We start from the raw sequence: 288358 nt of genomic DNA on the forward strand, positions 1-288358 counted from the left end.
GATTTTAGAATAGAAACCTATAAAGTTAAAAGCAGAGAACTGAAATACTACCCACTGAAAGGTAGACTCCAACTGTTCATAATTGCTTGTGAATGCAGAAAGTGAGGAAAAAAGAAAAAAAAAGCCCTAATATTTCTGATTCATTTTCATGATCCATTGGCCGGCTGCTATGAGGAGAATCACTAATGAAGCATGGGGTTTCATGCTGTTTGGCCCCACAGCATGAGCCATGCTTCACCTTATGGTCACATTCTTTACCCGTTCCTAACACCAAAAAGGTCCATGTGTTCTGAACACATTAAAATAAGATATGTACATATTATTCAGCTTTCTTTGAAAGTCACTGACAGCTACCATACCATTTGCGAGAGTGACAGCGTTCAGCAGAGCATTGTTCTGTGAAATAGAGTACAGAATCACATAGTGTGAAAGGAAAAATGTAAAATCAAAAGTTTTCCAGAAGCTATTATTTAGCAAGGTTTTTGTTAAGGAGTTAATACGGTAATGCTCACCTGTAGTTTTTGTTTCTTCTTCGGAGAAAAACTGGATTTTGCAAACAATCGGATGGTAGTGTTTATTACATGTTTTGGATGTTCCCATCACTTATTAAGTTTCGTGTTGCATTTCCCAGCACTCTAAAAAAAACTATGTGGTCTTTGACATTACAGCTTACAATTGAGTGTTGACAGCATAACAATGCGATTTTCTTACTAAGTTATTCTAAAAGTAATAAAAATAAAATTCATAAGTGGACTCTAAGTTCTGACATGTCAAAAGTAAACTACCTTGTTTTTTCTACCTACAGGTAGAGATTGTTCAGTTGATTTGATAAGTGTATATATGGAGCTTTGTCTCTCTCTTTTTTTTCTCTCTTTTTGCATCTTGTCCTGGTTTTGAAATTGAGATTGATTTTCAAATGCAAACAATTTGTAGAAATCCATCTGTGAATACTAGCTGTCATTATAAGATGAGCATGTATCCTATATTTATCTACTAAAACATGCCCTAACTCAGAATGTTTAATCTAAGTTAGAAAAGCCATTAAGTGTGCTTTCTTACATTATTTAGTTCATTATATCATGAGTTTGCTCTATGAATAATACATTACATACAAAAGGAAATTAGAGAAATTGGAGTAACGCAGAAGGCCGCACTCATGGCACTGAGTTAAAATTACAGCCAAAGCACTTCTCTGGATATTATAGATAAAATAGAAATTCGATGTAGTTATAATTGTTATATAGAGCATAATGGTAATTTTTAAAATCCTTAGAAATGTCATTTTTTGTTGTCTCTCAGAACCCCTCATCTTGAATTCCCCCCAAAAATAGGATCTGAAGTCCTGAAAGCAATGGGAAGGCAGTCTGTGGAGGCATGTTCTCAGAAAGTCGCCTGTTGAGAGGAGGGAAATAGGACCAGACAGAATGGGGAGCAGGACTTGGATATTATGGCAACAGAGTACTCAACTGGGACAAAGCTCAGCTTGGGAGCAAGGGTGGACCTTGAGGCAAGGAGGCTGGGACTCTAAGCCCTAGATTAGTCACTGGATGGAGGCTCCTCTGAGAACAAGACATAGCCTTGGGCAAGGTGGCTCTGGTTCCCCTAAGAACAACTACCAGGGAGGAGTCTCAGCTTTCACCATCCTGCCAAATTTGTATCTACCAACAGTATTTTGCATGAATTTAGGCATGTTCAAAACTTCAGTTTATTAAAGTTTAGTATCCTTTTTACAATTAACAATATATAATAGTGCCTTAAAGAGAAGAGGGATCCGAAAGCATTCATCCCTTTTAAATAATGAAAATGCTATTTATTAATTTTTCTATGCTTATGCTGATGTTGATGGTTCATAAATATTTATGTTGTTAAATTCAGGGCACTGATATTTGCCAAAGAAGCATTCATTACAAGTCTTTTTTTTTTTTTTTTTTGGTTAGAAATTATGCAAAATGTTTCATTGGAGTTCGAACATGGGTTTAACCAACACGTTATTCTAACATAGAAAAAAAAAAGTTGAAAAAAACCTTAGAGGACATACAGGTTTTGAAATGTCTGAGTATATTTTATTATGAAAAATATGCTAGGTAAATTTTAAAAAGAAAAATAGCTATAATCTAAAACACCCAAAAAACTTGCATCAAAATGTCTCATTGGTGCTTAGCAAGGTGATAATATAAAAGAATTCAGTAAACTATCAACTCTTCAAAATTCCTGGAAGATATCTTTATATTATATGATTCTTGCCAATCTTTCCTAGCGTCTAAGTGATTATTCACTCTTAACGAAAGAATAAATTGAGATTCGATGTGGATAAAGAAGTTTGCCATTTAGGTTAAGACATGAAAGATATAAACATGTCTCATATTCTCTTGAGAAACTTATATTTAAAATCAGTGAAATCATTTGTGCTGACAGGAAGAAAAAAATGGACAGAGAAAAATAAAAAAAAAGAGAGAGAGGAGACACTGTCTCTGTACACTAAAATATGTCAGAGGAGCACATGAATATGTGTTGACTTGAAGCTCACCCCATATGTTGAGCTGTAATTACTTAGTTCAGTAGTTCTACAAAAAATAGCACCTATGATGTATTAAGGACAGATACACTGTTGACCCATGAACAACGCAGGTGAAATTCTGCGAATAACTTTCAACTCCCCCACACTAAACTACTAATAGCTGGAAAACTTATCAGTAACACATACAGTTGATTAACACATATTTTGTATGTCTTATGTGTTATCTACTATATTATTACAATAAAGTAAGCTAGAGTTAATATATATATATTTATTTTATTATTTTTCCTTATATATTTAAGAATATATAAGGAAAAGTAAGCTAGAGTAAATATATATATATATATTATTATTTTTCCTTATATATTTAAGAATATATAAGGAAAAGAAAATACATTTACAATACCATATTGTAAAAGTCTGTGTCTAAGTGGATCCATCCAGTTAAAATTCATTGGTTCAAACGCCAATGGTATGAAGTATCTCGCACTCACAGGAGTCAACTTAGTGGAAATTCTGGATTTTTTTCTTTAATTAGAGATTTTTATCTTTAAAAATGCTCTGGTGTAAGAATAACATTTTTTTAGAAAGGTTGCTTGGTGTTTTTGTTTCTTTTTCTTTAAAAAGTTCATATAAAAATCTTTATATAATAATTATTAAGTTATTATATGTGCACTGTAACTTTAGAGATGTCATTCAATACACTGTGAACAGTAATTGTGATTTTAGAATTTTAAAAAATCTGTGATTGAATACATGGTGACATTTTGTCTTTGACTTATTGAAATCATTTTATTGCTTGGAGTCAGCTGGTAATTTGCTAGTAGGCAATATTACTGTACCTCTTTCAAAAAGACACATTGTGCATTCCTAGAGTGCAGTTCTTGTCACTTTGATATACAAACTTAATTCTAATGTAACTTCCAGTTGGATTTTATATGAGGCTTCCCCTCTGGCTTCTCCATGTTCTGAAACTGAGCAAGAAAATTTATGTAAAATGTTAATGTTTAGATGTAAAGTTCTGAATACAAAGTCATGTGAGAAAAGTAAACACGATTTCTGGAAGTTAATAGTTGTCAAAATATTAGAACGGGGAATAAAGGTTAAATCACTTTATACATGTAATTTCTAGAGATATAGGTGTAAATCGTTAGAAAGAAAAAAGAAAGAAAGAAAAGAAGAAATGTGTAAAATATACATATGTGTACAGAGAAAATTCTATATTTTTCCAACACTTTTTAAAAAATGGTTAAACATTCTGCAAAGAAAGAAATTTATAGTGAATACCCATCACTTACCATTAATATTTTACTATAAAATTTTACATTAGCATTTTAATATCCTTGACTTGATATATGGCTTTCCATTTATCTGGCTCTCTTTCACTCATGCTTCTTTTTTGTTTTTAATGTTAATCATGTTATGATTTTAAATGATTAGTCAAGATTCTCATGATATTTATGCAGATCATTGCAAAAATATTTTCTCAACCAATCCTGCCTTAAACATTCTATTCTACTTAAAATTGCAATCCAGAGGCACCTGGGCAGCTCAGGCGGTTACACGTCGGCCTTCAGCTCAGGTCATGATCTCCGAGTCCCAGGATCGAGTCAGTCTACTTCTTTTCACTTGCTCTTTCTCTCTCTATCTTTCTGCCCCTCCTAACCACTCATTCTCTCTCTCTCTCTCAAATAAGTAAATAAAATCTTTTAAAAAAAGGAAATAAAATTGCAATCCTCCCAACACAACCACACACATGCACATATGTACGCTGGTTTTCTCTCTCTCTCTCTCTCTCTCTCTCTCTCTCTCTCTCTCACACACACACACACACACACACACTTGTGGTTCAAATTCCCATTGTACCATCTTCATTTTACAAAACCTTATCATTTCTAAACTTACTATGAGAATGTAAACATCATAAAGGTCTTTATTTGGTGGCAGTGTCTGCCATTTGCTTTCTAATTTATTTTACATTTCTATAAGGCAGCCTGATTCATAATATGAACTCAATATATATTATTTGTATTTTATTGTGTGTATATGTGGTGACACAAGATGTCTCACTGCACAGTATCCTTAAATTTACACTACAAGTTTCCATATGCAATTATATAATTTTAAGATACCTATATAACTCTGCAAATTGATCCAAAAGACCCTTCCCAATACTGAATTGCATCCATTTTAACAATTTTTAAGTTTTCCTTTTCAAAGTTTTATTTTTGCCCTGGAGATCTAACTTCCAAGGTCTCGTTTAAATTAAAAGTAACTGCAAATAAACTAATTTTATCCTTAGTATGCCATTACCATCAGTGTCATTTTCTATTTGTTGATTCTATTATCTTTTGCCAAAATTCTACCACTTGCTTCTATTTTTTTTTAAGATTTTATTTATTTATTTATGAAAAAAAAAAAAAACAGGGAAAGAGTCAGAGAGATAGGCTGAGGGAGAAGCAGGCTCCATGCAGGGAGCCCAACATGAGACTTGATCCCAGGTCTCCAGGATCACGACCCGAACCAAAGGCAGGCACCCAACCGCTAAGCCACCCAGGTGTCCCTTGCTTCTACTTTTAAATGTAGTTATGTTTCTACTATATTAACACAGACATCAAATTAAGGTAATTAAAAGCCACAGGGATATAAACATAGTTTCTCTTCCCTTCCTTTCTCTCTCTCTGTGTGTCTCTCACTCTAGAATTATGTACAGAAGACCAAAAATCTTTCAAGACCAAAGAGTAATGTTGGAATGACAAAGCTGTAGGTTGGGTTTTTGAGGGCCCTCCCTCCCCTTTGCCATGCCCTCAAACTGACACAAAGCCAGGCTCCTAAGCTTCCTATTCTAAGCTGTGGAGTGCTTTGCTGTTTTGACAATCTGTTTATTATGATGAGGTCTCAGCTTTGACTTAATCTTGACATCAGTTGGCTTTTAGCTGAAAATCTGCAATTGAGATAGTGGAGCTGTCACTCTTGTTGACCTTTTAACAGTCTGGTGACAGAGACTCATTTCCTTTTGCTAGACTTTAGTTAACCAGAGATTCTGTGGGCCAGTTTAAATCAGAGATTTGGAAACACAAGCTAACAACCTGACAAATAGGATTACAACATTCGGTGTGTGAAAACATGCTTGTTATTCCAGCAGATGATAGAAAAAATTGGGGTTGGCTTATATAAGCTGCTTTTCAAAGCACAGGAGCCAAATTCAGCAGATAATTTTTCATTTCTCCCGTTGACTTTGCTCATGTCGCTTTCTCCCGAAAGTAAAACTGTTCAATCCTAGAGAACAGAATATTTGAGACTATAATCTTTCCCTGTAAAATTCAAGGCCAATGGACATTGGATAGTACAAATTTTAAAAATTATGTAAACGAGAGTGTTTACTATGGCTTCAATAGAAGGTATTTTTATATATTGCAAAGATAAATGCTTCTACATTATTAAAGCATAAAAAATCTGTAACAGCCAATGATAGTTTCAAGAATACATAACACGAGTTGCTTATATAGTAATTTTCCGGTTACAGGACTATAATCTAAATTTGAAATCCTGAATATATGAAACTACCTATTGATATTTTTTCTTTAAGTTTAGGTACACATTTATAAGAACAAGTACCTATGGTATATGTTTCATTTTTATCAAATGCCTTATTCTTTTAAAATTGGTACAATGACCATATGACGTTCTTACAAAAATAGTATTTATGATCCACTTTTAGAATCATATTTTCTCTTCTTTCCTTACAATTTCTCCCCCCGAAATCCTTTTCCTTTACATGCGTAATTCATATTAATCCCTTAATAGCAATCCTACTTCATCATTATAATAAATCATTTTAATGAGCATTTTAAAAAACACTCCTGACATTCTTATCAAGCATTTAATAGCACAAATTGAGTAAATGGCAAATTATGATTTCATTTGTGTTCACTGTAATGTTATTCATCAGACATTATTTTGGCATTTGTGTGAATGCAGCTCTCTATTTCCATGGAAATTTATTTTTATTTTGTTCTTAATTGAGTCAACTTGACTCATTGTCCTAGATGGTTTAGTTAGCTGGCTCAGAGTACCTAAGAAATAATTCAGGTACAAATGGGAGCAAATAACTTCCACAACTTTTAGCAAGTGTTTTGTTTGGACTATTCAATGTTTATAAAATTGTTAGTAATTAACATTTGGGAAAATTGACATAGCTCTCAGAATTTCTGCCTTTTCCTCATAAAGACGGTTTGGGGGTTGCAGGGATGAATTTTGCATTTGGAATGTGTTCTCCAGTTGAAGACCCATTTAACTTTCATATTGTGCTTGCTTCACTAATTTTATTAGCTTCTTCTCTCTGGCAGGCCAACAAGATTGCATTGTCTACGACAGACTTTCTTAAAGAGTATTGGGGATGTCTTGTGTCTCTGTCACCTGTTATGGTTGTTTTACCATCCATCAAGATTGGTTCTAATCTCAGCCTAGGTACATGACCTTATGTAACCAATACTGCTATCAGTAGACAGATGATAAGGTAAAGTACAATTTGTTAGGGTTTTAGCAAACTAAGGAGGAAATATTTGTAATAGAATCAATCATGTGCCTGGACAAAACTCCTGGTCTTGATTACAGGCAGGATACTCTCCCACCAGAGGAATGTTGGGGAAAATGGATCAGGAACTTGATTCCCTGTGTTCATGACAATTGCTAGATCTTAGAAAACAATGTTTGAACTGGGAAAATGTCATGCAACCAATTTGGTTTTTAAGGCACTGTCAGGAGAAAAATAAATAAATATTCTGACTATTACAGACAACGATGGTGACCATGTTTTGTTTTGTTTTTCTTCCCTTGTACTCTTTCTCACATTTTAGGGATCCAATCTGATGACATCTATACTGTGAATTATTCTTAACATTAGGAAATAAAGTGATTCCTCCTTTACTTTAGCTGTCATTGTGCATTCTATTTAGTCTTTTCAGATATGAGCGTGGGAGAGCTGGAATAGAATTAACTGCCAGTACCAGGCTGAACGGAAAGAGAAGGGACTCTATATGGGGGCAAATAGAGGATGTCTGAACAATCTTCATTGGAAACTGGACATATACTGTTTTTGCGTCTATCTGAAATTCATCCAAAAGATGGAGGAGAGAAAGGACTTCCATCTACAAATCTTGAACTGAGATTGATACAAGAGACAGTGACATAAATTTGAAGGGACCATGTCAGAGAAGACTCAAGACATTATTGTTACTAAATCAGAGCAGAACAGTTTAGAGAGCAGAAAGCAGAACCTGAGTGATTCCTTAAAATGAAATGTAATGGATAATGGTTGTAGAGATGGATCTTTTGTTCCTTGCCTATTTGTTTGTAGCAGGATATTTTCAGAGTCATTCATAGAGAGGGAACAAGCTGTTAAGGAAACGAAGCCAGTTCAGAAAAAGAAAGGAAAGGAAGACCTGGGATCAGGCCAGGGTCTGAATGGTGAGCTTTCAGACTAATTAATTATGAAGAGTTTGCTTTGTTCTGTCTCAGAAGCTTAATAATATTCTTTAAATCTGTTTTCTTACTATTTGATAAAAGAAGTATATATTTAGATAATAATGACTCTTTAGGCAAAAACACTCTTTTTAGAAGTGACTATAGAGGGGCGCCTGGGTGGCTGAGTCAGTTAAGAGTCTGCCTTCAGCTCAGGTCATGATCCTAGGATCCTGGGATCAAGCCCACCATCAGGTTCCCTGCTTGGCGGGGAGACTGTTCTTCCTCTGTCTCTGTCCTCTGTTCCCCCGATTGTGCTCTCTCTCTCTCTCTCTCTCATCAAATAAATAAATAAAAGATTGTAAAAAAAAAAAAAAAAGAAATGACTGTGTGTGTATATATATGATAAAAAAATTTAAAATAATGATAAAAATAAATTACAATTATTGAATAGGTATTATGTTCAAGACGTTGTGCCAAGTTGTGTATGAACATATTCTCGTTTTTCCCTCTTAAAAAATTTCCAATCACATTTCATAAAAAAACAAATTGAATCTTGGAAGTATTATGTCATTTGACCAAGGTGAATGAGTACTACAGACAGCCAAAACATCTGCCAGCAGGTCTGTTTCTCATCTTTTGAGCATAGAAATTTTCTACTACTCACAATCCATCTCATTTCTGTATGTTTACTTTGAAGGTAACTACATTGTGGGTAACTTTTTGCAACCCTTCATAGAGAAGGCTGTTTATTTTTTGATAAAAATTCATTTTAATATATTTTTAAAGTATTCTTACTAAAATACCTTGGCATATATCAACTGAATGATTAAGTTTTGTGCGCACAAACTAATGTTAAAATCAAAGACAAATATTAATAGAAGACTTTCATGCATTCATGATGCAGTATTCAGAAAGATTCAATACAAGGAAAATGAGTTGAGGCTTTTCTCTTTATTTTAAATAACTATCTGCTGACTACCTAACATTTTAGGGGGCAGATTTAGAAATATTTTTCAGGCCTTGGTTTTGGTATTTGTTCTAATTTTCATAATTTAAAGTAGATAAAGTTTATTATTAAAGTTCTGTATACAACAAAGGAACACTTTGGTTAGATGAAAATGCACGTGTTCTGCTAGTCATGAAACCAGAATTATTTTCCCTCATGGTTAGCAAAATGCTTCTTATAATATAAACTATTTTACTTTAAGTAACAAATAGTCAATTTTTTTTCTTCAATCCTATTTAAATCTTTTGTAGTAATTCTAGGTATTTCTAAATAGGCTTTTATTTGAAAAGAGACAATATTTCTCTACTGTGGAAAAGAAAGGTGTTTTTTTTTTTAATTTTGCTTCCTCTCTTATTCTATTGCTTATACTTGACTCTGGATATGAAGATAAAAAAACATGAGTATTTCAGGCCACTAATTGCTAATGCAGTTTTAACCAAAAAGGAACTTGGTAGTTGGTGTTAAGTTTCCAGATAGTTGTTAATTTGACTGTGATAATATGACTGGATATCATGTCATTTTACAGAGATTTGTAAGAAATCATGTATTTGGGGGAAAAAAGGAGATGTTTATACAATTAAAAATATAGTCCTTATCCTAAAATTGGCTCATATCATCCATTTGAATTAATCTCCTGTCAATTCAGAAAATCCTGTGAGAATCAAACTGCTCCAGGGACACCATAGTGCAACCAATAACACGTCATGAAGCCAGCAGTTCTTACATATACTAAGAGCATGACCATTAATATCTGTATTTTTCCTGGACTTCCAATCAGAAGTGGCTTTAGGAATATCTCATGTTAATTCTTCAATGCTCAGGGGGAAACGTATGGTTTTGTTTTCTCAAAAAACCAAAGTGTTAGGACTTATCCAAGTTTATACCTCAAACTCTTTTTTTTTTTTTTATACCTCAAACTCTTAACCATGAATTTATCATCACTATTTTTTCTCATACTGTTTGCATAAAGACATCATTTAAGTATATTGAGAGGAAAACTAATACAACTGATCCTAAGATATAGTTATTCAAAAGCTAAGATAAATCTAAAATAAAAGTAAACCTCTATATGGGGAAAATATTCTAGATTACTCTAAATTCTCAAACTTATATAATCATCTCTGGCTCTGAAAAATAAATGTAGCTTTCTTATCTGAGTAGTTGCTGACTGCTTTTACCTAAGCTTGCCATTAAAATAAAAATATATAGTGTGCTGCAAATAAAACACTAAATAATTACTAATTTATTGTGTTTAATTAGTTAAATTAATTAAATGAAAAAAAAAAAACTAAATAAAAACTTTCCATATAAGAATAGCAAGTATGTTTGTAAGGATTGAAGAAATATAATAAAGCCATATCAAATAGCTAAAATTCTCAAATTCAAATAAAAAAGAAAGTTTTAGAAAAAGAGCATATATTGTGAGGAAGAAAGTGTTATGCTTAGAATGCAAACATGGATTTCCTCACCATAGATTGAAAGTGTTAGCTCTCTACATAATGAAAGTGGATGAAATGTCTCCAAATAAATATATTTTTGCTCAAATAAACTCACTCCATCAAGCTCTCATTTGCCAAAGAAACCATGACTGTTCCCTAAGCACCAGGGAGCTTTATACATTATCATTACACACATTAACACCATTTATATGCTTCAGTTATTTAAGAATCATCATTAGATTTTTAAGTCAGAAAGCAATAGCAGTTGTGAAAATAAATATTCAATAATTTTATTAGTTTACATCAATTATCGAAGGCAACATTCCTAAACTCTCCTTAAAGGTACATTGGATTAAAAATACTATATTATAAAGTAATTTTTTTGTAACTGAGATACAAAATTGTATTTTCATTAATGTCTCTACTTGTGATGTTCAAATATTTAGCTTATAACAATTAAAAACAATATTTTCTAAGTAGGTAATAAATTATAAAATATTACACTGTATAGTCAAAACTGTATTTATGATTTAGAGATGAGTTTTAGAGTTTTCTGTGTGTTTTTAAAATATTTTATTTATTTATTTGAGAGAGGATGAAAGCCAAAGAGATCATAGAGGGAGAGGGAGAAGCAAACTTGCTACTGAGTAAGAACCTGATCCTAGGACCCTGAGATCATACCCTCAGTTAGCCAAAAAGACAGATGCTTACCTAACTGAGTCATCCAAGCACTCCAAGTTTTAGAGTTTAAGTAAATAAAGCATTTATTTAAGGCAAATAAGAAATGTTGAGTTTGTATAGCTGAATTATTAGAGGTTGGCATTTTGAATACCTCTAAATTATTCCACAATTTATCTCTTTACACAAAATGAAAAAGAAACCTGGACTGGGAAAATTCTTAAATTGATATTGTACCACTATTGTCTATGCATTATGAAACTGGTATTTATCATAGACATTTGCATATTAAATATTAAATTTATCAGTTGATTGAGAACAATAATCCATGTGGTTCATCTTGAATATACAACCATGTAAAGGGCAGGGAATTTTGTATGTTTAACAGAAAGAGATTTCCTTCAGGTCCACTTCTACCCAGGGCACATCTATATCTGATATCTATATGACAATTAAAAGGCATAGATCATTATACTTGAAGGAAAAATGGTAATACTATGTGATTTGCTGCTTATAAATACAGACATAACATCAAATAAAGAGAAAATAAAGATATACCATGCAAGCATTCATTATAAGGAACAAGGTCTTTAACAAGATCAGACAAAAAGTAGACTACAAGAAAGTGAGTATTTCTATGTATAAAACTGAACATTTCCTCATGATGAAAGACTTAATCAAAAGATATTTATAAAACCCTAACTCTGCATCATTAACAAAGAGCCAAAAATCAATGAAATATATAATGAACAAGCAATATAGAAAATCAATGAAATTAAAGATAGTTGTTTGAAAACCTCAATAAAATCAATACATCTTTAGGAAAATGTAGATGATTCAAATTCTTAATATCAATAATGGCAGAGGAGAAAGAAACCTTAAGTTCTTTTATAAAGCCAGAATTACCGTTCTACAAATTCAACCAAAATATTGTAAGAAAGGAAAACACCATAATCATCTCAAGAAATGTAGAAATTATTTCACCAACTTTAACACCCAGAAACCTAGAAATGAAGGAAAACTTCTACCTAATGAAGGACAGTATGAAAACCCAGCAGCAATCACCATAATTAATGAAAAATATAATATGTTCTCCAAATGATTGAATATAAGACAATGATTTCCATTCATGCTCTCATTTAATTTTTCATTGCAGGCCCACCCAGTACAATGAGGCAAGAAAAAGGAAGAAAATGTACACAGATTATAAAGTGTAAAACTCTCTTGAATCATAATTATATATATACTAAACACACAGGAATATCCTAAGAAGTCTACAAAAACCTATTAGAAATAAGCTAATTAGCAAGGCCACAGGATATAAAATCAATATACAACAAGTCAAAGAAAGCACAAATATTTAGGGTTAAGTATAAGGACCTAGAATTTTAAAAAAAATTAATAAAAAATGAGGGTGGAAGACCTAACCTACTTGATTTCAAGATATGTTATAAAGCCACAGTAATCAAAAGAACATTACCATAGGTATAGACATAAACATCAAATGAACATAATGGAAGCCCCACAAAAACATTCACACACAATCATTTGATATTCTATAAACAGGTGCCAATAGAATTCATTTGGGGAAAGGTTTTTTGTTTTGTTTTGTTTTGTTTTACCAAAAATAGGGAGAGGCTGAACTTTTGTATACCCGTATGATAAAAACAAAATCTACCCATGTCTCACACCATCCACAAAATTTACTTCCATATAGAACATATAACAATATTCAAACATGAGGCAGCCCAGATGGCTCAGTGGTTTAGTGCTGCCTTCAGCCCAGGGCCTGATCCTGGAGACCCGGGATCGAGTCCCACCTCGGGCTCCCTGCATGGAGCCTGCTTCTCCCTCTGCCCATGTCTCTCTCTCTCTCTCTCTCTCTCTCTCTCTCTGTCTCATGAATAAATAAATTTAAAAAAAAAGATTTTTTTTTAAAAAGCAATATATAAACATGGATACTATAGTCTGGTGTTGTACAATTTTTTTTCATATCCTGAGATATTCTTCATCCATAAATAAGAACAGACTAATGATCTACACAAAGCATTATGCTAAAGAGGTAAAGATGGAATAAAGGAACATTATGTATGATCACATCTCTGTAAAGTTCTAGAACAGGGAAAAAACCTTTATATCAATCCTTATTAATCTGTAGGAACAAATAAGTTGTGCCTAGGTAAATACATCACTTTGGGCCTTTGACTTTCCTATTTTAATAAATTTTTATAAACTAGTTCCTGAAAGAGAAAATTTATGACAGAATTATTTGACTTGTGGTTAATGTTAATTACTTTGGTCCCCTTTTTTTAAACTACTAGGGTCTCAAAAATTTCTGTGTTTTGTAGTAGGTGATACTTCTTATTACATTGTTTTGGTTAAAAATTCTGGAACAAAAACAATGATTTAAAAATTGGTTGTGGGGATCCCTGGGTGGCGCAGCAGTTTAGCGCCTGCCTTTGGCCCAGGGCGTGATCCTGGAGACCTGAGATCGAATCCCACATCAGGCTCCCGGTGCATGGAGCCTGCTTCTCCCTCTGCCTATGTCTCTGTCTCTCTCTCCATGTGTCTCTCATGAGTAAATAAATAAAATCTTTTAAAAAACTAGTATTATTGTATAAAATATATTGTACATGATGTGTATAAATTTGCCATGATGAACTCAACAAGTCCTCTAAATGGAGGCCCTTGGGTTTTAATATGAGTTAGTGTGACATGATTTCATGACTAGGCCTGGGAATGGTACTCACCAACTTCCCCATATTCTTTTGGCCAGAATGGAGTCACATGGCTGTGCCCAGGGGCAAGGGACACAAAAAAGGTCAACTATCAGTACTAGTGTGCTTCTCGGTCTACCCACCTGTGAAGAGAAAAATAGAAATAATCGCCTAAAATTTAGCATCTGTAAGATAAATCAACAAAAATGAAACATGACTAACAAACTTATTTAAAACACAGAAGAGTACGAATTTCTCAAACTGGTATGTTATAAATTAAACGGGTGAAGGTAACCATTTTGACCAATTATAACAGTTAAAATTTGACTGATCTGTTTTGGTAAAGTATAATCTAATGAATTCCTTAGGTTCATTTTATCTATATCTATCCTATGCAGCCTTAAAAAAAAAATCTAATGTACCCATTGTATTCCTTGTATTTATAAAGAACCAGGTTTTAAGAACTTAAAAATTAAGCAAAAATATCATAAAAGATTTTTTTTTAACTTCCAAAGAGCTCAGAGGTGAGGGGAAAAATCCTCCAGTGTAAGCAGTATATATTCTCTCTGATATTCAGTTTCTCCTTGATATTTTTCTCCTGCAGCAAAGGATCCTGACAGAGTCAAGTGTAATTGAAGAAAAAGAAAATTATTTCCTTTCATACAAAGGATGCCACACAATATTTGAATCTATATGTGACCTTGAATTGTTATCTACTTTTTTATATTCAAGCCATGCCTATTGATTAGTTTGCAAATTTTGTAACAACTGTGACCCTGCCTTTGTATATAGTGACTATTAAAAATGCCATTGTGTCATGCTTTCTATCTTGTCCTGATGGTGAATGAAATTAGAATCGGAGTAGTTCAACCAAGACAGTGGTTTAGGTCAACATAAAGAACACATTTCACAAACCTAAGATCTGTGAGGACTGAAGCATTGTCTCACTCACAGCTATATCCTTGGCACTTTTATTTCCTACCACATAGAAAGTGCTCAATAAATATTCAATAAATGAGATGATGAGCTTTTTTGTCCTGCTAGCTTTGAGATGTATGCTTTAAGCTTTTGGTTTTTTTTTGGGGGGGGTAAAAAAACATATCTCTTTCTATGGTTTTGCTATGTAGCTGAGGCATCGATTATACAGTGGTGGTTATGGTTTATTATGGAGTTAGACTACCTGAGTTCAAATATCTGCTCTGCCATTTATCAATGGTATAATCTTGAGAAAGACGCTAACTTCTGTGTAATAATTTCTCAACTAGAAAAGTGGGAGATAATAACTGATATATAATATGGCTGATGTGATAATCTAATGTGTTTATATCAGAGCTTGAGAGAGCAAGCACAAAGGGACACTACTTAGCTCATTTAGTGAAATTAGTGGCTAAATGGGGTGCCTACTTATGCCCATATTCTAGTATAATTTGTTTTGTATGACTCTAAAAATATATACTACAAAACTGTTCATGTTTTATAAATTAAGCCCTGGTGTATTTTTAAATGATTTTTTAAAAAGTGTCTTAGTGGTTTATATTTCTAAATGTTTTGGAAATAATCACTATGTTTTTCTTTGAGTAGGAGTATTCTTCTAGATAGCTTTTCTATGTCAATCAAAAGAGATCACTTGCTATCATATTTTAGAACAAGTAATAGCAATAAAATTACAGATAGATAAATAGTCTGTTAATGTTTCAGACACTAGTGATATCAAATGTAAAATTTTGTCCAAATGCCAACAGCAAGGATTTCGTTTTCAGGGCGCTATAAAAGGAAACTATGAAGAATATATATTACTTTCAATATAATAGTATATTTTTATATACTTTTAAACTCCACTTTATTTAGAAATTATGAATATAGGTTCTATTTGGGATTGTGTCAAAGTAATTTTCAGAGTAGGAATCGTTCTGCTAGCCATTTTTATAGATTTTTATTTGTTTGGATTCACTTTTTCAGTGAAAAATTGCACATTGGCTTCAGGATTTTCTCTGTTGAATGAACATAGTAAACCCAATCCCCATGCTGCTGGAGTGAAAAGGTAACTGTTAATGTCATCAGAACTAGGAATGTGAAGATGAAATTGGAGACATATAAACAGTGCTAGTAGTCATTTTCCATATAGAAATATTATTCAGGGGTCTCTAAAGAGTTTCTTTAGAAAATAATAAAGTGGCTTTCCAATGTATAAACTAACCATTTTTTTTAAAGAAAATATAGAGGTCATTCTAAATGTTAGAGAATTCAGTTTATTCTATAGTTATGTGAGGAGGGTAAATAGTAGAGTGTGGTGGTTGTGGTGACTCTCTTGAGGTCATATCATTCTCATTCCCATTCTGCTGCTTTTAGACAAAAGTTGATACAAAGATTTAGGGACATTACATGGTGCTGCAAAAGGCTCCAAGAAAAGAAACCAGTCATTTTTAAACTAAGAAGACTTTTTCAATGAACACATTCTATATGGATACATTTTTGTCGAATTGTTAGCCTTTTAGATAGAGTCTTATATTACCTCTCACATCTTGTATCCCAAGATATCAATACAAAGAGTCAAACAGATTTGAGGAAATGTGCAATTCACTTTACTCCTAGAGTATTTACGTCACAGTTCATTGTGTCCATTTGAAAAACATGCAATTTGTTTGAAATCTCTAATGGATATTATAATACTCAGATCATAACCAACCAAGGACAAGATAAGAGTATGTTTTTAGAAATTTGTTATATCGATTGCAAAAGAAAAAATTAAAGCAGATTAAAAAAATAGTCCAATAAACCCACAGATTTTTGAACTACATAGACTTGGATTAATACCTTCAGTTCTGCTCATCAGCCACCAGCAAACAGGTTTTTCCAAGCAATTTAGTCCTTCTATTTTGTTTCTTGATCACTAAAATTAGAATAATGATATTGTAATGATATCATGAAATTGTTATGAGGATTATATGAGATAATTATCTGTGTTTAATGAGATTATAATTGACTAGTCCAGAGAAATCATTTTCTAATTCATAATCATGAAGATTTATCATAGAGGTATTTGTCTTTCATCTGCTTATGCTTATTTCCTGAAGTGCAGAAGATATTCTTATTTACAGTGTTGCGTTAACTTTCAATGATAATCCAATAATTACTAAATCACCATGAAATAGGGTGATATTAAAAGTTCTGTGACTAGTAAGATATTAGGCATGGTCAAATCAAAATAGACACTAGGTATGAACTTCCAATAGGTAAGGACACAACAAGTGAAAATACATAGAAAAAGGAAATACATCATATTTACAAAATAAGCACGTTAATAGTAACTATTGAAAAATGTGTCCTGCAACACCATAGTTTTGTTTTTTTGTTTGTTTGTTTGTTTGGTTGGTTCTGGCTATACTTGGGTTTTTCTGCTAATCTAATATAATCTAAGTGATCTTGCTTAAGATGATACCTGACAGTTTCTCAAATGAATGCAACGGAAAAACATAATTTATTTTTATTTTTTACAAGTATACTGGTAGTATACTATTAATAATTCAATCAAATTCAAAGAAATTTCTTCTTCCCTGTAGTGAGGTCATTGTTATATGGGGTTTCATATAAATTCTACTATCTTTTTCCAAGTAATCTTGTTTAATTCTTCAAAATCCCTAATCTACATTAGGGTTCACTCTGGGCATTGTACATTCCGTAATTTTGACAAATGTGTAATGGCATGTGTCCACTATTATAGAATTATACAACCCTCTGTGCTCTATTCATCCTTCTCTCCCCCAGAACCCTTGGCAACCACTGCTCTTTTTACCGTCTCTGTTGCTTTGCTTCTTCCAAACTGTCATATAGGTGGGATCATACAGTATGCAGCCTTTTCAGATTGACTTCTTTCATTTATCAATATGCATTTAAGATCCCCCCATGTCTTTTCATATCTTGATAGCGCATTTATTTTTAGCACTGTGTAATATTCCATTGTCTGCGTATACCAGAGTTTATCCATTGATCTATGGAGGGCCATCTTGTTTGCTTCCAAACTTTGACAATTATGAATAAAGCTGCAATGAAAACACATGCGCACATTTTTTGTATGGATGTAAGTTTTCATCTCCTATGGGTAAATACCAAGTTGCACTATGGCTGGATCGTATGGTAAGATTATGTTTAGCTTAGTAAGAAACTGCCAAACTGTCTTCCAAAGAAGCTGTACCATTTTGCATTTCCACCAACAATGAATGAGAGTTTTGTTGGTCCTCATCCTTGCCAGCATTTCATGTTTTCCATTGTTTTGGATTTTAACTATCCTCTTAGGTGTGTAGTGCCATTCATTAGGGTTTTAATATGCAGTTCTCTAAAGACATATGATTTTGAGTATCTTTTAATATGCTTATCTGTCATCTGTATATCTCTTTGGTGTGGGGTTTATCTGAGTACTTTGCTCATTTTTAAATTGTCCATTCTCTTGATAAAGGACTGTTAACCAAAATATATAACTATGTCTTTTTTGCAAATATCTTGTCCTAGCATGTGGCCTGTCTTCACCCTCTCTTGACAATCACTTTTCACAGAGTAAACTTTTTTAAGGAAATACAGCTTATTAATTTCTTCTTTCATGATGTAGTATCTTAAAAGTCATCACCGTACCCAAGGTCACCTAGATTTTCTCCCAGGGTATCTTCTAGCTTTGCATTTCATATTCAGGTCTGTGATCCACTTTGAGTTAATTTTTGTGAGGGGTGTAGGTCTGTATCTAAATTCATGTTTGTGCTTGTGGATGCCCAGTTGTTCCAGGACCATTTGTTGAAAAGACTATCTTTTCTCCATTGTATTGCATTTTCTCCTTTGTCAAAGATAAGTTGACTATTTATGTGGGTCTATTTCTGGTTCTCTCTATTATGAGCCATTGATCTATTTGTCTATTCTTTTACCAGTAATACTGTCACCAATACTGTAGTTTTTTAAGTAAGTCTTGAATTTGAGTAGTGTCAGGTCTTTGACTTTTTTCTTCTTCCTTATGTTGGAAAAAAATAACTTAATAAAATCTAGACAGAAAATTGTTTTGCAAGTATACTTCATATTCTAAAACAATGATTGACAAACTTTTTCATAAAAGACACAGTATACATGATAGGCTTGTACACAACATTGCCTTTGTCTCAACTATTCAACTCTCCTATTTCAAGTAAAACACCCTTAAAGAATGTAATTGTCCTGATTACATTACAATAAATCTTGATTTGCAAGAACAGATGCTGGATCATAGTTTGCTGAACCCTATTTTAGAGGTATCTTTCCCACAGCAGAAACATTTATGGAAAACCTAATCCATTTTGTTTACCACCTTATAATTTGTATCAAAGTTCTTGGAATATACTACAGATTTAATAAGTGTATGATGAGGAAATAAAGGAATATTTTCTCATTGGAAGCAGCTATGAATATTTTTATTTTTAAAAGTTTGTTATTTGGGATTCCTGGGTGGCGCAGCAGTTTGGCGCCTGCCTTTGGCCCAGGGCGTGATCCTGGAGACCCGGGATCGAATCCCACGTCGGGCTCCCGGTGCATGGAGCCTGCTTCTCCCTCTGCCTGTGTCTCTGCCTCTCTCACTCTCTCACTGTGTGCCTATCATAAATAAATAAAAATTAAAAAAAAATTAAAAAAAATAAATAAAAGTTTGTTATTTAAATTCCAGTTAGTACAGTGTAATATTAGCTTCAGGTTTATAATACAGTGATTCAACACTTCCATACAATACCTGGTACTCATCACAGCAAGTGCACCTTTTTTTAAGATTTTATTTATTATTATATACTCATGAGAGACACAGAAAGAGAGAGAGAGAGACAGACAGATGGACAGACAGAGGGAGAAGCAGGCCCCATGCAGGGAGCCCAACATGGGACTCGATCCCAGGTCTCCAGGATCAGGCCCTGGGTCAAAGGAAGTGCTAAACCGCCGAGCCACCCAGGCTGCCCACAAATGCACTTCTTAATCTCCGTCATCTATTTAACTCATCCTCCCACCTAACCCCCCACCCTACCCACCCATAACCATCAGTTTGTTCTCTTTAGTGAAGAGTCTATTTCTTGGTTTGCCTCCCTCTCTCTTTTTTTCCCACTTGCTCCTTTGTTGTGTTTCTTAAATTCCACCTATGAGTGAAATCATATAGTATTTGTCTTTCTCTGACTTATTTTGTTTAGCATAATACTCTCTAACTCTATCCATGTTGCTGCAAATGGCAAGATTTCACTCTTTTTGATGACTGAGTAATACTCGTGTGTGTGTGTGTGTGTGTGTGTGTGTGTGTGTATGACTTCCTTATTCGTTCATCAGCCAATGGACACTTGAGTTCTTTCCATAATTTGGCTACTTTAGACAATGCTGCTATAAACAGCAGGGTGCATGTATCCCTTTGAATCAGTATTTTATATCCTTTGGGTAAATACCCAGTAGTGCAATTGCTGGATTGTAGGGTAGGTAGCTCTATTTTTAACTTTTTGAGGAACCACCATAGGTTTCTAGAGTAACTGCACAAATTTGTATCCCCACCAACAGTGAAAAATAATTCCCCTTTCTCCACATCATCCCAACACCTGTTGTTTTTGTGTTGTTGATTTTAGCCATTCTGAAAAGTGTTGAGGTAATATCTCATTGAGTTTTGGTTTGTAGTTCCCCGATGACGATTGACATTGAGTATCTCTGCATGTGTCTATTGGCCATCTGTATGTCTTCTTTGGAAAAATTTTCATTCATGTCCTCTGTCCATTTTTTTTAACTGGATTATTTGTTATTTGGCTGTTGAGCTTGGTAAATTCTTTACTTTGGATACTAATCCTTTACCAGATATGTCTTTGGCAAATATCTTCTCCCGTTCCAAAGTTTGCCTTTTAGTTTTGTTGATGTTTCCTTTGCTGTGCAGAAGCTTTTTATTCTGATGAGGATTATTTTTGCTATTTTTCCCCTTGCCTCTAGAAACACATCTAGTAAGAAATCGTTATGGCCAATGTCAAAGAGATTACTGCCTGTGTTCTCCTCTAGAATTTTTATAGTTGCAAGTCTTAGATTTAAGTCCTAAATCCATTTTGATTTTGTGTGTGTGTGTGTGTGTGTGTATGGTGTAAGAAACTGGTCCAGTTTCATTCTTCTGTACGTGGCTGTCCAATTTTCCCAACACCACTTGTTTAACGGACTATCTTTTTTCTACTGGATATTCTTTTCTGTTTTGGCAAAGATTAGTTGACCATCTAGTCATGCTTCAATTTCTAGGTTTTCTATTCTGTTTCACTGAACTATGAGTCTGGTTTTGTGCCAATACCATGCTCTCTTGATCACCACAGCTTTGTAATATAATTTGAAGTCCAGAATTGTGATGCCTCCAGCTTTGCTTTTTGAGGTCTTTTGTGGTTCTATATAATATTAGGATTGTTTCTTTCAGCTCTTTTAAAAATGCTGTTGGTATTTTGATAAGAATTGCATTAAATGTGTAGATTGATTTGGGTAGTATAGATATTTTAACAATATTTCTTCTTCCAATCCATAAGCATGGAATCTTTTCCCATTTGTGTCCTCTTCTTCAATTTCTTTCATTGGTATCTTATAGTTTTCAGAGTATAGGCCTTTCACTTCTTTGGTTAGGTTTACTCACAGGTAACATTGCTTTTGGTGCACTTATAAATGGGAATGACTCCTTGATTTCTCTTTCTGCTACTTCATTATTGATATATAGAAATGCAACAGATTTCTGTATGTTGGTTTTGTATCCTGCAATATTACTGAATTTGTGTATTAGTTCTAGCAGTTTTTTTGGTGGTCTTTCAAGTTTTTTTCATTGAGTACCTTATCATCTTCAAATAGTGAAAGTTGAACTTCTTCTTTACTGGTTTGGATGTCTTTTATTTCTTTTTGTTGTTTCATTGCTAAGGCGAGGGCTTCCATTACATGTTAAATAACAGTGAGAGTGGACATCGCTGTCCTGTTCCTGACCATAGAGGGAAAGCTCTTACTGTTTTACTTATAATTCAGTAGTGTATATCTGATTTTCAGCAAAGCTTAAATTCCATTAAAAGGATTCTGGTTACAAGAAGCTAATAATTAATGTTTATCCCTCAGTAAAAAGAGTATTATTGCATATTACTCTATGTACAATGTATAGAATAATCCACATCTACTGGTAATAGTATGCACAACTTGATAAGGAGTTTATAAAATAAGAATAATAGATAATATTCCCATTAGGTAAACTTAATATCTATGTTTAATACTGATTACTCTATGTATTTGTAATGGAAAAATATAATTAGCTAAAGTATGTATTGTATATACAAATTTCTCATGGCCCTGAAGTAGATACTCTCAGTCAAACACAATGAGATATTATAATATTTTCCAGTAAATTTGGCTGTATAAGAGAAGTTTCTTTTGAAAGGTATTTATTTCATGTTTTAATTTAGCATTTTGAAATGTCTGTAAAACCTTATTTGGAAGCACATTTACTTCTGTAAATTACAGCCTATTTTAGTAGTCATTTGTAGTATTAATATTCATATTTAATTCTAGCCTGCTAATATTCCTTATTCTAATCAGAATATGCAAACTTTTGTTATTATTCACTGTTAATATCCATTAACAAATCACATGGGAAAAAAATGTTCTTTAGCACATTATGAGTGCAATCTGAAATAGGGCTTTTTTTTCCTTGTGGAGTCCAAGAGGCATTCTGGTATAGGTAATCAGAAAGAGGAAATCATCTAAAAGAATATTTTCTTTTGACTCAGAAAAAATTATATTTATGGAATAATATTTTACATATTAACATGATTATGCATGAGAAACATCAGTCTATAAGAAAATTATGTATGAGCTTTTCTTTTAATAAAATCAACCTCAGTAAATTATTACCTCTCAGAAATTGGAAATTTTTCTTAGCAAAGATTTCACTGTATAATTAAAATTTACACCATAAAATCTTTAATATTTGTATTATTGCACAATGATTAAGCGCAAAGAATCCCCAAGACTTATGTGAATATTAATATAACATCTTTTGGGGGGATTGTAAAGCTGTCATGTGTATTGGTGTTATTTTTGACCACAAGAAATGAATACAAATGGCCAATGATAAAAATTCTTAGGACAAATTCTCTGCAATAGCCATGGAATACCCAAACAAATATCTTAGTAGATTTATTTAGTACAAACAGGGATCCACTATTTTAAGCAAATTCTTCAAGCACAGTGGGCTAATTGGTCATGTCTAATATCAGCCATTATGTTTTCTGAATTTGTTTCCATAGTAGCATATTTAGAATCATGATAAATAAAGGCTTTCTTTATATCTTATATTAATGACAAACAAGGACAAGATATGCTTAAGAGTAAAAATAAAGATTTAATATAGTTTATTAAACCATAAGTTTCTTAGGTTCTAACAAAAAATTTCCCATGATGCACAGCCACATGTCATGAGATTCAGTACTGTGGCTCTCCAGGCCAGCTCTCTGACACTGACCTTCCATATGAACCCTAATTTTGTCTCTTGAGTGATCTATCAGGCATTTCCACTTGCATGTGCTGTCCTTACCTCAAAGTGCATGGTTTAAAAACTGACATCATATTTTTTTTTCTTTCTCTCTCGGCATTCCTATCTCCTAATAAATAAGTCTAGAAAGGTTAAGTTTTCCTCTAGGGCAAGCCCAAACAACAATTATAGATGCTTCAAAAATTTAACCTGCCCTATGATCTGCATTGAAATATTGTCTGTGGGTCTAGACTCAAACTCTTCATAAAGAAGGCATCCAGTGAAAAACAACATTAATTATAATCCTCAAAATATCAGAAGGGTTGATATTAACTACACTTGATTGATGTAAAAACTGAGGCTTAGAGAGAATTGCCAGCTTCCTCAAAATTGCAGTGCTGATAGAACTGCAAGAGGCTCTAAGAGAAAAACAGCAGATATTTAGGGAGAAAAAGTAGAAGGAGTGTCTGTGTGAGAGACAAAATTACACAATTGAGAGAATAGAGGAAAAGATAGTGAGCTATTGCATATGCCAGTTGAGTGATATTATCAAATACTGATAATTAAATATTAATGCTATTAATGCTCAAGATTATAGGGCAATTCTCTTTTCATTTTTTTTTTTTTTCAAAATTGGTCAACTTGAATTCACCTGATTTTCTCTGATTATTTAATATAATTACTTTCCTACTACGTAAGAATTTACATGAATTTTAGGATTGTAATTATGTTCTTGACAATGTTCCCCCCATACAGATTAATTATTTTGGTCATTTCAACTCTTCTATATCAGAACAGTCCATCAGGATTTTCTGCTCTAATATGGTAGCCAGTAGTCACTTGTGACTATTAAATTTGGCTAGTGAGATGGAGGAAATAAAATGAATTAAAATTAAATAAAATTAAAAATTCAATGAAAACATTCTGGATTTTATTCTGAAAAATGACATAGTCTTTATCCTAGTCTATGTTATCTTAATTTAAATATTATTTTATTCCTCTTAGCACTCTGCTTTATGGGTGTGTGTGTGCATATGCACTCATTTGTGTGTTTGTGAATGTGTATTATTTTGGGTCCTACAGGAAATGCAAAGATTTATTGGTAGCAACACCTGGGAAAGATAAAGAGGATAGGGCAAAGAGCAGGCTGGAGAGACTACAGGCTGAGATGCCACTCCTACACATGATAGGAATGAATAGGAAAAACTAAGATTTAGTAAAGGTCTTAGAAAGTTTGAGTCAGGGTGCCTGGGTGACTCAGGGGCTTAAGTGTTATAATCCCGGGGTCCTGGGATTGAGACCTGGCTCAGGTCATGATCTCAGGGTCCTGGGATTGAGTACCATGTCCGACTCCCTGCTCTGCAAATGAATAAATAAAATTTTTTAAAAAAGAAGAAGAAAGTTTGAGTCAGCCTAATAGGGATTTAAGAACAAAGATGACCCATTAGAGGAGTCTTGTTGGGGTCAGGAATTGTCAGAAACCAGTATTCTCACCATAACCACTTGTCTGAGCACTACCTGGGGGCAAAGTGGACACAGTTTTTAAGCTACAGTAGATCTTGAAGGCAGCTGGAGACCATGAGATAGATCATTGGTTTCCTTAGTTAAGTTCTTATGGGGAATCAGTGAATCTTGTCTACCCTTGTTCTTCACTGCAAAAGTTTCCAGAGAATAATGGAATTTCCTTCCTTTCTGCTTTCCAAATCTTATGAGGATATTTCTCATTGTTACCTGTGATCTGGAATCACACATGAATGAGGATTATAGGAAATATAATTCCTGGAATCTCTTATAAGGTATGGAGGTCACAGATCATAGAAGGAGGGCATAGTGAGGCCAAATTAAAGACAGATAGGGTACAAATCAACCTGTCATCCATTCTGCTGTTAACATACTCCTTTTAACCATTTTAAATTTCAGAATAAGGTAAAAACAAATTATTCTTCCAAACTTGATGTGACTATTCTTTGTATGCTAAAAATGTACTTGCATTCTTCCTAAAAATAGAGGCACTAAGTTCTATATTTAGTTTTATCCATCTCTGGGTGCTGATCATATATTTGGCAGCTCAGTCACAACCATTCCTAGACATATTGTGAGTTAAATATTAAATTATGCAACTGAAAATAAATAGTCATTCTGTATTAATTCAAGGTGACTATGTAAAGAGACAACTGGTTATATATAATCTATGAAAAACAAAATGAGAAAGAAAATATGCTTAGCTACCACCATATTCATTTCTGCACTGGCCATATGGACAGAATTTGTATTTATATTTTCCTTTTTAAAAGATTTTATTTATTTTGAGAGAGACAGTGTGGGGTGAAGGGCAGAGAGAGGAGGAGAGAGATTTTTAAGCAGGTTCCATGCTGAGTGTAGAGCTCCATGCAGAGCTCTACATCATGACCCTGAGATCACGACCTGAACTGAAATCAAGAGTCAGACAAGTGGGACACCCCAGTGGTTCAGTGGTTGAGCATCTACCTTCAGCTCATATCGTGATCCTGGGGTCCTGGGATTGAGTCTGCATCAGGCTCTTCACAGGGAGTCTGCTTCTCCCTTTGCCTAGGTCTCTGCCTCTCTGTGTGTCTCTCGTGAATAAATAAATAAAATCTTAAAAAAAAAGAGTCAGACAATTAACCAACTGAGCCACCCAGGTGTCCCTATTTTTATCATTTCTTTATACATTGTGCATTCCTTATTTCCTTTCCCTTTGTTGGCATCTCAATTGATTGTTATTTCTTATTCAGAGAGGTAGCTAAAACTTTCATTTTGAAGGGATTTTACTAACAACAATCTTACTTTTATTGAATGACTACATTTTCATTAATTTTTATCTGTAGAAATGAGATAAAAAGAGAAGTCCCAAAGAAGCTTCTGGATTCCAGATATATCTCTTCTTGCTCCCATTGTAGAGGAAAGATTTTATTCTATTCTCTCCTGACTCATGATCAACCCACTGAATGTAGTAACTTCTTTATCTACAATTTCAGTAACAAGAATAGTCCAAAATATTCAGATGGTGATCGCAGCTTTCAGGTCAATGAAAAACTTATTGGGATTCCCTAATCCAGTAGATCCTAGGGCTTGGAGATGGGGAGCAGTTTTTTGTTTTTGTTTTTGTTTTCTCTGGCAAATAATTGGAGTAATAGAAAGCAGTCACTCCCACTTCCACATCTTTGCTCAGGATATATTCTGAAATTCCGGCTTGGGGGGTGGTGGGAAGCCATTGTATTTTTTGCTGGTAAAAATCACATGCTACATCATAAGACATGATTCAACTCTAAATGCTGTCTGCACCCACTGGCACTAAAACTGAGTCAACAACTGAGTCACCATTCTACTGGTGAACCGATCTGGGGCAAGTCTTATGTAGAATGCTTATAAACTTTCTGAGCTTAACTCACTGTCTCACTTTACTTGCTCTAAAATGTGTTTCTTGGTCAAAAGTGATGACGAACCAATTATTATTTAAATCCATTGATAGTGATTTTGACAATAAATCCATATCCAGAAAATGCATTTATTCTAGTGAGGACAAATCAATATCTTCTCTATAATGAAAAGATCCAATATAAACAACATGCAACCTCATGACTAGATGATCCCTTCGTAGAATATTGGAATATGGGGAAGCCAGTGTTATTATTCTCCCCTATTAATAGCTTGGAACCAAGCAGTGGCCAGGTATGCCCTGGTGAGGCTTGGAATTTTTACACAGACTTCCTTTTTTTGGAAAAGGCCATTAAAAATCTAGCAAACTTCTGGGTATTTGGTTATTGAGATCCAGTGACACGTCCAAATAATATATAAGCTGCATCAAGAATATAAAGAAATTCCTAAGCATACTAAGTCTTTTGGTGGTAAGAAATGCCAGTTCCAGCATGTTCTTACTATTGTAGGGGATATCTCAACATATACTGGTCCATTGGAAACATAGAAACCATAGAGACATTACTGAACTAATATGGTTTTGATGTTTTAAGTTGTTTCTCACTCTTTATCATGCTTGCTTTTAAACGAGGCATAAAAGATATTCACTAATTTTTAATTACCAGTTCTAATCAATGTTCTAGGCTAATCTTCACCGCACACCTAACCAAGTTTCTACTGCTATCCTGGGAACAGTTGGCTACATATTCAACAGGATGAGAACCCCACAGCATTGGCATCATTCCTCAGGAGCAGAGCTCAAACAAAGACTGAAGGGGGAGAGAATATGCATCCTCCAGCTCACTTTTTTGATGAAATAATTCCTAGATACATGTTTTATTATGTTTCCTGGACTTCCCACATGTCATTAGGCTTCAAGTAAAACTAATAGTGACTTGACTGATAACAACGCATTTCAATTTGATGTGATAAAAGATAAATCCGGATTTCATGGAGTTTCTTAAGTTAAAAACCTGAGAAAAAAGATTCTCTTTTGAACTGAACTGGCTTACTATCTTGATGACACAGGAAAATTCATTAGTTTACTAATTATAAGTAGTAAACCAAGGAGATAAATAAATAAATCTAAAGTTACTTAAAAAAAACAACAACTAAATGGCATCTCCTTTTTTTAATATTATGGATAATTATAACAGTCAGGTTTATTTTCTCCTATTATAGCTAATAAAAGTAGCCCTTTGAATCTAGGCATTACATCCTAAAATATTTAAGATTATGGCACATGAAAATCAAATTTTAGGACCCATCCTTCTGTGCTTTCCTTTTTAAAGTTGCTTATAAAGACATGCATGGAGTTTGCATCATACTGTTAGGAAGCAGATCATAATTGCTCATAAGATTTGCACACATACACATAGACACATTCACATGATCATTTCAGGTACCCACAATGGCATTGGAAAGAAACTTGGTCACAGACAGTGGGAATATAGACTGTGACAAACTCTTTTTTTTTTTTTTTAAGATTTTATTTATTTATTCATGAGAGACACAGAAAGAGGCAGAGACACAGGCAGAGAGAGAAGCAGGCTCCATGCAGGGAGCCCGACGTGGGACTCGATCCCAGGGCCGCGGGGTCACGCCCTGAGCCAAAGGCAGATGCTGAACCGCTGAGCCACCCAGGGGTCCCGCCTGTAACAAACTTTTAAGGAAATAAGTGGCAGCACAAATTAACATTAAACATGTACATTACCTTTGACATATCAAGTCAAATTTTAGAATTCCAACAGAAATGATCACACTATGCATATACCTTGTAAAACTGTAGCGAGGAAACATGAGAAATAAATTAAATGTCCATCAGTGGGGAGTTGTTGACCTTTTCTATAGCCATTCAGTGAAATTGAAATACTGTATACCCATGTCAAGCCATCAAAACGAAGTATGAAAGCATGCTGCACAATTAAATACATAAGAAGAAAGGAACAGGAGGAGAAGGGAGGTGAGACAGTGGAAAAAATGACAAAGAAAAATAAAAAGATAGCTACCAAACATACCAAGTGGGCCGAGAGGCAGATAGAGACTCAAAAAAAAAAAAAAAAATCAACACCATAACCAGACTTAAAATCTAAAAAATAAATAAGCAGGGACACCTGGTGGCTCAGCGGTTGAGGGTCTGCCTTCAACTCAGGGCGTGATCTTGGGATCCAAGGAACCAGTCCCACATCGAGTCCCACACCAAGTCCCACGTTGGGTTCCCTGCATGGAGCCTGCTTCTCCCTCTGCCTGTGTCTCTGCCTCTCTCTGTGTGTCTCTCATGAATGAATAAATAATATCTTTAATAAATAAACAAACAAACAAAAATAAGCAAAAACAGGATAGTAAATTAAACATACACATAGATTTCTTAATGCAAGTATTAAAAACTTCATTTAAATACGGAATTTGATAAACAGAAGCAACCAAACCTCTTCCTGTACCCCTTAAAAACACAATTATGCGCATAGTCAACATTGAGCATGTTCAGCCTCTGAAAATTCATCAGTCATGTTTTTTTGGTCTTTTTAATGGTCCAGAAGAATATATTATTCACCTTAATAAATTAGGAAAGGGTTTTGGCTATGTTTTCCTCTTAAATATCTTAGATAGACATAAATGACTTGTGCTCAAAAAAAATGTCTATGTGAACTCAAACCATTGTAGAACCATTTTTATAAAATACACATTGGCCATGAAATAAAAAAACAATTTTTCTTCCTTAAATACTTATATGGTTACCAGATGATTCAATACTATTACTTAAAAAGATCATGGGAAAATTAGTAATTTCAATGAACATAGAAGTTTATACTCAAAACTAATCTCACATTTAAATTGCACTTTGAAAATTTACTTGATCAAGAGTAAGAAACATTTCCTAGATTCTTTTATTCATTTTTAATTTACAGCATTATAAAGTCAAATTTTGACTGTTGAAAACAGTTGCAACAGATGAAAATGTTTTCCAACTGAATTTTCATCGTCATTACAAAGTTAGGTTTATAATGCAATTGCTGACAGGCTTTTAGCATCTTGATGTTCAATATTCATTTCTGCTGGAAGGAAACTCAAACTAAAAAAAAAAAAATTTTTTTGGTAGCTGACACAGTTCAATGCTTGACTTGAAGACTATTTTAAGACAATCAAGAGGAATAATATCATACAAAAAATTGATCTGATTTAATAGACACAGCTTTGGAAAGTAATAATTTAACATAATGCAGAAGAAAAGTCGTGTCTGTTTATTTAAGGCAAGAAAGCCCGCAGATAAGCATATGTGCAAATACTTCCTTTGGTATTTTGCTATTTAAGAGACTAAACAGAGTTAATACAACCTCATCTTTTCATTTCTACTAATGTTCATTGTATTTTCATTCCTTCTTTCTCTGTATCTTTTTATTTTTTCTTATAGCTTCAAGTCTTTATTTAAATTTCAGCTAGTTGACATACAATGTAATATTAATTTCAGGAGTAGAAGTTAGTGATTCATCACTGACATAAAACACCTGGTACTCATCACAAGTGCCCTCTTTAATACCCATCACCTATTTACCATTTAAGGCATTCCCCCAATCCCAACCCCTCTTGCATCTCTGTTTGTTCTCTAGAATTAACAGTCTGTTTTATGGCTGACCTCTCTCTCTTTTCTCCCCACTATGTTCACCTGTTTTACTTCTTAAATTCTACATATGAGTGAAATCATATGGTATTTGTCTTTCTCTGACTGATTTGTTTCACTTAGCGTAATACACTCTAGCTCCTTCCATGTCATTACAAATGGCAGGATTTCATTCTTTTTTATAGCTAAGTAACATTCCATTGTGTATTCTATATAGTTACATATATATGTGTATATATAGTGTATAACTAGATATACATAATATATTATATATGCATATACATATATATTATATGTATATATATAATATAATACACACCACATCACACCTTCTTTATCCATTCACCTGTCAATGGACATTTGGGTAATTTCCATAACTTGGCTATTGTTTAATAATTCTGCTATAAATATCAGGGTGCATGTATTCCTTCAAATCAGTATATTTATATCCTTTGGGTAAATACAAGTGCAATTGCTAGATCGTAGGTAACTCTATTTTCAACTTTTTGAAGAACCACCATACTGGTTTCCAGAGTGGCTGCATCAGTCTCTGTTCCTACCAACAGCACAAGAGGGTTTCCCTTTCCCCACATCTTTGCCAACACTTGTTCCTTGTGTTGTTAATATCAGCCATTCCCAAAGGTGTTGAGATGATGATGAGTGTTGAGTGATGTTGAGCATCATGTGTCTGTAAGCTTCTGGATGTCTTCTTTGGAAAAATGTCTATTCATGTCTCCAGTCCATTTTTTATCTGGATTATTTCTTTTTTGGGCATTGAGTTTGATAAGTTCTTATATGTTTTGGGCACTAACCCTTTATCAGATATGTCATTTGCAAATATCTTCTCCCATTCTGAATGTTGCCTTTTGGTTTTGTTGATTGCTTCCTTCATTGTGCATAAGATTTTTATCTTGATGGATCCCCAATAGTTTATTTTTGCTTTTGTTTCTCCACCTCCAGAGACATATCTTGTAAGAAGTTGCTACAGCCAGTGTTCCAAGAGGTTACTGCCTATGTTCCCCTCTAAGATTTTGATGGTCCACTGTTTCACATTTAGCTCTTTCATCCATTTTGAATTTATTTTTGTGTATAGCATAAGAAAGTGGTCCAGTTTTATTCTTCTGCATGTGCTGCCCAATTTTCCCAACACCATTTGTTTTACAGACTTTTTCCACTGGATGTTCATTCCTGCTTTGCCAAAGATTAGTTGACCATATAGTTGTGGGTAAATTTCTAGGTTTTTATTCTGTTTCACTGAGTTATGAGTCTGTTTTTGTGCCAGTGCTATGCTCTCTTGATCACCAAAGCTTTGTAATATAATTTAAAGTCCAGAATTGTGATGCTTCCAGCTTTACTTTTCTTTTTCAAGGTTGTTTTTGCTGGGGGTTTTTTGTGGTTCCTTACAAATATTAGGATTATTTGTTCTAGCTCTGTGAAAAATGCTATTGGTATTTTGATAGGAATTGCATTGAATGTGTAGATTGCTTTGGGTAGTATACACATTTTAACAATGTTCTTCCAATCCATGAGCATGGAATGTTTTTCCATTTCTTTGTGTTATCTCTAGGGCCAGATGCTTCACAGGAGAATTCTAGCAAACATTTAAAGAAGAGTTGGTATCTATTCTTCTCAAACTCTTCCAAAGAATAGCAATGGAAGAAAAACTTCTATACTCATTCTATGAGGCTAGCATTACCTTGATTCCAAAGCTAGACAAAAACCCCACCTAAAAGGAGACTGACAGGCCATATCCCTGATGAACTGGATTAAAAAATTCTCAACAAAATACTAGGAAATTGAATCCAAGAGTACATTAAAAGAATAATACAGCATGATCAAATGAGATTTATTCCTAGGTTGCCAGTATGGTTCAATATTGGCAAATCAATCAACATGATTGCATGATGGTAACATTAATAAGAGAAAGGATAAGTGCCAAATGAGCCTCTGAATGGACACAGAAGAAAACATGTGGTAAAGGATAGCATCTACCCTTAATGAAAACCCTCCACACAGTAGAAATAAAGAGAAAATGCCTCAATATCATAAAGACCATATATGAAAGACCCACAGCTAAAATCATTCTCAAGGGGAAAAAACTGAGAGCTTTTCCTCTCCGGTCAGGAACAATAGAGATGTCCACTCTCACCATTGTTATTTGACATTGTATTGGAAGCCTTAGCCTCAGCAATAAGACAACAAAAAGAAATAAAAGACATCCAAATTAGCAAGGAAGAAGTCAAACTTTCACTATTTGCAAATGACATGATACTCTATGTAGAAAGCCCAAATGACTCCACCAAAAAAATTGCTGGAACTGATAACACTAATCCAATAAAGTTTCAGAACACGAAATCAACATGCAGAAATCTGCTGCGTTTCTATACAACAATAATGATAATATAATGAATAATGAATAATGAAGTAGCAGAAAGAGAAATTAAGTAATTGATTGCATTTACAATTGCACCAAAAACATTAAGATGCCTAGGAATAAACCTACCCAAAGAGGTAAAAAATCTGCACTTGGAAAACTATAGAACACTTAACTCTGTATAATTTTAGACAGTGTTTCTGTCTGTTTCTATACAGACTACATCTTCTCAGAAAGACATAGATAAATCAAGATATTAAATTTTATTTTTCTAGTCATACTAGTAGTTGATTAATTTGTGACATTTGTACTTTAGTACTTATATTGGTATATCCAAGGAATTGGGGAAACCTGTTTTATTTGCACATTGAAATTAAACTGCCAACATAGATGCAATGATTTCCAGGCTAGTTGCTATTTGCCAATAATGTGTCCCGAACTAGAAATCAGTCCAAGTGAGGAGACGGGGAAAGAATAGAAGAAAAGAGAAACAGAGAGAAAGGCAATGACATTTCTGCACACACACACACACATACACACACACACAAAGAAACTGTGTCAATTACTTGAAAAATCAATTTAATAGTAAGCCAATCTCAGTGTGTTTTGTGACTAGAGTTTAGATAACTATTTATAAAATGTATCTCTGCAACTTTGGTTTAATCAGTAATATTATGTAATGGCAGGAGAAAAGTCTCAGGGTTCTGAAATCTGAAACCATTTGACTTCCTATGTGATTGATAAAACCTGTCTGGAACAGGAAACTTAATTCTATTGTCAAATGCAGTATCAGTGAGGAGCCTTATTTCACTTTCATGGTAGAACAATAGAAGATATATAATTCTGCCTAAATTTGTCTCACTGTTCACTTCATAATTAAACACTTTGTCACAAGTGCTTTTTCTACTTTACATTAGTGATTAACAAAAGAATGATTTCACCTAAATAGTACGAATTGCTGTTCAAATGAAATAACTCCTTTATATTGGTACACATAAATCATCCATACTTAACTTGTCTCTAAAATTTTGATTAAAATTATGTGTGCACATTTGTAAAAGTTAATAAGACATTTGTTTGGTTACATAGTTTATAATTTTCTAAATTCTAAGTGGTAACAGTTAAATTAGTAACATACTTCTTTAAATTGCATACATTGTATATATATATGCCTTCAAATTCTGGGAAATTCCAAATATATTACTTACTTTTTCAGAGTGGTATGTTTTCCTTGAGTTTATGAATTCTATTTTAAAAATATTATAGAAGTTCCAAAATCCATAATTTTCTAAAAAATCATGATGTGTATGTGTGTATATTATATAATTATATATATATATATAAGATTTAAAATAATAATAATTTTGCTAAAATTTCCATTCAAATGGAGAATTATATAGTCAGTTTAGGTTTGTGGAAAGAATATGGATTCTAGGGCCTTAGAAAAACACTTTATCAGTACTGAATTCATGGTTACCTAATACAAGAACTTTCTCTGCTTCAGTTTTGTTAATTTTTTTAAATCTTGAATCGGAAGGTGGTTAGGATAATTAGAGATATTTCATGTAAATCACTAAGTATATTATCCCAATATTTCATAAGAAATCAAGTGCATTATACTTTTTATTCAGATGGTCATTTAATTTTTTTACCTAATAAGTATTAATTATTACCCCCCTCCCATGTACTTGTTATACTGGGAGAGAAAGCAACATAATTAATAGGAGAAAAAAAGAAGTTTTGCTTGAAAAGCATATAGTTTAGTTTGCCATATGTTAAAACAGAAAAATGCTAATGTAGAATTAGGTTCAATATTTTTTTGAGCATAAAGCAGGGGGCTCCTTATTCTGTTTGCACAGGGAGTGAGGAGAAAGAGTTAAAGAGAAGGTTGTATGTGAGCTATGTCTTGAAGGGTGAGTATGTGTTTATTCTTCAGGTAAATTGAGTTTAAAGGTAAACTAGAGAGGAAGAGATTAAAATGAACTGGAAACTTTCTAGGCAGAGGGATAAGCATATGGAAGCAAAAAATAAACTGACATATACAGCTACCTGAAAATAAGAGCACATGGCTCAGATTCAGCCATGTGTGCAAGAGATGAAATTTTATACCATAAGGAGTCACAGAAGCCATCTGTAAAGAAAAGAGATAACAGTAGCAGATCTGTGAGTCACCCCTTCCTTACTTAAGGTTAATTTAATTGAGACACCAATTTTTCTCTAGGACAATAACCAATTCAGTGCTATGATAACTTGAGATAAGGAAAGCATAAAAAGTGAGATCCACATTTATCTCAGTTTTTTCTCTGGGTGTGTTTTCCAAAGGTGCACAGGAAAATCGAGTACAAGTTGAAGTGACTATATTGTTGGACAAATGAAACAGAGATTGGAAACCAGGGCAACTCAATTTTGGAGACAGGATATGAGAAAGGTAGAGATTACATACAAGGATTCTCCAAAATCTATATAAAAATTTCCCTGGTGTCCTTGGCTATACATATTCAAGGCAAAACTTTGGGATGCCTAGGATGGAACAGATGCTGGGAATCTAAAGAGCTAAATGGAAATGTCAGTGTTTTCACAGTGCTGAAATATTTTGGTGTATGAACCCAGCCAGTGAGAACACTGAAGATTCTTACTATTCAGTTGAAACTGTGAAAGGCACTAGGAGAAAGATCAAACAGTAATAAATCTGCCCTAATGGGCCTATGAGCCAGTTTCAACAGGGTTAGACTGCACAATAAAGCAAACATCATTATCCTTCAGAAGAAGGCATTACAATCCACATTCTCAGGACATGTTTTCCACAATGTTTAGTACAAACTAAAAATCTCTAGACATGTTAGGAGATAAAATAGTCCAGCAATATTCAGGAGGTAAAACTGTCATTAAAAGCATAAAAGTATACTTGAAAATAATCCAGATATTAGAGTAAGCACAGTACTGAGAGAGAGGATTAACTTGTTTAAAGGGAAAATAGTTAACAAAACTATTCAATAAGATGAGGTAACACGAGGCTGGTATTAGCAAACAGAAAATGGGGTTAGAAAAATTGAGAATAGTTCATTAGAAAATATCCTATCTGAAGCATAGAGAGAGAAAAAATATAGAAAAGACAAAGCATAAGAGAAATGTAGCATATGATAAAAAAATGAACAATCATGTAATAGAGGTTATAGAAGAAGAGAGTGAGAGAAGGGAACAGAAGGAATTTTTAGAAGAAATATTGGGCATTAATTTTCCAAATATAAAAGGATACATCAAATCACATGTTTTTAAAAAGTGAATAAATAAACCACAAGAAAAAAACACAAAGAAAACTACAGCTAGGAAGGTCATAATCAAACCTCAGAGAATAAAATACAGAGTGAATTGTATCTGCCAGAGAAATAGAAATATTGTCTTTTATAATCAGTAAGAAAGAAAACTAATTCCTCAACAGAAACTTTGTCTTAGCAGGAGACAAAAAAATGTTATTTTTCAAGTGACTAAAGAAAACAGAGCAGTTAACAAAGAATTCTATATCCAGCAAAAATATCCTTCAAAAATGAAGATGAAATAAAAACAGTCTCAGAAAAACAAAAGCTGAGATAGTTTGTTTTCAAATATACCTCCACCACAGGATATGCTTTTTTGTTGTGTGAAAACAGGCTGTGAGCCACCGACTAACTTGCTCAGATTCACACATTTACTATATGGAAAACTTGGAATCGTTATCTAAATTATTAAGCCCATTCCCCTAGAGGATAAACAACACAGAGAAAATCAGCCAAATGTGCTTGGAATATGTAATCTGGTGTTCTCATAGTATAACACACCAGAAATAACAAGTGTTGGGAAAAGAAAACAACTGTACCACCTGCTGGTTGGGTGATTTGGCCATTAATTTGACCATTTCTGAGCCTACATTTATTTGTTGTGAGAAAATTCATGCATCTTTTTATTATTGTGAAGTTCCAATGAGGTAAATTTAAGAGATACCAAGTGAAATAACCATCATAGTTGGTTTTCAAACTATGGTAGTTTTTATTATGAAACAACAAGATTGACTATATTTCAACAAAACATAAGTACAGTCTAGTTCTTCTGTGTACATTTTTTGGTTTAAAACCTGAAATTAATATAGAGATATTAAGATAATGATCTCCATACACAACAGTGTTAACTAATGTTACATTTCCTTTTGAGCAGTGTTTGTAATAGTTGTTAATCTACTTTTGCTTGTTAAATTATTCTGCTGCATAAAGTTAGCCATACTTTACAGATAATGAGGTGATTACAGACAGCTCTTTCTTTTAGAAAAAATATGTGAGGTCTTATATATTAGCCAATTGGCTAATTTAAAATTTTTACAGCACCCTTTATGAGCCCTACTATATACCAGTAGGTAATAATATGCATGCTGGTGATGTCACAATGTGTAAATAAGGAAGAATTTTAGCTTCTTTTCTTTTTCTTTTCTTTTTTTTTTTAAGATTCTATTTATTTATTCATGACAGACACAGAAAGATGCAGAGATATGGGCAGAGGGAGAAGCAGGCTCCATACAGAGAGCCTGATGTGGGACTTGGTCCTGGAACTCTGGGATCATGTCCTAGGCCAAAGGCAGACACTCAACCACTGAGCCACCCAGGGGTCCCAAGATTTTAGCTTGTGAGGAACTTATAATCTGATGGAAAGAGACAGACCTATCGACAACAAATACAAAGCACAGAAAGAAATTTGTGTCCATTAGTGATATCTGAAGAGGAGTAGTAAACTATTACCCTTGTATAAGCAACATCTTTGCTGAAGGAAGGACACCTTCACAGAGATGAAATTTAAAAAAAAAAAATACAGAGAACAGAAAGATTTTCCTGGCAAAAGGAACTATGAGAAGTATGCAAAACAAACAAAACGTGGTATATTCAAGAAGTATGAAAAACTCCATTTACCTTGAGCACTGCATATTGGGATTGGAAGTCCTGGAACCTGAAATATTAGGAGATCTCTAGACATCACATGCTTAGACCTTCTCCTGAACGTAACCAGGGGCTGAATGTGTAAGCCCACTCTCAGATCAATTCCCAAGTCTGTGATTGTTATTGGAACAGTCGGTTCATTGGAATTGCCAGGAGGAGCTATTGAAAATGCCAGGGTTTGTGCTTTACCCTAGAGGAGCTGAGTCAGAATCTCAGAATGAGGATCCTACGTTCACATGATTCTTGCGTGTGACCAGGGCCAAGAGCCACTGGTCTAGTTCTTCCAACCAGGGTTAGGTGCTAAAACACAAGTAGGTTAGAATCAAAAGAATTTAAAAAGAATATGTCTCAAGGTCATTTTCACTCTGCAGGGTTGTAAACTATTCCTTTGGTTTCTTAAAGAAGAAATTCTTTCTACATTTGTATTTCAGTGCTTCTAGCAAAGTACTGTGTATGTGAAAGTATTCTTTAAAGATTTGCTTATTTATGAAGATAACATTAAAGTCACTGTTCACTCAGACCTTTTAATCTTTTCTTGGATCTTGGCTGTACACTTAAAACAAATACATATATTTTTGTAATACATTAATTATAATTTTTGTACAATTTATATAGAATATTTACATTACAATCATAGTATAATACAATGTGTTGGTGTATTATGCATTGTAAAACACACAACATAAAAATTTGCTATGATGGCATAAATAGCAACTTAACAATATTTTAAAATAAAATAATCAATTTAAAATAAAATGAAAAAAATAAGGGATTCATCATGTCAAATAGATTTTTATCTTTAAAAGACTTGGGAAAAAAACAAAAGGATTATTGTTAGCTGGAAGTTTGCAAGGCATTTAAAATTAAGGTATGAATGGAAAACAATAAAATAATTAAAATAAAATAAAAAAATAAATAAAATAAAATAAAATAAAATAATAAAATAAAATAAATAAAGGCATCAATGAAAGTGTCTTTATGAGCCACCTATTAAAAATATTTGTTTACTAAATCAAAACATGATACACACAGAGAAATAAGCATTAGCTCATTTATTGGGAAACATTTTTCTTCCTTAAATATTCTACAATTTCTGCTATTTGCATGGGCAGATTTTTACAAAGCTCTTTAATTTAAGGGCCAATATTTTTAGGATCTAAGTTAAAAATACCAAGCCTTCTCAATATGAGAGCTTCTTAATTTATATTTTTCTTATGAAATTTTGTGGAGCAAATGTCATTATTTTTTGTTCTTGCATTCATTAATCAACTAAAACCTAAATGTAGAATCTATATTACTCTGAAAACTTAATACAGATATGTAATTCCTCTCCTTCCTAACAACAACTCAAAGCAATAAACAAAAGAAACCAAAAAATACTCCTAAGGAGGAAATAGCAGACAAGGAGGAGACGTTCAATAAATTTTAGAAGCTTGAAAGTAGATGAAGTATTTTACCAAGAAAAACAAATCCCAAATTTTCAATTTTAAAAGCTGATACAAACTTTACCAAAAGAAAATATCTATAAATATTAAATAGAATAGCATGTTTAGCAGCCTTTGAAACAATGTTTACCAGTAGACTTGTAGAAGCATCCATAATACATTACTAAGTAGAAAAGCAAGATGAAGGGAAGATAATAAAATATGCTGTTTATTTTTAATAAAAACACTAGTATAACATATAAACAACATAGATAATAGACTGACAGATAGAGACAAAGACATAGATACATAGATGCAAGATAGATATATAGAAAAGGATAATAGATTTTTAAATACGATTACATGAAGTATGAAAAAATTATACGAGAATCTGTTAATGTCAGTACCTACACAGAAAGAAGGGGTTGTAAAAAGGAGCATGGATGTGAGTAAAAAAGACAAGAAAAAAAAGTGTGAAAACACAAATTTTAATATATCCATAATAAAAATAATACACAGAATATGATCCCATTTATTTAAAATTGTGTATGTGATTTAAGTTACAAGTTAAATACATCAACAGAAATTTTATTTGTGTGTTATTGAGTGATTTTATTTTCAGACTTTTAGGATAAACATAGTGCTTATGCACTAGTTTATAACAAAATATTTCAATTAAAAATAAGATAAATGACTGTTTTTATTAAATTTAAATTTTGTTTGAAACTTACATAAATCATGTAACATACCATTTACTGGCTAACTACTCTTGTGCTTGCCCGTGTGCTAAAAAGATGCAAAGATGAATAAAACTCTAGGGTTTTTAAAAATATATCTTTCTGTAATGTAGGTGTCAGTGTAATTTTTGTTATAACAAGTTCTTTTTAGAATACTTATCTGACTAACATAATCTGGACAAGCATTTGTATTTCCAAAGATTTACCCAAGAGCCAGGGAAAAAGCTTTAAAATATGTTTAATACTTATAAATCATTCATAAATTGGCATGTTTTTCTAACCTAGTTCCTTGCTAGAACTTGTGCTAAATCTAAATATATGCTTCTTATTTATCATATTTTAAAAATTTCTTTGACAAGGATCAACATTATTTTATTTATTTAGTTTTTTAGAGAGAAAAGGAGAAGTGGAAAGGGCAGAAGGAGAGAGAGAATCCCAAGCAGGCTCCACCCCCAGGGCAGAGCCCAACTGGGGGCTCAATCCCACAATGCTGAGATCATGATCTGAGCTGAAATCAAGAGTTGGTCACCCAGCCAACTGAGCCACCTGGGTGCCCCAAAGATAAGCATTGTAGATAGGATTCTATAGAGTGTAGGAACTTTGGAGATGAGAAATCTGTCTAGGGGATAAACAATATTCCAGCTACCTTTGCCCATTAATGCCAGAGTTGTGATGCACTGTGTGGCCAGTGGGCAATTAAAGGAGGCTGTACTATAAGTATAGTCCTTAAAAGGATGGCCATTACACTTAAAAGGAACTGGTTTCTACTTTAGGTTCTATCAACTGCCTAGCTAAGTAGATTTTGATGAATAACTTCACTGACCATGAGTTTCCTTGTGTGATATTAAGAAAAAAATCAAAATCTATCTTGTAGAGTTGTTTTAAGATATTTATAAAATGGCTGCAGTTAATGCAAGTGTACAATAAATCATAGCAGTTGCTATTGTTAAAATTAGTGCTGTTATCATGACTAGTGATAGCAGGAGCTAATATACTAATGGGCACAGTAGTATTCATGCAATACGTATAATGATAAGCAGAATTTTTTTTTAAGTGGTGGAGGACTTGTATCAACCATCCATGTTCTGCACCGTTTATAAATATCCAAGGAAAGACTTCAAGGATTCTGTGAAATTCGTAAACTTTCATCTTCTGTATGAAGCTTAGAATATGTCAAAGCTCTCTGAACTATGAAGAAAAAACAAAGAACAGCTAAGACAGTAACTCTGACTCCAAATTTCTACTCTAGCTGCATTATTTGGTGTATGGATCATGCCATGACCCCAGAATCCCTGCTCCATATTTCATTGCCACAGACACAACATAAAGTTCCCTTTCTTTATCTTTTTTCCACCATTCTCTAAAAAAAAAAAAAAAAAAAAAAAAAAAAAGGTACTCTTTGGAGGAGGAGTGTGTATACAGACATGGAGAGAGAACGGAACAAGAGAGTATGCAACGGGATAGTCTAATAATGGCCCTTGAGCACAGACATGAGAACCTCAGAGGAGTGACAAACATTAAAAATGATTCGGGGTCTATGGATGAGAGACCCTGATAGGAAAGTTGAATTGCTGACATCAAAGTAACGGAGGGAGTGATTTGGAAGTAGGAATCAGAATAGCAAAATTGAAAAAATATATTCATACTGCTTTTTGATAGTTACAGGTCTAAGTATTAAGCTATAGGTTAGGAGCAAACACCAGTAGTTGATATGTACATAAGTGCAAGGTAAGGTTTACCCAGGAAAAACAAATCTTACAGGAAATAGAAAAATCAAAATAATATTGCTATAGTCTGAATGTTTGTGTTGCCCCATAATTCATATGTTGAAATTCTAAAGGCCAAGATGTTGCTGTTAAGATGTGGGGCTTTGGGGCAGTGATTAGGTCATGACGATGGAGCTCTAATGAATAAGATTAGTGCCCTTATAAGCAGAACACAGAGAGTAATCCCTCACCTCTTCTACCACAGGAGGATACAGAAAAAAGATGTAAAGTAAGCTCTCTCCAGACACCAAATCTACTGGCACCTTGGTCGTGAACTTCCAGCCTCCAGAACTGTGAGAAATAAATTTATGTTGTTTACAAGCCATCCAGTCAATATATTTTGTTATAACAACTGAAAAAGATAGAAAAATCTTTCTATTGCTTCAATTTCTTCATTTTACAGGGAGGGTTATTTGATCTGGGAACCCTATGTAATTATTCAAAAGAGAATCCTTGTCCTTGGAGGGGTCTGTGGGCACCAGATCCTTTGATCTTTTGGTTTGAGATAAGGCGACATGCATAAAAAGATCATTCTCCCTCCTCTGACATTGTCCGGTAGAGACATCCATTTACCAATTATAAAAGGCAAGTAGAAATCTAGTAGCCTTCATGTTGATCGATTTTTGTCTTACTGAGTCAACACATTGCTGTTCTATCCTGAGGCAGGGAATGGAGGGGAGCTATCAGGGTTGTCCAGAAAGGGGGGGGGGGTGGAGTTTGTTTCCTAGTTAGAGTATGACCATGAGATTATAGCTGAAGGGGAGAGGAGGACATATTCATTGTAAATGAAAAATCAAAGGAAGAGAAGTGTTGTGTAAATCATGTAAGTGATTGTTGAATTTGAGATTGATGACAGTGGTGGTTAAAAAGCAAAATAACAACAACCACAACAGTAATAACATAACAATGAAGTAGGAGGAGTAAGAAGAAGGCTGGGAAGGAGAAGGAGAGAGAGAAAGGGAAGAAGAAGAGGGAAGAGAAGGAAGAGATGAAGGAAAAGGAGAAGAAGAGGAAGAAGAGTAGGAGAAGAAAAAGTAGAAGAAGGGAAAACGAAGCCAAGTACTATACTCAGCTTCAACGAATGAGGAATCATCATCTCATTTTTCCATGATGTCAATAAGGAGACGTAGGCCTGATGAAACCTATGGCAAGCTTGGGTAAAGGCGTAAGTAAGGAAAAAGGGTCTGGCAATGACGAGCAAGGAACTCATTCATTCCCACTCCGGGTCCTGTTGTACACGGGCTTTCACGTGAGGAATATGAAATGGAAAAGAACCTCCCGACAAGAGCTGTCTTTGAGTCAGAGTTGGGAATTGGAAGGAATGTTCAAACAAAAGGCTGAAGATACAAAGTATTTTCTGACCTTAAACAGATTCACTAGTGGGCATAACTGGTCGGAGGAATCCTGATGAGTTGTGGGGACATCTCAAAGTACAGAGTGACGAGAATCATGTTGATGACAAATGGCTGGGGCGTGCCATGAGTAGCAAGGTGAGCAATGACTGGAGTACTATTGATGGCTTGTTAGGGGAAGAGGGAATAATTTATCAATTTTGCTCCATTCCTGATTATAGCTTAATCTTCAGGTTGTAGAAGCAAATTCTTGGTTTCAAGGTCTGGTGGGGTTATTATTCATAATAGTGGTATGCAAAAGATGTACAAAGACGTGAGCCGGGAAGGGACGAGCAGCTCTCATCAGGAGCAGGTGTTCATTTTAAATTCAAGGGTGGTCCTATGAGTGGTGTCCCAGCACAAAGATCTTCTCGCAGTCGTCTCAGTGCAAAACCATGTCTTTATGGTCCTCTCTGCACACTGTAGGGCCAACTGTATGCTCAACAACTCACTTGAGTATAAAGTCTACTTTATTCATTGATTCAGCCTTTTTAGTTTCCACCTCAGTGCCAGATAAACTAGCATTGTGACTACTTTATTTTTTTTTTCAATGTTTCTCAACAACGTGTTAAGTCATTAAAATACCAAAAGAAAACAATTGGAGTGGTGTCTGGGGCAGGGTAAATAGATCTGGTACCAATTCTCAGGTGGAATCAGGGAGGTTCACCACACGGACACGTAATTCTTGGGACACCAGTTGGTTGTCCTACAATTCTGACTTAATTCTGACATGATCTATCTGAAGCATCATTGTCCACAAGTCAAGGGTTCAGTTCCACAAGACTGCCTCCCTCCTCCCCTACTCCTTTCAGATGCAAATTACAAGTTCAGATTGTTACTTTTAATGCTGACCAAGTGGCTACAAATCAGAGGTTCCCACAGGTCCCGCCTTAGGTTCAATTAATTTGCCAGAGGGGCTCACAGAACTAGGACAAACTTCTTACTTACTAGATCACCAGTTTATTATAAAAGGGTATAATTCAGGAAGAGCCATATGGAAGAGATGCTTAAGGCACAGAACCCATGACCTGTCCCAAAGTGCCACTCCCCCAAATCCCCAGATATTCACTAACCCAGAAGCTCTCTGAACCCTGTCTTTTTCGATTTTGCCTTATTTGCATCGGCATGATTGATTAAATCATTGCTCTTTGGCGATTGGTTCAATCTCCATCCCTTTTCCTCTCCCCAGAAATCAGGGCTGTGGGACTAAAAGTTCTCACCTTCTAATCACAAGGTTGTTCTCCTGGCAACCAGCCTCCATCCAAAAGTCACTTCTTTACCATGACAAAAGACAACTTAATGCTCTCATCACTTAGAGAATTTCAAAGGTTTTAGGAGCTCAGTGCCAGATACTCGAATGAAGACTACTTATTTTTTATCATGACTCACAAGGATAAGTAGTTATTTTGAATATTATTAAATAGACGGAATCCTCAAGTATGGAGATGCATTATATTCAAAGAAAAATAAAAGAGAAAAATTCAAAGATGTGTGTTTTGTTTGGTTTATGATGCGATACTCCTTTTGCTGCTGGGTGAACTGGGGAGACGCTGGGCCATGAGTCCTCAAACCAGCCCATCCCCAGGATGTCACCAGGGACTCTTGCTGTCATCAGGAGAAAAAAATTCAAGGGCAGACACAACAGAGTGGATGAACACCACGTGCAGGAAAGTTTATTAAAACCAAAGTACACTCTTCGGACGTGAGAGCACGTGAGCTTGAGAGAGACAGAGACACAGAGACACAGAGAGAGCTGCACACCTGAAAACTAGCTTTTCGGGTTTCTTTTATCCATAGTTGGGAACAAGGGGTTGAATATTCATTACTAGAGATCAGGATTCCTTGGAAGCAGGGGTGCCATACTTTTGCTTCCTTGTTTGGTCAGGGGTTTCCAGTCTGTTTCCTGGGCCTGTCTGGTTTGATGCCACTTCTCCTGTCACCGTGGCATCGCTTTGGAGTGCTGCGGGGACAGGCCTGGGACGTTCCCGAGAGCTGGCCAGGACTGGCTCTTTGCTGGTCTCTTTAGCTGCCTGCCCTCACACATTCACGGTACTACATGATGAAGAAAAGTTAACTCATGCTAAAAGAATTTCAGGAAGAACAGTTCAGATAATATTTTACATTCACTATTAATGACTTTGGTGTCTGAATACACCAGACGAGAAAATACGCTCCTGCCACTGTAAATAATAAGGATGATTAATATTTTTGGGTAGACCTGTTGGCTAAATATTCGTAAACATTATTCTAAGAATTAAAACCTGCTTTATACGATACAGAATTCTACTTATATATGAAAACGTACAAGTAGTTATAAATATGATATAAAAGGATTTTCAAAAATCCCAAGGTTTAGGCCTCCTGTTTTCAAATGCTTCATAATCACTAGGACAGAGAAGAGGAGGCTGGAACATTCTTGACAGAATAACCATTTTTTACGTGGTGACACTCTCCCCTGCTCTTTTTCTAGGTGTAGTAAATGTAACTTCCAACCAGGTAATAATAGAATGCTTCATTGGGTTGTAGATTTTACACAAAGTAGTTGTTTTTTTTTTTTTTTCCTTACAGTTGGGTTTCAGCGGGAAATGAAATGTATTCAACTGTAGGGATGTAAAGGTTTTACTTGTGAATATTTACCTTAAACTATGATAAAGCATTTTGTTTGGTTTCTTTTCCCACTTTACGTAATGTGCTTTATCTCAGCATTAGCAAAAAGACTTCCAGAATATACACTTTCATTTAACGGAACAGGCAGACCTGCAAGAAATGAGTAGAAAAGAGCGTGTAAATTTTATATTAAATATCTTGGCCTCCGGAAAACACACTTGGCCTCCATGAAGAATTCACTAAGCTGTTCTCAACCAGTTGGATCCATCTAGACTTGGACAATATGCATAAGGCTTTCACTCTGCTTCCTGTCCCTTCATTTGTAGATGAGCTAAATGAAGTCCCTTTTGTTGCCCATTTCCTACACTTGGAATTCACAATTATTTAAAAACCACATACTCTGAGTTCAGTTACCATACATCAGTAGTGCCATATTTTATTTGGGGGTTTGTAAAACTGGATTTTCTAACTATTTGCTTTCTCTTTTAAGAAATGAACTTCCATGTTGCTCATGCCGCACACAGGCAGCTCTATTATCTATACTTCATGGATAAATGTCACCACTGGGGGAAGGGGGGAGGTGGCAATTTTATTTTGATTTTCTATTGTCAGTTTTCCTTTGAAGCATCAAATAGGATATTGATATTTTTTTTTGGCACTTAAGCTATTTACTTACTGTGACTTAACGAGCCGTTATAAAGTGAGCCATAGTCCCACCGTGCATTTCATACAACTATTACTAGAACTTCTTTTCAGAAGGATTTATCTACTAATCAATACCCTTCTCATTGTGCCATTTCCAGAAGTACTAAAGAGACTTCTCTCCTGAAACAGGGTTTGCCTCCCTTGTGCTTTACTCTGCCTCCCACAGTTGTTCAGTGCACAGCAGCGGATCTAACAGGTGCACCACCCAGTAGCTCTTGTGATGTGGCCAAGGGCCCAATTACCTGGGGGCCTTTCCCGGGGGAGGTGAAAACCCCTCGATTGCATATAATCAAATAAAAAGCAGTGCTGCAGACACTGGAGATTAGGCTCGAAATCATTCCCTTTCTTACACAGCACGTGGCAGTTCGTCACTCCCTAGAGAATTCTAAACGACCGCTTTGGAAAGATTATTTCAGTTTATAAACTCGGGTACAAATTCCTCATTACCAGGGCTGCATGGGATCTGGACTCTGTCTCTTCATTTTCCTCCAGTCGGAATGTTGGTACTGAACTGAAATGGGCAGTGGTGAATCCTGCGGGGACGGCACCCCAGGTTCCTTGGAGCCACAGCGTGTGCATGTGGTGCATACTCTCTGCGGTGACCGCCTCCAGGGCCAAAAGGATGAGCCGAGCGGCTGCACCGACCCCAAAGCCCTGGGTTGTCCTCCCCCGTTGGGGGTCTTTGACCAAGCCCTCCTCTCCCATCCCTCCCACCTCATTCGCTTGCAAATCACCGCGTCCTGCCCCCCAGCACCCCTAGTACCCCCAGCATCCCAGTCCCCCGACCCCACAGCATCCCAGCCCCTCCAAATCCCCGGCCCCCCAGCACCCCCAGCATCCCAGCCCCTCCAAACCCCCGGCCCCTCAGCACCCCCAGCATCCCAGTCCCCTAGCATCCCCAGCCCCCCGACCCCCCAGCATCCCAGCCCCTCCAAACCCCCAGCCCCCCAGCACCCCCAGCATCCCAGCCCCCTAGCATCCCCAGCCCCCAGCCCCTCCAACCCCCCGGCCCCCCAGCACCCCCAGCATCCCAGCATCCCAGCACCTCCAACCCCCCGGCCCCCCAGCTCCCTAGCACCCCCAGCCCCCCAGCACCTCCAGCCCCCGGCCCCTCCAAACTCCTGACCCCCCGACCCCCAGCCCCCCGCCCCCCAGCACCCCCAGCCCCGGGGCCCGCAGCGCCCCAGCGCCTCTTCCTACCACAGGGCGCCTCTTATTAATCAGAAACGCTGAATGCAAACCAATCAGACGGAGACTTTCCTGGCTCCAGCTTCCTGCCTGCCTGAGTTAAAAGTGATGCTGGGGAGGGAGGCACCCTGAGATGCACGGAGCTTCAGCTGTGAAGATGCTATAAAAAGAGAAGAGTAGGAATGAGACAGAAGCGACACCGGAATTGCCAGAGCTGAGCTGGGCTCAACTCAGTTCCGCTGCCAAACAAGGTAAATGCTCCTCACTTCACCTGACAGGAGAAGCTATTCAGGGTTTGCTTTCTTGTAATGAAGCAGTGCCAGTCCTGCTTTTCTCCGGGTTTGCTTTATTTTGCGCTCTCTGTCTCTGTCTCTGTGTCTGTCCCTCTCGCTCCTTCCCTCATCATCTGTTTGGAGGCAGGTAAGAACACATTTTGTAGTATTTGAATGAGATAGTAAGATGCTCGGTGAGAAAACTTGCAGTGTTTGCTTCATATTTTACTTCCACCAGAGCTCTTTTCATAGTGCTCAAATTTGCATCTGGAGCATTTTTATTTAAAACAAACAAACAAACTCAACAACTTTGCATTGTGTTAGTTGATTTGGGGGGTGTTGAACTACATATTAATGTGTCCCTGCATACTATTATTACATTAATTCAAATGGATGCCTGGTTTTCTCATAACTTTTGTTTACAAAATTTGAGTCGGAACTGTCAGAAATAAAGGCATTTTTATTCATGATTTCATAAGAAGTGATTTCTTTATTTTTAATATTAAAATAAGACAATCTACAAAGAGTATGAATAACACATGTACAGATGGTCATAGGCTGTCAAGGTTAGGGTGCTCACGCTACCCAGCAAAGATTTCTTCACATATTTGTGATTCTTACTCAAGTCAACATTCTGACTGTGCACCTCTGTTGGCTATAATTGCTCTCCATTATCACAGGCAAAGGTATCTTAATGTCGTAAAGACTGGATGAAAACCACAGGAGGGAGAGCTTCAAAGGCAAAACTGACATTTTTTTTTGAAATGATATGGAAAAAGCAATGATTTGATGGGGCATTGTTTTATTTTTCTTTGCCTACTCAATGTAGCCATTCACATCAATTACATTTTTAAGCACACTAAGCTCAAAAAAGGCATGATGAATTTGAACTACAAGCTTGTCAGTATGCTGTAGTATTTACATTTAGATACTGTTAACAGCGTGTGTTCTGGGAACCTAGTTTGAATACCAAAGGTGCACTAAAGGAAAAGTGATTACCTATAGTAGCTAAGTGCTCATTTATTTGTGTGATCAACTTTTGATGAGAATGGAGGGGACTATCGATTTGAGGAGACTCTGGAGGTCTTTTCTGAGGATTTGTTGTCACTTAATATTTTGTGTTATAGATCTAGGAGATTACTAATACAGATTTTTTTTCACAATGTTTTTGTAATCTGTGCAGCAAAAAGAAAATGATTTTGTGACAGCAAAAAGTGGTAACTTTTGCATGACAGGAGGAAATCTTCATTTGGCTCTTGATCTATGGAATTAGAAGAGTTACCCATCTTCAGTCCTAGCTAACTAAGAATGAATTTGATCATTTGCTCCTCTCAACTTGAAATGTGTTTAAAATCTACTGCATTCAATGGAGGGCAAATCCTATTTTCAGTGTCAGACACTGCTTCATTGCCTAGGCAATGCTATGCCACATGTAGAATACATTTGTGTAACTATGAATCTGGTCAATCCAGGTTTGAATGGTAAATCTTTTAAGAGATCAAGAAAATGAAATAACATGCTATTTCAGCATATAACAGCAGAGAACTTAGACATAACATGAAGCACACATTTGTGGTCTTGTCCTCAGATTATGAATTCACCTGAAGTTTTCTCAAAGAAAGAGTACAAAATAATTATATGCCTTCAATAGATGTATGCTGAGGTGCTAAACTACTGTCGGCTCTGTATTTGTTTGTTTTGAAAAATTAGAAAATGTAAGGTAAAGTGCATGGTATGAGCAAATCTAACTCTGGAAATAATGATTAGAAAAATGCTTTAGAGGAAGCAGGTAGTAGTACCAATTTAAAAGTGATTCACTAACTTCAAGTCAGATAGATTTGGTAAGACTGTGTAAAGCAAGTTGTGTAAGGTCATATTTTCTGAGATTAAAAATATGATTTTTCCCTTTATTCCATCATTTAAAAGTGATAGCTTTTTAAAACAATGTTGAACTGCTCTGCATAATTATTCACCGTTATTGTATTCATTGCATATTTGAAGTAAGAATGTCTAATGCCACTGCTTATGTGTAACGAGATCACAATATCAAAGTTGGCTTTGCAATTAGGTTTTTAAATGTTGTGTTGCTTGACTTGATAAACTGTATGTTGGATCAGAAGCCCTTCTGAATGTCACCTTCCACGGAAAGATTTCATTTGGTATTTTCCTGCAACCACTGTATATACAAAGTTTAGCCAGTAGAGTGTCCCTTCTATGGTGCATTTGCCAAATGGTATTTAGAAAACAATAACTCGAGATTTTTTTTTCCCACTGGTTTACCTCTCTTTAGATAGTAGTAGTGCTTTGAAGCAGATACACATTTTCTACAATATTTGCACAACATATAGGTTAATCAGAATGCTTTGGACAATGCTTCAAATTATATAGCATAAAATATAGGAGCAATATGGCAATTTATTGTATGCAAGAAAGTATAAATTTAGGTGAAAGTTAATTTAAAGAATACACGTGACTGTGTCATGAATAAACATTGGCTGTAATTTGTTCTTATGAAAGTGAACAGCCTAGACAGATAATTACTTAGCATTAATACAGATGCCTCAATGTAATGGATCATTAGTTTGCTATATTCTTTAAGACTAATTTTGTTCCCTCAAATGAAAATTTAAATCTAAAGTATAAATAAATCTAACATTTGAAAAAACAGAGTGTGATACTTTACAAAATGTCCAATGTGATATTTTAAATATTTATACTCATGACTTAAAGTATATATATATATATATCCTATTATATTTATATTCCATAATACATATAATATCAAATCAATGGTAATATTAACTGTAGAGTAAGTTTGGTTTATTGTGAGGTGTTTTACTATCAAATTGGGTATTTTACTTCTTAAATTATCTACCTAATTGAAATTAAGCTTTCTTTTTTAAAGTTTTTACTTAAGGTTTCTTAAGAAAGAAGACAGCATGCAAAATAGACCAAAAAGACATTGGTTTTCATTAGCTTTGTCTTTACCTGATGCTAATTTATAATCATTTTCATTGAAGAACATAAGACCTGTTTCCCAAGAGAATGCAATTTTGTTCGTTGTCTCTTGCATATTTGTTTTCAAAAATCAGTTGTGTCATAAAATATATTCAAAAAAAGTTTCTTAATACCCATGGCATTATCTTATTTAGGTGCTTAAATACAATTCTAGAACTTTAGAAATGGGATTTTAACCACCTTCAACTCTGATGTTACATGAGTAAATGGAGGTTTAGAAAGATGAGGTTATATATCCAAAGTTGTCAAATTGCATAAGAAAAATTTGCAACGTTACAGGAAAATATATAATGTTGAATCATGAAAATCATATTAGGTGTACAAACACACACACACACACACACACACAGTGGTTAACTGAAAATGTCTCCTGGATTGTTTTAAACACTCTGAAAAAGTTTTTTCTCTTATAAGTCTTTTCGAATTCCTCATCCTGGAACCACCATTATGCTTATCATTAAAATATGGTAGGAAATGCACAGTGAGTAGAGTGTCTTTATACACTTATACATTTCCATAGCAGTCCTAATATGTTAATGCACTTATCCCTAAATTTAGCACTAGTAAGAGATGGTCTTACAGCCACATTAAGAATGCAAAGTGCCTGAATAAAAGCACGGTCTCTGGAGCCTACCCAAGACATTTTATATTAGCACTACCAAGAAACACCTCCCAAAACATAAAAGTCATGATAATGGATCCTACTGCTTATGAAGGGAAAATTGAAACCTCATAAAGTATTGTTTTTGTTGCTGTGTTTATGTGCGCATGTGTAGAAGAAAAAAGAGACAGAGACAGAGAGAAGGGGGGAGATACACACACAGAGGGAAAAAGAGATTTATTTTTAAGAGGAAAGGTGGAGAAAAGGAAAAGACCTGCTAATTTCTTAAAATGACATTTAGGGCGTTTTCTTTTTGTTCCTTTTCTGAGCTTTTGCATTACTTTGCCAAATTATAAATCAATTGCAGGAGAAATGAGTGCTCTTGTATTCCCTACGTCTCTTCGGGAACAAGATAAGTCTTGGTCTTTCGAATTAATCAATGAAACACCAGAGTGTATGATTGTTTCATAAGTACAAATTTAAAAGCTTGCCTTTCATATCACTTTTTGTGATTAGCCTTATAGTTGTGAAGAACATGGGTTATTTCATTATATTTTTTTAACCTTAAACACTTATTCAGCATCTAGTGGAAACAGCAGTGACTAATAGCTATTATTTGATTTTTGAGTTGAAAGATGAATGTGTTCCTAAATGTATTTAAGAAATATATACACCTGACAGAGTTTATATTAGAATATGCTAAGCTTACTATACTTTATTACTAATTAAGTATCCAATGCATGATGAACTTTTTCCCGTAGTTACTGAAGCCTAATCTTAGGAAAGTCATAATAAACAAGAAACAATATTCACCAGAAGCCAGTATAACAAGGGAGATGACAACACGTATAACGATGTGTAGGCTGAGCAAATAAACACCAATAATCACTTCTTGGGACAAAAGACAGCATGTGAAATATTCCACTTATAAAACTGGGACATCGAACCTCCAAGTTTGCAAAGGGAGTTTTCTTCCAGACAAGTAACTTCTTCATCATCTATTTTTTTCTACTAAAGTAGGTTACTGTAAAAATTTAATGTAATCTCCAGGAATATTTAAGAAATATTCACTTCTGTGTGTTATAAGTACCTCAAAATGCAAAGACTGTATCATAAATTCAAGAAATTCAGATCTCTTTTTCACTGTAATGGTAATTAATTCACAGGTGAAACACCTGAGGACACAAACTCACAGGTCAAATTACAAAGTAACATCTATATATCTGTATCTTCTTGTCTTTATATATATCTGCATCTATCTCTGTGTTCCCTTCCATAATTCTGTGTACCTATATATTAGGTATCTCCATGGGCAGGTATGCTTATATGTTTATGTGTGTGTAGACTTAAAAATGTATGGAAAACAGAAAGGACAAACAATTATTTCAATGTATAAATCCATTATAGTTTTAAGTTGTGAAAATGGTGTGACATCATACACTAAAAAGCTCTTTTGTCAAGCAATAAGAGATCTGATATAATGAAGAAGTAAAAAAATAGCAATTGTATACTTTTTTAATTTTAGAAAAAGTTAAATCAATTATAGTCCATGTGTTATGGTTGATTTGGATAAGTTTTTGAATAGGGAATATCATTTTTTAAAACTGTAACCAGAAATAATTGTTCTCCACTGAATGTCCATAACTTTTGAAGACCTCATAAAATATAACCTCTACCCACTCTCATGATGTGAGGAAAAGTATTGTAAAGTGAGAATTATAATGCTATCTCAAATCATATTGGTAAAAACTAGATTATTATTACTATGGGAAAATAAAGTCTTATTTTTCATTTTTTATGTATAAAACAAAGAAAGCACAGTTACATGGTAGATTTTTAAGGTATTTACTTGGCCAATTTTCTCTAGCTGAAGATTAGATCAATAAGCATTTTATACTTATTATGTAAAAATAATATGTACCATAATATGTATTATTATTGGGTAAACTGCTTGCTTAATTGCAAAATTGCTTTATATTAAGAATGTAATACTAAGATTAAATATCATTTCTTTGTATCTAATAAGATATATGCAATACTTACCACAACAGTCAAGGATAAATGTTTGTATTACGGTCACTCCTTCTAGATTAATATTATAACCTATTAGCTCATTATAAATCAACTGTATGCTTGTACTGAACAGGGATTAGATTAGGTTTAACTATTAAAAGAGATAATATTTTTTCTTCTCCTCTAAATCTTGCCGGTTTATCAAGATGATGTGATATTTTACATAGATTCTATTCTGTCAGATTTTTTAACATAAGGTTCAGATTTGTATTTCGGACAATACTTACTCTTCCAAATATTAAATAATTAAGGCACTATTATAATAATATGTATGATTATGTATGCAAATTGTATTTGACTTTTATGCTTAGCTCAGAATTGCAATCTCTGATACAATCATTAACAATGAAGAATGTTATCATACCTGCAATAAATATATTTTTCTTTATGATTAAAATTAATTTGGGCAGTTTGAAATAGCTAGTTTTATTATAAGTAAATACAAACTGAATGTCCATAATCAACATCCTTTTTTAATATTGTACTGTTAGTTTACACATTAAAGTGAAGACCTGTCAGTACTGTCTATATCTACAGATTTATCTCTATAGTTACATAGAGATATAGATATGTATGACATGTCTCAACTGCACTACTTTGGACTTGAAACCCATGTCAAATTTCATTTTCAATAGCTAAACATGCATTGCTATTTAAATAGGAAGAAATTTCCAACTTCGGTAATATTTTGTGAGTTTAGAAAATTAAGAGGAGAATTGTTCTGACAGAGCTAAAAAAAACCAAAGCTATATCAGGAAACTACTTGAAGCTGTAATTGGTTATATTCGAAGATGAATACCGAAACTGATAGAGATCAAATGATAGCATGGAGACTAGGAAGTGGTGGGATCCCATCACAGACTCAGTAGTAGAGTCACACAACAATCTGAATTTACTAATGGTGATGCCATCATGGATATCTGACATCTCCCCAGATCTATGCTACTTTTAGGCTTGCTGCTTGACAAATGAAGCATTGCCTTTGGGATGACCACAACCTTTATTTAAACATGGGCATGGAGACTCTTCTCCATTATACCCAAGACTAAATTGTGTTTATGGAAGTCTTACACTGACATTGAGTTTTAAGTGTATTCAGGGAGGAACAAAATGTTACTTCAGAATAAAATTGTTACCAGTATGTGTATGTCTTGCATTTATTCCATTCACCATATTTATAAATTGTACTCTTCTCAAATTATAAAAAAAAAAAGTTAAGTAAGCAACCCATAGAAAAGAATGTGAGGAAATTCTATCTGGAATGAAAACTTCATCCAGATTATGGGTTTGTACAAACATATCCCTATTTATAAACAATATTCTGTTGTATAAAATATGGGTCTGAAAGAAGATTTTAGGATATAAGTAACTTTAAATTATAAAACTCTATTCATATTCAATACAACAGCTTCCTCCCCATAAGAGATGTCTTATCTGCTAGCAGTGATATATATATATTACTAAAACTGGAGTTTTAGATAATTCTTCTAGGTGTAATTACTTGATGTTTTTATTATCTTTTCTTTTATTCCTTGCATTTTGGCTTCTGCCATCTAGAACCCATACGACAACTGCTCTTCAATTCTCTCCATTACAAGAAAAATTTAAAAGTATTAACGAATCAATCTGCTACAAGTATATTTTCAACCAATTCAGCATATAGGAAAGTAAGCATATGTTAAGATTACAGAAGGGATTTTTAGTAGTCAGGATGTGATTTAGAAGTTCTAAGCATATGTATTAATGAAATATATCTAATGATATATTAATACGTATATAACTCTACATGTGCATATATGATACCCCAATATGTTACTCTTTGTAATATGCTTTTCGACATGTTTTATGCTCAAAGTGTAACATGCATCTTCTCCTTTAAATATAATTATAATATGTGGGAAAATATTTTACACCCTTCTTTTTATCCTTTTTCTTACACTTTAACTTAAGCTGTGCATTGTCCACTGCCTTCTACTAAACTGAGTACAAATTTACGGTGATTCGCAAAAAACAGGTTTTTTTTCCACGCAATGAACTGTGATGATTTATTTCTCTTGCTGTTTTTAACTAACCTGTGTTTTCTTACCTTTATTGCAACTTTAGCTTCCGTTTCTGCATTTACTGCTCTGCTTCTTTCCCCTTATCATTCATTATTCCCCACCCCCACTCCTCCTCCACTTCAAAAGACAGTATATTAATTATTTAACTACAGGGCCTACCTTCCTTAATGTGGCTTGCCTTTTGGGGAGGCGATTCAGTGAACTGTAACAGAAAGGTAGCTTTTCCAACATGAGAAACTCCTTAGATGTGGAGCTAATAAAAATCGGTGCACATATTCATGGATGATTTTAGACACTCTTCACCATTCCACCTCTTCCTTCCTTACTTTCACTTTTCTAATTGACTGGAAGTGGGTCTCGCAAGGAATGAAGTATTGCCAAGATCACAATTCATTAAGAAGAGATGAATAGAACAAGGAGACTTAACTGCTTCTGACAAGAAGGTTTGACTGTAAGTCCGGGAATACAGCCCTGCATAAGGATTTTGGAAAATTATTGAGACAAATTGGGGCTTGAAAACCTAAGGCTATCCTTACATACTGAAGTTTCATAAGGCATGTGCGTGAGGAGACTAATTGGCACGTCGTTTTGGTATTGACTGCTTGGCCTCAGAAGTCTCAAAATTGATGCACATAAAACTTTTCACATTAAGAAGCTGATCTTTGCCCCGTTTCCCTGTAACAGAAGTGACAGTCCATCGTATAGTTTGCAGGCATAGGTGGAAGCAATGCATCTCATAACGTTAGTACAGTAATGTAGTATCCTAAATATGGAAAGCCTATTCAGAGTCCTCTATGCACCTTTGCTCTTGTCTTTTAAACATCACTACCAGGAAAAAGGCCTTCAGATTATTTGCAATAATCAATCCATCCACTGGATGACTGTTTCATTTTCTTACCTTCAAATGTACTCATTATTGAATACCTGCTCAGTCCCCAGGCTCTGTGCTGGTAAAATGTGTGCTGGGGAGACCCTCTCAGCCAAACCACTGTTGTTTCCAAATAACTTCACTTGTTAGAGATTCTCTTCTTGCCATACGTGACCAAATGTATCTGCTTGTAATTTCACTTTTTATTTTGTCTTAGCCTTGTCCACATAGCTTGGAATCTTTAATCCATCCCTATCTGATAGCATTAAACTCATCCAAAAAAAACCTCTGTCAATCCCATCCTTGCTATTCAAGTATAAATGTTCCTCATTACTTCAATTTAAAAATACGTAACATTTTATAGACTGCTCTACCATTCCCGTTACGCTGTGTGAAAGGAACTCATTTGATACTGTCTCTAAAGTTGAAATAGAAAGTCCTAATGTGAAAAAGGGAGCACAGAGTAGCTGGGGCAAAACTCCCTTTTAAAAGCTACTTTTTGGGATGCCTGGGTGGCTCCGCGGTTGAGTGCCTGCCTTTGGCTCAAGGTGTGATCCTAGATTCCCAGGTTCAAGTCCCACATCAGGCTCCTTGCATGCAGCCTGCTTCTCTGTCTGCCTGTGTCTCTGCCTCTCTCATGAATAAATAAAATCTTAAAATAAAATAAAATAAAATAAAATAAAATAAAATAGCTACTTTTCAAATTAATCAAAGACTATGTTTTTATCATACCTCCTCACTGCTTCCATAAGACACACAGAGGAAAAAAAATAGTGATTTGTAGTTATTTCTTATAAGATGTTTCCAAATCCTGAGGACATAACCCTTGTCATATTCTGCATTGGTTTATTCCTGCCTAGTCCTTGGGGTACTTTTCCTGTAAAAACCTTAGTATCTCTTTGCTGTATTTTTATAATAACCTTTTAATTGTTCACTTAGCCAACAATTTAACAACTGATGCATTCCACAAAGTATAATTGTGTAAATTAAGAATATGCTCAAGTAACCCCCCCCCCCCAGCCCATACCTCATCACATCTAGAAAAAAATCAATACTCCTTCAGCCTTGAATCCAAGTTCTTCAGCAGCTGGTTTATCTTACAGTTTAACTTTTTCTGCTAAATTTAGAGTCTTAAAAATATGGTCACTAGCCTAAAGGTGCCCAAAGTTTAGGTTTCAAATGACTTAAACTATCCTGAATCTTTATAGGAATATTATGTTTATGCTTCTTTTAAAGATTTTATTTATTCATTCATGAGAAACAGAGAGAGAGAGAGAGAGAGAGAGAGAGAGGCAGAGACACAGGTGGAGGGAGAAGCAGGCTCCATGCAGGGAGCCTGATGTGGGACTCGATTCTGGGTCCCCAGGATCACACCCTGGGCCTGAAGGCAGCGCTAAACCGCTGAGCCACCCAAGTTGCCCTATGCTTATAATTTAATGTGAGTTCTTTGGAAAAAAAAAAAGTCTAAGGCTTTCATGATATTCATGGAATTTACATATCACCCCTAAAAAGATATGGACTGCTTCAGTACATGAATTAAAATATCAATATTTAACAATACTACTTTACTGGAATAAGAGTAAAAACGCAGGAAGCTGGTGATGTCAGTAGACACGCAGCTTCTTCCCACCTCCATTTACTTGTTCTGTTTTGTTGGTAAGTTACCTTCATTTTTGGGTGCAAATTGTTTCATAAACAAAATGCAATAAACAAAAAGTTTAGATAGGTAATATTTTATGGCTGGAAGGAGCAAGCAGAGTCCTGGGGTCAGACATCCAAACTATATGAGTTTGAGAAAGTCTTTTAATGCCTTGGAGCTCTAGGAGCTTCCATTGTTAAATTAAGATATTAGCCATATTTATATTATAGCATAATAGGAGGAAACATGATTGTTCCTAGAGCAGCTTCTGTTATTACTTTTATATTATTAAGAATGTTACTGGTCAGGTTCATTATATTCAGGTAAAGATTGTTGGGATTCTCCATATAAAAAAGCATGAGAGACTGAGTTTAATTTGATGTCTAATTTCTTTGTTCTTGAAATTAGGTAAGATAAACCTAGACGTCAGTTACAACAGAACGAATGTACATATTCATATATGTCATAGGGCTCCTTAAGTTGACATAAAATGCAATAAAATATTTTGTGTTGTAAATCTATACATATTAAAATTAATATAGAATATTTATTCTTATAAATAGGATATATAAGGTTTATTGCTTGAAGTTGGAATGAGTATATTACACCTGGATCTTGGAGACATGAGTGAGTTACAAAAGTCTTTTAAATATAAGTAGCATTTGGTAAATTTTCAATGGTAATAAAATTTCATAGTGTCTCATGTCATCACATTTTTTTTTCATCACATATTTTAATGCCAGGTATTTTACTTTCCCCTTCTAGCATTTTATGGCTTCTCCCTTTTACTTGTTGAATTTATTGAGTATAAAGTGAATGGCATTCTTGACCTTCAAATGAATAGAATTTATAAAGGTGGTTTATTTGTGTAAGAATTTTACTCTGTTTAAAAAAAATAGTTCAAATAAAAATAGTGTTAATGGTTTCATGCTTATGAATAGCACTTATAAAAATTAACTTGAAAGTTATATTTGTGTTGAATGTTAACAATTTGATAGTTTATCCATAATCTGTGTAAAACAGAGTTAATGTTATTTATGAAGCATAGAAATTATTTTAAGCTGTATTTTTTAGTCAATCTGTTCCACAATCAGGTATGGATGCCAAATGCTTATTCGACCTTTATTGTGCATTCAGCATTTCTCTAGGTGCTGAGGTTATAGCAGTAAATATGACACAAGGAGATTCTAATCACAAGAAGGTACTCTCTAAAGGAGTGATACAAATAATAAATAAGATAAATGTGGTATTGATAAATGCTGAGAAAATAGGTAGTGTGATGGAGAGTTATTGAAGGGGTAGGTGGAACAGCGTATATGAGGGAAGTTTTTCTGAGAAGGTAAAATCTTAATTGATTCTAAATGAAGAGAAGGAAATATGAGAAACACTGTTTTAGGTGGAAGAAATGGCAGACTCAAAAACCTGGAATGTTAACAAATTTTGCTATTTTATAATATATTCAAAATAACAATTTTAATTCTAATATATAAACACTATGATGTTCTATGATGCCTATTTAGATATTTATAAACTTAATAATAAGAATGTGAACTGAACATTTTCTGATTTTTATAGTAATGTTTTAAGAATAATCTGCACTCATTTCCTTTTGCTTCAATTAAATACATAGTCTTAAAATAATATATTTATTTTTTATGTATACAAAGACTTGCATTAAGTGTTAACTACTTAATAGTAGTGGGAATTTCCGACAGCTACAGTAAAATATTTAAATTATTAACTAGGGGTGTTCAAATTATTAAGTTCTCTAGTTTCTCTTTGATATTCTCTAGTTTCTCCTTGAGATTCACTCAAGCTGAGGCAGAGAAGAATATCTAATTGTGAGGAAACTAATCTGCCTGTGTATATCTCTGTATATTTCTGTATCATTATCTATAATGAGAAGGGACAGTTAGCCTTACAACTCTTTCTTTCCCCACACCCAAAATAAATCCATAATAGGATTGATCCTCCTTTATCCTGAATTTTGGGGGAGATTCTATTCTTTTTGAAGTCACTAGAAATAGCAAAATCTGTCCTAGAATTTTTTCAAAAGTCTTTAAATGTGGATTCCCTGTGTGATTTTATCTTGGACATGATTTTCATACTTCTAATATAGTTTCCAAAAGAAAGAATCTAATTAAGTGACTGAAATTCTTTTCTACTTCTGAGGGTCTGCTTTCTGTAGGTTCCATTTCCATCACTTTGTTAGGTCATGCCTATCTTTGTTTTCTGGTGCTTTTCTGGCTTTTCTTCTTTTTATACTGATTTTCTCTGTTCAATCATCTTCAGTTAAATTTTCTGAGATAACTATATTAAACTAACTCTTATTTCTTTGTACCAGAACCCCAGACAGTCTTTTGGTTGGTATTCAATATTTTCCTAACCATGTCTAAATTAGATGACTCTGTCATCTTCTCTTGGGTTCTGGATATACAATGTATCTATTGAAAAAGTGACCTTTATCCTCACAAAGACTGGTTAGACATCCATCATTTAAAAGGACCATGGGGGCACCTGGGTGACACAGTCAGTTCAGAGTCTCACTCTTGGTTTCTGCTCAGGGTGTGATCCAGGGTCAGGGAATTAGCCCCATGATGGGCTGTGAACTCACTGCAGAGTCCACTTAAGACTCTCTCTCTCCCTCCCTCTGCCGTCTCCTTCCTCACGTGCTTTCTTTTTCTAAAGTAAATAAATAAATCTCTGAAAAAAATAAATAAAAAGACCTATGGGCATGGTACTCAGTGTTTATTGAGAGGTCTACACCATTTGCCAAAGTAAACAATTAAAATGATAACATTCTCTCCCTAAATAATGTACAGATAATATGCTTCTCATCCTACATAATAGTGTTCATGTGACTAAGATGTATTTTATAGTTATAAAACAAAAATGGAAATATGGCAATTTGGAGTTTTAAGATTGTATTACAAAAATTTATTGGTTTGTTTTCAATGAGGAAATACAACAATGGGTTTTGGGTGAATCATGTTTAGCTAAATTATTCCTTAAACAAGTTTTATATTGCTTAATTATGAAATGGACTCATATACCACATTGGAAAGTAGAGTTTTTATAACTTTTGGTCTGATCCTAATTCTGTATCTCCGAAGTCCCTGCTTCTCCTTTTGGTAACCAAAATCTGCCTGCCCTTTTCTTGAGCTACTGAGTACAGAACAAATCCCCACAGAGTAGGCAAAGATGTTGACTTAAATGTTACCTGTAATGGTTAAGAGCTCAGATTCTTCAACTAAAAACATCAGCTCCTCCTCTTGCCTCCAGTGTGGTCTCAATTAATTTACTTTATCTTCTTAAATTTCCTTCCTCATATGAGAATGTGGATAATTGTATTCATTGGGATTGTTGTCTAGAATGATTATGATAATACATGGATCAAAGTGGTTATCATAGTGCCACTTAATAGTCATTAATTTTGCTTACTATTATTACTAGTAGTAGTAGTATATTTACAGTATACTCAAACTGTCAGTTTCTAATACTGTTTTTAGATAATTTTACCATTGTACTTGGAAAAAGTATAATATTGTGTAAATTTTCAGGGGTTTCCTCGTCTAAACTCCTAAAAGAAATAAAAAAGTGAGAAATAATTATAGCTCCAAATAATTGATGGAAAGATACTTTTGACTTGATTAGGCAACATATTTTTTCCAAAGAAATATACACTGGCTTTTAAAAATATCATATTATCAATCATGAATGCAGAGAGTGGGAGTAACAATATGAACATATTGGAAAAATTGAAGAAATGTTAAAAATTATGTAAGCAATCACACTTTCAAAAGGCACAGGACACTAAAAAAGCACTCCCAATTATAAAAGCATGAAAAATATGTTTGAAAATGTATGAAAATTTTGAATCCTGGAAAATATTTGTTTAATTTTCAGTAGTAATAAAAATAGAGCCAAGTTATCATAATGGCTTCTAATGATATTACAGGCTATTTTAAAATTAAAAAAAAACATATATTCTATAAAATGTGATCTCTTTCTTGGAAGAGATTTTAAATTGAGAAAAGAATGATTCAATATAATCAAGGATTATTACAGCAAGAACTGACATTTTGTTTAATTGACTGATTTTACCGATTACGATAGCAAGACACCAGGAAACCTGTTCAAAGTGATCCTAGAGGAGATAAACCAAGAGTAGAATCCAGATCTCCAGGAACAGATTATCTGATTAAGATTATTTTATCAATGTAAATCCTTATATTTTTACAAAGTGGTTGTTAATTCATAACCTTTCACATGTAAAATATGGCATGCTAGTAAACATGGGTAGCTAGAGCTAAATAATGATTGCCATTTGATACACCTCTGTGGTTGGGCCTAGATGTCTCCACAAACTTTGCTGAAAGAGTAAGATGAACCTGCTGAACTCAGCATGTAGAGAAGAAAAACAGATTTATGCCAAGTCATATGCTGTCTGCAAGAACTAAAGTGCAGTTGACTAATTTTTTCCCAAATTTTACATGGTGGAATGACACTCCAATCTGGTAAAGAGAACAGTGGGTGGGAAATAAAAAGGCCGGAATAGGGATCCCTGGGTGGTGCAGCGGTTTGGCGCCTGCCTTTGGCCCAGGGCGCGATCCTGGAGACCCGGAATCGAGTCCCACGTCGGGCTCCCGGTGCATGGTGCCTGCTTCTCCCTCTGCCTGTGTCTCTGCCTCTCTCTCTCTCTCCGTATGACTATCATAAATAAATAATAATAATAAAAATTAAAAAAAATTAAAAAAAAAAGGCCAGAATAAGGGGTGTGCATCATTTGTCAACTGGAATTCAATTTCTTCATTCACAAAATTATAGACTACAAAACATCTAAGGGCTTTATCAGTTCCAAAGTCAATGGATCTTTGCTTAAAATAAGTACATTAAACTTTCAGTTGTTTCTCAAACAAGCTTCCATCTTGTTGGTAAAAAAAAGTAACAATAGAATAATGGAGATGCTTAGGAATGCCTAAGCATACCTTTGGTTGGGATATCATGTTCTTATGTCTGTTGTTGTTGTTGTGGGTTTTTTGTTTGTTTGTTTGTTTTGTTTTGTTTTTTAATGCCTGTCCTATTGAAGATATTTTCTGAGATGTGGAGATCTCTGTGTTAGGTCTAATTGCATCTCTTCAATTGAGCTTCTCCATATGCCTAAATGTCCTCCACTCATATCAGAATTTCCATGTATAAAAATATGATTTGAAATTTCACTGTTGTCCAAAAGTACTCAGAAATGTATCCGTTGATCATCTCTATAGGATCACTCTGTTTGAAACATTCTTTTCATAACTATGATAATGGATTCAAATTAACAACCACCTAAAAGAAATTTTAGAAATTCAAGTTTCAGTCATGTGTTTTATTTTTTTTTCAGTCATGTGTTTTAAATCATTTTTTTGTGTGTAGATAATTCAAATAGTGTGATCTGCTCATTTAATTGAACATCTATATATTTCTGCAGTTATAAAATTATGCTATTTTGCATTATTTATATATACAAATTATTTCTATATTAAAGCAAAGATTGCATGATATGGAACAGTTTGTTAATATAACCACTCAATCATTGACAAAAATAAATACATCAGTTCATCAGTTTTATTTTATTTTATTTTATTTTATTTTATTTTATTTTATTTTATTATTTTATTTTTAAGATTTTATTTATTTATTCATGAGAGACAAAATGAGAGGCAGAGACACAGGCAGAGGGGGAAGCAGGCTCCATGCAGGGAGTCTGATGTGGGTCTTGATCCCGGGTCTCCTGAGCTGAAGGCAGGCACTAAACTGCTGAGCCACCCAGGGATCCCCCAGTTCATCAGTTTTAAAGATAAAATTGGATTCATTTAAAGGACAAACGATCCTAATGCCAAATGAATTCCCAAAAAACATTCAACTTATAAAAGACCAGATTTTTTTAAAAAAGGGATTAAGGTTATTTCTTTGAGACATTTATATATTAGCATATTTTAATAAATCTGTCCTTGAATACCATTTCATTGATTTAGGTCAACAAATAGTCTATCGGCAACTTCAAGTTTTAGACTCCTCAGTTAAATCTATAAGAAATTACTACCCTTAGCTACGTTTTATCTATAGTGTTAGGAGACAAATAAGAAAAGCATGAGTGTGTAAGATAAGTTCTCCCAAATCACAAAAGAGCAACACCCTCTGTTTCAATGTAATGTCTTGAGAAAACAAAACAATACAAATATCTGATAGTCAATTAAACATTTTGCCTTCACAATCTATTTACATGAAAATTAATTATTTATAGGTAAATTATCTCTTCTCTTTGTGATTTCCTACTGGAGTTAGATTTCTTTCTGATGTTCTGAAGAAGGAAATTAATCTATTAATTGATTAAATTAATTTCACTGTAAAATAACATTTTGTAATAAGGAAGCACAGATTCTGTTTTTCTTTGGCAAGGAACCATTATTTATAATGTTATCTTGTCCCAGTCTATGGGGAAAATGGATAGCAGCTGTGTTAGATAAACCACATACACAATTAGCATACAGAATCTCTTTCCCCATGATATTGCTAAAGTTATGTAAAATATTACATATTCCTGGTTTAAGTTTTATAGATGCACCATGTTTTATATTACTTTTAGGTGTTTTCATGTGCGTGGAAACAACTTCAATATTATTAGTCCTATTTATTATAAATGTAGAGCAAAATCATGCGATTCAAGTTACCTGAGGCTTATGTGATTCCTCCCCTTCCTATAGAGTCAATATTAAGAGATTTTACTTAGTGTCCCTTCTATTTTTGTAATTTATTTTTGTAATTATATGATAGTTGAAAAAATAATTTTCTTCTAGGATAATATACAATCTTAGGACCATAAGTTTAACACACAATATGTCAATGTTAATAAGCCAATATCAGACCCAGTTTAATCATCTAAACACAGTGTGCAATTCGTATGTGAATATGATCCAAAAATCTCAGTCATAAAATCAAGATATTTAGCACAATACTTTAGCTCCCTCTTTTGGATGGCCCAACTGCAATATAAAAATATGAGAAAATGCCCTAATATGTTCTCTTTTCAACTGTCATTTTATATTGGAGATCACCTTTATTCTATTATTAAACTGCATAAAATTAATCATTTTAATCTGTTTTCTAGTGAAAATAAGTCAATTCTACTTCCAGAATTTCTTTATTTTCTGGTTGAATACTAAGGTATTGAACACTTCATTTTAAAGATGTGTTTTGACAGTGTTTTAATATGTATTATTTAAAATGAATTAATGTTTACTTAATTTTAAAATGATTTTTTTCAGTACTATTTCTCCAAATAAAATATTTGAGCTCAGTTGTCTCATAAACTATGTACTAGTTATCCTTAAAATGTGGAATAACCAAGAAAGACTTTTAAAAGTATTGAGCGCAAGATACTATAAATTTGGTGAATTCTTAGCTTTAAAGATTCTTAAACTACTTTCAGTAATGACATAAACAATAACACACTGAGATGTATAAAACAAGCAATTTAGGTAACATCTTAGATAGACATACGTATGTTATGCAAGCTTGTATGTGCTGCTTGTGTTTATAATATATCTTATACATACGCTTAATACTTGAAGAGCACAGATTTGAACTGCACAATTTCACCTACACATGGAATTCTTTCAATAAATACAGTACAGTATTGTAAATGTATATTCTCTTATGATTTTCTTAATACCAATTTTTTTTCTGTAGTTTACCTTAATAATACACTATATAGTACATATACTAAATATTTGTTAACTGTTTATGTTATTGGTCAGGCTTCTGGTCAGCAGTAATTATTAGTAGTTAAGTTTTTGAGAAATCATATTTACATGTGAAGTTTCAACTGGGTGGAAGTTTGTTGTCCCTTATCCCCATATAGTTCAAGGGTTAATTGTATGTAATAAATACTTAAAATAGTTTATATATGTATGTATGTATATCTTATGCTATAATATTATCACTGAAAATAGTTTAATAGTAACACTAAAATAATTCAAACACTTGAAATGATATTTTGTTTTAAGCTATTATATTTCTTGCAGTGATTGAACTCCATGCATTAAAGCATTTAATATTGAATAGCCTAAGTATAATTATATACTTATACTATAGTTGATGGAATTTTTGCCTTCCAGCAAAAAATAAGTTATAATTTTACACATCTGAAAGTGTAAATGAAGGTGTATATCTTTCTGTATTTTTTTTTTTTTTGCAATTGAAATTTATTTGCTGTGATGCCTGGGTGGCTCAGGGGTTGAGCATCTGTCTTTGGCTCAGGTCGTGATCCCAGGGTTCCGATCGAGTTCTGCATGGGGTTCCCCATGAGGAGCCTGCTTCTCCCTCTACCTGGTCTCTGACTCTCTCTCTCTCTGTCTCTCACAAATAAATAAAATAAAATCTTTAAAAAAAATGTATTTGCTAACTTTCTATTTTGGAAATAGAAAACATTTTAAAAGAATTAATTTTTTATTATTTTTATTTTTATTGTATTGTATTTTATTTTATTTTATTTTATTTTATTTTATTTTTTTTATTTATTCATAGAGACAGAGAGAGAGGCAGAGACACAGGCAGAGGGAGAAGCAGGCTCCACACAGAGAGCCTGACGTGGGACTCGATTCCGGGTCTCCAGGATCACGCCCTGGGCTGCAGGTGGCGCTAAACCGCTGCGCCACCTGGGCTGCCCAAGAATTAATTTTTTAACGTTATTATACTCAATATGGTAGAAAATTAAGACAAACTTCCAGATTAAAATATTTTTTTTAAATTACATTTTTGAAAATTAATTTTGAAATACTAATGCTATTATATAATTATGGAAAATAAATTATCATGGGTATGTCATCACAGGAGAGTCCAAAAGGAATAGAATTTTTTCTCATCTATTCCAGTTATATCTACTTCCTAAGCCTGATCTCTCAGTAGAATAACACTTCTTCTAATTCATTTAAATTTATTGCTACTTTAAATTACAATTGTTTTTGAACAACTCAAAAATATGAAAATATCTTCTGGGGTGCATGGGTGGCTCAGTCACTTAAGGGTCTGACTCATGATTTCCACTCAGGTCATGATCTCAGGGTTGTGAGATCAAGAGTCCTGCACTGGGCTCTGCACTAGGTTTGGAGTCTGCTTGAGATTCTTTCCCTCCCTCTGCTTCTCCCCCAGCTCTTTCTCTCTCCCTCTGTCTCTTTCTCTCTCAAAACAAAAATAAAAACAAAACAAAAATCCTATTAATGTTAAAAAATTATATATTTTCCAATGTCCACATACAGTGTATGAACAATAGAAATCTTTGTATGTAGGGAAATAACTCACTCTTCTCTTAAATACCTTTTTTTTTTTTTTAAGATTTTATTTGTTTATTCATGAGAGACTTGGAGAGAGAGAGGCACAGACAAAGGCAGAGGGAGAAGCTGGCTCCATGCAGGGAGCCTGATGTGGGACTCAATCCCAGGAATCCAGGATCATGCCCTGAGCCGATGCTCAACTGCTGAGACACCTAGGTGTCCCATTAAATATCCTTTAAAATAGAAGGATATTTTAAATCATTGTTTCCAATGAAAGAATTTAATAATCTACTTCATCTGCTTTTATTTATGTATTATTTTCATGCTTCTTGATTAAAAGGTCATATTTTTCCAGCTAAATGTGAGTTGGCTGCCATCTTTGTACTAATTTTTCTGTTCTGTGTGTTCTGTTGAAGTATAAATTAAATACCAAATATGCAGAAGCTTTACTAGAAGCTTGATTTCAACATGTATAAATGCTACATATGGCAATTACATCTCCTCAACCTACACACAAAATGGCACCAAGATCATACAAATATAAAACCTGCAAGTTTACTAATATTTTCTAGTTATAGAGACAGAAAAGAGTGAAATATTAGACAAACAGGTTGAAACTAATTCTGAGTTATGATATGTTAATTAATATGTTATTTTTCTAATGTTACATATAAATAGTAACATATAAATAGTAAGATGAATTGAGCATCTTAGAAAAACCAAAGAATAAAAAAAGAAAAAACAGAGTAAAAATCTTATTAAAAACATGCAAAATTTCATATATATCACATATATCAATTTCTCAGTCTATCAATATGAGCCTTTCCAAATCTATATTCTCATCTGAAATACCAGATGTGTACCTAATTTCTCTGGCCTTTAAAGCTGTTCTTTCTTTCATATCCAAATACCTCATTTTAGTTGCATGATAAAAGCAAACCTAATCTACCAATTATTTCTTTAAAATACCTAGGAGTCTTTTAAAATTCTGGATTTCACCTATTACCATTTGTTTAGGATTGGTCTTTAAGGTTCTCAGCCCATGTCAATCCCTAACCCTCACTAGGCTTCTTGTTTCCCTTGGTTCTACTAATACTAGCACAGAATAGCAAAGAATAGTGATAATATAATGCAGCACCCTTGACAGAAGGGTAAAGGGAATGAAGATATTGTTAGGGAACCAGAAGAAATAAATCTGGAAAGAAATAAATTACATGCAGCACATCACTGCTAAATCTAAATTCCACAGTCCATGTAGTTTCCCAGGACTTGCCTACTGGCCATCTCCATCCTTTGCTGTCAGGTGGCTGCCATGTAGCTGGGAACATTTCTCTAACCAGCATGTATTACCTTGACAGTAATTGTCATATGGGAATTCAGAATCCTCAATCCTTCCCAGGCTATGAGAAAGTATTTTTAAAAAGTAAGATAATTTACTGATAACATATCTCAGAGATGCCAACTTTTAAACAAAATTTTGCAATATGAAAGAGAAAGATTAATATCCCTCTATGATATGTGAGCATTTGGATTTTTCCACCAGAAAGCACAGGGCCATCGCTTAACCCATACTTATATGATTTAAAGGATTTCCTGAGGACAGAAAGTGCTTTTATAAAGACAAATCATAACTTCTAAAAGAATCTAAAAAATGCTATTAATTTTGTCAATATTTTGTCGTTAATAATGACCCATGGGTTAGAACTATTTTGCACTATTTTTTCTCTCTTAAGTTTAGGTAGATATAAAAATATTTAATTTCTGTATATTTAAAGTGTGGTTAAGGAAAACCTATATACATCTGAGAAATGTCTTATTCATAATATGTGAAAACTAAATTTATTTAGTTCTTCCTTTATTTTTTTTAAAGTTTTTACTTAAATTCTAGTTAGTTAACATACAGTATAATATTCATGTCAAGAGTAGAATTTAGTGATTCATCACTTACGTATGACACTCAGTTTTAGCTCTTCCATTAAGTAAATAGAAACTTAAATCTGTTAGAATGGCTTTCTATTTGGAGGTTGCCCTTATTTATAAAAAATACCATTTGCAGCATATAGATTGATCCAAATAATTTTTGGAGAAATATAATGGGTCTTAAACTTTCTTTTAAAAATGAATAGGAATTAGAATTAATATCTTTTAGCTTTTACTAGAACCAATTCCATCCTCTATGATGAAAATTAAAGAAAATATAATCCCTCTCTCTCACATACACAAACCATAATTGGAAAAGAGCAGCTGTGTTAGGAAATAGGCCTGAAGTCGAAAAGGTGGCATGGGTTCAATGATGGATCTCGGGAAAAATCAGAGAGGGATTTGAGCCTGATGTAGGTAGCAGCATCAGAGGCTCCTTTAACAATATAGACCTGAATCACAATCTTGGGCTCTGAAATTAGATCCTCTGGTTTCCTATTCCAATGCTGTCACATTCTCTCATCCTAAAGAGGTAGTTTGATTCTACCGAGCCTGAGTTTCTTTATCTGTATGAGCAACCCATGATAGTTTTCCCTGTATGTCCATTTGTGAAGCTCAATGAAATATACTTGAAAAGTATATATTATTAAACTTGAAGCTTGTCATGTTGGAAAAGAAAAGACAAAGAAAGAGAAACATTAATGATAAAACTTGAGAACACGCTGGCACCTGAAACTCCATGTGATGTGAATACACAACCCTTTAAAAACCTCCCAGGGTTATTTTTAAGTGAATAAGTGTATCTTTTCTGTCTGCTAATTAAGACACAAGGTGTTCTTTGAAACTTTCTGTCTGCTTCCTTACTTTTTCTCTCAATCTCACCAAAATTTCATACATAAAAAGTTATAATACCCTAAGTTTTAGGTTCTTAAAAGGATTTTTAACAGTTGGCTGAAGAAAACAATTTCATTTCCTGGATAATTTCCACATTGGATTTAAGTTACTCTTGAATATAAAATTACTACTTAGGAGAAAATTATGTGGCCAATTACACTAAATTTATTCCCCAAACGGATGGAACCAAATCCTCAGATTTAAAATAAAACATTGACGAATTAAAAGTTCACAAATAAGATAAACTTTAAGCATCTTGTAAGATGAATAGCATATAGGTTTTTAAGTATATTGGCCAAATGGGCTCTCCTGAATTAATGGCCAACTGTAAAATTCACAATGATTGAATTTTTTTAATGTAAATCTTATAATTGCATTCACATTGTGGCATTTTGTGATGAGTGATTATTTTTTCATTAAATGACAATCTCACCTTCCTCCCTCTCCTCAACTACTAGTACGGTCCATTGATTCCAGTACTGCGTCGTAGAAATTATTTGTGAATGTATGGCCAAAACCCACACTTGATACTGCATCAATGTTCTGGAAAAAACAAGATGAAGTTTACTAGTAGTAGTTACTCATGCTGGTACTGTCTACTAGAGATTTATTGAGATGTTACTATATTAATTTCTGAGGATAGATGCAGTTGAGGAAAAAAAGTAAACTGCTTGAAATCTGTAAAATGTAGAAATATTAAAGGGCAGATTACCTAATAAAAATTACATAAAGTGTTAGTAATACATTGTATCTGCCATTATATATCTCTGCCTATTTATCTACATTAGATCTGATGGTGATAGTGATGATGATGGTGGTGGTGGTGCTGGTAGTGGTCTCATTACATCAGGATGACAAAACCATTGACAAAAAATGATTATTCATTGAATTATTACCAGGAGATTATGACATACCGAATAGTCTGAGTCACAGTGTTGTTGACACAGGTGACCCTTATATGCTTAATACTCAAAATCCTATTAGCAAAAGACAGCTGTGTCAAGTGTTTGGCAGATAATATGGTTATAATGTTATGCAACAAAAACATTAATTAAATAATTCTATGAATCATTATTAATGTCCTTGTAACCAGATCTTACAATTTAGAATTTATATTTAGTAAAAGACACCTTCCTAGGAGGCAATATTTGAAGATCTGTTTTTGGTTTTGGTGAATGCATTTCATATTTCTGTTGCTTAATGTTGCTATTTAAGCAGCAAACATATGTTCCTTTCACAAATATATAGAAAAAAATGAAAATAAAGTAGTCTTATCATGTCACAAATTTAAATGGTTTTTCTACAGAGAAGGATGCATAGCATGAGGTGTAAGGAACTTCAATAAAGCCTAATTTTAGGAGGTTGACTTTGATGCACTTTTGCTCATTAGTTTTCTGTTACAGCAAAGAAAATATGTCCTAATGAAGATTAGATTATTTAATGTGAAAATAATACTCTCCCTTGGGAATGCAGTGGGTTATAGAGATAATTCAGTCCTTTATTAACCTCTTTGGTTGTGCAGGATTTCTCAGTAAATTTTAAGCATTTTTAACTTTACAGTCCTTAAAAAATTAGATTCAATTATGTGCAATATGTGTAAAGTGAAAGATACCATGTTCAAATTATTGAAATAGTGGCTACAGTTAGGTATTCCTCTTTTTTTTGTACTTTGCTTATTTATCTATTTTTTGTACTTTGCTTATTTATCTATTTATTTATTTCAAGTTTTTATTTAAATTCCAGTTAGCATATAGTGTTTCGCGAGTAGAATTTAGTGATTCATCACTTACAGGTAACACCGAGAGCTCCAGTTGGTAGTCCATTAGATACCATCTCATAGGCATAGACTGAGTGCATTGAATCTTTTAACACTTGGTCCATTATTCCTCCGCCAAATCAGATCATAATAATATGCAAACCTCTGGTACATTATAAGGCTGGTCAATTTTTACTGTAAAACACTTTTGACTCACAAGTTCTTATTTGTTGAAAAATCTCAGGAAAGTTGGGGTAGCTGAGAGTAGCATATGGAAATAAAATAAAAATAAATCAATGAAATAAAGCAAAAGTCTTTGTATGAACAAACAATAATTATGTCCCATAAGATCGGAGTATAATTGATTCAACACCTTGCATGTGAAGTTGGGGCAGTGGGTGGGAACTAACCTCATTCTTCAAAAATTTTCCTTATAAGTTTATATGTATAATATATGTATTATATATACACACATATATATACACACACATTCCGATAAATCCTATCAGTGCCAATATCACCACTGTTTTGATATATTGTTTTAATTCAAATCTCTTGATTTGTTCAGTAAAAGAAATAGATTATGTTAATTACTTTATTATCAATATTCATACTGCCTTATTTGGATTACACCACAGTAGTATATCATGGGTACTAGAGCCAGACTCCCCATATATAATATCAACTACCACAGGAAAAGCCCAATCCCTCACCCCAAAAAAGGAAAAGCTCAATGCCCAAAGGATCACAGAGAACACAGTTGCTGTCAAAATTAGGTTAGTTAACTTCCTGCAATAAGACATATGGCCCATCATGGAGAAATTGGAAGTATTTGGTCAGAGAAAGTTAGGATAGGCTTACTATAGAATTTGGGAATATGCTGGGGCATCTGGGAAGTACTTATGAAAGCAGAGATCAGCACTTGATTGGGTAATATCGGGAAATCAGGACAATTCTATGGATTTTTATATAAGAACCTGGAAAAATAGTTTGAAGCTGTCTTTGATAAAGTAGTAACCAAGAAAGAAGGATATTTGGTCATTGTGGGGATACCTAGTGCCTCTGTTTTTGCCTTATTCTTTCCTAGCTATTGAGTGAGTTCATTTGGTGATGATATTCTGTTAAATTGGTGTTCAGCAGGGAAAACCATAGCTTAGTTCTTAGTCACCAGGCCAGGTCCCAGCAGTCAGCTCTCACAGCTGATTTTTATTTTCTCTCTCATCACCTAATGGATGTTTACCTTGGACAATTTATGTAAACACTGTGAACTTTTATATTTTTTTATGTATAAAATGGGAATACTAGTGCCTTCATCAAGTAGATTCTGAGTGTGATTTAAGTGATTCATGTGATTTAAGATATATGCATGAGACATAAAGGCCTAGGGTGTGCAGGAAGTTTCCAACAAAAAAAAGTTTCGTTTTCTCTCCCGTGATATATCCATCACAGGTTGGCTTGAGGGGATGTGGGGAAGCCCCTTTTGTCTTTATTTTGGGTCGTAGGCTGGGAAGTCTTACCATATTGGGTATGGCAAAGATCATGGCAGGATCATGCAGCACTTTATAAACCTTAGAGCATACATAACACCCACCCAAACTCCACTGGCCAAATAGCCACAGGAAGCTTAAAGATGAAGGTGAAACAATTCCAGTGGGGTAGGAAGAGAAAGACTTAGGCTGTCTCAAAATAATGAATGATTGCCAAGGCTGTGAGGCACCTAGAACAGTGCCTGGTCCATTAACAGGTACTTAACCCACGCTAGCTAGGACAATAGTGAACGACTGTTATGTTATTATCATGTCCAGTTTCCTTCCTGCCATAAGATTTAATGATAATTTCTTTATTATATGTTCATTTATTTTCAGACGAATTTTCTAGATGATTTAAACACTGGATTTTTGGGGTGCCTGGGTGGCTTAATTGGTTTAGTGTCCAACTCTTGATTTCAGATCAGGTCATGATCTCAGGATGGTGAGATGGAGCTTTGCCTCGGGTTCTGCTCTGGGCATGAAGCCTGCTTAAGATTTTCTTCCTTTCCCTCTGCTTGCCTCCCCCCGACCCATATGCACCCTACCCCTGCTCGCACACCCTCTCTCTCACTAAACGCTGGATTTTTAGTAACAGTATCTGACAATAACACATTAAGGAAAAGTTTTGTAGCTGTGTTGTGCTTGAATAGGTGATTGGCAAAGGTAAACATGCTTATAGATTTTTACACTAAAATATTTTTAAACTTTAGTTAGAGAATATTTGAAATCTGAAACCTAGGAATACTTCATGGTTGTTGCTGGTTTCACTTTTTATTTTTCTTTTTTGGTCTGTTTAGATTTTATTTGACTGGTAAAATTAAATAATCTGTAGATCCATTTTGAAGTTGCCAAATGGTACACCAGACTCATGTTATGCTGTGACTATGTATCACTAATTGAAAACATTACCATGGTGATTGCTATAGTAACATTTAAATTGGCATCAGCGCCAAGAAATCTTTACTATCGATCTGATAGAGTTCATTTCACAGTACATTTCAGGAACATAAATGGAATTTTGCTGGTGTTTTTATTCATATAGGCTGAGGAAAAAAATTATGTGTGTTTTGAAAATAAAAATATATATTTAAAAATAAAACATATACATATTTTAAAAATAAATATATATGTTTTAAAATAAAAATAGACTTTTAGAGAATGCTTAAATGCAAATGGTCATGATTTATATATGATTTTATATTTTAATACCCATGCAGCTCATATAATTTTCTTTCACATTACATTATTTTTCAAGATTGAATTCTAAAGAAATGTACTATATGTAACTCAGTATACTGACTATTCAGTATTTAGCTTAATTAAATTATTTAGTCAACATATTTTTCAATCTTGTGCTCTTCACTGTGCAAGATGATATACTATATGGATGAAAAAAATATTCTTATTTCGAATCCTATTCAGAAGTCAAAAATCACAAAGGAGATAGTCATAAGTAATTTAAAGATATCTGACTTTAATTGAGCATTTTTCTAAACTTAAGAGAATTAGCAGCAATTCCATGAGCATTACTATTATTATTATTATAACTCTGTATTAAAGTAAGTAATAGATATAGAGAGGCGTTAGTGTCTTACCAAAAGTTCTATAACAACCCTCGAAAACAATTCCAAGTCTATGGTCTCAAAAATGCTTCCTGTTAACCCTGTGTCCTTAATATTAAGGACTCAGTGATGCTGAAGCTCAGAAAAAAAATCATTTACTTTTACCAGATAAAGTCAAGAAAATATTACAAAATTGATAATAAACCTTTATATTTAATTAGCGCTGTGTTAGTTTCCTAGGACTGCTGTCACAAAGTACAGCAAACTGGATGGATTCAAACAAATGAAATGTATTCTCTTACAGCAATGGAGGCTCTACATATGAATCAAGGTGTTGGCAGGCCTATACCTCGTCCACTGACTCTAGTAGACGATACTTTTTTATTTCTTCCAGCCTCTGATAGCTTTGTTTATGCTAGCCTAACTCCAGTCTCTACCTCCTCCTTTGCATGGCCCTCTTCACTCTATATTTGCATCTCTTCTTATAAGGACACCATTGGATAAAGATCCATTAATTCAGGATGATGTCATCTTAACTTGATAACATCTTCAAAGACCTCATTTCCAGTTAAGTTCATATTCATAGGTACCAGGTGTAAGGAGTTGAATATATCCTTTTGGCAAAAACAAACCTGGAGCAAGCATTCTCATATGTTATTGAAGCAATTATCAGAACCCTTGTCTAGGGGCACCTGGGTGGCTCAGTGGGTTAAACATCGGCCTTCAGATTCTCGGGTCCTGGGATACACCTCCACATTGGGCTCCCTGCTCAGCGGGGAGCCTGTTCTCCCTCTCCCTCTGCTGCTCCCGCCCTGCTTGTATTATTCTCTCTCTCTCTCTGTCAAATAATTAATAAATAAATAAAACCTTTAAAAAATAACTCTTGTCCAAAAATTTCTTTCTCTTTCTAAACACATCATAAGATTGCTCTTCTCCCCTACCTCTGAATTTAGACATAACTGTGGGATTTGCTTTGCCCACTGAAATGTGGGTGTGTTTCTCTTTTGTGTGGAAGACCTAAGGGCCAACATGAGGTATTCCATGTTTCCTCTCTCTTCTCTGGCAATCATAGCAATAGAACGTCCCTTGCCTTGGATTCCTAATAATAAGGTTTATCACAACCTCCCAGGACAACAACAGTGGTTATATATCCTGAGCAAGAATAAGCATTTGTTTCTAAAGCCACTGTGATTCTGAAAGTTTTCTGTTACTATGGCATAGTATGACAGGTGCATAAATATCTACTAGAAGTGATATGCTGTCCTAAAAACAACGGATTATAAAATTTGTAACACTGACTTAAGGCCTGACTATCCAACTGTAAAGAAAGCCTAATCAGAAGTTCAAAAGGTGGAAATCCATTTCCTACAAGAGTATAATATTTGTGATAACTCGGATGGCAGGTCCTGGGCCCAGTGAACTTGTAGCCCTAAGGGAAAATGTGTGAAATCAGAGCAATGGAAGAGTGTATTTGTCAGTATGGCTGTATTGTCAAATACTACTAAAAAAGAGATAAATTTATAGAACTATTGTCAGTTTGTTGGCAAAAAAAAATTGTAATGAAATGCAAATGACATGAATAGGGGACTGACAGACTGAGAGGAAGAGACAACTTTTTCAAAGCTCGTTATTAAAAGAGAAATAATAGTTTGGTGTGAATATGGATGATTGAAACTTTTGTAGCAAAAAGCATATCAAGAGAATGGCCATCGTGGCTATTTTAAAATTTCTGAATGGATTATATCAGCCAGATTAAGGATCTAGTTAAGTGTTTGGTTCTCAGTAAATCCTTATACTTGGATAAATGGTCTCATATCAAAGACATTGAAGCTAAAATTCACCCAGTAGGGATCCCTGGGTGGCGCAGCGGTTTGGCGCCTGCCTTTGGCCCGGGGCGCGATCCTGGAGACCCGGGATCGAATCCCACGTCGGGCTCCCGGTGCATGGAGCCTGTTTCTCCCTCTGCCTGTCTCTGCCTCTCTCTCTCTGTGTGTGACTATCATGAATAAATAAATAAAATCTTAAAAAAAAAAAAAAATTCACCCAGTAAAGCCAAATAAGAGCAAGAAACCTATAATCAAGAAGGTATAGCAAGATCTGTGGTGCAGTGGTATAAAAAACATTAAATACAGTAAATCAAAAAAGTGTGTTTAATATTTCCATGGAGTGACTCTTGACAAATGAAACAGACTGGAGCCGAATAGAAAAAGATTTAGTCTTTAAGAACTGTCCTGCCAAAGAAGCCATCCCAATCGAGACCAAAAAATTCTGGGTCTCGTTAAAATTAAGATGATTCTGGGACCATCAACTTGCATGGACAGTAATCTGGTTAAAAAATGTGTTCAACTTGCAAAGAGTGATACTATCCACTGCCTTCTTCAGCAGTGGTCAATGAGGTCAACAAATGTGAAGTAATTCCAGAAGATGAAAGGGCACAAAGAATAATAGACGAGGAAGCCCTTCTTAAGGAGTAAAATTGAAGAATAAGGTCCAAGTATAACTTAATTCTTCACTGCCAGGATAGCAGGACACGCAAGCAGGATTTCAAAATTGCCATAACTTTCTGAAGAAATTCTGCCGCGCATTTTTTGGTTCATAGGTTTCTGGTCATGAAAAGCCTCATGTAGATTTGATATAGAAACTACTGCATGTTGTATTTCTTCTGGACTCCCTCAGTTGGAACTTGATGACATGTCCGGATGTGACTTGTGAGTTGTAGCTGCACATTTTTCTCCAAGAGGAAGAATTGGCCTTGTATTTCATAATGGGGGCTGGAATTGTCATAATCATCTTTGTTATTTTCTAAATATTCCTTTTTTTAAAAGATTTTATTTATTTATTCATGAGAGACACACACACAAAGAGAGAGAGAGAGAGAGAGAGAGAGGCAGAGACACAGGCAGAAGGAGAAGCAGGCTCCATGCAGGGAGCCCGATGTGGGACTCAATCCCAGATCCTGGGATCACCCTGAGCCAAAGGCAGACAGACGCTCAACCACTGACCCACCCGGGTGTCCCTATATTTTAAATATTTATAATGTCTAACTGTCTGGTAGGAAGGTACCTCATCAGTTCCTTTGACGTTAGACAAAGTAACCTATTTGGTCCATGAAAAGGGAGTGTAATGGATGTGTGCAAATTCTGGGTGGAGATGTTAAAAGACTGAATGCCAATTGCAAAGTTATTTTTTTCCTGTCTCCTTTGTCCTGAAAATTCTGATAAAGATGACGTAGAAACATCAACAAAACTAAAAGCTGGCCTATGGAATGGGAGAGGATATTTGCAGATGACATAGCTGACAAACAGCTAGTATCCAAAATCTATAAAGAACTTACACAACTGAACACCATAATAACCCCAAATAACCCAGTTAAAAATGCTCAGAAGACACGAATAGACATTTCTCCAAAGAAGACCTACAGATGACCAACAGATGCATGAAAAGATGCTCAACATGAGTCATCATCAGGGAAATGCAAATAAAAACCACAATGAGATACCACCTCACACCTGTCAGAATGGCTAAAAAAAAAAAAAAAAAAAAGAAAGAAAGAAAAGAAAAAGAAAAAAAGAAACAAGAAGCAAGTATTGGTATGGATGTGGAAAAAAATTGAGAATTCTTGTACAGTGTTGGTGGGAATGCAAACTAGTGCAGCCACTGTGGAAAACAGTGTGGTGGTTTCTCAAAAAATTAAAAATAGAGCTACCCTATGATCCAGTAATCACAATACTGAGTATTTACTCAAATGCAAAAACTGATTTAATGGGACATGTGCATGCTTGTGTTTATTGCAGCTTTATTTACGATAGCCAAATTATGAAAGCAGCCCGAGTGTCCATGGATAGATGAAGGAATACAGAAGCTGTGGTATATAAACACAATAGAATATTATTTGGCCATAAAAAAAAAAAGAAATCTTGTCATTTGCAACAACATGATGGACCTAGAGAGTATACTGCTAGGTGAAATAAACCAGTCAGAGAAAGACAAATATGTCACTTCACTCATATGTGGAATTTAAAAAACAGAACAAATGAGCCCAGAAAAATAAAAAATAAAGACAGAGAGAGACAAGAAAAGCCAGACTCTTAACTATAGAGAGAGAGAGAAAAAAAAAACAACAACATAGTTTTGAGAGGGGATGTGGGTGGGGAAATGGGTTAAATAGGTGAAGAGGATTAAGAGTCAACTTATTTTGATGAGCACTGAGTAATATATAGAATTGTTGGATCACTACAATGTATACCTGAAACTAATTTAACACTGTATGTTAATGATGCTGGAATTAAAATTTAAAAAAAAAGAATTTCTGTCTTAAATGACTGAGTTGCTAATGGAATCTTAAAAAAAAAAAAAGATGAAGTAGAACATTTTTACCAGCTGAATTCTGATAATCATGCTGTGTGTAAGAAACATAGTATTTTAATATACTGTTGTCATTGCATTAACTACCCCATCCAAACTAGTACATCCAGAGTATTCTATTTAGTTTATGTGTATCAACTAATTTAACTCCATACACCATAGAAACCACAATAATACAGCACGCACAGCCAGGAAACTGGAGAACCCATGGTAAACTAACAGGATCAAGATCATCTGGCTAGGACTTGTGGAGCCGTGATTTGAAACTTGAGCTCCTCCAAGTTCCAGAGTTCATATGCTCAAACAACAAGCTGCAGTAGTTTGAATCTTAAAATTTGAACCGTTTTCCAGGGCACCTTCATGGAAGAGAGAAATCAAGACACGGCTAAGAACATTTGCAAATTAATTTGTCACTGAGGAAGATTGTAGTGTGTTCTAGGAATGAAAAAGTTAGACCATTTGGCCATTTGAATATTTAGAGATTATTTGAATAATTCAGGTAAAGGAAGATTGTTACTCATAAAAGCATTGCAATATACTCATTACATAGAGAAGATTATAGTTTTGGTCCAGTGGGAAATGTCCAGCCCTCATATTTTTGATCACTTGGCTTGATGTCACTATACTTTACTCTTCTTTCCTTTCTGGCCTATAAGAACCTCTCACCCCCAGTCTGTCTTCTCCTCACATCTGCCCCTCTCTTACCCTCCTCAGACACAACTAAAGCAAGCCAGGCACTCCTTTGCCGTGGGGCCTTTCTTTGCTTTTACTCTGGCGGAAAATATTTTGCCCACATAACTACTTGTATAGCTCCCCTTATTTTAAATTTTTACTCAAATTAACACCTCCCCGGAGAGGCCAATGTGGAATTTCACTTTCCTCCCCTTTCCTAGCTCCTATGTTCAGACCCCACCATATTGCTCTATTATTTCTCAATGGTAAGGAGTATCTTCTCTCTACTGTTTTCACATTTATTATGTTTATTAGGTAGTGTTCGTCTTTTCCTGCTTGAATATAAGTTACATAAGGGCAAGAGTCTTCACATGTTTTGTTTGTATCTCAAACATCTAAAGTTTGTGTCTGGCAACAGCAGGCATTAAATAGATATTTTAAAAATAACTGGATGGCTCACTTCTAACAGTAAAAAGTTGATTCAGACCATATATATAATCTTATGTGTTTCCCTAGAACCAGTCTGAGATTTGGTGATTGACTTAAAAATATGCTTCTAAGGAGAAAACTATAAAACAAAGGGAATAAAACAGGAGACAGAAAGAGAAAACACACTGACATAGTCTCAGATGGAGTGTACTCTTGGCTGATCCACAGAGAGAAGGCTCTGGGCATAAAATAGATTAGAGAGTTGACCCACCTTGAGGCAAAGGATCTGCCTATTTGTACCTCATTGTCATTGATCATGGCGGTGAGTGGAGTCACTTCCCTAGATGGGTGCTCCTTAGCAGTCCAGAAAATGTCTTAGAAGAGGTTAGGTATAACCAGTTAGGAGCCAAACCCAACAACAACTGGTGAGTAGACTGGCCCAGTAAATGGAATCTCTGTGGAACACAATAGTGTCTACCACAGAATCTAGATTAACACTTAGAATAAACTGTGGCTGTATTTATGCCTTAAAATTGCTTAATGTAATAGTTTACAATGACCCTCTCCAATCTCATTTATAGTTTCCTAGGCAAATGCATATTGTTTTATTGCACATTAATAGAGAATAATTATTTAATGACCGAATCAATAGTTTCAGTCTGAAGGAAAGGAAGACTATAATTATATTAATTATATATTATGAATCTACTGTATTTCAGATTCTTTTTATACTCATAAATTTAATCATTTTATCTCCTTATAAGGTAAGCCTATGATTCCCATCCCAGATACAATGAAAATAAAACTTAGGTAAATGTGCCTGAGCTCGTTAAGAGAGTGACAAACTCAGAATATTAATCTATGTGTCCTCCCTCTAGGTTTAGTGTTCATTTGCTCTTCTGCCTACATCTATGTCATTGTAAAATTATGTATTTTTTCAAAATTTAAGTCCCTTTTATTTTGAAACTACTCTTAAAGAATATTAACATAGAATTTATATATTTAAACTGAGAAATATTACACCAACAGTTGTACTAGTTTCTAGCTGAGATTTAGCGAGGTATCTGTGAGTTAGTCATCAGCAGAAATTAAATATCATACTAAGTACCCTGTACGTTCATTTTTTTTTTCCTTGACACTATAGTACTAGTCAGATCTGCTGCTGAGTCTTGTTATTCATTGCATTAATTAAGAAGACTATATATTATTTTACCAAAATCAGTTTGTAAGAATAATTTCATAGCTCTATTTTAATAGAATTGATTTCCTTTTTTAATACTTACATCCTGTATCGTAATTCATGCTTTAAAAACATTATTCTGTCAGATTGACGAGATGTTCATGAAACAAAAAGACTAAAACTCCTTTTAAAAATCTATGAGACTCTGCTGACGGTTTGAAATATTTAAAATATTTAATTTAAAAATTTTAAGATATTTAATATTTAAAATATCAACTTATCTATATCTCCACTGTGGAAATCATTATAAACCTTTGGATATTCGTGTTGTGATTGCCAATCCAGAGCTATTTAATTTCCCTTCCTCTCAATAGTACTGTCAAGCACATCAAGCACATCCTACCACCAAACACCTGGTCTTCATTTTCCCCCTATCCACTCTAAGACCTAAGCAGGCCAACAGTTTTGCCTGAATTATTGGATTCTGGACCTATGTCAAGAAAGCTCTGTCAAATCAAATACATTTTGAAATATGGACAATTTTTAGTACTATGCACTCTTTCTTAAATGAGAAATACTTGGTGTAAGCTAATGGCATGTGAAGCACTCATTAACTTGCATCTAACAGACTCTAATGTTCATTTCTATCACTGGAAGCTGACGTGAAACCACAGGCAGGAAATTCACTTATACCTTTTCTCTACTGATTAAAAATTTGAGATATAAATTTAAGTTTTTCTTTCATTTTCCTGATAGATTAAATATTATTATAAAAATTATAGATGTGAGATATATATGATATTTACACATATAGATTTATATGAGATATAAAGATATGATTTATATGATATATATGGTACAGATATATATGACATGGATGTACCTGGAGGGTATCATACTAAGTGAAATAAGTCTGAAAGACAACTTTCTGTGTGATTTCTTGCTGTGTGATTTCACTTATATGTGGAATGTAAGAAACAAAACAAACAACAGCAACAACCAAAGCCAGTAAGAAGAGACTCGTAGATACAGAGAAGAAAAAAAAATGTTTTCAGTAATCTCTCCAGGTGTGTCATAAATAAACTCCTGTGATATATGTAGACTATAGTCCTAGAATGTAAACTCCTTAAGGGATCTGCTATCCTGTTCCTCTAGAAAAATGCCTAGAAGAGTTGGCATTTTGTATATATTTGGTAAAAAAATTAATATGTAGATTTTTCTGATGCCTTCATGTCATTCTATTCCATGTAAACAGCATGATTTACTTCTCCTTTCCCTACTCTGAGACGTTTAGTTCATTTCCAACATTTCTCCAGTGTTACTGTCAAGACACTTTCAGGAAACAGATGATGTACTCGGTGATGGGGAGAGGTTTAATAGAGGGTGTGGGCAGGGTTAAAGGAACGAACCAGGGGTATTGCCATAATTCACAACAGCATAGTCCTGTTACCCCTCCTGGACCTAAAGGGGCATGGTGCTGGAGTAGACACTACTTCAGAGGGAGTACCCGTTATTCTGACAAAGCACCAGCTGTCTGGAAGGGGCTATGGCTCCTTGTAAGAGAAAAGTAACCAGCTCTCAGGGGTGCATGTGGAGGAGCTTACTTCCCCTCCTTCTCCCCTTCATCTCCTGTCTATGACTCACGTCAGCTAAATTCAAACAAGGCCCAGTGAGCGCGCTGGTATGTAGAAATGTATCCCCTGCTGTACTGAGCAAGATAAGAACTGAGAATAGATCCGAAGGTGCAAAGAAAATGTCCAGCACATCTAATAATAAATAATATTTTGATAAACATGCTTATACCCAAACCTCTCTTTCAAATGCCTAATTTCTTAAGAAACTTTCCTAGAATCTGAATTACTTAGTCAAACACTGAACCATTGTAAGGCTTTGATGCTTTTTGACAAAGTACTTTCAACAAAATTTTATGCGTTTTACTTTTCCCATTAATAACATTCTTTTTTATACCAAGAACTATGCCCATCCTGCAGCCCCTTAACAGCGCTGAATACTATTCTTGTTTTGTTTTTTTTGTGTGTTCAGAATTGTAGCTTTCATTGTTAACTATTAAGCCATGTAACCTTAAACCTTAATCATAAGGTTTATAATTATAACCTTAATTACAAAATCTGCATTTTCTTATTTTCCATTGAAATTGAAACTGCATTCTTTTTTTTTTTTTAAAAGACTCTTTTTATTTTTAAGTAATCTCTCTACACCCAATGTGGGGCTCAAACTCACAACCCTGAGATCAAGACTTGTATGCTCCACCAACTGGGCCAGCCAGGCACCCCAAAACCACATTCTTATTTTTGTACTTCTTGTGGAATTTTAACCACTCTGATATCTTTAATAACCATAGAATAGACTGATGAAATTCAATCTTCTGTCAGTTCTGACAATTCCTTAAATTCTAGACTTAAATGTCCAAATGCATTTGGGTTATTGCCACTTGAATGGTGAGTAAGGCATGTTCTAAATCAAAACCTGATTCCCTACTCCCACATACCACCTGAATTTCTCCAGTGCCTCTCATTAGCAAATGGCACCTCTAATCTGATGTTCAAACCAAAGTCTTGGATTCATTCCTACCTCCTCCACTTCCATTAACTTCATCCCAATGACAACATTCTCTTATCAGTATTATTTTAATCCCGTCACCATTTTCTCTGTCCCCTTTCTTGCCTTATAAAGTCCATTTTTTCATGTGCGAGTCCGAGTTACCCATTTAATGCTATGTCAGGATCCTCCTCTGCCACAAACCCTTATGGGATTTTAATATCATGATGGTTAAGACTCCCTGTAAGACTCTAGAAGTCTGCTTCTAGAACCTCATAGTCTATAACTATCCCCTTGTTCACTCAGCTTTAGATACTTCTATCCTTTCTATGACCTGAAGGCTTCTTAGCATGAATATGCTTTCCTCTCCTGCCCCTTGCATGTTAAGTGTTTGCATTTTATTAGTCCCTTCCCCACTGAAATCCTCATATACCGGCTTTCTGCTCAAATGCTACCATGATCTATTTTTACCCATACTATTATAAAGTACTTTAGTTTCTTGCTCATGTTAATCCAGTTTTACCCACTGAGAGCTTTTTTTGTTCTGTGAGCCTTTGACATATCTCTGTTAATGTGATGCTTGTTTTTTGTGTGTTTGTTAAGCACTCCTTTACTTTCGGGCCTTGCAAGATGCTCCTGGATCATCTTGTGTGTTTCCTGCTCCAGTGCTAAAATCAGCTATTTCCTCTAAGGAGCCCTAGTTTCTTTAATTGGAAAATTATATTAGAAACCAAGATCTGGGCAGTAGGTGAGCTGACTGGTAGTGAGTGGCATTGCTGCTTGGCCATCTCAGCTGATAGAACAAGGATGAATTTCATTGGGGTTAAGTTAATGGGAGTGGAAGAGGTAGGAATGAATCCAAGGCTTTATGATATAGCCGTCCATAAATATATCAAAGTATATGAGTTTTCATTAATGCCTCCAATTGTAATCCATCATCACATGAATTGTGCTGTTCTCCTCCTTTTGCTCATCTGTAAATTCCCCATAACAACAGTAAGAAACCTGACTCCCAATATCTCCATCGATTTACCTAATTATTCGGTCTCAATACCCATGTTGAGCAGCATGAGAATTGTTAACTGTATCTTAGGGAGAAATAGCTTTATTAACTAGAATGCAGTGCATGTGTGCAACCGCCTTCCGTTTAATCTTACAGACTCCGGTCACTTATTATTATTATTTTTAAGATTTGATTTATTTATTCATGAGACACACACACACAGAGAGAGAGAGAGGCAGAGACACAGGCAGAGGGAGAAGCAGGCTCCATGCCGGGAGCCGGACATGGGACTGGATCCCAGGTCTCCAGTATCACACCCTGGGCTGAAGGCAGGCGCTAAACCTCTGAGCCACCCAGAGATCCAGTCACTTTATTGAAGTCAACACCTTTTCCTCCCCTTCCATTCACTGAAGTCATTTCAAACATTTGTAATAAGTTAAATTCTCTTGTCACAGTCTGCATTCCATCTTGGGGCTCCAGCCCCCAACTCCAAAGTGATTTCCTCCTATTTGCATGCATTACAGTCACTCTATGTTGTGAAGCTGTGTGGGTTTTTGACAAATGTGTAATATCTTACAGAATTCACTGCTCAGAAGTTCCTCTGCTCACCAATTCATCTCCATCCCACTACCCCTCCTCCCAACCCAAACCACTGGCAACCGCTCATCGTTTTTGCTGTCCTCATGATACAGGAGTGCTGGGGTCTTGGCTCACAAGGTCAAAGAATGAGTCTTGTGAACAAAAGAGAGTGAGTAAAACAATAGAAGTTTATTAAGTGAGGATAAGGAGAAAGCTCACAGGAGTGAGAGGGATCCAGGGTTGCCACTCAGGGCTTGTAGCGTCTTTTCTTGAAATCTAACCAGGAACCTAAATCCTTTTAACATTATCTATTGACATCACCATTGAGTAAGGACTAGTGATAAGACCTTCAATGGCTTACTTCCCTTTTAGGGTCAGGTAACTAATTCTTTGTTGGTTACAAGTAGCTGTTATAACAAGACCCCACCTCTGGCACCTGGAACAGATAAATTTTGGTTTATCTCTGGTTTTCTTTCATCTTCACATTTTGGGATTTTTGTGAGCCTGATTTCTTGGCCCCCTGCCTAGGCCTGCTTAGCCGCATTTGTCCCTAACTCACTCACAACTTTGCCTATTCCAAAATATCTTATAAGTAGTTTGAATTGATCTGTATATAGCCTTTTCCGGCTCAATTCTCTCACTTAGCACTATTTATTTAAGTTTTGTTTTTCCCCCCCTTTTTTTGGTGCTCGATAGTTCATTTTATCTCTGATCAATTTTCTAGCTAGCAAATATAGCACAATTTGTTTATCCACTCCCCTATGTATTGTACCACTCTCAACCTGCCCATAACCAATATTGTAAATGGACCAGGTCCTGTGATTCTTATTATGAAAAGGCACCTTAAGCAGTAACCATCTGGAAAGGAAAGGAAAGGAAAGGAAAGGAAAGGAAAGGAAAGGAAAGGAAAGGAAAGGAAAGGAAAGGAAAGGAAAGAAGGAAGGAAGGAAGGAAGGAAGAAAGAAAGAAAGAAAGAAAGAAAGAAAGAAAGAAAGAAAGAAAGAAAAGAAAGAAAGAAAGAAAAGAAAGAAAGAAAGAAAGAAAGAAAGAAAGAAAGAAAGAAAGAAAGAAGAAAGAAAGAAAGAAAGAAAGAAAGAAAGAAAGAAAGAAAGAAAGAAAGAAAGAAAGAAAGAAAGAAAGGTTTAGTCCTTGCTACTCCTGGAATGCACAAGGGGCACACACCTGGTGGGGAGGAGGAAAAGGTGGATGGGATGGAAGAAAGTAGAGGCACTGAGGTTCTGCATTTATTGTGGTTGACAGCAAGGGCCCAGGGTTTCTCAGGGTCACAGTTTATTGGTGAATTTAAAATATAATATCAGGAATTTAAAGCTCTTGAAGAGAAAAACAAGCAGCCTAAATGATCAGTTATCTAAATCAAACATCATCTCTAAAACAAAGGATCCTCAGAGGAGTGTGAGGGTGCATCCTGTTCCTTATCTAGTCATGTGACTGGCAATGTCATTATTTGAGATAACCATAGTTGCAATGGATATTCACATATTTCCTTGCCAAAAGAAAGAAAGAAAAAAAATAAAAAGAAGAGACAGAGAGAAGGAAGGAAGGAAGGAAGGAAGGAAGGAAGGAAGGAAGGAAGGAAGGAAGGAAGAAAGAAAAGGAAACTCAACTGTCAGGGCTTACACTACAATTTATTAATCTCCACCCTCCCACTCCCCTGGTTTTTGGAGATTATGAATAAAATTTTTATAAACATTGATGTGACAGTTTTGGTACAGACATTATTTTTCAGTCAATTAGGTATATGCCTGGAAGCATGATTCCTGGAATATATAGTAAAAGTATGTTTAGCTCCACAAAAGACTTTTTCCCAGTGCCTGTATCCTAGTGCGTTGCCACTAGCAATGAAGGGGAGTCCTTTTGCTCCACATCCATATCACTTTTCCATTAAGAGTTTTGTAAGAGCCTCTGGTTGTTTCATTTTGCAGTTTTCTAATGATAAAGGATTTTGAGAGGCTTTGTTTTTCTTTTTTCTTGTGTTGTGTTATGCTCATTTAAAATTGGTATAACTCCTTTGGTGAGGTGTCTCTTCAGACTTTTTGCTCATTTTTAATTGAGTTGTTTGTATTTGTATTATTGAGTTTTGCATGTTTTTCTGTATATCTTAAGTATAAATTCTTTCACAGATATGTATTTGGTGCAGATTTTGTTTCAGTTGATGCCATGTCTTTTTTTTTTTTTCTCTCTCTCTCTCTCTTTTCTCTTAATGATGTTTTTCACAGAGCAAGTATATTCATTTGAATAAAGCCCATCATAGCGGGCTTTTCTTTCATCAGTTATATTTTTCATGCTGTACCTAAAACTCATTGCTAAATCTGAAGTCACTAAGAGTTTCTTCTCCATTCAAGAAATTTGCAATTTTTTACATATGTGCTGATGATCCATTCTGAGTAAATCCGTGTGTAAAGTATATGTTCTGTATCTAGATTCATTTAAAAATTTTTCCAGTTGGATGTCCAACCTTCTGGCAAAATTGGTTGAGAAAGTTATCTTTTCTCCATTTTTTAAAAGGATTTTATTTATTTATTCATGAGAGACACAGAGAGAGAGAGAGGCAGAGACACAGGCAGAGGGAGGAGCAGGCTCCATGCAGGGACCCCAATGTGGGACTCGATACCAGGTCTCCAGGATCAGGCCCTGAGCTCAAGGCGGCCATCCAGGGATCCCCACCTTTTCTCCACTGAATTGCCTTTTGCCCTGTTATCAAACATTAGTTCACTAAATTTTCATGGATCGAATTCTGTACTCTCTATTCTATTCAACTGATATCTGTGTCTATCCTTTTGCCAAAACAATGCGGTCTTGATCAATGTAAATTATAGTAAGTTTTGAAATCATCTGCCTGTTTATTGGTTTGTTGTGGATGGTGATGATTTGTCTCCTCTATCATTTCTATAAGGTAAAGTACTTTGTTTAACTCATTGCTGTGTCCTCAGTGCCTAGAACAATCTTTGTAAATGACATGATTTTTATCAATTTTGTTTGGACAATGAATGGATACATGTCCATAATTCATTTGTACTTCTTTTTAGATACTTCTATAAGTTCTCTATATTGTTACTGGTTTTGAAGAACATTTCTTGTATGTTAGTGTTATTCACTTATTCTCCATAAAAATTGTCTTTTTTTTTTTCTCCTTTTGTCATGTATTTAAGAAATTCACGGGCAGCCCCGGTGGCGCAGCGGTTTAGCACTGCCTGCAGCCCAGGGTGTGATCCTGGAGACCTTGGATCGAGTCCCACGTCAGGCTCCCTGCATGGAGCCTGCTTCTCCCTCTGCCTGTGTCTCTGCCTCTCTCTCTCTCTCTCTCTCTCTTTCTCTCTCTGTCTCTCATGAATAAATAAATAAAATCTTAAAAAAAAAAAAAAAAGAAATTCACCAGACTGTGAGAAGCATGAGACTTGAGTTCTCCTCTATATCCTATACTAGCTTAATTTCTCTTTCCCATATAAAGTCCTTTCTTCATCTGATTTCCTACATTTTCATGGACTCTCTATTGTGCTCTATGAGGTGTTATTATTTTGTTTTAGTGTGTGTTTTGCCTTCAGGTGAAAGTGTTATGTGTGATAAGATGGTGTGCATTCCCATAGGCTTTATTATAGCCCAATTTCATGCTGTGTCTCATTTTCCCATACCCACTTTTAAATTTTTAATCTAGTTGCTAGTATTTAAGAACACATTGACTAAAAATGTCACTATTGTTTATGATACTATCAAATTCTACCTGTCTCTCCCACACCAATAATACCTCATTAGCCAACATTTTTAAACAAGTCTTGAATGTGGACAGCTCTCACTTAACAGCCAATTTTTCCCTCTCTGACACTAACTAAAATGATTTACTTGTAAGGCAGATCTCCAAATTAAAATATATACAAGATAATACTCTTTAAATTGTTCCATTTCCTCCCCCATCCTATTATATTACAGGGGTGCATATGTTGAATAGATATAATAGGATTGGGGCAAACTCCAAAGGTATATCTTTGTAGAAGAAGATTATTCAAAAGTTTTGAACCTCTGGATCCCCATTCAGGGGACCAATACTGGGTAAACCTTGCTTGTCAATTTCTTTTTCATTGAAATTTGATGGATTTTTCACATATACAGAATAGGCATTCATTACTAATTTTCCTACTCTAGTTTCACACTCATTATAGATTGTGGTTACTTTTCTCAGATTCTGGAAATAGGTTGTTTACATCTCCTTATATAATTCTATATATTTTATATTTGTCTTTATATTCTATTATGTACAATTTTATTATTTTTATTTTGATAGGACACTGGCAAAACCTGATTCAAGAGTTTCTCTTCTGATACCAGTCTCCACGGCAAATTTTTTAACAACCTAAGGCTAAATATTAAAAGCTGAGAGTTTACTTAATGCCAACTATTCAGAAATCCTTATACAAACCTGCAGCTCATATTTCTTCCATCAATTTCTGTTTTTCTTGAGATCATTATATAAATATATAATGAGATCATATATATAAATATATATATATTTATTAGGTAAGGGTAAAATTCTAAATTGCAATGTGACAATAATTGAATATGAGGTTTGTTGAAAAAAAATCAATAAATGATTTTAGAGACCTTAAATATATATTGAGGGGATCCCTGGGTGGCTCAGCGGTTTAGCGCTTGCCTTTGGCCCAGGGCACAATCCTGGGGTCTCCGGATCGAGTCCCGCATCGGGCTCCCAGCGTGGAGCCTGCATCTCCCTCTGCCTGTGTCTCTGCCTCTCTCTCTCTCTCTATCATGAATAAATAAATAAAATCTTTAAAAAAATAAATATATATTGAATAAATATAACAAACTAATAATCCAATTATATATATGCATATGATTCATATTATAAATAAATTCATATTTATAATCAGGGTAAGAATCATCAATTACTATGAAAAATAGTTATGTTAAAACATATATCCCTAAATAGTTCCTTGATTATGTAAGACTCATAATTTTAATGTCTATTCAAATTCATAGAATTTATTCTATATGTTTCCCTAACTAAGTTGTCAGATTTGTCTCTCCAAATGATAAAAAAAAAAACCAAAAAACAAAAAACAAAAAAACACAATAGTATGTTGGAATGATCACTGGCCAAGGAATCAAACAATATGAAGATGACTTTTGCCCACACCATTAAGTAACTGGGTAATCAGAATCAGCTTTTTTCATCTCTCCAATCTTCATATATCTTACCTGGAAAAAGATTTAAATTATATGAGCGCATCCACATTTTTTTAGAAAGATAAATAGGTTAATGTATATGGAAGTACTTTGTTGATTACAAATAGTAATAAAATACTAAAATTATCATATATACTTGTGTTATATGTACATTTCATCTGAGAAACTGCTTAAAAAACAAGGTTGGAATTATGAAAATACTTTATCTGAGTTTATACTATAGGGATAAGAAATAATGATATAATTTAAGTTCATATGTGGATTTTATATGCTGAACATCCTACAATAATTACAATAACGCACTTTTTTTTGGATTCACAAATAGCCAGCAGCCATTTTTCTTAAATTCAATTGAAATATAATTATAGGAACAAGAGAATAATAATAAAACAATTTTCAGTTTTTAAAGTTAACAAGATTCAAGTGAATTCCCTGATTACAAAATCAAAGTTAAAGCGAATTTAAAATATTGTACTTTAAAATGCATCTGATGGTATTTATTTATCAACAAAAATATGATTAAATGCAGAACATTTAAGGCTGATAGAGATAATTAAGCATAGAAAATTTAGTAATCAGCTTGTTGCTATTGAATAAATAAAGGAATGGGAAGAATTTTTAATAAACCCCATGAGATAAGAATTACTAACTTTAAAACAAAATGCAATAAAAAACCTTTTATAATGTGTACTTCTGTCTAAAAGCAGAGGACTGTACTGGTGTTAAATTGGCCACTGGAGAGGTACACAAATATTTCCTAAATGTGAAAGAAGTATGCCAAAAATTATGAGGAAAATAAAGAATATATTTAGTGAAAGGGATTCAAGTTTAAACAAGCAGTCTATAATTTATACCAATCATGTACTGAAGCTCATATTTAAGCCCACGTTATGCACATTTTTATGCATATTACTCTTATTTTGGAAATACAGATCGTAGTTCATTTGTTAGGAAAAAACACACTAGAGTTTTTTCAAAGGCACATTTCCTCCCAGTTCAGCTCTTTCTGTATCTTTATTCGCTTGTTTATGCAAGGGACCATTAAGGCAATCTCATTGGTGATCCCAGACTCAAAATAAGGATTATCCATTTAAGCATGAGTCAATTAACTAATTTCATAAATACATATTAAGTACCTACTGTATATCAATAACTATTTTATGCAGAACACAGTGATTTACAAAATATCTCAATACCATATAAGTTACACCATAACTGGAGGAAGCAGTCAATGAACATGTAATTCACTAAATGAAAGACATCATTAAAATCATGGTGGATAATACGTAGGAAATAAATGGATAGTATAAAAGAAATCAATAGAGACCAAAATAGGATAAGCTATTTTTTAAAAAGTTGTTAAAGAAGACTCCTCAAGAAAGCAGAATATGAGAGAGAGACTGAAAATAATAAGACCATTCCAGGTCAGATTGTGACTAAAGACCCTGAATTGGGTCTTGGTTAAAGCACGTGAAGGAAGGCCCAGGTGGGTGCATATGGAGTGATATTACTTAGTAGCAGTACAATTAATATCAGGAACATTGACATCAGTCCAACAGAGTTCAAATCCCCGATGCCTCCCATCTTTCCCACAGGTGACTACCACCTTGTGATATTAACAGATTACTTCAACAAGCAAAGCCTTAGTTTACTCCTTTGTCTAATGTTTTCATACCTTCATTGCAGTATTTCTTTTTTTTTAAGATTTTATTTATTCATGAAAGACCGAGAGAGAGAGAGAGAGAGAGACAGACAGACAGAGACAGACAGAGACAGAGACACAGGCAGAGGGAGAAGCAGGAGCCATGCAGGGAGCCCAATGTGGGACTTGATCCCGGGTCTCCAGGATCACGCCCTGGGCCAAAGGCAGGCGCTAAACCACTGAGCCACTCAGGGAACCCTCCTTGTAGTATTTCTGTGATGGGAGTTCAGAATAGTGTCTAGAACACAGAACATACATTAAAATAAGTGTTGGTTGCCAGTATCACAGATGTTAGGCCATTTCTGGAGCAGTGGAGCCCAATTCAAGGGCATACTTTGATTTATTTCTCAATTATTCTGTCTCTATTCACATAAACTTGGGCAAGTCATTTAACCTCTCTGCGCCTCAGTTTTCTTATCATCATAAGAGGCACTATAGAAAAACCCGTCTTAAAGAGTTGTCGTAAATATATAAATTAAACTAAATTATATTAGTAGGACAGTGAGTCATTTTGCTTCCTATGATTAATATGCTGAAATGTCATTAGTAAGTAGAATAAAAATGAGCACAAATAAGAAAAAAATTGATTCTTCATTTTTTTTTTTGATTCTTCATTTTTCTAATAGATCATCTTTTCTCTGCTATAAGCAACACTCCCCAAAATGGCACAATAGTCTACTCAGGTCACAAACTAATAATCCAGAAGTTACATTTTATTTGTCCTTTTTTTCCACCTTCCATAACTAACACATGAGACGGTAGTATCTACTTTTCTTGATATATTCATATGTGGATTGTATTCACATCCTAGGTCCATTTCCCAGGAGTGGATCCTGAAGCGAGTATTTGTGTATAAGTTATTGGTTAATAAGTTGCTCGCAGGTCAGGAAGTGAGAGGGAGCATGGGAAAGCAGTACAGAAGCAAGAATGCAAACAGGTTATGATTTTTTGAGGTTGCAGCCTCAGCATGATTCTGTGGGGGAACTCTGGAGTGTAAACAAAGTGTGGATTTCCATACTTCTGCACCTGTTAGACAATGGCTCAGGGATTTCATGGGAGATGACTGTAAACTTGTAGGCACTTTAAGCCCCCTGTGCATGTGAGCAAAGTGGCTCCAGTAGCCCAGAGAAGTCCTCCAAAGAGAGTTGCAGGTGTAGGCCATTAGAGGCGAAAGCATGCAAAAATTATAGCGCGTGTAATGTGTGTGCGCATATTAAAGAATGAAAGAGACCCTGAGCCCAGTATCAATGTCCACTGCGGACCACTTCTCTAAGGCCATTGCCATCTGTCTCTTGGCTAGAGAGAAAGACTCTAACTGACCTCCCTCCTTAACCAGATCTCTTGCCTACCCTCCAGCTTATTTTCCACTCTGCAGTCAAATTGATCTTTTCTAACTATTTCGTGCCCATATCTTCCCACTGATATCCATTGCACTGAAAATGAATGCAGATTTTTTTCCTCTAGCTTATAAAGACCTACAGGAACCTGGCTTCATCTACTACAACTGGATTTTTCTGCTTAAAGGCTTCCACCCAGAGTGGGCATTGGAATTAGAACAGACCACAGGAAATAAAGAACGCTCTCCAATTTCTCTTGCAAGAGTGGTCAGTAAGGATAATGATCAGAAGACATCTCCCAGTGGGGGAAAAAAAAAGAGGTGACCAGTGTGGTCTACTAAGGAGTTCGTTGCATTTTATCAAAGTGAAATGCCAGCTGTTCTTGAGATTCTCCAGTTGCCTATTTTCCCACACTACATCATCACTGTTTCACCAAAATGCAGGGCATGTTCTGTGCTCACGGCCCTAGAGGGTTCGTTGCCCTTGCACTTTTCTTTTTTTCTTTTTTTTTTTTTTAGATTTTATTTATTTATTCATGAGAGACATGGAGTGAAAGGCAGAGACACAGGCAGAGGGAGAAGCAGGCTCCATGCAGGGAGCCCGATGTGGGACTCGATCCCAGGTCTCCAGGATCACACCCGGAGCCGAAGGCAGATGCTCAACTGCTGAGCCACCCAGGCATCCCTTTTTTTTTTTTTTTTTTTTTAAGTTTTTTCCTTGCACTTTTTCTAAGCACTTTTTGGCATTGTGGTTTTCTGATACTTATTTCAGAGGTTTACATTTTTTTGTGGTTCAATTTACAGGATTATAAATAGCCACATAAAATTTGATAAAAGGTAAGATTCACCTGAGATTTCAGAGTCAAAAACTAATATGATTTTGATTTCTCTCATTTTGGAATGTGTGGATTTGGGACCATATATGTGTATTTTGTTAAGTAAGATTTTTTTTAAATAATAGGTATAAAAATTAGAGTACATATGTGCTGGACAGAGCCAATAGCTCTGGACCATAGCAAGCATCCACACTATTATCTGCCAACCAACATTCTCTATCTGATATATATATATATTTATATTTATGTATATTTATATATGGCTATAGTGGAAACAGCAATGGTTGATGATGATGATGACATTAACATTTGGAAAATTTGGATGCTAGGACTACACTAACTACTTATATTATCTTTTGTAAGACATATTGTTTAAGGCTGTGTGTCTAAAAATTAGTTCCTAAATACTTACTACTTGTATATTGGTCAGATGACTTAAAATTCTTCCCACCTCAATTTTCTTGTATGTATATGTTCTTGTATAAATAAAATAAAGTCCTTGTGATACAAATAGCTACTACTTTGTATTGATTAAAGTTCAACATAAAATTAATAACTACTTTGTGAGTCAGGTATTAATTATTCTCCTTTTATAGGAAAAAGTAGTTTGAGACCGAGTAAATATCCCCAAATCTCACAGGTAATAAGGGATAAAGCCAAGCTAGAAGCATGTGTTTGACCTTTATGCCTTGATAACAACAGACTCCAGAGATGTATGGTCCAGTGTTGGGCATCTGGCCTAAGTCAGGTAAATTAAAGTCCATTCCCAGAATTTTTCAAACTCAGATTAGAAAATACTATCAGTAGTTTTCTGGGTCGGAAGATATTAAACCTGAACTTTATATACTTCTATATCCCACCAGGTTGAGGAGGCTTAGTTGAGAACAAGAGAAGAGAGAGGAGTGAGCGAGAGAGAATAGTACTAAATAGCCAAGCCCCTAATTCTTGTTTTTATGAGCAGGAAAGGCCCAGTTGCCTCTTTGTGCCTTTCATTCCTTTCTTTCTACATATCACTTGATTTTATAATCCAATGAATTCTTTTTTTGCCTATACTAGTTTGAGATGGGTTTCTCTTGCTTACCAAAATCATTGTCACCAGCAGCATCATTATAATTTTACATCTTCTGAATGAAATGTTTCACAAATAAAACCAATTTTTTAATAAATAAATTAATTCTGGAATACCAAATGAATTACCATATATTTTTTTTTACTTCAAGAAAAATCAACTTACCATCTTGACTGAGAGACATTATTTGCAGCAAAATTCTGCATCAAATTATCCCATAGCTGAGACCTCATATGTAATTTTAAAATCATACCAAATTTATGTTCTCATTTTTCCTATTATTTTAGGAAATAAATGTGTGGGGTTTTTTTTAATTATTAGGTAAAATGTTTCCATTTGGAACATATTCTCTTCAGACTCCAACAAATTTGAGTAACTTACTAAACTGATTGTTAGAAAAAAATATAGTTATCATTCATAAAGGATCAACATAGTATGGTGTTAGGTAATGTAAGACACAATCCAAAGTACATTTGGTATAATTTAATTTGCCATGAGGAAAAATCTTATCATGTTACAGAAGAACATGGAAGAGGAAGAGAGGAAGAGGAGGAATAGAGGGAGGAGGAAGATTTAAAGGAAGAGAAGAAATATTGTAAATGTTAATAAAATGTGCACAGAGAACAGTGTAATTTAAAATATATAAGCTCATATATATGTATAATTAATAAATACACTAATCTCAAAGACTTTAGGAACACTCAATATAATCTTTGGTATATTGTAGGACTTAATTTTTTTCAAGTACTTAGTATTTTAAATTATAAATATGTTCTTATTTATAGGCTTCAATATAGTGATGTTAAAGTCAACTGTTAATTTTGTTTAATTTATTTGTGCTACATGTCTCCTTACCTAGCCATGTGATATGTGAGGTTTTAATGATAGTTCACTAACGTAACATGGAAAAATAATGTACATATACTATATTGTCTGCAAGATTGTATATGTTAAAGATTTTATTTGAGAGAGTGAGAACAACAGAGAGAGATTGAGTGGGAGGAGGGGCAGAGGGAGAAGCAGACTCCCCATGAAGCAGGGAGCCTGATGACATGGGGCTCAATCCCATGACCCTGGGATCATGACCTGAGCCAAAGGTAGACTCTTAACCAATGGAGCCATTCAGGCATCTATTATTCATAAAATTTTAATATCATTTAGAAAAGTTTTATAGTTTACAGGGTATATGAAAATGAAACACAACCCATAAAGCATTTTTCTCCCTCTACTCCTCAGGGGAATCAGATCGTACATAGACTTTGAGATCCTGCTGAACCTGCTTATAATGAGGACTTACTATTGCCTATCAGTATTCATCTGGACCTATATGTTTCATACAGTGGATGCTATCCCACTACAAGAGAAAGCTAATAGTGATTTACCAAGCAAAAGGGCGGTGGATCTGACAAAAGATGACGGTAAAATGTTACGTCGCACCAAGCGTGGCTGGATGTGGAATCAGTTCTTCTTGTTGGAAGAGTACACAGGTACAGATACACAATATGTTGGCAAGGTAAGAGTTGGTTAATGATAAATCTAGGGGCTGAAAATCATAGCAACTTATTTATTTTTTTTAGCAACCTCCATGCTGAATATTTAAAAGAATGATTATTTTAATATTTTAACTAATTATGATGTGCCGAAGGCATAACACTGTATGCGTTTGCAGGAGGCTAGAATGGGGAATGTGATTTCTTCAGGTAGCTAAACGTCAGTCAGTATCCATAGCAAGCCTCAAAATAAAATGTCATATGTGGACTTGAGTCATTATTAATCAGCTCTATATGATTTAAGTTTATGTGTGTGCATTACAAGATTTTAAAACCTGTCTTTGAAATTTAATTTAACATCCTGGATAAATAATAACCTAGTGTGCTACGTCAGGCAAAAAAAAAAAATACAATAATATATCGAAAATTATATTGGTCTGTACTAATAAACAATTTATAATTTGAATAATATACTGTGTATAAGAACAAGTACAATTACTTCTATCTAGATGGTCTGCTTCTTAATATCAAGCTGAACCACTTCCTGCCTATAATCTAGACCAAAGGATTCTAGAAGGAGAAAGAAAACAGAAGAAGAAGGCAGTACCTTTTTTAACCTTTAAGAAGGTTAAAACCATCCTAGCAGCAGCAGCAGCAGGTGCTCATTAGCACTCTGGAACAAATGGAATAGAGAATATGTAACTTTCCCTTCTTATATCCCACTTTGAGAAAACACATTCATAACTTTTCTCTTCCTGTTTCTTCTCTGTCTCAAAATAAATGACATGATCTAATGTCCAGAATTTTCTATTATCTATCCTCCCCATACCAGTCTCACTCATATCATTCTATATACAGGACAATTCCTTTATTCACTGCATTGTCCCAGGTATGTGCCTAATGCTGAGATACTTTCAAATTCTAAGAATAGAACAAAATAAACAATGATGGCTACTCATATTGCCCATAAATCCTATGTACTGTTTTCTTGATTCTCTCTGCACATGATACTAGAAGTGACTGCGATGGTCTGAGTATTCTTTGACTTGCTGGTAACACAAGGCAGGTAAGATAGAATAGGACAATAAAACTATAAAAAGTACCTGATATCACAAAAGTCATGCCAATTGCTTTTAAACCAGAAATACATTTATTCTGTGAAATTGCCAAAATCTTGATCTAATTTTTCATTTTGTGTGTATGACAGTGTATTTTTTTCAAATGTAGTTTCTTTTATCGGAAGCCTATTATTTCCTCTTCTTTTGATATCTCTCTCCTCTGGTTCCATGGGTCATACTCATTTTGCCCCATATAGTTCACTTGCTGATTCCTTTTTCCCTCTTATTTCTCCTCAGGTTAGTCATAGGGCATCACCCTGCATCCCTCATTTAACATCACTTTCCAAAGTATAGTTAATAACTAACATCAGGATATTTCAAGTTCAACTGACAAATGTTTGTGTCTAAGGACTTGAAATTGCCTCATGATTCTTTTTCTAAGACAGTGAATAAAGGACACATCCAGTTCACGAGGTCTCACATAGAGGGTTTCATCCTTGGAGATTCACAGATGCAGAAGAATAGCCACAGATAAAGAGAGATACTCAATTGCCACGCGATCAAGGCTCTACTACAATCAGTTATTTTTAGCTGTAAACAAAAAAGCTTCCAAAAAATAAAAAAAAAGCTTCCTTCTAAGAACTGATTATGCAATGATTAACAGACACCGTTACTGCACAGACATTTTAAAATACACACTATACATTAGATATACATTAGATCTTTTTGTACCATCCTGCTTATTTTTAACTAGTTCAGTAATCTGTCAAAAATTAGGAACTAAATGTGTGCATAGTTTTATTTAATTAGTTTTCATAAAATATTTTATCACTTGTCTTTGGAAAATAACCCCCCTTTTTTTTAACTCATGGACATAAGTTAAGGTGTTCAGTTTTCTGTGCCCGTTTATCCTTGACAACCAGATTATGAGCCAAAAGTGTAAACACATTATAATAAGAATTTTTGTCAAATGAAGATAATCAAACTATATGTCAACTGTTATCATATTATACTTGGAAGGCAACACATGTATGAAAGAGAAACTTCAACAAAATAAAACATCTGTACTGCTTTTTGGGGAAAAAAAATGTTATCTCTGTTTTGTAATAGGGCCTTGTCTTAGATGTACCATGCACCATATATTTAGTTCATTCTAAAAGTGGGCTTCCAAATACTTAGTGCCCATTAAGTTCTTAAAGCTCTACAAACTCTCCTAACCTATTCTCCGGCTTTTGAAATCATTATTTATTTGCATATGTAGAGACTAACTAGACCTTTACACCTCAACTTGATCAAATACTTGAGTTCTCCTGAGGACTCAACTTTTCCAATGCCACACAGATTGCGGTTTTTTGACCACATTGTTCTGTTTGCCTAGTCTTGTCGGAGCCACTCCCTTGGCGAGCTTCATGTGATGTAAAGACCTACCATATTTACCATGCACCATGATTCAAAGAGATTAGGTAGCATCTAATTTAAAAGGATTTTCATATTTTTTCTTAGTTTTACAGGAGGTTGGGATGGCAAGCAATGTTAAGTCCTCTTTTAATTTATAGGTGATGTAAAATTGTATAAAGTTTAAGAATATATAATCCTTGATGTAAAATTTAGAGTTTGATTCTGAATTTAAAGTAAATGGTTTTAAAACAAATAAAGTAGTAGCAAAAATTTAATAAAATATACTTGTATGTGCACATAAACATGAAACTTACAAGGGTCACTCCTGAATGTGCAGAACTTACAAGTTAATTAAACTTTCCAAATCTCAAATTCTTGTTCGGTTACATTGTCACTAAGATTTCTTTAACTCCAAAATTCTGATGTATTCTAGGATTGTCGATGGGGCTGCATTTGTGGGTAAGAAGAGCTAGTAAGAATTTAATAAAATTTGCATGTGGATAAATCCAAGGAAGTGGGATTGCATATGGCGCCCTATGCATATAAAACACACACACACACACACACACACACACACACACACACACACACAGACTAGCCTAATAGGATGAAGTTAGGCCACTACCGTAAAAGGCCCAGACTTCCATGATGAGTTGTTTTTACATACAGCGTGGAAAGTGAATCCTGTTGAAAGATTTTGTACTAATTCATTATCAATGTTGCACAAGTGTGGGATGATCAGTTTGCATTCATTGTCAGGATGGACTAGAGGAGCAATAAAATGAATTATGATAATGTTTTTATAAGCGAAAACTAGAAAATAGTTTTGTATGTCATTTCAGACTTTTGCAATATGGGACAGGAAAGTGAGGAATGCCAAAATTAAGAGTGATTTTTGTATTTTATACTGGATTTAAATGTTTTAAAAAATTATAAGTAATTTTTGTTTTCCACAATAATGATATCTGAAGTTTGGTTGCTCGTTTTTGATGGAAGCTATCAGAGATTTATTCATTCTGTTTCCTGTACTGAGGGAAGTCTTTGGTTCTTATTTAAGAGGATTACAAGGTTATGACAATTGCCCTGTAGTTTGCCTGTAATTTGAATAGACATATATGGCTGAATTACTTAGGCAAAAGAATAAAACTGCTCAAGAGTAGAATTTAAATAAATTTAACAAGAAGCATAGCAAAAGGCTCGTACTATTCTATTAGAGATACTTCATATGCATTTGATTTCTTACACATTAGATCTAGATACCGAGGAATTATCCTAAGGACATCCAGAGGTGTTGTGGATTAAGAATTAATTATTTGTGTGCCTATTACTGAGAATTGATATTAATATCAGATTATTAAAATATATTTATTACACAGAGAAATACCAAACTTACAGGTATAGCATTTATTCCTTCAGAAGGAAAACATTAGTATTCATAATATAATTTGAACTATCAGCTTAATTGACCATTATATTTTATTTTTTTAAAAGATTTTATTTATTTATTCATGAGAGACACAGGGAGAGAGAGAGGCAGAGACACAGACAGAGGTAGAAGCCGGCTCCATGCAGGGAGCCTGACTTTGGACTTGATCCCAGGACTCCAGGATCATGCCCTGGGCCAAAGGCAGGCACTAAACCGCTGAGCCACCCAGGGATCCTTATATTTTAATTCAAAGCATTTGCTTTGCTCAGAGCCATCAACACCTCACTGTGGAACTGCCTATAACTAGGCACCATTTAAATACAATGTATTTTTTACAGGGTTAGCTCTAAATTTTTACAGTTTTAATTCAAAAACTTTTACTATTCCAGAGCTGAAATCATCATGAGTATAATTATAGAATCCCAGAATGGAAGAGGATTTTTAGCATTTATCAAACTCTCGGTTACAACTGTTGTACAACTGATTTAGGTGTTAACTAAAACAATGGGAAGCACAGGTACCAACTGGAAATCGAATAGGAGTCTGGTTTATATCGGATTGAGTGATGAAACTGTCTGATGACTCTTTTGTACTTACGGATATTGACATATGCACTAAATATTGATATTTCCCCAAAGCATACATAAAATAATGTACTCGGATAGGCAATGTTCTCTTAGGCTTTCAGAAAATGGCAGTTTGATGTGTACAGAAACAGAAATAAAGTCTCAAAGTTCCTGAAGGATGTTTGATGGATTTTTATAGTATATTATAGTGTATTTCAGAATCTAAATAAATTATCTTTATAAAGCTTTACTTGTGCTGCAGTACATGTGGCAGCTGTTTCAGATTTATGGGCACATTGTATCCCAAAATTCTCTTTATAGGTTAGTTGTTTAAAACTAAAAACACATGAGAAAAATATTAAGCATTAAGGTTAGGTTCTCTGGACAGTCTACAAAGGTTTATTTCACACTGAGCGCTCTAAAACTCTGCTTTTATAATAGAGTGCTGTCATTTAATTCTGACTGCCAATTCCTCCGTGGCTAGCACTACGTCACCACTTCACTGCGCCACAGCATTAGCGCACTAAATAGACTTTTTGCTTGACTTCGTTATTTTTTTTTTAATTCTTAAAAAAAAGTATTACATGCTGTTTCTTGAATGATCTCAACCTCTTGGACAAAATATCTCTAGAAAAATAACCCAGATTCTCTTAAGTAGAATTCTAAGTGTTCAATATCATTCATTGCCTGTTCCAGCCTGTCTTCTGTGTCCCAACTATGTAGCTTCAGCTCTAAGCAAGCTTTTCTTTTCCATATACTTGAATTCTATTTTATCAGGGTCACGGGGCTTTTTCAGAGAGTATTTCTAAACCCTTTCCCATCATTGCACCTCTTCTTCCTTTTATTCCTATCTCAAGTGCGTCCTCATACCAAGAAAAAAAAAAAAAAAGGCCATTGTCAGTCTCCCCAGCTAGAATTTCCTGTCAAAATTATACCACTTATCAACTTATTTCTTCTCCTTCCAAACTTGCAGAAGATCATATCCATATTTACATATTCATCAGTTTTTGAAAAAAAAAGAAACTTAAAAAGAATGGAATCTCCAGGAGGGTCTAGAGAGAGGATTGTGAAAAATATTAAGCATAAGCATCATCTATTATTATTATTATTACTATTATTATTGTAAAAGTAATTTGTACTCCTTACAAAAAAATTTGGTCCAAAAAATTAAAAATTAATCAGAAAAAAATCAAAGATAACTACTACACTACCCACATAAGGTTAAAATGCTTACATGTTTCTGTTTATTTCCTCATTATATATCTTAATATTGCTAATTTTACATTAATTATATGATTTTTAATTTGTCTTTCTCATTTAATTCTGTTTCTGTACATGCTGAAATTTCAGTATTGGCCATATAGTATTATATATATAATTTTTTAAAAGATTTTATTTATTCATGAGAGACACAGGAAGAGAGACAGAGAGAGGCAAGACATAGGCAGAGGGAGAAGCAGGAGCCCAATGTGGGACTTGATCCCGGGACCCTAGGATCATTACCTGAGCCAAAGGCTGATGCTCAACCATTGATCCACCCAGGCTTCTCTCATATATAATTTTTAATTAAATTAATTTTATATATTTTCCAAAATTTCTATTTAGCCTGGTTTTACACACACACACACACACACACACCCTTTTGTGATGAAAAACTGGTACCTGCTAACTTTCAGTGTCTTTTAAATTACACTTCCTAGACTATTTTGTGACTAGAAGTGGAATTCCAAAATTCAAAAATATGAATGATTTTAAAGGTCTGGGTATGCATTAGCCTATTCCATTTCAGAAAATTTGTAACACTTATCTTCCAAAATATGCCAATATAGGACACTATTAGTAAGTTGGATATTTATTTGTAAAATTATGACTATGTTAATGTGGATGTTAGCCCTATGTATTATTATTCAATTAGTTTTACAAATTGAACAACTACAATGTGGGACACCAAGGCTGAGTCCTAAAAATAAGAATATATAAGATGAACTGGTCTCTATCTTAGAAATAGATAAAAATAACTTATTGTGGACAGAAAAGTCTCTTTCTATAATAAGCAAAATGCTATTATTGCTGACCTGCTGGAGAAGGACCTGATAGAAGTCTCAATTTAGATGAAGAATGATACTTTTTTGTTACCCAACAGACTGAATTCCTGATATCTAAATTCTACTTAGCCTAATTTAGCACTAGGATCACGCAAACATTTTGTAATTTGTCCACAGTAAACTCTAATAACTCATATTAATTGTTTTATAGCTATGCTGGTATTGTTAATGGAAAAGGACTTAGGACAATATTCTAAAGGATGTTCAAGTTTTTTTACACTGATTTCATACAGTAATTGAGGTCAGTCTAGGTATGCTATTGAATACACACTTTGAGGAATTCCCTCAGTAAATAACTTATTTTAAAGTCAGAATTTTTTAGGGATGTGATTACAATAAATCATCATACTGAGAACTCTGCTAATAGAGGCACAAAAATGAGTTCAAGATCAATGAATAAGTGACTCAGCAAATCTAAAGGAAAAGAGGCCTTTTTCCCCCTAAAATGGGAAGGGATATATTTGTAGGTGGCTATTTCGTGAAAGTTTCAGCTTCTTCAATGGTTTCTACAACAAATGCTTTTCTTGAAAAATTAAAAGATTTTCCCACAGTTTATGTTCTATTGATCTTCCTCTATAAAAACAATAAGATAAAAAAAATAAAAAATAAAAACAATAAGATCCATTGCTATCGCATGTTAATGGGTTTAGAAAAAATGCAATTTAAAATACTATTTTGCAAAATGTGTTTTGTGTACTTACTAGATATAGTATTCTTCAATCTTATGTAAACTTGATGACGTTATTATTCGATTTTCTATGGTTACAGGTTTGATCCACCTTATTCCAATTCTTACTGTAAGAAGAATATTAAAGTGCTCCATTTTTAATTTCTCTCTTTACCTCTATCAAGTTTTCTTTCTTTATTTTTACACAGTTATTAGACCTATGGCCAACTATATTTGTTTCTGATTAATTGATGCTCTATTTTTATGAAATATCATGTTTTATCTTTGATAATACTACTTCCTTGAGGTCTTATTTTGCCTGATACTGACTTAGGCACAACAATTCATATATGAATATGTTTGTACATTTTATCATTTATATTCTTTTGCTTTTAGCCTTTTTGTACAATTCTAATTAAAACACAGCTCTTGTAAACAGAGGTGGTTTATTGGTTTTTCCTTTCCTACTGGGTTTTGGGTCAATTGAGTGTTTTTTTTTAAGTATCTGAATTTGTTCTTTATAATTCATCTTTAACTTATTATAATACAAGTGAAATAAATATACTATAGCCTGCAATGCCATAATCTTACAATTTTATTTGCTCTGTCAGTCTTTATTCTATATTTGTCATATATTTTCCCTCTGTATATATTATAAACTGCACCAGGTGTTGCTAATATTTAATTAAGCATTTCATTATTTATTAAAAACTTAAAAGAAAATATAATCTTATGTTTTATTATGTAATTACTATTTCTAGTCAGTGCTTTTTATTCTTTCATATTGATCTGAATTTCTATTTGCTGTCATTTCCTTTGAACCTGAATACTTCTGTTAGCAGAACCTGTAGTGTGATCTGATGGAAACAAATATTTTCAGCTTTTCTTTCTATCAGAAAATATTATTTCACTTCTATTTTTGAAAAAAAATATTTTAATTGGATATAGGAATATAGATTGACCTGAGAGTTTTGTTTTGCTTTTTAATCTCTTCGCACTTAAAATATTTGCTGTATTACATTGTGGATTTTATTACTCTTAGCAGGAAGTCAGTCATTATTCTTATCATCGTTGCCCTATATGTCATGTGTATTTGTCTCTGGTTGCCTTTACGGTTCTGTCAGTGTCTTTTGCTCACTGACAGTCCATTTCAACATCAGTTGTACTTTGATATGTAGATGTATGTTTTGTTTTGTTTTTAAAGATTTATTTTATTATTTATTTATTTATTTATTTATTTATTTATTTATTTATGTATTTATTTACTGTAAGCAGGGGGAAGGGCAAGGGAGGAGAGAGAGAAAGAATCTCAAGTAGACTCCGTGCTGAGCACAAACCTGATATGGGGCTCGATTTTACAACCCTGAGATCATTACCTGAGCCAAAACCAAGAGTCAGACACTTAGCTGATTAAGCTATCCAGATACCTTTAGATGTACTTTGTTTAACCCGCTTGGAATTCACTGGCGTTTTTAGATCAGTTGGTCTTTTTGCATCAAAATTTTTAATTGTCTACTCATTTTTATTTTTATGGCCTGCTCTATTTCTTGGTGGGAGGACGAACTCCAAAGACAAATATATTAGGGCACTACAAATCACCTTATACATCAATGAGACTTGCTATATATTTTTTCACTCTATCTTTATATCTGTGCTTTAATTTGGATAATTTGCTTTTAGTGTCATCACATTTATTGTTTTTATTGTTTCTGTGTCCAATTCACTGTTATATATATTTTTTACAGAAGTTATTATTTCCAGTCCTAGGTTTCCTTTTCTGCAGGTTAGATTTTTTCATATAATTTATGGAATCCCTTATATACGCAACCATTATTTTAGTATGCCCTATAAATTCTTTAATATACTTAAGATAGTAATCTTTAAAGCCTTTGCCTGTTAAATATAACATCTGAGTTATTTTTTATCTATTTCTATTGATTATCCTCTTGGTATATTTTTCTGCTTTTTAAAACTCTATAAAATTTAGATTACATACTGGGTATTATGGGTAACACATTGTGAAGGTTCTGGATTTTGTTTTCTTCCCTGAAGATTGTTGATTTTCGTCCCAGCAGGAAGTGAAATTATGAGATTCTACTTTGATTCTCTGTAGGCTTTTAGAATTTTCAAGGCAGACTATTTTGTTTAGGACCATTTGTCCTAAAAAACACTAATTTTTAAAATAAATTTAAATTATAATTTACAATGGGCTAAATATATTTTTTACACAAATGAATATACATGTATTGCTTCAAAAATGCAAACCAAGGAATCGTGAAATTTTATTATGTAATGATATTAGGGAAATCATTAAGAGGAATATAATGAAAAATCATAAATACAAAGTTATGTCAGTATTTCCCATACATCCATTATAATGGCAGCTCTGAATTAAGTCAAGAAACTTCAGTGTCTATCTTCAAATTTTATAGACTGGAAGTACAAGAAAATTTTAATTTTTTTCATACTTCTGTTAATCTAATATTAGCAAATAACAACTTGTGTTGCTCATGATAAATTGGAAGATCAAATTGGAAGTTAAAATCTTCAACCATCCCCAGCCCAAAGAAGAAAGACAGATGAGAAGGGTAAATATGCTCTTAGACACTGCCTAGCCTTTATGTCCACAAAGTACCTTGTCTGGTCACTGGTTTTGGAAGAACTAACAAAAAATGCTCTAGTCAGAAAAGTATTATTTTTTTATGTGATGCCCCAAGGTTTATTTTTGTTTTTGTTTCCCTTGCCTCAAGAGAAACAACTAAGGCCAATAGTCAAGTGATTACTGCCCGGTTTTGTTTTAGGAGACTTATGTTTTCAGGTCCCACATTTAGGTCTTTAATCTATTTTTAGGGCTTTTTTTGTGTGTGTATGGTATAAGAAAATGGCCCAGTTTCATTCTTTTGCATTTAGCTGTCCAGTTTCCCAACATCATTTATTGAAAAGATTTGTCTTTTACCCATTGTATATTCTTGCCTCCTTTGTTGTGGATTAATTGACCAGTTAAGCATGGATTTATTTGTGGGTTCTCTATCCTGTTATGTTGATCTATGTGTATATTTTTGTACTTTTCCATACTGTTCTGATAACTATAACTTTTTAGCATATCTTGAAATCTGGGATTCTTACACCTCCAGCTTCATCCTTCTTTCTCAAGACTGCTTTGGCTACTGAAAGTCTTTGGTGGTTTCTTAAAAATTTAGGATTATTTGTTTTAGTTCTGTGAAAAAATTCTATTGGTATTTTGATAGGGATTGCACTGAATCTGTAGATAGCTTTGGATAGTATGGACAACTTAATAATATTAATTCTTTCAATCCATGAGCATCACACATCTTCTCATTTATTTGTGTCATCTTCAATTTCTTTCATTGGTGTCTTAGTTTTCAGACTTTAGGTTTTTCACTCCCTGGTTAAATTTATTCTTAGGTAGTTGTTTTTTGTGGGGGGTTTTTGTGGTGCAAGTGTAAATGGGATCCTTTTCTTAATTTCTCTCTCTGCTACTTTGTTATTGATATATAGAAATGCAACAGATTTCTGTGTTTTAAGTCTGTGTCCTGCAACTTTACTGAATTCATTAGTTCTAAAAGTATCCACTGAAGGATGAATGGATAAAGAAGATGTGGTCTAAAAAAAAAAAAAAAAAAGAAGATGTGGTCTATATACACAATGAAATATTATTCAGCCATAAAAAATGAAATCTTGCCATTTGTAACAACAAGGATAGACCTAGATGGTATTATGTTAAGTGAAATAGAGAAAGGCAAATACCATATGACTTCCCTTAGATGTGAAACAAACAAAACAAAACAAACAATAGGTTATTAAATACAGAGGGGAAGAGGGAAGGAATGAACAAAATGGTTGAAGTACAATTTTCTACTCACAAAACAAGTCATGGAGATAACAAATACAGCATAGGGAATGTAGTCAATAACATATTAAAGTTTTATGGTGTCAGATGGTGACTACACTTACCATGGTGAGTACTGAGTGATGTGCAGAATTGTCAAATCACCATATTGTGCATCTGAAACTAATATGGCATTGTATGTTAACTATACTTCAATAATATTTTTTAATGTACTGAAACGTTGTCACATTCACAGTTCCATCAAGTTCAAGAAAACAGTGACAGGGCGATCGATTATGAAAACTAATAACATTTAGAATTAATTTCATAGAGATTATTTTTTGACCATTTATTTGAAGCTTTAGAGAAATTGAAAGAAAGTCAAGAGGGTTTAAATTTAAAAATAACTCTTAGAGATATCAGGAAATTGCTGTTACGTATTTGTTCTCCAGCTTTTGCCCGCTAATTTTACTCTCTTTGCCTTGGATCACTCAGCCATTATCACCATGTCCTTTGCTATTCTCTGTAAGTCCTAAGTCAAAAAGCAATAATACAGAATGTTAAGGTTTGGAATGACAGTGCAAAAAGTGCAGTTAGAAAATTGTGAATAACTTTAAAACTAGAGTTGATCAATGATAAAATGGTCTCCTTTCTAAAGAAAAAAGTGTACACAGAGAGGATAAATGCATGCAGATAGTGGAGCGTTCCTAAGATTAAAATGTGAGCATATTTGATGTCCTAAAATGATTTTCTAGAAATAGTTCTTAATTGCTATGTAATATTGTGTCAAATAGAAAATAACATTATGAAGAACCCCATTACAAGCAATAAATAATGACTGTAAACAAATAATTCTGCATCAATAGATAAGGATTTTAATGAATGCATGTGTGTTTGTATGGGTATGTGTTGCCAACTTGGTTTGTTTAAGATGTACATGTACAAACTAATGTGTGTAAATATACAGGTCAGTGAAATTTTTATTTACCTATTTACCATTTCTATTTATATATGTTAATATGACCAAAATCACAATATAAAAAAATTTGGGGCGTGTGAGAAGATACTTTTTCATTCAGTTTTTGCTAATCAATGCTTTCTCAAAGATTACTGCTTTGCTGACTCCAATTCCTATTGATAAGTTTGCAAGTAGTTGAGTTTTATATGCATGGGATTACACAGTATGCCTGGCTTTTATATTTCAACTTTATGCAGGACAGGTTCAAGTATGACATTATATGTAGGATTAACTTTCAATGGCTGTACATTACGCCATTGTTTAAATATGCCAAAATTATTCTATTGATAAATGATTGATGAGCTTCTAACTAGATGTGATTTATATAGATATATATAAGAATCTATATAAGAATCTATAAAGATTCTTACATATTTTTATTGTTACATGTGGATTCATTTTCTTTGGGTATATTTTTAATTTTTTTTTTAATTTTTACTTATTTATGATAGTCACAGAGAGAGAGAGAGAGGCAGAGACACAGGCAGAGGGAGAAGCAAGCTCCATGCACCGGGAGCCTGATGTGGGATTCGATCCCGGGTCTCCAGGATCGCGCCCTGGGCCAAAGGCAGGCGCCAAACCGCTGCACCACCCAGGGATCCCTCTTTGGGTATATTTTTAAGAGTGAGATTCCTGAATCCCAGAGTGGGCATAGATTTATCTTTAGTAGATGCTCATAAAATGTTTTCAAAATATTGAACAAACATATACTTCCTCAGAAATTTGTGAATGTTCCATTTGTTCCATATATTTACTTATGCTTTTATTGCTATCTAACTTTGCCTTGCCACTTTATAAAAGTTTGTATATATACAAGTCATTTTTTCAGGAGATACTGAAATTATTTTCTCCTAATTTCAGCTAACTTCACTACCATCATAGTGCCTTTTAATAAAGAAAGTTCCTTTCATCCTTAAGATTTTATTTATTTATTCATGAAAGACACACAGAGAGAGAGGCAGAGACACAGGCAGAGAGAAAAGCAGGCTCCCTATGGGAGTCCAGTGTGGGACTCTATCTCAGGACTCCAGGATCACTCCCGGAGCCAGAGGCAGACACTCAACCACCGAGCCACCCAGGTGTCCCCAAATGAAAAAAGTTTCTTACTTTTAATTTGGTTCAACTAATCAATTTCTTCCTTTGAGTTTGTTAGTTTTGGTGTCCTATTGAAGAGATTGAAGAGACATTTGCCTATCATTAAGATAATATCTTTTGCTTTCTTCTGGAAACATCATTGTTTTATCTACTATGTAAGCCAATTTAATTCCTTTGTGGACTAGATGTAAAGTAGAGATCATAGAACACATAGAGACCTAGATTTGCTCCAGCTTTGTGTTTTTAAAGATCATTTCTGTATCTAATTCTAATGGCCACTTTTTGTGTAATTCATGTGGCTATTAATATATGCATGTTTTTGTTGATCTTTTTGTTTATCCTTATGTTAATGCCAGGTTATGGTAATTATGAAGCATGACTGTTTTATCTTTTAATCAGTCATTTAAACCATGTTCCTCTTAAGAGGTCCTTTGCATTTTTATAAACCTTTAAACTTAGCTTTTCAATTTCCACTAGACTCATGAACTGTTTCAGAATTAAGAGACTAACATGACATATCTGTTTGAGGAAATGTGTGACCTGGGATCGAATGCTGAATGTTGGTAGCAATATTATCATAAATTAGTTATTAGAACTATAGGCATTTTTGAAGAGGGCCTATTTATTTTAATGTTAAATATATTATTAAATTTCTTTAATTTTATAATTATATCATAATTATTTGGACAATTGTCATGTTCTTAGGTTATAGATGCTGATATATTAATTTGGATGTATGAGTTGATAAATGTCTACATATTAAGAGAGGTAATTTTAATACATATACCACATGCCATAATAGGTATTACGAATATTATATACCTACAGAAGTATGTCAACCAATAAGGAAAAGATGAGTGGGCAAATATAAAAATGAGCATAATGATTGAATAATTATTTCACTATTGATACTGAAGTGGCCAATAAGTGTATGTATAACAAGGTGCTCAAGTAACTAGGAAATGTGGATTTAAACCACTTACACATCAGAATGTCTAGGAGTAAAAAGAAAGTCCCAAGGGGAAGTGATGAAGTGAACAGACTGGAACTCTCACAGATTCAGGATGAACTACGGATGCTAGAAACACTGAAGGAGACTTACCTGGAAAAATATAACATGCCTTGGGGTTAGAAGACTAAAATTTCATCTAAAGATTAAATACCATCCCAATCCACATCCCTGTGTATTTAAGTCTATTTTGAAATAATTTTAAACTTTCAGAGGGTCACTCAAATTGTTCAAAGAGCTTTTTATTTTAAAGATTTTATTTACTTATTCGTGAGAGACAGAGAAAGACGCAGAGACATAGGCAGAGGAAGAAGCAGGCTCCTCTCAGGGACCCTGATGCGGGACTTGATCCTGGACCCAGAGATGATGGCCTGAGCTGACGGCAGATGGTCAACCGTTGAGCCACCCAAGCATCCCTGTTCAAAGAACTTCAATACACCATTCAGCAGGATTTCCTAATGATCAATATGGCCACTTTGTTTTGTCACTCTTTCTGCTTGTACAGATTTCATGTATAGCAGAACTATTTCAGCACTGTCATTACTTTCAGGACTTGTCCCTTCATGAGCTCTACAGAAGGTTTCAAGTATTTGCAAACACACAGTAAGTTGGCAATAACTGAAAGATAATTTCTGTTTCCTACTGATGGGATCTGTTCAGTTTCTTGGCCCTCTTGCTGACATGTTTTACTAAGTATTTTGGAGTTGGATCTTGAGCCTATAAAGTTAAACATCAAGTTGGAGATGTTAGCAGAGAGACCTAGGGCTCCACTCTCTGTGATCCCTCAGTAAGATTGTGCTCTCCAATTTTTAGCTCTTCTGGCAAACCCAAACTTTGCCCACTGTCTTCTCATCCAAATAATACTGCTTCTCTGCCTGGGCTCTAAATATATGGTCACAAACCCCATAACTGGAAAGTACCATCAGAGAAAGAGTCTGATAATGGAATAGGCCACAAAAAGCGTAACTCAAGGTCATATCCTTTGCAGTACTTCTCTTATGATTGGTCATCACTTTTGGCTGTCTGCCTGCATACCTGTTTTGATCATGTTTTCATGATTATTCTAGTGGGTATATTTGTCCAGTGCTGCTAAATATCAAGATTGCTTTTGAGAAACACTCCATAATGTGAATGCAGGATTCATGTACCACTAAGGCTCATAATATTGTAAGATAATATTTTCCCAATGTGTCTATTCAAAAGAAGATACACTTATTTTTTCTATTTCTTGTTTTATAATATTAGGTAGAACTTTCAGATTATGTTTTATCATAGGTAATACTGTGAATTGATTCCTTGCTGTGATACGTCACTCTAAAGGATAAATCATTGGTATGTGGAGATTTTCTAGCTTAATAAGAAATACGGTGGTCCACTATTTACTTCTTGCCAAAAAAAACCCCGACCTTCAAATGAACATCTGCAGTGGCCATTATTGGTTTTGGTTTTTGGGTTGGTTTTTTTTTTTTTTTTAGTATGTATTTCAAGTTTTTGTTTGAATTTTAATTAACATATAGTGTAATATTAGTTCCAGGAGTAGAATTTAGTGATTCATCACTTACATGAAACACTGCAGTGGCCATTTGTACACATTTTCTAATCATTTATTGTCTGGACCAGCAAGTTTGTTTTAGGGTTATACTTCTGCTCTTCCAGTTACAGCATCTCAAACACCCTGTGAAATCAGTGATTAGTACCCCTTCCCCCCTGGCGCAGTTGAACATTCCCACTTATTCCATCAATATATCAGTGAGAGTGTGAAGGCAAGAACTCAGCTGTCACTAACTAGTCTTTATCTTTGACCTATCTAATCTTTTACTCCTCTCTATATATAACAGAATTATGTGAAATAAAAATCACCCTTTGTTTTTACTGCATTTTATAAAAACACTTCTATTATACCTATTCAGATTATTCTTTAAAATACAGATTTTTTTTTAATAGTTCAGTGCCTGGGACATTTTAACACTCAATTCAATGTTGATTTTAATCCAGGTTTTTGAGCACAAGACTATGATATTATTATCATTATTGTTATCATTGCACTCATCAAGCACAAGACAGAGCTAAACTAAACCGGCAGATATTTTCCAAACTCACTGAACTGTTTTTAGTGGAAATTTGCAAAAGGGACAAGTTATATCTCATGCCTATTTATTTGTCTTCATAAGTACAAAAATCATCATTTTGCTCACTAAATATGACCTTAACATGAAGACATGATCTTAACAAAATGAAGCAAAAAAGAGAATGAATTAGGTTTTAAAATATATTATGTAAGGTAATGAGGTAAAATTGAGCCATATTAAATAATATAAACATTATACATTATTTGGTTGATTTTTCAATATATTTTAAATTATAAAAATGCATTATAAACATTGTTTTGGACCTTAAATTCATTAATGATATTATAGTAAAAAATTAGATCACAATATAAAATGAAACAAAACCCATTCAAAGAAATATTCATTAACATATGTTTCCTCTATCCTATTAGGGTAGAGAGACAGATACTCAAATTGGTGAAACTTCTTGTTAGGGTCACTTGAAAAGCTTAAATTATGGAAGAGGTTGAAATTGATGGATAATGCTCTATAATTATATACTTGTGATAAATTTAAATTCACTCTGAGCTGGATGTCAACAGTTAAAATGGCTTGCACTGCTAATCTTCAGGAACTTTCTTCAGTAAAAGAATATGAGATAAAATAGTTGCCATAAAAGTGATTGTGAAACAAACAAACAAACAAACAAACAAAAGTGATTGCGAGCTAAAGAACAAAAACAAATGATAAATTGATGTAATCAGATACCTAGCACAACATTTTATAGGTTACAGACCATGGGTAGCTTAGGTTTTCTAAATTCTTAAGCCGTTAACCGAAACCACAGTGTAGAGCTAATATAGAGAGCACATTCAGTAATCAATTTAAAGCCCATCTCATGACCAGGTGTCATTTTGAAGTTGGATAAAAATATAAGGTTACTATTACCTTGCTGCAGTTAGCAATCCTAAGATTAAGAATCATCATTCTCACTCCTTAGTTTCTTCCTCCTGCCTACAACCTGCAACAAAAGTGCAGAACCAGGAGACATTTTTTAAATGTGTGACCATATGTTGTAAGTCCTGATAAAGATGCTTTTAGTATTTAGCCTGCCACGGCCTCAAAAAAGCATCTAATATACAAAACAGATTCAAGAAAAACAAATCCGTGAGTTTATTCCTCTTCTGTGATTGATCTGTTTCTATTAATTTATCTTCCCATCTCCTAAGTGTGGTGATGTATCTGTTTCTGCCCCAAGTAGACTCTCAGTGTCTCTCATCAGCTTTCTAATAGTACATCTCTAACTGGTCCTATTTCCTCTGATTTTCATTTTGTCTTTCAAATTACCTTTATGTACTCTATGAGAGTACTTCTTCTAAATCACGTTATCCTCTTCAAACATTTTTAATGGTGCTTGCCTAGGGAAAAACTCAAATATGTTGAGACTACTGTTATTTTAAAACTGTTAACAATAGGGCATTCGGCATTTTTTACTGCATAATCATACCATATTTACCATTTAATCCCCACATCTCCACAGTTTACATATACCTTCCATTTTATTCTCTGCATATTAAAATCCTGTTCAAATTTAAAAGGTTTACAGTTGAGATCATTCTTATGAGCTGTTTATCCATCTGCCAGCCAGTGGATGTTATTCTCAGTCCTGTTACACAATATTTTATAGTGTTTTTATATCTTCTAATCACACAGTTGTGTCCCCGTGTGCGTACACACACATGTGTGCACATGAGTGCTTGTGCTCGAGTATGTTCTGAGTGATTTTTGTGCAGGCTATGAAAAGAAAAATTATTTAATCCATTACAGTCCAATGCCCTGGCTCAGCCTAGGCAGATGCATGCAGGTGTGCGTGTGCACATGCATGCACGCACATACACACACATTTGTTGGAGAAATAAGAACAGCTTTCCCTGTAAAGAGACTAAACTTTAAACTTCTTGAGCAAATATCCTAAGGAAAATCCTGTTGTCAATGTATATTTCAGGCATTAGTTTATTTTAGCAACATATACAAATAATAATAAGTTGCACGAAAATGATTCACTCTAAACTCCCTTCTTTTTGGCTTATATTTAATAAATTGTGTACATTGAGAGCACACTGGATAGTACCATTTAAAGTTGTTCCTACTGAACAGGTATTTCTCTGAAGTTGGAATGAAATAGTGGGAGTGATAATGCATTGCTGTAGTTAGCACTCCCCAGAGTATAATAATTGCCTCTTGAAAATGATGTGTTCAAGGCAATAACCTTCATTTGTATTCTATGAGATATAATATGACCAATGAGTGAATCCTAATTTTCTCTCATGTCATTTCACTCCTGGTAATATGTGCTTTAGCTTGACCATTTTCATGGTGAATAATGCCGGAATCATACAGTACACATTCTCTTTTCTGACTTTGTGGTCAAGGCTAGAAATAGAGGCTCCCATTTTAGCTTTGCATAAAGCTGAAAAGAAGCAGAGTTTGCATTTATGTCAAAAGGAACTTCAGTAGAATAAAAGGTAGCTGAAATGTGTGAATTGTGATAAGAATGGCCTCTTCTATGTCAGAAGCATTTCTGAGGCTTTTACTGCTAACATTCTTTTCCCCGCTATGGATCAGAAAGTTTAAAGGAAATGAAAGTTTATGTTGGTATTCAATTTGAATTATATGTAAAGATCTCAGGACTGTTTTTATTATATTCACACTAGACATTTGAATCGCTGTGGGACTTGCAACATTTATGAGAAAAATCATCTTATTTACATGTATACAAGACAAGGTCAAATTTGCAAAATGAGTTTTTTCTCAAATAAATAAGATCTAGTCTATGTAAATCAAGGGAAAGAAAATTGAGTGAAGGCAAAGAAATGAAGGTTCTCGATACTAATGCAAAAAATTTCAGGATGCACTCAATTATTCTATCACACCTCTTTGGGGTTGTTACAATGATTTAGTTATTTCTTATATTTATGTTAGATTAACAAGCATGGTAAGTATGATGTAACGTGAAGAACAAAGCTTGGTAATGAATATCCAAGCAATGCAATATTGAGAAAACAATTTATATGAATATGGAACTACATACATCGTGTGTGTACATATATTAAGGTTGTTGAGGTTATTTCTCTTCACATATTTATAAGGTTAGGTGAGTTGTTAGAAAAACAATAAATAAATTGATAAGGATTTGTTTAACTGTTAAAGCAGTGTGTTTAACGATCATTTCTTCACTCAGCTATTTGAAAAAGTTTAATTAATCAATTAAAAACTTAAATGGTCAGTAACTATAATTTAAACTATAGTATAAAGAAAAAAGACTATTTAGCTTTGTGACTCCTGCACAAAAACAAAAACCTAACATCACTTGAATTATTAGAATTCAAAATTTACTACATTTTAAAATTTATTTTAATTAAAAAATGCAAAAAGTATCATTAGAAATTTTCAATAATTTAAAATTGGTTTTTATGGAAAAATTTTGAAACTCATATGACATACTTTGAAAAAAGTATATACATATACATGCATACGTACAAATTACATGTATATAATTTCCTTTTCAATCTACTAGTGAAATCAACAGACAGAGAAAAATAAAAGTCTAGGGTTCTTGATATCAAAAATAAAACAAGGGAAATAGAATTAAAAGAAATAACTATAGGTATCAAGCAAAGGAGATTTTTTTTTTTGCAAAGGAGATTTTGAATTTTTAAAGTATCAACACAGCCCAATTGAACTCTACAACTATGTATTGATATCTGTTAGTTTTAGACACTATGCTAGGACATCTCAGGCTTACAGTGAATGTTTACAAGAATCACATAGTCCAGCAGCCACAGGAGTAGGAACATACATACAAAGAAAAAGCTATTTTTTCACACTAACTTATTACACTGATATTTCAGTGTAAAATTTTTACTTAAGGTTTCTTAAGAAAGAAGACAGCATGTGAAATAGACCAAAAAGACATTGGTTTTCATTAGCTTTGTCTTTACCTGATGCTAATTTATAACCATTTTCATTGCAGACTATAAGATATGTTTCCCAAGAGGACACAATTTTGTTCATTGTCTCTTGTATATTTGTTTTCAAAAATCAGTTGTGTCTTAAAATATATTCCAAAAAAGTTTCTTAATTCCCATGGCATTATCTTATTTAGGTGTTTAAATAAAATTCTAGAACTTTAAAAAAAAGATTTTAACCACCTTCAACTCTGATGTTACATGAGTAAAAGGAGGTTTAGAAAGATGAGGTTAGGATGCGGAGAAAAGGGAACCCTTTTACACTGTTGGTGAGAATGTGAACTGGTGCAGCCACTCTGGAAAACTGTGTGCAGGTTCCTCAAAGAGTTAAAAATAGACCTGCCCCACGACCCAGCAATTGCACTGTTGGGGATTTACCCCAAAGATTCAGATGCAAGGAAACGCCGGGACACCTGCACCCCGATGTTCACAGCAGCAATGTCCACAATAGCCAAACTGTGGAAGGAGCCTCGGTGTCCATCGAAAGATGATGGATAAAGAAGATGTGGTTTATGTATACAATGGAATATTCCTCAGCCATTAGAAATGACAAATACCTACCATTTGCTTCAACGTGGATGGAACTGGAGGGTATTATGCTGAGTGAAGTTAAGTCAATGGGAGAAGGACAAACATTATATGGTCTCATTCATTTGGGGAATATAAATAATAGTGAAAGGGAATAGAAGGGAAGGGTGAAGAAATGGGTAGGAAATATCAGAAAGGGAGACAGCACATGAAGACTCCTAAGTCTGGGAAACGAACTAGGGGTGGTGGAAGGGGAGGAGGGCGGGGGGTGGGGGAGAATGGGTGACGGGCACTGAGGGGGGCACTTGACGGGATGAGCCCTGGGTGTTATTCTGTATGTTGGTAAATTGGACACCAATAAAAAATAAATTTATTAAAAAAAAAGAAAGATGAGGTTATATATCCAAAGTTGTCAAATTGCATATGAAAAATTGGCAATGTTACATGAAAATATATGTTGAATCATGAAAATGATATTTCAAAAATTTTAAATAATTGTCATTCTGAAAATATTTTTCTGGCCAATTAACGTTAAAACAGATTCTTCACCCGCGATAGTAGAAATAATATCAAAATAATGAAATGCAGTTCTTCAAAGAGCCTTAAAAAAATAAAAAAGCCTGATACTTGGCAAGGGGTTTTGAAGTACGTTGTAGCTACAAGTATCCAAAAACCAACATAAAAATAAAATAATAGTAAATAGTTGATACAGCAATTGCCCCACTACAAATTTGCCCAGGAGATATCTTCTTAGAGATATATGAAGATAAATATGGACCAGAGTAGTCATTATAGCACTTGATATAATAACCAGTGACAACAACAAAGGAACCAAACTAAATATCCGTCTGTTGAAGATTACTTAACCGAGAATAAACAATTCCTTCACTGTGAAAAATGAGTACATGAAACTATATATAATGATAAGAGAAGCTATCTGAGATAGATTTGTAAACAAAAAAAAAAATATTTAGGTGCAAGAGATTTTAAGTTTAAGGAAGGTAAACAACATCAGTTAATAGTTGCATATGGATACCTGTGACATATTAGACTGTGTTTCAGGTCAATGAGTTGAGGACAGATGTGGTCTTTGTATTTACTTTGGTTTACATACTCGTCTAATATCTCAATTCTTTATCTTCTTCATGTTTTGCTATTATAGTAAGGCAAAGTACTAACACTTCTAATTCGCGTGGCGTGAAAACCTGTCCAGACTTGGCCCCATCACTCTCTTTAAATTTTAGCCACTACCCCTGCCAAAGGTTAGGGCCCTGACCATGGAAACGGTTACTGTCTTCAGATCATGTCATGTTCTGATACCTCTGGCATTTTATAAATGGTTTATTCTTTTTTAAGTGTTATCCTTTTTTTTTAAAGATTTTATTTATGATTCATGAGAGATGAAAGAGAGAGGCAGAGACATAGGTAGAGGGATAAGCAGGCTCCCTGCGAGGAGCCCAATGGGGAACTCTACACCAGGACCCCAGGATCATAACTGGAGCCAAAGCAGACGCTCAACCACTGAGCCACCCAGGTGCCCCTTTTTTTTAAGTGTCCTAACCCACCTCCTACCTCTGTGATTTGTTGTGTACTTAATATAACACATATTCATCTATCAAAACTCACCTCATACATCAATTCCAGAAAAATTTCCCTCAAATTTCTCCAGGTTTCTTCTCTTTCCTGAACATACTTCTGTACATATGCTAATGATATAATTTTATATTTCCTTTGTGTGAACTCCCAGCATTCCATTCAAATGTAAATCTATTAAATTAATGCTCTTTTTATCTCAGATATAATGTATTGCCTAGTTCATGGTTCACAGTGGGTCTATAATTTGTATCTAATGGAAAGTAAAATAAAGGCCGTATGAAATTTAAAAAATAGCATTTGAAAAGTATGGATGTAATGTAAAATAGGATGTGTGTACCTCTTGCTGTTTCTCCCTAGTGGAGTTTAGCAGGCATTGGCACACATGTGGTTCACTGCTATATGCACAGTGCCTAAAACAGTGCCTGGAATATACTTCATACAAATTAAATGAACACATTCATAATTACTCTTTCTGAGGAAACATAATTCAAGTAATTAATCTTCTCAAGGATTTTAATTTATAATCAATTTAAATTTGGAGAGATCCAGTTTTAATTTCCAGAGAAATAGTCCAACAGGACGTGGTCTTGAATTTTTTTTTAATTTATTTTTTATTTGGTCTTGAATCTTATGAGTAAGCCTGCTCCTTTAGAGAGACTCAGGTAACTATAGTGTTTGATGACACTGACAAGATTTAAATTACAGGGCAACAAGTATAGGGAGAGATGACAGGAGAAAATAACACAAAAAAAGACAACAAAAGAGGACTCTAAGACAGAAACTAAGGAATGCATATATTTTCAGAGCCAGAAAAAGTCAGATAAATACGGATAATGACAGGCTCTGGGAGAACCAGAAAAATTCAACGTTGCAAAGCTTAAGCAAGGTTAATTTGCAATGACCATTTAGTAAATGATGTCACATTGATGCATTTATTTAGCTGGACTAACAGAAATCTTGGGTGTGATAAACATAAAAAGAGCATTTCAATTTTGTGGGAAGAAGCCAAATTGTGAAGCACTCTCTTGGGAATATTAGAAGAGTAAGTGGAGAATGTTAGTAAAGACTCTCTTATTTACTGCAGGAAAAAAAGAAAAGGAAAAGCAAGGGGTAGGTTTACAGAAATTAAAAATTGTGTTCTTTGGATGGGTAAGTGGAAGAAATCAGGTGATGTGTGCTATAGACTGCATCTTAGATGGTATCCTACAACAGCAGATGCTGAGACAGAGCTTTTGTATGAAGATCTTTCCAGAAACGCTCTGAACCAGAACCACAAGGAAGTAAAGATACAGGGTTGGACAGAGGAATTAAGCCAGGACATAGGACAAAAACCAACCCCATGAAGAGCTCTGGATCTGGAATTGCCCTTCAGAGCTCCCCCAAACTGAAATGAGGAACATAGGACCTGGTCCTGTGATGTAAGCACTGGCTGTGGGGAGCCCCAGGGAAAGAGTTTAACCCAGGTCAGGTACCTTTCTCTGAGCTGCAAGAACAATGGAACCTCATCAGTGAGCTGGGAAGATGCCCTAGTTCTGAAGGGGAGAACAGGTTGATTAGAACGTATAGATTCATAGCACTAAACTCAGTTGGCAAAAATACTATATAGTATTATGATTAATAGTAGAGCATGCAGGTTTAAACCCACCAAAATGATTTATACAGTTGTTTAACATTTTAAATGCTTATGAAAGTATAAAATGTTTTGTTTTCTATTGTCAAATTCTTTAATTATGTTGTTACTGCTGCTGCAATGCTTTTGAATCAGTTCTACATAGAATGCGAGAGAAAACTAACCAAAAAATCTAGTATTCTGGCTCTTTCTGTCACTACAGATTCCATGTTTTTTGAGACCAATCCAGAAATGTTCATGTAATTAGACTAAAATAATGGTTCTGTTTCTTGCTGTCCAATTCCTGTTTCCTATTTGTACGAATTACAAAAGAAAGATTTTTTTAAATGATATAATAGGAAAACTATTTTACAGATATAGAGTAGTTAAAGTCAATGTTTCCTGGATGTTTTAATTATAAGATATTCCATATTTTGATAGATTTACAACTATTCTGTTAGAAAAGGAATATCATGGGTAAAGGATATTATAATAGTCTCTAGTAATTGATTAATCTCTTTATTGTCTGTCCCAGTAAAATCACTAGGAGACCAGTAAGAATTAAAGTTATTAGCTGGAAATTCTTGCCAAGGGAATAAGGGATTAGAATTTTGCTAGATCAGATGCTGTTCTATTTATCTCTTAACAAAAAATTACAAGGCCTCAATATAATGGCCTTGAGAAAATCTCTTTGATTCATGAAGGCAAAATTCTTTTATTCAGTCAACACACTTTTTCTGGGAAGAGAGAAAGATTACTAAAGAAAAAAAAGCCCACAATTTATAGTTTTATATGTTTTATGACTTTGATTCCTGTGTATTCATTGAGAAAGGATATGCCATAACTCTTGAGACCAAATTCCTAGAGAGTAAAAACAACTGTTTTCTTGTGCTCTTGGAAGTTTGCCTTTAGTAAAATATAGAATTAAAAAATATTTCTCAATCCTCTTGTTCCAAAGTGTGTGTGTATGTCTGTGGGTATGAATCATCATAAAGGCTTGCCTTATATTGAACATAAGTTTTATGAAGAGAATTTTTCCTTGAACAAAACAATAAAACAAAACACAATGACAGCTCTATTACAAAGTTTGTGAAAGGACTATTCACAATTTCTTGATTACATTTAGCATAAGTACTCATTCTATTTTTTTTCCCTTTTAATGGAAAACTATAATATTAATGCTGCCACAAACTTAGAATATAATTTGGTAAAAGCTCTTCAATATAGTGAGATGGATTAAATGTCTTTTCCAAAATCATATTAGTATTTACTTAGAATGATTTTCAAACTCCTAATCAGTGCTCCTTTTCTCTAATAATCTTTAAGTTCAAGGTTATGGCACATTTTTCCACATTCTTATTTTATGTTTCAATTAACATTCATTGAGGTATCCAGTCTCTGTAACTTCACAATGTCCATTGAAGTAATGTATTAATATGTGTATCATTAATTATATTATTAATTGAAAGTCTAATATGAAGTCTAAACTTCTCAGTCGTTTTATGAATGAGACATGGATGATAACATCTGTGTGTTTATGCATGAGTTATCTTGATTTTATCCTTATATTTAATCAATAATTTTATTGAGCATGGAATTGAGGTTCAAAAAAATTTGAACATGGGTGCCAGGGTGGCTCAGTCGGTTGGGCATCTGCCTTCAGCTCAAGACATGATCTCAGGGTCCTGGGATCCAGCCCCATGTAGGGCTCCCTGCCCAGTGTGGAGTCTGCTTCTCCCTCTGTTCCTCCCCCTCTGCTCTTGCTTTGTCTCTCACTTTCTCTCTCTCAAATAAATAAAATCTTAAAAATAATAATAATAAATTTAACATGAACATAAACATGCCCAACAATGATCATTCATTTATCTTTTAGTGTCCAAGACCGTTCATGACAAGTCTACTGTTTACATAATGCGTATCCCCAGGCAAGCGATCTCACTGGAAGCATTTTGGATGCCTTTTCTTTATGTACTGTTGTAAAAGTTCATGATAACAGAAGAGAAAGAAAATCAAATTGAAAAGGATCCAAATTATTGTTTCATCAATTTGTCTTTAATTTATAATTTATAATTAATTATAATTAATAATCTTTAATGCATGAAATTAAGCATTTTGATATATATAATTCAGTGGAACATCATACATTTTCAATGTGCAACTATTACTTCTATCTAGTCCCAAAACATTTTCATTACCCCCAAAAGAAAACCCATACCCATTAAGCACTCACTAGTTGCCTGCCTCCAGGCCCTGTCAAACAATGCCCTATTTTCCAACTCCAGAAATTTACCTCTTCTGAGTATTTCATATAAATGTAATAATATATTATGTCATTTTTTAAATTTCTGGATTCTTTCACTCAGTATTAATATTTTTGAGGTTCATTTATACTATAGCACATATTAGAATTTTGTTTCTTTATTTTCTTTCTTTTTATAGTTGAGTAATATTCCATGGTATGAATATACCACATTTTGTTTATCCTTCATGCATTAATGGATCTTTGGTTCCATCTTTTTGCTATTGTGAATAGTGCTGCTATGAACATTCATGTATAAGTATGTTTTCAATACTTAGAATCTGTGACTTTGGTACATTTATATGACAAAAGAGAATTGAGGTTGATAAGCACCTGATCTTGAGATGGTTGAGAGGATAGGGATGGAAGGAGAGAGAGAGAGAGAGAAGCACAAAAGTTTCAGAGAGCTACCATGTGAAAATCACTTGACCTGCTCTCACTGGTTTTGATGATAGAGGAGGGGTCTATCAGCCTAGAAACCAGACAGCCTCTAGAAACTTAAAAAGGTGAGGAAATAGATTCTCCTTTAGAACTTCCAGAAGGGATTGTGACCCTGCTGATATCTTGATTTGAGCCTGATTAGACCTGTCAGATTTTGACCTGGAGAATTGTAAAAGCTAAAGATAATAAATTTGTATTAGTTTAGACCATTGAGATTGTGGTAAATTGTTACAGCAGTGACAGGAAATTAATACAGCGTATATCTAAGGGCTTCTGAATATGGTAACATTTAGCCTGAACCTTTAACAGCAATCAGAAATTAATACTGCAAAGACATGAGAAGGAGACATTTCAGATAGTGAGAGCTGATGACGCCAACAGCTAGAAAGAAAAAGAATAGTTGAGGATTGAGAGATTATTGATGTTTAGTTTTAGTTTACAACGAGTAGTTTACAGCTTCTTATGAACATATTCTAACAGTCCAATATGAATTGTTATTTAAATCTAATTTTATGATGACATACATGATACAGGCTGCATTTGATTTTATGAAGCTTTGTCACTGTTTTTATAATTTAAAAACTGTCATTTATTTTTCTTTTTTTACATCTCATTTTTTTTTATCTTCGCCACAGGAGGGGTTTTTTTAAAATCCAAGGAGTAATGGTTTAGTTTTTCAAGGATGTGAAAAAACTCGTTGGTCACCCAAAAGATAAAGCTCGAGATTTTCCAGAAATTTAGAGAATTAATATTCATAATTGATAGTTAATCACAAATGAAAGAAGCTGTGTGAATGCATTAATTGGAATTTAGGTATTTATAGAAAAGAACGAACAATCATAAGTCATCTTCCCACAATAAAATTCTAACATGACCTTATACAAGGTAATTAATCTGTCATTCTAAATTGAAGTGTTTGTGACCAATTATATTGAAATCTGTGGTGAAAAAAGAAAGCGAATGCAGGTGTGATTCAGTGAGTGAAGGGGGGAAGCAATGACTAGATAGATAAATTTAGAGGAAGTAGAAAGAGGCAAGGTGAGGTAGGTTCCTGAAAGCCATGGTGTTCCATTGGTTTTCTCTCTGTTTTTAATTTGTTTGTTCTGTTTTGTTTTGTTTTATTGATTACTGTGTGTGTGTGTGTGTGTGTGTGTGTGTGTGTGTGTGTGATCTAGTACAATGAAAAGCCATGGATATGTTTTAAGGAGGCAATTCATATAAACTTACTCTAGTTTGAAAAGGATCAGTCTGGCTGTTGTCTGAAAAAAGGATTCAAAGGAAAATGGGACTCTAGGAGGCTGAGTAGGAGGCCATTGAAATAATTAAGGTGGTCAACAGTCCTGGCAAAGATAAACTAAGGAACTAAGATGTTAACAGAAGAGCTGAGACCATAAGAAAGAGAGAAAATAATCTCAGTGTGAGCAATTATGCAAAAGGTGGCTCTATTCACCACCGTGGAAAAAGCAAAGTGTTGGGATGAGTAGTGGATAGCTCGGGGAGAAATAGAGAATCTTGTTCGGCCAGATAAAGGTTTAAATGGCTTATTTGACACATTGATGGATATAAAAGGCAGGCATTTAAATATTAGATCTGAAAGCCAGGGATGCCTGGGCTGGCTCAGCAGTTGAGCATCTGCCTTCGGCCCAGGACATGATCCTGGAGTCCCCGGGTCAAGTCCCGCATTGGGCTTCCTGCATGGAGCCTGCTTCTCCCTCTGCCTGTGTCTCTGCCTCTGTCTCTGTGTGTCTCTCATGAATAAATAAATTTTTTAAAAAGCGAGTGGAAAAATTAGGGAGGAAGACACATATAATTTGCCAATAAAGTCATTTTGCTAAGTAAACTACTTAGGAAGAAAGTATAAATAGAAGACAGGGATAAGGACTCCTACTGTATAATGATAAATTCATTAAGGTGGTATCCATGGCAATGTCTAGGAAAGAATGCTTTGTGGGTGCACTGGCAGCACTGGTGCATATGTTTTACTTTTAATAAAATTTTTGAAGTATAATAGAGAAAATTTAATAGAATAATAGGTAAAATTTCAAATTTACTCCGTAATAATTTAACCCAAATTATATAGTGTCTTTATATATGTCAAGTTACTAACCTCTGAGGTTTTCTTTTCTTTTTTTTATTTTATTTATTTATTCATGAGAGACACAGAGAAAGGCAGAGACACAGGCAGAGGGATAAGCAGGCTCCATCCAGGGAGCCGGATGTGGGACTTGATCCCGGGACCCCAGGATCACACCCTGAGCTGAAGGCAGATGCTCTGACCCCTGAGCCACCCAGGTGCCCTAACCTATGAGATTTTCTAAAAAAAGAATGTTTGATATAAGCATGAACTTTAATCTTTCCATAAAAATGAGGAAACATGTTGCAGAATCATAAAATTCAATAAACATTGAGATTACACTGAGGTCAATGTGAAGAATCCACCACAGCCAGTATGCTTCATGCTGAAACTGCATAGAATATCAATTCTCTAACACGCTTCTTAATTACATATTTATTTTAATTTTCCTTACTGTTTTTAAAACCTCACTATTCAACTTCGCTCTCTCTTTAATCTGTGTGTTCTTTGGGAAATGGAGACATTGTGGTTTAGTACAATGAGAATTAGAACAACAAAATTCCTAGGATTTTTTTTCTTTTATTCTTAACTGAACCTACATGTTCAAGATGAAAGTTTTGAGAGGACTTTTGAACCAAGGAAAAAGATAACTGTGAGAACAGCATTGGGATGTCTCTGATTAAGGAATTATAAGTAGTTGTTCTTTCCTTCTGAGCTAAAACAAAGGATTGGGAATCTTCAGATTACATTGCATTAGTCAGGCATATTACCCAATATCAAGCCCTATTAATAATTTCAAGGATACATGCAGTCTATAAAAATAGATGGAGGAGAGAGACAGGTGGGAGGATTTGGTGCAGCTCCCCAGATCCCCATAGGACGCATCTCCAGCTCATGTCAAAGATTATGTCCTAAGTGAAATCAACAGTCACCTGCTTTAGACAACTGGGTGTATTTAGGTTATAAGCATCTCCATTTTGTACTCAAATAGCTTACAGATACTCACATGTGACCTTTTCCAGAAAGAATCGTGGATTTTTTCTTTTGGTTATTGACTTAATATAGGCAAATCTAAACCAGAGATGGTCTCCTAAAGCATTTAAAAGAGAAGTATTCTTCTTCTACCAAATACCATTAGTTTTTAGGACATCTATTCTTAGCATATTTACACTGCCATTAGGTCATGTTCACTTGCCTTCTCTCAACCTGAAAAGGGTCTCTAATAATGCAAAGGAGACACATTCAAGGTAAGCAGTTTAACTTCCTAGATTAGCCTCTGTCCTCAGTCAATATCTCCATATTTCTAAGATACATTTTTATTATCTGTTTTATAGCTTGTGCTATATTTTCTACAAAGATTAATCTTACTAACAACATGACAATGGATGGGATTTGACTCATGCAATTTTAAATAAGAATTTCCTTTGCAAAGCTTGTTAAACATGATGATATCCCCTTTGAGTTGTTTTAATATTCTTTTGTCAGTGTAATTACTCTTATTCCCCTAGTGACAACAGTCATTTGAACTTTTTATACATTGACGTAAGCATTTATTGAATGTGTATTTTTTATAAAGCCAGCTTTACTTCCTTTTCTGGGAAACCATTTTCACCGTCCTTTCATCAAGTGCTGGCTTCAATTAGAACATAAAATATTTTGGAGAATTACTATTTACACAAGTCTGGCTCTAATGTAATCCTCTAAATCATGTGTTCATTATGTAGCTTTGTCAAAGAGATTAATTTAGTAATTTCCCTATGTATCATACCTTCCCACCGACTGAGATGGTGACCAAAAAACATTATTTTGTGAATTCTGGGTTACGTTTGGACTTGTGGACATAAAAATATTCCAGTTACCATAGGAAAAAGTTTGAGACACTGGCTTTCAGGTGTCAGCACAGTACACTATGCCAACTATCCCCCGCCCCCACCCCAAACCCGGTAAAGATGATTAAATTTTACTGCTCTATTCAAACTCAGTGAGTTGCACCATAGTGAAGACTCTTTTGTAATATTCAGACCATTAGAAAACAATAATAAAAAACACATTTCTTTGTGATGACCCAACACTTACTTAGATTTAATATAGTACTCATACAATTTAACTTCCTTTGCTTGCCTCTCTTTAAGGCACAAAGTCATTGACCTTTAAAAGCATCAGAGATGATGATATCTGGTAGTCTTTTCTTATAATGAATAAGTTTTCTGTAATGAATAAGCTCTCTCACTGTTGACAGCTTTGCTAAAGTTATTATTAAAGTAATCCATATAATTAGAGCTTTGTCTTCTCTTAAGACCAATTCCTAGCCTTTGACAATCTCCTGGAAAAGAGCATTTTCCAATGACCCTATTTGGATACGCAAGTGGTTTTCATCATGCTGACAGTCTTCTAGGAATATTATTTCAATCCTACTCAGAATGTGCAGGTGAGCTCCTAACATACCCATAGAACAATTAAAGCAATGGGGCCAGTGTTTACAATCCTACTCAGAATGTGCAGGTGAGCTCTTAACATACCCATAGAACAATTAAAGCAATGGGGCCAGTGTTTACAAGTCAGCACGTGTGTTTTTGCCAGAGCGTAATGAGCAGGAGTTCAATATTACTTCTGTGGGAATAACAAGTCCTGAGGTTTCCCCTCCACTCACAAATGGCCATCATTTGCTTTGAGAGGGATAACTAAAAGTATTATTCCTTTGCTCTGAAAAGCCCAGTTGGCAATTGCACAGTAACATTCCTTCTGGTATATTAATCTTTTTTACGGATACCTTTTCCATTTGGTATGTCTCCCATTTCTGTTTATTACTTTTCCACCTAAGGTTGACTTTTCAACTTAGCAGGCATGTTATTTACCTACAGAGCTGGCAATAAAAACTGCTTTATTAACTCCTATCACCCAACCTGGCCCCCGTCTCTAGGCAGATTTGGGATGTGATCAGTAGAGAATATTGGACAACTCCTGCTGCTTGATAATGAAATTGCATTATAGGTAGCCCAATTTGGCCACAGGGTTGATTTTATGACTCAACCCCAAAATACCTTAAAATACTTAAAAAATATGCACTGGCAAATTCAGTGACATTAAAATGAGATCTTAAGCCTCTTTCCATATACAAAATTTTTAAATGCATCTGGCATCGCTGATAAGTAAAAATGGAAGAAAAAATTTCTTAGATGGGAAGATGAAGTGTTTTGTAATCTCATTCCCCCATGCATCCGTTCCTATCTCAAGAGTCTACAAAAGTGAAGATCTCACTTTACTTGCTCTCATACTCAAACTTAAGGACATGTTCACTTAGAGTATTAAGACAACCCAGAGACTTTTCAGTCACCTGTTTTGAATAACAAGTGTTTCAACTGTCTATTGAATAGAGCACTTCTCTGTGTGTAATAAGTACTGTGATGTGCTTACAAAATTTATGTTTCCTTGATTCTTTTTTTTTTTTAAGATTTTATTTATACATGGGAGACACGGAGTGAGAGAGGCAGAGATATAGGCAGAGGGAGAAGCAAGCTCCTTGCGATGCAGGACTTAGCCCCGACACCCCAGGATCAAAACCTGAGCCAAAGGCAGACACTCAACCACTGAGCCACCCAGACACCCTTTTTTCCTTGATTCTATCTATATGGTAATAACAATATAAAATCATGTACCTTCAGTAGAAGAAACATACCCAAGTAGTCCATGTTGACAGAATTTGCTGTTCTAATCATTTAAATGTAACCCTTGATGCTTTATCTGTTACATGATTAACAAAACTGAACTAAGAATCAGTGTCAGGCCAGATTACACATACTTGTATCCCCTAGGGCTGCATATAGAGGTGGTGGGGCATGCACGATGTCATGCCCCATTGCTTCTGCACTTTAGCCACAGCCATGTCAAGCAACTTTTTTTCTATTGATATTGGATGGATTTCTAGACACATTAGCACGTTGGATGCCAAGGGCATTTGTTATCTCCCAGCACATCAGCGACTGGCTGAGCCCCAACATGTCCTTTCATCTTACAAACCCAAATAGCTAGCTCCAGAAATCTCACTAAGGCACTACCTTGGCATCCCATTGCCTTTATGAGCTGTTATCTGCTTTTATTGTTGTTTAAGGAACACCATTTTACAGTGATCTTAAGTCATAATTTACATATAATAAAAAGTAAAGCCATTCTTAAGAGCTTGATGACATCATATGTTTATGCGTACTCATACACACACACTCACACATACACATGACTCTTTCTCAGGTCAAAGTATAAAGAATATCCATCATTTCTGAACGTGTCATTTTGACCTTCATATCAATACACAAATATTCTGATTTATATCACCATAAATAAATTTTGCTTGTTTTTGAGCTTCACATAAATATACCCATATTTTTAAAACATTTTTTAGTCACGTTAAAGTATTTGAGATTCATACATGTTGCTGGATGCATCTGCATTTTGTTTTTTAATGCTGAACAGTACTGAATTTTATCGATGTGCATAATTTGCTTATCATTTCTGCTGTTGGATGTCAGACTATTATAAATAGCATTTTGATGAAGAGTAATTTGCCAAAGAGAACATTTCTATATGTTTACTGACTATTCAAGTACCTGCTTTTATGAAATGACTGTTTTCCTTTGACCTACTTTGTATTGGTTGGATTCTTTGTCTTTTGTTTACTGATTCGTAGTATTTTCATATTCATGGAGATGAGTCTTTTGCTATCATATATTCTGCAGTCTAATGGCTTGAGTTTTACTATCTTTACATGGACTTTTTTATGATTTTGTACTATTCGTTTTGTTTTGAATTAATAGACTTTTTTTTAGACTTTGTTTTTAAAGCAGTTTTGGGTTTACTGAAAAATAACGGATATTCCAGTATATATAGTATGAGTGGAGTTTTCCCTCCATTAACATCATGGAATAGTGTGGTACATTTGTTATAATTGATGTTGTTAGCAATATTGTTACCTTATAACTAATGCCCATAATTTACAGTAGACTTCACTCTTTGTGTTGTAGAGTTCTTCTATGGGTTTTGACAAGTGAATGTTAACCTGTATCCATCGTTATAGTGTCTTACACAGTAGTTTGCCCTAAAAATCCCCAGTGTCCTATCTACTCACCCCTCCCTCACTCTCCTAAATCCGTGGCAACTGGCGGTATCTTTATTACCTCTAAAGTTTTGTCTTTTCCAGAATATCACAAAGTTGGAATCATACAGTATGTATGTAGTCTTTTTATATTAGCTTATTTCACTTAGTAATATATACTTAAAGTTCCTGCATGTGTGTTTTTTAAAAAGACTTTTAAATGGTTCGCTAAGAGTAGAGAGAAAATGGAATATAAGGAATGCTAAATAAACCAGAAAGGGTAGAAAAGAACAGACAAATAAACAAACAAAAAAAAAGAAATAAAGAACCAGCTGTTAAAATAAAATAATTACAAATATGGTAGATATTAAATCAGCTATATCAATCAAACTTTTTAAATGCAAATGATCTAAATACACCAATGGTAGAGAGAGTGGGTAAAAAAAATATAAAACTCCACTATATGCTGTCTAAAATGAACCCCTTTTTAAACATAAAGACACAGATTAAAAGTAAAGAGATGGAGAAATGTATCCCAAGCTAATGGTAAAGAAAGTTGGAGTAGTCATATGAAATTCAGATGCAGCCAATATCAGAACAGAACCACTAATCAGGGATAAATAGAAACATTACATAATAGCAAAAAGGTCAGTCCTCCAAAAAGACAACAATCTTTAATGTGTATGCACCTAACAGCAGAGCATCAAAATACACTATCTTTTGATGAATAGATTTTAATTTTGTATTAAATAAACATATTGTCTTTATTATCTTTATTGTTAGCACCTATTGATTTTGCATAAGAAATATTTACCGATCTCAGTATCATGAAGTCAGAGTCCTGTTTTTTCCAAGATGTTTTTCTTGTTTCAGCTATTATATTTAAGTGTAATACATCTCAAATTCATTTTTGTGGGTCATGTGAGGTATGGATGAAGTCTCTTCATTTTTTAAATACTGATGATCAACTGAGTTGCTAAAGAATTTGCTGAGAATTCATCCACAAAATTGCATTGGCACCTGTTTCCAAACTCAAATGACTGTGTATCTGTGAGTTTATTTCTAGATTTTCTATTTTGTTCTCATTTGTCTAATACTTGACTGCCTTCATTATTGAAATTATAGAATGAATTTTGAAATTTAACAACATAAATTCTCCTACTTATTTCTTCTTCAAAGTTGTCTAGGCTTCCTAGGCCATTTGTACTTGTATGTTAATTTTATTTTTAGGTTATTAATTTGTTACAAAAAATAAGTTGCTGTTATTTTGATAGGGCTAGCAACGACAACCCAGTTTAAGATATGGTATAATTTGATGAATGTTACATCTGTACTTGAAATGAATGTATATAATGGAGATGTTGGGTTTTGTGTTATAGAAATATTATTGGGATTGATTTAGTTAATAGCTTTGCCCAGATATTCTGTAACTTTACCATTTTTTACTATTTGTCTTTTTGGTCTCTAATTACTGAAATTAGCAAGTTAAAATATCTAAACACAGGTATCTGAATGAATTTTATATTGATACAGCTGGTATCAGATATATATATAGAGAGAGAGAGATTAGCATTCAGTATATTTCATTGTTTTATCAACTGAGAGGTTCTAAAAGCAATGACACCCCAGTAGCAATAAGCATATCTTGTGTTCAGATCTTGATTTCTAATGTCATTTTTCAATAAAAAGAACCATAGCTTCTTGAGAAATTGGCTGACTCTAGGACTAGACCAAGAAATCCACAAGATGATTGTGGAGTATCTTGTGTTGCCAGAAATTAAGGAAATGCACACATGCAAAAAACACACAACAAAAGTAGGGATGTGTCAAAAGAACGTAAGAACTAACTGTAAGGGCTCCCAATGGGCAAGACTGAAAAAATTGGAGCAAAGAAATACAGCGGTATTAGACCATAACCTGAAATTTAAAAAAATCCAGGAGTCCAGACTGATATTAATAATCACAAATAAGTAAAAAGGAGAGAATAAATAAGTCTCCCATTGTAGAGCAATTCCAAATGATATATGAAGATATTTCCCCTTCAAAGGGGTGTAACTCCCTAGACCTTAAATGTTGGTAAAACATAATGATTTCCTTCTAAAGAACACAGTAAGAAAGAGGGGCAATAGAGTAACTTTGTGGTAGAGACACTGGAAAACCACCAAGTCAACTAAGTTAACATCGACAATGATGTGTCATACACTTGATATGAGGGGATAAAAAAATGGCACATTCCTACTGTGGTCTTTCTCCCCAAAGCACATAATCCTAATATAATCATGAGAAAGACCATGAGATAAATCCCAGTAAAGGTACATATTACTAAACACATGCTGTAGGCTCATTAAAACTGTGGGCATAACAAAAAGCATAGAAAGTCTGAAAAAAGGTCACAGCACTGAGGAGTCAAAGGAGCATGAAGACTACATGTAATGTGGATCAGGTAACAATAGATATTTGATAAAAAGTAAGGGACTCTGAATAAGATACAGACTTTAATTAATAATCATTTGTCAGTGTTGGTTCATTAGTGTAACAAATATACCATAGTAAGATGAGGTTAAGAAGAGAAACTGGGTGTGAGGTATGTGGGAACTGATTATCTTTGTATTTTTTCTACAAATAAAGAATATTCTAAAAATATGATTAGTATATATGTATGGCACTAGAAGAACATGCCTATTGTTTGCATGTTTATTGTCATTTGCTGCTTTAATGATGTATAAAGAGTATAATGACTTACTATGATCGTCTGTATCAAAATCTCATAATTTCAATTATATGTATAAAATGTATTAGTTTCTTATAAGAAACTAAAAGCTAATCATTTTCATGACAAAATCCAACTGTGATTTGGATTTGTCTACTACTTGTCTTAGTTTTATGAGAAGCGTTTCACTTTGAAATTTATTATTAGCTCCATGAACAATAATGATTGTTATATCGTCATGAGATATATCATTTACGAAGTTTATCCGTATGAAGTTTCCTCTGTATCATTTCCTAAGGTTCATTTTGTCAAATACTAACATAGCCTCACACACTTCCTTCTGGTTAATATTTACAAAGTTTTTATGTCTTTAAATTTATTTGTATCATCATATTGCAGACATGACTCATAATCTACATATAATGAAGTACTTGTTTTAGTGGATTCTGATAATCCTCTTCTTACTTGAGGTTTTAGCCCACTAATATGAATGTAATCACTACTATGTTTGTGCTTATATCTATTACTGGTCTTCTTGTTTTACATTTGTTCTAATTATTCTTTGTTTATCTCTTGTTTCCTGCCTTTGTTTATAGAAAAATCTCTCTGTCTCCTCATCTTTTTTTTTTCCTACTAATTAGTGTTCCATTTTATTGATATCCTTACCATTTCAGCTTTATCTCCTTGTATTATTTAGCAGTTGCTCTAAGGATTATAAAAGGATAATAAGGAAAAGGATAATTTGCATCCTTAACTTACTGAAGTTGAACTGGAATATGATGTCATTACCACATAATGTTAAAATTTTGTAAAAATATAATTCCATTTATATTCCACTTTTCTATTATTTTTATATATTTTGTGTTTACTGTGTTATATAAATCTTAAAACATATTGATATTTTCCAAGATTTATAGAGTTGATTTTCTTTAAGGAATATTTTTAAACAATCTCTTACATTTACTGGCTCTTTTGCCCTTTTGAAGGCCCATTTCTTTCTTTATGTCAAGGATTCAATTTAGGATTATTTCCTTTCAATCTAAAGACATTTCTTTAGTATTGCTTAAAGTAAAAGTCTTATTACAGTGAATTCTCTCTGCATTTTTTTCCTCTCAAAATATTATTTCTTAATTTTTGGAAGTTATTTTTACTGAACGATTCTGGTTTCCTTTATAGGTGAAATCAGCTTCCTGTTTTTTTTTTTTTTTACCCTAAACTTACAATTATTCCTTTGATTATTTTAAGCTTATTGGATTACTCTGGGTTGTCCATAGATACAGATATACAGAACATATTTATATGTCTACTTATATGTATTTCTTATAAGAAATTGGTTTACATGATTTCAGAGCCTCAGAAGCCCCAAAATCTGCAGTTGGCAAGGTAGAGACTCAGGAGAACCAATTATATAGGCTTTATACTGAGTCTGAATGGCTGGAAATGTTGCATTCCAGTTTGATCTGAATCTAAAGGCAGGAGAAGATCAATGTCCCAGCTCAAACACAGTTGGGCAGAGAAAGCAAATTCATTTTTTCAGCCTTTTTTATATTTAGGCTTTCAGTGGATTGGCTGATTCATACCCACAGTGGAAGAGCAATCTGCTTTGCCTGGCCCATTGATTCAAATATTAATCTCATCAAGAAACATTTTCACAGACACACCCAGAATAATGTTTAACCAGGGATCTGGAAACTATGGCCCAGTCAATCTAACACATAAAATTAACCATGATAAGTCCACTCCTTCTTAACCTGGCACCCATAAACATTTCCTTAAACCATGCGTAATCTCAAATAAAGACAATAATGAGGTCATAATTCTGCCTAACAGGATACAACTATTCTGCATACATCTGAAATTGTGCTAACCCCTTCCCCAGAAGAGGTAAGGTCCTTTAATGATGGATATTCTTCTCCTTGATATCCTGTGAGTTAAATACAATAATTTAAGATTAATAATACTTAAATACTATAAAGTTTATGAATCTTATGTTTTATGATAAGGGAAAAAGAGAGGGATAAAAAGATATTTGCTTTGTTTACACACGAACATATTCATGACAAAGAGTCATTTCTATCACTAAACACATGATCATATTTGTAATTATTTACCTCCACTACACATTCTATTTTCCCTTTACCTTCAGCAAGCATCTAATCTGGTTGTGGTTCTTTACCTGTTAGGCAACTCAAGCCTTCATTCCTGAAGGGTCTGGATGACTTTTATGGACTGGGTTGTTGTAGTTTTTCACTGATCTGAATCACATGGCATATTAATACTAAGAGACACTCTGAGGGATTCCAAGCATACTCTTCCTTGCCTCCATTTCACCTGTATACTTGATCACCTTAGGCAATATAGAAACTCTCCTGTTTGCCTATTGATTTAAAAGAGGGAGGAATCCAACAATCTCAGTTTACAGCTTAATGAAATTACCGTTGTGTCTCCTGATGGAAACATTCTTTCCTGTAGAACTAAGAATTCTAGGCCACCATAACATAAGGCCTCAGGAACAGGGAGCAAGTTATGCTGGTGGGTCACTAGGGGTAATAGTGAGAGAAACCTCTCCCATTTCCACTTCTTAATTCTTGGACCTGTGAATCCTGAAATAGCACCATTTATTGGATGCTGATTCAGAGCATATGAAGCCTTCAAAAGAAACTCACCCCACTCCTACAACGTATCAGCACCTAGCTGCCGTTGTAATGGAGTCTTCAAAAGGTCATTCCATGATTCTGTCAAATCAGCTGCTGCAGGATGATGTGGATCATGGTAAGACCAGTGAATTTCATGTTTTTACTTATTGTCACACTTGTTTTGTTGTGAAGCGATTTCCTTTATCAGAACTAACGCTGTGCAGAATGGCGTGATGATGGATAAGGCATTCTGTAAGTCTATCGATGGTAATTTTGGCAGAATCACTGTGCAGTGATGGCAAACTTATATCCAGAGTAAGCATCTATTTTAGGTATAATAATAAAAAAAACAAAATAAAAACATTGTCCCTTCCAGGATGGAAGCAGTTCCGTGTAATGGACCAGCCACCAGGAAGCTATACGATCACCTGAGGGAATGATACCATATTGGAAGCTAAATGTTGGTTTTTACTGCTGGTACATTGGGCATGCAGCAGTGACTATACTGCCAGATAGTCCTTAGTGAGTGAATGTCCATGTTGCTGAGCCCATGCATAACTTCCATTCCTGTCACCATAGCCACCTTGTTCATGAACCCATTAGGAAATGTCAGGATTGGCTAGGAAAAGAGGCTGACCAGTAGACACATAACAAGTCATCCCATCCACTTGATTAAGATTCTAATCTGTTGAGGTCACCCAGTGGTGAACATTCACATGGGATGTAAATACTTTCATGTTTTTTGCACATTTGGAGAGGTGTGCCCAGATCCCTCTTTCCCAAATGGCTTTGTCAACAATTTTCCAATAACGTTTCTTTCAAGTCCTGGGACATCCAGCCAAACCATTAGTGACAGCTCATGAATTGGTATATAATCACAAATCTGGCCATTTTCTTTCCAAATAAGTGAACAACCAGGTGCACTGATTGAAGTTCTGCCCACTGAGAGGTTTATTCTTCACCATTGCCCTTCAAAAATGTCCCAGAAAGGGACTGTAGTGCTACAGCTGTTCACTTTTCATTGAGGCCTGAGCATCATGCAGAATTAACTCTAAACCGGGCTCAGACTTTCCCTTTTGTGTCAACCGATTGAAGGAACTCCTCATGAGGCCATAAGTACAGGCTGGGAAAGAGAAGGCAGTGTAACATGAGTGGTGACCAAGGGCATTTGGGCCACTTTTTCCTGTAACTTAACTTACGCTTTCAGGACATGTGCAGACCTGATGGCATCTGTATTACTGCCACTTGATGATGGAGTGCTGGTGTACATACTCAACTTTATGGCTTGTTGGATCAGTTAACATGCAGTTCGTGACTGGTAGCACAGGCTTCATGGTAAGTTGGTGGCCCATGGTTAAATATCCAGTTTCTAAGGCCCAGTAGCAGACTAAGAGCTCTTTCTCAAAAGGAGATTGTATCCTCAGAGGATAGCAGGTCTCCATCCCGGAATCCTAGGCTCTGCACTGCTGATCACCTATAAGAGCCTGTCAAAGGCTCAGACCATCATCTCCATCTGCCACTGACACTTCAAGCACCATTGCATCTGCTAAATTTTATGGCCCAAGTGGTGGAACAGCGCCTACCGCAGGCCAGACATATTGTAAAGGCTTCTCAAGTCCTGGGTCTCACTCCAAACTAGCAGCTTTTCAGGTGTTTCCGTAAATGGATAGAAATAACATATCCAAACGAAAAATATGCTACCTCAAGAATCCAAAGAGGACCACTACATATTGTGCCTCTTTTTTGATTGTAGGATGGGACAGATGTAAAATTTATCTTTTACAACAGGATGGGTTTAGGATCCCACTGGGCCCCCTGAGAATTTTACCCCTCAGGTAAAATTCCAGTCAATCACCTGACCTCCACATACCTCTACCCTGGTTGGCAAATCACACTGAGGTTTTTGGTCTCCTGGAATCAATGAGAATTCAGAGCTAGTGTCCAGTAATCCTCAAATGTCTGATTATTTCCTACCTCCTCCCCTTGCCGTGCACAATTACCTTGGCCAAAGGCATAGGTCCATTTGGGGAAGATTGGGAAAAAGACTAACAGTATGACTATTTGGGCATGTACAGGGAATGTTCTCAAGGGGGGGCTTCAACATTACCTTCATTCAAAGGATCTGGGTCAGTAAACTGTCTCAAGTCTGGGAATGAACTGGGGAGTCCTGCCTCTCTGTATTTATGGCTCAAGTTAGTCTTTTGTTTTCTTGACCTTAAACTTTTCTGCTTTTACAGATCAAATGAGAATTTAGTAGACTGCTTATCTATTGCCCTTCAAGGAACACCATGATCAACTAGCCAACGTCCTAGGTCTGAGTGAGTCAGACTATCCTGACCACTGCTTTGACTCTGCTGTCCTTTATGGTAATCCTGCTACCTTCCTTTGGGCAGTTGAGTGCTTCTACTTGGCCCCAGCCACTCTGGGATCCAATTACTCCCACTGCATTTAGGTTCCCCAATTCAGTGATTGCAGTTTCCATGGTAAGCTGTAGCCTACAGAGAGGAGTAATCCCAAAGCTCTTAAATGACACTGAGCTCCCACACGAATTTATTTCTCCTAGTAGTGGTGAAAGGCTTATCCTCTGTACCCTTTCAGTGTGGGTATGTGTCTTAAAACATCACAGACATAATTTAAGTGTTTTAGCTTATTTTGCATATACATATTTACTTTTTTCAAATTTCTTAGAAACAAATAAACAGGGGCCCCACCGGGTGGCTCAGTGGTTGAGCGTCTGCTTTTGGCTCAGGTTGTGATCCCAGGGTCCTGGGAAGGGGTTCCTCATCATGTCTCTCATGAATAAATTTAAAAAATAAATAACTGTAGCTGGCAAAACTATGATACAGTTGATACCATACAAAAATGATCTGTTGAAAAATAATAGCATTTCAAAACACTATCTAGGTTTTATTGTGCTATCAGGGTTTTATTTAAATTTAGAAGAGAGGCAAGTAAGCTACTTCCAGGGAGAAAAGACTACTTGGTACATTGAGATCTAAAGAAAATAACTATATTTGGGTTCTCATATTTCTTCAGGAATTTTATGTGGCCTTTGTTCTATAATAGATGAACAATATTCATAAGATTTCTACTTTATTTTGTTTTCATTGATCCTATGAAATTGTTGAGTTTTGGATTCATGTTTGTTATTTATATTTAGATTATGGTATAATAGGTTTTACTATTGATTTCTATCAACTCTAAGGGTACAATTTAAAATTAATAGTATATATGATAAAAAAAATACAGTATTTTAAGATAGTATTTTTTTCCCTTAGCTTGCACCAGAAAATAGGTATTGTGAGTTTTTATTCTTCAAATGAAATTGTGGATTTAAAGACACTGCTTTAAAATATGTATTTTTATGTAAGATAATTCTTTTAATATGGCATTTTAAATGACCAGAATAAAGCATGTATATAAAATATCATGGCAGGAATTAGAATAGGTAGGACAAAGATATAAATCTAAATTATGATTTCAATATATGAATGACTAAAATAATATTTTGTTGCAAATGTTATTTTTCAATTAAAATTCAGTATTTTCAGACAATAAGCTTATTCTGAAAATCTTGTAAAATCCAATATATTCACATAATGTATTTATTCTAAAAATCTGTAACTATTTTAATTTCTCTCTGGACATCATATTCAATCCCAGTGGCAAAATTTTAATACTGAATTTTCCTTGAAATTTTTAAAATCAAATATAAAAATCATTCAGAGAAAAGTGTAGTGATTATGGTTACCCTGTTGGCTAAATATTCTTCTAGACTTCAAAATACTTTAAATAAGGAGAGAAAGTTTGAAAAGTGAATGGTTTCCATAGGAATTTGTATCTCAGTAAAATATAAAAACATACCTCCCACACATACCACTGGTTGTGCCTATATAACCTGCAGGGAGAAGGAAGATCTCTTCCGGCTCCAGCAACAACACACTCTTCGCCACTTGCAGCCAATGAGAAACTGCCACATCTCAAAGTCTTGTTCTTCCTCAATGAACTTTTGTTTAAAACAAATTTCCTCCATTTTCCCCCTTAAACTTAATAAAAGCTAACTTTCCCTTTGTCTCCTCAAATGTGCCTATGGCTTGCCACAGTTAGTTTGCCCTGAATTAGAGTTCTTCTGCTATTCCCAAATACATTCATTTTGCTAATAAAATAACTGGCTTTTTAAAGCATATTATAATTATGCTAAATACATGGAAAACTGATGAGGAAGGATATAGAGAAAATTAAAAATAATTTTTGAAAAAAAAAATAATTTTTGTTATGTGTATGTATGTAAAATTTCTATTAACTTTTTTTTCCCCAAGTTTTTATTTAAATTCTAGTTAGTTGACACACAGTGTAAAATTAGTTTCAGGTTTAGAACTTATCAATTCACCATTTACATACAGCACCAGATGCTTATCACAACAAACACCCTCCTTAATACTCACCACCTATTTTACCCATACCCCCATCATCCTCCCCTCTGGTAACCATCAGTTAGTTCTTTATAGTTAAAGGGTCTGTTTCTTGGCTCCCCTCCCCCCCTGCCCCACTGTATTCTTTTGTTTTATTCCTTAAATTCCACATATGAGTCAGGCTGACTTATACTGCTTAGCATAAATACTCCTTAGCTCCATTCCACATTGTTGCAAATGACAAGATTTCATTCTTTTTTTGTGGCTGAATAATATTCCATCACACACACACGTGCGCACATGTACACACCACATCATCTGTATCATTCAGCAGTCAATGGACTTTAGGTTCCTCCCATAATTTTGTTATTGGTGATGACGCTGCTCTAAACATCGGGGTGCATGTGCCCCTTCAAATCAGTATTTTTGTATCCTTTGGATAAATACCTAGTAGTGGAATTGGCAGATCATAGTTAGTTTTATTTTTAACTTTTTGAGGAACCTCCATACTGTTTTCCACAGTGGCTGTGCCACTTTACATTGTCATCAACAGTGCGAGGGTTTTCCCCTTTCTTCACGTCCTCCCCAACATCTGTTGTTTCCTGTTGTTGATTTTATCCATTCTGACAGGTGTGAGGTGATATTTCACTGTAACTTTGTATTTCCCTGATGATGAGTGATGTTAAGCATCTTTTCATGTGTCTATTAGCCATCTGGATGTCATCTTTTGGAAAATGTCTATTCATGTCTTCTGCCTATTTTCAAATTGGATTATTTGGTTTTGGGGTGTTGAGTTTTATAAGTTCTTTATGTATTTTTGATATCAACCCTTTATCATATATGGCATTTGCAAATATCTTTTCTCCCATTCCAAAGGTTGCCTTTTAGTTTTATTGTTTCCTTCACTGTGCAGAAGGTTTTTAGTTTGATGAAGTCCCAATAGTTTACTTTTACTTTTGTTTCCCTTGCCTCAGGAGATCTATTTAGCAAATAAGTTCCTTTGGCCAGTGTCATAGAAGTTACTGAAGGTGACCTCCTCTAGGATTTTTATGGTTTTAGAGTTTTCACCCATTTCGAATTTAGTTTTGTCCAAGAAAGTGGTCCAGTGTCATTCTTTTGCATATTGTTGTCCAATTATCTCAACACCATTTTTTGGAGACTCTTTCCCATTGAATATCTTTTACCGCTTAGTTGAAGATTAATTGGATTATGTAGCTGTGGGTTCATTTCTGGTTTTTCTTTTCTCTTCCATTGATCTATGTGTCTATTTTTGTGCCAGTACCATACCATTTTGACTACTACAGCTTTGTAATAAAGCTTGAAGTCTGGAATTGTGATGCCTCCAGCTCTGCTTTTCTTTTCCAGGGTGCTTCAGCTATTTGGGGTCTTCTGTGGTTCTATACAGAGTTTAGAATTGTTTGCTTAAGGTCTGTGAAAAATGTTGTTGGTATTTTGATAAGGATAACATTAGATGTGTAGATTGCTTTGGGTAGTATAGTCATGTTAACTGTATTTGTTCTTCTAATCCATGATCATGGAATGTCTTTCTATTTTTATGTCATCTTCAATGAAATCCTAGCAATTTAAAATAAAAATAAATCTTTCTCTTTTAGATTGACATCTTAGTGAGCACAGTAAACAATTTCACCAAATGTGATGAATATCATGATAGGGCACTGAAATGTGCTTTATAATTACATAACTGGCATATCTATTCTAATCTAGAGACTCAGAGAAATCATCCTTATTTTAAATGAGTTATGATAAATATTTAGTTAGGATACAATGCAGAGAAGGGAAGGGTGTTAATGGGTAAGAGAAAAATACACAAACATGAAATATGAAATTAGAACAGGCCCTCTGGAAATGAAGAAAATAGAACAAGGCAAAACAATACTATCGGTCTGTACAGAATGATAATAAAGTGGGTAAAGGTGACAGAGATGTATCTGGAGACAAGGACGAGATTACAGAAAATGCATAAGTAAAGTGACAGAGTCCAAACAATTAGAACAATAATAAAAATAAAGATTCTTTTTAAAAGAATACTATTTCCGTTTAATAGAATAGCTTTAGATTAAACACACACATAATTTGCCCAATGTAACACAAATTTGCATGAGACTAACACAATTGTAAGACTTTATATTCATGTTTCTGTTGCACCGTACCTTGCTGAAGATCTTTAAGCTAAGAAATAACATGACCATACTTTTGATATAGAGAAATCACTTTCTATAGAATGGAAAATTGGAGTAGAGCGATAGTGGAGACAGAGGTCAATTAGGAAATTACTACAGTGGTCCAGATAAGTTCTGATGGAGGACAAAACCAGGGTGATAGCCATAGAGATGGAGACATATGGATGAGTGAAGAGATTTCAGAGAAGAAAAGACTGTATATGATTATTTTAGCCTTGGGATTAAAAGTAAAGAGGAATAAAATATGAACCACAACTTTGTTATTTTGGCTAACATAAAAAATAGAAACATTATTTAAATAGTCAAGTAATTCAAAGCTGGAAGGGTACACCAAAAAAAATAGGTGGAGCCAGGATGTAATGGGGATATATGATGGAAGACAACATGGCAGGGATAGGTTAGTTAAGGCTCAAGTTTCAGAATACTGTTGGATTGAAAAAATGTTAAGTTGTTTTCCAATTGTTACATTTTTATGAATAGATGATCTATTTGTCTGTTTTAAGTATTCCGTGGACAGCCTCATACATTAAGAAGTCTATTTTTAAGATGGTTATATATCATAAGAAGAAAGGTAACTTATGAAAAAATATTTATATGGCCAATGGAAAAGCCTTGTTTTTTTATATCTCTTGGATTTTATATAAGCCCATAAAATATGTCAATCTCAAAAAAAAAAAAAAAAGAGAGAGAGAGAGAGAGAACATCATGGTTGAGAGTGTACTTTCCCAAAGTCATATAGAGAAGAATTTTTGAAGTTAAAATTAAAATTAAAATTCTCTGTCTCTGTTTGGTTTCTCTGAAGACAGCCTCTGAATCTACAAACAATATCATACTGAAGGGAGGTAAAATCAGTTTATAATTATGGAATATATCATAAACTTATCATCAAAAGTTCAAAATGTCTTATATCATCTTTTTGAGTTGAATGATATTAAAATGTAATCAGGAGTATATCAATATTTTACACCCAAATTAAGTTTATTGATCTTTTTTTTTAATTTGTTAATGTGCTAGAGGTTTAAATCTTTGAATCATTCAAAACTGTGTTTCAAAAAAATATTCATTTTTATCTCACTTTAAATTTAGTCCCTAAATTTAGTCCCTTTTGTGTAAATATAATTATTTAAAGTTTTTGAGAATTTTAAAGCTGAAATGTTTAGTATTCTTACAGTGAAAATTAAGATAGCTGTTGTAACCATTGTTTCCGTGATGTTATGTGGAGACGAATTGATATGTGCCAAAATTATTTTTTTTCTGTAATAGCAATGCATGTATTTATAGAACTTCTCTTTTTTGCCTTTCTGAAGCTTCACACTGACCAAGATAAAGGAGATGGAAATTTAAAATACATATTAACAGGAGATGGGGCTGGCAGTCTCTTCGTTATAGATGAAAATACAGGAGATATTCATGCTGCAAAGAAATTAGACAGAGAAGAAAAATCCCTATACATTCTTCGTGCCAAGGCTATAGACAGAAAGACCGGGCGGCAGGTGGAACCTGAATCTGAATTTATTATTAAAATCCATGATATCAATGACAATGAACCAAAATTCACAAAAGACTTATACACTGCCAGTGTTCCTGAAATGTCTGGAGTCGGTAGGTATATGCTAATCCATGTAAACTAACATTTTTATTTGTTTGCTTGCTAAGATAATGATTACGGGCATACAGTTACCATATGTGACCCCTTTCAAGATAAGAACTATAACTGAAAACTACTATTTAGTCTTAACTATCTCACTTCTAATTATTTTCAATTTTATATATTTTAATGAATCCTACTATGTTGTCACTTATACTAAAAATGATATCTAAATATGTGATCTAAAAATATGATTACTGAGAACAGTTATTCCATTGCATTTAAATCAACATCTTCACCTCTACTCAACTGCTATTCAAATGGCAGTCAAGCTGAATGTATTTTCGCCTGAAACAGAAAAGACATATCAGAGAGTGTCAGCAGTTTTGCACAGTTTTGGACAGTTTTGCTTGCATTATTTTGCATAACAACTAATGCTTGCATTTGACAAATTTCTTTTGATCATCTCATTTGATCACTGAAACAACTTACGTGGAAGGCATGGGAAATAGAACTTTAAATCCTCATTCTGTTAATTAGAAACCCAGGATTCTGAAAGATTAAGCAACTGAATTAAGATCAAATAACCTGGTACCATAATAACAATATTCCAAGTCTTTTAATGTTACTTTAGCTGTGTTTCACTCCCGAATAATAGTTTATTATGCAAACAGAAAATAATTGTTTCATTTTTAAGGCTGCTCACAATTTTAAATACCATCTGTTATAATGCAATTTTTTATCTGTATGTGTAAGTTAAGATTTGTTAATGAGATAAGAGCTATTATTAAATAAAACATATTTAAAAAGAAGTGATATAAACTTACTGTAATATCTAAAATATACAACCAATTTTCAAAGTTTCATACTAATTTAGTTGTGTATTATTTCAAAGTCACTTTTCGGTGATCAACTTTGAAATTCTTACAATCAATACGTGCTTCAGTCTAAAACGATTTCTTTCCAAGGAAAAACAAACTTTTATCCATCTTTACCGACTGAATGATATAAAATGTTTCTTAACTATGTGTGTCATCTAGCCAGAAGAACCAAGGTTTGTAAAGAAGTTATTTCTTCTCACCTCAATTGAAATCTCATCCCTCTGAGAAAAGTGCAGTTCTACTGCCTTTTCAGGTATCCATTCCAATGATATGGAAGGAGGTTATCAAATTAGACAGGAGTGCTATGAAATCAGAAAGCCTAGGATGAAATATGAATGGTTGTGTTTTCCTTAAGATTTTAAAATATCTACTAGCCCAGTGTAGTCTCGTGGAAAGTACTTGATTGGTCCATATACGATGACTAGTGGGCTAATGTAGATAAATATCATGATCTCCTTATGGGCGTATTATTGAGATAAAGATACATCTAAAATGATGCTCTCCATTTCAACTTCCTATTGATGAGTATTCTAAAGTAGTTTTGAAAAAAAAAAGTTGTTTGGTTTTTTGGGTAACACACTTTAACCTTTATAAAATATTACTGTTTATCCTGCATGTATGTTATTTTGCTAGATTAAAAAATAAATTATTTACTTATTTATTGGAGAGAGAGGAGGAGAGAGTGTGAGCAGGGGGAGAGGGAGAAGGGGGAAGGAGAAGATGATGGAAAGAACCCTAAGCAGACCCTGCACTGGGGTTGGGCTTGATCTCACAACTCTGAGATCATGACCTGAGCCAAAACCAAGAGTCAGATGCTTAACTGACTAAGCCACTCAGGTGCCCCTATTTTTCCAGATATTTTGACACTTAATAGTAAAAAAAAAAAATTCATTTATCCTTCTGGAAATAGTTTGATTTACAGGAATAAAGTGTGTAATTTGGACAAGAGATATTTGAATATGACACTTTTTTGATAATAACTGATTTATATTTGAATAACTCTAAAATTTTTCAAATTACCTCATTTTAAAAACCAGAATATTTATCTATCAGAGACTACTGATATTGAAACTCAACTAACCTATATTTTCCCCATATTATTTTGTGCTGTTTAATGGAATATTATCTCTCTACTCTGTGTATTCCTATTGTCTACCTAATTCCTTTTTTTTTTTTCTTTTTGAGAGATTGAGTGAGTGAGAGGGAGAGCACGTGAGCAGGGGCAGAAGGAGAGAGAGAAGCAGACTCTTCTGCTGAGCAGGGAGCCTGATGTGGGACTCAATACCAGGACCCTGGGATCATGACCTGAGCCAAAGGCAGATGCTCAACCGACTGAGCCACTCAGGCACCCCCATCTACCTAATTCAAATATATTCTATATCACTGTTTTATTAATATTTATCAAGTATATAATAAGAGCAGGTCTAGAATAAGCACTTGAATATTTTATTAAAAAAATACTTCACTTGTTTAATACCCATAATAAAAAACAGAATATATAAGTTTATACGTGGAAGAAGGCTTGCAGATTATGTTGTCAAAAAAGCCCTTCCCTGTAAGACAATCTATATTTCATTTATATATATTTTAAATTGTGGGCAGTACAATTTCTGATTATACCAGAACTTAATTAAAAATTCAAATCATTGTCAATTGCATTGCCTCTGTGCCTACAATTCCAACAAAACTGAAAACAAACAAACAAACCACAACAACAACCATATAGCAGGTAGCTATATTGCTCTGGTTGTAGCTTTCATATTAATATAAGAAGATTTTAAAACTATAGTTACATCTTGGGGCACCTGGGGAGCCTAGTTTGTTAAGTGTTGACTCTTGGTTGTGGCCCAGGTGAGAACCTCAGGGTCCTGGGATGGAGCCCTGTGACTGGCTCTGCATTTAGCTCGGAGTCTGCTCATGATTTTTTTTTCTCTCTCTCTCTTTCTCAAATAAATAAATAAATAAATAAAATCTTTAAAAAAATTACACTACAGGTAAATATCTTATTTATGAATGATATTTATTATTAATACTAAGCTTGATATCACTGCATTAATTTCTTCATATTTGACCCACAGATAGACTTTAATATATGTGTGACTATTTTTAAATATAAATGTACATATTATACACACACACACACAGAAGACACCACATTATACCTCTTCTAATAAATAAGTAAAAAAGCCCCAAAGAGTGAGCCCCCAAACACACAATTTGTTACTATACTACTTCCAAAAAGAAAAAAGAAAAATAAAAGCAGAGAAAGCTGTATAATTTTAATGCCTTAGTATTTCCCCCACTGTAAGATAGTTATGCTTATTATGCAAAACATAATTTGAAAAACTTCTAATTATATTACATTCTTAGTAACTTTTCAAAAGTAGCATTTTTCTTATTTTATTCTTTAATTCAAATGCCCTTCTCAACAAAATTAAATCCAAATAAGAGGAAGGGGAGGGACTGCAATTTACCTTAAGATTTTAGATCTATTAATATATAAATTAAAAGTTAATGCTTTTCATATTTTGAAATTATATTGTCTTTTGTTGTAATTAAGGGAAAATTAATATTAACTCAGAATAATTTTGTAGATGTGATTGTCACTATTTTTACCTATACAAATAATCAATTGCAGAGAAAAACTAAAGGATGATACTTAGGGACTTTTTCAGGCTGTGTGTAATCTCTATACTAAGAGTTAAAGCCCATACATAGACAAAAAATAAATAATAATAAAAAATAATAATAGACTGCTTTTATAAATGAAGCAATTATTTAATTCTAATATTAGTTCCATTATATTAGTGATTTTTACTTAAACCAGAGCTAAAAAATAAAAAAGAAAAAGAAAAAGAAAGAACTACTATTATTAACTTTGGAGGTAAATAGAGTCATAAAATAAAATGAAATTTCTTTATTATTATCCTACCTTTCTCCTCAATAATATCCTCCAGTGCGTTCCTCCATACTGTCACCTTTTTCAGTTTATTTTTGCCCTAATTGTCTCTTCTTTTTCTCTCTCACCAACTCCTTTCCTTGCTTTAGACCCCTGCCTCTGATTCTTTCTGTCAAAACCATGTGCCATACTCCAGTGTTTCTCAGAATCACACGCTTCTCTCCCTTTCAAAAGTTAAAATCAAATGACTCCAATTGTTGAAATCTGAAGTGCATTAGCATCTTTTCATCAGAACACATAATCTGGATAATGTATAAGGATATATAATGAAGGAAAATGGAATGCAGTGATTTTATGGCAGATCCCAATTTTTATTTTTATTTTTTTGCATTTTTTGTGATCTTTATACTTTGATTAAAGATTATCTGTCACCTATATATATTTGCACGCATTCATCTTCATCCAGGCAAAATCCCACTGTGTATTTGCAGGGTTTGATGCATATTTTCTCCTGGACTGGGTATTTCCCCCAACTGGTCTCTCAAAAACTTATCCAGTTCCCCTCCCATACCATCTATCTCCTCAAGAAGAAATTCTTCTGTAGTTTTCACAGATCACACATTTAACTCACCCAAGGAATCCTTTATGACTCATTCCAAGCCATTTCTTGGTTCACTGCCTGTGGATTCAATAATGTGTTTCATAAAAGCCATGATGCCCCGACGAGCCATGTGTTGAAGTGTTGAGAATGGTGCTTCTTTCCTCAGACGGGCTCGGTTGAATTCCATCTCTCTCACCTACTAGCTGTGTGGCCATGACCAACCTCTCCATGTCTCAAGGCCTTCATCTTATGCTTATCACAAGAATAATCATATAAATTAAGGGCTATTTGCCAAGCCTATCTTAAGCATTCTGTAAATGTTCATTCCCATTATGACTTTCTGCTAGAACTCTGCTGGGCTTCAAAGATAAAATGTTGAATAAAACCAGACTTAGCCCCCGCCTTTGGAGAGTTTACATCACTCAGGACAAAGTCTACAAATAATAAATATGATAAATTTATCATTCAGACTTCACTAAATTTAATTTTTTAATCTTTGTTTTGTTTAATACAGAAGTAAAATGTTTATTTCAAAGTATGTGAGAACAAATGAAAATTATAAATTATTTCAGGGATATAAAAATCAAAATCTCTTAATCCATCTTTACGAACACATAATTATAAAATCAGTACAATAAACTTAGAGACTACTTTCTAATTTTTTAAAAGGATTTGATTTATTTATTCATGAGAGACACAGAGAGAGAGAAAGGCAGAGACACAGGCAGAGGGAGAAGCAGGCTCCATGCAGGGAGCCTGACGTGAGACTCGATCCCGGGTCCCCAGGATCAGGCCCTGGGCTGAAGGCAGCGCTAAACCACTGAGCCACCCAGGCTGCCCAGAAACTACTTTCTAATTTTATTACTAAATAAAATTAACTGTGCAATAAATCACGACATTTATGAAAAAAAATACAACTATCCATTCCCTTAAGTTCAACACACTAGTTTTCATTCTACTCTTATAACTGTCATAATAATATGCTGTCAGTGTTCATCAGTGTTAAAAAGCATTCCTAATCATTACCACGATTCTAAGAAAAGGGATAGTACTTTACATGAGTGCTTATAACATTTTAGTCACATTACGAGATTGATTTTTTATTCTTCAAACTATTTGTCTTTTTTGGGTCAAGTCTTTTGAATATGTTCAAAGATCACATACCCACAATAAAAAGCAAACAACAGAAAACAAATTTAACGACAAAATATATTATTAAAAATGTCAAAAGGTAAAGAAGAGTATTTTTGCCTCTTTTCACTATGAAATGACACCCACAGTAAAAGAAAAATGAAAACATAGCAAAATACATGTCATGGAATTGATGAATTAACTACTTGCATTTAGCATATTGATTACACTGAATAATTCATATTTCAAATAACCCTCAAGTATGAAAATAATTCTTATTCTAACTAATATATGTTCACATAGGTTTGCAAAAAAATTCAGTATAAATCAGAAAACCATTTTAGTTGAACTTCTAAACATTGTTGTGGGAAGCTGGGGAGCACTTTATTTTCTCTGCATTGGTCTGGCTGGGACGTGAGTGGGTGTTTTCAAATGACAAAGGAGAAAACCTGGGATCCTCCTAGTGAGTCACAGGGTGTCCTCTCATAGGACTACCCATTCTGTTGCCGCTAAAGAGGCGGAGGGAGAGCTCAACTTCTCTTATTTAATTTTGAAAAAACAAAGAAGCATGCTGCTAAATACATGCTTTAGTATTCAGATACATTGATAGGAAATGAGCTGTTAATTTAATTGGAGTGTACAATTAATTAATTTTTAGAATTTGCATAAGCATATACATGCAAATTTTGAGGAACTTTCACTACAAGTCGATGAGACAAGTTCTGAGGGTGTAACCTACTTGGGGTGTTAAAGTAGGTGACAGGGCCCAGATGGACCTTGTGCTGTCCTAAGTAATTTTAAACTTTATGTAAGAAGCAGAAGTAAATTTTGGAAAATCATATGTAGTGTACTAGAAAACGTCATACCAACTCATGTTGCCCAAGGGATTCATAGTAGGTGTTAGTTAATAGTAGTTTTACAACCATGCTTTGAATCTTTTGAGTGATTAGTGAAATATCAGAAAAGCCCACTAAGATATTGCATGATGTTAAGCTCCTGAAATTTGCAACTTTAAAATCTATTTATATTTTAAAGATCATAATTTGTGATAAGATAAAAAGAAACTGGTTCAAGTCTTATAAAATAAAATTAAACCGAGAGTCGCGTATAATTACAGTATTGCGTGTGACAGAACTATATACTTTCTCAACTTTGTGGGGAAATATCTACTGGTTAATTATATGCAGCAAAAAATAGGAGGCATAGCAATAATCATATGTGATTTTGTTAACTACGATTTAAAGGGAGACATTGATGCTTAATAATCATTTATATCTCACCCAGATACAACATTACAGGTCAATTTTATGTCTTTTTGTTTTTTATAAAAACAGGGTCCACGTGTTTTTTTTTTTATTATTCTATTTAAAATGTACAGTTAATTTACCAAAGTAAAAAAAAAGCAGCCCAGGTGTTACCAACACTGGTTTTATCTTTGAATACACATTCCCAGTTAGCAATAAACACATTAATTGAAAATTGCATGTGCACTGTATCCAGAGAAAAATTGTTCTTTATAATATTTTTGATCAACCAAAAGGGCAGTGTATTTGTCTCGGTATGTTAATTTTTGTGATAAAATAAGTTGCTCACTTTTTTTTCAGATAGCTCAAACCGTAAAATTGAAGTATATTTAAATTTCAAAAAGGAATAAAAAAGAAAAAGGGTGTCCATTTTTTTTGAAGCAGTGTCATTTAAACAAATTTCTTTAAACATATACCGTCGTCTGACACACCACATGAACAGCAGTAATTTTTCAGAAAGTTTTCAAAGTTAGAAGTATTTAAGCATCTGTGTTTGGGTGGGGATTCGTGTAGGTACATCTGTTATACAAGTGACTGCGACAGATGCAGATGACGCCAACTACGGAAACAGTGCCAAAGTGGTCTACAGCATATTGCAAGGACAACCCTATTTTTCAGTGGATCCAGAATCAGGTAATAACATTTAAGACTTGCTGCTCTCTTTCTCAAGATGTAATACATCTGAATGCACAAATATAGATTTTTCTATATTTTCACAGCTATTCAGTATCAAGGTTCCACTTGTCCTCTATAGTTATTCCATGGAAATAAAAGCAAATTGCATAGTATTTAAATAGATTATTTGAACTATTGTCAGCTTTTGGGACTATTATTTAATGAGTCTAAATTTATGACACCGAATACAAAATTTCAGAGATTTAGCACTTCACGTGTCATAGGAAATACTCAAAACCTAAAGAATGTGGCAATCATCGAAACCAAGTAAGCTTGTTAATCTGAAGATTTTTGAATGAAGTTAATGTTTTTTTTTTAATCAAGAAGATAATTAAATTGATTAGCAAAACTCGTTCCCTGTAAAATAGCCAGTGGAAAAATTCTTTCTGTTCTGTCCATTACAATTTAATGTTTATGGATCATTAAACTAAACACTAGATGTTTAGGTTCACCAACTTTTTATCTGTTTGTTATGATGAACTTCTGTAAAATAGATCTTGCATAGGTTAATCTTAAAACTCAGTGATTAAATTGTAAAATATTTGTCTACTTTTTCTAAAAGGCATAATAAAAACTGCACTACCAGACATGAGCAGAGAAAATAGAGAGCAGTACCAAGTGGTTATACAAGCCAAAGACATGGGCGGCCAGATGGGAGGCCTTTCTGGAACCACCACAGTAAACATCACTCTGACGGATGTCAACAACAATCCTCCTCGATTTCCCCAGAGTAAGGAAGGTTTTATTTACCTCATGTCCAAAGCCTTCTCCAACACATGACAAACAGAGGCTAATATTTGTACTAATATTTTCACTCTTAGTTGATGAATAAAGGCAAATCCACAGCCTGTCGCCCCGACAAACATCACAATTTCCACAAATTGATTTCCCGATATGTGCTATGATCATCTCACTCTTTTTCTTCTCTCTTTCATGGTTCACGGTGTGGACTCTCAATTCTGACTGCCTGGTTTCAAATCCATGTCTGTCACTTGTCTGACCTTAGTTATCTGGTCTGTATCTAAGAATAAGACTCTCTTATTTAACTGGTTCTAAAACATACACTCGATGTTTTGAAGTCTCTGAAATCAGATACTGTATCAAAATCCGTGCAAGTTGGGTTTCACTGATAGCATTTGTTTTTCCTAATGGCCTGTAGAGTTGTAGTATATCTTAGTTCTGATGGCATCTGAGATGTGTTAAAGTTTGCTAGTATCTGTTACCTCCTCGTAAAGATTAAATCACTCACTAACCTTGTAGTCATCCCCATCTTAGGCATGCATGTAAACGATGGATGTTTTGCATGCCATGAGTCACACAAAAACGGATTCCAATCCTTTGCTGCAAATGTTTCCTTTTTGCAGTGAATAAATATATAAAGGGCCCTATTTTGAAATGTTCAATTAAGAGGTCTCAAAATTAAATTTATGATATTGAATCCAATACATTACAGCATTTGCCAAACTAGTCAAATTTAAAATATTTGATGATTCAATTTTGGGTGGTTGACAGATGCATCTGATAAATGTTTTTAAAAAGTTTGCTGAGAATATGAATAACAAGCCTAATTAGCATAAATCTAAACTTTGCATTCAGTTTCCTTAAATATAAACTGAAAGAGTATGACTTGAATTCTCAAATGATTTGCCACTCTTTAATTCCATGATCTATTATAGTCTTAGCAAGAAAGTTTTTAACTATTATAACAGTAATAAAAATGTTTAAAGAACTAGTCACGGAGTAAACATATTAAAGACATAGTTTCATGTAATTCTCATTAAAAACAAAACAAAACTATGAGTTAATTCCTGTCATTATCACCTTATTCTTATAATGTAGAAATCAAGGATTAGAGAATTTAACTTGCACAGTGATGAGAATCCCAATCCAGGCAGCTGGATTTAGAAGTCCTTCATAATCACCAAGCAAATTGGAAAGAATATAGACTTTGAAGTCAGAAAGACTTATGCACCCTGCATTTCTCAATTTTATAGGATGATTTCCTTGAGCCCTGTCCCTGAAGATCATGTACCTACCTTAGTCTTATGAAGACTAATGTTAGAATTAAATTAATTAATAATATTGAGGGCCTTTGGTCTTAAACAGAGTTCAGCACATATTAAATGCTTAAAAACACTCCTAACTTTCATTAACTTGTTGTAACTTTTTCCTATTGTCTCTTGAATAAATAGTCACAAACTGAAATCCTTTCCAAGGGGAGCACAATGCAATATAATGACTGGCTGGAACTGTAGGAAATAGAAACATTCATATTCCACTTACAGGCGTTAATTAACAAGCAAGAAGGGAAGAAAGAAAAGAAAGAAAGAAGAAAAAGAAAGAAGGGAAGGAAGAGAAAGTTCCTGTGTATGGATTTATTTTTCTATCGACTTAGGATATAAGAATAAATCCATATCTTTGAAATAATTTAAAATAGGTAAAAATGTATAATGACATTATTGAAAGCTCCAGACACGCAGTAAATCATCACCTTTCTTGCCCTCCTGAGTAAAAGTTCTAGATTCTAATATCATGTCTACCATCTATTATCTAAATAACTTTGGAACATTCGCTTAATCTTCCTGGAATTTATAATTCCAAAATGAGAGTGTTCTGCCTTTATAAATTATTTTTCCAACTTAATAAATCTATAATTTTTGACAGCTTCCAATTAGAATCAAATATGATGAAAAACTCTCCCAGTTTAAAATTGATTTATTGAAGTAACAAAGGCAGAGGAAGCGAAAGATTGTTATCTAAAGATGAATTGTCTAAACAGCTCTGATTTAATTTTCAGGTACGTATCAATTTCATTCTCCCGAGTCTGTACCTCTTGGAACCCATCTTGGAAGGATAAAAGCCAATGACCCCGATGTGGGGGAAAATGCTGAGATGGAATACAGCATTGCTGAAGGAGATGGAGCAGACATGTTTGATGTCATCACTGACAAGAATACACAGGAAGGGATTATAACTGTCAAACAGGTTTCTTTACGCTGTCTTCATTTCTTCATTGAGCACTAGTTTATTTTTGCTTTTCAGTTGAGGGAAGAAAAGCCAAGGGGTTATTATTCCCCATCCTTGACACACTGTCCAGCCTTCACAGAAGTGGGTACAGTTGCGGTTTCATCTCAAATAAGTTAACCATCTTCACCACTGACACTTACAAAAAGTGATACAAATCCTTACCTGCTTGTGCTTAGAGCAGACAAACTAGGATCCGATAGCCTCAAAAGTACTTGTTTTATATCTTCTCATGCCAAAAAAGTAGGCTTGCAGCCATAACTTTATTTCAAGACATTTAAATTAGTTTCTTCAGGTAGATGAAACCTGAAGATGCTGCATGTTTGTACGTTGGATTTCTTTTTTTTTTAATGCAGTGTGGGAGAAAATTATGAAACTTTACATACTATAATCTAGCTAAATATGGATTATGTTCTGCTTTCCTGATTCTTGTTTTCATTCACATCTTGCTTTCCATAGTGTTCAGATTAATGAAAAATGTTTTTTTTATTCTTTTTAAAATTACTGGTTTTAGAAATGTTGGGCCTAAGAAAAGCAACTTATATGCATAGTTTTAGCAAAATATTTACTTCATTCTATATTTTCTTTGATTTTAACTTTGTATAAGTTTAATAATAATAAATCATCTATATATCCATTAGATAATACATTTGCCTGTGACCATCAAAATGTGAAATTCATTACTAAGTGGGAATCAATTTTAATGTGCATACCATTATACCCAGTTACCCTCTATGAATAATTTATAATTTATTTGATATACCTAAAAGGAATAATTGGGAAAGTTTTTCAACCACGATGACGGTACCGTTAACAGAGTTGGTTGTTAAATTTTAATCTTGTCTTCCATTGTCCTGTCTGGTATATTATACTAATTTTTCTTATTTAACTTCAGAATTTAGATTTTGAAAACAAAATGCTATACACTTTAAGAGTGGATGCAAGTAACACTCACCCTGACCCACGATTCTTACACCTGGGACCTTTCAAAGACACAGCCGTGGTCAAAATATCTGTGGAAGATGTAGATGAGCCTCCTGTGTTCAGTAAACTTTTTTACCTGATAGAAGTAGATGAAGATGTGAAGGAGGGCAGCATCATCGGACAGGTTACAGCATATGACCCAGATGCCATGAACAATTTAATAAAGTAAGTAGTTCATGAAACTCTACATTTGCAGAAAGATGATCTTCTTCTCACTATTTACAAGCATGTGTGAAAAACCTTACATAGTTCTGTGTATGATCAAGTATAGTAATAAGTATAATCAAGTATAGTAATAAGACTTCCATAGCAGAAACCCTTAGCTGCACCGCCTTCTACGTGATCTCAATATGTCATTGCATTTGACTCATCACTTTACAAGGTAGGTCCTATTATTATACCTGTCTGCGGATGATAAGATTAAGGCACGGAGCGTTTAAATAACTTGCCAATTAGTGAGTGGCAGAGCTGGGTTGGAGAATCAGGCCATCTGGCTTCAGAGTCTGCGATCTTAATCCTTTAATGACTGTGAAATCTTACCTCACCGTCTTTCTTGGAGAAATCATGGTTCAAATAATAAGTGATCTAAACCAATAAGTTAGAAAAAAATTGTTCTAGAAATAGGATTAAGAGGTAATTTGAAAATGTTGAAATCCTTTTGATTCATTTTTACATTATTTTTTCAACGTTTTCTTTAAATTGTTACCGTACAGTGTAATACTGCTTTTTCCTTTTAAAATAGTCACTCTGCACACCATCTATCAAAATTCGGGGGAAAACACAGTATGTCAGTTATATTCTAATAATAGCAGAGACTTAGTAATGGCATTTGAGAATGACAACGTATTTAAATTAACGTGGTATTTGGAGGTTTGATGTAATACTTTGCCGAAGTTTGAATATTGTATTAGCCCTTTCAAAGCTTTCAAATATGCCAGAACCTTAAGTGATGGCTACATGTGGATCTTAAGGGGAATGCAAATATGGTTGTGACATAAGTGAATGGGTAGGATGGGTGGAGAAAGATGGGTAGCCACGTCCAACTGTGGCCCTAACTCCATGACATGAGACTGTCACATTTTGTCTATCCTTTCTTCTGTAAAATAATTGTTACCATTTATTGAGCAATTGCTATAAACCAGAGAGTCTAAAGAGATTCATATGTATTAGCTCAGTTAAGCCTCACCACAACTTTATTAGGCAGGTACAATTGTTGTCACCCAAATTTTATAGAAGACTAGGGGATCCCTGGGTGGCTCAGCGGTTTAGCGCCTGCCTTGGGCCCAGGGCGTGATCCTGGAGTCCCGGGATCGAGTCCTGCATCGGGCTCCCTGCATGGAGCCTGCTTCTTTCTCCTTCTGCCTCTCTCTCTCTCTCTCTCTCTCTCTCCCATGAATAAATAAATAAAACCTTAAAAAAATTTATAGAAGAATAAATTGAGATGCAAAGACTTTAAAGGACACAGTACAGATAATTAGCAGACTAAAGACCCAAACTATTGTTGATCTGAATGCACAGCCAGTTCTTGAGCAAACATATCCTGCCTTCCTAATGACCTGTTTACTAATTAGGGATAATTAATATAATATTCCTCATTTGTAGGCTAATTTGATTGATTTCAGTTACACAAGGCAGATTCCTCAGAGACAAAATTATGCAAAGGGCGAAATATGGCTTTTGTCCCTTGTATTTAGTCTAGTTTCCCTTCATTTTCCTATTGCCCACAATAGGGAATTTCATAAGCTCCAAATATAGACATGTTTGCTTAGAAAATTACAGCCTTTTTACTCTTCCTTTATAACAAATGTATTGAGGTTACTAACCAACAATAAATTGTACAACTTAACTTGTATGATAAACTTTTGTATATTCCTACACCCACTAAAACATCAAAATCAAGATAATGAACATATATATATCTTACCCCAAAAGATTGCTCATATACCTTTTTAATACCTCCCTCCCCAACTACCTAACACCCGCCACCTCCCGCCACCACCAACAACCCCCCCACCCCCACCCCCACCCCCTGTCGCACAACCTCCAGGCCAACACTGATCAGGTTTCTGTCAATACAGATCAGATGAGGTTGGGCTTTCTTGAATTCATACAAATGCAGTCATACAGCGTTTGTTCTCTTTTGTCTAACTTGTTTCACTAAGAGTAACTCAGTGAGTTACTTAATATTGAGATTTTTCCATGTTGTTACGTGCATTAATAGTTTACCTCTCCAGTCAATGAAAAGTATTTCAACAGACAGAAATACCACGATTTGCTTATTTGTTCACTTATCCGTTGACATTGTGAGTTGTTTCAAATACTTGGATATTGTGATACCTTTAAACACATTTGTGTATAAGTATGTACACAAACTTTGTGCATCAGAATTTGTTATAGTTTTTATATATACACTTTGTGTGTGTATACACACACACACACACACACACACACACTTTTATATGTTTTCACTTTTCTTGAGTAAATACCTAGAAGAGCTATGACTGGACTATAAGGTAGATATGTGTTTAATGCTTAAGAAACTACCGTATTTTTTAAAGTGGCTATACAATTTCACATTTTTACCAGCATTTATGATGGATCCAATTTCTCTACAACCTCACCAATACTTGTCACAGTCAGCTTTTTTTTTAAACTGTAGCCATTCTGATAAGTGTGTAAGAGTATCCTTCTTGCCCCTAGGGCCAACAATATTGAGCACTTTTTCATCTGCTTAATGTGCCACCCATACCTGTTCTTTGATGAAGTGTTTAGACAATATTCGCTTAGATTTTACTGTGATATCTCTTTATTATTAATTTGGAGATACACAACACACACACACACACACACACACTCACATCACACAGAAGATACAAGCCCTTTATCAGACATGTGATTTACAAATAATTTCTCTTACTTAATGGCTTGTATGTACATTCCCATAACATGACTTTCAAAAGGCAAAGGGTTTCAATTTTGATGAAATCTAATTTATTAACTTTTAAATTTGTAGATTGAGCTTTTAGTGACTTATATTGAAAACATCTTCCTGGTCCCAAAATTCTTATTCTATGTTTAATTCTAGAAGATTTATTGTTTTCAGTATTATATTTACATCTATGATTCATTTTATTTTTTATATTGTGTGAGGTATGGATCAATGGCTTTTTGGTAGATGGAACTCTGATCTTCCAACATCACAAGTTGCAAATACTATTCTTGTCACTGAATGGCCTTCATACCATTGTCAAAATTCAATTGTCCACGTAGATATGGATCCAACACTGGACTCTCCCTTCTATTCCAGTTATATATTTATCCATGTTCACAAAATCACAATTTTCTGTACTTTTATAAAAAATCTTGAAATCAAATACTATTTGTCATTTAACTTTTTTTCTCTCCTAAATTTGCTTGGTAATTCTAGGCCCTTTGTATTTTCAAATGTCAAGTGCTACAAAGGAGTCTGTTAGAATTTTGTTTTGAATTGTGTTGTGTGTAGATTAATATAAACAGAATTGAGGACATCTTAATGATACTGAATCTATTAAGCCTAAATAATGTATTCTTCTTTGCTTTTATAGGGATATTTTTCAGCTGTGTTTTGAGGTATTTATGTCTACAAAAAAAAACATCTTTTACATTTCTTTTTATTGCTTTATTGCACTGCAAGAACCTCCAAAACAATGTTAAAAAGAAGAAATAAGAGCAGAAATCCTTGACTTCTTTCTTGTATTATGATGAAATCATATAGTCTTTCATCGTTTAGTTTTATGCCATCTGCAGGGAAAATTTTGTTCTATTCCTTTTGTTTTGAGCATTTTTATCAGGAATAGAGTTTGGATTTTGCCAAATGGTATTTTCTATGTCTACTGAAATGGCCATATAGTAAAGTGATGATTTTTTTTTTTTTTAGTGATGATTTTTTTAATTTATTTTTCAAGTACTGAACAAGCTCTGCACTATTGGGATAAATGCCACCTAGTCACATTATGCTATAATTATTATATAAAATTCAATTTACAAAAGATGAAAAATAAATTTGCACCTATTTTATTGGGGCATTATTTTACAGTTTTGTTTTCATGTAATGTCTGTTTGCATTTGGTATCATGATAAAACTGTCTCATAGAATGTAATCAGAAGTATAAGATCCTCTTTTAATTTTTTGGAAGAATTTGCATAGAATTGACATTTTTCCTTAAATGTTTGGTAGAATTTAAAAACAAGGGACTGTATAATCTTTTTTTATATGAATTATAACTACAAATTTTATTTCCTTAATAGTTGTAAGGCTCTTCAGATTTTCTTAATTCTTGCATGAGTTGTTTGGCTTTTTTTTTTTCTTTTTTTTCATCTTTCAGAGAGTTTTTGAATTTTATAAAAGTTGAAAAAAGTTGTTCAATATATTTATATTGTCCTTTAGATACTCTAGTAGTGATAGCCACAGATGATATTGTTAATTTGTATCTAGTGTCTTTTCTTCTTGACCAGTGTAACTAGACTTTTTTAGTTGATTGATCTTCTCAAAGAACGGACGAGTCTCATTGATTTTTTTGAATTGTTTTTCTTTTGTTTTTTCTTTCTTTCTTTCTTTTGCTCTGATCTTCATTCCTTTTTTCTGCTTACATCAAGTTTCATTTGCTCTTCTTGTCTATGTCCTTGAATCAGAAGCCGAGGTCATTGATTTGAGACATGCTATTATTCTCATATGTGTATTTTACTGATAAATTTCCCTCTAGGTTCATCTTTAGATGTGTTGTTGCTTTTTCTACCAATACAGTAAAAATTTTATGTTGTCTTTATTTTTCTCCTCATACCTTGCAAGTTGTTCCTTAGGATGCTTCTAAATTGTGTCACTAGTTGAAAGCAATCACTTTATGATGTACCTTTCTATAAATATGCTTCATTTATTTTGTACTTGATGTTTGTAATGCTTTCTGAATATATGACTTTATAGCTTTCCTCAAACCTGGGGAAATTTTCAGCCAGTATCTTTAATATTTTTATTGCCCTATATTCTCTTTAAGCACATTTAATTATAATTATGTTAGGTCTCTTAAAAGTGCAATACAGTGCACTGATGCTATTTGTTTAGTGTCTTTTTTTCTGTCTTAGCCATTTTAAATAGTTCCCATTTATATTCATCTTTAAGTTTACTAATCAATTTTTCCCCAATATCTAACCTGCTTTAATTCTATTTAGAGTATTTTTCATTTCATAGATTATAATTTCTTCTCTGGAATGCTGTTTCTGGGTTGTTTTCAATTGGCAGATATTTTTCAGAGCAGTCATATTTTCTTGTTTTTTTGCATGCCTGTAATTTTTGATTGGATGACAGATACCACGCTCTTACTGTATTTAGTATTAGGTAACTTTGCATTTTTTTTCTTTTTTTTCTTTTAGCTTTGCATTTCCATAAATACTTTTGAGCTGCATTCAGATATGTGTTTAAATTACTCAAAACATCTTAATCTTTTTTGGACCTTACTTTTGTGCTTTATTAGTTGCTCTTTTTCTAGATCTAATTTTGCCCCATAAATCAAGTAAGACATTCCTGAGTAGTCTACAAAAGCCCCATGAGTTATGAATTTTTCCTCTTTGCCTGGTGGAAATGAGAACTAGTCTCAGTAACATGCCGGTTCAATTTTACTCCCTCCTAATCTTTGTGACTGATTTCTTCTGTCGCTACACTTTATCTGTTCCCACCACATTCTGATCGGTACTCAGATGAAAACTTCAGTAATATTTTCTTCAGATTTCAGTAGTTCCCTCTTTGTGAAGCTCTCGCCCATGAATTATTCTGCCTTTCAAATTCTAGACACTTTGGTCTCAACATGGACTATGAGCATCATCTCTTGAACTAAGGGAATTGACAAACTCCATCTGGGATCCTACTTCCTGTATTCTTGTCTGGAACCTCTCCCTGGCAGTAAACTAGGGAGATTTTATTGGTCATATCATATCTTTCTATTTTCTCTAGGCTTATTGTCATCGTTCTCTGGTGTATAATCCTTCAAAACTAATTTTCATTTAGTTTCACATATTTCATTTATTGTTAGTGGGGGTTTTGTGTGTTTGTGTGTCTGTATGTGTATACATGTGGTGGGGATTGGTAAATCCATCCCTTGCTATTCTAAGGTTGCTAAGAAAGGACATTCAAAATATCATTTTAAAGATGTTTTTAGGGCAGCCTGGGTGGCTCAGCGGTTTAGCGCCACTTTCAGCCCAGGGCCTGATCCTGGAGACATGGGATCAAGTCCCACATCGGGCTCCCTGCATGGAGCCTGCTTCTCCCTCTGCTGTGTCTCTGCCTCTCTCTCTCTCTGTCTCATGAATAAATTAAGAAAATTAAAAACAAACAAACATGTTTTTAATTCTCTAATTTAGTCATTCTTGCACAGGAAATTTTGTAGTAAAGAAAACTCCTATAATTGTCCTCTCAATAGATACTTCCGTGGTATTTTATTCTATTTTTATCAAGTATTGAAATTTTCAATTTATCAATTACATAATTTTAGTAAGTAGAGATCATTATAATTTACACATAACCTTATGTATCTTTATTAATTGTGAATATTTGATAATGCCATTAAACTCAATAAATTTCTGTTGTTTAAATAACACACTATCATGTAGGTGACACATGATTCCTGGAAATTTAGTTGCAAAGAATCTATCATTATATATGTCCCATATATACATAGATTAGATATAGATGTAGATTGATAGAGATGCAAATATAGAAATAGATATAGATACATAATCCACCCAATCTATATAAATATATCCTTTCCTTTATCTGCAGTTTCCTCAGGTACAATTTTAGAAGTAAAATTTCGAGGTCAAATACTGATAGTAAATTTTGCAACCTTGCTTCATAGAATATAAAAGTGACTGATAAATTTTTAAGTTCTCCCAAAAGTATTTGTGTTTAATAGGGCCCTCAAGAATAAAGAAACAATGGATAGTGGTTTTTACCTATAAAATCTCATAAATTATGACAAAGAGAAGAAAAATGCTGAAAGAAACAAATTTATCCCAAATTATGTTGCTAAAATTATACTGCCAACTCTGTCAACATGGAAAGCCATGTCTGAAATATAGAATATAGGCTGATTCTTGTTTGCATAAAGATATACGCAAAAAACCCACAAAAACTTTTAGCAGCATGAGAAACTAGCAATAATTCAACAAAGAGACAATATTGTAATATGTATTTTTGCTGCTATAGAATTTAGAAGGATGACTGATCCCCAGAGCAGCAATGGGTTATGATAAGCATCATGGAGAAATATTTTCCAGGGAAATCTTAGGAACTATTTCTCACCCACCAGCAAATCTGTTCATCAAACATATTTTCTGAAATACATCTGCCACTTGCAACATGAGATTATGATTACAATTAGCAGCTGTTGTCAGCTTTGCTTCACCTCATTAGTAATCATGGATTTCCCAAGTTATAGGGTTGATTATAGCTTTACAGGTTCTGAAAGAACATGTTGTCTCATTTCACACCTATTTTATGCTCAACATATTTAAAGTTAAACAAATTTTAGAAGAGATCTTTTCTACTGCAGTCAAATTGAGAAGGAAGTACACAACAACTTGCTGGAAAGAAATGTGTTTTTAGTTATGCTTTAATAAAAGCTAGTCCGTGTGCATGAGTCCACCCTAAACTAAAATGAGTGAACAAGTGGATGTGTGTGTGTGTGTGTGTGTGTGTGTATACGCACGTGCCAGTGCTTCCCAGAACTTGATTTTATTATAGAGAGTAAAACAATAATGTTTGTTTATTTTAAAACTATGATTATTTAAAAATCATGACACTAATATTTGGGGGAAAAATATTTGAACTATTTGCCCAAGCACTGTATAGCCACATTCTCTTTCTAAAGGACAATGAAAGTTTTGTAGTTCATAGATAGAAAATACATTTCTGGAATGCAGTAGCTGGAAAGGAAAGAGCAAACATACAGCCTAATTATATTGACTTAGTGGAAGATGTACCTGGAATTCAGTAAAGGAAGACGAGTACTACCTTTGACATATTTCTGCACACAACTCATTTGTTCTTGTGTTTGTAATTTAATTTATGTTTTATTGTGATAGATGAAAATACAGGGATCTCATGTGTGTTGGATTCTTAAAGGTAAAGCATTAAATTTGAAAAGAAAACAAGGTAGAAGCAGAGTTCAGCTTCCACAGGCTCAGATCGCTTGTGCTCTTTTTCACTTATTTGCTGTTTGTGCAGATCCTGTTTCTGCAGAAGGTGTTCATTTAAAAAATTATACCAGTAGGCTTTTTTTTAACTTATTGCTCAAAATTAAATATAAGGAGATGAATAGAACAGTGTTGTTTTAATAGGCCATCTGCTGGAACATAGAGATAGCATTGCCCTGTGTTGTTTATCAGGCTCTTTCTGGTCAGCTGTGGTAATCCAGTGTATTTATTATTAGTAGGTAAACCAGCATGTCCCATTCTGCACTGACAATAGAATATTGGCTGTTGATTAATAGAAAATTATCTCTGGGCTTTGACAAATTGTAAGATATCATTTGCACCAGAGCAAATTTCTGAATATAGACCTGGAAGTTTGCAGTGTTAAGGAGAGCTATTTTTAAATTGTCAAAGTGGTTCTTCACCATGAATTCTTAACGTGAAAAGTGGTACCTTTCAAGATAGAATCTATGAGTAGGACAGTCAGAAACTTATTCTGATCCCACATAAGCTCCAAGTGAGTCAAAGCTGGACTTGCATAATGTTAGAATTGTTAGCTATTCCTCAATCATAGAAACCCTCATGCTAATCTCTAGGGCAAGTAGCAATGAGCACAAAGGGATTTTAACTTTTTATTTTGATCTTCAATGCAAACAGTAGGAAGAAATCCAATGTCTGTTTAGCCATAAGCAGATAATGGCTAGCTATTGATTTTTCCAATAATGGAAAGAAATATATTCAGGCAAATATTATAAATTGAATTCCATTCAATACACATAGATGTGGTTGAGTTATATTCTTTTACTGTGCTTTCTTTGTGTTCATTTTAGGTTTGTTTTATTCATAAGCAGGATTTGGTGTAAATATTTAAGTAAAATAGAACATTTTTTAAAATGTTCTAGTGACTTTTTTAGCTTACACATTAGGAACTAAACTGTAGGAGTCTTGAGGCCTAGAGATAAGAAACACTTTTTTTTTCCATTTTAGCATTTATTAAGCAATAGTGATTAAAAAGAAAATTTAATATGACTGCCATCCTCAATTTTAGTACATTAGCAATTATTTTAAAAGTGAGATCTATCTCAGATACTTGTGTGACAATGAATTGTTGGTTAAAACTTGATAACTTTTGCTCCTAGAAGATATATGTATATACCATTATTTATTTTAAGTATTTATATTTATATCTGGTTTCTAGTTATCCTCTATCTCTTTAGGAGTTCCCCCACCAGAAGTGCAGCTCTTAGGCAGTGGCCATATACTAAAGTTTCTTTAAATCTCCCTAATTTTTTTCATAGCATCATATAGGAAAGTTATAATTATGATTATTGAAAAAGTGAGATGATACTACCATTTCCATGTGGCTCTAATGTCCATTACACAAACCTTCTAAAGGACAAGAAGGCCACCGGGCTGGTTTTATATTTTGATACTAGATACATAAAAGAACCTGAACCCAATTATGTAAATTTTTACTTATTCCATCTTTGAGATGAAATCCAGTATATATATATATATATATATATATATATATATATATATATATACATTTTTTTTCTACATGCCCAAATACTCTGAAATAGTGTCTGTCATTCTAAGAAAATCACTTGACAAAGTTTAGCAGAAAATAAATTAGGCAAGCCCCATGATGTTAAAGTATTAACAATTATTTTGGAAATCTGAGTTTATGAATGGATCTCTTATGTTCAATATAGTTCTTATAGCAGTAGACTAAATCATGGGTTCTTTACTAAAACAACCAAAGCAAACAAAAAATCATAGAATTTAGGTAAATAAGATTTTCATCTAATATTTTTAAAATTACAAATGTTCCACAATGTTTAGAACATAGGCTGCTCAATATCTATTACTTATGTTTGTCAAAGTCAGTACCTGATAGCGAATATATTACAAATTCATAGTGGGGGCTGTGATTCCTTGATTCACCAGATCAAAAAGGAGTTCTTTTGCTAAGTGACTTTAATAAGATACCTAGGAAAATGAGAACTACACCAGATGGTGATTAGTCTTTTAGTTGTCTCTCTTTTTCCTCCTTTCTATCTTTATTCTAATCAGTTTATTCCATTGTATATAACCTTGCTATATGAAGCCTTGTCCATAGACTTATAACATGTGGTTTGCCTAGTATGTTTGATAGAAATAAAAATCCCAGCTCGGACAGCACATCAACTGAATCAGAATCTGTTTTTAATGAGATTCCAATGTAATTCATATGAACATTAATGTTTGAGAAATACTTATTTCCCTATATGGCCTAATTAAATACTCAGCAGCAGAAACCTCAAACAGATGTAAAGTATTAGGGTAGCCTACTATGGCCTGACATCACTAAATGATTCTATTATTATAAGTTAGTCTTTTAAAAGGTATTCCTTATATTAGAGCCTTCCGTTGCTGTCATAACAAATTACCATAAACTTAGTGCTTAAAGAAACTCAGATGTCTTATCTTACAGTTTTATAGGTAAGAGATCTGGGATGAGTCTTATTGGACAAAAGTCAAAGTGCTCATCTGGACAGGGCCACATTCCTGTCTGGAGACTGTAGGAGAGAGATGGTTTCCTTGCTCACTTAGGTTATTAGCAGATTCTGGGCCTTTGCAGTTGTAGGATCGAAATTCTTATTTTCTTGCCGTCAGCCCAAGCTTCGTTCTGAGATTCTAGAGGCTGCCTGCAGTCTTTGGCATGTGGCCCCTCCGCCAGCCTCAAAGCCGGCAATGAGAAGTCCCTCTCATACTTTAAATCTTTTTTTTTTCTCCTGTCTCAGTTCTCTAGAGCCCAACTCTGCCTTCTTCTTCCACTTTAAATGGATCATATGATTGGTGTAGGCCTATCTAGAAAATCAAGAATAATCTCTCCTCAATGACTTTTAACTTTAATCACATTGGCAAAGTTACTTTTACCATGTAAAGTATACAGTCACAGGTTTCAGGGATTTGGACGTGGATAGGCATCTCTGGGGGAGGCGGGGAGGCATTATTTTCTACCATAGAGTGACACAAAGTTTATGATGACATCTTCCATATTCAGCCTTGATGAAAAAAAAAAAAAAAAAAGAGTCATGGAGCTCTGTGTAATATGTCATTTCATTCTACCTGGAATAGGTCAGAGGAATCGATTGGAGGATAACCTTTGATTCAGCCGAGATGTTCCTTGAATAGAAAGCCATTCAAGAGCAATGCATTTTGCCACAGCTTCTCTCTATTCACTTATAGTCATAAGGACTCTGTGGATGCATGTTCTTATGTTTTTTGACATAATTTCAATTTATCTAATGCAATTCTCTCTATCAAATTTAATATGACTGCTTAATGTGTCTCAAGCATTGCCATAGGTCTAAGATAGGTCAAATAAATCAAATGACAATTAAAAACTCTCGTAAAGACTGACACAAGGATTCATGAATATAAATAATAACTCTAAACTACACATAATTATAGAATAGTAATGATGGAAAAAGCCAAATATATCAAATCTTCTAAATGACAATTACATTAAATAAAAATTTAAGAAAGTTATTGGGATTTTACTGGTCATGCCTCATGAAAACATTGCTTGAATTGCCTATAACATTATGAAATAGTAGATGAGCTAATAATCTTCATGCCTAGATTCATGAATCTCTTTTCTGCCAGATACTCTATTGATCGACATACTGATATGGACCGGATTTTTAGCATTCACTCCGAAAATGGCTCTATTTTCACTCTGAAACCCCTTGACCGGGAATCATCTCCTTGGCACAACATCACCATTACAGCCACAGAAATAAGTGAGTGGGAGATACATCACTTGAACACCAAAGTGGTAAAATGATAGCATTAAGTAGACTCTATTTCTTGAGTGAAATAATTTTATCGTTAGTAACATAGGAATGTGTTGAATTTTTTCATTATTTTAATGATTACCAAATATCCATTTTTTAAACTTGATTTTCTTTTACACCTACTCTAGGATAGAAATAGGATCTGACCTCATAAAAATAATTAATCTGTCTAAGAAAATTATGTCTTACAAATAATACTTCATTCTCAATCATATTCTCCTCTTTTTGATCATGCTTTCCATATGGACCATGTAAGAAAGCTGAGATATTCATCAGCAATCCAATTGAGAAAGTGCATACCACCGAAATGATCTGTTGCTAAGTTACAAATGGGGTGAGTGGTATTACTGCTTCTCTGTAAATGAGCCTGAAGTCTTACACATGTTCTCGTTGCAGATAACTCAAAACAAAGTAGCCACATCCCTGTCTTCATCAGAATTCTAGATATAAATGACCATGCTCCGGAATTTGCCATGTACTATGAAACATTTGTTTGTGAAAATGCAAAACCTGGGCAGGTAAATAAAATTATTATAAACTTTAAAGAAATCTTTCCTCTTCACAAAGACAGATAACATTAAAATAATTCACTTGCACAAAATTTTTTGATGCAAACTCTTGTCAATCCTCTTTGTCACCTGTTCATCTCCCTTTACCAAAACATTCACAGTGATCTAAACAGATGATTTCTAAAGTTGTTTTTATTATGGAACCCATGATGTGATAGGAAAAGTTATAAGATATGCTTTAATTTATATACAGGGTATCTAATGAATATCTATAACTATATCTATGTGAAAATTCCTACCTGGATTCCTAAGTATGCTTATACTGAATTATATTAAAGAATAGAATGGAATATATTACTAACTAAAACATGAAGTATGAAAATGAAATTGTTCTGTGTTAGTATAGAGGGAATAGTAGTAGTTGTCTCGTTGATTACATTTTCCTCTTAATCTCCCAGGCAGGATATTTTGGTTTGATAAATTATACTTTGTGATTTTTTAACTTTAATATTCTTGAGATAAAAAGATTGTACAAGACATACAAAGTCCTCTTGTAAAGTCCTCCAAAATATAAAAGATCTCTAACGTAATTTTAAGCAAAGGCAGAATGTGTTCATTTTTGACACTAATATAATATTTTACAAATGACTGCACAAATTTTACTGAAATAAATGTTAACAAGTTAGCTATTTCTTTAAAGAAAAAGTAGATAGATGTTAAGAATCATATGTAATTCCATCATGTCTATTTAAATATAGAAAATAAAAGTGAAATACTGTCTTCCTTTTATTCCAATAAAGATTGCAATGGACCGAATGTTCATTTAAAGCCCTAACTCCCAGTTTGGCTATATCTGGAGATGGAGCTTCTAAGGAATCAATGAAAATTAAATAAATGTGATTGTAAGGTTGGGGCTCTGATCTGAGAGGATTCGTGTCCTTTAAAGGAGAGACACTAGAGATCTCTCTCTCTCTCTCTCTCTCTCTCTCTCTACATACACACATTCAGAAGAAAGCAAGCTGAGGATGTAGTGAGAAGGCAGCTGTCTGCAAGCCAGAAAGACAGCTCTCACCAGAAGCTCACCAAGCTGGTACCTTGATCTCAGACTTTCACTCTTCGGAACTGGGAGAAAATAAATTTCTGTTACTGAAACCATCCAGGCTGCAGTAATTTTTATGGTGGCCCAAACAAGCAGGCTAAGACAGAGATACATACCATATTCCACTTACATACACAAAAGTAAAACTAAGGTATTATTATTACTTTCCAAAAAAAAAAGAATCATTATGCAGTTATTTGGATTAAAAATTGTTTTTTCTTTTTTTTTTTTTACTTTGTAACATGTAATAGACATATTCTCAATTTAGTAATGATTATTTTTCATTTGATGCTGAATTCTCATAAGAATTCATTGCTATATATTAATGAGCTTAGTCAACTATCCACTTAATAATGGAAATTTGGTTTACAAGCAAAATATAACTCTAGCAGACAGCACTATAGTGAGCATTATAGTACATTTGTATTTATACACGACCTGGTATTCTTTTTCTACCTTCGAAGTGGGCATAATTTTATATATAAATTTTATATATAAATACTTATCAGTGCCTCCCAACAGCTGCCCAAATAGGTCATATAGCTAGTGGATGATTGCCTATTTATTGGAATACTAGATTTTAAATGTCCACCAAATAGTACTATTTCATAATAATTTTAACATGGATCCTTCGCAAATTACTCACCTGTGTAAAATATGAACATTTTTTCATAAATGTACAGCCATTTTAAAATAATCTTCACGGATGTATTAGTTTCCTAAGGCTACCATGAGAAATTATCACAAACTAGAGAGCTTAAAACAATAGAGATGTGCTTTCAAGCAGTTCTGGAGGCCAGAAGTCTGAACTCAATGTGTCTGCAGGCCATCTTCTCTGTAAAGACTCCGGGAGAGGACTCTTGCCATTTCCTACGCTCTGTATAATTGCCAGCAATCACTGGCATTCCTTGGTTTATAAGAATTGCTCCAGTCTCTGTGTACACTGTCCCATGACATCCTTATTCTATCTCTCTGTATCCACATTTCTCTCTTATGAGAATCCATTCATTGGTTTAGGGCCCACACTACTCTACTATGGCTTCATCTCAACTTGATTACACCTACAAAGAGCCTATTTCCAAATGAGATCACATTCCCAGGTACTGGAAATTAGAATTTGAACATATATTTTGGAGAGACGTGAGACAATTGACAATAGCATATATATAGTCTTTACTTGTCTGTTAACAGCTTTTATTGATTCATGTGAGCAATTGATACATATTACAAAGTAATGTTTGATGACAATAAAGTATAATTGATATTAATTAATAATTATTTTAATAGATGCTACTACTACTAAAATTTGTCACTGTTCATATGCTTGGCAGAAAACAACTTGCTTGTTGAAATTAACAAGGTTAAAGATATATTTTAAGCTACGCATATGTTAAAATATGCTTAAAAAGTGGCCCATCTCATCATTTCAAGAACCCAGCCGTATCACCAGAGGACCAATGCTGTTCATGATTTAAAATATTACTAAAAATTAGATATATCATTGCCAATCTGGAGCAGGAGGTTAAACAAAAGTATTAATGTACTAAAAATACTTTGTCATGATCCGATCTCCTAAGGAGAAAAGATGCATTAAGCTTGTATTAATAATTATGCACTTTAGAAACTATATATATATATATATATATATATATATATATATATATATATGGTTCCATGCCAGTCTGTCAATAAAATGAATGGAATCATAGTTAATATTAAAGGGGAAAAATACTGACTAGTGAGTGTACTGGTTAGTGTAGCTCTAGAAGGTACACAACAACCAACAATGGATATGTCAAACTACTGTGAAAGTCCAATAACTGTTTATCACAAGAGTTGGACTATTATACCTGGAAGTGGTGCAACTGTTTTTTGTGGAAAAGAAATTTGAAAATAGGAGTGATTAGATGGCTGTGATTTCAAGTCATACAGATGGCAGGCCCATGACTAAAAAAACCGAAACCTCAATGTGCTTTTTCCACTATAAAACACTCAATGGAATTTTTTCTGCCTGACCTGTTATTTGTTGCTCCCTCTTCACACTATGGCACACGTCTGACTTAGAGTGAACACAGCTAAGAGGTGTTGTAATTTCTCAACATTGACACTGATTTTTTTTTTGAAACTCTAAAAGCATTTGTTTATATATCTTGCTAAACTTTGCAAATACCATTAAAAGAAACGCAAGTAATTTGAGTAAAATATGCAATTTGATTGTAGTTGGGGTGGCCCATAGCTTTAAAATCTTTTGCTTTTCTGGTATTATGTGGCATATTGCTTATTTATCCAAAACTATATTCAGAGCATTCTTGAACTGTAGGAGTGGTTGTGCTAAGCACTTTTGTTTTTTAAAAATGCATCTGTTATGTTCTCTGTCTTTGAGACGATCATTTAGTTTGGGCAACAGATTGGTAACCAATTATTAATAAAACAGACATGTGCTTTCTAATGAATATTAAAAGAGGATAGATGTTAGAGTGATTAAATTTTTCTTTAAGGTTGGATATTCCAGTGGTTGAATATTCATAGTGATACTTTGCACAGTAATACCTGATGGAGTTTTTTTTTTTTACCTTTAACTAATTGTTATATTATGCAGAACTATAAAAATTTCTGAAAATGGCCTGTTTTTTGTTTCTTTAATGTCAATGACACATGTAAAGCATAAACACTGACTTAAAATGTCATATAACAAGGAGAGTTGCTTTTTGTTGTGCTTTATTTAATTTATTGATTTGGTTTCAGTTGATTCAGACTGTCAGTGTCATGGACAAAGATGATCCTCCCCGAGGCCACAAATTTTTCTTTGAACCAGTACCAGAATTTCCTCTCAATCCGAACTTCACCATTGTAGACAATAAAGGTATAGAACATTTTTAAAGCTAAAATTGAGACCTTCGGATGCAAAATGAATAACTGCCCTAAGTATTTTGTTTCCCCAACCTTTTTTTTTTTTCCCCTAGATAACACGGCAGGGATCATGACTCGAAAAGATGGGTATAGCCGCAACAAAATGAGCACCTATCTACTGCCGATTTTGATCTTTGACAATGATTATCCAATTCAGAGCAGCACTGGCACGCTCACTATCCGTGTGTGCGCCTGCGACAATCAAGGAAACATGCGGTCCTGCAATGCAGAGGCCTTGGTCCTATCTGCTGGCTTGAGCACGGGGGCTCTCATTGCTATCCTTCTTTGTGTCATCATTCTACTTGGTAAGCCAGACCACCGAATGCTCATTTCACTTCAATAAGCCTCTCCCATATTGTTCAGTGATGATGCAACTGAGGAGCACACTTCTCTAGAGCTAAAGGTTGAAACTTTTAACTATTTATTAAAATTGTTCTTTCGATTAGAAAAAAAAATCACTTGGCTCTAGGTTCAGCTTTCTAGAGATGACAGAGTTAATGGCTAATGCTCTATACACATAGGTATAGACATATTTTTAAATCTATTTTATATTATTACCGCTCAGTGTTAGCTAATCATGGTCACTGTTCTAAGGACATTTAATTTTGTAACTGATTTAATCTCTCCATTAAGATAAATACTTTGATTCTTCTCAAGAAAGACTAAATATAAAAAAATACATAAAAAATATTTTAAAAAGAAAGACTAAATAACCTATACAAATTCACTCATTTAGAAAGTTTTAACTACCATTCAAACCCGGTAAGTCTATTTCAGAATTTCCCCTTTGAACCACTATTCTCAAAACCAAAGACATTCTTTATAAGTAAGATTACTAACAAATACTAAGTTATACATATTTGACACCTAATTCACAAGTACATTTAAACTGTCAAGATAACATAAGCTTTTTATTCATACAACATGTTATACATAGGTGCAAATTAAAAGTTTAAGTTCATTAAAAAAAAATATCACTATGACATTGTGGTCATACCTAGTCCTGCAATGTCTTCTAAAGTCATGCTTCCAATAGCAAATCTTTTATTGGAGTATGCCCTAACAGGACAGCAATTTAATTCAATTAAACAGTTGTTCCACTGTAAAACATTTCCCCCAAAATTGTTTCCGTCAAATATTCATCCAAAATGCTTATGCTGAGGGCATGAGAGCCAGCCAAATTTATGTTCCAACGCTCATATGTGCTGGCTCCTTTTCACTGCAAATCCTTTCAAGCTATCTGGATGAAATCCCTCTGGCCAGATATCCTTGCAGGACTTCAGTGGGGGATTGATGAAAGTGAGGGGAAAACACTTGTCTCAGCTAAAATGATCCAACTATTTAGAAAAACATTTTCTCAGGGTGCTTCCGAACATACATATCACCAAGCCACATCTCAGAATTGCTGCTAGAAAGGTCAACTCTCCTGTAAAATATTTTGGTATCCTCACGAAGAATAAATGTTGGCTTACCTTTCATCTAAGTGCTACTGATATTATATTGTTCTATGTGCTCAAATAGTTCTACTTCCCTTATTTTGAACAACATGGACATGTGTATATTTCAAATTTTATTTTTAAAATTTCCATATTAAGATGATACACACAGACATGAAGACATGCATGCATACGTGGGGGAACAAAAACACTCTCCAAATAAGCTTAGATCAATAATATTATGAAACTAAATTGTATAGTATTTTTTTTTTCTATACAGAAATCCCGAGGGCTGCTCCATTATTCTGAAAAGTGTGCCACCTTTCTGTCCTATGCAATACAGAAGGCACACATTTCTTGTTTTCCTCCTTCCCAACTGGTTACCTACATATGGGGTGCTTTTCTATTATTTCAGTTAAACTTGGTTCTAATTTAGAAGGTTTCATTATCAAAGCTCATAAAGCATTTTTGCTGTAATTTCATCTTTTTTAAGTTTTTATTTAAATCTCAGTTAATATACAGTGTAATATTAATTTCAGGTGTGCAACATAGTGATTCAACACTTCCAAACAACACCCGGTGTTCCTCACAGCAACTGCACTCCTTAATACCCATCACCCTTTTATCCCATCCCCCTTCCCACCTGCTTCCTGGCATCTCTGTTTGTTCTCTATAGTTAAGAATCTGTCTCTTATGGTTTCCTGCTCTTTTTTCCTTTCTTATGTTCATCTGTTTTGTTTCTTAAATTACACAAGAGTGAAATCATATGGTATTTGTCCTTCTCTGACTTATTTCACTTAGCATAATACACTCTAGCTCTGTCCATGTTGTTGCAAATGGCAAGATTTCATTCTTGTTTATGGTTGAGTAATATATGTATACATATACACACACCACTTCTTTATCCATTCACCAGTCGATGGACACTAGGGCTCTTTCCATAATTTGACTATTGTTGATAATGCTGTTATAGACATCTGGGAGCATATATCCCTTTGAATTAGTATTTTTGTATCCTTTAGGTAAATACATAGTGGTGCAATTGCTGGTCCTTAGAGTAGCTCTATTTTTAACTTTGAGGAACTTCCATACTGTTTTCCAGAGTGGCTGCACATGCTTGCATTCCCTTTTCTCCACATCCTCTACAACACCTGTTGTTCACACAGTTAACTAAACTTCTATAGTAAAGAAAGTCTGCTCTTTGCAAGGTAGTGATACAGAACAATGATATTTTAGACATATCTGTTACAGTTTGAAGAAATGTGGCTTTTAAGTTTGTCTATGTTACAAGGCAAAGTCAAGCATTAAAACCTGAGGAGGGACCCTTAAAGCTTTTGGGTTTCTTAGACACCTTGGAAGTCAGATGAAGCTTATGGAAACTATTTAGAATAATAATTTAAATTAATAAAAATAGGATATATAAGACAAAAGAAATACATGTGTCCAAATTAAACAAAAAATAATTATGGAAACTATTTAGAATAATAATTTAAATTAATAAAAATAGGATATATTAGACAAAAGAAATACATTTGTCCAAATTAAACAAAAAATAAAAGCAAATTGTGCTTAATTATTGTCATATGTGCCTTGTTCTAGTGCAAGTTTAATGATCATTTGAGATACATCATAACTAAAATGCAATATAAAATATCTGTGATTTCTATTGGTCTAATAATCATACACACTCTTACTATGACTATTGTAACTGATATTCTGATGCTCAAAATAGAAATACTAAATTCCAGTTATAGATTAATAAAGATAATGATACACTTTTTTCTGTTACTTATCTTAATCTCTCCGAATTCTATTCAATTAATAACCTCAGCCTAGGGAAATGATGCAAATGATTTTGACCTAACAGAGGAGAAAAAACTCAGAACAGGTTCTAAGGTTCATTTGTGGGAGTTAAATATTATATTAGCTCTGAAGCCCTGAAAATAATTTGACTATATTGTTGTTCTTTTATAGTCAGAATTTATAAAAATGTTGAGGAAAGTAGAGAATTTATAAATTAATTCAATATTAAATTTAGAAGGAACCTTCTTTTTACTGCACAATTCACTAGATTGGTGGATTTCAGATCTGTGTTGGCGTTAAATAACTTATTTTCATCCTTTAATAGGGAAGAGTATATATATGATTTATTTTTATTGAAAATATTTTTTTAATTGTCTCCAAGATGATTTTGAATATAGCTCGGGACAGCCTATCCTGTGGAGGTTAACTGAAGATGCTTCTAATGATTTTTTTTTCATTATTGCTACCAATTAGTAGGAGCAAAGGAATGTGTGTGGGGCAAATATGAAAATAGCATTAAACAGGCTTTTAATGGCGTTATAGGGAACTCAAGGGCCATGGTGAATTTGGTCTCGATGTAAATGAGTTTGCTTTGTGAAATCTCAATACGATAATTGAGAAAAGAAATGACAGATTTTTGAGCCAATATTTTCTTGTTTTTTAATAAAACATAAGGGGTATTGACAAAACATTTAGCTACCTGAAGTAAGGGAAAGCTGTTTTTTATTTATCCCACACAATGTGCAAGTGTGCTTTAGGGAGACTATCTTCATTTCTTAACTTTTTTTGTTTATTTATTCATGAAGGACACACAGAGAGAGGCAGAGACATAGGCAGAGGGAGAAGCAGGCTCCATGTAGGAAGCCCAATGTGGAACTCGATCCCAGGACCCCAGGATCATGCCCTGAGCCAAAGGCAGATGCTCTACCACTGAGCCACCCAGACATCCCTCTTAACTTTTCTTATATATAAAATTAGGGACTTGGCCATTTTCAATGGAAAATTTTTATTTTGGAAATCATGTATTTTTTTCTTTTTTAAAATGTATGTGTAAATTGCAAAACATTTATTTTGCAGAGATTCATTGTCACATACATGCATATGTTAAATTTTAGTAATATAACGAAAAACAAGAAAGTATGTACTACGTAGGGAGGTTCATAGTTAACTTGATAACACAGATATGTAAATAATAAAAATAATATAGCAAATAGATTACAATTAACATTTTAGCCAGAAAGTTCCAATGCAACTGTCTAAGTCCAGGGAGTCCTCAGTAACAAGATAATTAGTCTGAGCTACCCTATAAGATGAGTACAGGTTAAAGATAAGTTAGACTTTGAATTGTATATTGCTGTTTATAGTTATATTTCAGAATTTAAGTAGGCTTTCAAAACCACGTCCTTAAAGGAATTTAAATAAATATGAGCTACTGGAAGGAATTAGATCAGTAGCACGTATGTATTTATGTATATATGCACACACATATATTCATAAGTGTAATACATACATATATAATGCATACATATTATACATGCATATTTATGATTGCATATATTCCCTTGAGTCATTAAGAAAACTTTAAATTGGTTTTAATTTCTCTCGGGATAATAATGACTGTAGCTTTAGAATTTTAGTATTTTTAAGCAAGCACACTGTTGAGAGGAAGGAGGTATCACATAATTAACAGTTGGCTAAATGAATTAGCCATAACTGAGTAAGGCTTTTTCAAGGCCAGAGCTCTATAGGAGAGTGGAGTCTTGAAAGTAAATAAATGGACTCTAATCACTGCTCCTTTACCAATACAGGACACCCACTCATTGGCCGAGGCACTTTGTATTTGTGTAAGATAGTTCCTCTGTCCAAACAAATCTTAGCATCTCTCATAACCACACAAACTCCCCTCGCCAAAGTCTTCTTATAGTGACTTTACACCTGATTCATGAAATCTCACTATTTTCTCTTTGTTTTGTGAATAGTTTTAGTTGTACTGTTTGCCGCACTGAAGAGGCAGAGGAAAAAGGAACCCCTGATTATTTCAAAGGATGATGTCCGGGACAACATTGTGACCTACAATGATGAAGGTGGAGGGGAAGAAGATACCCAAGCTTTTGACATTGGCACGCTAAGGAATCCAGAAGCAAGAGAAGACAGTAAACTTAGAAGGGATGTAATGCCTGAAACTATTTTTCAGATAAGGAGGACTGTGCCTCTGTGGGAAAATATTGATGTACAAGATTTCATCCACCGAAGATTAAAAGAAAATGACTCAGACCCAAGTGCACCACCTTACGATTCACTGGCAACATACGCCTACGAAGGGAATGATTCCATCGCAGATTCACTCAGTTCTTTGGAGTCTCTCACAGCAGATTGTAACCAAGATTATGATTACCTCAGCGACTGGGGGCCTCGTTTTAAAAAGCTTGCTGATATGTATGGGGGTGATGACAGTGACCGAGATTAAGAGTATTGTATGAGTTGACCCATGTTTTTGGAAGTACTCTCCTTGTTCCTAGATTGAGTGGCCTGCATTCTCTTCCTTGGAGGAAATTTTTTAAAAAATCAAAATCACAAACAATACGTAGGTGTTGTCTTAGTAAGGGTTTGCTTAATCAGTAAGTTTCCGTGAATGAATACGAATGATATAGATTTTTAAAAAAAGTAATAATAACCAGTTCACTCTCTTTGCCTAACAATCTCTGAAGGAAAGTATATCACATCAATAATCAATAAAAATTACATAAAAGGCTTTTTGTGCCTTTCCTTAAATATAAAGACTTTATAAATGTTTTCTTATCTGACTTACAGTCACCTTTACTATTAAACATTGTGCAACGGCTTTGTAAATTAATATGAAAATATATATATCCCTAAAGAAATAGGAATGACTATTACTGCCATATTTATTTAGTTGAAGAATGTCTTTGTGTTAATTCATTCATATTTTTATAAATGTATATTTATATTTTTGTATTTTTATGAAATAAACTAGTATTTATAAAAATGAATATCATTTTATTTAATTCCTAGAAGCAGTTCTGATCTCACTTATAACAAATTTTTTACATCTTTATAGGCAAAACATGATTCACTCAGGGAATTAAGAACAGCTGAGTTACTGCATATGATTTGGAACTAGAATGCAGCAAGACTGTAAAAGAGCTTTTAGTACAAGTTATGCTGTTTTGCCTCTGCCACTTAAATATGGACAAGTGTTATTGAACCCTCGTTATCTACCCATCAATAGGATGTGAGACCTTTGAAATATGAACTATTATAAATATGCTTGTGAATGATTAAGTCTTTTGTACAATTTTTTCTATGGAATCAATCAGTGAATTTTATTTGAGAATATATGAAGTACATGTAAGGAATGTTATGTAGATGACAAGAAAATCTAAAACACTCTTCCTTCATGAATAGAATAGTTTTCAGAATAAAAGGTAATAGTTCTAATTCTGTTTCTTCATGATCAGTTAACTCATGGAATATAAACTGGATGACATTTAAAATGTGTACAAATAGACTAGAGGAGTTTTGGGGTTTTTTTCATTGAAAATTTTATCAAGGAGATTGCAAGTCACCGTATATTTGAGGATATCTTAAAAGAACTAAAGACCTGTAGACTGGAGATAAGAACCCTTAGGGAATGTAAAGTTTTACTAACAATGGGGATTGTCCAGAAAATAGAATATAGACAATTTAAGACATGGGAAAGGAGAAGAGAGAGAAGGAGAATTGTACATAATAATTATTTGCAAATCTGAAAAACTGCCAGAAAACTTGCCTTGGTTTAATCTGGAGAATAAGACCTAAACCAAAAGATAGAAACTTCACAGGAAGATTGCATATGATTCCTTTTCTGTTCCATGTTTTATCGTTTCTCTTTCTCTTTTATTATTCATCCTCTAAGGAGTAAATATCATGCCCAGGGTGATTCCTACAGTGGAATTTATATAGAAATTTAGCACTGACAGGACTAGTCTATTACCAAACTTTTTTAAATAACAAACACTGAATGTTATGAACAAACTTACATGTTCTGTTACTTGATTATAAAATTTTTGAAGACTATTTCAACAGATTTACTACCAGGAGCTAAACACATATTAAAGATTCAATTTGATGCTGAGAAAATAACACACACTTTGCACTTAATATCTGAAATTTTTCTAATCATTGGAATTTCCCAGAAAACAAAGTTTTTAGTTTGCATTTTCGTTCAGAACGTTTTAGTTTTCAGTTTAGGAAGTAACTAGTTTTTCCGTTCCTAGCGCTATTTCAGCATGAATCAAATATTTGAGGAGGATGACACTGAGTGGTTTGAAGTAGTCAGAAAAAAATGAGTTAAATATCTATTCATACTTCTTATAATCACTTTATAATCACTAGAAGAATAAGTGGCCATAAGTAAGGAAATTAAAAGCAGCCAATAATGATGGCATGTGCAATGCCTGCTTAGAAAAGAAAAAATTATGTTGAGTCAAGAGAGGGGAATTGGTAGTTACATCACATGTCTGGTTACCCGTGCTTTAAACACTCAGTGCATCATAACAAACCCGGCCACCTGTAAGTTATGAACCTACAACTCCTAGGGGAAAATATATTGAGACTACATAGGATAAGACACATTAAATTTTTAAGCTTGTTTATAAAGAAATGTTCATTTGACTACCATTTTTCAGCACTTTAATAAAACTGGTTTGAGTTCTCCCTTCCATTGATCCGGGAATGACTGATAAAGTGTTTATGAGGATAGAACTAAGAGATTTCATACTTAGTAGGTATATGATTGTTTTTGCTATAAATCAAAGGGTACAATTTGATCAAAGAAATCACCAGATCTGTGAAATATTAATACTTTCTATAACTTTTAAATTATCAGTGAAGTTCCTCTGGTGGGAAAAAATGCATTTAGAAGTCTGATCAGATTTTTTTTTCTTTTCCTCATGGACTATGTCATTGGTAAAATTTGAGGGAAATTAATTTTTTTTTTTTTAGGAAATTAATTCTTAATGTGCCTAGTTTCCAAACAAAATAAATCCGTTAGTTTTGACTGTTTAATCTTAAGACAGAATTGAAGCTAGTTGAGTCACCGTATTTTCCAGATACAATTAAAACATAATCACTCCTTTTATTTTGTATATTCAAAAATTTCAGAATAATATATGTCTATACTTATGTCTGAAGATTTTTTTCAGAGAGAGGAATCTACATTATTTGAATTTTAATATATGGTCTGGATAGTATTACCTTCAACACTCCTCTCAGGCATAAAAAATAGATTCCAATGACTTAAAAATCAAGTTGTAAAGAAAACAAAACAGCATTGACAACAAAAGCAAAAAAATAAACAAACAAAAACAACAAAAACAAGCAAACAAATAAGTAAAATTAACCCTACCATAGCCAGTGGTTGTACTGACCACAGTTGATGATTCCTTCCACTTTGGTATACAAGCACCAGAGCTAGCTTCCAGGACCCTTTATCACATTATGTTGGTTATTCTTTGAGTTTATTCCACTCTCCCTGACTGGCTTCTTCTCTCTAACTCTGTATTTTAGAGTGGTCCACACCTTCCTTCCTTCCTTCCTTCCTTCCTTCCTTCTTTCTTTCTTTCTTTCTTTCTTTCGTCTTTCTTTCTTTCTTTCTCTCTTTCTTTCTTCCTTTTATTTAAGTTCTGGCTCTTGATGATCTATCCATTCTCTCAGTTACTATGCATATCTGAATCAATATGTAGACATACAAATATATAAATACAAAGATAAACTGGAAATACTTAAACTTAGACCTTGGTCTTTGCCTCATTCTTATAGTCCAAAAATATTTCCAACAAACTCTTCTAAGTTTCCACTTGGATGTCTAATTAAGTGGGATATGCCCAAAGTTTAACATCCAATTTTCACCCCTAAATTTGTTCTATTCTCAACTTGGCCCAAACTGACATTAAAAAAAAAAAAAGAAGAAGAAAAAGGCAATAACATCTTACTACTCGTCCAGGCCAAAAATCTTGCAGTCATCCTTCATTCCTACTGTTCCATGATCCATACCCTAAATATCAGGAAATCTTATTGATTATAAGATATAGAATTTTCAAAATTTGCCTGATATAGAATGATTTTTTTCATCACATCCCCTGATAAAATCCTGGTCTAAAAATCTTACCTGGATTATTTGCCGTGTGCTTCCAAGTGTTCTAACTAACCTTTGCCCTACCACCAATTTTGAACACAGAATACAGAATGTGTTGCATTTCTTTTTCTTTCTCTTTTTTTCCACTTCCTTTTAATTAAGTGTGAGCATCTCATTTCTCTATTCAAAATTTATTTCTATTGTTCTTCAAAGTGAAAGTCAGTCCTCACAAGGATCTATCAGATCACAGATCAAGTACCCATTATCTCTTTGATCTTATTCTCCTCTGTTTCCTTAACTCATTCCATTTTAGTTATTCTGGGCTCCTTGCTGTTCCTTAAGCATTTTCCCTTTGCACTGACTGATCATCATCCTTGCAAATACTTTTGCCCAGAAATCCAGGAAGTTAGCCACAGAACTTCCTTCAAGTCCAGTTTAAATGCCACTTTTAAAACTACACCTCCTCAAACCCATTTCTCCTTTCCTAATTTATTTTAAAATAAATATTTCCACAGTGAATATCCCCATGGAGCATGAGACACGGTGTGCTTATCATTTAACACTTTCATCTGCCTACTTCCACTAGAATGATTGCTGGTTCACCACTGGCTCCTCTATAGGAAGGGCAAGGGGAGATGGAAGAGCCCAGCAGGTGGGTAGCAGTGTGATAAGCCAGGGGACTTATATACAAAGCTTGTCTTGGGCAGCAACAGGGCAAGAGGATCGCTGTGCTCGCCTCCCAGAATCTTAAAAATAGAGAGGATTTAACTGAATTTAGTCATACTCAGTCTAGATAGTCTCAACAGCTCCTTACTGTCTCCAGGCTGCATCACCGAAACAGCTCCTAGTGCAGGAATGGTGGGCAGACTGCATCCCAAGGACAGAAGAGGGCTGTGAGGAGCTTCCCACTACCTGGGGTCCAGTGTTTGGGTCAACCTGAGGTCACACCCCCTCAACGACCTCCTCTGAAAACGATTGGTCCCAAATCATACCTTGTCGACATGAAGCAAAGATTTGTTAAATGTTAAGTGACAGGCTCAAAATTTAGTTATACTTTTCTTAATTTGGTAAAATATTATGAACACATAGGAGATTAAAACAAAATAAATGTAAAATAATTATACTCAAATTCATAACAACGTGCATGCTTTCAACACAGTATTGATTCGAGCCTAAACTGCTAAACCTAAGGACTGTATGTGGAATTCTGATTAGTCATAATCAGGTCACTATTTAAAAAGATCTTTCCAAAATTACAGAAGAGCATGACTATTTTTTTCCAGTTGTTTAAAACAAACAAACAAACCTCACTAAACTAAAACCTCACTAAAATTGTATTCAGAGATCTGTGCTTCTAAAAGAATATGGTAATGAGATTTTACAGGATTGCAGGCCATCAACCCCAAATGTCAGAAGCAGAACACAAGCCAACAAAAAGAAAGAATAAAATACATAGCCTTCTCTCTGCATGTTTAATTATCTTTGTAATCACCTAATTATTGGGCTGTTCTTGCTCCTCTTTTCTCACAGTTGGGTAATGGTTTGTGAGTAAAGGCAAGCTGAACAACGCTATGAAAATGTTTTTTTACTTAAATATATTTAGTTATATTACAGATTTCAGTAATAGTGTGTGTTTTATAAAAATAAATATTGCTTGATAACAGTTTATATAGAATAGAAACACCAGCTGATTAGCCATTACATTTAAACTAGCGATGTACAGACATTGGACCTTCTCTTACCTGCAACCTTTGTTACCATTGTTGTTGTTTGACAGAATATGTTATCTAATATACTCTTAGGAAATGAAGCAAAAATCACCACAGTATTACTAGCATTTATAAGTCAAGATATTTCATCCATAAATAATTCCCTCTGGATTTTCTGTTGGAATCTACTCGTGAAAATTAGGCAGTTTTCCATTATATTTATATGTCACCCAGTAAATTTCACAAATTGCCGGTTCATGACTGGTATTTTCTTATTGTTTCTAAACACAAAATTATGTAATTTCGACACTAGTCATTTTTCAACAACATATACTATAAATATCTTTCACAAATATGTGGTTCGTGTTTTTACTATAATTCATTTCCATGTAACCAAAATTATATAGACTGGTTTGTGGTTTCCCTGCTAGTTTTGGCTTGGTTTTCTATGTATTCTTATTACTAATTTAGCTCCAAACTCTGTCAAATGTCTAAATTTTCTCTCATATTCAGAAGCACAAAAAGGTAGAGAGCTAATGTGATCTCCTTGAAGAAATCTTTCCTTCAGTCACCGAACTGCTCAGTGAGAGGGACTAATTGCCTTCCATGCCACGTGCCCCCTGGTACTTCCTCTTGCCATTCATCTGGGCAGTCTCTGGATCTCTCCTACATAGACGGAGTCTTGAACCTTATATCCTATGTCAAGTACTTTCAGTTTGTTTTTCTTGTTCCTTCTCCTCATCATGTTTAGGATAATTTGGTCTATTTCTCTCTTCAATGATGTTACTGTATATTTGTGTCTAATACTATAGTTCCGTTAGGTTCAAGAGAAACAGAAATTGTTTAGTAAGCTATTGTCTTTTTGTTCTAACTGTATTTGGTACCCTGAAGTTACACCAGTTGGTAGGAAGTATTTCAACTCTTTAGTCACCAGAAATTTCTCTATGGACATTTACACAACTGCTTCATTAAAATTTTTATGGCCTGCCTGTTATCATAAGATTTAGGCATTTGAGTTTGTAATGCCTATTATGTAACATTGACCAGAATTCTAAAATATTTATGAATGCTGTGATGAATAAATATTATTTATTTATTGATTATTATAAATTTAGTATATAATAATTACACTAATAGATAATAACCTCACATATATATAAAAAGGAAATGCATTTTAGATAATTATATTCTTGAGATGAATATAAAGATTCAGCTCTGATTTTGTCTATATGCCCATTCAATACTACTTTTCAGTGTATATTATCCTATAAAATTCACTTAAAACCTTTCACATACTTGGAAATTCGGTATGCTCACATTCACTTAATAATCAAGTACAACATGCTCTAGAACAATATCCATATAAACAGCGATTGAAGCCAAATAAAGCATTCAACTCTATATATTTATTAGAATTAAAAGTTATAATCATCAGAGTATATCACATTTATAAACTCTCTCTAATACCAACTTTTAAAGAATGGCTCAGTTGTGTGATATGTTAGTTCTAAGTTTATTTTTTTCATAGGAAACATATTGGTGCCTTTTTCTATTAACTATAGGAATAGTATACTGAGAAAAGTAATGCTTTTAATAAAAAGTATTTGAAAGAATTATAATTTACTTTTTTCAGGATGGTATATCAACCAAGAAACTTCATTGATAGGATATTAATAAGTTAATTAATTTATTAATTTTGTAATTCTTTATTAAATGCTAGTATTATGTGAGGCTAGATGAGAAATTAAAACAAAAATAGTACAATGCAGAACCCATTCCTTTTAAAACTTTAAAAATCAACTCAATAGACAAAACATAAACACAAGTAACTAAAATGTAAAGTGGTACATGATTAGGTCTTAGAAATGGTATAAAGATAATGAATGAAATTATAATTTTTGGCTTCAAATGTGTTTCACGATTATATCTTTTAAAAACATAATCGTGAAACACATTTGAAGCCAAAAATTATAATTTCATTCATTATCTTTAGAACATAAAGACTCCTAACTCGGGGAAACGAACTAAGGGTGGTGGAAGGGGAGGAGGGCGGGTGTTGGAGGGGAATGGGTGACGGGCACGGAGGTGGACACTTGACGGATGAGCACTGGGTGTTTTTCTGTATGTTGGTAAATTGCACACCAATAAAAATTAATTAAAAAAATAAATAAAAAATAAAAATAAAAATAAAAATACGTAAATGAGAATTACCATATATTTAGTAAAACGTCAAAGGAATCTCTGAATAGAATGTGGCGAGAAACTGTTTCAACTCTATTGAACTCAGTCAATTCTGATACTGAAATTTAAGGTCACAACATAATGAAGACACTAACACCCTTTTTTGATTTTTGACTACTAACCGTTTTAAAGTCTCACCCTTCCATCTTCTTGAGTCCCACATCTAGACAAGCTGATAAGAAAGCCTAGCTGTCCCTTCCTTGGGCACAGGCAGGAAATTCAATTCACATACATCCTGTCCATTGGAGCAAACTTTTATCCAGCCCTACTATCTAACCATAATGAAAACTTAGCCATATTGGACTTAGCTTTTGGTGTACTCTCCAGAGTTGTCAAATATATAAATAATAAAGCTTTTCATACCTCGTTGGTGTGTGCATGGCATCTTTGGTCTCCACATCCAAACTACAAGTTGAATGGAGTCCATTCACTTGTGCAGGAGAACACAATACACAAATTACAATTAAGTTTTTGATATCTAAAAGTGGTAATGTTATAAGGTTAAAAACATAAATTTTAAAGATTTATTTATTTATTTATTTATTTATTTATTTAGAGTGTGAGCGGGGATGGGGGTTGGGCAGGAGAGAAAGAGAGAGAATCTCAAGCCCACTCATCCTGAGCATGGAGCCCAAGGTGAGGCTCAGTCTCATGACCCTGAGATCATGATCTGAGCTGAAATCAAGGTCAAACACTTAACTAGATGAGCCACCCAGGTACCCCAAACTGTGTTTTAAAAACATTTAAGAAAATATTTATCACTGCCTTTTTATCTCCATCTTCATGGTAGTTTAGAAATATCTACGAGATATCTAAAAATTACTTTTTTGAGATGTCATAACATTGCTCAAATTATCTGTAATCATTTATTAAATTCAATCATTTAGTATAGAGCATATTTGCGATTTTAATTATAGTGTGAAAAAAAATTAAAAAAAAAAATAAATAAAAAAATAATTATAGTGTGATGTGCATTTGGTCATTGATAGACTAAGGAAGTGGTAAATAGAGGAGGAGAATAGCTACCTTAACATGTATTGATGCTTCTATGTGCTAGGCATTGTACTCAGCATTTTACGACGACTCTTCACTTAACTCTCAAATGCCTTTATTTAGGTATTATCCTTGTCTTCATTGTATTAAAACAGTGAACTAAAATCTATAATAAATATAAAGAACAAATTTAAAATATTTTTTAAAGATTTTATTTAAGATACAGAGAGAGAGAATATGAGCAGGGAGAGAGGGACAGAGGCAAAGAGAGAGGAAGAGAGAGAGAAACAGACTCCACACTGAGCAGGGAGCCTGATGTGGAGCTGGATCCCCAAACCCTGGGATCCTAATCTGAGCCAAAGGTAGACACTTAACCGACTGAGCTACCCAGGTAGCCCTAAAATACTTTTCTTGCAAATGAAAAGGTCTAAAATTATAAAAAACAAGTTCTAGATAAGGATAATACCTGAATCTGAAGGCACAGAATATCTAATTACAATAGCAAAAGCTAACAAAACTGCAGTTATATAAAATAATGTATTAAAATTGATATTCCATCATAGTATTCAATAAGTGGCTCCAAATAGTACATACAACAAAGATTTATTGTGTACTTATAGTGAGTGAGGAACTGAGTCTACATTATTATTCGTTAATGACATGAACTACAAAAATAGGCTGAATGAAGCAATGGGACTTCAGTCATTGAAATGCTTACTATTAAATAACAACATGAATAATAATCTCTGCTTTATAAAAAAAAAAGAATCCAATGAGTCAGTAAATAGTTTTACTAATTACACAAACATGGCAAAATGTTAGGATAGTGTCGAAAAAAATATCACCAACGGTAAAACCTAAATGACACAGTACAGAAGAGATTTCTATTTTTTTTCCCCTCAGATGAGAAAATTAACTTTGGGGGAAACTCCCACAGAATTTTGTATATTATTACTATGCCTTGGAAAATAAGTCATATGGAGTATGTATAGATTAGATATGTCTACTTTTCCTTAAAAACTAAAATATAGGGGATCCCTGGGTGGCTCAGCGGTTTAGCGCCTACCTTTGGCCCAGGATGTGATCCTGGAGTCCTGGGATCGAGTCCCACATTGGGCTCCCTGCATGGAGTCTGCTTCTCCCTCTGCCTGTGTGTCTCTGCCTCTCTCTCTCTCTCTCTCTCTCTCTCAGGAATAAATACATACAATCTTTAAAAAAAAAACCTAAAATATATTTGGGTTTATTTTTAATCTTCTGTTAACACTAATAATAATAGGTAAATTTGTATTCACACCTTTAATACAATACTATACCTGAAGCTGGGAAACTTGGGAACTGGGAAAGTTGCCCTGTTCTCTTGCATAGGACTGGGGCAGAGGAAGCACTAGAAAACAGATCAGAAGTGAGAATTATGTCCTGCATTTGAATATTATGCTTTAAAACCTTTGAAAGGCCACTTCTAAATTAATCTGTAGAACAAGCAAATAAAAATGGTGCCTGGCAGCAATTAAGTTTAATTCCAAGAAGGAACATTGAACATCACACTTATCATTAGCCACATTCATTCTAAAGAGGCCAATTTGGAATTTAGGAACATCTTACTAGAATGAAAGAACAGAGGAACGGGCAATGGTGACACTAATCCCATTACTTTTTCCTCTGGCCACTGAATAAAATATATGGTTTCTTTTCCCATATGTCTTCAATTCAAGCAAATCACAGAAGTGAGCCAGGGAAACATTTTGATGGCTCTCCACACAAATATCCGCCTATTTCCCAAACATGATTATTTTTATTTTTAATATTTTTGTTATTTGAGTATAGTTCACATACAATGTTACATGCTTTTCAGGTGTACAACGTAGTGATTCAACTTCTCTATATGTTATGCTTGTTCACTCCATACAATGCTATTACAATACCACCGACTACATTATCTGTGCTGTGCTTTTTATTCCTGTGACTTTTTCATTCCATAACTAGCTTGTATCTCCTCAACGATGAGCAACTTCATATATACCCAAGGGCAAAACTAGAATATATATAATCTATAGATAGATAGAGAGATAGTCATATAGAAGACATATTTATATCTATAATATATTCAAGAATATATATATATATATATCTTCCAAAGGTGTCATCTGAGAGTGTTTATACAGTCATACTCGAATTTTTATAGAAAAAAATCCCATACTTTGAATTACAGCTCACCCTATCAGTGAGAAAGAACTATTTGTGAGGCTGACAGTATTCTAAACATTCCTCTTGTTTTCTTGCTGAAGGGTAGCTTCCTGTATTGATGGCACCGTGCTAATACATTGCCTGACTTACAAAAATGTTGATAACAAATTCACACTTGTTTCAGTTTGAGAACTGTTGATGTATTTGCTTAATGAAATAAGGCATCTTATCAAGAAATAATCATGTAATATGATGTAGTTCTTACTTGGGTATTTATTTATTGAATTATGTTAACCTAATGAACTGCTGGAAATGTCGATCTGGTGCTACTAGATCAGAGAACAGACATGCTCTGAATAGGAGAGTTGATTATACCGATCTGAGCATCAGTTAATAAAATACTGGGGAAGTTATTTCCATTTCATGGTCTGTAAAATTAATTCCTTAACCTTCCAGCTATAATGAAAGATCGTATTTTGCATTTTTTCATTATTAATCTACTCTCATACTTACTTATTATCATGAAATTATATTAAATATTCCCAACCTTTATTCATTAAAGCTTTAATGCAGTAACCATCAGTTTTACTCACTGAATAACAATTTATAAACAATGTTAAAAGATATTTAAATGCAGTTCTCTGTTAAATGAAAGAGTGATCTGAATTCCTAAAAAAAATTATTTAAAAATCTACTCTAATTCAGTTGAAACTAATAGAGCTAAACTGCTTGCTGTTAGATCATATATGACAAATTAATTAACATGATTTGTTTTTATATTCAGCAGTATAACAAAAATATGTTTTATTTATTCTCTAAATAGTATATTCATCTTCCTTTTAAGAATAAATATACATGTCACCAGGCAACAGAAATCTATAAATAATACTTCAGAAGAAAAACTAATGTGGATTTCACAATTTTAGGCACATATTTTTGGTAAATTTCTGCATATGCAGCAAAAACACTTTTGTGAATTGGGATCAAGGAAGTGAATTTAAGATAAAGGGGAAATTCTGCTAATCTTTGAGAGAAAAGCTCTTTTTATAGATTCCTATGGAAGGTCCAAGAGGAAAAACAGTAAATATAAGTGATCAAAAAGAAAATCCCCACGTTAAAAAAATGTGCTACAAATCTCACAGGGTAGTTGCATTTTCAAGATTGTTTTAAAAGTAGAATTCTATTCTGAGGAAAAACGAAGAAAGTTCATCCTTATTCTTCAATTTGTGAGGAAAAGGAAATTACCTCATTAAAACTTAATTTAAAACAAAATCAACCATAGAAATGAGTTAAGTTCTAATCCACTAAGAACAAAGATGACAATGATTTCAGGAATAATATGCTCATATGAAAGTTCTTATGTGCTCTTACAGCATTCATTATCTTTCATTGTATAAATGTCCCTTATCAATACAAGACCTAGCAATGCATCTTGAAGGAGAAAAAAGAAGTAGCCAGAGAGACAGTAAACAAGAAAGAACACACACCTTTCCCTGGTTTATCTTGCCTATCTCATTTAAATTATGTCTTTTGAGAACCTTGGGTGGCTCAGTGGTTTAGCACCTACCTTTGGCCCAGGGCATAATCCTGTAGTCCCCGATCAAGGCTTCCTGCATGGAGCCTGCGTCTGTCTCTGCCTTTCTCTCTGCGTCTTTCATGAATAAGTAAATAAAAATCTTTTAAAATAAATAAATTATATATATTTTTTACCATTTCCACTTGGGAGTTGCCAAGTGTCCATCATCACTAGTTTACTTAGTTTACTATGGAAGTACTATCTCCTTGCCTTTAGGCACTGAGTCAGTTTTTGCATAGTACTGTTTACTGATTTGACCAACTGTCTTCTTACTCACAAATCAGAATTTTCCTGTTTTCTGGATATCATTAATCTCTTTACTTCAGGCAAATTTTCTTTGCTTTATGTCTTCATTCACATGATATTTCAGAAGTTCTAAGATATGCTTTGCCCTCTATGTGTCATGGAGAATGTGGAGCGAGGAGTCGGAATTGAGTTGCTGGGAGATAGCCTCCCAGTCTTTTCTGGAAGTACTCTATTGATCTATACTTTGTCCTTAGCCCGCTATCATGGGCTATTTCATTACCAAAGCTTTAAGCATCTAATCAGTAATGGAAAGGGCCTCCAGAATTTGGCCCACCCCTCAAAATTAGGAGACACATGCTAGACCTCGCCAAAAGCATTCTGTTCTTTCTGTTCTGCTTTGATAGAACCATATAGTAACTTTCCTATTCAGGAATTTACTCAACATCTAGTTAAGAAGAGAAGGGAGCCAGACTGTATGTTTGCTAATATATCTCTGATCCATTTATGTGAATTTTGTTTTATTCTCATGAAGCAATATTTTCCCTGACTCTGGGAGGTATGACTATGGTACTTTGAAAAATTGCACATAGATTGCTTATAACTTCTCCCATCAAGAATTGCAATCTATTTCCCCATGTCATGAATTAAGGCTGCTGGCATTTCTACTTTAATCTAATAGCATATGGCAGGAGTGACTTATACAAATTCGGAGCTTATCCTTCGAAAAGACTTGCAATTTTACCCTTGCTCTAAGAAATAGTCCTCCCTGGCACAAATAAGCTCAGCTGCCCTCCTGGAGGATAAGAGTTAATTCTCGTACAAAAAGTGTTTCTAGTTACTCTAGCTAATCACCCGGAACTCTAATCAAGCCCAGAAAATAACAGCCAGGCCTATCTGAGAAGGACCTGAGCCTTGACCAAACCGCCAATCCATGGAATAGTGTGGTACGTGAAATGCTTTTGTTTTACAATCACAAGTTTTGGGGGTAGCTTGTTATATAGCCACAGGTAGCAGAAGCACTGGGAAAGAATCATTACCTACCCTGCACATTCAGGAAGGGAATCAAAATTGTTCAGTTTTCCATAAACAAGATTTCTTGTAACCTTTGACACCTCATGACCATCTCTCCACTTCCCTGTAATGTTAAGAACATAAAATTAGGTGAAGAGTAGGTGTTTGGTGATTGGAGGGCAGAGATATTTCAAGGGCCTTTTTGCAAGCCTCAAAGAAGTACTTCATGATACATTTTTGTACTCATATTTAATTCATCAAAAAAGAGAGATGTCATATTCACCATGTTCAACGTGCTTAACTCAAGAAAAAGGATTATGTGAAAAAGAGAGGACAGAGTCAGGAGAACCTAAAAGGGGGACTGGATGACAATAAGACTTTTCACCCATAGTTCAAAAAGAATAAGGAGACAAGTAGTGTGATAGGAACAAAGTTTGGAATCTGGCTCCTGTGGGTAAAGAAATCTAAGATACCATACCCATGGCAAACAGAGAAGGACATCAATATTTTGACCTGTCTTCTTACCCTCTTATCTAGTTCTGGTGCTTTTCATTGGCTAAACCCAATGGAAAAGCTAAAAGACAAAGTAGCTCAGTGATGCGGCATATAGATGTTAGCATCGTGTAGCACAGAGCAGATCAATACAAAGCACATCAAAAAAGCTTGGCAAATTGATCTGGAGCGGCAACAGAAATGAACCATCAGGTTGTCTATTATGAGACGTTAGTCTAAGTCCCTTTCAACATCCATAACACTCTGCACATATAAAGCTAATGTTTCCTGAGCAAACCTATGTGCCAGGTATCACCCGAAGTGTTTTATACACTTATCCCTCTTGGAAACAGTATGAGGTTAGTAGTAGCAGTGTTGTCCCTATTTCCCTGTTGAGGACACCAAAGCACAGAGAGTTATTTTCCCAAGGTCATACAGCTAAAAGGAAGATCCAAACAAAAGATACTCTGGCTTCAGAATAGATGATTTTGCTCAGTTCTCTGAAGTGTTCAACTACTGGTGAATTAAGTAATAGTGACAGCCCTGGAAACAGAGCTGAGAAGCACTACTGAAATTAATGGGTGGAAACTAAATGAGGTTTTTCAAAAGGAACACAAATTTTAGAGGTACATGTACTGCCTCCCTATCATTTCCCAGATTGAGCAGACTCAGCCGGGAGCTCACTTTACACACATGCTCAGTCAGATTGGAAGAGATGGTCATGCTCACTCCCCTTTACCCCACACACATTATCCCCTAATATCCAGAAGCAAACTCTTAACACAGCATTTTGTACTAAAACTTGTTTAATATATACTTTGTAGGTGTTCAGTCAGCAGATCATTCAACCTAAGCATGTCTCCTAACAATCTCCTAAGAGGAGTCTTTTTTTTATTTGAGAGAGAGATCAGGTGCACACAGAGGGAGAGGAAGAAGCAGACTCTCTGATGAGCAGAGAGCCAGTCCCAAGACCCTGAGGTCATGACCTGAGCCAAAGGCAGACTCTGAACTGACTTGAGCCACCCAGGTGTCTCTCCTAAAGGGATTCCGATCAAGATGAAAAACTGTATGTGTCAACTCTTTTGGAAGGATCCAACTCTGGTAAGCATTCTTTCAAGTCAAGGCAGATAGTATCTCTTATCAACCTGAAGATAATATTATAGGATTATGGTTTGCTTCAGAAAACTTTAAAAGAAATTGCCATATTGTCCATAAATCAAAGAATATCTTCAAGAGAAAACTATTTCAAATTATTGTATTTTATTTAAAATAAAATAAAATAGGGGATCCCTGGGTGGCGCAGCAGTTTGGCGCCTGCCTTTGGCCCAGGGCGCGATCCTGGAGACCCGGGATCGAATCCCACATCGGGCTCCCGGTGCATGGAGCCTGCTTCTCCCTCCGCCTGTGTCTCTGCCTCTCTCTCTCTCTGTGACTATCATAAATAAATAAATAAATAAAAAAATAAAAAAAAAAAAAATAAAATAAAATAAAATAAAATAAAATAAAATAATTCTTACTTAAAGATTTTATTTGAGAGAGAGCTCACGGGCAGGGGGAGGAGTACAACAAGAAGGAGAAGCAGACCCCTGGCTGAGCAGGGAGCCCACTGTAGGGCTCCATGCCAGGACCCTGGGATCATGACCTGAGCTGACCTGAGCTTAACTGACTGAGCCACCCAAGTGCCCCTATTTCAAATTATTTCAGGAAGATATTACCAAAATAGCCAATCTATATAAATTCTTATGATTTCAATTTTCATGAGAAATGTGGAAATTTAATATATTCCCAATTCTAAATGTCTGGGATGGAGTTATGAACTCCTACATAAGTTATAAGAACATTCTGACTAATCAAACATATGTAGGAAAGCAACTAACTTACGTGTATAGATGTCTATTATTAGAAAACATTCTGACGGTCAAACCACAATTATGTAATTATTCCACAACCCAAAAAATATGTACTATACCAAAAACGAAAGATCATTGTGGGAATTTAGCCTTATGGCAAGAAATCCCTAATGTTAATAAACCTGTAGACATGTAACGACTTTTGGATCCCTAAAGTCTGAAAGTTAATAAATTCTCATAAAATAGGACCATGATGATCAATGATGATCTATCAGGCTTTTGTACTTTATTAATCTTGGCACTATTTCAGTAGAAAATACGAGAACGAAGGATCCTTTATGTCTAAAAAAAATGATTTCTATTTCTTGGTAACAGACTGTCTTTTAAAATACAGACTGAAAGTAAAATAAGGGGCATTCGAAGTTTAAAAGTCAACCCAAACAATATGTTGGATGAATATATATATTTTCTCTTGTTTTTCAAAAATCTAATAAATTAGATCCCTTTAATGCACTGGATTACAGGCCTTACCTTTTTTTTTTTTTTCAATCTTCAGCCATCTTTCATACTAGTTGGTGGCTCCAGGAGAACGGAGTAAATTCTACTTATCCTTAGCACATAGCCTATGCCAATACTATGGAATATGGTATTGATTTGTTGGTTACCTCAATGAAAATATTTGGTATGAATATTCCTTGTCTTCAAAGAGGAGAGGAGACTAGGAAAACCTTACCTATAAAAGTCAGAGGGTATTCAAAATGATACTGTAGAAAGAAAATTAAATGAGTGACAACAATTTCTCCAAAGGGACTGTCTCCGCTGAAAAGACTTACAGAATAATAATGATAAGGTCAGAGCTCATTTTCTTGTCCTTTGTCAGTGAGAAAAATAACAAAAGGACGATAAGTGTCAAAGAATCTGTGAAGATCTTTCTTAGCAGCAAGGCCTCTAGGATCAGTGAACCTATGCCGGAGAGAAGCACTGCTCTTCTGAGACATGATGGCAAAAAAAAAAAAAAAAAAAAAAAAAAAAAAAAAAAAAAACTTCATTTAAATGAAGACGGTATCTAGAGGAAACCATGTCTCTGAGAGGTTTACTGAGTGACAGCCCTGTTAAATAATATCTCTTTTCAGAAGGAAAGACATGAGTAATTGATCACAGAGAAACTGGCTTACTGGATTTTATATCTAAAGAACACTTTCTCTAAATCACTGGGATGAATCACCAGTTGGCATTCATTGCAGTCATATACCAGTGAGAGCAGATGGAATATAAAATGGTATGAAACATGTCTACTGAGAAAACAAGCATTTTAAAAGTTAATGAAAGACAAAATAACAAGGGTATAAAGTAGGCTTAGAGAATGTTAATGTAATTACAACATAAAGAGAACCCCAACACTTTAAATGATTATCCAAATGGGAAGTGATAATAGTAGTAATAATAATACCAGTAATACATTCATCATTTTTCTAATTATCCTCTTAAGCACTTTAGGTATATCATATTACCTGATGTTAAAATAACTTTTGAGAGGCATGCATTTAGCAATCCTACTTTATTGAGGAGGCAAATGTGACTCACAAGTTAAATAAACCTTTAGGGTGTGGAAGATCTAGCATTTGAATCAGAACCATCCCAATATGTTAGTTCACAAACATTATGCTATATCAATTACATTAGACCATATTTTGAGTATTAGGTTCTTTGTATTAACAAATAGATGAACGTAAGAATATTTTGTGGAATGCCTCAATATTCATTAACTCAGACATTTCAGTGCTTACTATTGACCAGGCCCTTTGGGTATTAGATATAAAACCATAAACAAAAAAGACAACAATATCTCATGTTACCTTAAGTCATTTAACATTTTAGTGGGCAGTACTCAGGATTATTTATTGATCATTTACTATGGCTTTGCTACTATCTAGGCTCCTTAAATCTATTAATTGATTTAATATATCATTGAGGTATCACTATTTTTTAAAATTATTATTATTATTATTATTATTATTATTTGAGAAATTCAGAGAGAGAGAGAGAGCAAGCAGGAAGAGGGAGAGGCAACTCAAGGAGACTGTGTGCTGAGCATGGAGTCCTACACAGGGCTCAATCTCACGATTGAGATCATGACCTAAGCTGAAACCAAGAGTCTGACCCTTCCCTGACAGAGCCACCCAGGCTCCCCTGAGGTATGACTATTATTACATGCATTTTTTATATGAGTAAACGGAAAAGGAGACATTAAATAGCTTGCTTAAGTTCTCACAGTTAATAAATAACAAAGCTGAAAATATCCCCCAGGCAGTCTGCGTCTAGATTCTGCAGATGTGACTATTATATAATAATCCAGGAGTATTTCATCAGAGGGCTTTCACAGCTTCTAAACCACTTATTTTAGTCAACCCCAAAGTCTCCTCCCTTCAGGATGGATTAAATAATGGACTCTAAAGATGAAAAAAGAAAGTTCCTGAACAAGTTAAATAGTCTATAATGGGAAGATAAACCAGCCTCAAATATCAACCCGAATTTGTGGAGCTGGAGATCATGGAGAACTGAGCCATGTTTCATGGAGCAGAGCTGCCTGCCAACTGTAATACTGACCGTGATTTAGTGCGTGAAAAAGAAAGAAATCCCTATCCTTTTTAAGTAGCTAAATTATTGTTGTATCTCTATTACAGCCTAACTTTACCACGACCAAAAAAAGATGATTATTAAATAATTTAATTCAAGTCTTCTCATTACAAAAGGGTATAATTAACTACCAAAGAAACCATGTATTTGGAAGAAAAAAACTGAATCTAGCTTATGTATTAGCCGCCCTCCAAATATAGAATAGGAGCAATTTTAGATTTGTGAACATTTACCAAATGTTATCCTTAGGGGAACTGGAATCCTAATGCCATTTAGATGAAACACCCCATACTTAGTAAATTCTATCTGGAAATCCAGCCAGGGCTTCAGTATCCTATTCATTTTGCTATTTCCCAGCCTGTATTATTCATTTAAATATCAGAATAGGGACCTATATTTCTACTGAATTTTTCTTAGCATATTTTTTTCTCTTAATACATGCTGCATTTATGAAAACTAAAGGGCACTAATTCTGTTCTGATTTTTTTATCCAGATTGAGGTCATTCAGTTAATTTGCCATGCCAGAAAAAAAGGCTGAGTTCAGTTGTCTACATGCTATCTTGTGTCAGATCTTGTGTAATTTTCAATACCAGAGGTATTTTTAAACTTAAGTATCTCATGAACTATTGGTATGTTTTCAACATTACAAAAATTAAACTGAAGGATCTGAAAAGTAAGCTTTATTAGTACTGGCTTGCTTCTGCTTCAAATTTTAAGGTCAGAAATAGAAGTAAGGGCAAAGGGGTGCCTGGCTGATTCAATCAGTTCAGCATCAACTCTTGATTTTGGCTCAGGTCATGATCTCAGGATTGTGAGATTGGAGGCCCATGCTCAGCTCTGTACTGGGGGTTGAGCCTACTTAAGATTCTCTCTCTCCCTCTGCCCACCCCCCTGCCCCCATATACACACACTCTTTCTCTCTCTCAAAAAAAAAAAAAAAAAAAAAAAAGGTAGAGGCAAAAGCAGCAGGTAATGCACACTTACTCCAAGCCTCTGCTAACATAGAGTCAGGGCTGCATCATAGCTTTTGTGAACCATAGGAAGTTTTGCCTTTGTGGGTCCCTTCCTCTGTAAAATAATTAAAATTTTATTTTACATCTTGAAACAAACATATATTTCATAACCATAAAATTTAACCATTTAGTATTACTTAATGGGTAATTACTTACTCAACAATTACTTAACAATTACTTAATAACCTTTAGTATTATTGTATTACTTAACAATTTTTAGTATTTTCACAAAATTGTGCATCCATTACCACATTTTGCTTCTATTACCACAAGTCCAAGAAATTTTAGGACATTTTATTATCCTCCCCAAAACTCCATTCCCCTCAGCCATTACACTTTTATTATGTGTTTAACCACGGACATGATATTCCTTGCCTATTCCACCCTCTAATGTAGTAAAGGTGGAAATATATGTATAAAGGTAAATTACTAGGGATAATGATGTAGGAAATAGATGGAGCAGAGCCAATATACTAGCTAAGACCTTTATATGACAAAGAAATAAACCTCTATTTTGCACTTAGATGCAAAGGTAATAAGTAGCTTCAGGCAAACAGTAAAAAAATTCCGTCTCTACAGATTTGCCAATTCTGCATATTCCATATAAATAAAACCATACAATATGTGGCCTCTTATGACTTACTTCATTTAGCAAAATGTTTTTGAGGTTTATCCATGCCATAGCATGTCATCAGCATTCATTTCTTTTATTGCCAAATATTATTTCATTGTTTGGATATGTAAAAATGTGTTCATCCATTCATTGATTAATTTGTTTCTACTTTTTGACTATTAGGAATATCCTGCTATGTGCATTGGCATACAAGTTTTTGTGTGTAGATATGCTTTATTTCTTGAGAATATAAAAATTTTTTTTTAGTTTTTGGTTTTTCTATTTATTTTATTAAAGACGACTTTTAGAGCAATTTTAGGTTTACCGCAAAATTGGAAACAACTATATGGAACATCTACCTGACGTAGAACAGTAACTGGATTTTCTCCCAACACACACCAACTAGCCAAAAATAAGTTTGTGGCTTATGTTTATCTTTGTCACTTGTGACAACTATACTCACTATAGTTATAACACAAAAACTCAATGGAACATGAGCGAGCCTAAAGCAAGATACTTTTACTTTGTTATTATGAATGTGATATGAGTTAAAATAGTGTCAATAGAATCATGCCACTGTGAATTAAATAAGGAAAGGCTGAAAACAGAAAAAAAATCTAAAGTGGGGGAAATTTCTGAGAAGATGAAAGTCAAAGAGCTCACAGGATAGTTGGAGGTATTTCTTTAGTAGGAGAAGAATGAAATAACTTGATGCAGGTACAAGTAATTTTGCTGGATTTCTCATAGGAACTTGGGTGAGTTTCCACTTATTGACATCTGTTCTTTACTGAATATTAGGAAGTGTTAGAAATGGGAAATTTGGGGTGCCTGGGTGGCTCAGCAGTTGAGCGTCTGCCTTTGGCTCTGGGCATGATCCGGGGTCGTGCATCAGGGTCCCCGCGAGGAGACTGCTTCTCCCTCTGCCTGTATCTCTGCCTGTATCTCTGCCTGTATCTCTGTGTCTCTCATGAATAAATAATCTTTAAAAAAAAAAAAAAAAGAAATGGGAACTTTTGGGGCACCTGGGTGGCTCAGTAGGTAAAGTGTCTGCCTTGGGCTCAGGTCAGGATGCCAGGGTCCTGAGATCAATCCCCATGTTGGGCTCCCTGATCAGTGAGGAGCCTGTTTCTCCCTCTCCCTTTGACCTTCCTCCTCACTTCTGCTCTCTGTCTCAAATAAATAAATAAATAAATTCTTCTTAAAAATGAGAAATTTGGAGAAAATGGAAAGACTTTGAAAGAGCTGACTATAGAATATATCAAAGTATATTTCATGGAATACCTATCTTGCTAAATGCACTATAAAAAAGATTTCTGTGGTTAAATGTAAAAAGCATTATCTACATATTCAATGAAGATTCTCACACTACATTAACATACAATAGGGTCCAGATTTTGGTGCTGAGAAGGGACATGTCACCGAATGTTTAATGCAGTGATTCATCAAAAACATTTAAAACTATAACTTTCTTTGATCACAGTTGATCCGTGAACAACATTGATTTGAACTACATTTTTTTTTGTTTTGCTTTTTTTTTTACCATACAGTACTGTAAATGTATTGGCCCTTCTTTATGACTTTCTTAATAATATTTTATTTTCTTTGGCTTAGTTTATTGTAAGAATACGGTATATAAAATATGTAACAAAATGTGGTTAATCGATTATTTACGTTATTGGTAAGGTTTGCAGCCAACAGTAGGCTCTTAGTAGTTAAGTTTCAGGGGAATAAAAAGTTATACAGGAATTTTTGACTACGTAGGAGGTCAGCACTCCTAACCCCTGTGTTGTTCAGGCATCAACTGAGTATCTATTTAAATACCATCGAACTTAGCATTTTATATAAACAACATGAGAAAATAGTCTTCTTAACATATTTTCTCAAGGGCTAGTGATTATTATGAAATTCTCAAAAAGAGAAAAAATAGATTATGTACATCCAATTTGTTCTTTCTCTAGGCATATAAGCATCAAACACAGCAATTATCTCAAGCCTAAAATGGTCGAGCTGAATGGATCTGTGGATGATTGTGCGGACTGACTATTGAGTCACTAGGTGAGAACACACTGGCAAGAAGGAAAAATACATAGAGGTTATGTTAAGTGCAAGCTTGTTTTCCAGCATCTAGGAGATAGATGTTTACTTCTGAATGCTAAAACTCATAGTCATATTTTTCCTAGATCTGACTGGAATAAATTTACTATTTTCCCATGAGGTTAGTTTATCAGAGGCCCATGGTGAAAAGATTGGCCCATTACATTTCAGAGTAAGAAAAAAGGGGACTAAAGGTAGGATCCCCTGAGGTTACAGGATTTAATGGTTATTTATTGAAGTAAAGGTTCCTAATGTATTCATTTAAGAGGACAAAGGAATTCTTCAAGACCAGGTGAAAGAAATTTTTTTCCCCAAAGGATGCAAAAGTTGACCTAAAGTCAACTTAATAGCATCATTTCCAATCTCATGTAAATTCAGCCTTTTTGCATAAACCCACAAATTATTTTAAGGCAATTATCCTCCCAAAAGGGATTGTGAATCTATTATATTTCTTTGGATATTATAATTTGAAATTCTCATTTTGACATATCAATTGATACTGTACAATCCATTGTGTTCCAAATACAAGTTTACAATAAAATTCCACATTTGTCATTTGAGATGCCAACCTGAAAATTTGTGCATATAAAATAAAATAATTATATAAAAATAATACCTGACATTGTATAGGATGAATAGGAAAATTGCATATCATCCTAACTAATCAACAATTCCAGGATCAAAAAAATGCTTTAAACACCAAGCTAAGTTGTTATTCATCATGGTTCCATGATAACTATGAGCAGCAGAAATAGTAACATTTAAGGTGATTTGCTCAGTTTACCTCAATTCCATTGACATGACAATTTTCCTCATTTTTAAGCCAACCAAAATGTGTTGTATCATATACCCAACATAAAATGTAGAACAAAGAACTTAGTTTATGATTAAAGTTGTAATTACATTTGCAGTCCTTACACTAAATATTATGCATTTTGTATAAATAAAAAAGGACTGGGAAGTCAAAAAGTATAAACTTCCAGTTACAAAATAAGTGAGTTATGAGGATGTAATAACTTAGTGACTATGTTTCATAATATCGTGCTTCATATTTGAAAATTGTTAAGAGTATAGATCTTAAAAGTCCTCATCACAAGACCAAAAAAAAACCCAAACAAAACAAAACCTATGCTTATCCTGGCAATATATGAAAAGTGTAGTCATTCAATTTTGTGTCAAACTAGATATTTGGTAAGGGTCTCTTTAGGGATGAACTTTTTAAATCTCTTTGTTCTTTCTGACCCATGTTCATTCAAATTGTCTTCTGTTCCTCTATTGTCTTTTGCCACATTTCTGCTTGCTCTGGAAAGTCTCTCTGCAATGCCTCTCTCTGAAATGATCCAATGTGTAAAAAGGATTAATTCCATTAAATCTCCATTGTACTAACTGAGAAAATTTATAAGCTTTCTATATCCTTTGCTCCTCCCATTTTTTAATGCTTTTATTTTGCTCTTTGAAGATTCTGTTTTGCCACTTATCATGTCTCTTCTCTTCTTGCACCTCCATTTCACTTCTTGTAATACTAACATCAGTGCGAAATACATATTCCGTCATGTAATGTGATCCCTTTAACTTTACATTTGAAGGATAGCTATTTTACTTCTTTTTGCACAGTAAGAACATTATATATTTTTTTTTTCTTAAGGATTCACTAATCATATTTGAATTTTAAAAATGATTCTTGGCAAAATACCAAAAGGATGATCATACCCTCAGGAAACAAAATTACCCCCCTGTCAGTGAAACTCTGGTTATCTCACTCCAAAGTGTCCCAATTATAGCTTCTGAGCAAGATCAAAGAAGCCATTAGAGTCAGAGAAAGTAGGAAATGGATTCAGAACACTTTTACTTTTAAGTTTTTATGGCCTACCACGTGTAGATTTAAATGGTACAACATAATCTCAGATCTGCATTGGCAGATGTCTCTACCCATCAGCATTCAGTAGTGTTCTTTCCAGTTTTTAGATAAATGTAGTCATAAGCATTAAACAAAAGGCTCTTTCTTATACTGAATGTATGGTAATAAAATTAAAGATGTAAGGTTATCCTTAGAAAAATATGGTTAAAGCCTTTTGAGATTGTGGCACTTTGAGAAACATGACAATAGAGGCAGTTTTAAAACTTCTTGAAGGCCTAAGCATCAAAAAAAATAATAATACATTTATTTTTTTTTTAGGTGGCATCTTTGTCCAGCTGGTGCATCAAGCAAGTGTTTAGTTTTTCTAACAGTTAAATCTGTAGAGCCTAGAATAAAGACCATGTGAAATACTTCTGCTTAGCGTACTTTATTTTTTAAAGATTTATTTACTTATTTTAGAGAAAGGGGGAGAGAGAGTGTATGTGAGTATGGGGAGGGGCCAAGGGAGAGGGAGACAAGTGGACTCCCCACTGAGCAGGGGAGCCTGACACGGGGACTGCTCCCAGGACCCTGAGATCATGAACTGAGTTGAAATCAAGAGTCAACTGCTTAACCAATGGACCCACTCAGGTACCCCACTGCTAAGCATACTCTAAAACTGTATTTTCCAATGAGAGCACTTACTTTTCTGTACAGAAATTGCATGATGGTTCTTCTCTTCGGTCAATGATATCAAGTCTTCTTCATTCATTTTATGTACCAATTATTTAATGTGATGCCAAGGACATGATAGACACTCAAAATTATTTGTTTATATCAGGAAATCCTAAATGAAATGGAATTATAAGTTTTTACAGATTAACATAGAAAATAATAATTGTTTATCTGATAAAATGATAATTAGCCATGTTAAATTTTCTTTTATACAAAAAATGTAACCGCATTCTAAAGTCATATTTTATATTTCTAGGCATACTTTCCCATAACACTTGAAACATTATTCACATTGTATCTTTTATTTATTTATTCAGTCAATTGTTTAGCAAAAGTTATTATGAAATTAATATTGCTACATGCAGACTTCTGCATCATTAATGTAGTTGTGAGTAAAACAGACTTCACTATAGTCATATTTTGGTGGATATAGTTTGTATTCTGGTGGAAAAAATATACAAAACAAATACATAAATATAAGAGTGTAAAGGCTGATTAAGTGACAGAAAGAAAACAAAACAGCTTAAGAAAGACAAAGTTTCCTTTTTTTTTTTTTAAAGACTCATTTATTGATTTGAGAGAGGGGCAGGGAGGGGCAGAGGGAGAGAATCTTCAAGCAGACTCCCCACTGAGCATGGAGTCCAATGTGGGTCTCAATCTCATGACTTCTGAGATCATAACCTAAGCTGAAACACGTAGTCAGATGCTCAACTGACTAAGCCACCCAGGTGCCCTAAAAGACAAAGATTCTTAAGTAGGTATGTAGTGCTTTATGCAAGGGTGTTTAGTAAAGGTTCCTTGATATGGTAATATTTGAGGAAAGGACAAAAGTGCTTGAAAATTCTGGGAGAACATTTCCCAGGCAGAAAGAGAAAACAACAACAAAACTACAAAACACAAAACTAAGTCATCAAGACAGGAATTTCCTTGGCACAATCTCTGGGACAATAGAGAAACACAATAGGAGTGAGAAAATAAGAATATGAATGGAGGAAAGAGGTAAGGGATAGGTTTTAGATAAAACAGTGACCCAGACCTTCTCACGGAATTTGGATTGTTGGAGTAGGAAAACCCTGAAGAGTTCTAGCAATATGGTGAGACTTTAAAATCATCAAATTTGGTGCCACAGACAACAATGGCTGAAGTAAGGTAGTGAGAATTGGTCAGACAAGGGAGAAATGTCAGTGGAATAGTCTATAGCATTTTTGAGGTACTGAGTATGAAATAGGGACGAGGTTCGAGGATCATTCCATAGTTTTGGTCTGAGCAAGGAGAAAAGTGAAGGTATCTCTTCTTTGAGATTGGAGTACGACTGGAATAGCAGGTTTGATAGAGGAATTATAGTTTCATTTTGTACATATTAAGTTTGAAGTGCCTTGCCGCCCAACCAAGTGCAAATGCTTTTCTGGAGTTAAGGAGTAAGGTGTGGGCTCAAGATATGAATTTGCAGCTGATGTATATAAAGAGCATTTAAAAAGTTAAGGGACTGGATAAAAGCTCACTTAGATAAATATCAGTTTTGTCAAATGCTGCTGATAGTTGAGAAAGATGAAGTTTTCAAACTGTCCATTGAACTTGGCATCCAAGGGCTATTAGTTATCCTGAGAAGAGCTGTGTCAGTGGAGTCATGAGAAATGAATCATGACTGAAGTGTCTCCAAAGGAAAAAGAGAGGAGTAAGCCAGAAGATCTAAATTAAAAAGTTTATGTTACTTGGAAGGGGTTCAGAGTCAAAAGAGAGTTTTTGAGATTGTGAGATACGAAAGCCAAGATGTATGTTAGTGCAATGATTTAACAGAAAGAAAACATGCTGGTAGAGGTAGAGAGAGGGAACAATTTCTGAAGTGATGACAGGGAAAGGAAGACATAGAAAATCACAAGAGGATATTTCTGACATAAAGGAATTCAAGCAGCATATCCACTGTGATAGAAAAGAAAGACAAAAACACAGATTCGGGTAGATTTGATAAATGTGGTGGTAGATACATGTAGACATTCTCTCCTAATTGCTTCTGTTTCTCTGTGAAGAGAGTGCTAAAGTTCTCTTGGATCAAGGCAGGAAAAGGAAGTCTTAAGTGATTTAAGAGAGAGAAGAGGTGACACAGGCATCTAAGAGAGTGCATCTCCGCCATCAACTGCACTTAAATTTAATTCTATGTGAAGCAAGAGCACTTACTCCTTTTCACCCCTTTAAGACTCTAACCCTCACCTCCAGGTACAATGGACCACACTTCTCTTTGGGTTACTACTTGACCCTGAATACTGTTCTCTGATAATATTCTCGGGCACTTTAGCTTTATAGTGGTCTCACTCGGATAGCCTGTTAAGTGCCACAAAAGTAAGAACTCTTGTCTTATGGTTCAGGGCATTCCAAGGGCTTTTTACATATATTGTCTTACTATATGTTTTATTAAAGGAACAGATGATATTTCATGCAGTGAAGTCTTAGTTAAGAGATTCAATTTGAAGCCCCCATTATAAGCTTTATATACAATTCCCACACCCTCGTAACTAAGGAATGTTTCAAATTGCGCTATTTACACGGTCCCAGAAATCTAGGGTACAAACACCAATGTCTTTGACAGTCCACTCAGAGTAAGTAAAATGTCTTGGTGCCTCTGAAACCTAAATCTTCACTAATAAAACAATTAAATGTCTTTGTCTTGGGTGATGAACTTTATTTTGGCATATAGTTGAATCTGTAAGCATGATAGGAATATTCCATTCAGTTATCACCATTTGTTTTGCTTCAATTAGATTGTAATTCTTACTTAAAATTTCAATATGTTCCTAAATAGTAATTTAAAGACCAGCATTAATTTCAGAATAGAATAGAAGAGGTATTTACTCATTTGCATAACAGCCATATTTGAGGGTGGATTTCAAATGTGATGACATTAAGTTGGTTTGGGATGAACACAGTTTTAATAACTATATTATCAGGCAAATGTACTTTTTTTTTTTTTTTTTAATAAAGGTTACTTCTAGGCAGATCTGCTTCCACATATAAAACACTTTCTCCTAAAATACTCTTAGCTCTAGGCCTACAACCCACTTGCCTGCTTGAATCACTCCCTGGATGACTCAAAGGCAAATTAAACTCAACAAGACCAATCCAAAGTCAAGATCTTTCTACCCTCAGAAGTGATTATCTTTAAAAAAAAAATTATTGGAGTTCAATTTGCCAACATATAGCATATCACCCAGTGCTCATCCCGCCAAGTGACCTGCTCAGTGCCCGTCACCCTGTCACCCCAACCTCCCTTTCCACTACCTCTTTTTTGTTTCCAAGAGTTAGGAGTCTCTCGTGTTCTGTCTCCTTCACTGATATTTCCCACTCATTTTCTCTCCTTTCCCTTTTATTCACTTTCACTATTTTTTATATTCCCCAAAAGAATGAGACCATATGTTTGTCTTTTCTCCTATTGACTTACTTCACTCAGCATAATACCCTCCAGTTCCATCCACGTTGAAGCAAATAGTGGGTATTTGTTGTTTCTAATGGCTGAGGAATATTCCATTGTATACATAGACCACAGCTTCTCTATCCATCATCTGTGGATGGGCACCGAGGCTCCTTCCACAGTTTGGCTATTGTGGACATTGCTGCTAGAAACATCAGGGTGCAGGTGTCCAAGCGTTTCATTGCATCTGTATCTTTGGGGTAAATCCCCAGCAGTGCAATTGCTGGGTCGGAGGGCAGGTCTATTTTTAACTCTTTGAGGAACCCCAACACAGTTTTCCAGAGTGGCTGCACCAGGTCACATTCCCACCAACAGTGCAGGAGGGTTCCCCTTTCTGCACATCCTCTCCAACATCAGAAGTGATTATCTTCCAGCCTTGCCTACATGACAACTGATTCCACCCAGCTATAGAAGCCAGGAAACACAGTATCACACTCTCCCACAGTCTTCATTATCTCTAATCTGTTGTCATATTCCTGTCCATTTTTTTCCCCTCCTAAACACCGCAAACACTGTTTCTATTTCTTTCCACATGCAAAACTACTTCTTACTCCCAGACAAGTACTTTCATATCCCTCCTGGAGTCAGCAACAGTCTTAATTTGACTCCAAGTGCCTTAAGCGCTTACAAACCATTCTATTTATGCTGTACTCAGGAATATTTGTATGAAGTTAAAATTTTATTTATGTTACTCCCTGTCTTTAAAATAAAATTAAAAAGAAACTAATTTAAAAACAATAATCAGTGCACTTCCACTGCTCTTAAATTCTTTAACACCATCAAAAGTCTGGCTCTTCAGCTTTGCCTCAACTACACTCCCCACTTTTTTTGGATAATAGCCATTTTATTCTTTTTATATTTCTGCGAAAATGACATGCTTCTGCTCAAAGTCACTTTCAGTTGTTGCTTCCATTGCTTGGGACAGTATTAACTCTACCTCACACATCCTCCCACTTTGTGAAATTGTACTCTTCCTTCCAATTTTAACTTAAAGATCACATCTTCAGAGATTTTTCTGGTCTATCAAATGATTAACCCCTCCTCTTACACTATTTCAAAGTTATTTATTTTATATTTATTCAAGGTTACAACATGTGCAGTTTCACCAGCATTATGGTAGTTTACATATATTTGTATATTTTTGTGATTATTTGCTTGATTACAATCTATTTCATTAGACTGAGATTCTACAAGGTTAAGAATCTGTGTGCTTTGCTCACAATGATTCCACTAATGTCCTCTTTGAACTGAGCACACAGAATGTCCCCATTAAATACTTGTTGAAGGAAAAACTGAATAAAAATACAGAGAAACCCTAATGTATAACAATAGTGCTCCATAGAATATATAATAATTTCCCAAAGATAGAGCCATTATAGGCTTACTGGAAGCATTCTGGTTTTAAACTAACTTAATCATGTTTTTTGTTTTGTTTTGTTTTGTATTTTCCTTTTTAGAAGCAAGGTGCCAGAGGCAATTCTGGAACCAATTGTTCAGAAATGCATAAGCTAAAAGAGGATTCTGGAAACATTTTTGTTTCTTGGTTTGAACAGATGGCAGTTGCTCATATAAAAAAATACATGTGAAAAAAAAAAGAAATTAATTAAAGTTAAATAACAAAACATATTTAGGTAGATGATATATCTACCTGTAGAGAAAACATTTATTCTTCTAATGATTGCTTATAAATCATTACTCAAATTTTTCATTTTCTTGGTGTAATGTGAATTGAGTTCCTTTTTCAGTTGGTAACAAGATGAGGAATTTCTTATATTTTGGGGGGTTTGTTTATAAGAAATAATATATAAATGATTTAATGCACCCAATTTAATCCATATTAAAATTTATTCACTAGAATTTTAAAAGCAAGTATCATAGTTCTAATCAATATGAATTTTAAATATGACATTAATGGAAAGTTTCATAAGGGTATTATTTTCTAGAATCAAGTCCTTTTCAAAAAAAATAATGCATGCCAGAGGGGAGGTGGGTTAGAGGATAGGCAAATGGAGGAAGGGGAGTGGGAGATTCAGGCTTCCAGGTATGGAATGAATAAGTTACAGGAATAAAAAGCACAGCACAGGGAATATAGTCAATGATATTATAACAGCCTTGTAAGGTGACAGATGGCAGCTACACTTGTGGTGAGCACAGCATAATATATACAGAAGTTGAATCACTATGTTGTACACCTGAAACTAATGTAACGTTGTCAACTAACTCAAATTTTAAAAGTTAAATATAAATAAATAAATAAATAAATAAATAAATAAATAAATACTGTGTAAGAGTATACTTCATTTCTAATTTTATGGATAACTCCTTCAATTTATATTTTGTATTTGTTAACAACTTAAGTAAAAGAGTCCCTGAAAAGGAATAGGAAGGAAGAAGTCTATCTCCCTGGAGGCTCTGCTACTCACTAGCTACTTGGCCTTGGGCAATGCATGTTGGCATCCTGGATTTCGCTCCCTCCCTATCTCAAATGAATGTGCTATTCTTGATTATGTCTAAAGGAACATTCAAAGCCGTGATTCTACGGTGTGATTTTCTAATTCAGAGAGAATACAGTATTAATGTAGTCATAGATTTTTATCCTGGGAGGCTTTTTTTGATGGGGAAATTAGTTTAAAGAAAATCACAAAAGTATAAGCAAAAAGGGTTCGTGGATCTGGGGATTATTTCCCAATTTGGACAATTTTGTTGCTGAGAGATTGTTTCCATGGTACAGATTCTGTCAAAATCCCTTGGAAAAGAGGCTTCTATTACCATTATTTGCTCTGACAATATCAGCCATTAACAGTCTTACGCTTCCTTTTCAAAACAGAGTTTGAAGCAAGGACAAAGAATGAAATGGTGTAAACTCATTACTGTGCCAAAATTTAATTCAAACTCATTATCATTTAAAAACTATAATCTTGTGCTCTCTCAAGATGAGATACTCACTCAGGGATACTGCATCATTATCTTTCCTTAGAGACCATTAAAGGAAAATTCTCTGCAGGGAAGTGAAGGCCAACAAAAATTACCATCTCATCTATTTAAAACTAGAACATGTTCCATTTTTCAATGTATTAGATTTACTTATAAACTAAATTTTGATTTAAAAAATAAATCAATTTTATATTGCAATAAATAAATTTCATGCAACAAATAATTTACATGTTATGTGTATATGTGTATGTCAGATATTTGTACATTCACACACATCTCCTATTTTATGAAATCAGAGCATGTATCGCTTAGTAAAATTTTCCTCTGACATAACCTTGCTAGCTTAAAATGGATCATAGATACCCATTAAAGTATATTAATCATGATCTAACTTACTCTTTTAAAAAATAGTTAATTATTCTTTACGTAATGTTTTTCTTTACACACTTGGAACAGTTAAAATTAAGTAACATATTTTAGTATTCAACAGATTTTTGTATACTACATGCAATGGAATTGCTGAGTTCTGCTGATTCATCATTTTGTCAAAGTTAACCACTATGATGAAACTTGTTATGCCTTGACGTTTATTACATTTTGTTGAATCTGTGTTTTCCTCATATATTGTGCCAAGCTATACCTGGGGTATATACCAGAATACAAAATCTGAAACAGAACAAACAGACTGCTTTAGTATAATATTTACCTTTTATACAATAACATATGTAAGATATACACTGCGTTACGGTAATATTACCTGTTCTCTATGTGAGACACCACAAATGATAGAGACCTAAGCAGGAGGCAAGGATGGTGATAAATAAGCTACACCTTAAAAGCTGGGGGCACAACACCCTGATCTTGCGGCTTCCAACACCTTGGAGGCTGATAGACCAAAGGGCCACAGGTGCAGAGCATGAGCTCTCCTCTTCCACCTCTGCCCCTAAGTAACCCCTAGACTCATTTTAATTCATTTGCATTTCGGGTACAGCACCCCATGGAGAAAGGCTGCTGTGATAGTTCCAGTACTAATCTTGTAGGTTCAAAAACATCCCCTCCCGGCCTGTGGGAGGAATCCTGCAAATGGAAGCAGCCTTTACTAGAGACCAGCCCACCCTATGTCACAGCTCCTCCCAGCTCAGAAAGACCTGAGAACACCCAATCACAAAACAACCAACAGGGCCGGTTCCATCAACCAGACAACCTGCCCCCTCTCCCACCTTGAGAGTGTACTTTTACTTTAATAAACTGCTTTGTGCTGGCTACTTTCCTTCTGGCTGTGTTTCTTCCAGCACGAATCCCCACGTCAGTCTTCCCAGGGGGAGCCCAAGACCTCCATTCACACAGCACAGACTCTCTCACTGGTGACAAAAGTATTTTTCGATAAAACTAGTATATAATTTTAATGTATTTAATTCAATCAAAAATAAAATATTTTATTTTAATGTTCTACCATAAATTCTTTAAATTTTGTCATCCACCCATTTACAACAGAACATCTGGCACATATTGATTTAAAAATACATGCATACATACATACATGCACACATACATACATACATACACACCTCAAGAATATGCATTTCTTTTCATTTGAACTTAGACCAAAATAACTTCACCTAAGAATATTTTTTGGTTTGCTCTTGATCCATAGTTTCTGCTCTTATTCAATGGTTTTCATATTTCAACATTTGAACTTAATGCTTCTGTTTCCTCTAATTTATCAATTTTCTGGCCAATTTTTCTGGTTTACTTTGGTCTACCACTGTAATCATAGCTTTATGCAATCCCTGATTTTGACATTCCTCTACAGTTTTCAGTGGGATTCTTACTATTCAAGGTTTTGGGCTAATGTAAAGGCTAGCAAAGACCCCAGGCCGCACAAGAGGGGGAATTAATGTGACCATTTGTCATGGTTCTTATTGATGCAAACACCCAATTGGCTGCAAAGAATGGAGACTTGGCTTTTCTCCATTCTCACTCTGCAGCTAGCCCAAAAACTTGGACTCAAATGGTCTGTAAGTGATGGTTTAATTCAAAATTCAGGTAATGTAATGTGCTTCCAGTACTTTTAAGACTTTCCATTCTGGTACTCTTTCAATCACCAGAGACTGGACTAGGATAGTAAATTTCAATAATGTTTCTCAAATTTCTCCACATATAGATCTGCACAAGTATTCGAGACTTCTGGCTTGTGGTTGGTAAAAAGTGGATAAATTTTCTAATATCAAACAGGGAGGACATTTATACTCCTGTAATGAGTAAAAATCCTTGTCTTAGAGGATTACAAAACATGGATTCGTCCATTATAAGTGGTTACTTGCCTCAGGGTAGAGTGATTTTCATAGACCCTGGGAGGAAAGTGCTTTAAGATTCTTGATATATGTTGACAAATAAAACTTCAATAAAAAAATATTTTAAAAAAGTGAAAAAAAAAAAAAGATTCTCAATCTGCATTTCACCGGCAAAGTGTCTGCAGTTTTGAGACAATCCATAAAAAGAATCGGAAATCTTCCCAGGCTTCAGGTGCAAATTTCCAATTTCTCTAATTGTGCTACTTTTACTGATTGATAGAATCATAATGAATTAAAAGGTCAAGAAGTTTTTTCTTCCTCCTTTCAAGCAGCAGGAGTGTGCAAAGTGATAAATCCCTTATAAAACAGTGGTATTGTTCCTTTTCACTGTTTCTGCCTTCCTGAACTTACTATGACTAAAGTGAGCTAAAGAAATCTATCTTTTTCCTACTGGATCAGAACTTCCTGCCAGTCACCTGTTTGGCTTTTTCTCTGGGCATTGCCAATTTCTTCAGTCTCTTATCCTTGCAGGTGGTAATATGATGCTGTTATGGAATGAACTCTACCCCCCGCAAATATTTATATTGTAGTTCTAACGCTCAGGAACTCAAATTATGAACTTTTTGGAGATTGGTAATCAAGTACTTAAATAGTAATCAAATATTTAAAATATTTAAAGTGAGGGCCTTAGAGTGGGCCCTAATCCTAGATAACTGATATCCTTATAAAAAGTGGGAATTTGAACATAGAGACAGATAAGCATAAAAAAGATGATGTGAAGAAACACAAGATGGTCATCTACAGTACAGGAAGATGCCTGGAACAGACCTTCCCTTTATAAGAATAACTAAAAATTTAAAAAATTGAGTTTTAATTCTCCCTATTATAAATAAGAGACATCTCATCCACTTCCTTTCTATTAAGTCATTTACTTTAGAAAACCTAAGAGACAAAAGTCTCCCTCTGCTTCTTTGACATGTAGACAAATATTTTTAGAAAATAAATGAGCTTTTTGTCTATCTTATGACCTACAAATATCTTTTCTTTCAAAGATCTGGGTGTTATTTCTTTGAAATCAAAATATCAAGAGAGATAGAATTCCCATCTCCCAGTGTTTGTGGAAGGATAGGAGCCCAATTTCTATGAGCACTTGCTCCAAATTGCAGAACTGCCTCCTATGTCATAAAGACATGAGAAGTTTGTTTTTCCTCTCATAAAGCCAATTAGCTAACAGAGGTGGTCACCCCAATTACCAGGTGAATCTGGCATAAACTATATGTGAAAAATGGTGCTGTCACCTACTCTGACTTCCAGACTGATTATTGTTCATCTTGAGAATAAGTATCTGCTTATCTGCTTGACTATATAAAAGGCTGAGACTCCTTTCTGTCTTTGCAACCTCTTAGTGATTTACCTGTTAGAGGATCACATTCTACTTTAATGATCATTCAATAACAAAATTATTTTCTTTCTCTATGATATTCATGGGTAAGATCTCTAAGACAGAACAGAATTTTGTTTTTAATTATATTCCTGAAATAACTTCTAGCTCTCAGAAGGAATGAAACACTGACAACACCTTGATTTTGTATTTTGTGCCTCTAGAATCTTGAAACGGTAATCTCTGTTGTTCAAACGGTAACCCTTTGTTATGGTGGCCTTAACAAACTAATCACATAGTGAGGCTGTGGTTTGAGCTTAAGGACTGGAGAAAAGAATTCTAAGTTTTTAGACTTCTATTAAAACTTTGCCTGTTTTATCCTAAACACACATTTCCCTGTAATTTTTCATGCGAGTGGGAAACATTGACAACGTATGATTCTGAAATGTCTGGACTTTAAGAAACATAATACTTTCCTAAAACACCTTTTACCATTATTTGACACATATTCGATAGCATTACATGTTTCACCTACTGTGTTAAAGATTAGTATCTCAGAAGCATATCATTGGCTTCTGTAAAGGAATTCTCTAAGTTTTCACAAGTTCGCAGTCTCCTTGAGCCTTAAACCATTCCAGAGCTTATTAAGAACTGAGCCCCAGTTTCATATCCACCCAAAAATTGTCATGATGAAAAATGACCAAAGAGATATTTTTAGATTACCTTTAGTAACCAATCGAAAATGACCTCAGAAGCCTGTCATAGTTTGAAGTAACTTCGCTCATTTTGGCCCTATAATCTAGCCCTTGCACTACCTGAGTGAACTACTGAACTCTCTCCGGAGTGATATGAACCTCTCTTTCCTGCCAAATTAATAAATTCAGCCTTGATACAAACTATTTGGTTGTGGTAGGTTTTTCTGTTACTCTTCAACACTTCTATTCGTGGAGATCAATAGGCAGATAGACAGAGATGACATGTTTACCTCTCACTCCATGATAAGGCAGGCCGCAATAAAAGAACATCACAGGTTTGGCGAGACTTTTCTACAACTTTTCACTGCTTCAGACATCTTTACTCTGAGTGCTAACATGGACAGGAATCCAAGCAATTCCCCATCTGTCCTAGCTCTGTAGGCCCCCTCCCCCCCAAAAAAGTATCAAGGATAGGCGCTTGATAAAAGCAGAAGGGGCCACATCAGTGGAAATCTGCTGGGATTTCTTGTCAGAACAAACAGTTGGCCTTATTCTGCCCCTCTCTTTTCATCCTAACTCAAGCCACAGGGTGCTGTCAAATAAATATAAATCTGGACCTAGATGGGGAAATACTTTACTCAGAACAAAGTTTATTATAAAGGGAGAATGCCTCGATCTTAGAAATCTACAAGTGTCTCAAAATCAAAAGGAAAAAGGCTTTTCTTTATGTGGTGAGGACGAGTAACAAAGATCAGCAAAAACTTATATGAGAAAGTTGGACAAGTAAGGGAAAATGATCATTATAGTCTGACAGGAAGAGTGTCTTGCTGCAATCAGTGGATTCCTAGAATAAGTGGATAAGAGGGCATGTTCCATTTTTTTAGCTCTTGCTCAAACTTGGGAGCAGTTAGGCTTCAGGGACCTGTAAGAAGGAAAGAACACAAACTGTTGGTCCAGACAAAGCATAGGGTAAAAAAATATCAGTGACATTGTAATAGTGACAAATGGTAGCCATACTCATGGAGCATAGCATTATGTATACATTTGGTGAATCACTGTTGTACAACTGAAACTAAAGCAACATTGTGTATCAATTATATCCAAACCAAAAACATTTAAAAAAAAGAGAGAGAAATGGACAATTGAGAACATTTGGTCACTGGGAATGGAGGCATCCTCTATTCTAAGAAGTGTGGTTTCTCTATTCAGAACTGAACCTTGATGACAGGGGCTACTTGGTATTTCTGTGAAACAAATCCAACTGTATAAATAGCAGCCCCACCAGCATTCCAACTCTTTTTCCTACTGGGAAAGCATTCCCTCTGGAACATTTTAAAGCACTTCTTTTGGGGAGTCACTTCAAAGCCAGTCTCTAGGGAAACTGTGTGCTTTTTAAAACTCAACATATTAAGAGTCTTAAATCTCTTGTGTAGAAACAAAACAAAGCAAATAAAAACAAATGAAAAAACAAGCAAACATTTATTAAATAATTATTCAAGTATATTATCCTTTAATGATGCTTTATTTTCCATATATCTAAAACACTATTTAAATAATGAGCTCACTTTACAAATTGAAGCCGCATAAGAAATTACAAAACACTTTAAAAACAATTTTATTTGGGGGCACTTGGGTGGCTCCATCGGTTAAATATGGGGAGCCTTGATTTTAGCTCAGGTCATGATCTCACAGTGGTGAGATCAAGTCCCACCTTGAGTCCTCTCATTCAGGCTCCACACACTCAGGATGGAGTCTGCTTCTCTCTCTCTCTTTCTCTTCTGCCCCTTGCCCTCACTCACACACTCTTCCTCTAAAATAAATAAATAAACCTTTTAAAAAATACTTTTATCTCTTATAGATAAACATGAAGCTTTAGATGTTTTTGGTATAACGGTATGAAATTTATTTATATGGTTGTAATGGCCGATTTTTAAAATGATTAATATGACTGTGTTTAGTTATATTTGAAACATAAAAGATAACATAGTATTTCGTTATATTTATAACATAAAGAATGGTAAAGAACAATCCAAAACATCAATAATGCAGAACACAACAACAAACCATGTGAATAGAAATATCTATGCAATCTATGGCAGGTTTCCATTGATCATGGTACCTCACTATACATAATACATGAGTATTTGACAAGTTGCTTAAATATTGTATCTCATCACTTTTCTTTTATTTGACTAAAATATACTTGAAAATTTACAGGTGATGTTGTAAGCAAGAAAATATCTTTGATCTTAAGTTTGTGTGAATAATGTTATAATTATCATCCCTGTGACTTGTATTTACCATTGATTTGTACTGATATGACATTATCTTTAAACTCCCAGTCCTTCAACTTGTTGAAAATACTTTTGTATGGAAATCTTACTGAATAGACAAATACAAATATAAAAATACAAGACTCCTCTTTCATAATTGGTCAATTAATCACTTTCTTTTTAAATGTAAAGAGTTCTTTGTGAAATTCTCTAGCATGGAGTTGCCTAGACAGAAAAATCACATTTGGGGCTCATGCTGGTCTTTGTAAGTGCCAACGCTGGAATCACATTTTAAAAAAATAGATCTCTTCCTTGGGCCTTGTCATGTTGCTGTATTATAGACAAGTGAAAGCTGCTGATAAAATATTGATGTTTTCAAAAGCCATTGTCACCTGCAAACATCTCCGCTTGAATTCATTTCTGAGATTAAGAATCCTGTGTCTAAGCAGAATACCACAGGGATGAGAGAAGACAGAGATGAAAGCAATAAAATGATCACTGGGGAACGTGTTGAGCTCTGATTCAGTGGTGACCTAGTGATATGACAGTAGGCAAACTATTCCATCTTTTAATTTTTCCACCTCCATATTTGCAAAGAAGAGCTAATACCTGTACTCCTATTACATTTTAAGATGTAGATCATTTTCTTTTCAAAATAGGGTATTATTAACCTAGCTCTCACCCTGACCTCCACATTAGAGATAATTAACCAGGAGAAATTTAAAAGTCATAATTATACTTGCAAATAAAATAAAGGAGACTGTGAAATTTAGTCGGTGCTGGTCCACAATGGACAGTTAGAAACTCATAAGGGCAAATGTGTTTTAAATTAAGAAATTTCAGATTTCAAAAATCTAATCTGATGCATATACTGTATGTTGATTATTATATGTATATATTCTGCATACTTAAACAAGGGATTTGAAGAGAAATAAGATATTATTAGTTGGAATAAAATATGGAAATAGAGACATATTTAGAGATATCTTTCTAAATATACAGTTATGACCTGATAATCTAGAAGACAAAGTACTTATTTAATCTTTAAACTTTAGTGTCATTGAAAGGTACATTCTCTTGATTTATGAAATAAAATTTGACCTTAGCCCATATATCACATACATCACATACATCACACCTTGAAGGTTCTGGGAAATTGACTGCAAGTATTCATCATTATTCAATGTGACTAAAAGGTAATAGCACTGACATTTGTAAAGTACACAGCAGGAATCATGTCCACCTTATAGCACTGCCCCATTTTTTATGATCCTATACAAGAAAAATTTAGCAACATTTTGCTATCTCTCCTTTTGTATTTATTTCTTGGGCTTTCAAGATTGCTTATGTTTTGTTTACTGCAAATGTCATTTGCTAGTTACTAATCTCATCAAAATTAATCACCACTTGTCTTTCTCTTGTGGCCTCAGGTATCAAGCAAATGGCAGACTCCTTCAGTTATCTAAACATTGACAATTCCCAACTGAGTCTTCCTTGCTGCAGTGCCCAGCCCACCCCTCTACAGGTTGAGAAGGCCAGTGACTACACTCCTCACTTCTACTGTAACCTAGTGTCAGCCATCAGGCCTCATTCTTGCTAATTGAATCTGAAATGAAATATGCTGGGGACTTCTACAAGTTCTGATAAACTACAGGATGAATTAAGTAGAGTCTAGCCCAGGCTGAAAGTCACTCTTGTCATCAGAAAGAAGGGCCAGGAAACAATATAGAAGGTGACTCTGAAAAATGCTAACATTGTTTAGAAATTAAGATAAACTGAAATCCATTACTATTCAATTTCTTGGCATTTAAGACTTTTTAATGAACCATACTATATTTCAGCCAAACCACCTAAATAGATTAAAGGCTTTAGATCAGTTATCATGATAATTTGGGGTTATGCATTTATGACCCCTCCATTATTTGAATTAAAACACACGAGGCAACATATAATTTTCAGTTATTTAAGAGTGAGTTTTAAATGAATGTTAACAAAATTAATGCGGCACCTAGGTGGCTCAACTGGGTTAGGCATCCAACTCTTGACTGAGGTCATGATCTCAGGGTCCTGGAATCCACTCAATGAAAGTCTGCTTGGGATTCTCTCATTCCCTTTCCCTCTGCCCCACTTCCTTTTCCTGCCACTTGAGTTCTCTCTCTCTCTCTCTCTCTAAAATAAATAAATCAAATCTTTTTTAAAAAAAAACATAATATATATACAAACAGAGAGTCATGCTGAAGATTCAAATATGAGAATAAAGTAAATTTGGTCTTGATGACACTATATATTTTATCCTTTCTAATATCATTTCTTTCATATGTAGATCATTAACAAAATTATTTAAAAAAATTCTTAATATCCTTATTTTTCTATTTTTTTAAAAAAGATTTTATTTATTTACTCATGAGAGACACAGAGACATAGGTAGAGGGAAAAGCAAGCTCCCTGTGGGGAGCCTGATGAGGGACTCGATCCTAGGATCCTGGGACCATGATCCGAGCCAAAGGCAGACGCTCAACCACTATGCCACCCAGGCACCCCTAGATATTTATTTTTCTAATACAACTTTCCACCTGTTATAAAATGCCATAGCTGTTTATGATCATTTAGTTTACATGCACAGATATTTTGGTATATTTTTGTCACAACTGAAGAAAATAAGCTAAAATTCCCGGTTGGTAATTCCATGAAACCAAAGAAAATTGTCTTATTCATCCTAGTCTTAATGCATTTCCCATTTGGAATTGATTTCTTAAGTAGCTTTCCAAGATTTTCAAAGGAATCATATTCACAGCATCACAGCATCATTACACCATAAGCTTGAAATTAGTTTTGTCTTATTTTTTTAGAGAACCCTGCTGTGTTGAGGACAAATCACAAGAACCAAATGACTTATGGAACTATGGGTAGCCAGATGTTTCAACTATTTTCTACAAATGAAGAGAAAAAAAAAAAAAAAAACCTTCTCTGGATAGAATTTGAGAAAACATGAAATTATTTAAGGCTTAAGAAAAAAAGGCTTTAGCACATGATAATACAGTAGTTGTCAAGACATATTTCTTTATATTAGTATAAAAAGACTTCTCAGGCATTATAGGGAACTTCAGAATGGTTTGAAACTTTTAGATTGACACCATTAATCATATATAATGAATACTTTGGGAAAGTGATAGAGAATGGACCCCTCAAGAAACTTTACCATCTTTTGTACCCTAGAGAGACCCTAGTCAACTTCCAAATATCACACATAAATCATCTTAAACTTCAGTATCCATTAGGCAAAAGCTCCACATTTCAGTGTGAAAGGGTTCTCTTAATAAGATGAAGAAGTTTTAGAAAGAATCTCTCATTGATGACCTATCATTTTCTTATCAGATAATATTTTTAAAATGCTAACATTAATGTGTGCCCTTATATTAGTTTTAATACTGCTTTAGTAGAAATACTGAAAATATTAGTACTATCATTTTGTTTTCAGTAATGAAAAGTGTTCATTTTAAATGTCTATCTATAGATATATATATCTATATTTAGATAGAAAAATGATTATTTGATGCATTAAGTAAATTGCCTAAGCTTTAGTGTTAGAACTAAAATTTAAATGCAGATCTCTTAATCCAAGGTGCTGTATGCTACTATTGTCTAAGCAGTATTCCTTGTGTATTTTATAGGTTGAATAAAAAAGTCAGAACATAATGGGAAACAGGAAAAAAAGGTTGGGAATTACACTTGTGCCAAGAAAACATCATCGTGCTCTATATCTATGAGGGACCTCTTTTACCATGGTTAGAATTTCCACAGATACATTTTGTTAATCATGAAGGGATTCTGGTTGAAACTGTGTGTATATATCAGTGCATCTACATATTTATAGTGTTTTCTAATTAATAAATTATTAAAAGACACTAAGTTAATATTGTTAGTAATTTATGAAAGTTAAACATTTTTTCTTTTCCTTTTTTTTGTTTTTGTTTTTTTAAAGAAGGAGAGAGAGGTGGGGTAGGAGGAGAGAGAGAGAGAGAGAGAAATCTTAAGCAGGCTCCATGCCCAGTGTGTAGAGCTCAACATGGGGCTCTATCTCACAACCCTGAAATCATGACCTGAGCCAAAATCAAGAGTCAGACAGTTAACTGACTGAGCCGCCCACGTGCTCCAGTAATTTATGGAAGCTAAAAATAATAAAAAGAGAAAAAGAGAGGAAATGCACATTTAAACAAGATTCCATGTCCGAAAGGAAGAGTATCAAAATGAAGGACAGAAAAAGCTTACTTCAATTCCTGGCACAAAGTAAGAGGTTAATAATTGATAGCAAACATGTTTTTAAATCCTTTTTTTAAAAATTTTTTTTTTTTTTTTTTTTTTATGATAGTCACAGAGAGAGAGAGAGAGAGGCAGAGACACAGGCAGAGGGAGAAGCAGGCTCCATGCACCGGGAGCCTGATGTGGGATTCGATCCCGGGTCTCCAGGATCGTGCCCTGGGCCAAAGGCAGGCGCCAAACCGCTGCGCCACCCAGGGATCCCCAAACATATGTTTTTAATCAAATGGATAAAAGATGAAAATAGTGATTAAATAAACCCATAAAAACTCTCCAAAAAATAAGCACCAAATCAGGAATTTGTTTATTAATTTCCCATTGCTGAAATAACAAATTATTACATATAGAGTGGCTTAAAACAAACCAAATTTATTATCTTATTATTTTGAGGTCAAAACTACAAAATCAAAGTCCCATAGGGCGAAAGGCATTGCATCATCAGACTTAGTCCTTCTAGAGTCTCTATAGTACTATTTCCTCTTTTTCCTAGCTTCTAGGGGCTATATTGTCATTTCTTTTTCCACCACTATCAATGTTGCATCTTTAAAATCTCTCTCTGCTTCCACCGTCACATTGACTTCCTTAGCTCTAATCTTTCTGCCGCCTTTTTTATGAAGAGTCTTGTGATTACATTGAATCCAACTGAAAAATCCAATATAATCTCTGCATCTCAATATCATTAACTTAATCTTATTGGCAAAATCCCTTTTTTCCATTGGAAGTTACATACTTATGTGTTCTGGGAATTAGAAGATGAATACCTTTGGAAGGACTAATTATTCTGTCTACCAAACTGACCAATCACACATTTACTCAAGTTATTTCACTGATGTTACATACACCAAGACTTTTAGAAAGATGAACTCTCCCACCTTCCCTGTTTGCCTAGTACTCTTACCAGTTTTAGCACCAAAAGTCCCATGTATGCTATACCTTTCAGTCTTGGACAAAGAGGGATAGCTACCTTACCCGGGCCCCTAGCAACTCTAGTCTTCATTCATCTCTCGAGAAACAAAAATGACATCTTTGTCTTGAGCAATGCTGTGTTTCATTTACAGAGTACTTGGCTAAATAAGGGATGTAGGGGTAGCCATGGTTAAATGGTTAGGTATGGAAAAGACTAAAAAGGTTGTAAGGTATGTGAAATCCACAGGGACACTGGTATATTATACAGTCTTTATGATTTTTTGGCTATTTTTATGGGTTTTAACTGACAAATGTAAAATTAAAGCTAACTTGATTCATCTTTAAAATGTGTAAACCTCTAGGTTACTTAAGTCAGAGATGCAAGCATCTATTAGAGAAGATTTGGTTAAAATCATAAAATTTGGGGGAAGAGTTTTGGAATCATCATTTTTTAAACATATGCTGGAAATGCTGTAATTTTAGCATTAATTCTTATCATGTAAAAACTATCATCCAGGAAACCCACAAACATATATATGTATATACAAAAAATTAATTGGAAGTTTATACCTTATTTATTTTATCTTGTTAATTATTTTTTCATTGCGATGAAAAAAATTCCCATCACCTCTTTCAGCCATTCCCTCATTCCTCCTTCTCTGGTAACCATCATATAACTTATTTCTGTATTTTGCCCAGCTTAACTAGTATTTTATACTTATTGCTAAGAAAACTTATTTTAACTAAAATTCATATAATGATCTTTTGGATGCATGCTTTGCAATATCATTATTACCTAAGGGCCACAATGCTTTTAATTACTGGTGATAATTAATTCTAAGATCCTTATTAGTTATTCATAAATGTAATTTTAGTTAAATTAAAAATATTCTCATTTCAAGGAAAAGTTCTTACAATTAAAATATGTAACTGCATATAACAAGTTTATTTTCTTTAGTATTTAGGATTTCAAAATTTTTAAAGCAAACAGGTACTCTCAGGAAAGGACACACTAGGTACCTTCCAAGAGTTTCCCTACATTTTAATTATATCAGTGTTTAAAGGGTATTTGCTTACTCCCCTTTCCTAACATCATTCATCTGAATCTGATGAGAAATTGATATGCTTACCAAATATGAAATATCTAAAAAAATCTCTAAATTCTCAAGCTATTTTATCCACAAACTCCTCAGCAAACATTATGACCACACTGCAAATATGATAAACATCAAATACCATAAATACATACACACATACATACCACTAAGGCAAAATAACAAAATCACATCTAAAAAACGTATTTTCCAGCAGCCCGGGTGGCTCAGTGGTTTAGCGCCCTCTGCAGCCCAGGGTGTGATCCTGGAGACCCGGGATGGAGTCCCACGTTGGACTCCCCGCATGGAGCCTGCTTCTCCCTCTGTCTGTCTCTGACCACCCCACCCCCCGTGTGTCTTTCATGAATAATAAATAAATAAAAGTAACATATTTTCAAGGAAACAAAATCTAATATCTACTTCCAGAACTTTTTAAAGGAACGTAGAAAGAAACCTATAAAACAAGAAAATATACTGGAATTAAAAAGATAATCTAAATTTGTAGTGTCATAATAATTCTTTCAAAAATTGCCATTATTATTTCTTGATATTCTATTTATGAATAGTCTATTAAAAAGCAGTCTACAAAAGACTTCTAGACAGAACAAATATAAATAATTGAAAATTAGGAAACTTTTGAAGAAAAGAAAACTTTTATAATATACTAATTTGTTAATATTCTATTCCATTAGGAGCAGAGGAAAGAAAATATAACCAGAGGAATGAAAATATAACCAGGTAAAGAGATGATTCTTTATTTACAAAGTGTGAAGAGATGATTCTTTTTTTACAAAGTGTGAGCAGCTAAGCAAGAAAGTTTCAAAAACATGCATTATAATTAATAACAAGATTAGTAATATTAATAAAACAATAATAGACCACAAATTGAAATTTTACAAACAGCCATGAAGTAAAACTAAACTTCCAAAATATTTATGAAGCAAATTAATGTTATTATATCAATCTGAAAATCAGCACAGAGTTAAGAGATAAATAAGAAATAGACCAGAGTTTTAAGTTATTTTACACTGAGTTTGAATGAAGGGTGTGATTCTTTTTTTAGAAGATTTCAATATTTCAAAAAAAATGTCAACACTTCACATACATTTGTCAGTAACATTTAATATACTACATTTTGTGTTATATCTAAGGTTATATTATAGCACATTCTATTTTCCATTTGTTGTTTTGGTATTATTTTTCTGTTCATTTTATCTTAATGGGAAACTTACTCTAATTATGTGGTAAATAAACTGTCAAAACTGAAAATGTCAGTGCTTAATGTAAAAGTCAAAGAAAAACCTCAGTAGCTATGTATAAAATTATATATTGGATACAGTTATTGCTTTCTTACTATAAACATTTTGAGTTTCTAAAACAGAAAACAGGGATGCCTGTGGCTCAGGGGTTGGGCGGCTGCCATCAGCTCAGGTTGTAATCCTGGGATCCGGGGTCAAGTCCTGCACTAGGCTCCTGCAAGGCTCCAGGCTCCTTCTCCCTCTCCTGTGTCTCTGCCTCTCTCTCTCATTCTCTCTCTCTCTCTCTCTCTCTCTCTGTTGTGTGTGTCTCTCAGGAATACATAAATAAATCTTTAGAAAAAAACCCAGAAAACAAATCATTAAGTCATAGCTAAAAACAGAAAATAGGAAGAATAGCAGCTAACAGAACTAAAAGATAGCCTGTTGAGCTGAAGTTTATCTTCAAGGTCCAATTACATATTTGTAGCTATTTTTTTTCTATTTCTATTTTTTTTCCTATGGAAGCCTAACTATAATTGCAAAAGTTCCCTCGTGGGTACTCCAAAATATGGGTGTTCTACTGAGCTTATCATTTATTTATTTATTTATTTATTTATTTATTTATTTATTTTTTAAATTTTTATTTATTTATGATATTCACAGAGAGATAGAGAGAGGCAGAGACACAGGCAGAGGGAGAAGCAGGCTCCATGCACCGGGAGCCCGACGTGGGATTCGATCCCGGGTCTCCAGGATCGCGCCCTGAGCCAAAGGCAGGCGCCAAACCGCTGTGCCACCCAGGGATCCCTGAGCTTATCATTTAAATGCAAGTGTGAGGTGATAAGGATATTATGATCCAGGGCAATCGTGGTGAAAAAATATATTATTTTAAAGCTTAGGATTAAGAGACACAAAATAGAAAAAAGATAAGAAAAGAGAGTTCTTAATTACCTATTGCTGTATAAAAAAAATCACCTCACAATTTAGTGGCTTAAAACAATAAATGTATTTTATCTCACAATTTCTGTGGGTGATAAAAATCAAGGGTATCAGAGCTGGATTGTCTTGGTTCAGGATCTCCTTGCCAAATATTTTCTCAAACATGTCTTTCTGGATCCCATTAGGGTTCCGTGACTTACGTCCTTGTATAAATGTTAACACTGATGTTACTAAATTTACTCCAGATGCCCTAAAGTTACACACCCTCTGATGGAACAGGTGGAAATATTTTTAAAATGTGCTTTGAAAATACACAGCAGATCTAGAAAATGTAAGTAAAATAATTCAAAACAAACCCACAAATCTAACAGAGCAAGATCTCATTTAAATCCCTTTAAAGCCTGGAAATCTTTCTTATTCATATAACCCTGCCCATGTCTATCTACAGATACACCCCCTCTTATACACTGAAAACAAGAGAAATTTCTGCCACATTGTGCTGGCTTATGCAGATACCATTAGTGAATGTGGCCGATGAATAGCTCTTAGCTCATCCCTCCAAAGCTCATCTTTACAAACAAGTTGACTTCACCATTTTTCCAAAGAATATTGGACACTGAGAGTGGATTTGGTGAGTCCTAGAGTTCTCACAATCCATTTTGGGTTTTGGACATTAAAAACCGTACGATAAATCTGTCTCGTTTTAAAACAGTAAGTTTGTAGTGTTTTAAAAGCAGCAATAGGATATTAATTTAAATTGTTTAAAATGTTTCATTTAGCTAAGTACTAATCTGAAAGGTGGATAAATGGGAGCTCTAAAATAGGATAAGTGAGTCCAATACACCACCAAGGAAGGCAAAGATTCGTAGTGTTGCCGGAGAAAGAACATCATCAGACATTTTGTACTGTTCTTCTTAAGATATGCTTAAGGAATCTTAGAAGAGGTTACACTTAAATTGAGAGGTAAAAATCAGAAGGAGTCAGACATTTAAAAACAGAATGGGGAGTTGGCCAGAGAGTATCATTCGGATTGTAGTCAACAATACGAATAAAGGCCCCAAGGAAGAAAATAGCTTTTCGTGTTTACAAGTTAAGAGAGCACAAATGTGCCAAGAACATTGTAAATTTGGTGGAGTATTAACTTTAATGAAAGAGAGACTAGATTTGGTTTATTTAAAGATGGGATTGGTCTATTACTGACGAATAATTTGAAGCCCTGAATTAGAGGAGTACCAGGAAGAGTGAAATCTTTATGGGGCACAAGAATTCATCTGTGAGGTCCTGACTAGTGAAATGTGGTTCATGGACCAGCTGCATCCGTTAACATAGGTACAATTGTTAGAAATATAGAACCTTAAGGTCTGTCCTGACCTACTGAAACAATCTGATTCATTTGAACGACATTCCGAGATAATTCATAGGCACATAAGAAAGAGACACAGTAAGTGGAAGTTTCCCGGGAGAAAGAAAGAAAAACTAGGGGCCTAATTATTATATAGGGGAAGAGAGGCCAGAAAAAGGGGGGAACTTACACAAGAAATGAGTAGGACAGGAATTTTTGAAATGAAATGCTGTATCAAGTGCTCTGGGCAATGTGACCCTTCTTATAACCCCACAAATCTTGAATAAAATTACAGAAAACAAATTATGCCAGTGTGATTAGATGCCTTCTGGAAGCCAGTGGAGGGGATGAGTTATGTGTCAGGGCTGTCTGGGGCCAAACGGACAGCCAACTACCTGTATTGCCTTCCATAATTCAGGGTGTTTTTTTTTTTTTCTCTTACATATCAAAAGTAGAGAAGAAAATATATTATATGCTTCACTTTAAAGTTTACATAATTTTGAATGTTTTTATTTGCTTTAAGTTGTTTTTCTTCCAAAATCTCTCATGTTCTATGAGTGTCAAAAGTTATCAATTAAAATAGAAATGTTCTGTGTGCGTGTAATGGTGCCAATGAAATCAGTGAGAAATATCAAGAAATATTTATTAAGGGAATCATACACAAAATAGGAAGAACTCCAAATTCTACAGGGCTGATTAAAATACATAGTTTTTGATTACCCCTAGCTAAATGCCTCCATCCATTGTACATGGATATATGCTCCCCCAAGTCTACTCCTAAAAGGCATTTACATCACAACATGCATCAGGGATAATTTGAAGGAGCATTTGATATTTTTTAAAGACCTATAATTTTGGGGGGGGAAGATTTTATTTGTTTATTCATGAGAGACACAGAGAGACAGAGGCAGAGACACAGGCAGAGGGAGAAGCTGGGTCCATGCAGGGAGCCCGATGTGGGACTCCATCCCGGGGCTCCAGGATCAGGCCACCCAGGCTGCCCACATATAAAATTTATATATGTATACTCACATGCAAACATACACATATTTTTAAAAATGCTTTAGAAAAAACCTGAAAGTAATACAGAGAGGTGGGTATTATTGTGCTTCATTTTTTTTTTTTGTTCATGAGGAAATCAAAACAGAGTGATAGTATTTTTTTTAACCCCCATCCTCTCTCCCTCTGGGCAAGCACTTGTTTGTTCTCTGTATTCATGAATCTGTTTCTGTTAAGTTTTTTATTGTTGATGTTGTTTGGATTCTGCATATAAATGAAATCATATGGTATTCATCTTTCTGATTTATTTTGCTTCACATAATATTCTCTAGGTCCATCCATATTGTCACAAATGGCAAGATCTCTCTCTCTTTTTTTTTTATGGCTGGGTAACATTCCAGTGCATGTGTGTGTATCATGTCTTTTTTTTTTTTTTCTAAGGTTTATACGCAGCATATTTTTATTTAAATTCCAGTTAGTTAACAAACAATGCAATATTAGTTTCAGGCAGAACCTAGCGATTCATCCCTTACATACAACACCCAGTCCTCATCACAAGTGCTCTCCTTAATCCTCATAACTCATTTACTCCATCCCCCATGTACCTCCCCAACAGTAACCATCAGCTTGTTCTCTGGAGTCTGTTTTCTGGTTTGCCTCTTTTTTTCCCCTCCAGGTTCATCTGTTCTGTTTTCACATATAAGTGAAATTATACACCACCTCTTCTTTATCCATTCATCAGTCATGGACATTTGGGCTCTTTCCATAATTTGGCTATTGTAGATAATGCTGCTCTAAACATCAGGGAGCATGTATCCCTTTCAATCGGTATTTTTGTATACTTTGGGTTAATACCTAGTAGTGCAATTGGTAGATCATAGGGTAGTTCTATTTTTAGTTTTTTGAGGAACCTCTATGTTGTTTTCCAGAATGGCTGCACCAGTTTGCATTCCTACCAACAGTGCAAGAGGGGTCCCCTTTCTCCACATCCTGAAACCTGTTATTTCTTTTGTTTTTAGTTTTAGTCATTCTGAAAGGTGTGAGGTGATATCTTATCATGGTTTTGATTTCTATTTCCCTGATAATGAGTGACGTTAAGCATGCTTTCATGTGTCTGTTAGCCATCTGGATGTCTTCTTTGGAAAAATGTCTGTTCATGTTTTCTTCCCATTTCTTAACTGATTGTTTTTGGGTGTTAAGCTTTATAAGTGCTTTACATATTTTGGATAATAACCCTTTATCAGATAACTGCACCTGCAAATGTCTTCACCTATTTTGAAAGTCCTTTTTAATTTTGTTGATTGTTTCCTTTGCTGTACAGAGCATTTATTTTGATGAAGCCACAATAATTTTTGTTTTTTGTTTTTGCTTTTGTTTCCCTTGCCTCAGGAGATATACCTAGTAAAAAGTTACTATGGTCAATGTTAAAGAGTTTACTGCCTGTGTTCTCCTCTAACATTTTGATGGTTTCTTGCTTAACGTTTAGGTCTCTTTCATCCATTTTGAATTTGTTTTCGTATATGGTATAAGAAAGTGGTCCAGTTTCATTCTTTTGCAAGCTGCTGTCCAGTTTTCCCAAATATCATTTGTTGAAGAGACTTTTCTCCCATTGGATAATCTTTCCTGCTTTGTGGAAGATTAGTTTGCCATATAGCTGTGGGTCCATTTCTGGTTTTTTTTATGCTGTCTCATTGTGTTTTTGTGCCAGCACCATGCTGTTTTGATGACTACAGCTTTGTAAAATAATTTGAAGTCCAGAATTGTGATGCTTCCAGCTCTGTTTCTCTTTTTCAAGGTTTCTTTGGCTATGCAGGGTGTTTTGTGGTTCCACGTAAGTTTAAGGATTGTTTCTTCTAGCTTTGTGAAAAATGCTCTTGGTGTTTTGATAGAGATTGTATTCAATATGTAGATTGCTTTGGGTAGTGTAGACATTTTAATAATATTTGTTCTTCCAATCCATGAGCATGGGATGTTTTTCCATTTCTTTGTGTCATCTTCAATTCCTTTCACGTTTTTTAGTTTTCAGAGTAGGGACCTTTTACTTCTTCCTATGTATCTTATGTTTTTTGGTGCGATTATAAATAGCATTAATTCCTTGATTTGTCTTTCTGCTGCTTCTGTATTGTTGAAATTGTAGAAATGCAATATATTTCTGTATATTGATTTTGTATCCTGTGACTTTACTGAATTCATGTATCGGTTCTAGCAATTTGGGGATGGAGTCCTTTGGGTTTTCTATATAGAATATGATGTCATCTGCAAATAGTGAAAATTTGACTTCTTCTTTGCTGATTTGGATGCCTTTTATTTCTTTTTGTTGTTTGATTTCTGAGGCTGGGACTCCAGTACTGGAGTTATGTTAAATATATATGTTAAATAATAGTAGCGAGAGTGGACATCCTTCTTATTCCTGACCATAAAAGAAAAGTTCTGTTTTTCCCCATTGAGGATGATTTAACTGTAGGTTTTTAACTTATGGCCTTTATGATGTTGAGGTATGTTTCCACTATCCCTACTGTGTTGAAAGTTTTTGTCATGAATGAATGTTGTACGTTGTCAAACGCTTTTCTGCAATGATATGGTTCTTATCCTTTCTTTTATTGTGTGGTGTATCACATGGATTGATTTGTGAATATTGAACCACTCTTGCAACCCAGGAATAAATACCACTTGATCATGGTGAATTTTTTATGTACTGTTGGATTCAATTTGCTAGTAATTTGTTGAAAATTTGTGAATAGAGTGATAATATTTTTTTAAAATATATAGTTATTAAACATTAAATGTATTGTGCTAATTTCCTAAGGCTGTCATAATAAATTACTACAACATAGGTGGTTTAAAACAAGATAAAATGATTTCTCAGAGTTCGGGATGCCAAGAGTCCAAAATCAGGGTATGAGCAGGGCCACACTGCCTTGGAAAGCTCTATCTTTCCTGGTCTCTTGCTGGCCAAGGATGGCTCCCAGCATCTTATACCAATTCCTTGGTTTGTAGACGCATACCCAATCTCTACCTCCATCTTCACATGGCCTTCCTTCCTGTGTCTCTGTGTCCTCTCATCTTATTTTAAGGACAAACCTTTGGAGTTAGGGCCCAGCCTCATCTGGAATGATTTCAACTTAATTACTCTGCAAGACCCTATTTAAAATAAGGTCACGTTCACAGGGACTAGGGGGTTAGAACTTGAATGTATTTTTTCGCGAGACACAATTAAACCCATAAAGATGCTAAATACTTTTCAATAGTTACCTAATTTAATCCTCAGAGTAATACAATGAGGTAAGTACTAATATTCCCTCTACATTTTATATGAAAATCCTACAGCCTAGAAATATAAATCTTATACATGGACTGTTCAGTAAGTTGAAGGTGGATTGGGATTCTGATCCAGGCAGCTTTACTTCACAACTCAAAATCTTAACCATGCAGAAAATTTAAGTAATACTCCCATGAGATGTCACAAACAAGCATGTGAAATTCTTTTTACCCCATAGTTTGTGTTTTCTTTGTTGCATTCATTTAGTTCATCAGAATCACTTACAAATTATACAGGTGTATATTGTTCCATGCTTATTCTGGATTCTCAATAACTAGAATATTGAAAAGTTAATTGATACCACTTTTCTCTTTGTTTTTCACTCTTTGTTTCAAAGGATATTTACTGAGTATTGCTCAAAACCAGGCACATAATCTAGTAATGGGCTACTATTCTGGTGTAGGCTCCATCATTATACAAAGGAACTTAAATATGCATTCATACTTGTATACAAGTATGAATTTAAGGATGAATATATTTTCATAATACTCTTGTCATAGGATTTAGCTTGTTTGTAAAGAGATCATTTTAATACTATCGTAAGAAGCCACTACAAAAGGGCAGCCCAGGTGGCTCAGTGGGTTTAGCCACCCAGTGGCTCCAGGTGATCCTGGAGACCTGGGATTGAGTCCCATGTCAGGTTCCCTACATGGAGCCTGCTTCTCCCTCTGCCTGTGTCTGTGCCTCTCTCTCTCTCTCATGAATAAGTAAATAAAATCTTTAAAAAAATCACTAAAAAAGAGAATTTCAAGTCAGGTTCTCAAAATAGAAATGATGATTGAAATTTTGACCATTTTCTAGAGCCTATAATTTAAGAATTTCCTAGGAGGCAAAGATGGAATAGTTTACATCCAGTAAGGATAAGCTAATATGAAAGTACCAGAGAAGTGTTCCAAAACCCATGTAGAAAGTTCCTATTGGAAGTTCTCGGTGTCTCTGTAGTGCCTTTGCTAATTCTGCAGTGCGTGTCAACAGTGCCTGTTTTTAGTAATTGACTAGTACTGAGAACTGGATGACCTTTGAAAATGCCAACTACTGATCAAGACCTGATGTAAAAGTCTTTAGGAGACTACAGATCTATGTGTAGGATGTTGCTGCTCCAGTAGCTATCATTCTTTTACTCTTAATACCAAATTAGTATCAATTTCTAGTTGACACTTAGGGGTGATGACTATTGTTTTTTATTATAACACTCTGATTTAATAACCATAGAACCATCAGAAAATCAAAAAATAAAGTGAAATAAAATAAATCTGAAGGGTACTTTAAACTTTTTTTTTTGTTTTTTATGCAACTTACTATCTAAATTATTATAATTAAATTTATATGTTGGAAAATATGTCATAAGTTTTGTTAGGCTTTCTATGTCACAGTTTAGAAGAATATTATTGAGACAATCAATAGAATATCAATGTCTTCTATATATTTTATTAGATTTTATAAGAGAAATTTTATTCCCAATTCCCAATGTCATGGGACAGTTTCTCCAAGTTGTTATACTCTGCATATTGTGATTATTGTAACTCATTCTGATTTCGTTTTTCTTTGCCTGACAGATTCTTATAGCCGACTTTATAAAACAAGTCTACTAATTATACATGGCCAAACAATTATACATTCCATGTACTAACCTTTCCTTAATTAATATTTTAATTTCTATATTTATTTCTCATATAATATTTCTTTTAATCTTGAAATCACCCTAAATAATTTATAAGTTAAGTACATTATGAACAAACAAATGAAAGAATGAATAAACAATAAGAGAAAATCTATTAGGGGTCATTATAATTGGGGACTATTGATATTTTATTACTTTTCTTGATGTCTCTGTAGTTATAAAACTGCATATATTTTAATATAAACAGTAACTGTGCATATGTACCTATGCATATATATATATATATATATATATACATTTTAAAGTTTATTTATTTAAGTAATCTCTACACCCAACGTGAGACTCCAATTTACAACCCCGAGATAAAGAGCTACCTGCTCTTCTGACTGACCCAACCAGGCACACCACAAGGAATATATTTTAAGAATCAAATCCTAAATACTACAAACTTATTTGATAAAAATGACTTTTTAAAAAATGACTTTTTTCCAAGCAAAGATTATTTAGCATACTAAAGAATAAATGTTCCATATAATGTACTTTGAAATTATTGGCTTAAGCCAAAAATAAATAAATAAAAGGAATTCATTTTAGGCGCAAAGATAGAGAAGGACCAAGAAACAAGATTGGATCTATAATAGAATATTTTTTCCCATTTTCCATGAGAATTTACTTTTATGGAGATAAAACATATACTTTCCCAATTCATTCAGTCACTCATTTATTAAGTAGATAATTATTTATTCATACAGGTGTTAGATACTAGTATATTGTATGTATAGTATTATCATATGAAAAACATGATTATTATTTAAAGATTTTTTTTTCAGAGAGAGAGAGAGCGAGCAAGAAAGAGAGAGCATGGTGGGGAAGGACAGAGGGAGAAGTAGAGAGAGTCTTAGGCAGACTCCCATTTAAACAAAGGGAGCAACTCAAGGGATATCTCACAACTCTGAGATCATGACCTGAGTTGAAACCAAGAGTCGCATATTTAACCAACTGCACCAACCAGGCATCTTGAAAAACATTATTTTTAATAAACTTTGCTTAAAATCTATCCAGAGGTAAATATGGTTAATGTTTTTCTTTTCAAATTTACATTATTATCCTTGATATTGGAAGTGCACTTTCTAATACTTTTTGTGACTATATTTTCTATATAGTGTACATTTTTTAAAACTTTCGGTATATTTTATGTCAGATTTTATACATCACTAGTTCACAGAATATGACAAAACTGGCAAGTCTCACACATTCAGAGAAACCTCAGTTTTTAAGGAAGTGTGATACACTTTCTATGGGTTGGTGAATGAAACTAGAATTTATATATTTCTTTGCATAACATCCCAGACTTAAATCGAGTCCTATCAGTAATGCTTAGTAAAAAGATCTAGGAAGGATTAACTGCATTCAACTTTGAACTAGTCCTTATGCAAAACTTGCATGAAATCCTGAAGACAAACACAAAGGGAGAGAAGAAGGTGGCCGCAATTTATTAAAAAATCTATTGATTTTATAGGTCTGTCAATACTTTCCAAACATAAGCCTATGTGGAAACTTTCCCAGAGCTTTTATTGGTTTGAGGCTCTTCCTTTAGAATTTAAATACATACTCTGTTGTTCAACTTTTTTTGAGGGGATCCTGAAGTATATAAATTGGTTGAGAGTCTAGTGGGGGAACATCTGTCTGACATCACTTTTTTCAGACTCCTGACCTATCAAAGCCAATTTATTTTTGGTCCTGATGGAGGAAAGGCATGGGATGATGGAGTCTTGGAAGATATTATCTCTCAGAATTTTTTGATTCATGAAAATAATTAAATTTGGTTTACAAAAATAATTAAATTTTGACATGATATTGAATTTGCTTTCATTTTCGCTAATATGCCAAGTGAAACCTGGTTTTCTATAGGGATTGTGGCTTTTAAAAAAATAATCTTATAAAATAAACAAAAACAAACTTGAAATTCAAATCTATTGCAATGTATTATATAGCTACTAAATTAACAAAAATGTATTAATGAAACAATATAATGTGTTAAAATAAATTTCGCTGCTTATGCTATGCTATTAACAAACATTTATATTACAAATCTTGTAAAGTTTCCAATATGAATTTTGGTGGAAAGTTAGTCTTTTATCATTAGATGATATTATTTTAAAAGCTCAGTTTCTACAATATCCTTCTTTTTATGAAACATGGTGAGAGTAAACAGTGCTTTTGTTTGGGTTGCTGCGTTTATTTTTCTTTGTCTTACATTTGCTATGCTTTTACCATTAAATCAAGAAGTTGATTTTATAAGTTTATTGTTCAACAGAATATAAAACAGGCACCAATTCTCTAAGGCACCTGCTACATTTCATGTATGTGGGTCTTAAACTTAATGTTAACTTTACATTAAAATTCTTTCCCATATGAAAGATACAAAAAGCAAAAAAACTAAATTACAAAATGTTTAAAGACACTTTAAAAAATTCTACATGAAAATTGGCACCACCTAACATACTTTGCACATGTCTGATTTTAGTTTGATTTTTGGTATCTGCCTCATTTTATTTTCTTCAAAATATATGCAAATTATACAGCATTTATGATACCTGAATCTTAATTCTTCATTTAAATCAGATGTATAACAACTCATTTAAGTTAATTTAAATTTCATACTATAGAGTTTGATATATTTTTGCTTTCTGCTTAATATGGGTTAATATTTGACTGATAAAATACTAAACTGAATTGTATCTCATTCTGACCCACAATATTCACCGTAATATAGCAATATTACTGTCTACCATTTCATCATGTAAACTGTAGTTAGGCCAATTTAATTCAATTGCTATAGATATTCTAAACATTGAGAAATCCCTCTTTTATTTAAGCCTATGATATTTTTAAAAGCATGACTCAAATTTTAAGTTGAACTGATTTATATTGCACATTTTCAATATAAAATATGATGTCCTTAAAAAATAAAATTGTGACATTTCATGTATATGTGTTACTGAATCAACTTCGAAAAATAAAGTGGGTCTAGACGTCTTAAATGAATAGTAAATTAATTAAAACTAATTTATTACTTATAAATTCAAAATAACTTGATAAAATTTAAACAACTTTGAGAATTATGTGTGTATTTAAAATTTCTGAACTTGAGTGGATAGTAAACAAAAATAGAGTCTAAGCTTGATTTTCTAAGTTGAATAGTTGAATTGATTTTTCAATTAAAAAATATCATGAAGTGCCCTGCTATATATCAACATTGAAGTGTTGTAAATACATAATACTTAATTATTATGAATACATAATATTATTATGTATTAACAATTTGTCTAATTTTAAAATACATGTTGATTAATAGAATTCTTTTTTTAAAACCAGTACAGATATAATCAAATATTTTAACAAAATCACAATTGAATTTCCAGGAAAATCCTCAAGCAATATATAATTTTCTTGTAATTTCCTTGTAAGTCAATTGCTTTGTAAATAATTATGTAGAAGCTATGATATAAGCAATAAAACCTTCTGACGAAAGGGAATTTTTTTTTTTAGTGGGAATTAACAAAGTCTATATTTCTAGGAGATGAAATCTGACCTTTTTCAATTTAGATTCAGCCTATTGTTAATACCGTTTCCCAGGACTTTGTAAACCAGTGGAAAGAATATTTCTATCACACATCTAAAGAGATTTGTAAGACTGATCTATAGCGGAAAGTGGGATAGAAGCTGAGAGCCAAACATGGCACTAACGAAAATATCTTAATAAAGATAAAATGACTATTAGTTACTAATTATTTATTATATGCTAGGCAGTTTTCTAAGCACTTTACAAATTTAACTCAGAAATCCTCCCAATCAATCAACCTTAGAGTAAGGTCCATTAATTATCTTTTTTTTCCTTTCCTTTTTTTTTTTTTTTAAGTAAATTTTTCCAAGTTTAATAATTTCTGGAGGACACAGATTACAAATAATAATATCTTAGGTTTATGAAGGAACATAAAATTATCCAAGATTATCCAGATAGTTTAGTTTCAGCTTCAGGCCTCTTGCCCGTGTTCTCTTGCTAAGATACACTCTGCTTTTGAGTAGGAAGCAATGGAAGACATGGTTTTGTGCTTACATATATTTATTGAAGACCACTAAAGATTTCAGGCAATTGCCAGGTAAAATAAATGGAATTATATTGGGTGTCAGTGAAGACCTTGATTCTCGGGGTAAGCTACTCAAAAGTACATTGACCTGGGAAAGACCTGTGGTAAAATGATGAAACCAAAAAGGAAATGATAATCACAACAAAGAAAATGTCCTTATCCATCTCTCTCACTCATTTTTTTTTTTTTTAGTTTTTTTTTTTTAAACTTTTTAGGAGTAGTTTTAGGTTCACAGCAAGTTCAAGAGGAAGGTACAGAGGCTTCCCATATATCAGTGATACCTACACATGCATATCTCCTCCATTATCAACACTTCTTAACTGGATTATTTGTTTTTTGGCTGTTCAGTTTTATAAATTACATATTTTGAATACTAACCCTTTATCAGATAGATAATGTCATATGCAAATATCTACTCCCATTCTGAAGGTTGCCTTCTGACTTTGTTGCTGGTTTCTTTCACTGAGCAGAAGTTTTTATTTTGATGACATCTCAATAGTCCATTTTAGGTTTTGATTTCCTTGCCTCTGGAGACCTATCTAGTAAGAAGTTGCTATGGTCCATGTTAATGAAGTTACTGCCTATGTTCTTCTCTAAGATTTTGATGATTTCTTTCTCACACTTAGGTCTTTAATCTATTTTGAATTTATTTTTTTCTATCACTCATTTGTAGAGAAGAAATGTTCAAATCAATATTTGAAAAATGTTCAATAGAATGTATCTGCTGTGTGTGTAATGTGTTTAATTCTAAGGTACATGAAATATATTTCATAATTTGTATTGTAGTGTATGATTTCTCAACATATTTTTGTTAATTTTATCAATTTTAATGGAAGTACATTTAGCTAATTTAATAAAAAGACTGCAGTTAGAAAATCCAAAAATACTAATTTTGGCTATGAATTTGATATCAAGAATAAGCAGATCAGGAAAACACCAATATTTTTTGAAAACTGTTCCAATAAGTTTTCTACCAGTATACTTCACACTATATCTTTTACCATAACTAAAGTTTTATATTACTTAAATAAGCATTATTTCCTCTTTCTTTAAATCCAACACTATATCACTAAATCTTTCTGATATTATTTCCTCATCCTTGTAGCATTACTTTCTATTCATATTATCCCCCTTTCTATTATTTAGTGAGAATTAAAATATTAAGATACTGGGTGCCTGGTGGCTCAGTTGGTTAAGCATTTGCCTTTGGTTCAGGGCATGATCCAAGGATCCAGTCCAACATCAGGCTCCCTGCTTGATGGGGAGTCTGCTTCTCCCTCTACCCCTCTAACCTACTCTCTCTCTCAATCATGGTCTCTCACTCTCTCAAATAAATAAAAAAATTAAAAAAATAAAAAATAAGACATTAAGATACTAAGATATTTATAATACTGGTTGGCAAATAGTAATGATGCATTGTGGGATATAATTATTATAATTAATATTATTAATGGGTATTGATGATAAAACCTGCAAAAAAGTTAGTAACAAAGAAATGGTTCCTTCTAAATGTATAAGTATAAATATTTTCATGGAAAATTATAGAATAATAAGATATCTGCTGGAGCTAAGATACCAGTGTACTTTTAAAAAATGATTAGAAATTGGGGCACCTGGGTGGCTCAATGGTTGTGTCTGCCTTTGGCTCAGGCCGTGATCCTGGGGTCCTGGGATTGAGTCCTGTATCAGGCACACGACAGGGAGCCAGCTTCTCCCTCTGCCTGTGTCTCTGCCTCTGTCTCTCTCTCTGTGTCTCTCATGAATAAATAAATAATTTAAAAAACATTATTATAAATGATACAGAAAAACTAAATATAGCTGTGTTATCTGCTCCCATTCATACATGCTTAAAACAAAGTAATTTTGAAATTCATTCACTTAAAATTCATGACTGCAAACTTCAAATGGACACTAACGAAGTGATTATGTTAATATATTACATTCTGAAATGATTATTTCATCTCTATGCTTTTCCACAATTCCCCCATGGCATCTTCTCTCTCCATTCCCATATCAGTAAATGGTCCTGCGTTGGAGGAGGTTATTGAAAGAACCTAACCACTGCTTGACCTCACAAAATAGACCTGGGCAATCGGAGACTTCTAGCCCTCCCCTACTTTTGGCGTGTACTTTCTGCCAAAAAAGTTCATCCCCATACTAGAAGCATGCAGCTTTGAGAAAGTAATGTGTGGTTGAGATCATCTGTACTATATATCTGACTGAACCCTGTTAAGTTCTCTAATAAACTCTTAAGATACTGGCAGGCCAGTATGGAGGTCTGCTAGTCTCGAGGCCATCCAAAACATCCTCCTTGTAAATCTCCTTCCTGGTTAAAACTGTCACCTACCAATCTGGACTGCTCTGCAGTCTTTCCTATGTCTTCCATGTACAGGGGCCAGTTTCAAATTTCACTCAGGAACTCCTGAGGTTGTTAACTAATACCTTGCCTTGTACTTTGTCAGGAAAATATCCATTTGAATGTACTCAATTAATCTTCCCAACAACCAATATGAAATTCTAACTGCGTGTCTCTCGTTATTGTTCAATCCTATTATGTTAGAAGGAATTTTACTTCTCTTGCCTAGGATCAGTCTCTTGTAGACTGGAATCCAAAGCTATCTGCAATCCCAAGGTATTTTCTTGCCTTTTTTATTAGTTTACCTTTTTGTCATTCCCTCCCCACACCCCTTCTGATATCTCACATCTTTTTTTTTTTGATATCTTACATCTTAAAACAGACACCCTAATATTCCTACCTCAAAATGGCTTACCTATCTGTATTAATTAGCAATGCTCCACAAAGTTACATTACTGGAAAACAACATGAACACCAACCAACCCAAGTTGTATTTAAATACCATTCCATCCTCACTATCCCACTAAAGGAGCAATTTGTTTTTATGTCCTGCTTTACAAAGCAATGTGTACACTGTCTTATTTTTTCATTAAATCAAACCATTTTAACTGTCTTCTCACCACTTGATAGAACTTGCACTTTTCAGACTTCTCCATCAATTCCATTTTTCATTTTCATCTTATTCAATTTGATCTCATTCTCATAACACTAATATTGCTGTTTCTATTACCGTCTCCACGTTGCTGCTTCTTACAAGTTAATATGTTTCATTATCCTTATTTGGCTCCTCACCCTTATAAAAGTCAGCTCCTAGAATTTCTCAAAAGAATAACTTTTCACTATCTTCTCATCTTGGGAGTCTTATCCTATCTAATGACTGTCGACACCCTGGGTTAGCTTTTGTTATTCTAATATTCTCTGAGTTTCAGATTATTCAAAACCCCAAATACCTTTTTAATATTTTCAAATTCATGTTTTATAAATATCCCAATTGAATGCTAAAAAAGTAGAATTCTTCTTTATATTTTCTCCCAAACCTAATCATTCTTCCTTTGCTTTCATCTCATGAAAGGGTAGCAACTAGCAACCAACAAAAGAAGGAAAAGGAGGAGGAGGAGGTAGAGAAGAAGACATGTCCCATATCCTGTCTTCTCCCTCTTCATCCTTACAATATGCAATATCTATTCAGATCTACTTCTGTTTCCTTTGCCACAATTTCTACTCAAATTTTGTCATTAAATGTAGAACACATACAACTTTTATCCTAATATCATGATAAAGAATCTCTAAGACACTTTTTCTTTATAATTTTATTATCTTCAAGAGAAAATTTCAAAACTTAATGTATACATGCAAACATGTCTTATGTGCATATATCATATATATGAATAATCTCTGACACTTTCTCTATAAAGTATAGGTAAAAGCATTTACTTCTCAAGATTATCATGTAGATTCAAAAGGATGAGGTACACAAAATGTTTAGTGAAAGTTGGCCCATGAAAATTCATCTGTAAGTATTTAATTCAATCACTTTCACTTGAGATTTGAAGGATCTAGTATATTTTACATAAAATATCAATGTCACTGTTGATGTTATGATGGTTTAAAATATTTTTACAGGCAATTGTAAAAACTTACTACGTTTTACAGCAGTCTGTAAAATTATTTAGTTTCCTCAATACTCAAATTATTTTGTAACTGTAGCTTACAAATAACCATTAGCAAATGCTCATGGCAATAAATGATCCACAGACTAACTCACTGATTGATTTTACATTTCCTAGCTTTATTTTCCTTTTACCTTTGGGTTTTTATTGTTCAAAATGACAAAGATCAACCTGAACAAGGGCACAGTAGAAATCTATCACTGTGAACTGAAGGATAAATAAGCAGAATCTTTGAAGTTATACTTTGAAGTTCCATGAAACAGAAAATAGGGTGAAACGTGATTTGCGATATCAGAGAAAATCCTGAAGGAAATCTAGAGAAATGAGAGTGTTTTCATTAGTTGGCTTTATGTTTTCATAAGCTATTGTGCTATAATCCTATATAGTACTTTAATGTATTTTTGGTATTACAATGCATCAGATTGAAAATTCTGAGAAATATACCGAATACATTTTCTATTTCAAGGCTTACTGGGAAAATTTCATTGTGCAGTTAATTTTGCGCCATTAGAAAATTGTGCATAAAAAGATACCCAATGAATGCTTCTGTATGAAATTATTTATTGATATGTACACTAATTATGAATAATTATATTTGATTAAATAGTAAACACATTGAAACATAAAAAGAATTAAACTATTTTTGTTTACTAATGTAGTTTGGATTATGAAGGAAAACTTCCAAATTCATTCTATGAGCTTATCATTTCCTTGATACCAGAATCGCATGAAGACACCACAAAAAAAGAGAACTATAGGCCACTCTCTCTCATGAATAAAGATGCAAAAATCCCCAACAAATGATTAGCAAACCAAGTCCAACAACATATTAAATATATCAAATACCATGATCGAGTGGGATTTATTCTCAGGATGCAAGGTGGTTCAATGTTTCTATTTTTTTAAATAAATTAATTTTTTATTGGTGTTCAATTTACCAACATACAGAATAACACCCAGTGCTCATCCTGTCAAGTGCCCCCCTCAGTGCCCGTCACCCATTCACCCCCTTCCAGCTTCCAGCCAGCGTGGCCTGTGAGGACATATCCAGCCCAGAGCCAGAGCCCACAGAGCCAGAGCCTCCAGCAGAAGGGAAGCAAGCTGCCCCTCTAGACAAGGATGAGGCCCCCCGGAGCCGGGGCAAACGCATCAAAGTGGAGCCTGGCCCAGGGGAGGCTAAAGACACAGAGGACAGTGGGGACGAGGAACCATCCAGCCACCCAGCCCTGCCAAGGCCTGAGTTCACTTCTGTTATCCGGGCAGGGGCCCTGAAGCAGGACCTGGTGCGGCCCTGGGGCCTGGGGCCTCCCGGAGACCCCCCACCTTCTCTCCTCCATGCCAGCTTCCTGCCCCCGGTCGTGCGGGGCCTGTGCACCCCCGGCGCCATCCGCTACGGCCCTGCGGAGCTGGGCCTCATGTACCCACACCTCCAGAGGCTGGGCCCGGGCCCCACCCTCCGCCCCTCCGCCCCTTCCACCCTCCGCCCCTTCCACCACCCCTAGTTCATTTCCCAGACTTAGGAGTCTTCATGTTCTGTCTCCCTTTCTGATATTTCCCACACATTTCTTCTCCCTTCCCTTCTATTCCCTTTCACTATTATTTATATTCCCCAAATGAATGAGAACATACACTGTTTGTCCTTCTCCGATTGACTTACTTCACTCAGCATAATACCCTCCAGGTCCATCCACGTTGAAGCAAATGATGGGTATTTGTCGTTTCTAATGGCTGAGGAATATTCCATTGTGTACATAAACCACATCTTCTTTATCCATCATCTTTCAATGGACACCGAGGCTCCTTCCACAGTTTGGCTATTGTGGACATTGCTACTATAAACATCGGGGTGCAGGCATCCTGGTGTTTCTTTGCATCTGTATCTTTGGGGTAAATCCCCAGCAGTACAATTGCTGGGTCGTAGGGCAGGTCTATTTTTAACTCTTTGGGGAACCTCCACACAGTTTTCCAGAGTGGCTGCACCAGTTCACATTCCCACCAGCAGTGCAAGAGGGGTCCCTTTTCTCCGCATCCTCTCCAACATTTGTGGTTTCCTGCCTTGTTAATTTTCCCCATTCTCACTGGGGTGAGGTGGTATCTCATTGTGGTTTTGATTTGTGTTTCCCTGATGGCAAGTGATGCGGAGCATTTTCTCATGTGCATGTTGGCCATGTCCATGTCTTCCTCTGTGAGATTTCTCTTCATGTCTTTTGCCCATTTCATGATTAGATTGTTTGTTTCTTTGGTGTTGAGTTTAATAAGTTCTTTATAGATTTTGGAAACTAGCCCTTTATCTGATACATCATTTGCAAATATCTTCTCCCATCTGTAGGTTGTCTTTTAGTTTTGTTGACTGTATCCTTTGCTGTGCAAAAGCTTCTTATCTTGATGAAGTCCTGATAGTTCATTTTTGCTTTTGTTTTCTTTTGCCTTCGGGATGTATCTTGCAAGAAGTTACTGTGGCTGAGTTCAAAAAGGGTGTTGCCTGTGTTCTCCTCTAGGATTTTGATGGAATCTTGTCTCACATTTAGATCTCTCATCCATTTTGAGTTTATCTTTGTGTAGGTGAAAGAGAGTGGTCCAGTTTCATTCTTCTGCATGTGGATGTCCAATTTTCCCAACACGATTTATTGAAGAGACTGTCTTTCTTCCAGTGGATAGTCTTTCCTCCTTTATCGAATATTAGTTGACCATAAAGTTCAGGGTCCACTTCTGCATTCTCTTTTCTGTTCCATTGATCTATGTGTCTGTTTTTGTGCCAGTACCACACTGTCTTGATGACCACAGCTTTGTAGTGCAACCTGAAATCTGGCATTGTGATGCCCCCATGTATGGTTTTCTTTTTTAAAATTCCCCTGGCTATTCGGGGTCTTTTCAGATTCCACACAAATCTTAAAATAATTTGTTCTAAATCTCTGAAGAAAGTCCATGGTACTTTGATAGGGATTGCATTAAACGTGTAAATTGCCCTGGGTAACATTGACATTTTCACAATATTAATTCTGTCAATCTATGAGCATGGAATATTTTTCCGTCTCTTTGTGTCTTCCTCAATTTCTTTCAGAAGTGTTCTATAGTTTTTAGGGTATAGATCCTTCACCTCTTTGGTTAGGTTTATTCCTAGGTATCTTATGCTTTTGGGTGAAATTGTAAATGGGATTGACTCCTTAATTTCTCTTTCTTCAGTCTCATTGCTAGTGTATAAAAATGCCATTGCTTTCTGGACATTGATTTTGTATCCTGCCACGCTACCAAATTGCTTTATGAGTTCTGGCAATTTGGGGTGGAGGCTTTTGGGTTTTCTATGTAGAGTATCATGTCATCGGCGAAGAGGGAGAGTTTGACTTCTTCTTTGCCAATCTGAATGCCTTTAATGTCTTTTTGTTGTCTGATTGCTGAGGCGAGGACTTCCAGTACTATGTTGAATAGCAGTGGTGAGAGTGGACATCCCTGTCTTGTTCCTGATCTTAGGGGAAAGGCTCCCAGTGCTTCCCCACTGAGAATGATATTTGCTGTGGGCTTTTCATAAATGGCTTTTAAGATGTTGAGGAAAGTTCCCTCTATCCCAACACTCTGAAGGGTTTTGATCAGGAATGGATGCTGTATTTTGTCAAATGCTTTCTCTGCATCTAATGAGAGGATCATATGGTTCTTGGTTTTTCTCTTGCTGATATGATGAATCACATTGATGGTTTTACGAGTGTTGAACCAGCCTTGTGTCCCGGGGATAAATCCTACTTGGTCATGGTGAATAATTTTCTTAATGTATGCTGGATCCTATTGGGTAGTAACTTGTTGAGAATTTTTGCATCCATGTTCATCAGGGACATTTGTCTGTAATTCTCCTTTTTGTTGGGGTCTTTGCCTGGTTTCGGAATTAAGGTGATGCTGGCCTCATAGAACGGATTTGGAAGTACTCCATCTCTTTCTATCTTTCCAAACAGCTATAGTAGAATAGGTATAATTTCTTCTTTAAATGTTTGATAGAATTCCCCTGGGAAGCCATCTGGCCCTGGCCTTTTGTGTCTTGGGAGGTTTTTGATGACTGCTTCAATTTCCTCCCTGGTTATTGGCCTGTTCAGGTTTTCTATTTCTTCCTGTTCCAGTTTTGGTAGTTTGTGGCTTTCCAGGAATGCATCCATTTCTTCTAGATTGCTTAATTTATTGGCGTACAGCTGTTCATAATATGTTCTTAAAGTCGTTTGTATTTCCTTGGTGTTGGTAGTGATCTCTCCTTTCTCATTCATAGTTTTATTAATTTGAGTCTTCTCTCTCTTCTTTTTAATAAGGTTGGCTAATGGTTTATCTATCTTATTAATTCTTTCAAAGAACCAACTCCTGGTTCTGTTGATCTGTTCCACAGTTCTCCGGGTCTCAATTTCGTTGAGTTCTGCTCAAATTTTAATTAACTCTCTTCTTCTGCTGGGTGTAGGGTCCATTTGCTGTTTTTTCTCTAGCTCCTTTATGTGTAAGGTGAGCTTTTGTATTTGAGTTTTTTCCAGTTTTTGAATGGATGCTTGTATTGCGATGTATTTCCCCCTTAGGACTGCTTTTGCTGCATCCCAAAGATTTTGAACGGATGTATCTTCATTCTCATTAGTTTCCATGAATCTTTTTAATTCTTCCTTAATTTCCTGGTTGACCCTTTCGTCTTTTAGCAGGATGGTCCTTAACCTCCACGTGTTTGAGGTCCCTCCAAACTTCTTGTTGTGATTTAGTTCTAATTTCCAGGCATTATGGTCTGAGAATATGCAGGGGACGATCCCAATCTTTTGGTATCGGTTCAGACCCGATTTGTGACCCAGTATGTAGTCTATTCTGGAGAAAGTTCCATATGCACTTGAGAAGAATGTGTATTCAGTTGAGTTTGGATGTAAAGTTCTGTAGATATCTGTGAAATCCATCTGGTCCAGTGTATCATTTAAAGCTCTCGTTTCTTTGGAGATGTTGTGCTTAGAAGACCTATCGAGGGTAGAAAGAGCTAGATTGAAGTCACCAAGTATAACTGTATTATTGTCTAAGTATTTCTTCACTTTGGTTATTAATTGGTTTAAATATTTGGCAGCTCCCACATTCGGGGCATATATACTGAGGATTGTTGAGTTCTCTTGTTGGATAGATCCTTTAAGTATAAGATAGTATCCCTCTTCATCTCACACTACAGTCTTTGGGGTAAATTTTAGTTTATCTGATATAAGGATGGCTACCCCTGCTTTCTTTTGAGGACCATTTGAATGGTAAATGGTTCTCCAACCTTTTATTTTCAGGCTGTAGGTGTCCTTCTGTCTAAAATGAGTCTCTTGTAGACAGCAAATTGATGGGTCCTGCTTTTTTATCCAGTCTGAAACCCTGTGCCTTTTGATGGGGTCATTAAGCCCGTTCACGTTCAGAGTTACTATTGATAGATATGAGTTTAGTGTCATCATGATATCTATTCAGTCCTTGTTTTGGTGGATTGTTCCACTGAACTTCTTCTTAAAGGGGAATTTTAAGAGTCCCCCTTTAAATTTCTTGCAGAGCTGGTTTGGAGGTCACATATTCTTTCAGTTCCTGCCTGCCTTGGAAGGTCTTTATCTCTCCTTCCATTCTGAATGAGAGCCTTGCTGGATAAAGTATTCTTGGTTGCATGTTCTTTTCATTTAGGACCCTGAATATATCCTGCCAGCCTTTTCTGGCCTGCCAGGTCTCTGTGGGGAGGTCTGCTGTTACCCTAATACTCCTCCCCATTAAAGTCAGGGATTTCTTGTCTCTTGCTGCTTTAAGGATCTTCTCTTTATCTTTGGAATTTGCAAGCTTCACTATTAAATGTCCAGGTGTTGAACGGTTTTTATTGATTTTAGGGGGGGATCTCTCTATTTCCTGGATCTGAATGCCTGTTTCCCTTGCCAGATTAGGAGATTTTTCAGCTAGGATTTGTTCAAATACATATTCTGGCCCTCATGTCCCTTTCGGCGCCCTCGGGAACCCCAATTAAACGTAGGTTTTTCTTCCTCAGGCTGTTGTTTATTTTCCTTAATCTGTCTTCATGGTCTTTTGTCTGTCTCTTTTTTCCTCAGTTTCCCTCTTTGCCATCAACTTGTCTTCTATGTCACTCACTCATTCTTCCACCTCGTTAACCCTTGTAGTTAGGACTTCTAGCTTGGATTGCATCTCATTCAATTGATTTTTAATTTCTGCCTGATTGGATCTCAATTCTGCAGTCATGAAGTCTCTTGAGTCCTTTATGCTTTTTTCTAGAGCCACCAGTAGCTGTAAAATAGTGCTTCTTAATTGGCTTTCTGACATTGAATTGTAATCCATATTTTGTAACTCTGTGGGAGAGAGGGCTGTTTCTGATTCTTTCTTTTGAGGTGAGGTTTTCCTTCTAGTCATTTTGCTCCGTGCAGAGTGGCCAAAGACAAGTTGTATTGGGAAAAGGAGAAAAAGAGAGAGAAGGAAAGAAAAGAGAAAAAGAAAAAAAGGAAGAAAAAAAGGAAAAAAGAGAAGAAAAAGAGAAAGAAAAAGAAAGAAAGGGGGAAAAAAGGGTGGGGGAAGCAATCAGAAATCAAAAAGAAAAAAACAAAAAAAAAGTAAAAACACGGGGGAGTATCTTCCGATTCTGTGTACTTTAAGTCCCTTGACTTCCCTTGGAACTGGTCCGTGTCGCTGGTCTTCTGGGGGAGGGGCCTGCTGTGCTGGTTCTCAGGTGTTAGCACTTGGGGGAGCTGCTCTGCCCCTGCCTGGTGCAGGGCTCAGTGGGGGTTGTTCACCCCGTGAGGCCCCGGGAGGAAGCCACAGTGGCGGGGGCAGCTCTGGGACCCTGAAGTCAGCCCCCGCAGTAGCTCCGGGGCTCTCCGTCTGCAGGGCCTGGGGGCTCCCGGGCGGGGCCGCTGATCTGCTCAGCTCGGGGCAGGAGCGTCCTCGCTGTCCTGGGCCCTCCCGGCCTCTGCCTGTCCCTGGGGGAGGCCGGATCCTGGGCTGTGTCCCGGCGCCCTGTGCTCCCGGTCTGCGCTGGTGGATTCGCTCCCGCCCCGCAGCCCCCTCCGCGGAGCCGCCGCCCGAGCCCCTCCGAGCTGTTCCCGGAGTCACGCCGCCCCCTCCGCGGAGCCGCCGCCCGAGCCCCTCCGAGCTGTTCCCGGAGCCGAGCAGCCCCCTCCGCGGAGCTTCTTCCTCCGCCCGAGCCGCCGCCTCCGAGCTGTTCCCGGAGCCGCGCAGCCCCCTCCGCGGAGCCGCCGCCCGAGCCCCTCCGAGCTGCTCCGGGCCCCGCCGAGCGCTGCAGCCCTTAGGGAGCTCGGCGCACTCTCCGGGGCGCAGTTCCTCTGTTACTGTCCCAGGGAGCCCGAGGGCATCCCCGCCTTTCTGGGGATCCTGCTCCAATTCCCGGGGAGCCCCTTTCCGCGGGGAAGGTCGGTGCAGCTCCTGCCCCTCCGGGACGGGGCTCTCCTGTCCTGGGGACACTCGCCCCGGCCTCAGCCCGGCTCCTCGCGGGGCCCCTCCCCCTTGGAGGCCTTTTGTGTCTTTATTTCTTTTTCCCCGTCTTCCTACCTTGATAGAAGCACGAACTCTTCTCACTGTAGCGTTCCAGCTGGTCTCTCTTTAAATCTCAGGCTGAATTCGTAGATTTTCAGGATGATTGGAAGGTTTTCTAGGTAATTTGTTGGGGACAGGTGATTGGGGGGGTGCAGTCATGCCATCTTGCCCCTCCAAGCCCGGTTCAATGTTTCTAAAATAATCAGTGTGTATGTCACATCAGTAAGAGAGAGTCTAAAAACCATATGGTCATTTCAACAGATTCAGAAGAAGCACCTGACAAAGTACAACATCCATGCATGATGAGAGCCCCCTGCGATGTAGGTCCAGAGGGAGCATACCTCATAATAAAGGCCTTATCTTCTATGAAAAGCCAACCGTGCATATCACACTAAATGGTGTAAAACTGAAAGTTTTCCGCTAAGGTCAGGAATAAGACAAGGATGTTCATTCCCACCACCCTTATTCAAAATAGAGTACTGGAAGTACTGGAGGTCTAGCCACAGCAATGAGACAACATAGAGCAACAAAGGCATCCAGATTGGTAAGGAAGAAGTAAAACTCTCACCATATGCAGATGACATAACACTATATATAAAAAACCCTAACGACCCCACTAAAAAACTGGAACAGAAAAGAAAAAAAACTAGAACAGAAATGAATTCAGTAACGTCTCAAGATACAAAATCGATGTACAGAAATTGTAATATAATATATATAGTAATAAATATATCGTAATAATGAATAGGCAAAACATGAAATTAAAAAAATAATCCCATTTATAATTGCACCCATAACAGTAAGTTATCCAGGAATAAACTTAACCAAGGAAGTAAAAGATAGATAAAACTATAAAACACTGATGAAAGAAATTCAAAATGACACAAAATAAAAACACAAGCAAACAATCCTAAAATTTGTTTGGAACCACAAAAGACCTTGAATAGCCAAAGCAATCTTGAAAAAGAAGAATAAAACTGGAGAAGAATAAATCACAATTCCAGCTTTTAAGTCATATTATGGTATAATATTGTAGTAATAATATAGTAATAATTAAAACTATGGTATGGTACAGACCTATAAATGAATGGAATAGAACAGAAACCCCCCAAATAAACCCACAATTGTATGATCAATTAATCTTCCACAAAAGAGGAGTAAATATACAATGGGAAAAAAGGCAGTCTCTTCACTACCTGGCAAAACTGAACAGCCAAGTGCAAAAGAATAAAACTGGACCACTTTCACACACTATTGCAAAAATAAACTCAAAATGGATTAAATACCTAAATGAGACCTGAAACCATAAAAATCCTTGAAGAGAACACAGTCAATAATCTGTCTGAGATTGGCTGTAGCAACATTTTTCTAGATATGTCTCCTAAAGCAAAAGAAATAAAAGCAAAAATAAACTATTGGGACTACATCAAAATAAAAAGCTTCTGCACAATGAAGGAAATGATTGACAGAACTAAAAGGCAACCTACTGAATCAGAAAAGGTATTTGTAAATGACATATCCAGTAATGGGTTAGTATTCAAAATATATAATGAACTAATACAACTCAATACCCCAAAGCCAAATAATCCAATTGAAAATGGGCAGAAGACAAAAATAGACATTTCTCCAAAAAAGACGCACAGATGGCCAACAGACATGGGAATATCATTCATCATCAGGGAAAGGCAAATCAAAACTACAATGAAATGTCACCTCACACCTGTTAGAATGGCTAAAATAAAAAACTGAAGAAACAAGTGTGGGTAAGAATGTGGAGAAAAGGGGATCCTTTTGCACTTTCAGTAGAAATGCAAACTGGTGCAGCCACTGTGGAAACAGTATGGAGATTCCTCAAACAATTAAAAATAATGACCCTATAATCCTAGAATCACACAATTGTGTAAAAATACAAAATACGAAGTAAAAATACAAAATACGAAGTAAAAACTCAAAAACACTAATACAAAAGGATACATGTACCCCTATGACTACTGCAGCATTGTTTACAATAGCCAGACTATGGAAGCAGCACAAGTGTTCAATTGATGAATGGATAAAGCCGATGTGGTATATATGTGTAATGGAATATCATTCAGCCATAAAAATAATGAAATCTAGTCATTTGCTACAACATGGATAGAGCTAGAGAGTATAATGCTAAGGAAAATAAATCAGAGAAAGACAAATACCATATAATCTTACCCGTATATGGAATTTAAGAAACAAAACAAACAAGCCAAGGGGAAGTAGATGAGAGATAAACAAACCCCAAAACAGACTGTTAATCATAGAAAACAAACTGATGTTTACCAGAAGGGACATGGCAGTAGGATTGGGGAAAAGGGGGGATGGAGATTAAAGAGTACCAATGATAAAAAAAATAATAATAATTGTAAAATATGAAAATACCATAGGTTACGAATTCTTTTCTGTTGTTATTGATGCTGTTTATTTTGTAAAAAAAAAAAATGAAACAAAAGTTGTAGATATTTATATTTAAAGAACCACTGTTTATAGTATATAGCTGACGGTTGGTGGAGGGGTGGTGGGTGGGCTGATGGGTTAAATGGGTGGCGGGTGTTAAGGAGAGCACTTGTGATGAGCACTGGGTTTTGTATGTAAGTGATGAATCATTAAATTCTATACCCGAAGCAATATGTATGCCAACTAACTGGAATTTAAATAAAAACTTGAAGCTACAAAAAGAAAAGAACTACTATTTATCTAGCAAAAGATACATTTTAAAAAGTTAAAGATGAGCTGTGTAGGTTTTTTGTATGTTTGTTTAAAAAGACAATAGTTCTAAATTTTCTTACCACCTCTGTGATGGCAAATGGGTGTAAATATACTCCCTCTGCCTGCTAGATACTTCCTGACCATCTAATAACTGAAAAATAACTTGTTTATATTTGTACAAACTTTATAAACTTATAAACTTTCTTCTGGAATAGTTGTAAACTAAAAAAATTAAACAGTATAGAAAGCAACTATATATCTGTCACCAGGCTTCCTCTCATAATAGCATCTTATAATCATGATACATTTGTCTAAACTAAGAAACTAAATTGTGTATAATACCATTAACTTAGTAACAAATATTACTTGCATTTCAAGTTTGTTTACTGTCTTATTTATGCTCTAGATTGTTCCAGAATATTACATTGTACATATAACGTTTATATCTAAATCTCAGTCTTATATTTTCATTTATATCTACTTTACCTAAAGCTTAATTTTTGTGTAATGTGGCAATTTAAAAAAAATAGTCTCTTTCTTATAAGTTGTGATATTTGTAGGTATACGGTAGTTGCCCATATAACTATCTATTCCTTTAATATCACTGGGACAGTAGGAATGCGCCTTCTTCTATTCTCGATATTGGGAATGGATTAATTTCTTGTGTTACTATAACAAATTACCACAAACATGGTGATTTACAGCAATAGAAATGTCTTCTCATATTTATTAAACAGGCAAGAAATAAAAATTAGAATGAGAGAAAAACTAATGAGATTCTCTAATAGAGGTCAAAACTCTGAAATTGGATCACCAGGCCAAAGTCACAGTGTCAGCAGGGCTGTCCTCCCTCTGGAGGCTCTAGAGAAGTCTTCCCTCCTCTTCTGGCTGGTGGTGGTGGCTCCCCAAATTCCTTGACCGGTGTTCCTATCACTGCAATGTCTTTTCCCCAAGGTCATACCACCTTCTCCTCTTCTGTCTGTTTCAAATCTCCCTCCTATCGTGATACATGTGATTGCAGGGAGGACCTACCCTTATCATCTACGATACTCTCAGCCTCTCAAGACTCTTAATCACAGAAGTAAATCGTTGTTTCCATATGAATTAATGTTTACCAATTCCAGGGAGTAGGATGTGGATATCTTTTGAGGGACTGTTTTGAAACCCATGGCAGATGATTAGTTTCTTCATTGGCTTTATTAAAGGTTTACCAGTTCTATTAAAGTTAGCAAAAAATCATCCTTTCAGCTAATTGATTTTATTATTCTAATTTTAGATTCGTTGGTTTTTTGCACTAATCATGATGATTTTCTCCCTTCTTCTTGCATTGGGTTAATTTTCATTTCTTTTGTTTCTTCACGTGAAAGCTAGTAAATCTGTTTTCTAATATAAACACTGAGTGCTGTGGGTTTCAGTTCAAACTACAAATTTTTAATTTTTTAAATTTTCATTTAGTTTGAATATTTTAGTCTTTCTCTTAAGACTTTCTCTTGGATCTCTGTGTTATTTACAAGTATGTCTAACTTCCAAGCATTTAGAGTTTCCAGATCTCTTTCTCTCTTTATTTATATGTATTTTATTTTCCTTTTGGTCTTAGAGCACACTCTGAGGATTTCAATTCTTGTATTTGTATTAGGCTTATGTAATGGCCCCAAACGTAATCTATCTTGGTAAATGGTCAACGTCCACCTGTGAAGAATGTGTATTCTATTCTTATTGGATAGAATGTTCTAAAATGGTAATTAGATCAAGTTGGTTTATCAGGCTATATTATTACTTATTTTCTGCTTCTCTGATCTATTGTATCCTGAGAACTGAGTGAAAACTTAAATTATGGGGCGCTGGGGTGGCTCAGTCAGTTAAGCAGCTGCCTTTGGCTCAGGTCATGATCTCAGGGTCCTGGGATTGAGGAACCCTGTGTCGGGCTCCCTGTTCGGCAGAGAGTCAGCTACTCTCTCTCCCTGTGTAGCTTCCCCTGATTGAGTCTCTCTCTCTGTCAAATAAATAAATAAGATTTTTAAATAAAAAAAAGAAATCTTAAATTATAATTGTGGATATGTCTATTTCTTTTTTCATATTTATCATGTTCAACTTCATATATTCTGAAGTTATTAAACATATTCATTTAGGCTTGGTATATCTTCTTAGAATATTGATCCCCTTACAATTATCTAAAACCACTCTGTGTCCCTGAGAAGTGTCCTTGTTTTGAAGTCTACTTGGTCTGAAATTAATATAGGCAGTTTAGTTTCATTTTGAGTTTGTCTTTACATGGTCTTTTTTTAACTTTTTAAAAAATCAGCTTATATATTTATATTTAAATTGGGAAATTTTTTTCCATTGGTTTATAAGCCATATATATATATATATAATTTGAGTAAGTCGACACATCATGCTACACTAGTTTCAGATGTACAACATAGTGATTTGACAAATTTATACATTATGCTATGCTCACCACAAATGTAGCTACCATCTGTCGGTATACAATGCTATTCCCATATCATTGGCTCTATTTCTTATGCTGTGCCTTTTGTTCCTGTGACTTATTCCATAACTAAAAATCTGTGGCTCCCACTCTCCTTCACTCATCTCCCATCCCCAAGCCCCTGTCCCCTCTGGCAACCATCAGTCTGTTCTCAGTATTTATCAGTCTGATTCCATTTTTTTTTATGTGTTTATGGAGGTTTTTAAAGGCAGGGTATATCCTATATATGCTGTTTAGAAAAATTCAACTCAACCATCTATTTATTCTAACAATTGGGTTTAGAGCACTTTTATTTAAGCTGATTATAAATATATTTGGATTAAAACCTGTCATCTTCTTAGCAGTATCCTATTTGTTTCTTTTGCTCTTTATTTTCTCACCGCTTTGTTCTCTGGTTTTAATTCAGCATTTTATGGCTTTATAGTTTTTGCATCTCCTTTATTTTCAAATTATTTATTTATCTTTTGTTATTTGTTTGACTTTTCCAGCAGTTTCCCAAGGATTTACAGGACATATTTGTAAATAATAGAGCTTATATTAATATATTTATTACAGCGCTGACACGTAATGTATGAATTATATCTTGAGATCGTCTTCCCATTCCATAGTCTATTATTGTCACACATTTTATTTTTATGTACGTATACTTCCCTGTATGCTTAAATACATATGTGTATTACCAGTTTTGATTTATAATGAGTAAATTATCATTTATTCCAAAGCTGATTCTCTTCCTTCCTCTGAGCACATCCAAGTTTCTGACTGTATAATATTTTGTCTTCTTCAGAAATTCCTCTAACATTTTCTGTAAAGGAGATTCTGCTAACAATGAATTCCTTCAGGTTGTGTTTGTCTTACCAAGTCTTTTTATTTCTTGTAATTTGGAAGGGCATTTTTTGCCAATATTGAATTTAGAGTTGAAAAGGTTTTCTTTAGCACATTTAAATATTTCACTCTTGCCTTGTTTGCATTGTTTTTGATGATGAGTCTGTTGTAGTTTTCAGGATTGTTTCTCAGATTATAAAATGCCTTTCCTCAGGCTGTCTAAAATGTATTCTTTTAGTTTGTGCTCTTCAGCAATTTGACTATATACTATGCTTAGGTGTATGTGTGTACGTGTGCACATGCATATATGCAAGCAAGTGTGTGTTTTCGGTATTTATCTATCTAGGTTGTGCTATATGACCTTCCTAAACAACGATTTTCTGTCTGTCATGTTATTTTTGGAAACATATCAGCCATTATTTCTTCAAACGTTTCTTCTTCAGGGATTCCAATTATAGACATATTTGAACATTTGACATTGTACCACAGATCTTGGATTTTAGTTCTGTTCTGTTTTTGAATCTTTCTCTTTGCATTTCTTTTTGGGTAAATTAATCACCCTGTTATTGATTCTTCCCTCAGCTGTGCTAAATCTACTGATGAGCTCATTAATGGCATTCTTCATCTCCACCGTTTTATATCTATCATTTCCATGTATTCCTTTTTTATAATTTCCATTCCACTGCTGAAATTATCCATCTGTTTTTGACTCTTCATCTATCTTTTTCATTGAAGGGTTTTTTTGTTTGTTTCAAAGATTGTATTTATTTATTCATGAGAGACACAGAGAGAAAGGCAAAGACATAGGCAGAGGGAGAAGCAGGCTCCCTGCACGGAGCACCATGCAGAACTCGATCCCAGATCCCAGGATCACACTCTGAGCCGAAGGCAGACACTCAACCACTAAGTCACCCAGGCGTCACTTTTTTAAAAAATATTTTAATCCATTAAAGACTTTATCATATTATTTATAGTTATTTAAGTACTCTGTCCATTCTACATGATGATATGTCTGAAACTAGTTCTCTTGATTGCTTTTGTTGTCTTTTTCTATGCCTTATAGCTTTTTTGCTTGTTGTTCAATACTAGATATGCTGTACAGGGGTGTATACACTGAGATAAATATTTCCATACTTATTCAAAGTATTTTTTATCTTTTCTTCTTGTTTCAGTTCTAAATAAATCAAAATTTTCTTAATGATTTATTACTTTACATATGTACATTTCTGAAGTATGTGTAGTTCCCAAATTATGTTATTTTGGCTATCTTATTCTTTTTTTATCATGGCTAAAAAGGAGACATGTATGATTTTTTTTTATTTAGCATTTCCTGAGGATTCTTTTGGTAGAAGAGAACACAGCCAACTTCCACTTCATGTGTTCACGTGCTTGAAAGAAATGAGTATTTTCCAGAGTAAGCTTATGTGTATGAGAAAGAGATTTCATACTACTTATTAAACTTTTTGCCATATCAGAATCTCTAAATATGTGTGTGTGCTATGTACATATGTGTGTGTGTGTGTGTATAGACACAAATGCTAGGTCAGCATCTTTAATATCCATAACCCATACTTGCACATTTTTCTAATACCCATCCTATTAACACATATAAATACATATAAATTTTCCCTAAAATGCAGTATATAACAACTAATCAAAAATATCTACCTAAATGTGTACATGTGTGTGTGTGTGCACATGCACATGAGTATGTGTATCTGTGGAAGAGACTTGGAGACACTGTGATTTGTTTAGCAATTTTACAAACAAGGAGGTCAGGAGATTGAACAAGTGCAATACTACAAGGATCCTTTCATCATCTCAGAGCAGGAGTATAGCTATACTGTTTTAGAATTCATCTTTAGTTTTTTAAAGTTAATTAATTCTGTAATTGGAAGGCAAGAGAACATATACATGAGCAGCATTGTGCAGTAGCTCTTTAAAATATATGTGGAATTTGGGGTAAGAGATAGATATTTTTTTTTTAGGTTTGCATGCCTTAACATAAACAAAAATAGAAAAGTTATTTATTTGATTTCATTTATTCCCAATTAAACCATTATATGCCCTTCCGTTCTTCCCTCTTTTCTTTCTTGGAATAAGTCATTCTGATTTATTACAGTGTATTCTATTGTAGACCACTAACTTTTCAGTTAAAATGACTTCTTTAGGTTTGCTACTGTTTGCAAATGCACATCAGTTATCACCTTTACCCTTCATATCCTAAATCTTTAGTGCCTGATCCCATCTTAATCCAATCTTCATTTTTGCTTCTCTTGGATCAGATAACATAAATAGATTTCTTAGAATCCCCTTTACATTTTATAATACCTTGTTTTCTAAGATTGCAGTAATCAGAGGATGGAATGAAGAACAAAATCAGTAAGAAAAAAAAGGCATCAATCTCTTTTTTAGTCAAGGATGAATGTGACAGTGAAACTACAAAACAGCTAGTAGCTAAAGTTGTATCAGCATCTATGCAGCAGCAGCAGCATCTTCTGGACAAAAAGAAATATGTGAAATGACAGCCACGAGACCATAATTAGTAAAAAAGCAAGCATTTGCTGATAAAACTCAATTTCTTTTCAGGCCCTTATTAGAAATGTAAATAAATAAAGTTGAAATTATTAAACATATAAGTTATAATAAGGGTTTAAAAATCTCCAAGTTAATCTTTTACTTAAATATGACACTCTGAGTATAATTTAGCATTCCTAATTTTTAAAGAGGGGGTTATCTTAGATAATTATATCATTAGATTTTCTATTAGAAAATAATTATGTGCACTTTTTTAAAACATTCACATTATAACAATGAAAGTCTTTTCAGTTGACATTTTATCCTGACAACTTTAATCAAATTTTGTGAATTAGCACTGAAATCAACCATGTACAGTAAACAATATCATGTACAATTTTTTTTAAAGATTTTATTTATTCATCCATAAGAGACACAGAGAGAGGCAGAGACACAGACAGAGGGAGAAATAGGCTCCTTGAAGGGAGCATGATGCAGAACTCGATTCTGGGACCCCCAGGGATCACGACCTGAGCCAAAGGCAGATGCTCAACTGCTGAGCCACCCAGGCGTCCCTACAATAGTTATTTTTAAATGGAATTAATTGGCATTTGTTTTCTTGTTAATAGTTTTCTTCATACTACAATAACTGAGTTCAGGCATATGATTAACTTAATTTTAATTTTTTAGGGATTTAAAATAAAACTTTATTTTGGGGATGCCTAATGACTCACCTGGTTAAGCTACCCTACTCTTGATTTCAGCTCAGGTCATGACCTCAAGGTCCTCAGATCAAGTCCTAACTCCTGACTGTGGCTGGGCGCTGAGTGGAGACTGCCTAGGATTTCTCTCTCCCTCTCCTTCTGTCCTTGCCCACCCACTCTCTCTTTCAAGGAAAAAAAAAAGAAAAGAAGAAAAGAAAAGAAAAGAAAAGAAAAGAAAAGAAAAGAAAAGAAAAGAAAAACAAATTAAACTTTATTTTTATCACTTAAAGATATTGATAAAGTCCTATACATAATAAAAAGAATTGGACAGAGACGCCAGGGTGGCTCAGTGGTTGAGCGCCTGCCTCTAACTCAGGGCATGATCCTGGTGTCCTGGGATTGAGTCCCACATCAGGCTCCCTGCAGGGAGCTGCTTCTCCTTCTGCCTGTGTCTCTGCCACTCTCTGTGTGTCTCTCTATGAATAAATAAATTTTTAAAAATAAAAAAAATAATAATAACAATTGGACAACAGAGAAACCAATAATTATATTTAGATGAAGCACCCTCCACCCTTTCAGGTAAAAAGGTTATAAGCTTATACCTCAGAATATTTATTTATTTATTTATTTATTTATTTATTTATTTACCTCAGAATTTTTATAAAGAGGGTACCTTGTTTGGGCCTCTATTACGAACAGAACACAATAATTAGAGCACAGTTTTATCACACCAGAATCAGACATTAAGTGGAGAAAAATTTATAAATTTTATATAAGGACAAAATGAGCAGACTTCTCAAATTCTGTTTTCTCTGGCCAAATACACTTCCTCTATACTTATGCGGGATGTATCTATGTGTAGAATTAGAACGTCTTTTTCAGTTTACATGGAAAGACCAATGCATGACAGCATTACTGTGCAATGTTGAGTTTACTATATGATTTTGTAAAGCACTTGATTTCAACAAAATAGGTTTCATCACATATCCCCAGAAAGTGATTCTAAGTTGTATTAAGCATTAGATGTCTTAATTATTATGTGCCTTGAGCACCATAGCAAACTGCTTGCTCATCATCCAAAAAAAACGTATTCTTCTCCCCGTGCTATTAGCCACTTTCTTCATTCTTCTTTTGAGTTAGGACCCAAGTTCTAGAGTTTGAAATCCTTAAGATTTTCTCCATAAAGCTAGTCTCTAGTTCAAGAAATTTTTGTAATAGCTGGTTAGAAAATAAAGTGTCTCCCCATGATTATATACATTAATTTTTAGCCTCTCTAAACACACACACACACACACACACACACACAATCTTTTTCTATTTTCTGCTTCAAAGGATCTTTTCATTTAGAAGTGCTAGAAATTAATTTTTTCTGAAAACAGATAATTTTCCAGGTGCTTATATATTAAATACTGCCAAGCTTCACATGTGAGGGTTAGATTATTCCTGGATCAAAGCCTGAAATGTATTAAAATTATTTTTAAAATCCATATGAAAAATTCAAATCTGTGTATGTCCTTAGCACAGTTTACGCTGTGTTACAAGATTATATTTTATTTTTCAAATGTAATCAGTATTCTCAGGCAGTACAGGCCAGTGAACAGAAATAAGATTAATTTTTTTTTCTCTATACATCTCTGAGCTTGTCCTGTGCTAACCTTTGTGGCAATACACCTCAAAAAAGTTTTATGATGTGATTTTCTTGGCACTTCCTTGTGTAACAGAACTTTCAGTTTTAGGCAAGATCACTTTCCAGATAACAAATCCCCAAAGGGATTGAGACTGGATAGGGGAGGATTATCTTACCTATTATTAAAGCCACTCCCTAAGGCCTGAATATTGCATATTTACATGTATGTGATCTACTACAGTTTTGCTAGTCTCTTGATATGTTGTTTACATTTTCCTTGAGTCTAAATCTGCAGATCTGTCTTTTCTCTTTTGCGAGATGGCAGTCATCTTTGCCACTCACCTCAGTTGGGAGACTAACAAAAGCACAGCTATGAGAAACTTCAATAAACAAGCCCCTTCATATACTATAGCCTTTTTCTTCCCATAATACATGACTGTTCTGCAAGTGGAAGATTAAGGTTAAAAGTATTATACAGAAGAGCCTCAGATTGGACCTGCTATAACTTCTTGATAGAGTCCAAGGAGTAACATGAAGTATCTCACTAAAGGGTCCAGGAGGGCAGCCTGGGTGGCTCGGTGGTTTAGCGCCTGCCTTTGGCCCAGGGCTGATCCTAGAGACCCAGGATCGAGTCCCACGTTAGGCTCCCTGCATGGAGCCTGCTTCTCCCTCTGCCTGTGTCTCTACCTCTCTGTGTTTCTCATGAATAAATAAAATCTTAAAAAAAAAAAACAGTCCAGGAATGTAAATAGTTTTCACTTCAAACCACACAAAAGACTAAATGGGGATTGATACAAGTACTACTGGGTGTTAGAAGGAAGAAGCTGCCCCATAATTTTGTTAATATAAAGTAATCTGTAAAAATGAAAACAGTGCCATCTATTTATAATTTATTGGAGTCAAGTAGAAACTCCATCTTACTCTTCAAATATGTTTGGAAGAAAGTAGGATCAATTGATATCACACACATTCTCAGTGGGTCTATGTACCATACACTAAACTGAATGCTCATTTTATCTTCCAAATAATAATGACTGTAAGAAGTTCAAGAAGTTATCAGCCTTAGAATAATATGAAGTAAAAACAATAAAAACTGAGACAATTATATTTAGTTAGGAAGTAAAAATTTCAGGCCTAAAAAAGTCTAGAGGTGAGAAAACTCCAGCTATTCATGTGGGTCCTTGCTTAAAGCTGAAAAGGATCAAACCAATCAGTTCTGTGCCTCATTTTTGGTAAGATGTCATTGAAAGGGAATGCCAAAGCATGATACAAGACTGCTCCTAAACTGACGTAGCTGTCCAACCTATTTATGAAAAAAAAAAAAAAAAAAGAGTGTTCTCTATTCAGTAATAAGTAATTCCTTTAAGCAATTCTTTCAAAGTCATATGTGAACACATTATTCATCACAGCCAGGCAGATGGCTAGTTCCATCTGTAAGTGTGAGTGTGTGGCTCAGTCACTTAAGCATCTGCCTCTTGGGTTTGGCTGGGGTCATGATCTCATGGATTGTGGAATCCAGCTCAGTGGGAATTAAAGATTCTCTCCCTCAGCCCTCCCCCGAGTAACTCATACATGCTCTCTCTCTAAAATAAATAACTAAATAAATCTTAAAAAAAAAAAAAGTACAAAGAGGTGTTTTTGAGAGGTAGTGATAATGAGAATTTTGAAGAACTGATTCAATCAAGGGAGTAGGGTTTACAAAATTTTTCATTCCTTAGTTGAATGTCTGTGGCAATATTACAGGAGATTTTGATTCAAGGCTCTACAGACACACACACACACACACACACACACACACATGCACACACACACACACATACATTATAGTCCTGTCTGGACAATGAAATTCATGAAAGCACATAGTATTTGGCTCCAAAAGACATTTAAAGAACAGTAAAGCAAATGTTATGAATAATAAAAATTAAAATATTTTATTTCCTCAATAATGCCATATTAAACAAAAACCTTAATATTACTTGTAAAAAATTAGAATCTTTAAAGCAAGCAGCTAAATCTTTAAATACATTCTTTATAGAACATCTAATCTCCTTACTGCTATATTAAACTGCTACATAATACCCCTAAATATTGTATATTTAATTTATAATTATATTATTCCACTTTTTTAAAAAAGATTTTATTTATTCATGAGAGACACAGAGAGAGAGAGAGAGAGAGAGAGAGACAAAGACAGAGACAGAGACACAGGTAGAGGGAGAAGCAGGCTCCCTGCAGGGAGCCCAATGTGGGACTCAATCCTGGGTGTCAGGATCACGTCCTGGGCTGAAGGCGGCACTAAACCGCTGAGCCACCCGGGCTGCCCATATTATTCCACTTTTGAAGGCTTATTTATTTCCAAGATATTTTATTCCATTTTTGGATATAGCTTGATTTTAGAAAAATTTTCATGTAATGATCCTAAAATTCTACTTCTTAGTCAAATTTTGCTTCTGACACAGCAAATTACATGAATATGGCTTTCTTTTAAACTCTTCAAATATTAGAAGATGGAGGTATTTGCCCTTTGAGTCTTCACCATAATTTTGAGGTTTCCCATCTTTATACCATATATGCCATATATTTGTATAATTATATATATATATACACGTTCCTATTCTTTATGGATATAAAAATTCATATATTAGTTCTTAATGTTAAAATATTAAGAACATTAAAATGTGGAGCCTGCTTCTCCCTCTGCCTGTGTCTCTGCCTCTCTCTCTCTCTCTGTCTCTCATGAATAAATTAAATCTTTAAAAAAAATAAATAAATAAATCTTGGATCCAGCATTCTCTTGCTAGAACTGGACATTCTAAACCCTTGGAGATACTCAGTGTCTGCTTAGGGGAAATAAGAATAATACTACCTACCTCTCAGAAATATTTAAAAATGAGGGGTGCCTGAGTGGCTCAGCTGGTTAAGCATCTATTGATTTTGGCTAAGGTCATGACCTCAGGGTCATGAGATCAAACCCCCACCTGGCTCTGTGCTGGGCATGGAGCCTGCTTAAGATTATCTCTCTCCATCTCCTTCTGTCCCTGCCCCTCTGCTCATGCTCTCTCTCTAAAAAGAAAAAAAAAAAAAAGAAGAAGAAGAAAAGAATATGAAGTTCTTAGCAAATGGCATGTAAACTATAAATACCCAACAAATTCTATTTACTTTTCCATCTCATATAAATCTATACTTATACATACAACTCTATTTAAGTCTATATTATCAACTTTGTCTACATTTACATCTATATTTATGCCTATATCCATATATAACAGTTTGTAATTGGGAGGTGTGTAGAAGCAAAACACAAACTCAGCACATTATTAAGCTTAGATCTATATCTTATTTAAAAAAAATCTGTGAATTTTTGAAGAATATCATTGTTGTTTGCAGTAATTTCATAAAATTCTTTAAATCCACAAGTTAAAAATTTTCATAAATGTAATAAAATATGTTAATTTAGAAATAATCATTTAGAGCACTATATGCTTATGTTATGTATTTCTCCCCTAGATAAGAAAACAGAAAAGACAAAAAAAAAAAAAAACAGAATGTAATCAAAGAGCATAAATAGTATCACAATAATATTAATAGAAAAATCCAACCTATGGATAGATCAGTTTAGATTTAGGATAGTATTAATTAATATTGACTGGTCAAAGGGATCCTTGGGTGGCTAGTGGTTGAGTGCCTGCCTTCAGCCCAGGGCGTGATCCTGGAATCCTGGAGTCCCGGGATCCGGTCCCACATCAGGCTCCCTGCATGGAGCCTGCTTCTCCCTCTGCCTGTTTCTCTGCCTGTGTGTGTGTGTGTGTGTGTGTGTGTGTGTGTCTCATGAATAAATAAATAAAATCTTTAAAAAAAAAAACTGGTCAAGTTTTAGTAATCACCACAGCAATAAAAATCACAAAGAATTTTCTTGTCCAGGTCACCATATGCATTGGTTTTATTTAGAGTTTTATATTCACCACAAAACAAATTAGACATTTTTTATAGAATCTTTCCCCACTACATTCCCAAATATACTTTTTTTTAAAGATTTTATTTATTTATTCATGAGAGACACAGACGGAGAGGCAGAGTCTTAGGCAGAAGGAGAAGCAGTTTCCATGTAGGGAGTCTGATGTGGGACTCGATCCCAAGACCCTGGGATCATGCCCTGAACTGAAGGCAGACACCAAACCACTGAGCCACCCAGGTGTCCCTCAAATATACTTTTCATTTTTACCTAATGCAAATGTGAATTTCAAGAATGAAAAAAAAAATCCTTATAATTTTTTAAAGATATGTTGTAATTTGTTTCCTACACCTCCTAGGAAATAACCAGAAATATACTTCGACTTCTTTTTTAATAACTAAATTTAAAACAGATAACTTAAAATCAGATCCTCTTAACTTTAAAATTAGCCTGTATTCTGATGTTTGTATAAAGTTAGAAGTACAAATATGGCATACTTTAATTTTCTCATAACAAAGAATCATGAAAGTAAATTTTTAAAGTTTTGCTTTTATATAAAACTATCCCCAGCACTTCATGAAAGATTCAAAAGACATTTTTTTAAAAACTGTATAACTTTGTCCTGGTCAGAAGTTTCTGTATTAGAAAACAAAATATTTTTAAAGCAATATCTGAGTTATGCCACCTGAAAATTTTCTATGGGCTAGAATTAGGCCAATACAAGATTTGAATTTTAGGCCAAAGTTTGCTTTCTAACTATGTATCCTTGGAAACAAACAAAAAAAAAGTTCCCCCACAGATCTCAAATTTCTCTACAAATGTTACAGATTTAACTAGATCATCTATAAAATTTATGTCAATACTAAAAATGTGGTGCTATATTTAACTATAACTTAGCTTTCCAAGCTCAAATTTTGACATTTAAATAGCCAAATGCTAAATCTTTGTGTGCTTTTGTGCTTATCATGACAAATGGCTTTCTTATAGGGATCATAATTTAAAATATTTATAATTCTTTATCATGATATTTAACCATTTATTTGATTGCAATATGCAGAGATAATGCAATTAAAGTAGAATATGGAAACACAGATTGCACTTAATAACTAACTGTTAAACTTGTTGAAAGTGACACTATGTACTTTTAACCATAGAGCAAATTTAATTTTATTGTACATGGTGTACTCTGGTCCACTTGGAGATCATAAGACACTTTATCTCTCTATAAATTTCATCTTTTTCCATTACTCTCTCTTAGATGATAATAAGATGCTAAAATGGGAAATAAAAATTGTTGATTAATGTAAAAATGCCAAGAGATAGATTAAATTAAAAAATTACAGATTCAACAAAGAGAAAAACAGTAGAAAACTGTTGGACTTAAACCTAATTATGATAATAACTGCATCAAAATAAATAGTCTAGTTAAAAGACCAAGATTAAAAGACTGGATGAAGGACTCAATTCAGTGCTGCTTACAAGACAACTCTAAAATTTAAAGAAATAATCAACCAAACGTAGACAGGATGAAAAAAGAATATGGAAAAGATAGATACGCCATCTAAAAACTAGGGCATCCTGGGTGGCTCAGCAGTTTAGTGCCACCTTTAGCCCAGGATGTAATCCTGGAGACCCAGGATCGAATCCCACGATGAGCTCCCTACATGGAGCCTGCTTCTCCCTCTGCCTGTGTCTCTGCTTCTCTCTCTCTGTGTGTGTCTCTCATGAGTAAATAAATAAAATCTTTAATAAAATAAAAAAAAAACAACTAACCAAAGAAGGATACTTAACTATATTAATAGCAAGCAAGTATATTTAAAAGCAATAGATACTACAAAAAACCAAGACTGAAGTCACTTAATGAAAACATATCATGTCCCCTACACTAATAACATATCTTCAAATATATAAGCATTGACGTAAGTGAAGAGCACTAAACTAGATCACAATACATATAAGAAATTTAATAGTAAAGATAAGAGCAGGAGTAAGTAAACTAGAAACCATTCAAATAAAGAAAGCTAAGATTGTATCCCCCAAAAAATTAATTAGATAAGCCATTAAAAGAAATAAAAATGCAAAACCCATGTAACCAATATCAATATTCTTTTTAAAATAGATATCACTAACACAATACAGATACCAGAAGATAATAATAGGATATTCTGAAAGGTTTATCCTAATTAAATTTTAAAGATTAAATGAATCATAAGTTCCCTGATAAAATTTGCAAGTACTATCAGAAACAGAACTACAGTACTGGAATGGATCTATGAATATTAAAAAAACTTGAATTCATAATTTAAAATACTTGTGCACAAGAAATCCCCAGCTATAGATGGTCTTGCTTCAATAAGGTTGTATACCAACAATTCATAAAAAAAAAACTTTCAAGGGCAGCCCCAGTGGCTTAGTGATTGAGCTCTGCCTTCAGCCCAGGGCCTGATCCTGGAGACCCAGGATCGAGTCCCATGTCGGGCTCTCTGCATGGAGCCAGTTTCTCCCTCTCCCTCAGAGACACAGACATGCCTGTGTCTCTGCCCCCCACCCCCCCTCTCTGTGTGCCTCTCATGAATAAATAAATAAAAATCTTTAAAAATTTTTCGAAGAATACACAATATGAAAATATTTCCGAACTGCTTTTATTAATCAAGAATAAACTGAACACCAAAATTTTAAGAGTGCTACAAGAGAGGATAATTGCAAACATACACTAAATAATTTTAAGTAACAACATTACCAATAAAACCCATCAATATATAAAAAGGGATACTACATCATAACTGAAGTTTATTTGTGGATTGCAAGGCTAATTTGAGACTTAGAAATCATTGAGTATAAGTCTCCACAAAACAGTGCAAAGGATAAAAATACAATCATTTATTCTGATGTAGTATATCAAAATGTTTGATAAAATTCAACATTTTTTCTGGATTTAAAAAATGACTCAAATTAGGAATTAAAGAGACATATTTTCTGATGAAGAACATATATAAAAATAATCTACATTAAATATAATATTCAATAGTGAATTATTAAATTATTTCTTACTGAGGTTAAGAACAAGCCAAGGATGGTCAATTTCACCACGTATATTTAAGATAGTAGTAGAAAGCCTAGGTGATGCAATAGCATACATGAAGTGCTTAATATTTAAAGTAGGCTATGATAAGTTAAAGATACATATGGTAAAACCTTAAATAATCATTAAAAATTAAAACAAAGAAGTGTAGTCAATAAGGCATCAAGGAGTTAAAAAGGAATTTCAAAAATGCTCTAGATCAAAAGAATGTAGGAAAACAGAAAAACTATGGAATTAACAAATAAGATAAATAACTAAATGGCAGACTTACACCAGTCAAAATGATAACTTATTTTTATGTAAATGGTCCAAATGTGAAATAAAAGATAAAAGGCATCAGACCAGATTAAAACAAATAACACTCACATCGAATATAAAGAGAAAAACTCAGAAAATAGGAAAGATCTGCCTAGCGATTTCATGAAGCTAGGATTTTTCTGGCCTTTTATGAAGACAAAATTAGATAGCTCAATACTTTTAAGATGTAAGTTTCTTCAAGTTAATCTATAGATTAGAAGCAATGTGAATTTAAGCAGATGAATCATAACTTTTTTGAAATGGCAAGAACTTGTTAAGTGGTATACTTAAGATGAGATCATCTTGAATGAAAATAGCAGAATTGGAGAACTTACAATATTATATTTAAGAAATACTATAAAGTTATTATAAGTAAGGTACCGGGATATTGACATGAGAATGAACAAATATAACAGCGGAATAGAAAAAAATATTCAAATAGATCTGCACATATGTATCACTGCATTTGTGATAAACATGATATTATAGGTAAAAAGTGATCTTATCAATAAATAATTAGAAGTCTCCGTAAAAATGTGGCATCTTGATCCTACATCATGTCTCAAATAAAATTAATTTAAAATGGGTCGTAGACCTAAATTAAAAATCTGAATCTCTAAAGATTCTAGGAGAAAATATAGGAGCATCTCTATTTGATCATGCTATAGGTAACAGTTTCTTAAATGGCACACAAAACAGTACAATAACCATGATGATAAAAAACACTAAATTGAATTATATTAATATGAAGAATCCTGACTCATCAAAACGTTCATTAATAAATTGTGTTGGCAAACTAAAAGTTGAGAAGAATATGTGAGGTATAATTCCTATTTCAAAAATTCACATTTGAAATGTACAATTCAGTAGTTTTTACTATATTCACAATGTTGTTCAACCACCACCAGCATCTAATTTTAAAAAGTCTTCATCACGACCAAAAGAAACTCCTTGCCCATTATCGCGGACTCTCCAGTGCCACTACCTGTAGCCACTGGTAACCACTGACCTACCCCTGTGCCAATGAATTTGCCTCTTTGGGATATTTCACGCAAATGGAACCCTGCAATATGGGGACTTTTTTTTCCTCAAGTTTTTATTTAAATTCCAGTTAGTTAACAAACATTGCAATATTAGTTTCAGGTGCAGAACCTAGTGATTCATCATTTATATACAACACCCAGTGCTCATCACAAGTGCCCTCCTTAATACCCATCACCCATTTAACTCATCCCGCTGCCCACCTCCCCTGCAGTAACCCCCAGTGTGTTCTCTATAGTTTAAGAATCTGTTTTTTGGTATGTCTCTTTTCCCTCCATGTTCATCTGTTTTCTTTCTTAAATTTTACATATGAGTGAAGTCATGGCATTTGTCTTTCCCTGACTCATTTTGCTTAGCATAATATACTCTAGTTTCTTCCATGTCGTTGCAAATGACAAGATATTCCATTATGTATATATACACCACTTCCTTATCCATTCATCAGCTGATGGGCATTTGGGCTCTTTCCATAATTTGGCTATTGTAGATAATGCTGCTCTAAACATCAGGGTGCATGTATGCTTTTGAATTAATATTTCTGTATTCTTCGGGTACATTGGCATATTTTGAACTTCTTAAAGAACTCCACACCCTTTTCCAGAGTAGCTGTACCAGTTTGCATTCCCACCAACAGTACAAGAGGGTTTCCCTTTCTCCACAGCCTCGCCAACACCCGCTGTTTCCTGTGTTGTTGATCTTAGGCATTCTGACACATGTGAGGTGATATCCCATTGTAGTTTTGATTTCTATTTCCCTGATGATGGCTGATGTGAAGCAACTGTTCAAATGTCTGTTAGCCATCTGGATCTCTTCTTTGGAAAAATGTCTCTTCATGTCTTTTGTCCGTTTTTAAGCTGGATTATTTGTTTTTGGGTTTTGAGTTTGAGTTCTTTATACATTTTGGAATACAAATATTTTATCAGATATATCATTACAAATATATTCTTCCTTTCTGAAATTTGCCTTTTACTTTTGCTGATTGTTTCCTTTACAGGGCAGAAGCTTTTTTAGTTCAGTGAAGTCCCAATATCTTATTTTTCCTTTTGTTTCCTTTGCCTCAGGAGACATAATTAGTAAGAAGTTGCTATGACCCATGTCAAAGAGGTTCCTGCCTGTGTTCTCCTCTAGGATTTTGATGGTTTCCTGTCTCACATTTAAATCTTTCATCCATTTTGAATTTAGTTTTGTGTATGGCACTAGAAAGTGGTCTGGTTCCATTCTTTTGCATGTGGCTGCCCAGTTTTCCTAATACAATTTATTGAAGAGACTGTCTTTTATCCATTGGGTAGTCTTTCCTGCTTTGTCAAAGATTTATTGACCATACAGTTGTACATTCATTTCTGGCTTTTCTATTCTGTTCCATTGATCTTATTTCTGTTTTTGTGCCAGAAACCTTACTGTCTTGATCACTACAGCTTTGTAATATAACTTGAAGTCAGAATTGTAATGCCTCTAACACTTATTTTTAATATAGGATTGCTCTGGCTATTCAGGGTCTTTTGTGGTTCCATACAAATTTTCAGGACGTTTGCTCTAGCTCTGTGAATAATACTTGTGGCATTTTGATAAGAATTGCTTTAAATGTGTAGATTGCTTTGGGTAGTATAGATATTTTAACAATATATGTTCTTCCAATCCATGAGCATGGGATGTTTTCCCACTTCTTTTTGTCCTCTTCTATTTCTTTCGTCAGAGTTTTATCGTTTTCAGAGTAATAGTCCTTCATATCTTTGGTTATGTCTATTCCTAGATTTTTTTTTTGGTGCAACTATAAATGGGATTTTCTTAATTTCCCTTTCTTCTGGAGAGAGAAACAGAGGAATGCAACATATATCTGTGCATTGATTTTGTATCTTGATACTTTATTGAACTCATTTATGTGTTCTAGTGGAGAACACTAAATGGAGTCTTTAGGGATTTTACATATAGCATCATGTCATCTGCCAATAATGAAACTTGACTTCTTCTTTACCAATTTGGATGATTTTATTCCTTTCTCTTGTCTTATTGCTATGGCTAGGACTTTCACTACAGTGCTGAATAACAGTGGTGAGAGTGAAAAATCTTGTCTTGTTTCTTACCTGAGGCAAATCTCTGTTTTTCATCATTGAGTATGATGTTCACTGTTGGCTTTTCATAGAAGGCCTTCATATATTGTGGTACGTTCCCTCTAGATCCACTTTACAGAGGATTTTTTTTTTTTTATCACGAATGGATGTTGTAATTTGTCAAATACTTTTTCTGAATCTGTTGAAATGACCATATGGTTATTATACCCTCTCTTACTGATGTGACGTATCATCTTGACTGTTTACTAGTATTGAACCCACCCTTGTATCCTGGGAATAAATCCCACTTGATCATGGCATTTTATATTTTTAATATGTTGTTGGATTTGGTTTGCTAATAATTTGTTGGGGATTTTTGCATCTATTTTCATGACAGATAGTGGCCCGTAGTTCTCTTTTTTTGTAGTGTCTTTTATCTGATTCTGGTATCAGGGAGATGCTAGCTTTATAGAATGAATTTGGAGGTTTTCCTTCCTCTTGTATTTTTTGGAATGGTTTGAGAAGAATAAGTATTAGTTCTTCTTTAAATGTTTGGAAGAATTCACCTGTGAAGCCCTCTGAACCTGGACTTCAGATTTTTAGGAGTCTTAAAATTATTAATTCAATATCATTGCTGGTACTTTTTCTGTTCAAATTTTTTATTTCTTCCTGCTTTTTTGGTAGGTAACATGAGTCTAGGAATCAATATGTGACAATTTCTTAAAATTTGACAATAAAGCTCACTGCATAATTAACTCTACCTTGCACAAAAGATCTCTCTATGGCATGTGATGCTGTTTGGTAAATATTGTGACCCACAGTAAAACTCAAAATAGGAGACAATCCTCTCAAATGCTGCCCTTGTTTTATCAAGTAAGTTTGTGTAGTGCTCCAAAACCGTTGTCATCATCTCAATATTACATCTTAAAAAAAAAAAAAAAAAAAAAAACAAAACAACACAATATTACATCTTTACCATAGATTTCATCTCAAGAAACCACTTTGTTTTCTCAACCACTAAAAACTCTTCATCCATTAAAGTTTTATCATGAGATTGCAGCGAGACATTCACATCTTCAAGCTCCACTTCTAATTCTAGTTTTCCTACTATTTCCACTACATCTGCACTTCCTTCCTTCATAGAATTGTTGAACCTTCAATTTGTAAAAAAAACAACAACAACATCTGTGAAATAAAATAGAATGAAATATAATAAAACCAGGTATGCTCTATTTAGAGCTTCTTTCATTTTTTTAACAAGGTTTCATTGTTTTTAGTTTAAAAATCTTGATTTTGGGCTCCTGAGTGGATCAGTTGGTGAAGTGTCTTCCTTAGGATCAGGTCATGATCCCAGGGTCCTGGTATTGAGCCCGGCATCAGGCTCCCTGTTCAGTGGGGAGTCTACTTCTCCTTTTCCCTCTGCCCCTTCTTTCTCCCTGTCTGTTTTCTTTCTCTCATAAATAATAAATAAACAAACAAACACATAAATATATAACAACTTTAAAAAGTCTTGCCTTTATTATCTTATTCTTAAATATATATATATATTTATTTTTATTTTTTAATAATAAATTTATTTTTATTGGTGTTCACTTTGCCAACATACAGAATAACACCCAGTACTCATCCCATCAAGTGCCCCCCTCAGTGCCTGCCACCCAGTACCCCCACCCCCGGCCCTCCTCCCCTTCTACCACCCCTACTTCCTTTCCCAGAGTCAGGAGTCTTTATGTTCTGTCTCGCTTTCTGCTATTTCCTACTCATTTCTTCTCCCTTCCCCTCTATTCCCTTTCACTATTATTTATATTCCCCCAAATGAATGAGACCATATAATGTTTGTCCTTCTCCGATTGACTTATTTCACTCAGCATAATACCCTCCAGCTCCATCCACATCGAAGCAAATGGTGGGTATTTGTCATTTCTAATGGCTGAGTAATATACCACTGTATACATTAACTACATCTTTATCCATTCATCTTTCAATGGATACTGAGGCTCCTTCCACAGTTTGGCTATTGTGGACATTGCTGCTAGAAACATCAGGGTGCAGGTGTCCTGGCGTTTCATTGCATCTGAATCTTTGGGGTAAATCCCCAACAGTGCAATTGCTGGGTCGTAGGGCAAATCTATTTTTAACTCTTTGAGGAGCCTTCACAGAGTTTTCCAGAGTGGCTGTGCCAGTTCACATTCCCACCAACAGTGTAAGAGGGTTCCCTTTTCTCTGCATCCTCTCCAACATTTGTGGTTTCCTGCCTTGTTAATTTTCCCCATTCTCACTGGTGTGAGGTGGGATCTCATTGTGGTTTTGATTTGTATTTCCCTAATGGCAAGTGATGCAGAGCATTTTCTCATGTGCATGTTGGCCATGTCCATGTCTTCCTCTGTGAGATTTCTCTTCATGTCTTTTGCCCATTTCATGATTGGATTGTTTGTCTCTTTGCTGTTGAGTTTATTTAATAAGTTCTTTATAGATCTTGGATACTAGCCCTTTATCTGATAGGTCATTTGCAAATATCATCACCCATTCTGTAGGTTGTCTTTTAGTTTTGTTGACTGTATCTTTTGCTGTGCAAAAGCTTCTTATCTTGATGAAGTCCTGATAGTTCATTTTTGCTTTTGTTTCTTTTGCCTTCGTGGATGTATCTTGCAAGAAGTTACTGTGGCCGAGTTCAAAAAGGGTGTTGCCTGTGTTCTCCTCTAGGATGTTGATGGAATTTTGTCTCACATTAAGATCTTTCATCCATTTTGAGTTTATCTTTGTGTATAGTGAAAGAGAGTGGTCTAGCTTCATTCTTCTGCATGTGGTTATCCAATTTTCCCAGCACCATTTATTGAAGAGACTGTCTTTCTTCCAGTGGATAGTCTTTCCTCCTTTATCGAATATTAGTTGACCATAAAGTTCAGGGTCCACTTCTGGGTTCTCTATTCTGTTCCATTGATCTATGTGTCTGTTTTTGTGCCAGTACCACCCTGTCTCGGTGACCACAGCTTTGTAGTACAACCTGAAATCTGGCATTGTGATGCCCCCAGCTATGGTTTTCTTTTTAAAATTCCCCTGGCTATTCAGGGTCTTTTCTGATTCCACACAAATCTTAAAATAATTTGTTCTAGCTCTCTGAAGAAAGTCCATGGTATTTTGATAGGGATTGCATTAAACGTGTAAGTTGCCCTGGGTAACATTGACATTTTCACAATATTAATTCTGCCAATCTATGAGCATGGAATATTTTTCCGTCTCTTTGTGTCTTCCTCAATTTCTTTCAGAAGTGTTCTATAGTTTTTAGGGTATAGATCCTTTACCTCTTTGGTTAGGTTTATTCCTAGGTATCTTATGCTTTTGGGTGCTATTCTAAATGGGATTGACTCCTTAATTTCTCTTTCTTCAGTCTCATTGTTAGTGTATAGAAATGCCACTGACTTCTGGGCATTGATTTTGTATCCTGCCACACTGCCAAATTGCTGTAGGAGTTCTAGCATTCTTGGGGTGGAGGCTTCTGGGTTTTCTATGTAGAGTATCATGTCATTGGCTAAGAGGGAGAGTTTGACTTCTTCTTTGCCATTTTGAATGCCTTTAATGTCTTTTTGTTGTCTGATTGCTGAGGCAAGGACTTCTAGTACTATGTTGAATAGCAGTGGTGAGAGTGGACATCCCTGTCTTGTTCCTGATCTTAGGGGAAAGGCTCCATGACCAAGTAGGATTTATTCCCGGGATGCAAGGTTGGTTCAACACTCATAAAACAATCAATGTGATTCATCATATCAGCAAGAGAAAAATCAAGAACCATATGATCCTCTCAATAGATGCAGAGAAAGCATTTGACAAAATACATTCCTGATCAAAACTCTTCAGAGTGTAGGGAGTGAGGGAACATTCCTCAACATCTTAAAAGCCATCTATGAAAAGCCCACAGCAAATATCATTCTCAATGGGGAAGCACTGGGAGCCTTAAATATATTTTTTAAAGTTTACATTTATTCATGAGAGACACAGAGAGAGAGAGACAGAGACATAGGCAGAGGAAGAAGCAGGCTCCCTGCAAGGAGCCCGATGCTGGACTCAATCTCAGATCTTGGCATCACACCTTGAACTGAAGGCAGACACTCAACTGGTGAACCACCCAAGCATCCCAAATATTTTCTTCTTTTAAAGAATTTATTTGAAAGAAAAAAACTTGAGAGAAGAGAGATAGAGAGAATGCACACAAGCGGTTCTTACTCATCTAGAAACAAAGTTCTATTTTCTGAATATCTTGTTATTTCTTCCTTGATTCATTCTTATTTAGGAACTTGTTGTTTAATTTCCATATATTTGTGTATTTCCCAACTTAACTTCTGCTATTTATTTTTGTTTAATTATGCTATATTTGGAAAATATACTTTGTGTGTTTTCACTTTTTTTTTTTTTTTTAATTTACCAAGGTTTGTCTTGTGGCCTAAACTATGATCCAGGGAATGTTTCATACGTACTTGCAAAAAATGTGTCTTGTGCCATTGCTGGGAAGAGTGTCCTATAGACATTTTAGGTCTAAGAGGTTTATCATATTGTTCAATAGTGTATCTAGGAATTACATAAAAGTCTCCTTCAGTTATGACATACAATTTTGCTGAACATAAAATTCTTGACTGGCAGTCTGTTTCCTTCAGTTATTGTAATATGCCATCTATCACTCCTGGCCTTCATTAGTTCTGGTAAGTCACCTTTAATTTTATTGAGTATATTTTCAATCTGAGGAATCAATCATCTTTCTCTTATTTTCAAGAATGTACCTTAATCTCTCAATAGTTTGAGTATAATGTGACTAATTAAGAGTGTCTTTTGAGTTTACCTACTTGGGGTCTGTTGAACCCCTTGTATTTGCAGATTAGCATTTTTCATTAAATACTAAGCTCAAGCACAAGGAGCACATTTCCCCTTCCTCTACCTTTCATTCAATTCAGACTCTACATGAACTGGATGATGCCTATAGGCATTGGTGAAGGAAACCTTTGCTCAGTTTACTGATTCAAATGCTAATCTCTTCTAGAGATACCCTCACAAATATGCCCAGAAATAACTTGTTTACCAGCTATCTGGGCATCTTTCAGCTCAATCATGTTAACACACACAGTAATAACCATCATGATAGATATCTTCTCAAGTAAACTGTAAGCTCTTGGCCACAGCTGTGTTTATTTTGTCATAACCATAGCATGAACTTAAATATGTGTTGAATAAGTAAATGAGTAGTTTAAATTAAGCTTGGCAACTTAATAATATATATCCAATACTGGAAAATATTGAAAATAAGCTAATTTTAGTGTGCAAAATTTTCAGTGGGCACAAATAGGTTTTAGAAAAATTCCTTTCAAATTAATATTCAAATAAGCTTTCTACTGACAATATGTTTCCATTTTCTTAAGGCTTACCAACTTGCTTTTTATGATAAAAACTAATAGATATGTTTGTAGAAAAAAGCCAATTTTAGTATTATTTTCGTTATTTGTGACTTACTATATGAGAGACTCCTTTGTTTTCAGTATTGTATACTATCAATGTCTTAATAAGTTAAATTTGTCCAATGTTTCTCACCTTTACCTATTACTCTGTCAAGTTCAAATAACCACAAATTTGTTGGTTATTAAAATAGATTCTTATATAAATAAAATATATAAATGTTAAATTCATGGAAAAGATGTGATTAAATAACATATTTAAGCTTAAGCATATTATAATATATGACATGAAACTTGAAAAACATACCAAAAAAATAAAGGACACATTAAAAAGTTCAGTCCTACTGTAAGACTAAAGAATCATAACTGATGCTCACAGTGATAAACTAAGGAATGGCAAGATCCTGAAAAAGTGTGGTGGGTTTGGGGGTTTTGTTTTTCTGTTACTGTTTTTGTTTTTTTTGTTTTGTTTTTGTTTTTGGAAGAAAGATGGGCAATGGATGAAATGTTGAACATTTATCCATATCCTAAGGTATAGGAGAAAAAAGAACTTGTAGTTTTTTGGGTGCTTCTTCTACTTGACAAGTAAGGAGTCGCTAAATGTTCCTGAATTGTAGTTTCTTTATCTATACAATTAAATATATAAAATTATAAAGAGAACTTCAAAAGATTTATGTGAATATAAAAATATTAAAAAATAATTTTAACATGCAACTACTACTACAATCAGCAACACAAATTGTTGATAATTTATTAGGTCTTTCCATAATTGCCTCATTTTCTTCTCATACATACATTTAGGCATGTTCTGTATTTTTGCTTGTTACAAAGGATGAATATGAATTCTATTGAGATCATATAAGTTGCTCTTGAACACAAAACTCTACCTTTTGAGCAAGAATTTAAATGCATGCAGTTTGAAAACTTTATCCTTAACTGTAATGTGTAACATATATGAAGATTCTTTATTAGTAGCTTAATCATTTCTATGACCTTTCTCACTTATACTGAAAAAAAAACCCTCAGTATATTCATAAATATATAAATACAAAGCAGAATCAATAAGTACTTTTTTTTTTTCTAAAGCCTGGTAAGGTTCAGCTGTAGTCATACAAATCAATTTGGAGTATCACTCTAATGGCAGCAAGAATCTCCAAGTGAATGGAAAATTACAAGGTTGGATTTATTCCATTTACCAAATGAAAACTACAATGTTGTCTTTTTCTTAGTATAGAAAGATCCAATAAAAATACTTCATTCTGCAAATGCCAAGCACTGCTTTTTGGACAATTACAGTACCAACTCTTCCCTTCTAACTGTATATTTGTGGGTTTTATGTACCGACCAATCAAGACTATTTACTTCACATAGAACTTCTCCTGCCAAAAAAACATTTTGTGTATAAATGGTTCCAATCTGGGAAGCCATCCAAAAGAAGCTGTTCAGGTGAATAACAGTGTGATTTACATGCAGGTGCAAAACATAAACCTAGAAATAGTTTGAAAATGCTATCTAAAGATATGGAGAAGAATTAAGTTAACTAGACAGGTATATCATTTTACTTCTGGTATTTTAAACACCCTAGAAATGTTCTATTTTTGTTTTATTATTATTATTTTTGATTTATAATATGCATCTTCCTTTAAGGTTTGCTTATGCATTTGATTTTTAGTAAGATAGGTATTAGGGAAATGATTCCTGGCCACACAGTATCTTATGGTAAAAAATACTGTGGAGTGAAAAAGATCTTTCCAGCTTGACTAAACAGAGAATTACGCCCAGGGAATGTTTTCAAATACCTAAAAATATAGTGCAATTTTTCTCTACTTTCATCATAGCCCTTCATACAACTATAATTTTATTTTTTTATTAATAGCATATAGCATAAAACAATCTTGCAAATCATCAACAGGCCAAAGTTAGAATAAGAGACCACAGGTCGTTCAAGTTGGAAATAGCTACCTACACTATTGCCCCTGGATAATTTCAGAAATCAAAAAAGAAATTATGAGCCACAGAATCTATGAAATAAAGATTGAATCATTGTTTGTGAGATGTAAAGGCTTTGTGTGTTTCTTTCTTTTGTCTTGGGTACTCTTTTAAGTTCTGATTGGCTAACAGTTTAGCAGGGATGTTACAGAAGAGGATGGGGCATCCAATGACTGGCATTTTGGTGCCAGGACCAACAGGTATTAAAAATGGAAATTTAAGAGCACTAAATGATAATTTTATTAGAAAATAATGCTTTTACTGACTACCCTTTAAATCTGTTATAAGAGTAAAGTGATTTAATAGTCATAAAACCTTATTTTTATAAAATGGATTTGTAAATGGGTTTTATAGGAAAAAAAGGGAAAGCACTTTAAAACTACTTAATGAATAAGTGTAATAATTTACAAAGTGTTACTAGCAAGTATCTTAGATACTCCAGGTACTATAACATTTTTTTTTTTAAGATTCCTATTTGAGACATTTAAGAACAGTGCTTCTAATATGTTAAACATAATGTGATGAAATATTTCCTAAATATGACAACTAAAAACATATCAAATGTATGTATTTTTGGATCTGTGTAGCCACTGCTATATTCCAATTATTTCAAACAAACAGAAAATATAAAAATTTTGCCTGAAAAAATAGCCTAATATTTCTCCAATGGCCTAATTATTTCCCAAATAAGTAGATGAATATTGTCCATAATCAGTCTTTCCTGAATATCAGATGAGTTGCTAATTTCATAGTTAGCCATCCTTGGATTTACACTTCATTTCTGTCACATACTGAAGTCTATGACCTTTGATAAGGCACATAACTGTTTCAGTCTCCTTCTCTTTATTTATAATAGTATAAGAGGCCATAGAAAATAGATATAAGAGAGAAGAGGATTAGGAGAGGAAAAAGAGAATTACTTCAGAAATAAATGAAGGAGCTGGAAATTAAAACTACATGAACTCTAAGCCATTGGTTTATAAAACTGGTTTAACAATATATGTTTGTCCTAATTGATGCGAGGACTCAAAGGAAAAGTTCTGTTATGAAAATAACTATGTAAATTTAGCTTTGTCCTTTTCTACAAAAAAATTTTTAATATAGTAATATTTTGTATATACGTAGTCACATTCCTGTGAATTATTCTGATAGAATGTGACTTGTATTTTCCTTACTTATTAATTATCAATAAGCTTACTTATTAATTAGTAATTGATAAAGTAGAGATCTGACTTTAATACTTTATCTAAATTCCTAACCCTCAATTTGATTATTTTTCTCCAATAATTCTGTGCATTAACCAACTATATTATATTTTTAGTGCTTAGCTGGATAACCATCAGTAGGGTTTACAAGAAATCACTAATTAAGCCACTAGAAAATAAAAGTTGTTTTAAGCAAATATTAGGCAAGTATTCATTACATAATAGTGGCCCTGGTACTTTGGGTAATTGAGCAAATGTGTAAGTGATGGCTTCCAAAGGAACATCCAGTAATTTTAGATAAAAGATGTGGTAATAAATGGAGTTATATTTGCATAAATATTCTGAGAATTCAATGGGACCCAAAAGGAATTGAATAGAAAGAAAGAAAGAAAGAAAGAAGGGGATACTATATATGAATGGAACTGGGTTAAATTGTTATTTTCAGAAATAGACACTTCTATATATTAGAAGTACCTGCTTTAGTGATCTACGGAATTAGGGCAACGTGTAAGATTAAACTAACTGTTTTTATACTTATACGCTATATACGTATTTTACAAACCCATAGTGGAAATATAATGGCCACCTCTCTATAGTCAGTAAACACTGCTTCATAAACACTTTCCATATTCTCATAATATAAGATATAAAACACAATTACCACAAAATAAAACTTTAAAAAACTTTACCAATATTTAATAAAATATAAAAGGTATAATATAAAGTGGAATTCCCCAGCAAAAACACTACTGCCAAAATAAGTTCTCAATAATGTTCATGGTATGTTTCCACAATATTTCCTATTATGTACACACACATGCAAAGGCATGTGATTTTACAACTATTATTTTTACTACATAGTATTCCAATATGTGAAAATACAATTAATTAAATCAACTAGATTATTAGAGTTTATTATTAAAAATTATGACATTAATTATTCATTCAGAGTATGATCTATATTAATCTGTGTGACTCAAGAGAAATACTTGTACTTACATAGGACACATTTTAATCATGAAATTGCAGTTTATGTGCATTCCATAAATAGATAGATATTGCCAAATTCCCCTTAAAGCATATGTTAGCAATGAGAAATCTCATCAAGTTTGTTAGTGTATTTTCCACTCATTATTGATATTTAGCAATATATTTTTTAATATTTTCTAAATGATACTCAAACATATATAAAATGAATGCTATGATTTTAATGTCTCTATTTTTCATCACAGTTCACTTCTTTACCCATGTCTATTTACCATTTTTTCTTCTGCTTTAAGTTGCCTTTTCATATCTTTGCAGACATATTCTGCTTTTTGTTATTGATTTGTTGGCTATGAACATTATTTTCTTTTAACATGTATGAAAAATAATCACATAAATTTGACATGTAGCTGCTTCTTCTTCTTCTTCTTTTATTTTTTTTAAATGGAAACTATTCTCCAGTGAGAGTTTATAATCTGACAATTTTTGCTTGTTGTCACACCAAGAAAACTTTCCCAAGACACCACCATTACTCTCTTTAATGTATTTTTTAGGTTTGATCTATAAGTATGTTACTGTTATATGAAGCTTTTGAAATTGTTAATTGTTTAGGCAATGGGTTAAATAAAAAGCACTGTTTATCACTACTGTCCAATCAATGATTCAAAAAGCTAAACTTATTATATGTTAAATTTGTATATTCATAAATTTGTATCTCTTTCATATTTTTCAAAATGTGACTGTCATGAATATATATTTTTAAAGATTTATTTATTTTAGAGAGAGAGAGCGAGCGTGCATGTACATGTGCGAAAGTGGTGGAAGGGGCAGAGGGAGAGGGAGAGAGAGAATCCTCAAGTAGCCTCCCCACTGAGCACAGGGCCTGCTGATCCCAGGACCCTGAGATCATGACCTAAGCTGAAATCAAGAGTCGGCCTGCTTAACTCAAAGAGTCACCCAGGCACCCCATCATGATTCTTCAGGATTTTATTAACTTTTCCTTCCCTATTTATTTTCCCCTTTATTGTCAATTTGTAAAATTGACAATAAGATTTTCATTAGAATTATTAGAGGCCAAAAAAAAAAAAAGAATTATTAGAGGCCACCCTTAGTGCTTGTGAAATGTGACTCTCCCACATGACAGTCTGCTTCACCAAAATAAGGAATAAGTGAGTCTGTTAGCATCATGGACGCCATAATCTTCTGTAACCTAATCACAGATGGCATCCTTCAGTGCTGATCTGTTCTCTTAGCTGCAAGTTACTAAGAGAGAGAGGTCTGCTCTAGTGATTGGATACTATTACGTGGAGGTTCTTAGAACTACTGTACAGGGGGAGTATGAAACATCAAAACCAGATAAAAACATTGGATAAAGGGAATCTGTAGACCAATATCCTTCATGAACACAGCTGTAAGTGTCCTCAAGATATATTATCCAATTGAATCCGGTAATTTATAAAATGATAATACATTCTGAATAAGTAGAGTTCATCCTAGAAATACAAAAGTTGTTCAACATGCAAAAATCAACCTGTAAAATTCACCACATTAACAGAAAAATAAGAAATGCTGTTTGATCATTCCAATAGATGAAGAAAAATTATTCAACTATATTCGGCAACCACTCCTGATAAAAGTCTCTTAGGAAAATAAGAATGTTTTCCTTGTTCTGCCTAATAAAGTGGATTTCCTAAAAATGTATAGCTAATATCTTACTTATTGGTGGGAGACTGAATATTATCTCACTATTATGGACTAAACTATGTCTCCCCAAAATTCATACGTTGAAACCCTAACCTCTAATATGATTACATTTGGAAACAGGGTCTTTAAGTAGTAAGGCAGATGAGGTAATAAAATTGGTGTCCTAATTCAACAGGACTTCAGATCTTAAAAGGAGAGACAGGATATGTACATAAAGACTATGTAAAGATGCTACGAGAAGGTAATTGTCTGCTCCTGAAGGAGAAATACCCCCGGAAAAATCAAAGACATTGCAAGGTGGATTCAAATTTTATTCAGAAGAAAAAGGAACTATAATACCTCCAAACAATTCTGAAAAAGAACAAAGTTGGAAGACCCATACTACCATATTTTAGTGTTTACTATAAAATACTCTATGAAGACAGGGCTGTATTAGTGAAAGGATAAATACATAGATCAATGGAACAGAATAAAGACCCAAAATAATCCACACCAACAGAGTGACTTTATTCATTATAAAAATGCAAAGGTAATTCAATGAAGAATCTGAATCTCTTAAGCTAATGGTAGTGGAATAACTGGCTTTCTGAATGCAAAATGTTTCAGGCCCCATCTCACACCTTATACAAAAATGAATTTTAAAAAATGAAAATTAATTCAAAGTAGATAATAAACCTTAAAATAAAATGTAAAACTATAAAATATCTGGAGAAAATCTGTGTGACCTTGGGTTTTGCAATGAGTTTCTAGATATGTATTCATTATCCTAATCTATATATAGGAGGCAGGTTTTATTGGAAAAGATGATGCTTAACACATTAACAATAACAGATTATCTAGTTCTAATTAATTCAACAAGTATAAACTGTTCATTTGTTTTTATTTTTTTTCATTTGTTTTTAAAATTATAAATACACACCATGTATAATCATTGCACAACAATATTCATCCACAGAGCATTCCGCAAAGCATGGTGTATTCATATAAAATAGAATATGATAGCAATCATCTAGTGATCAATGCACCACATATACACTATCAATATGGATTAACACAACAATCATAGAGATTAGGGAATAAAGAGACCTGTAAAAATATACTTAGAGTGTTTTGCAATTAATGTATATTGACAGAACAATTTTGTGTCAGTAGAAATACAAAGATAGGATATATAGGAACTATATAAAACTTGTATGGGAATGATAAATCTCAAAATCAGTATAGTGATCATATATCTTCATAGGGAAGAAATGTGTCCATCATGATAAAGAGATTTATTTTATTTGTAATATTTTATTCCTTAAGTTAGAAGAAAGATAGTTTTCCATGGAAATATTCTCTAGCAGGTTCTCTTACATCGACTGTCTGAGAGTCATGCTGTAAGAAGCAACAACCTCTCCTTTTCCTCACCACCAACTCCTTGGCAGGGGCAAAACAACAACCATGTGTGAATGCATCTCCATCTCCAGGCTGGTGTCCAGATTGGCAATGCCAGTTGGAAGCTTTAGTGCCTGGAACATGGCATTCAGCCTAATGGTCAGATGTCAAGTGAGAAGACCACTGGGGAAGGAGATGACTCCTTCAATATCCCCTTCAGTGAGACAGGTGCTGGTACACACGTGCCCAGGGCAGTGTTTACAGATCTGGAATCCACGGTCACTGATGAAGTTCACACTGACACCTACCCCCAGCTTTTCCACCCTGGGCAGCTCATCATGGGCAAGGAAGATACTGCCAATAACTATGCCAGAGGGCACTACACAATCAACAAGGAGATCTTTGACTTTGTCTTGGACTGAATTCAGAAACTAGCCAACCAGTGCACAGGTTTTCAGGGATTCTTGGTTTTCCATAACTTTGCAGGGGGAACTAGTTCTGGGTTCACCCCCTGTCAATCATGGAGCAAGTCCAGACTGGAATTCTTCATTTACCCAGGCCCCCAGGTTCCCACAGCTGTAGTTGAGCTCTACAACTCCATCCTTACTACTCACACCACCCTGGAGCACTGTGATTGCGCCTTCATGGTAAACAATGAGGTCATCTATGACATCTGTCATAGGAACCACAATATTGAATGCCCAACCTACCCTAACCTAAATAGGTTGATAGATCAAATTATGTCCTCCATCACTGCTTTCCTCAGATTTGATGGAGCCATGAATATTTGTCTGACAGAACTCCATACCAACCTGGTGGCCTATCCTTGTATACACTTCCCTCTGGCCACATATGCTCCTGTCATCTCTGCTGAGAAAGCCTACCATGAATAGCTCTCTGTAGCAGAGATCACCAATGGACGTTTTGAGCAAGATGGTGAAATGTGACCCTCAACATGGCAAACACATGGCTTGCTGCTTGTTGTGCTGTGGTGATGTGGTTCCCAAAGATGTCAGTGCTGCTGTGGCTACCATCAAGGCCATATAGTTTGTGGACTGGTGCTCTACAGGCCTCGAAATTGGCGTTAATTAACAAACCTCCCACCATGGTATCTGGTGGAGACCTGGGCAAAGTACAGTGAGTTGTGTGCATGGTGAGCAACACTGCTGCCACTGCTGAGGCCTGGGCTTGCCTGAACCACAAGTTTGCCCTGATGCACACCAAGCATGCCTTTGCTCACTGGTATGTGGGTGAAGTCATGGAGGAGGAAAGTTTTTTGAGGCCCGTGAGGAAATGGCCACCCTTGAGGATTATGAGGAAGTTAATGTGGATTCTGTCAAAGGAGCGGGTGAAGAAGAAGAGGTATGCTAAAGTTAAAAACGCCACAAAGGTCCTGCTTTTACAAGGAAGCTTATTCTGTGTTAAACATTGAAAAATTATGTTCTGATCAGTTAATTTGTATGTAGCAGTGTATATATACGCTCATATACAGTCACTATACTATGCTTTAAAACACACCACTTTGTTACAGACCCAAGCTCTCCATTTCCCTGATGGGTTTGAATAAAGTATTTCCTGTCTTAAATGAAAAAAAAATAAAAATAAAACAACAATAACTACAATATTCCCAGTGACTTTAATCAGTTTGAAATACTGTATAATAAATATAGTAATGGGATGCCTGGGTGGCTCAGTGGTTGAGCGTCTGCCTTTGACTCCAGGACATGATCCTGGGGTCCAGGGATCGAGTCCCACATCAGGCTCCCTGCATGGAACCTGCTTCTGCCCCTGCCTGCATCTCTGCCTCTCTCTCTGCATCTCTCATGAATAAATAAATAAAATCTTTAAAAAATAAAAAAATAAATATGGTAAATTGTACGTTCCTTCACATTTAGTATTACACATGACCACTACTTGGAGAGGTTAAGTATAATCTAAGATTGATGTCATTGTTGGTCAGAACCTGAGTAAAATTTTGGAAAGCAGACTCAGATGCCCTCCTGGAGGAACACATTTTTGTTCAAATTAAGGGCTGTGGGGACATGAAGGACTCCCAAGTAAGATAGAGCAGGTATAGTAAAATGCAAATATGGCCAGAAGTCATTCCTTTCTTTATATACTGGACCTTTGGTAATGCTCTTACATGCTACCCTGAGGTTGGCCGTGGGAATGACATATTTTTCTTAATAGCCTTCGCTAATAAGAGAGCTCAAAATTAAAAATACTTTATAATATTAACATACAGATATATGAAAATACTTCATCTTTTCATTCTTCAAGAAGACTCAAGATTCAATCTTAAATTTCTGCTTGTACCACTATATTTTCATTTGAGACTTGTCTGTCTTTCAATGTCCTTCTGCTTTTCTCCTTTCTTTATTCTGCACTTATTGCCTATATTCCCCTTCTTTTCCTTTCTCTCTCTCTTTCTCTCAGTCTCTCTCAGTTTAAGCTAATAGCTTCTGAATTTTTTTTTTAATCTCCAGAGATAGAGAAGTAAATTATTTCTTAGAACTGCTGCTATTCTGTATACTGAATATAAAACAATTAAATCATCAATTATTACCATGTTTCCAATCAACAATGTATGTTTTGGGGGCTAAAGGAGTCTGATAAGTTGAATTTATAAATAAGACACACCACTGTTCAGAGTCAACTAGGCACCATTAGGGTGACAAGATAAGTCTTCAGTTCTTGAAGGCTTATCTGTAATCTAGGATCTTTGGATGTAGATGTAGAGTATGAAAGAGGAATGCATGCCTGTAATGAAGAAGGAACAAAAATAAGAGGAACTGAAGGAGTTGAGGCAGGTAGTCTTGATTTAGTAAGAGCTAATGTTGTAATTTAAGGCTGACCAGCATGTTGCTCCAGGACCTTAGCCACTTTCCTCAACATTTATCATTCACTGGCATTTAAGTAGTCTAATCTAATCCATTTTATTAATAGTAACTCTTGTAATTTTTTTAAAATAAAATAAAAATTAGGGATCCCTGGGTGGCGCCGCGGTTTGGCGCCTGCCTTTGGCCCAGGGCGCGATCCTGGAGGCCCGGGATCGAATCCCAAGTCGGGCTCCCGGTGCATGGAGCCTGCTTCTCCCTCTGCCTATGTCTCTGCCTCTCTCTCTCTCTGTGACTATCATAAATAAAAAAAATAATAATAATAAAATAAAATAAAAATTACATGTTTACCGATGTGCTATTTATTTCCATTTCTTCCAAATATTTGTTCTATAAATGCTGGAATTTTATCTGGTAGTAAAAAGATATAATTTCACTGTATCACCTTATGTTTTGAAATTTATATGACTAATTTAAACAATCATCTAATCATAGGAAAATGGAAGATGTACACTTTGCAGTGACTATAATTTTTTAAATTCACATATTCTAAATATTAAAAGCATATGCATAATAATATACAGAGGTCCCTCATTAAATAATACTGCACTTGATTTAACTCCATATTTTTAAAGATGTTTACTATAGCTAAAATAAAATGTATAGCTAAAATAACCATAGTACTAACATAACGCTATTGAACTATAAAAAGAGAAAAAATGTACAATTTTACCAGTTATATTTTCTTATATTTCAACATATTAAGAATCACACAGCAATTAAAATCAGGATCTCAAAGATATACCTACACTCTCAGGTTCATTTCAGCTTTATTCACAATATCTAAGCTATGGAAACAATCTAAATGTACCTTGACAGATGAATATATAAATAAAATACAGTCTATAAATACAAAGGAATATTATTCAGCTTCAAAAAAGAAGGAAATCCTGTCATTGCAACAATATGGATACATCTGGAGGTCATTATGCCAAGTGAAATATGCCAGACACAGAACGACAAAATAATATATTTCACTTATGTGTGTAATCTAATATAGTCAAACTCATAGAAGCAAAGAGTAGAAAGGTGGTTGCCAAATGGGAAATGGGGAGCTGATGGTTAAAAATACAGTTACAGTAATGTGAGATAAATAATTCTGTCGATCTAACTCATCTAACTGTATACAAGATTTTTACATGTGAAAAGTCTCAATAAAGTGGTTTAAAAATTAAATTATTGTGGTTGTTTCTGCACTATCCATCTATTGATGAATTTTAACATGTTTAGATCATTCTCTCTCTCTCACACACACATAGAATTTTACAATGGCTAGAAAATAATTTTGGATTATATGCATCTACTTCAGTTTAAAATGTCAAAAGACTGCGTGCACTCAGATTGACAGTAAAAAAATCAAGAAAAATATATATGCATATACTTATGTTATAAAAATAATAATTAGAAAATAAACCTTAAATATCATGTCATTTGAACCTTCAGTATCATAAAAAAATAGTGACATAAAAAAAATACAAGGAAAATCTACAGGACATATTTATTGCAGAAATTTGAAGAACTTGTTAAAAAGGATCTGTTTTGAAAATTAAATGTATCCTAAAAAACAAAACACAACTAGTGTGTTTTGAGAAAAAAAAACTAGTGAGTCATGAGAAAAATACACATGAAAATCTAAAAATGTTATAAAAATGACACTGACTAGGTACAGTCAATGACAAAATTTCCATCTTGGAAAAATTAGATAGATATAGCTAATGTATAAACCAAATGAGAAATATACTTTTAAAATGTAGAGAAAAGGAAAGGATAAAGATGGTATGAGAGACAGTGATAGGCACATATAATTCAGAGCAGACACGAATTTACAAATAACCAGAACCCCAGAAGTGAAGAGCTACAAATGAAGGAGTAAAAATATTGGTAAAATAAAACAAGGATTCTTAAACCTAAAACAAATCAGAAAACAAGTCTGGAAGATGTATATTCTTAGAGCACGGAAGGATTCAAAAAGTATATATTAAAAAAGTATAGTATTATACTTAAAAAAAAAGTATTCAAAGTAAAAAAGTATTCAAAAATATATATTAAAAAAGTATATATTATACTTTAAAAAAATTAAGAGTGTTGGAAATATCTAAGAAGTTCAGTATCATACAGGCTGAATTTTTACTGGTGAAATCTGCAAAATTCACTTGCCATATATTATACTGTCCTCCAAATTTTGCAAATTATATATTCCGTTTGAAAAGATGAGACATTTGTCATTTTCACTGTTATCAAATAGCTTGTAGCCAAAAAATAGTACCAATGAGAATTAGAAAAGCAGTTTAAACATGAACAACAAGAGCAAACAACAGTCTCCTATTTGAAGATACATGAGATCTGCTGAGCCAGCCAGGATTTGAAGAACCAGATGTGGAAAGGATTATTCATTTATGTTAGTCAAGTTCAACTTTCTGCACCTGCTTTCCTACCTGAGTATTTGGTGGTGCTTGGCTCAGGGCAAAAAGTCTAAGAAGTGTGGCATAAGGGTGTTATTTGGAGTGAACAAGTGCTTTAGACTCTCTCATGGACTTGTGGACACAAAAACTGCATTTTAGGATTATAAAAGCAGTCAGAATATTAGGGACTGAAGTGCCAGAGAGATAGGACATGACATACAGGGACCTCCACAGAACACTCTCTTTTTCCAATTAATGCTTTTAAGTCTCAGTGAAGTTTTTTTTTTGTTTCTTTTTGTTTTTTTTTTTTTTGTTTGTTTGTTTTGTTTTGTTTTGTTTTTTAGTATTCTTCTAGCACCAAGGTAATGCAAAATCTAAGTTCTGTGTCAGTCAAGGATAAGCTAGAAAGTCAAAAAACTAGGCTCCAAGTTGAGATGACAGCTACATCTAAAGACTGGAGTAAACCAGTTTAAGTAAGGTGTCTTTAGTCTACAAATATGCCTTGATTAGGTACAGATGCTGATTATTTATAAGTGATCTGTTCCCATGCTGATTATCAGAGATGAAGTGAATCTTTCCTGTCCGGTGTAACAGCATTTATAGCTTCCAATTTTTTTTCATACAAAATGTCTGGCATCCAGTTAAAAAACAGAAGTTTATTTTTTTTCTTTAAAAGCAATTGAGCAACTTATTAAAAATTCATAGAAATGCAAAGGACCAAAATGTAGTTGAAACAATTTTCAGTAGTTTAGGACCTAAACTACAAGATGCCAAAAATTACTATAAAGCTTCAATAATTAAGACATTTTGGTAGTGGTTCAAGACTGACTATAGAACAATGACTATAGAAAATGATATATTAAATTCAAAACAGGCCTAAGGACTCTGAATTTGACAAAGTGACTTTACAGGACACTGGGTAGATTAAAACATTTTTAATAAA

At 34.4% G+C, this 288358-nt stretch overlaps 1 protein-coding gene, 1 long non-coding RNA gene and 1 pseudogene across 4 annotated transcripts; 2 read left to right on the forward strand and 1 right to left on the reverse strand.

Annotated features, from left to right (window-relative positions):
• Positions 1 to 44674: 44674 nt before the first annotated feature.
• LOC140598695 (uncharacterized) lies at positions 44675 to 47614 on the reverse strand. 2 transcript variants are annotated; one of them, XR_012001320.1, is made up of 3 exons: positions 47540 to 47614; positions 46787 to 46872; positions 44675 to 45784 (listed from the first exon to the last, which is right to left on the reverse strand). It is a non-coding gene; the product is annotated as an uncharacterized lncRNA (long non-coding RNA). The 2 variants fall into 2 exon arrangements; XR_012001319.1 differs by lacking the exon at positions 47540 to 47614 and having other exon boundaries at positions 46787 to 47057.
• Positions 47590 to 179246, forward strand: CDH9 (cadherin 9). 2 transcript variants are annotated; one of them, XM_026005721.2, is made up of 12 exons: positions 47590 to 47778; positions 97217 to 97493; positions 144638 to 144932; positions 152248 to 152367; positions 152972 to 153139; positions 155207 to 155394; positions 156329 to 156582; positions 168292 to 168428; positions 168879 to 169000; positions 172836 to 172953; positions 173054 to 173305; positions 178219 to 179246. In XM_026005721.2, exons 2-12 carry the CDS (start codon positions 97266 to 97268, stop codon positions 178704 to 178706), a joined length of 2370 nt encoding a protein of 789 aa, XP_025861506.1. In that variant the 5' UTR covers positions 47590 to 47778; positions 97217 to 97265; the 3' UTR covers positions 178707 to 179246. The 2 variants fall into 2 exon arrangements, with proteins under 2 accessions (XP_025861506.1, XP_072613266.1); XM_072757165.1 differs by lacking the exon at positions 47590 to 47778 and adding an exon at positions 47797 to 47947.
• A 102936-nt stretch (positions 179247 to 282182) lies between these two features.
• On the forward strand, positions 282183 to 283021 carry LOC112925091 (tubulin alpha chain-like; annotated as a pseudogene).
• Positions 283022 to 288358: the final 5337 nt, after the last annotated feature.

Source organism: Vulpes vulpes, chromosome 4 (genome assembly GCF_048418805.1).
Source record: "Vulpes vulpes isolate BD-2025 chromosome 4, VulVul3, whole genome shotgun sequence".
In the NCBI taxonomy this organism is placed as follows: Eukaryota; Metazoa; Chordata; class Mammalia; order Carnivora; family Canidae; genus Vulpes; species Vulpes vulpes.

Coding starts and splice junctions, on each gene's coding strand:
- CDH9 (XM_026005721.2), top strand. CDS start 97,266: ATGAGGACTTACTATTGCCTATCAGTATTCATCTGGACCTATATGTTT. Junction 169,001..172,835: donor AAAATGCAAAACCTGGGCAG/GTAAATAAAATT, acceptor ATTTGGTTTCAG/TTGATTCAGACTGTCAGTGT. Junction 172,954..173,053: donor CACCATTGTAGACAATAAAG/GTATAGAACATT, acceptor TTTTTCCCCTAG/ATAACACGGCAGGGATCATG.